This window comes from Salminus brasiliensis, chromosome 12, assembly GCF_030463535.1.
Source record: "Salminus brasiliensis chromosome 12, fSalBra1.hap2, whole genome shotgun sequence".
NCBI classification, from domain to species: domain Eukaryota; kingdom Metazoa; phylum Chordata; class Actinopteri; order Characiformes; family Bryconidae; genus Salminus; species Salminus brasiliensis.
In genome coordinates, this window is record NC_132889.1 from 25,542,604 (window position 1) to 25,830,961 (window position 288,358).

The 288,358-nt window shown below is 42.4% G+C and overlaps 2 protein-coding genes and 2 long non-coding RNA genes across 5 annotated transcripts; 2 read left to right on the forward strand and 2 right to left on the reverse strand.

Moving 5' to 3' along the window:
* Positions 1 to 2,686: 2,686 nt before the first annotated feature.
* Positions 2,687 to 20,068, reverse strand: cdc42ep4a (CDC42 effector protein (Rho GTPase binding) 4a). The gene is made up of 2 exons (XM_072693373.1): positions 19,753 to 20,068; positions 2,687 to 5,775 (listed from the first exon to the last, which is right to left on the reverse strand). Exon 2 carries the CDS (start codon positions 5,616 to 5,618, stop codon positions 4,572 to 4,574), a length of 1,047 nt encoding a protein of 348 aa, XP_072549474.1. The 5' UTR covers positions 5,619 to 5,775; positions 19,753 to 20,068; the 3' UTR covers positions 2,687 to 4,571.
* A 7,342-nt stretch (positions 20,069 to 27,410) lies between these two features.
* Positions 27,411 to 196,850, reverse strand: sdk2a (sidekick cell adhesion molecule 2a). Of its 2 annotated transcripts, none has more exons than XM_072693262.1 (45): positions 196,287 to 196,850; positions 104,454 to 104,613; positions 99,930 to 100,036; positions 97,736 to 97,883; positions 93,613 to 93,746; positions 92,272 to 92,383; positions 91,352 to 91,542; positions 91,001 to 91,084; positions 89,035 to 89,229; positions 87,354 to 87,470; positions 84,395 to 84,562; positions 81,592 to 81,694; positions 78,906 to 79,082; positions 76,255 to 76,391; positions 75,863 to 76,010; positions 67,244 to 67,384; positions 65,686 to 65,867; positions 65,327 to 65,442; positions 64,691 to 64,886; positions 63,231 to 63,329; positions 62,923 to 63,114; positions 57,910 to 58,031; positions 57,705 to 57,814; positions 56,695 to 56,845; positions 56,178 to 56,415; positions 55,093 to 55,208; positions 54,752 to 54,941; positions 54,539 to 54,637; positions 54,254 to 54,448; positions 53,715 to 53,916; positions 52,522 to 52,625; positions 52,199 to 52,269; positions 51,274 to 51,409; positions 49,571 to 49,627; positions 49,096 to 49,197; positions 48,868 to 48,983; positions 46,923 to 47,109; positions 44,257 to 44,394; positions 42,827 to 42,988; positions 42,420 to 42,545; positions 42,177 to 42,341; positions 41,936 to 42,076; positions 38,798 to 38,942; positions 32,670 to 32,799; positions 27,411 to 29,503 (listed from the first exon to the last, which is right to left on the reverse strand). In XM_072693262.1, exons 1-45 carry the CDS (start codon positions 196,366 to 196,368, stop codon positions 29,102 to 29,104), a joined length of 6,594 nt encoding a protein of 2,197 aa, XP_072549363.1. In that variant the 5' UTR covers positions 196,369 to 196,850; the 3' UTR covers positions 27,411 to 29,101. The 2 variants fall into 2 exon arrangements, with proteins under 2 accessions (XP_072549363.1, XP_072549362.1); XM_072693261.1 differs by having other exon boundaries at positions 42,827 to 43,009.
* LOC140573737 (uncharacterized) lies at positions 32,150 to 54,610 on the forward strand. The gene is made up of 3 exons (XR_011980677.1): positions 32,150 to 32,190; positions 48,904 to 49,122; positions 54,269 to 54,610. It is a non-coding gene; the product is annotated as an uncharacterized lncRNA (long non-coding RNA).
* A 50,259-nt stretch (positions 196,851 to 247,109) lies between the features above and the next one.
* Positions 247,110 to 254,405, forward strand: LOC140574474 (uncharacterized). The gene is made up of 3 exons (XR_011980739.1): positions 247,110 to 247,506; positions 250,841 to 251,093; positions 254,329 to 254,405. It is a non-coding gene; the product is annotated as an uncharacterized lncRNA (long non-coding RNA).
* The last annotated feature ends 33,953 nt before the right edge of the window (positions 254,406 to 288,358 follow it).

A 288,358-nucleotide genomic window follows, 5' to 3' on the forward strand; every position in this document is an offset into this window, starting at 1 on the left:
ATAAAATTAATAATGATCATAACATACCTCCCACACTGTCCCATAATAATATTCTGCATAGTGTACAGTCTTATCATCAATATTCACAGTTATGCAAACAGTAGTTGTGAGTAATCATACAGTGAAACTAAACAGGGATGCTTCTAAGGTCAGTCTCGCCCCTAACTACAACAACTTAAGTAAATGTTAAGATATACACAGACCAGACGTGCAGTCTGTGCCAGGATGAGTGTTGATTTTTTTTTTTTTTTTTTTTGAAAGTAAAACATGGGAAAGAATGTAAATGGAATTATCAAACGTTGTGTAAGAATACACCAATGGAATATGAGTTTCATTGCCATCATGAAAACATTTGCTATTCACAATTTTAGGTGGCGAATATGGGTAATGGCCACTAGGTGGCAGAAGACAACAGCCATTCGAGACTATGCTGACTGCACCAAAAAAATAAATTAATTAAAAAAAAAAAAAAAAAGAAGAAACAAACACACACACACTTTAAATGGAACACTCGGTGCCGCTACTCTACTTATGCCAAAGCCTCAGATCAATATACACTCACTTTTAGAACAGAATGGGGAATAAAGGCCTTTACCACACTCACCTATGAGAGCTTGGGATGAATTACATCTGTAGAGGGAAGCAGTGCAACAGAGCATCAAGAGAGAGACAATGAGAGCAATTAAAATACACAGGTAGGGGGGGTGCGGTTGCATTCTCATGAATATGCAATAAGGAGCCCCTGGCCGACTCTGGCATGTAGTAGATAGGTGGGGCAGGATGTGAGGGGTGGGGTGATCAGTCATAGGGAGAAGGTTAATGATTTTTGGCATTATGTGCGTGGTCCTGCATCTGAAGTAGAAACTTGCATCATGGGAATGTTAATTCAGGAAACTGTATTCCTAGTTTTTACATTAGATAAATACCAGTGCATGAAAAATACCAGAAAACTAGAACAGCCATTCCCATCAAGAGTCCCAAACCCATACACTGATAGCTTCTTTATGGAGGTGGCAATCATATCATTGTACTAAATGAATGCATCGGTCAGCAGCACTTTCTAACCTGGTCCTGCTTCAATTAATAGTTCGCTGATTGAGGCTTGTTAGTGCTGGGAAAACACCTCAATATGCTAAACTGGGGATTTTCCAGGACCAGCATCGGGAACCGCTGGCCTACAGGACTCACTGCTTCATCAACAGCAGGTGTACTGCTGCCCGCTGACAAATGTCCAGCTCCCTTGGGTCAATCGCTAGCCACTCTGTTCCAACCCTGGCCTAATGAAGGAGCGTCACAACGGATTTGCACTCTGTAGCTCAGCCAGGACAAAGAGCTCCCCATCAGGCCCTTCCACACCCCTCCCCCCAGTCATGTCCCTGCTCCTCAGAGGAACCAGGCGCAGCTGTGAAGAGAGGTGAGTCTGCGGTCAGGGCCACCGCCACACACAGGCTGATACACCAACCAGCAGAATACTCCCATTACTCTAGTCTCACAAACACCTTCAAGCTATGCAACCACACTCAAAACCCTAGCTCAGCTAAACGTCTAAATTGACACACACTGTAGGTAAAAAGCTGAGTCCCGTTCAGCATTCAGAGATCGCATCTTTATTTTTAGCACTGCAGTTATGAGGGAAGCGTAGCTGGCTAGAAATCGAGGCATTGTAAAAACTGCTTGTCTAAATCACTCACTTGCATATAACCACAAGTCAGTGATCTTACATAGACTTGCTTATGTGGTTTTCTACTGAGTGGTAGGTTGAGGCAAGAGTGTGACAAGTTATGCATGCAGTGTGCAGACAAATTTCTTCCATCCCTCGTTAGCTACATTAGCCTTGTGCAGCCTAGCATTGCACGGTCCTGCTCGCTTCACCAGGGTTACATAGTGCAGTTAGCAGCAGTAGCAACGATAGGGTTACTATTCTCACTATTACAGTCAGTGGAGAGTCAGCAATTTTGAAGGTGCAGGCAAAAGAGGCAGATTTCAGAAGCATATATGCCTCAGCTGATTGACTACATTTGTGTTAACCAAGCTGTCAAAACACATTTTCACTGAAGCAAAACTTTAGACAATTTTGCATAATTCAGTTGTTGTAAACATCAGGTCATCAGCGGTTTGCTGTGAAATGGTGCACTGTGTAGAAACGAGACTGTAGCACAGATTTCTCTACAGTGGGAATAGGAAAGAGGCGTTGTGACATTTTATTTGCCATGCATAATAAACTAGTGGACCTACACAAACATTATGTTGAAATAATAGGGTAAAATAATAGCAAATCTACAAAAAAGTAAAGTGGATCCAGATACTATCCGGATACGAAATGCATGTTGGAGCCTGTTTACACCTGGCATTAAGTTACTCTCAAATTTAGCATTTCACACCAAACCTCACTGAATGACTTCTTAACTTAATGTCAGAATTTGGAAAAAGCAAAGATGTTCCCCCTTAAACTGCAGGTAGCCTTTTCTGGTTATATCAATGTATGGATATGGAGCTAAACCATTAACGTCAGTTATAGGCATGTAGCCTCTTCACCCATCAAAGCATACTCCCTCCTTTTCTCTTTTGGCCTCCTCAAAAGTGAAACCCTTGTCCATAAGTGGACAGTGGAAGACCACACTATTTCAGAAAGACAGAGCTACAGTGTGAAAGTCTTGGTCAGAAGAGAACACATGGGTCTGCTTGGTGATGTCAAATTGCTTTAATTGAAAAATATAGCTGTTATATTGCTTTTTCAAAATTAGGGTCGCCACGCAAGAAAAATACACATGAAGGGAGATAAAAAAAAGAAGTAAGAAAGGCTAGCAAGCTGTGTTATTACACACATGTAAAATAGCAGGCGAGAATATAACAGACCTTGTCATTTCATTGCTGACATCAATAAATCTTCAATTCAAAACATCCAGACTTCTGCAAAAAAGGCTCTGCAAATATCTTTGAACTGCTGTATTTGTCCCCTCTACTGTGGTTTAGGCGAATATAATATAGCTAAGCATTTCAGTTAATTAAGTCTGAGGTTTAGCCCCTTATTTGAATAATCAACTCAGCCAGGGAGACCCCCCTGTAAAATCCCATGTTAAATGATATCCAAATTGCCAGTTTTACTTGGAAGCATGTGGTAAATTAAATTTGGCACTTATGTCATATCTACTTAAGGCTGAAGGGATCCCTGCTGCTAAATGCACGGTTAGGAACTCCACTTCTTCAGAACCATTAGTCTACTATAGCCTACAGAGTACAAAAGACCCAAACGACAAGGCTACAGCGTTAAGCAAGCATGGCAGCAGTGCTGTGGGTGGTAGGAAAGCCCTCACTCACAATTATGTTTCTCTGATTCGTGGCTGTCCACAAGAAGAACTCCAAATAACAGATGGTTTCTGTAATCAGTCAGTTCACACAGACGCCGACTACCCCAGGAGATGTTGGTGTCCCTGTTGCTTACAGGCGTCCCACACCCAATTGAACTTCTGTGAAGGCCATTCAGTGGTGCTGACTAACTACTTGGTATACCAACACCAAATATAGCTTAATTAGTGCAAGAACAGCGATTAGGCTAGGAAAAACAAACACTCGAGCTGAACCAGGCGGAGACCGACTAGAATCAGGAACACGCCACTCAAAACTGAGACGCAGCGTAACTTCAGCAATGTAACTAGCCAGCTGCAGAGTTTGGTTCCAGTCACATGATAAGGCAGGAAGGAAGTGGTTAGATAAAGATGCTGCATAGGCCAGTATACAAAACCCTGTACAAACTGAAAAAAGATCTCTGATAGGAAGCCTACCACCTGTCACCACTCCTAATACTTAATTATGGCTGTTCAGCAGAAGGAAAAAAAAATGGAACATGAAACATCTGCTACTGAACCCCTTCTTTATCTTTATCACAGGGAAGTTTCCCCATGCTACTGAGAGCTACAGCCTTAAATGACAGAACCAAAATCCTTCATCTGAACTACAATGTCAAAATTGCTGCCAGTGTCCCGTCCTACACAGAAAGGAGGAGTGAGTAAGACCAAAACGACTCAGCCTGGGGCCTGTAGGCATGCTAGCATTATCAGCTCCTTGCGTGGTTAAAAGTTTAAAGGAGCATGCTGCTAGTGTAGTGAAAAATGAACCAATTCCCATAACCAACCACAACTCACTGTCCACGACTCACTGTCCACATGACTTCACCAACATTACACACCAGTACTCATAACACAGAAGGTGAGAACGGAAGTGGTGCAAGCAAGGCATTAAGACATCTATGCTTGTGATCTTTGCGACTCCCTTCATTGCCACCCATGTGTCCATCGCCATTTCCTGATGCAAACAGTAGGGGCTGCTGCTGCGACCAGGCTGGGTGAGGGCCCAGTGTGGAAGATTGTGGCGCTATCCAACTAAGGCGGTCACCCTGATTACCTCTCTGCTGGACAGAAGAACGGAGCCATCAGTCTGGTTCTGGCCTGCTCATATCTCCCTCGCAGGGCCAAGCAGAAGTTCTGGCTTTCAATTTCATATATACAATGTCCATCAGATTGATTTAGCATGTCTCTCCATTCTCACAGAGCTGCTGTAAGCCTTGCAGAGTCTCATACACGGATCTCGTCATCCTCGTCCTCCAAGAAGGAAGAAAAGGCTCCTTCCTCCCCCGGGTGGTAGCTGTAGTTGGTGCTGTCTATGTCTTCCCCGTATGGCTGACTGGTTGGTTTGTCCTCTAGGGCATGAGAGCCAGAGCTGGAGACGGAGCAGCTGTCATGCTGCTGCAGGTGTTTGGGTTGAAGCTCAGGGGTGCTGGTGGCCTCGCTCTGGATCTCCAGGTCTACGGAGCTGGGTGCCCGGTGAGGAGCTTCACATTCCATTTCCAGATGCATTTCCTGCTCCTCATTCAGAACTTCCTCGTCCCCAGTTTCTTCCTTTGCATTCTGCTGCTCCTCGTCTTCCTCTCCTTGGTGTTCAAGAAGTGGAGATGCCCGTCCTTCGCTGTTTTTGCCCTCTTCGAATCCCAGGTCATCATCTTCCTTCTCCATGACTCCTAGGATGTCTCCTAGCATTGAGGGCCCCAGGTCCACATGGAAAGACATCACTGACTCAGCTTTTTTCATCCCGCCTCCTCCTCCATTGTATGTTGGTGAAGGGCGCAACTCTGTCAGTTCTCCGAAGCACCGCTCGTGAAGCTCCAGGTCCAGGCCATGGGCAGCTGCCCCATTGGATGGCTGCTGCCTTATGGGGCTGGAGGCCAGGCTCTTGAGCATCCTGCTGCTTCCAGTGTTTTCATCCTGATCATTCAGAAAAGGCAAAGACATGGCGTTCTTCACAAATGTAGGTGAGCCACTCGGAGGCAGCAGCATGTTCTCCCGCTGGTCCACACGGGTCACGGACTGCGAGCGCTTGCTGCTCCTAAAGGTTCTGGACAGCAGGCCCGGCTTGGGCGAGCGGGGATAGGTAGTATCCTGTGGTGGTTCTCCAGAGTGGCTGCTGAGGAAGGAGGTGTCCCCGAAAGCATCTCCACTGCGGCCCACGTGCATGGTGTGACGAAAGTCACCTAGAGGAGCGCTGATCATCTCCGTGGTGAGGTCCATGCGAGAGCGCCGCTTTGTCTGCGACGTGCTCGGCACTAGTTGCTTTAAGATCGGCATCCTTCCGAATTCTTTACACTCCACTGAAAGATAAACTGGCAGTCTACAAGGGCCTAGTCCAGAAGAGTCAGGAGTACTGTCTAATGACACTGTATCTGCATAAACTTTTCTTCGAGGATGGCTGCAAGCCTAGGAGTTCGGACCAGCTGCAACGAACCTGTGGAAGCAAAACACATCACAATAAGTCTTTCAGCAAAATTGGAAGTGGCATCTTGAATCTCGGCAGTGCTGCAGACAGAAAACTAAATCAATTATTGAATTCCAGCACTGCTGTGTCATTCGGCTCCCTCAGAGCGAGATCGATACGGTGTGAGTGGAATGGAGATTCAGTCAATGATGGAGCAGTTCCAAATGTCTTATCTGTAAGACAGCCCTGAATACCAACAGAAGTTTCAGAATGCCAACCCTTCCCACCCATCCACCCCAACCAGGTCAGACAGGGGAGTCTGGATGAAACCTTTGCCAGAGTTCACCCGCTGTCTCTTGGGGTTGAGCAGACTGAGGTTTTAGTCAATACTGAGATAAGATAAGGATAAGGGCACTGAACACAGAGTTCTGTTGGAGCATGGAGCTGGCCTGGTCATTGTCAGCCTGGCTCTTGCATACTACCAAATGCTGAAAAGCCATAGAATATACTGATGAGCATCTACATATCTCTGAAAAATGTATGAGGCACTGATAACTAGCATGTTACATTATTTAGTACATAATATTTAATATGGCAAGAGGCGCTCTTGCCCTGAATGCGTTTATAAGCAGCGAGTGATGTTCTCCAAGAACCTTCACAGTGTGAATAAACAGCCCATGAAATAGCTCAGTGTTGGTCCATCCATCCACATCCGCACTGGCAGTTACAGACAGCTATTACCATCATATTTTATGTTGATAGACTTAACCGCCTCCCCAGTAACCTCTCAAGGAGAGGCACACAAAATCCAAACTCGACAGAGAACATACTGAGATATGCCAGTCCAGTCCCAGGAAGGACAGAAGGTCATGTTAGTCTACGTAGTGAAATGAGAAAGCTTTTACACAGCATTAATGAGACTGCACAAATGTAAAACTTCAGCACACTCATGCCTCCCAATTGTGATGAAACTGCTCACCGCCACAGAGAACGCTTTTATTCTGTGGCATTCATTCTAGCTCATTAAGTTCAGCCTTTCAGAATGAGAGACAGGCCGGGCACTCAGCAGTCACAACAGGTTCCTCCTGTCCCAAGCCTGATGAAATATTCAGCAGTCCCCCGTTTGCTGGAGGAACAATAGCTGAGTGAAATCATCTGTTGGTGCTCCGGCAGGCATTGACCTCTTTCTGCTTGTGCTTTCTTCTGCCAGCATTGCACTGCATTCACTTCCTGAAGATGGGCTTACCTGCACACGTTGCTGTGGCAACACCCCGCAGCATAAAGACAAAAACGTTTCCTGTCAGCATAACGTTCCCCCCTTTTTTTTTTAGGCCAAAGAAGATATGCTTACTCGCTCAGCACTTCTGCCTAGGGCTCATCTTCATGTCTAGAGGATGCTCTTGCTATCTGCATGCAGCATATACCAAGTCATTTCAATTGCCAAGCAACTAAGACCTGCCTAATTCGAGCGGCACGCTTACTTAAGTGGTGTAAAAATGTACCCCGACATTACAGATGAATAGCTTTCATTTACCTTGCACACATTTCCAACCACACCTACTAAAATGGTTATATAATAGTCCATCATTAATACAAGGTCTTCTAATATTCATCTGGGCCTGACAAATCCATGCAGCCATTAGCATCCTCTCTCAAGGCTACAGAGAGCCATTACGGTTCAGCCAATGAGTGCTAGAGCCCTGGGGTCTTTTGAACACTTATAGGCCCACTTGTTTCCATGACAGCACTTTGTGAACGCAGAGATGAAACCGTAATAACAGATATACATTCACACACACAAAAACACCCACAAACAAGACCTACTCTATGATTCCGCCTGACCACTAAAATGTATTTTAAAAAAAAGTTGAACTGCACTTTGCATAAAATAAAGGGGGGAAAACCTCTGCAAAATGCTGATAAGTACACAACAAAAAGAGGAAAATAAATATGCCAAACTACTAACTAAAAAAAGTGTGAGTTTGAATGTGAAGAAATGTAATGAAAACTACAAGCGCCAATTTAAAATGTCACCACAGACAGAGAATAGAGCGTTTGTGTGGGGTGTTGCTTCTGGGTGGCAGAAGCTGGAAGAAAAACAAGCAGCCCATGAAAGATGCAAAGCCTAAATTCCACCCCTCCCTCCCAGTGCTCCCCTGACACCTCCACAGGAGCCAACACTTCAGACTCACTCTCACTCACAGTCTCTCACACATACACACAGACAGACAGACCAGTGACATATCAATATGCTCTCAAATACCAGTCCAGTGTTTATTAACATATGTAGGGCTGTACAATATGGACAAAATGCCATATTCGGATTAAACTGCTACATGCTGAGCTTGTGATATGCCTTGTATTATATTAAAACACTGTGACTTAATACATATTGTGAATATAATAACACTGTATTACCTATAGGACAGTATTCATAGCAGTTTTAAAAATCTGTCTCTACCGAGGCATTTTGCCTGCATGTCAAAATATCTCAATATATATTGTGCATCGTGTAGTTGTTTTTAAACATCATGATATTACATTTTTACCATATCGGCCAACGCTAATTTGAAGGCAAAATCAGTTGTGTTCCAGCAACTCAAACTTGGACAATTCTCATATAGCGTGATGCACTAAACCTTATACCCCAAGTTAATGAGTTCAGTTGTTCCTAAAGTGAAAACCGTTATACAGCAGTTTAGAGTACCAGATTTTGTGGCATGCCACAGGGTTCAATTTCAGGGCCTACGAAAATGATACATTCTAATAGTAATAAAATGTGGCCCTAAATACAGGGTTTAAAGAGCTAAACTGTAAACAGTCAGCAACTTACCAACATGCCAAGCTCCTTGAGTGGCAAGGAAAAACTCCCTCAGAGCTGGAGGAAGAAACCTTAGGAGGAACCAAGACTCACAAAGTTGATCCATCTTCCTCTGGTCAGAAATATTTATAAATTATTGATAAAAGTTACCAAACCATCTATACTGTTGAACTGCTCTGATCATAATCATAATATAATAATCATGATGTAGTAGAACTTAATATAGTCATGGCAGTGATGGTAAGAGTAATGAGAGTAACGATAGTTTATAGTGGTAATAATAATAATCCGATAAGGTTTTAACATGGTCATTAGGCAGGTAGCAGTGGTAGGAGAGTGTGCCGCTGGTCTGGCATGGGTGGTGGTAGGGGGGCCTGCTGGTCGGACTGGTAGGTGGCAGCTGGTCTGACGCAGGTAGAGGGGACCTATGTGTGTGCGCATGTCTCATATCTCACGATTTACATGTTATTGCTTATTATTGCCAGAGACTGGACCAACTATCTCAGGGGGTCTGTATAACACAAGGTCAAAAACTGTAGCTTTCACTACTCTGTTCAAAATAATTAAAGAAACCTAGAACCCTCCCCAATACCAAAACGTGATGTCCAAACTGTGGTGTGAACCGAACTGTGACTTCTGTGTACTGTTACGCCCCTAACACATATCACTACAGGGGATAACCAGAGTTAGCTCTGGACGGCATTCCAGAGAAATGTTTGAGGCTGCAGATGTATTTATAGCAGTGTGTGAATATGAAGGGAGTTGGGGAGCATGAGAAGGTGGCGTGGGAAACAGAAAGCCCTGGAGGGGGCCAGTGACTTTCCAAACAGCCTCTCGCAACATCCATGTCATCAGCAGCCCAGCGCAGGGGGAGCAGCTGGTCTTCCTCTGCTTCGGCCCCTTATAGACTAAACACACCTCCCTCACTAACTTCATCCACCCGTCCAATCCAGCAATCAATCTCGCCATCCCCACAGGCTGAATGGCCCTATACATACTGACCTCTGACCCCTGTGCGTGTGTGTTTTAAGGTCTTAGCGAGTCAAATTCACAAACAGGCTCATTACAAATACACACTGAATAGGCAAATACACAAACTGGGAATGGCTCCAACCTCGATAAGCATTTCTAGAATAATTGCTTGTCTTCCTCGGACCGTGGATATCTGGCTCTGAAACATAACATTTTTCTGTGATAAGCCTGGAGAGAGATCGCTGTCCCAGAGTGCAGGAGTCAATATGCTGCAGTTGTGGCGGTTTCTTGCTATAGGCTCCATTAACAGTCGGCTAGGGCACCTGAGCCACCAGGGGGTCCCTGCTTTGCAGACTGAAAAAGGAAGGAGGTCTTTAATTTAATTTATGTACCATTTTACTGGAGAGCTGTGCAAGACGCGTGAGATTTCACACTTCCATTCAATACACTTGTAGCCACTTGATCACACTTACAGTCACGAGTGGAAGCACTTAGGAACAATTACACTTACCGGAGGCCGCACACACCTACACGCATGCATGCTACTTATAAACATAAGATAAGATAAGATAAGATAATCCTTTATTAGTCCCGCAGTGGGGAAATTCACAACATGCCTAACTCTATTTCCCTCAGTGACCATTGCCCACTTACACCTTAAAATCAATGCCTCAGTCTTGACTAATCCAGCCAAGCTTTCCATTGAGGCCAATTAGAGTCACTGACCTGGACGGAAGGCTGTGAGACCTCAGGGCAGCTCAAGGAAAGCCACAAATGATGCTTGCTGAATTGTCCAGACCATGATTCTGGGACACTAAAAGCCTTAATGGGATCAAATCTACAAACATGATTCAAAATGCTTCAGAGAGATGTCATGTTATTTTCAGTTTAGAATTGTGACCATCACAGACAATGAACAAAGCAATACGTGAACACTTTCAACTGTGAACTGAGAGATACTGTGGCTTAGGCGTTGACCACACCACAACATACGACACACTTTATGTTTACCTCAAAGTGAATTTGGAATCCAATGCAATCCAATGTTTCTCTCAACATAATGCAATTACTTATGAGCCAGAAGCAGGGTCTGTGCAGAGCATACAATACACTCCATCCTACATCCAAACCAAACCTTTAACCAATTGCATGGAATTAAGAATATTGACTGCAGTTAATGCTAGACAAGTCATTGTTTACTAAGACCCTAAGCTGTTTATGGAGCTTTTAAGGGTCTTGAGAAGATAAAGATCAACTCCCAGGACTTTGAGGCCATTCATTAGAGATAAGGGAGTTGATATGACCCACCCGCCACCCCAACCCCCAAGCACCGTGGGCTTGTTAGCTTGGCCAGACACCCCCTCATTGTAAGGCCAGCATAATCACCTAAATGGCCCAGGAAGGACTACGCTGTTGATTTGTCTCACACCTTCGATATAAAAGGAAGAAATATTTATTCATGTACCCAGAATGGCTCTTCTTTCAAGCTAGTCAGTCGGTCACTCACTGGTGAATTAGGGTGTGGAAAGCAGTGGCAGACTGCAGAGCATATTCGGTGAAAAATTTGCATGTCAAATAGGGCAAACCTGCTTTTAGGAGGAACAGTCAATTGGATTCTTCAATAGGCTTTAAAAGCCAGCGAAACAGTTAGTCACACATAGCCATGCGTCTGGCCTTGGTTCAAAAATACCTTGAGAAAAGTGTGACTTTATCAATCCTATGCATGAAAGTCTGCAGCTTAGAAGATGCCCTTGATCTTTTTGGTAAAAACAAAAAGATCAATGGCAGAGGGAGTGGAGCTGGCTGAATCTGCACCTTTCCAGAACTAGTCTCAAGATCACAATATTTAGGATGCAAGTCAACCTTTAATTTGTATTTATGAAATAACAGTAAAGAGATTTGGTTTGAGACGCCAAACCAACAGCCCTGAGTATAATGATCATCAACCAATATCTGCACTAAAGAGATCACAGATTTTAAATAAATATATTTTAGGCTCATTCACATGACCGATTGACCTCTGTTGATGCACACAGTCCATTGTGACCAGAACAGTGCAATCATGCGAGCACACCAGACTGTATTCTGCTCCAAACCAAAATATTTTCCAGATATTTCCAGAGCTGTATGTTTACGAAGAGGTCCATTGAGAGCCTGTCAAAAACACTGGCGAGGCTGAAAAACAGAAGAGCATGCAGACTGGCCATACAACAGCCCTGAGGCAAACAAAGGCAAAGCTATTATGAGGGCAGGACAGCAAGAGAGGCAGAATGACATACAGCCAGCAATCAGCTAAAAAGGTAAGGGGGAGGGCAATTTTCTCATCTTAGCGTTTGCAGGCAAAATGATGAGCATTTTCACCAATGGTGCGCTGAGATGGTGGATTACGCCTCACACTGGGGTTTGGGGCTTTAAGCCATCCCAATGATGCCCAATGACCAGGTGAAGAACATCATTGTGTCATAATTCCTAAATTCTTACAATATCTGTCTAAAGTTGTACACTAAATGTGGCAAGAGGCAATGGGGCAAACCAGTTAGCTTTACAGGACAGCACAACAGAACAGGTAGGACAAGCGCAGCTAAGCAGAGAGGAAGCTGTCTAGGACCTCTGCGCTAAGCAGCTTAACGCAGCTTTAAACATGTCTCTAGATGGCATTTTCAGCCTGAAATATTCTACACTTCAAGCACATAGGCCAAGCCTGGACATTCAACATTCAACCATGAGATTAAGCAAAAAGGGCAGGCCCCCATGGGCTACTGACTTTAAGACAGCAGGTCAAGGTTGTAAAACCGAGGCTGCCGCCCAATTTGAAGCACTGCAGGGAACAGAAGGAGGAGCAAAATCACCAACACCACCCAGCCCTCCACCCAGGGCCACTGAAAAAATCTAGAGAGATAAAGACACAGGAAATATAATCCATTCTAGAGTATGCATCTTGCTCACTGAGCTCGGAGGGGATTGTGGGTCAAATGTTATTGATGCTGTGCAAAAGATGATGTGATAAGTGAGCACAGAAAGAAGCAAAGAGAACGAGAGCAATAGAGATAAACCAGGGGCTATATAGCATATGGGCAGCATGTTATGGTTTAGAAAGGGGGGTACAGACAGGAAGGGCAGGGAATAGCTCAACCTCCAACCCTCCCAGTCCTCCCATCCCAGCGGAAATCTATTATCCATTGCCCTTCCTGAACAAAACACTCCCATAAACACATCACTTACTGTATTCCTGGTCACAAGCTGGACAAACAAACAACTCCATGATTAAAACAAGCATGGTTTGTCAGGGAAAGTGACTCACTCACTCATTAATAACAACTTATCATCCACTGACACTTATTATGGCACGATGATACATGAAACCCTATTGTTATTATTATTAGCTCATGGTACATTATTCATATACATACATTTTAAATAAGCTTTCTGAGGTAATGATCTAGACAAAACTTCAACACCACGGATCTACTGCATGTTTCATTACAAAAAGAGCATAATTAGTGTATAATATATATATAGAAGAGCATAATATATATATAGAATTCTGCTTTGCTGGGGCTTTCAAACTTTAGAAAAGCTAAATATCACACTTTACTTTTTTAATTTTAACAAATAAAATGAAAAGGTCTGCAACTGTGGAGTACAACTGACTACCATAGATAGTAATCATAATAAATTGTGATGTATTGTCTATGCATCTGCCCAGTGGCTTCTGTACTAACAGAGTTTCAGGTGTACACCAGATTAGATTAAAAGGTCACTGGGGCTCTGGTGGTAGAGGTAGAAACTTTCCACAGCATTCCTGCTGATCAGAACCCGTACAGACCTCAGACCATTCTACAAGTTCACTCCAGGTGTGAACTCTGGAGCTGCAACTAACAACTATATCCCTAATTGATTAGTTGGTGCATTATCATTTTCAAATAAATTAATTACCTGGAAAATTAAGGCTTTAAATAAGCTCTTTTAAAAAAAATTACTTTCCTTAGAAGAACAAAGAAGGAAATTCAATACTAGGGTCAAACCAGTACCAGGCACAGAAACAGTTGGCCATTAGAAATGTCCTAAAACAGCTCCTCTGTGCAGGCCTGGTACCTCATATCTCTGTAGTGCAATAATACATATGCTGCTCTAGTACATACTTCATATGTCGACATTGGCCCTGCTTACTTTTATTTATTGTTTGTTGTTAATAGCTCTTTTGTTGTATTCATTCTAATGATGCATGTCTGTTCCCATGTGCAATACTGCGACACTGCAATCAATGCAATCTTATTTCACATGATACGTCCTCACGTGAACACGAGTGTTGATTTTAGAGTCATGCATGGTGAAATAAATTGGATCCTCAAACATCAACTAATCAATAATACCATTTGCTTCCAAAGTTTGTATTTTATTACTGACATTAATCAATAGTGTTGATAAGCTACTACAGTTCATCCTCACACTGACAGCAGACCTCTGCCAGGTTTGATGGTTTTTACAGCTGACCCACACAAAGCCACAAGGTCACAGCTCTTGCTGAAAAAAAAAAAAACCATAACACCTGGAATAGTCCAAATTATGGGATCCATGAAAGGTGGTGCTCAAGGGTGCTGCAGCACCATGTTCACACTTTCAGGGACAGCCTGATAGTTTTAGGCTCCTTTGTGCCACAGCTTCAAAGTGATGGAAAAGCCAAGGTGTTCTTGTAATAGGGCAGTCAGAGCAAAGCATGGACAGAAGGCTTGAAAACTGACCGTAGAGACACATTGTGGTCAGAGACTTACTACCCAATAACAATATCACAATTTACATCAACATGCTTTTCACAGAACTGATTCTCTACTTTCTCCCTTGGGCTATTCAGCTGCCCTAAGCTTAAAACAATAACTCCAAACAAAGAAAGGTCAGAAAACGTCACACAGACATTCACCAGCTGACATATTACCCACCTACGGAATTCAACAAGTCTGGCTGCTTACCCTCTCAGGGTAGCGGGGTTATATAAAGTTTGAAGTAGTTTAGCCAAAGGTCTGCATCAAAGAGACTAGCGGTGATTGGACAGGCTTGAACACACAGTTAGAATGCAGCTGTGCCCGTAATGTATCACGTCAAACTGACCTTGTGATGTAGTGATTAAGATGCAGTTAGTTTGAAGGCGCCATGCCTGACTCACACAGTTCCTGTTTACACTGGAATCCGAAATCAAATAGCTGTACGCTGCATAGAGTGCAGTGGCCTATTGCATGTGCTTGGAGAGCGTAATCGCAGCATATTTACCACACTCAAGTCTCTCCTGCAGTTGAAGGATGCATTCTCTGCTCGGCAGAAACTGCTCGAGTGGAATTTCCTGTGATGAAAAACAGTCACAGCCATGCAAGTATTTCCCCACATGCAGCCACACAAAACCGCTGAGGTCGAGGCCGTGGACATGTTCAAAAATAGGGGATTCATGACTACATACTACATTCAGTACAGTTCACACTACAATCCACACAGAACTGAAACATTACAAAGCCTAGGGCTGTGTACTCCCAAGAATCTGGTGATATGATGTGTGTCAAGATACAGGGGTTGTGATTCAATAATTTGCAGATTTGCTAAAAAAAATTGATTTTAGGGAAACTGTGCAGAACTGGGATCTGACTATGAAGTACACCGCTTCTATCTGGCGGTCAAGGTTTAAGCCCACCACAAAATGGAATATATTAATTGAAAATCAATACTGTTGAGAGTTGCTATAGTACTGCAAACATAATATGGCAATATTTTCATACATTCATACAGGCATATTTTTAATAGTCCTGGTTCTGACTATTTAGGCATGATTCAGTTCCGACGCTGTGCTATGTGCAATACCCCCCCCCCCACATGTGCAATTAAGAGTCATTTGCTGTAAATAATATTGTTATTGTTAGTTCTTATTTATATTGTGTATATAGTGTAAATTCATCTACATTTTTGTAACTGAGTGTCTTGCTATCCCTTTCTGCTGTGACACTGAGAATTTCCCCACTGCGGGACTAATAAAGGATTATCTTATCTTATCTTATCTTATCTCTCTTTTTACAGCTGTGCTGTCCTCTAGATTATTCGTAGCCTGCCGCAGTGAAGAGAGCGCTCAGATACTTAAAACAGTTCAGTTTAGATATATTCAGATGTAGAATTTTTTTACAGTGGATTTTTTAGATGATTTTACAGCAGCATATTAAAGCTTCTGTATGTGATCCTCTCTGCCACTAGATAGTCACACTAGAGCACCAGCATCTTTAACTAAAACAAAGATCTTTTTTAATATTCAGCCAAGCCTTTTCTTTAGCCACGCCTCCTTCCTCCCGTTCGTGTTCTCAGCACAGTGTCGCGGAGCCCAGAGAAAGCGGCTGCTAAATACAGACGGGCACAATGGAGCAGTTAGAATTTTGTAGGGCGAGTCCACTAGCCATGCGAAGGGATGCCGCCTTGGCTAATATTTCAGTTGTTGGAATAATTTTGTATTATTAGTAGTATTAAAGATTTTAGTAACATTACTAACTTGATAAGAATTTAGCAGTTACTTCCACCATGTTGCCTAAATCTATGAAACGTAATTAGCTCTCCTGCTAACCCCAGAAACCCAAAACATCAAGTAAAATATGCTTTAGGTAGCAAAAGTTTGATGCTTTGAACTGAATGTTTGGGACACCATTTGCAAATGACCATCCAAGCATCAAGGAGAAGAAGCACCAGTTCAGAGTCATGTTGAAGGCCATTGGCTGCTCTTAGCGTTCTCAATCTTAAAAAAAGACAGTCCAGTGATAATTATTGTGTCTCATTCTTTGTCATAGGTCTTTTTAGCCAAAGGACGAGTTGATTGACACGTACGATTATTCATCAAAATAATCAATAGATCACTTAATTAATACTATAATCAATAGTAATTTTCAATCAGTGTTTAAACCTATTCATAGGACTATTAGAAAGTGATCTTACTGTCACTATCGCAGGCATGTCTGTGTGTCTAGAACAAGTTATGGTACCCTTCTCGTCTAGTAAATTTGCTCTCACTCGCTAAAGAACAAGCAAAGGACTTTACTGCTAGCTCTTTTGGCAGAAGGCCAGAAGAGTGTGTGTGCTAAAGAAGCAGAGGACAGTAATGGGGCTGTTGGCAGAGCCTCCAGGAGAGCCCAGCAAGGAATAATAGCATGCATTAACCTCTAAGGCTGGAATGGAAGGTTTCCAGACTAATCTGGCCAAACGCAACCCACCGATCAGCTCACCGGGAGCTTGAAATACATTGGAAAAGGGTGGAGGTGAGACTGCTGATCACATTTATGACCTCGAGACAGCTTTGTAGAATATGGACCTTTTGGCAAGTTCTTATAGGGCCACTCTCCAGTGTGAAGTCTATGATAAAGGGCAAATCAATACGTGGATAATCGACTGAACTCTTGACAGGAAGCTTGCTCAAAGGCTTGATAAAGCACAGCACGTATGCAGTAAAATCACTAGTGCTGAAGTCATGTGGTCAGATATGGAGTCTACAAGAGTTAGAGATGGTACTAGTACAATATCCAGTATTGGTATGGGCCAGACATGAGAAGCAGATGCTGAACTGCATATCAAGGGAAACGAAGAAGAGGTCCAAATTGACTAACAAATGTAGTCTGAAGAAAATAAACACTTCCACAATTTCCTCATATTGTAAGCAGAGCAACATAACGTATGTGATAACAGCAGCTATAATGACCATTCTTTTGATGTACACAGCATAATTGCAGTCCGATTGTGTGTTTACATGTCATCAGCCTACAGCAGCTTAGCCCTGCCCTTTCACACTGAAGGAGTGTTTCAGCACAGACTCCTTTTTCCAATACAATATATCCACTAAAGCAAGTTTATATAAATCCAAAATCCAAATGCACTCGTAGCATCAGATTGTGAAACCTGCCATCCAATCCAATTCCCAGACCTACAACAATTTGCTGCACTCCATTCAATTAAACAGGACTAATCACACTTACACTCTTTCTGGTGAAAGGTCAATGTTTTCTTCTACAAATGTGTTAGTCAATTCCCCCCCCCTTCTCCCAATTTGGTGCTGCCTACTAACCCACCCTTTCATAGCTCTCCCTAGCACTAGCAATGCTCCCGACACTAGGACTTAACACATCTCTTCCAATACACACAAAGCCAGCCACCGCCAACTGTGCTATGGCCAATTGTGCCCTCTCTGACTCTGGCCGCCGATGGCAAAGCAGCATTGCTCAGAGTCTTGGCCAATGCTTAAGGAGCACTTTAGATGCCCACGATCCGGAACAGGCACAATGTTCAGCACAGTAACAAAAAGATATCGGTCATATTGCCCACCTCTACTTTAACATAGCCTACACTGACCCTAAGGGCACATGATCAAAACCTGCCTACTTAATTCCAAAGGCCTGTTTATATCAAAAATAAAATACACAGGCCTTTTAAGTGAGGTATTTCAGTGCAAATGTCAGGGTAACCTCTGTACCTGTTTGTTTTGGGATCAGTCCGTGCTAAGGGTTTCTGGGATTCTGCTATCTCTATTATGACTTCTGACAACACTGGAATTGTTGCTGTGTATTGAGTGTGCTGAAAGCATACTCGTGCCAGTGTGACATTTGGGGTTGCAGTGTTTGCAAAACCATCTGATGAAAGCTGGATTATTAACCAGAAAATTGCGCTGCATGCTCCGAAACAGCTTTTTATAGAACAAGAAATATGGAACAAACTGTAAAAAAACAACAAAAAATGTAAATAAAAAGGCAAAGCTTATACCTAAATTAATGTTTTTATGTATGTCCAGTTTAACAGCAAAATTATAAAGCCAAATTCTAGTAAATGTTTTAAACTAACAAGCTACATGGCCATAGTGGACTTTTGGACTCCCATCTTAAAACTTTTAAGACTTGATAACATTAGGAATGCAGTAATGTTATGATTATCTGATTTCATCATTAGATTTCTAATGAGTAATTAATAAGAAAAATCATTTAAAAGGGACACAATCCCTAAATACTGGAGAAAGATCAACTAGGAATACTCCAGCAAACATATAAAACCAAGGCATCAGTTAAAAGAAAGCATCCTGAAAATGCATCATCATCAAAATAGGCTTTAATAGGCACATTAATAGAATTGTCAACTTGCATATATTCTTCTTTAAATATTTAAATCAAGCTAATCTAAACTATTAACAGAAATAATGACTATCCTAAAACCGTGACCCCATCCATCATATGCATGGTAATTCATCACTGGTTATTAGATGCCTGTAATAAAGTCCCAGCTGCTTCAGGGCCGCTCTCCCCCACAGTGAAAGTTTACCCATGACATTGCAACACCCCATTAAAGATTAACTCCACTGTTGAGCAAGCTGTGTGCTGTATCAACCAGCATGGATTTAGCTAGCCAAATCATTTGGTAAAACTGTGTACCCTCGAGCACAGCCATGTTCATTTAACCAGTTCATTGCTATTAACACCATTAGGCTACTGCTGTGTCATTACGGGCTGTGCCTGCCTGCCTGCCCTGCCACCAGCGCCCATGCTTTTGAGAGCCTGCAGACAAAGAAACGTGCAGACTGTTAAACCTTTCCTCGCCTGACATGTTCAAGTTCTACATCAGCTGTGAGGGAGACAAAAGCAGTCAAGCTAAATGACAGGACCTGAACTACAAACCACCGATTACGAGATCACACGGAAATAGGATGTTGTAAAACAAGCATGCTAGCTACAATAACCAGGCTGCAGCTGCGAGATGGGTATCAGTGTGGAGGGGGATACCGAATAAAGCCCATTCAAAACCAGAACAAGAGGTTTGCAATCATAAAAAATAAATATAGCTACGTAATGTGGCTGAAAAACTATACTAATGACTCAGCAAGGGGGCAGAAAGCGAGGGATGGAGAACAATGATGAACACCAGAGGCCATGTAGCTAAGTAGTGATGGGCATAATAAATGAGTAGGCCAAGTGACTGAATAAAGAAAGTAGAGCAGGGTCATTGTGCTCCTCAGAGGAGCGGACTGATACAAAAGGTTGTAACTACTTTTTTTGGGAGCGAATTCAGGGCTGCTCACAAATTTGACGAAATTCAAGTTGAACACCAACATTTAATAATCCATTGAAACATGAATAGGTGATAGTTTTAAATAAATCTACTATATTAGTACAGAATATTTCTCGCTCCATCAAAATTTGAGCTAAGAGCGCTTAAGAACTTACTGCTGTAAACAGGCTCGAGTCCAGTCTGTTTACCGCTGTTTGTATCCCTCCTCCTCCTCAGGTGACGACTTTCACAGCGGCTCGGTTCTCCATTCAGTGACCACCACAAAGGTCCGTACACCTTTTTGAGTCTCTCCGTGAATTTAGTAGCAGTGCTAGCAAATACACCCGTACAGCAGTGAAGTATATCTCCCTCAGGCTCGACAATGTACATAGAAGACTCCTCCACAAGCCGAGAACCGCATCCTTCCTGTCGTTGAGCGTGTAACGCAGAGCTCGTGTTTGTGCTGCACCTCATTCAGCTCAGCTCGGCCCTTTCTTCCCCTGGACACGCCCCCAATACGGGTGGGTTTAAAGAGGCAGCGCACGAAAAGGGCGGAGTGGGCCAGCCAACCTCAAGCCGAATGCCAATGAAGGTCTGCTCACTTCACGGCATATTAATGGGATTTGAACTTCATTTGAAATGCATGCAGCCGTGCTTTATCCCAAACCTACAGCTTTATTCAGAGGGAACACAGGCCAGTGAATGGACCAGACCAGAAGCTCTGCTGCAGGGGTGCCCAAACGTTTTGTCTTGGGGGGCCAAAGTGTGGTGTTTTGCAGTGGGCCGGGAGCCAAAAATACAAACCAGCATACAAATAAGGTGAACACCACACTTACCAAGCACTTTATTAGGAACACCCGTGCCATGTAATGTTCACATCATGCCTGGTATGATTGTTGGTGTCAGAACTGCTGATCTCCTTAGAAAAGTACAATAAAGAAAGAACATCCAGTGAGCACAAATCCTGCTGATGAGAGAGGTCAGCGAGATGAGAGAATGGGCAGACTGGTTTCAGCTAAACTTAAGGCTATGGGAACCCAGATAACTATTCTGTACAATTGTGGAGAGCACAATCAGCATGCACAACGTGTCTAACCTCAAAGCCTGGTGATGAATCTGGGTTTCTGCTGAGGCTCGCAGATGGTAGGGTCAGAAATTGGCGCCAGCATCATTTACCAATGGGCCGAACCTGCCAGGCTGGTGGAGGTGGTGTAATGGCGTGGGTTTTTTTTTTTCTAGGACACTTTAGGCCCATTGATACCAATCAGTCAAGACTTGGATGCCACAGCCTAGGCTGTTTGAGTGTTGTTTGCCCGTCATCTAATTGGAAATATGGTTGATAAATATGAAAATATAGGATATATTTCTTGAGCAATTTCCTATGGTTGGAAATTAAATCCTCTGGATTTGACATGTTAAATCTTTTAACCAAGGTTTCACATTTTATTTTAGCCACATTTATACTGAAACTGCAACCTGGACAACATGTGAGACAAAGAAACGAGTAGCAATGCATTCTTCCTTGATGACCTGTTGGATTGGCCTTTGAAGGTTTTCTCCTAATTGAAATGCAATACGTTGACAAGGCTCTTGCAGTTGAACGATGGCTGGACGTCTTGATGTTTGAGGACTTAGTCAGCACCCTCGGGTTCCAGGTCATTTGTGTATTCACATGATAAATGGTCGTTTACAAAAGGCCGCCATGGGTGTAATTTGCACCTCTGCCGTGGGCCTCTTGGGGGATGTATCCTCTTGCAAGACAAAGCCTTAGGCTGCGGTACTTAAGAGCAATGGAATGTTTAAACAGTTAGATCATCACCCAACCCGCGGTTAGGAGTAATGTTATTATCAAGGTCAGGTATCAGTTGGAAAGGAGAAAGTGCTGTGTACAGAAGGCCTTACGGATGACTTAATGGTCTACTAAAAATAATGACACATAGTTACCGCACTTATCTACACTGGTGGCCAAAGAGTTGTGGATTTGTAGTTAAAAGAACAGGATGGCCGTGGTACATAAGATGGACATACACTCATTGAGCTTTTTATCAGGTAAACTTGAATACCTACTCATTCACACATTCATCCATTATCTACTCTATGCCAATCGTGTGGCAGCAGTGCATAGAATCATGCAAATTCAGGCTAGTAGTGTCAGGTGTAGTCATGTCATTAATCATCACATTATGGGGGTGGGGGTGGTGTTATTGTGATCTCAGCGATTTTGAGTGTGGTGTGGTTGTTGGTGAACTGGTGAACTGCAGATGAACTGGTGATCCTCTGAGCACCAGTATTTGTTCTGTGGACAAATACATCTAGGTTGATAATCGAGGTCAATGACATTAAGGCTACATTGACTCAGGTAACTACTCTGTAGAATTGTGTTGAGCAACAGAACATCTCAGGATGCACAACACATCAAATCTTGAGGCAAATGGGCTACAACAGTAGAAGACCAGGTGGGGTTCCATATCTGTCAGCCATGAACAGAAAGCTGAGGCTGCAGTGGGAACAGGCTGAAGAGATGAAGACTGGACCAGTGAGGCCTGGTCTAATTAATCTCAACTTCTGTCAGTCCCAGCGATGGTAGGCTTAGAATTTCAGGATTTTGTGGAAACAACATGCCTTATGTCAACAGTCCAAGCTGGTGGAGGTGGTGTACTTCGGGCCTGTTAATACCAATTAATCAGGAGATTTGCATCATGATAGTGCCTCTGAAAAAGCTGTAGGAATTGGGTGACGCAATCATGTCAACGATCACAAAGGAATGGTTTGTTGATCCAAGAAAAGAGGCTGTTTTAAGAGCAAAGACATTAATATATGTTCCTAATAAAGTGATCAGTGAGTGTATTTCACAATTTCATTAACAGCTTGGCAGATTATTCACTAAAGACACACAAGTCTTTCCTTTACATTTAAAAGTAATTTCCTCCATTTGGCAGTGTTCCCAGATCTCAAAACTCAATCCGAAGTGGTTTACGGACGGTAATGAGCATCTCTCCATCCACAGAGAGTTACTTTCCGACATTAAGTGCGCAGTGTTGCGAGGTCTGGAGAGGAGTGTGTTAAACCGAGGGGGAATAAACAATATCCCGGTGAAGCCCGTGTAACCTAATCACTGTCACAAAATGATGACATTTGATCTATGACCAATGTCATACTGTCAACTATTAGAATGCACACTATAGGGAAAAAAGTATTGGGACACCTACATGAGGTTTTATGACATCCCATTCTAAATCTATCATCTAAAAACGACTCTGAAATTCAGTGTGGATCGTAGTCTCATCGTGGTCTGCACTTTGTAACTTTACATGGTCTGCCAGTATTGTGGCCTAGTTGCTGTGGTTCCTAATCAGTTCCACTTTTCATTAACACCACTCACAGTTGATCATAGATATCTAGGAAGGAAGAAAATTCACAGACGGACTTGTTGCAATGGTGGCATCCTATTACAGTACCATGCTGGAATTCAAGGAACTCTTTAGAACCACACACCATCACTGATGTGTATAAATGAGATTGAATGAAGCACCTGAATTCAATGATTAAGAGGTACTTTTGTCCATATAGTGCATTTATGGTACACAAATGCACATTTTCAAAGCATTTAGCAACTCTTACAGTAAGGTGGTCATGAATACATTAAAAATAATTCTGAACAACAATGACTTTGCGAAACACATTGTAAAAATAACATAAACATTGACATCTTAAAGGATTAAAGAATGCACATTACAGAAAACTATTTTTTTCTTGTGTAAAAATGCACCGTTTCAGACATCCCACCTCTCCTGCAATTTGCGGGATTCTCTGTATATTGATAGCAGCTCCCCGGCACCCGCATGTTACATACAATATCCTGGAAATCTGAATTCTGAATATCGGGCTCGCTTGCACACTTTCTAGGAGTGATGGATTGAGACAGAGCGAGTGAGTGACAGATGTAGCGTGAGAGAGCGACACAGAGAGGATCCTGTTTGGTCTCTCTTTCTGCTCAGTAGACCTGTCACTGTTCTGGTGAAGGAGGGTGATTGTTTGAGGGTGATTCCTCCCTGAAATGAGATTTTGCAGGGTGGTATGCGTCTGCCGTTCACTCCCAAGTGGAAACAAAACTGTGAAACCTGCCCATGTTGAATTTGGTGTTTTTGTGATGGCACAGCAACACATTTGCATATGTCCTGCTATTTGGCCCACAGCTGTTCAGCCCCTTCTATTCATGTAAAAATCATACGGAATATTTTGACCTACATTTCTTTTTAAAGGAAGTACTAAGAATACAGGGGCAGCCAATCAGTAAAAAGCTAATATATATATACAGTGGGGAGAACAAGTATTTGATACACTGCTGATTTTTCAGGTTTTCCCACTTGCAAAGCATGTAGAAGACTGTAATTTTTATCATAGGTACTCTTCAACTGTGAGTGATGGAATCTAAAACAAAAATCCAGAAAAATACATTGTATGATTTTTAAATAATTAATTTCCATTTTATTGTGGGAAATAAGTATTTGATACACCAGAAAAAGAAACTTAATATTTGGTACAGAAACCTTTGTTTGCAATTACAGAGATGAGACGTTTCCTGTAGTTCTTGACAAGGTTTGCACACACTGCAGCAGGGATTTTGGCCCACTCCTCCATACAGATCTCCTCCAGAGCCTTCAGGTTTCGTGGCTGTCGCTGGGCCACACGGACTTTAAGCTCCCTCCAAAGATTTTCTATTGGATTCAGGTCTGGAGACTGGCTAGGCCACTCCAGGACCTTAAGATGTTTCCTACGGAGCCACTCTTTAGTTGCCCTGGCTGTGTGTTTTGGGTCGTTATCATGCTGGAAGACCCAGCCACGACCCATCTTCAGTGCTCTTACTGAGGGAAGGAGGTTGTTGGCCAAAATCTCACGATACATGGCCCCATCCATCCTTCCCACAATACGGTGCAGTCGTCCTGTCCCCTTTGCAGAAAAGCATCCCCAAAGAATGATGTTTCCACCGCCATGCTTCACGGTTGGGATGGTGTTCTTGGGGTTGTACTCATCATTCTTCTTCCTCCAAACATGACGAGTGGAGTTTAAACCAAAAAGTTCTATTTTTGTCTCATCAGACCACATGACCTTCTCCCATTCCTCCTCTGGATCATTCAGATGGTCATTTGCAAACTTCAGACGGGCTTTGACATGCGTTGGCTTGAGGAAGGGCACCTTGCGTGCACTGCAGGATTTTAATCCTTGACGGCGTAGAGTGTTACTGATTGTTTTCTTTGAGACTGTGGTCCCAGCTCTATTCAGGTCATTGACCAGGTCCTGCCGTGTAATTCTGGGCTCATTCCTCACCTTCCTCAAGATCATTGATGCTCCACGAGGTGAGATCTTGCATGGCGCCCCAGACCGAGGGAGATTATCCGTTATTTTGCATTTCTTCCATTTTCTAATAATTGCACCAACAGTTGTTGCCTTCTCACCAAGCTGCTTGCCTATTGTCCTGTAGCCCATCCCAGCCTTGTGCAGGTCTTCAATTTTATCCCTGATGTCCTTACAAAGCTCTCTGGTCTTGGGCATTGTGGAGATGCTGGAGTCTGACTGATTGAGTGTGTGGACAGGTGTCTTTTATACAGGTAACGAGTTCAAACAGGTGCAGTTAATACAGGTAATGAGTGGAGAACAGAAGGCCTTCTTAATGAAGAAGTAACATGTCTGTGAGAGCCAAAATTCTTACTGGTTGATAGATGATCAAATACTTATTTCCCACAATAAAATGGAAATTAATTATTTAAAAATCATACAATGTATTTTTCTGGATTTTTGTTTTAGATTCCATCACTCACAGTTGAAGAGTACCTATGATAAAAATTACAGTCTTCTACATGCTTTGCAAGTGGGAAAACCTGAAAAATCAGCAGTGTATCAAATACTTGTTCTCCCCACTGTGTATATATATATATATATATATATATATATATATATATATATATATATATATATATATATATATATATATATATATATATATACACAGTCCTAAAAATAGCCTGTTTCATCTTAAATGATAAAAGATGGGTTGGGAAATGGCCATTAAATAGTGGATTATGGTAAAAACCATAAATGAAGCTCATTACATAAATATCAACGTTTGAAAATGACAATGTTTCCTTTGAGTGTGCGCTCCATGAAACATTATTTAAATATTTAGAACTCATAAATTCTAATAAAAGGGAATAACCTTTTGTGCTGCTTTCCATTTTAGAGATAAGTAAGAGATAAGTGGCCGCATGCCGATAGTATTCTAAGTTACGGCGACAAATTATTCAACAGGGTTGACCACAAGGTAACAGAGTGGACAGGCTGGCTGCCTTCTCTCAGAATCCCTCCCAGCAAGTTGCATCTTAATGAGTATCGGTCCAGAAAGAGTTACTTTCAACCTGTCAGGCGAGAAGCCCCAGTGTCAAGAGATCTTGTGTCTTGCAGCTTTGGAGACAGATGAGCTTTACTTATAATCTCCTTTACCTCACTATTGAGTTTTCATCTCTCTCCCTCCTGACACCACCGCGCTAGCCCAAACGTCCAGATCAATGCTTTCCGGCCCGGAATAAAGAGATTATCTCCAGACGAGCTCTCCCACCCTCCCACTGCGACTCGGCACGGTTTCTCTAGATCTTCATGAATTTTACACTCACTTAACATTCTGATTCAGCCCCGATCTCCAGGCCAAGGCCGGGGGAAGAAAAGGAGGCCAGTACTGCTCAGATGGATCAAGTGTCATCTCCCTTTATGGATCTGACGTTGATGGTGATGAAGGGAGAGGCCTTTACTCATGATAAAAAATCTGAAAGATGAAGAGCTTGAGGAAGGAAGACAATGCATGCATTCCTTTGCCAGTAACAGGGTACCTCCCATATTAAGGGGATAATTCTGTCTGTTTGATTCAATCGTGAGGATTATTAAGAATGATTCGGGATTGTTTTCTAAATAAATTTACACTCAACACATAAATGTGACTAGAGGAGCTATTTAAATCAAAGCATTTACATAATAGCCACATCTTCATTGACTTGCTGCACAAATTACAAGCAATGAAATGAAAACAAAGAAAACAGTTAATATTTTTCTGCCCAGAATCCATCAATCTGACTCTTAGCACCAAAAACACTGTACATACTGATGTCATCTCCTGCTAATGACTTTTCACATACAGGACCTTTTTGACGTATCCATCTGAAATTTCATGTAAGATGTACCTTCTGTAAATGTGGCTTCCCTGCCAGTTCACCCACTGTGTCTGTTCTTGTGAGCTTGGAAGAAAATTGGAGTACTCAGAGAACACCAAACTGGATGGGTGGGTGGGATGGCTCTCCCTCTCCCCCATTACTTAGCATCACGCTAGCCAATGTAGGCAATGTTAGCTGATTTAAAAGAAGTAGTAGTCAAGGCTCTCCTTCAAGTGTGTTGAGTTGTCCAATGAGTTCTAAAAGACATAGCAGTGCTTCACATTTCAGAGGGAGCACATGCCAGTGTCACTCTCGTAGTGCCGGTGGCTTTGTGGGAAGTCCTAGCTAGTGGGTATGGGTAGTGGGAGTGCACAGAACATTAATAATACAAGTCCAACATTTTTTAAAGCATAAAAACACTTTTCATATAATTTAAACTAATGCATACAACAAGCAGTTGAGCATATTTCATGAAGTTGACTAGCATTCAATCAGTTCTAGCATTTCAAAAATCAATACAGGTGATTCACCACGTCTTTATTCATTACACAACTGTAGATTGTACTACCAAAAATTTTATATATATATATATATAATGTATATGTATATGTAAATAAAAGAGACATGCAGAGGCATTGAAAAATAAAATAATTTATTTTGGAAAAGAACCAAGAGCTGGCCCATTAGAATTCCTTAAAGGATTTGTACAGTGATGGTCACCTCACAGAGAACAAGACAGGAGATAGTGTGGATCGTGATTTATCGCTAATCCCAGTTCGTCAGTTCTTTCGAAGGAATTTCCGCGTGGAGTTGCCACTTCGCTTCACTTTTCAAGTTGGAATATAAAAGCGGATGATCAAATGATCAGAAATAAATTAAGCATATCTGCTGTCGTACATGTAGGCATATGTGTACACGGTGTCACACTGTGAACTGTAAAAACACATTCTACAATATATTCAGAGAAATACACACAACGCAAAAAAGAAGCAACAGACATTGTTTTGCAGTCTTTCAGTCATTTGCTTGGTGAGATGCTGGGGAAGATGAGGGGGTAGTGGTGTCATCTGTTTGCTGAATGTGATCCCAAGCACATGCGAACAGGTGAATTGTTCTTGTCGTTGGTAATGGTGTTTTCTGTACAAATCAGCTGAGATAAGGGCAGTGGATTCTCTCTATGCAGTCCTGATGTCCAGTTTTTCTTGATGAGGAGTAATTACTGCATGTTTGTGATCTCCCACGCGACAGCAAACGTCAGGTGCTCATTCACATCGTCCCCTGGTGTCATTTCCTCATTTCATTTCACAGAAATAATAATACACTACTGCTTCTCAGTTGTTTGTTCCAGAGAGTCGAATCGAACCAGGTTCACAGAGCGCTAGAGACAGTTCACATGATGAGGGACTGCCTGCCAATGGTCTTTAGGCTGACCCGAATAGCCTTCTCTGGGGAGAGCACCTTTTTGAATCCGTGACTATGAACACATCCGTACCTTTTGCATGACAAAACACAGCGACACCACAAAACCGACTAGCGACAACTTTTTTTGTGTAGTATCCACAACTTCTAGCTTAGCAAAAGCTCAAGGCTGATTTATTACTTAAAATAGCATCGTAGCTAAGAATAAAGGGCTTTAAACCATCACTTAAAACTGAAACATGTTCAATCTAAGGTCATATCCTCTTGCCCAACCAAAACATTTAGCTGCAGCGTTACGCTTCGAGCAAAGTGCTGTCACATTCCGACATGACCGGATGAATGAAATTCAAATGAACGTCACACAAAACTCCCAGTGATTTCTGTACACTGACGACGAGCATCACTTCGGGAAATATGCTGCATTACATGCAAAGCCTAGATTGAAGTTCTCCTCTCCTGTGTAAGTATCTGTCATGTCTGGTCTCTTTCAGTCAGTTTTAAAAATATCTTCTGACACATCTTAATGTTTTTTTTTTTTTTTTTTTTTTTTTTTTGCAGTTCAGAAATATCTCTGGTGAATCGTTGTTCAGAAGTGAATGGCTAAGTGACTATGCTGATCTCAAGTAGCAACACATTCGCGCAGACTGATTGTCTGTTTTCCCAATGCTTTAACACTCACGCACAGGCAATCGCTCATACACTCACGTAAGGGGGTGAAATAAAATCCAAAAAGCAGCCAAGTATGTTCAACACTGAGTAACACCTCTATAAATAATATTCTTTTAAAAAAATCCATCAAAAAAAAGGGAAAAAAAAGAGAACAAACCACAACAGCAGCAACGTGGTGGAGAGGGGAGTCCTAGCCAAGTGCGCTGTGATTGTGGGTCACTGAAACGAGAGTCTTGTATCAAACGAAAGAGGAGAAGCCCGTGGCAGGCGTCTGGGTGGAGGTGCCCAGGCTGCTTGGGGGCCGATACAGGGCGTGCTGGCTGTGGGTCTCGGAGGACAGCAGCGAAGGGGTGGGAGTCCGGCTGCCTTTGGGCCTGAAGAGCGTGCCCTGGCCCTGGGGCTGCGGGGATGGTGCGGTGTGGGGCAGTAGAGGGGGCAGCGGGGGCAGAGGTGGAGGGTGGGGGCGGGACTCCTGCTCCGCCACGCCGTCTGGCTGCCCATAACCGTACGCAGGGGGCCGGGAGACGCCTTTCTGCTGCCGCCGCCATGAGTTATAATAGGTGGGGTCACTGATGTAGTGGTTGACGAAGGAGTGGGTTTTCTGTCGGTTCGGATCCATCTCATATTCGCTGTCGCTGCCCTGTGATTGGACAGAGAGAAGACAAAGTGTCCACTTTTGTCCACGTTTGCTTGGTAAATTTTAGCAGTTAAACTGGTGTGTTAACTTTGGTTAGTTAATAAACCCAATGAAATCTTGGGATATTAAGATAAAGTCTTCATTGAATATTATTAATTAAGCATTAAGCAAAAATGTATTAATATTATCTTTAGTAATTCTCTTTTCCTGTGAGCACACAGATGTTTAAACATTGTGAGCAAAATCTGTAATGGGAGCTGCAGTTTTAAAGATACAATACTTCAGCCACATCACAGTCCCTTCCTGAGTACAGGAAAAAACACTCCAGGACCACTAAAACGCTTAAAAAAACTATGAGAAATATGCTCTACAATCTATAACAGACATGCATTTTCTAGACTACAAAAAACACTAGATCCAACGGCTAAAGCGAACACACCATACAAAAGTACACTAGAACTCTATACCCATTCACACACTGATGAACTTGATCAGTGGATATCAGTGAGATCTGATCAGCTATACATTTCACTATTGACTCTAAAAAATGCTAATAAGATGCACTAGCACCTCTTCATTACACCACATATATGGAACCGGCTGCTCTCACCCAAAGCTCTTCGGAGCCAAGACCTTATATGAAAACACAAGAGCCTCCTAAATGGGTAAAAAGTTATGTTATAATATTAGGTAATGGAAGACTAGACAGATAACATGCAGAAAGAGTGATTTTGACTTTTGATGACGATTCGGTCTTAAAGAAATGAAATCTATTTGATAAACCTTTGTATGTGTAGTCTTCTAATCTGGAGAATCAGAGAATCTGCTTGTTTGGTCACTCAACATAACCAATAGCTGCCTACTTTGGCAGATAAAGGCATTGTAAATGTCATGTAGAATGACCAGTTCCAAATAGTATACATATTACACTGACCAGCCAAAACATCAAAACCCCTTGTGCTGCCATAACAGATCTGACCATCCTTGGCATGGACTCCACAAGACGTCTGAAAGTGTCCTGTGGTACCTGACGCTAAGACATTAGCGGCATATCCTTTTAAGTCTTGTAAGCTGTGAGGTCAATCAAAGAATCAATGAGACTTGGGTGTCAATGACCCTGTCTGCCTTTTTACTGGTTGTCTTTTCTTGGACCATGTTTGGTAGGTACTGACCACTGCAAACCAGAATACCCCCACAAGACCTGCCTGATGTTTTGGAGGTGTTCAAACCCAGTTGTCTTGCCATCACAATTTGTCTCTTGTCAAAGTGCCATCAACTAATCACCTTTAAAACCTACTGTTTACTTGCTGCCTAAAATATCCTATATAGATAATCAATGTTCCCTTCCCCTGTCATTGGTGCTAATGTTATGGCTGATTGGTGTGGTCACTACTCTTCTGTAAAGGATTTATAGCAGATGCTGAAACTTTGCTGTGATGTTGGGTGATTAGCTTTGGATCACGCAAACCACACCAATTCATGCCAAAGGTATTCAATGAGGCTCCATCATTCCACAGCCCAATGCTGGGGTGCTTTATACCCCTCAAGCCAAAGCTTTGAATTGGGCATACTGACTGACTTAGGCTCATTCGCAACCTCTCCAGACAGCCCCATTAAACATATAGTGAATATCATGTGCTGCTCCTCTGTAGGCAGAGCTTTTGAGGCTGAGATTAGTGAGAGAGTGATTACAGCCTCGCAACTAAGTAAATTATGCACATCATCACTCCTGGAAGGGCATGCAGCGGCTTAGCAAGGGTCCTGCTGAGCCCCACTTATTTGCACAAGTGCAGGCAAATAATGTAAATGAATGCAGTGTGGAAGAAGAAAGAGGGTGACGTTGCCTCAAAGACTAAGTGTTTATATGACCGTAGAGGAACGTTGTTTTTACAGTGTTGGTGCCTGGCAAACAGGAGAAATCCCACTGTGGGAAAGTGTTGAGAGGGAAGAGATAAAGTGTCCCCCAGCTGCCAATCACAATCACGTCCCAATATTCTACAATCAGCTCAATCAAGTTTTTGTCGGCCTTATTTCAAATACGGCTGTGACAATTACTTGATTAAAGCAAATAATGGGAAATTTGCATGATGATAATGCCAGTTTTGAACCTCATCATTTGCATTTCTTCCACATACACTCCTACAAATAAGGGGACTTCAAGGGTTTTTGAGCAGTGCCATAAAAGAACCAGTTTTGGTGCCATAGTCGAGATGTGTGAGTATGAAGAATAATACAAAGGTCTCAAGTACAGGTTACTAATTTGATCTCTATTACAAGCATAGTTCTCTATAGACCCACAATGTGTTCTTTTATTATTCCTCACCTTTGCTGCCTTCATTTTTTTCATAGATTTTTATTATATTTAATTAGATAAAAAATTATTTGTCAACATCATTCCTGGATTACTCAATTATTAATGCACTCTATAGTGTCAGACCCCAGTTTTGGGACTGCTGAGTCACGCAGCTTGTATTTGAGCCCACAAGATCCCATCTTAGACCAACAGCACACTTCCTGTTGGATTAAATCTAACTCCCACTGAAATAAGTGAGCACAATCTTTGGACATGAGAATCAGCTTTGGCCATTCTTCCCATCTGTCTCCCACGAGGGAGGTCGCAATGCGCAGATGACTAAAGCGGCAAGCGACGTCTGCTCGGATCGATACGGAGCTTCATTTGTCAGGCAAAGGTCAGGCTCGCTCATCTTTATCGAATAGAATGCCAGCCCTTTCTTTTTCCAGGCCTGAGCCTGAAGCCGTTGTGCTTGTACAACGTTCTGCCACTGGGGGAGGGGTGTCCTTTCCCATGGGGAAAGCTGCAATGCATAATGGAGTAAAAGGAATGCCTCTTTATCTGTGATGTTAGAGGACAGAAAAACAAGCAGGCCTATACAGAGGAACGTCAATAGCTTTAGTGAAAAGCATTCTTCAACAAAGTGGGCCAAGAGCTGCTCTGAGGATGTGAGTTTCAGAAAAGGAAACACAAACTCGATACAGACAAACATAAAGCATGAATCGGATAGAGAACCCTGTCTCCGCCTGTGTGGGCAAATGGTCAAAGTGAAAAAATAAAGTCTGCAGGCTGGTTTTCCAGACCTGGTTTAAGCCTGGCCTAAAGTGTTGAATTTTTGCATAGCATTGCAGTTTACTGCGAGGAAACGGACTGTACCTGTGAGTCGGACACCTCTGAGGGTTTCTCAGTCAGGCTGCTGCTTTCGGCTGGGATCAGGTCATTGCATTTAGCACTGACGTCCTCATCAGAGTAGTGCAGACTGCCTGGACTGGGCCGTGGTGGAGACCTGCAGCAGGGAAAGAGGAAAGAGCAGGATTGAGAGGGATTAGTGTCTGCAGCCATTTAAAAGCATTAGAGTAAATAGCCTGCTTTGAATGAATTGTTTTTTGATGTCACACAAACCAATGAATTTACATACATGCTATGGGCAAAGGTTTTGGGACACCTGCTCATTCATTTCATCGTTTTTTCCAAAATCAAGGTTATAAAATAAGAATTTGTTTTGCTTTTGGAGTAACTGGCCCTACTGCCCAGGAAAGGCTTCCTACTAGATGTTGGAGCATTGCTGTGAGGATTTGATTGCATTCACAACAAGAGCATTGGTGAGGAAAGGATGCTGGATAATCACCACACTACCTTTTTGAATGAGGCACACTACAGAACAGCCAAACAGAGCAGGCACTTTCAAAGAGGATTTCAAAGGAATAAAAAAGGTTGGGAAGAGTACATGAAAAATGTAATGACAATTTTTGCTACATAAACCGTATTTAGAAGAACAGTCATAAGGATCTTGTCTTTATGGTCATTATACTTATACAGTACTACAAAATTCTTCTCTTTGCATATCAGAAGAAGAGGTCAAAGGTTATGGCGTCCCTGGAGCAAAAAGGGTTAAGGACCTTGCTCAAGGGATCCACTGTGGTTGCTTAGCAAATCCAGGTGGCTTAGCAAACCCCCAACCTTGTGATCAAGTTTAATGAATAATAATTAATGAATAATATGGGCCCTTTAATGATCGCTGCTGAGTCCTAATACAGGCAGAAGGAAACCACTTTGCCCATTTTATTGTTTATTTCCAGCATGAGCACCGATTCACTCCACAGTCTTGCTTGTGGGCTTTAGAGGTCGAGAAGAAGATTATATCACATCTGATCTGAGAGCAGACAAGAAACCCGACAGGTTGCTTGGGAGATAGCTTTTCACAACCACAACGAAATGTGACTCCCGTTACAAAATTAGCATATTTCCCCATTCCATTCCATGTGCCGTGGTCAGTAAGGAGTGTAATACCATTACACCCTGAGGGTCTGCAGATGAAAGCGTTTGCTAATCGCTTTCAGGGGATTCTCCAGAAGCGGACTGTAAGCCAGACGGACAGACAGAGTACAGAAAAAAACAGACTAGCTCAGAGGAACATGTGGAAAAGCATTGCTTTCATGGAAAAGCCATTCATAATTGGCCCCTAATCTCCTGAGCTGCTCTGATCTTTGAGCAGATAGCAAGCCGCCTGGTTGGTACGTGAAAAGGGCCATGGCTGGTGCTCTCGAAAGCATCACGCTACACAAATTAGACCTTCGGGCAAGCAAACACTGCTCATAGAAGAGTTTTCTCAGTTGATTATAACTGAATGAGGACCCTCATGCCGGCCGGGGCTCCCTCACACCAGAGAGCAACAGATGTTTCAGAGAGCTTTGCTCCGAGCCAAAGGACGGCAAAACATTTGCCTGCCCAGGAAAAACAGCGCTCAAACTGCAGCTCTTAGACTCAGCTGGCCCAAATCAAAGTAGAGGGCCTTCCGAGCTCCGGCTAACTCGCTTTGTCCTAATGAGCTCTGTTGTGCTCAGAGCCAAGGTGACTAGAGAGGCTAGCTTTTGAACTGAGCAGGGGGAGGAGGACTGCAAAGCTACCCTGCTTCGGTTAGCTTAGCATATAAATCAAAGCGAAGTAACTAGTGCAGAACAAAGACCTTGGACCATAGGCACAAACAGAGAGGGGTAATGAGATAAGGATGGAGGCCTCAACAACTGGAAGGAGTTTTTCTAAACATGGCAAACAGAAACCAGCCGTGAGTGAGCAAATTTAGCTAATGAGTAGCATCAGAGAGAAGAAAGTAGCTAAAAGTAGGGAACATGAGAGTAGGGTTACCCGGCTATAGACTGACCACCCAGTGGGTGTCTTGGCAATGTCTCCAGTCAGCAATTTCTAGTCATACAAAACCAGTATCCTGTCTACTTTTAATGAGGAAAGACAAATAAACCTGACAGCCAAGCTAATGCTTCAGACATCTTTAAACGTACTGGACAAATCAGAAAAACATGCTATTTGCAATTGATTCCTGCATTTAATAACACAAAACACTGTATTGTTCAGGTTGTTTAGGTTAGTATACATGCTCTTATCTCCATAACAATGGGGGCTTTATGAACAAGCCTCTCATTTAAGGGTTACAATCTACAGTATGCCAAGAACTACCAAACCACAGTTAGCCCTTAGGTTTATGACTGAAAATATTGGAGCATGGTTGCAATATTTTCACTGGTTTGAGCAGGCTTCTCTGTTTAACCAGCTCAAACTCACCTCATTCAAAAGCAGGGACGTGATTAAACTGTGATAGACTACGGCTCCAGGAATAAAGCTGGACACAAATGTGAGTTAGATGAGCAGGATGCTAAAAGAAAGCTCTGGCTGTGGAAGGGTTAGCACAGATAAAAAAGAGGGCCCCTCGTAGGGGCAGGGGGAAGGGGGTGTTATGAATAAGCATCTGCTTAAAATTCTGAAGAGGCTGAGCCTTATAGCACTGTTGAGGAGGAGCCATGTCAAGCAGCCCAACACCCATCACCATCCATCCAGCATCCAGTTCCCTTAGCACCAATAATCCTTCGTCTGCTTCATCCATCCAGCTATAATAGTGGTTCTAACCCATAATCCTACACTGCATGTTGTGGTGTCTTCCCTACTTTCACACACCTGATCCAACTGATCGGCTAATTTACAAGCCTTTATGAGATGAAGTGGGTGTGTTGGGCAAATGCTATAAATGTAATGTAAACACCACAACAATATGCACAATTTTTCATATGCATCATGGCAGCCTTAATAAGGCAGATTATATTTTTTCTCCAGGTGTACCGTTGCTAATCCTATTTAGACTATCAGTCCACAGGACTTGTTTCCAAAACTAGATTTTCTGTAGCTTACTTTAATCATTCAGTTTTGTGATGAAGCTGCAGGTAAGGTTTCCCTTTTTATAAGCCTTCCATGAAGATGGATGTTCATGCAAGCAATGCTGCACAGTAGAAGTGTGCACCAACCTCTTTACTTTCATGCTGATTCTTGACAGTCATATGGGGTTTGGATTTGCCTTTCTTGCCATCAAACAAACAACTGTCTTGAACAGTGTTTTCGTGTTTATCTTGACCTCCACTGTTACCCCGACCTGCCATTTCACTCTGCGCTGTTGGAAACACTGGGAGCTGAAAATGCTTGGTTCTTCTGGCTAGCCTTTCTCTGCTTTGTGTGCATTTATTATGTTTGTCTCAAATCTTTAGACAGTTACTTAAAAGAGTCCATGTTTGATCAGGGTTAGGTCTGAAGAGTCTAATAATTTATATAATTTGTAAATTCGGCTGACAGTTTGTAACTGAGTTCTGAGGCTGTGTTTACTACTTCTCAATAAAAAAAATGAGAAAATTAACCAATGGTGCCCAAACCTTTTTACAAGACGTGATAAAGGATGACTGGTGGCATGATTTGGTTTCAGAAAGTGCCGAAATTGATATTCCCTTTTGCGTCCACTCTAAAACTGAACCCCAAACCAACCCACTCTCCAAAGGTACACTAGAACTCTATCATTTCTAATAAGCAGTGATCTGTCCAATCTCTGCTTGAGTCTGAGACCTGGCGCCTTCAAAAACCTCTCTCGCTTTCTCCCTCTCCCTCCCTCCCTCTCTCCCTGGAGGGGGCAGCTCCGTAGCAGCCCTACACCCAAGTGCAGCTCTTCAAAGAAGCCGGGGAGCTGCTCTGGTTCCTTTGATCCCATGCAGGCCTTCTCAGCTGGGTAGCGGACCAGTGCGGCACATACACACCCCCACACCCCCACCAGCGCATTCCACTCTAATAGGCCTAAAGTGTCCTCTCCGGTTACTGCACACAGGAAGCTGACCACGAGCCCAGCCCTGCACCCATTCGCGCCATGCAGCCCTCTGACTCGCTCACAGGCGACGTGGCTGCAGACCGCTGACCTCAGCACAGATAGGGCCTGTACACAGAGCCTGCGCTATCTGTGTTTGCACAAACGCTGCGCAAACTCAAAAAGCAAAGTGCCCTTGTGCTGAGGGTGCACGCTGTCTCAGTCCATGTGCGGTAGAGCAGCAGAGGAAGCGACCTTGTCCAGAAGCACCACAGTGAATACGCTCCAGACTCACCAAGAGCCACTCTTTGTCTGGCGGAAACAAACGAGATCCTCATGCGTGGAAAAAAAGAGCGGCTTTGTTTTGGTGCCATTACATAAATAGCAACTTTCTACAGTGTGCACTCTGAATGTCAATAAGAATCAAAAGGGGGGGGGGGGCTCTGCACAGTCTGTTCGTGTTCTTTTCGGTTGACAGATTGCACTTGGAGAGCAGAAAGGGGCAACTGGCATTAGAATCTTGGCCAGTTCTCTACTCAATACATTTAATGGATGCCAGGGAGCTGAATTTAAATCAGCTGTGGGCCTGAGATCTGGGCAAAGAGGACACAGTGCTCAGGATGGCTTTTCTTATGCAGTCCACTTGGGTACAGTCAGGAAATCAATTCCAATTGCAATCTTCTAAATTTTGTGGTGGGAAGACACCACGTGTCCTGCTGATGAATCCAATACTGAAAGAAAGCACATTGCACTACACACAGATGTACTTTCCTAAGATGAAAAATACCCAGATTTGCTCAGTACTGCGTTCTTTTGGCCATGCTGTCATCTCTTTACACTTTGTTGCCAGTTTATTAGCCCACAACTACAGTTTAAAGAGTCAAACAGGGCAGATTTGTGGTGTTTTTGAGGTTTGAGCTGAATGGAAAAATAGAGCTTTTCTCCATCTGACCTACTTAGTTACTCTTGCATTGCTTCATTTAAGCTATTTACCTGAGCTGAATAAAGCCAGTGAAACTGCTTGTTACCACAGCTGACAGGACATTTTTTACAATGACAAGCCATTTTTGTACCTTGTGACTACATGTATTGGTCCTTTTATCAGGTACACTCAACCTGTCGGTATACAGTTACTCAAACAATCACTGTAGCCCATCTTTACTAAAGCCGCACAATTCCGTAGCCACTTCTTGCCATTTCCATTATTAAAAAGAGACCACCATTAATCTCTGGGCACATTACATTTAGGGCATTTAGCAGACGCTTTTATCCAGAGCGACTTAAGTGCTTTGCTATTTACCCAAGAATAACCACAACTAGTTTGAAAAGGCTAAAAATTCAAAGATACCTCTAAGCTTAGATACTACTGAACACAAGTCAATATGGAGAGCATAGTACTCTACTATTCGCCCAAGTACTCTCGGAAGAGGTGGGTCTTCAGCTCTGCTGTTCAGACACTCAGGGGAAGTTCGTTCCACGTGGTACATGGCGATCCAGTTATGGTAGTTTTTCACTGATACAAAAATCTTGTATTTCCATCTTCTTTTTATTTTATTTTTTTACATAATGTGAATCTGACAGCTTCTTTCTTTACATTGTGTCCAAATTTGATATGAATGGACCAATCGAAATATTCCACAATATTCTGCTCAGAGACGTTGCCACTATTACCTGAGGATCGCTGGTATGAATCCTGGGTCATGCTGCCTGCAGTCAGTAGCCGAACTCTGAGAGAGCTCAATGGCCTTGCACTCTCCGCAGCGGGATATATGCCTCTCCCTCTCCACACATCACTTTAGTGTGATGGTGGCCGGCGTGGGCATCTGCTAGCCCAGTGCTTTCCTCAGAGTGCGTTGGTCGACTGGTGATGTTGCGTGGCGGCAGTTCGAAAAGAGGGCCTCCCAGTGTCGGTAGCATTGCATGTGATTGGGGGAGAGTGCTTATGGGCGGGTTGGGTAATTGGGTAATTGGCTAGCTACAACTTCTATTGAAATGTTAGATTTTCTTTCCATCTGCTATAAAGTTTGCTATTTTGGCACTGACATTGATGATACCGTATATCTCATCCTGTATCTACACATACCGTATATTTGACCAGATACATTAGTATGGAAAACCTGCCCAAAATTGAAACATCCCAGGAAAGTATACACACCGAGTGTAGATGCCATTCTTCCGGCAGAAGGAGTTTTTGACAGAGAGGCGTCTGTTATTGAGTTCCAGTGCTGGGAAGCGGCCCTCGTCCAGCCGCATCATCTCTCCATGGGAGAGGGGCAGAGACGTGCAGTTCGAATGGCCACCTGCATGCAGGAAAAGAGAATATGCATGACCTACATCCACTGTGTATTTACTGCATGTTCTTCTTACTGAATATAACATGACAACACTTGATGACAAATGCAATTTCCCTTTAATTTTGTACGCTGAACCTTTTCTATCTGGTCAGAATGTTTAATCCATGTTACACAAACAGCATACACACTGAAAAGAGGCTGATAGGGGCTGCACTGGTGTTTGTAAAGACCTTTGGAAAGTTGCAGCTGCAGAAAGGAGCTCCAGTGCTGATCAGTTGCTCTTTCTTTATGTTTGAGACATGGACATGGCATGTTTCTGAGAGCACCTTCTGTTAAAAAGTGCATAATCACAGCTACTTGACTTTGGTGTTAGGGATGTGTTGTGGACATAACAATAGTACCAAACTGAGTTTGACACCAGGTCATTCAGCCTGAAGCTTAGACTACATTCACATTAGAAACCCCATTACTTGTGGTTTAGAGATCTGTGCCCTGAAGCTTGCCCAGCCGAACACAACCACAGAGAGATATTACCCCTGTGTGGCTGAGGCTAGTGACCCCTCTACACATTTCTGCCTGTCAGGGTGATCTCACTCCCATCAGGCTGCTGGGGCAGACTGGACCAGGCTAAGATAAACAGGGAGTTAGGGGTAGATGAACGGCCGGGGGTGGGAGGTCCAGAGTGGGGTGAAGGGGGGGGGGGGGGGTATTAGTCCAGGCCCTGAGAGTGGTCCTTTGTGTCTCACACAAGAACTTCTCTTGTGCTCCTACACCCATCCACGGCCCTGTTTACTGACCTCGGCCCTGGCACCGTACTCCGAAACGCTGACCAAGCTGCGAGGCAGGCATGTGAAACCCCCCCCACCCACCCTCAAACACATACACTCCTGACCTCTCCACCATCACTCTCCCTCTCAGAGCTGGAACGCATGTGTGGAGTCCCAAAGTGATTTCTCTCAGGAAGCCTGTGTGTGCTTAAATCACTCCACGCTCGGTTAAACGCTTGTGGTCCGTTTTGTTAAGCTTAGAGGTCGTCAGTATGTGTCCTGTTAATGATGAGGAATCTCCCTACTCTACACATGAGAACAGTAGGGAGTTCATTTAGCACGTTTAAAGCAACTCTATGTAGCATTTGTTCCTGTAAATAACAACGGCAGAATCTTTGTGATGCTCCACTGACATGTAATAGCGAGAATATGCGAGAACTGCATAACCCTGCATTTTACACAATATATATATGTGTAAATTCCTGTAATATTACTCTACTCAGTGCCAGTTCTGTATCTCTTAGCTTGTCCAGAAATGCTCTGTAGAATGTCTCCTTCTTGAAGGGTGGCTTACTAGCCTGACTGTAGGGGGAGCCCTAGAGCAAGAAATACCAATTCTCACAAAATGCGAATTTAATAACACAGAAATAACTTCTGTTAAGTCATCCCACTGAGGTCACATTTATCAATGGCAATAACAAAATCATTGTGTAATTCAACAGTGATTAATTCTTAAAAAAACATAGAAATTTAGCTGATATTACAGATTCAATCAATATCACTTTATTGAAGATTTCAATTATAGAATTTTTTACATGTGCTCCTTTGAAGAAAGGAAAAGCATCTTCACTGCATGATTACAATTAGTAACACACTTTACAGCCACTGCACAGCAGTACTATGGATTTCAGCCTCTGCATGTAACCCATCTGAACGTGTAAACACATGCACTCATACACCAGAGAAATGGGGCAGTGAGATCACACACCCAGACTGGTGGGCAACCACCTTAGTGCCTGGGGAGAAGCCAGGGGTAGGATCTTTAGCCTTGCTTAAGGGCACCTTAGCAATGAATGTTGAGGGAGGAGAAAATTCCTTCACTGTTCCTCCACCCCCACCTCCAATCCCTGCCAGTCCATGGGAATTTAATCAGTAACCTTCTAGCCCCCCCTGCCCCCATACTTAATAATAAAATATTTAATAAGAAAAGTGCATTTCCTGAAGAAAGGTTGTGCAGCTTAAGTGTTTTACACTTGCAGGCAGTTGCTTGGCTGTTGCTATGCGGTCACTGTGTTTTGGAACGGTGCTATAGTATTCCAAGTGGTTTCTATGGCGCTGCTAGCTGGTTGCTATGGTGTTGCTAAATGGTTGCTATGTTCTTGCTAGGTGGTTGCTATACTGTTGCTATGGTCTTTCTGTCTCCTTAAAACTGCCTGCCATCATTCAAAGACTAAATTGACATTACAGGCCTTGTTGTTCAATTTGATTATTTATTCAAATCCGATCTTTCTGACTTGATGGTTTATATTTTGTATATTTGTTCATAACTGATACATATCCATATCCAGTGTGAACATACCTGATCCCTGAAATGGCCCGCATGTGCACATCCAGTTCAATGTCATATACATGAATCACATCCATCACGAATATCAAAATAAGGCTCAATCCCAAACTGCTCTCTCCTCCCTATGTGAGTTACATAACTATGAATTCTACACTCAAATGACGCACTATATGTCCTGTAGGCATCTATACACACATTAGCCAAATCCCAAATAGCTCTTTGTTGTACATATAAAGCACTGTTTGGGTACAAAATCCCCTATTTTCACAACCTATGTAGTGCACTAAATAGGGAGTAAGAAGCCGTTTGAGATTCAGTCAATCCGAGTAGCAGCAAGAGCTGTTGTAAAGATTCCTGTTCTCTTTATAGTTACATGTTTAGGAATGAGACATGTATCTGATTTAGGGCCACATATGAATGTGGCCCAGATCTGATGTGAAAAAATCTGATTTATCATCAGATCTGTGTCAAATTCAGGCAAACAAAGAACAGACCTGTGCCATTTTTAGGCTGGTAATGGGAATGTGGCCAAAGCTCCATCTGTGTGACAGGCAATTTCTTTTTTTAATGGTGCAATTGCAATAATAGAAGCAGTTTAGGACCCAGAAGTAACTTATGAGAGCAGACGGGTAAGCATAGGCTGCATGTCTGGTTTGATGACATACCTGAATCAGTCTTCTTGGTGTATTTTTTACTCTGCCCACGAATGATGAGGATGAAGATCAGAAGAAGGATGAAGATCAGGCCTACGAGTGCTATCACCACCAAGAACCACCACTCCTCGTAAAAGGGAGAGACTTTCTGGGCTGGGAATGCAGAAGACATACAAATACATCAAAATGAGCTACTCCTTATATCTGAACCTCTTAACTTCAGAAACTGAAAAAGCTCCTCGGCCTTGCTTACCTGATATGGAAGGCGAAGGAGCACTGGGGGAGCCATAACCGTAGTCATTGACTGCAATGACCCGAAAATCGTAGGTGACCCCCTCTCGCAGCATGTCCAGGTTCAGAGTGTATGAGGTCACCTCTTTGGGGATGTCTTTGATAAGGATGTCCCACAATCCTTCATCTGAGGGTCATTGAAACATGCAGATTTATCATTCTCCGACAACATAGGATCTACATTAGATCTGGATTAGGGACTCACCTGATGGTCTGGCTTCTATGACGTAGCGCGTGATGGGGGATCGACCTGGGTCACCGCTGGTCCAGTGGAGGGTGAGGGCTGTACCATACCGAGAGATGAATGGCTCACCTGGAGGTCCAGGAGCACCTACAACAACAATGACCAACAATAACAAAACAAGGGGGCATTATATTTAACATTTGGAATGATGTCAGGCTAATACAAGACTAAGCTATAATTTTATTCAAAATCTCTACTGGCTGGTTTCTTGGACATGGATTAAACCTAGTCATGGACTACACTGCGATTCCAACTGTGTTTCACCTTTAAACACCCTACTTTACCTACGCTTAGGCTTAATCTGGGTCCAGGAAAACAGCCATAAAACAGAAAAAGGAAAAAAAAAAAAAAAACTCAGACAGCCAGACCTTCTCCTGGCCCAGTGGTGATGTTGGCCTCCACCTCTGGCCCGTAGGTCAGGGTTTTGGCACGGATGCGGAAGTTGTAAGTCACCCCATCCGCCAGATCTTTGATTTTCATCCACAGAGGAGCGCTGCCTTTCACATCCACTGTAACAACCTTACTGACACCTGGAGTGTGAGGAGAGGAGTCTGTAAAGGAGACACTACAACTCTAGATACATGCTGAAAGCGAGAGAGAGCTCACACACACACACTGGCTGACAAAAGGTTGGGGATACCTTGACTTCATTGGAGTAATATGAAATGCTCACGGTTATTTTCAATGAAGTAAGCAGCATGTAAGTATTTAGTATTTAGTAAAGTGCTGTGTGAACGCAGTGCGTTCAGATGGATCAGCAGTCTAATGAGCTGTCACTATGGCCTGGAGGTTGTGAGTTCGAATCCCGGTCCTTGCCGCTTTGCCATCAGTGACCAGAGTCCAAGAGAGCACAACTGGCCATGGTGAGTAGATGGTACACTTTCCCTTAACTACTCTTGAAGCGATGCAGGCCGACACAGGCGTCTGTTAGCTGGAGCAGAGCTGGGCAATGCCGCATCAGTGGCAGTTCGATAAGAAGGGGTTACTGGCTTTGCATGTATCGTTGGAGATGTGGCAGTACCAAAGATGCCAAAGAATGTATTTATTCAGTATTTTGACTTTGCTTGACTTTGGCAACATTGGTTGGGGTGCAAATGTATCAGATGTGGTGTCCACAACCCTGTTATTTTGCCTCAGAATGAAACAGCACTGTATTTCTATTTACAGAGCTTGTAAAAAAGGCAGCTTTAGATCACAGGCTTGATGGGTTGGGCAGTTAGGGAGGTGGGTAGGTAGGCTGCTTTGTATTTATTAACTGCTTTGCAAACTGAAAAAGAAAACTGGGTCATGTATTGAAACACTTTGAAAAACTAGGTGTCCCCAACCTTTCAACTTCTGCAGTGTACACTCAATATTCAGTATGACCAAATACCAGAATGGGGCTGTTGTGTTTATGCGTTGTGTTCATGGGTTCAGGGAGAGACAGAAGTAGAGAGAGGCCCTCCGTAAACATCAGATTTTCACATCTGGCTGCCTTCACCCCCCTCCTCTAGTTCTGACCACTCTGGAGCCATTAGTGAGCTGGGACCACAGACACCCTCTTTTTCCAATTACCCAAGAATCCAGCGAATAAGCCACACTTAGACGTGTTTAAACCATGCCTCACTCAATGACAGGGCGCAAAACTTAGCTGAGGTATGCCAACTATTACATGTTCTGCCTTCATAGGAGAGGCCCACAGCTTGAACCAATTTAGAAAGCAAATTCCAGTTTGAAGGGCGACGATGGCAGGCGAGTTGGGGTGTAAATCAAACAGCTTTATGAAGTCTATCTCATTAATTTGTTGGACGTTTCTCACCGTCAACAGGCGTGCAAGGCTCGTAGACTAGGCGGTAGCCCTCAATGATGCCATTGGGCTGCTTGGGCTCTCCCCAGGACATATTGACCGAGGTGGTGGTGAGCTCACTGAAGTGGATGAAGCTGGGAGCGCTGGGAGCTGTAGAGGAACACAAACACAAAAAAAAATGGATGGGAACTTCAATACAGTATTGACTCTTGCCGAAGAAAACTGAAGAAGTTCTGAGCTCTGCTCTTATAATGATGGATCACATTGTCCTCATAAACCGAACAAATCCTAAATCAGAAAACACTGCTGAAAGTCTGAGTCATTGTAAAAAGCAGTGTTTCAAAGCAGACAGAAAATGTAACATTTTACTTGTGCTCCAAATGTAGTTCGGTAGGGGGGATGGTGGGTTGTGGATAGGTAGGGTGGTAAATAGGTAGGGGGATGGGTCTGTGGGTGGCTGGGACTTGGTTGGTTGGGCAGGTAGGTAGGTGTGTAGGTAGGTGGGTGGTTAGGCGGGTAGTTATGTCGATTGATAGATAGATAGATAGATAGATAGATAGTCTCGATCGATCTATGTTCACACATATCCAAAAACAATAAACCAAAACACTAATTTAGGAGTGCAAAAATATGAAATATAGAAAATGTATAGCAGCTGGTTCAAATATCAATATAAACTATAAATCTGAAGTAAAGTACTGAGAAATGGCACATATTTCATGAATTATATAGTTTCTGTCCAACTTGATAGCTAACAGTGTTTCATATAGTATCAGAAATCACATAACCAAGCCTATTTTACATTATTTACCAGCTGTGTCCTCGTGCTGTGCACCTCTCCTCTAATAAACCACATAGTTAAATAATGCAAATCCTGTATAAGCAAAAGAGGGTGCTAAAACAGGCCAATTCCGAAACCCTAAAGTGTCCCGCCCCCAACATTTACATAAACCCTAGTCCACATTGGCACTATGGTTGCGTGGTTACAGCGTGGAGTCCTAGACTTTGCTTTTTTGTATAGCATACGTTAATCTAGTAGCTGCAGTGAAAATGTAAGGACACGAACTTCAGACACGAGCATGTCTTGACATATCGACTTTTTTGTACATTTTTCCCCATTCAACCTATTATTTTAATCTCTATTTGATCAATTTTTGTTCAAGCCCAGTTCTTTACTTTTAGTGTTTCTGCACAAGACTGCATGAGAGTTAACACGTTCTCTAATCCAGGCCCAAAGTTCTAAAACGACTTCTCAATTTGTTCTACAAATGCATCACGGTCATCTGGGATCAGGCTGATCTTGCGGTAATGCTAGCTTCTTCTACAGCAGGAGCAGAGGAGCTTGTGTTGGCTGATCTCCCAGGATCTCAGCACTGAGCCTCCTGTCTGCCTTTTCTCTTGCCGCCATCGCCTCCCTGCTACACTGTCAAGAGTTTTCAAGGGAAAGGAAACTCTAGAGAAAGCCCTTTTTCCACCCAGACCACAGTGGAGAGCATGGGACAGCAGGAACACAGAGTTCTTTGTTTGGTCCTGCCAAAACTCACACCACATGCCACCCATACCATCAACTTCCCCATAGCATGCTGTCATAGGCTTCCGGCCCTGGGGCCTTCCCATCCAAAAGTGCCAAATGACTCCCTGTAACAGTCAGACCCCATTAAAACCACCCAAAACTCAAGCATAAACACAACCCATCTCCTTCATGTCTAATTATCATAGCGGTTATGCTTCCAGCAAGACGTGTGACCTCTTGTGCTGAAATTTCATAAGCTCTTCGGCAGGGAGCTGTGGGAACGGAGTGGGCACAAAGATTTAGAACATTCTCCCAGGCTATTGTTTTGTTTTTTAAGCAGTTTTATGACAGTAATGTGTTTTATCATTTTGAGTCGAACACTGCACTGGGCCATTTGTGCATATACTAGATATTAGGTCTGATTTCTCTTGAAGTCTTAGCTTAAAAACATATGCTGCATTTTGTCCCTGTCACACAAAACCCTTGTATCTCCAAATTGCAACTTCACTAGAGAACGACAAAGCCTTCTTAACTTTCAAAGGAAGTCAATGTAAATAATATGTTCCAAGTCATTTTGGAGCATTTCTGTTGGTCTAGAAAAATGATAAAAATGATAAAAATGGAAATACACTACATGTCCAAATGTTTGTGGACACCCCTTCTAACATGTATTTAGCTACTTTAGGTTGCACCCATTGCTGATTGCACCCATTCTCACAGCAATGCATCAAAATCTAGTAGAAACTCTTCCCTGGACAGTAGAGACAGTTATTCCAACTACAGCTTTTTAGATTTCAGAAAAAACAATGAATGAGCAGATGTCCCAATACTTTTGTCCATATGGCATACAAGGATTTTGCATCACAGCTACATTTAGCTAGCATGCTAGTCTTTGCTTCGCCGCTGGTGAACTGTGCAATCCGTAACAGTTCACTCGCATGCACAAGGTTCTTTGAGCGATGCCATTGAAGAACCATTTTGGTTCCCTAAAGAACCCTTAGGAGCTTAAAGGAACCTCTCTTGATGTAAAAGTTGTTCGTCAATGTAAAGGTTCTTCACACTCACACATCTCTATTACAAAATGTGCTTCTGGTTCTAACGTGACTCAAAATAACGGGGCAGGCTGATTGACCTCCATTAGGAATCGACTTCTGCAGTGGTGTACCTGCTTGCTGAGTGCGCCCTCTGGTGGGCGGAGAGCGCGGGCCATCCCCGGCGGCATTGAAGGCAGCCACGCTGATCATGTATGTGGTGTAGCCCGTCAGATTCTTCAGCTTGACCCCAAGCTCAGGCAAGAACAGCGTCCTCAGTCTTTCAGTCTCATTCTGCAGCTGGAACTCCCAATAATAGATCTGCGAGGAGAAAGAGAGCAAAAGAGAGAGAGAGACAGAGAGAAAGAGACCGGAAGAGGTCATTAAAATTCACGGCGCAGATGAATGTATTAAGATGGAAGGTTTTATCTGAAGCCGTACGGTTAATAGGGTCGTGCTGACCTTTAGATGAAGCCCGATTCACACTTCATTTAACGATTAAAGTCATTTTGTAAGATCTTATTCCAGAATCGTTTGATAGTGTAGAGAGCACTTTGAAACAAGATGAACTTGTTTAAATATTAATTGTTATTCATTCCTATTATTTATTAATTTTGCCTAATTACCAATGCATAAAGCCACAGAGCAGCTTTACAATGGAGGAACACTAGGAATGCACAATGCTGTAAACAGTATACATTCATTCAGTTTAGTCTGGTTTAGAGAAATCACACGCTCACAGACTTCCCAGAGGCCCTAAATAAAAAGCAGCACACACACACACACATATATATATATACACACATTACATGTCCAAATATTTGTGGACTCCCTCTTTAACGAATACATTCGATTACTTAAAGTTGCACCCATTGCTGACAAAGATTTGCCAATGCATATACACATATACACACAACTTGTCTAGACCCTGTAGAGAATTACTGCCAATAGAACAGGACACTCTGCAGCAGATAAACATGAACCTGTTGGCACCATACCCACAAATGCCAGGTGTGGGCTAGAGAGGTATAAAGCCCCCCAGCATTGAGCTGTGGAGCAGTGGAACGGTGTTCTCTGGAATGATGGATGGTGCTCTATTCAACACTTTTGGGATGAGTTATGGAGTTGGGGATGAGGTGGGATAGTGTCATCCAACATCCTGACCTCACTTATGCTCTTGCCGCTGAATGCAAAAGCAAATCCACATGTCCCAATCAAACATATTTTTGGTTATCTCTTCATATTTTCTCAGCAATCTTCTGTGAATTCTGACTGAATTCTGTTTTTGGGGAATTCTTTCTCCATATTCACACTGATTTACTCATTTACATTTAAATCATTTGTTTGATGCTCTTATTCAGAGTGATTTGAATCATGTGGCATATGTAGGTGAATAAAGTGTTAGGAGTCTGGTGTAGTTACTGGGGTAGTATGGTGTGTTGCCTGGTGTGTGATCCAATCCCCTGAGTGGTATGTATAAATCACAGAATACACTTTTATACTATTGTAATCTCTGTTTTGGTGGCTACAATATAGCACCATTATGCAGCATATAAACAATTTACATTGTGATTTTGCCAGGCTAAATTACAGCGTGAGCCAGCCAGGCTAAATTACAGCCTCCACACAGTGGGGTTAGTTGTACAACTAAGCCTCCCAATTATATATAATATTACCAATGATATATGTATTAACATACTTAGGTTGAAAATCTAATTTGGCTCAAACAACAATGCATTTATGGCATTTTGCCAGATGTTTTTGCCCAGAGCTACTTATAATGTGATCATGTTAGAATTGTAGGTAAATGTACTGTTAAGGGTCTTGCCCAAGGACTCTTGTTGGAAGCATGGTGTACTCGCCAGTGCTGGGAACCAAACCCTGGTCTGCAGTGATGTTAGGCTACACTGAATTAACTGTAGATGCTTTAATGGCTGTTAGAACTAGCCCATCCATCTGTTCCAATTATTCACGCTTTGGGGTAAGTTTTAACATTTACATTTTAACATTGGCACACACTCTGCTTTCAGTTGAGCTGTTCATAAACAGGAAGGGTTATAAGCTTATTTTGGTTTATACCTTGTATCCCTGAATGTCTCCATTCTGAGCCTCCAGGGGTGGGGGATCCCAAGTGACGTCAAGCTGGGTTGCGGTGGAAGACTGGACAGCGACATTTTGAGGTGGAGCAGTGGGCACTAGTGAACACACACAAGATCAAACTTGCAACATGCTAGAGGACAAGGTCAAGAACAGGTCCATATGGACGATGAGGCTGTTTGCTGTGGCTGATAAGGAGTCAATTCTAACCTGCTTCTCCAACAAACACTTCCTGTGGTGAGCTGATAGGTCCCTCCCCCACTGCATTGTACACGCTGAGTCTGATCTCGTAGCGCTTGTGTTTACTCAGGTCTGCCCACGGCAACACAAACACACACACAAAAACATTTTGCAGGATTTAGCATTATACAATACATCGATATATATTGTACAGTATATATGGTTATATAGCATTGTATGATGCTAGACATCCTACTAACCAGCTTAAAGTCACTCAATATGAGTATGGTCAATACTTCTGTAGACGCACGTCTACATAAATGTCACAAAAGTCATTTGAGATCACATGTCTTAGCCAGTTAATTGCATCTGGGGTAGGATGGAATTGTGTGAATTGAAGTTTTCTATATTATAATGTATTACTTTACAGAGTCACTGTCCGTTCTGTAAATGGTTGTATGGAAGACTAATCAGGGAAACAGAGAGAGGGAGTCTACAGACTTACTGTCCAGCTCGTACTGGGTGAGTGAGGATTCACTCAGGTTCCTGACACTGTAGGGAGCTGAGAAGAGCAGCAGCAGAGAATGAAGAGCAGAGAGCCAAACCAACAGGAGCAGGACAACAGGACAGGACAGAATAGAGGAGAAGAGTAAAAAAAGAGGAGGAGAAGCAAAGAGAGAAGAGAAAAGAAGAGATGAGATGAGATGAGATGAGATGAGATGAGATGAGAGGAGAGGAGAGGAGAGGAGAGGAGAGGAGAGAAGAAGAAGAGAGAGGATAGGACAGGACAGGAGAGGAGAGGAGAGGAGAGGAAAGGAAAGGAGAGGAGATGAGAGGAGAGGAGAGGAGAAGAGGAGAGGAGAGGAAAGGAAAGGAAAGGAGAGGAGATGAGAGGAGGGGAAAAAGAGAAGGGAAGAGAGCATAATAGAAGAGAAGAGTGGGAAATGAAGGGAAGAGAATAGAAGAGAGGAGAGGTGAGGAGATGAGAGGAAAGGAGACGGAGAAGAGAAGAGAGGAAGAGAAGAAGAAGAGAGAGGAGAAGGAGATGAGGAGATTGGAGAGGAGAGGGGAGGAGATTGAGATAAGAAGAGAGGAAAGGAGGAGAAAAAGAGAAGAGTAGAGAGGAGAGGTGGAAAGAGAGGAAGGAGAGGAAAAAGAGAAGAGAAGAGAGGAAAATAGAAGAGAAGAGAGGAAAAAGAAGAGAAGAGAGGAGGAGTGGAGAAGAAAGAAGAGGAGGAGAGGAGAGGAAAAGACAAAAGAAGATTGAAGAGAAGAGAAGAGTGAAAAAAGAAAAATAAAGATTGTATAATGTATGTAAAGACGAGAAATTCAAGTAAAAAATAAGAGAAGAAAAGACAAGAAGAAAGTGGTACAGAATAAAATAATAAAGAACAGAAGAGTTAAAAAGAGGGGAAGGAGAGTGTTAAAAATGACACCAGAGGAGAAGAGATGAGAAGAGTGTAAAAGATGAGGAGAAGAAAAGAGAGAGGAGGAGAGAGTTACAGAATAGAATGGAAGACAGAATAGAGTAGAAATAGAGCGTCGAGAAAGAGAGAGGGGAAGATGAGAGAGAATTAAAAGGTAGTTACAGAATATAGAAGGAGGGGGAGATGAGAAGAGAACCAGAAAAAAATTAGTGAAACAGGTGAAAAGAGAAGACAAAAAAGAAACAAAGAAGCAAAAGGGAAGAGAAAGAGAAGAGCAGAATACGGGAGAATACAAGACAAGAAACGAGGAGAAAGAAAAGAAGAGAATAAAACAGGGGAGGACAGAATAGAAAAAAGACAGAATGAGAGAAGAGCACAAGAGGAGAAGAGAAAAAGGAGAGAAAGAGAAATTGGATTAGCGCATTAGTGAGGAGCAGCCTGTTTGCTGAAGCTCGCTGCAGTGGCCGCAGTCCAGCCTCGGAAACAAACACAAAAGCTTTCAGCCGTGCTGCAGCTTTGATTACATGCCTATTAATGAGACAAGCCAGAGCCCAGCCTGGGCCTCTGCACAAAAACCCTGCAGAGATGTGCAAGCATCTGGGCAAACAGGTGTGTGTAACAGAGAGTCCATTTATTTATTCATTACCCGCTCTGTGTTCGAACTGTTTACGAATTGGTGTCCTTGAGTGCGAGAGGCGTTCTGGCATTAAACAATCAGGCCTGAGCGGGCATGCCGCCCAGCAGCCCCTCGGGTGCGGCGGGAGGTTAAATTTAGACTCACCTGTGAGCTCTGCCCAGTTGGCTGAGGGGTTGTTGACAGTGCGGACAGTGAAGCTGCGCAGGCGGTCGTAGTGCAGCTCTCGATACCGAACACGAAAGCCCAGCAGGATGCCATTGATCTGCTCCTCGGAGGGGGGCTGCAAGCGACCAGATTAGTCATTTATTCAAGGTGCTTTGTGTTTAATCCTGATGTAAGTCATTAAACAGTCTTCCGCTGTAGTCCTGATCAGGTGTTTGTATTTACATAGACAAACCAGTCACACAGCACAAATTTCAATGTACATTAAAGCAACAATATGTAACATTTTTACCTTAAAATAACAGCTTCAAAATCATGATGATGCTCCACTGACCTGAAATAGGGGGACTGGCATCTATATCGTAGCTACTCTGGGTTTGGCACGCGAGCAACTGCACTATGTAACTTTGGTGAAGTGGGCAGGGCAATGCTTGAAAGTAATGCATAATGCTGTGTAACCTGTAATATTTACCAGAGACTGTTCTGTATCTCAGCTTGTCCAGAAATGTGTGTGTGTGTAAATCAAGTCCTTTAATGGGAGGATAAAGCACATATTATATTTCCTGACTGTAGGGGGAGCAAGCCCAGGAGTATAAAATGCCAATTTCAAATGTTTATTGACCCAAGTTGTGTTCTGCATATATGGGCATGCTTAGTAAGAAATGATCACAGTGCGTCCAAAAACAAAAGGCACAGTGGCTCCAATTCCACATGTTCATACAGTGTACCCTGACCCAAATGCAGTACAACTATTCAGGGAGAAGACATAATGAATTAAAGTGAAAGTGCCCCCCCTAAAATATGTATTAATTAGCCTCAGTACCAATATGTCAGAGCGGACTGTGACATCCTTCGAGAATTTTAGCATTGCGGTTTCTTTAACTACAGCAGAGCATGGGAGGCATACCTTCCAGCGGACCAGCACAGAGGTGGTGGTGTGTGGCGTGACGGACAAGATTGTCGGGGCTTTGTCCGGGGCTGAAAGGAAGACAAACAAACGGTCTGCTCAGTCAACAGCTCCTGAACTGTACAAAGCCTCACATGAAATGCTAGCCCAAGATAAAGCTCTCACACATCGGCGGCAGCAGACTCGACATTACTCCAACAATTACATCAAGCGCACTGTCATAATAAAGCCTTGCTGTAGATTAAAATAAGGATTTGCAGTGCAGAGTCCTCATTATCAACCTCATTAATCCTGACATGAAGCCAGGGGTCAGGCAGTCTTACCGTCCTGCAGGGTGGTGATAGCCTCGCTCTGCTCGCTGTACTCACTATCCCCTATGTCGTTAGTAGCCTTCACACGGAATTGATAGGAGGTGAAAGGTTTGAGCCTGTGTACAGACAACAGAGGTATTTGCAAGTTTCTGAATACTGACAAGTCCAGCACTGGCCTGGATTTTGATGTTTTGATGCGAAATTAAACACTAAATTAAACACTGGTCAAGATTCTATTTTTTGAATGTAATTTTTGGTTCTATAAAGAACCATATTTTATTATAATAGAAACGTGTGAGGATAGTACTTTTTAGGGTGTTAAGAACTTTCACCTAATATAAAGGTTCTTTGACAATTATAAGGTTCTTCACACTCACATCCTATTACAAACATGGTTCTTTAAAGAACTAGTAGTGGTTCTTCTAAGGCATTGCTCAAAAAACAACAACAATGAAAAAATTCAATATTTCTGGAAGTACTTTGGGAACATCAGAATATTAAAATGATAAATCATGTATTGTAAATACCTATTTGCTCTTATATTTAGCCATACTGCCTCTAGGTGAGTACATCACCTGATCAAATGATCTGATAATCAGTATAACATCATTACTGACACATTACTGATATATCTATGTCTGCAGATCTGAACATATCTGAAATATCATCCTTATTATCCTTATTTTTTAGCTTCCTTCAAATTATTTCCTGACCCCAGATTATTATTTTCCCAAACCCAGGTTAGGCTTCATTTTAAAGTAATTTTAATTTTAGTGATCCTACACTAAACTGAACAGATTAAAGTATTTTTCTATGTCAATTGAATATCCATGTACATGCAAAAATATTTTACCGCTATCACATAAAAACCTTGGAATCTCTAAACCCTGCTTTATATCGTGTCAATATTTTATGGTGAATGGACAAATAGAAATGCTTTAAAATTAATATTTTTACAATGACTTCGACTGAAGGTTAGGAATTGTCCTCCAGTTGCACTTTTTTGCATTACAGCAACAATTTAAAACATTTTTTCAACAAGCTTAATCCTTGTTCACAGAACTGGCCCGTGCAGTTACACAGGACTAACCTATCAGAACTGTTTGATAGAATATTTAAAACCCAACTGCTTTTTTTGAAAATATATTTCAAGCAATAATTTCAAACATTTAAACAGTAATGTAAATGCATCAATGCTGTCTTACTTGTCCACAATATAGGAGCTGGCCTCATGGTTGACTGATGCTGACTGGACGGTCCAATTGTTGTTGGGCAGTTCTTTGTATTGTACAGTGTAGTAGCGGACAGGAGATAGGCCATCGCTGCCTGGTTCCCACGACAGGAGCACGCTGCGGGCCTGCACATCCTCCTGGGGCACTACAGGCCGACTCGGGGGTTGTGGGCGAGCTGGGATTGGGAAGGGTTAAAAGGGTTAATCAAGCATTAAGCACAAAAAATCCTGTATCTCCAAAATGGCAACTTTACAGGAGAAGGACAAAAGGTCTTTCAATGAAAGTCAGATTCATTTTGTACTTTTATATTAGACACTTCTGACTTAAAATAACTGGGAAATTCTGTGAAATGTGCAAATTCTATTTTTCCAATATATTATTAATACACATGTGTGTTTGTAATTATAATGAGATATATTTTATTATTAGGATTTGAATAGAAAAATAATTATTATTAATCCAATATTGTTTTGAATAACAAAAAATTACTTTATATGAAATGTTTTCTGCACCTCTCTTTTCCGTAGTGACCACCAGTGCCTCAGCAGCCTCCCCCCATCCCTTCCTGGTCTGTGCAGTAAGGCGAAACACATAAACGCTCTCTGGTTTCAGTCCGGTGGCTGTATATTGACGAGCACTGGGGCTGAGCACGTCCACTGTGGCAGAGTTGCTGTTGGAGGAGTTTCGCCTATAGGTGATCTGATAAGCTGAAAGAGATAGTGCACATGCTCAGAAAGACAATAACACAATAAATCATATGATATCATACAATAAAGCCATCACAGATTCAAACTCACCAAGGATAATGCCGTTGGGCTGGGCTGGGGGCTGCCAAATGAGCCGAACTGAACTGGTTCTCACCTCAGGAAACAGGATTCCTACTGGGGGCCCAGGCACTGAAAGCGGTAAGGACAATAGCAACTCACCTTCTGAGCAAAGCCACAGCAAGAAAGACAACCCAGAGCAGCTGGCTTATCTATTTAAGTATTAAGCACAGTGTGATCTCCTACCGTCATCCAGAGTGCGCTCCAGGATGGGGATTGAGCTGGGTGCACCATCTCCTATGCGCGTGAAGGACAGAACTTGGATCTCATAGAGGACATACTTGTCCAGGCCAGTCAGCTGGACACTGTGTGTGGTGTTTCCTTCCACAGTCCAAAAACGCAGGGGAGAGTCTGAGTCTTTCTCTCTATACACCACCTGAGATAGAGAGAGAGTGAGATAAAAATACTCTCAAGAGACTCTCAAGAAAAGCTGAAGGCTTCTTCTAGTTTTTTTTTTTTTGTGAGTGTTTAGACTGCCCCAGCTTTCCAAAATGGGGGGTCAGATATAAATTAAAAACATGTATTGCCTTATAGCCCAGAATAAGCCCATTACGATCTGGTTCTGGAACCTCCCCCCACCGGACCAGGATGCTGCTGGAAGTTGTGGCAAAGGCGGAAACGTTGGCCGGACCACTGGAAGGCACTGCAACAAAAACCAATGTTATCAGTTCAGCAAAAAACAATATTAAAACCCATTTTTACCATTTCATAAAATTATATTAACAATTTGCAAAAATAAATCATGTTAAAATCCATATTTACAGTTACTGAAAATTCTGTACTAAAATAATTCATATTAACAATTTACCAAAATTTACCAAAAAATCCATAATAGCAGTTGAACAAAATTTCAAATCAAAATCTAAATTATCAGTTCCAGTATACAGATTAAAATATATAATAATGACTGAACAAAAAACATTGAAATCTATATAAACATTAGGACCCACAAGTCTGTATTCCTTTCTAATGGAATACAAACTTTGGTCTCACTTTACTTCCCCTTAGGTCATCTACAAATTAAATAGTTAAGAAACTATCTGTTAAAACTCAATTATTTTTCAGCAGTGTTAGGGTTAGGATTAAGCTAAGGATATGTATTATGTTTTGAGTAAAGTTGAGGTAGGGTTAGAAACAAGTTAGAGTAAATGAAATCAATACAAATTTAGTTGAACGTAATTTAAAGGCAAGTTAAGTATCTACAAAGCATCTACAGCATACTATCCAATTATTTTAATATTCTATTCAGGAACAAAGTGCTACCCAAACATATATAACTAGCAAACCAGTTTGAGAGAAAAGAGGAGTCTTTAATATTTCGACATGAATTTCAGACAGTCTTATTATTTACTATGCTTTCCTGCTTTAATGAATAATAAGTCTTTGCCTTCGAACTGTCATGGACGTTACAAGTTTCTGCCGAAGCCTGTGAGGAGTAAATGAGATCTAAGAGTAAATGAGAGTAAATGAAATCTAACGGTCGACTGAACCCAAGCTCTAATGAAAGCCATACAACCAGCAGTTAATTTGGACATACCAACTGTGCATTTGCATACAGTGTGCTAATTTACTCTGAACAAGTGAACTCCCCTCACCCCTCTCCCTCTCTCACCTGACTCTCTGGTTCTGGCATGGACCGGCTGGCTCCATGGTCCTGACCCGATGCCGTTGATGGCCTGCACGCGAACCTCATACTCTGTCCACTCCTCCAGGTCCTCTACGGTGAACTCTCTCTCCAGCCTGTCAGAGATGACATGGGACAGCACTCCGCCTTTCGAGCCAGCCCGAGAATACTGCACCCTGTAGCCCACCAGCTCCGGATTGCCATTGTACTCCCACTCTGGCAAGGGCTGGAACACAGACAGTGACATTCTTGGTATTTCTTGTCAGTTCTTCATGGCAAAACAAACAAGTTAATGCAGAAACTGGAAGTAAATGGAATCGATTATGTAACTCTTTTGTAATTAATTATGCACTGACTTAATCATTCTGAAATTAAGTCAGTGCATCAACAGCAAAATCGACAGAAGTCTAGACTCAGGACGTCTGACTTTTATAACACGTGCAACCTGAAAGAATACTCCAGGCTTTTTCAGACTGTGTGCTGAATAGTTTGGAGGTCTACTTACCACCCATCGCAGCCAGAGGCTGGTCTCGCTAGCTGTTCGAAGGGTGACGTTGGCAGGGGCGATGTCTGGTGGAGCCTGCAGGGTTTGGATCTTTCTGGAGGGCTGGCTGGGAGGACTGGTGCCCACTATGTTTACCTGCCTCATTCGGAACCTACAAGCAGGGATTTTAACTGGGATTTGAGCCATCTTCTTTCATGGATGCCAACATTATGGGGACAATTTTGGTAAATCTGTATACACTTATACACTGTATGTCCAAAAGTTTGTGGACACCACTTCTAATGAATGCATTCAGCTACTTTAAGTTGCATTTTTTATTGGCCAGTTCATGAAATGTATACTCTCATTATAACCATGTCCCCATACCAATCTCGTAATTTGCACACTTTCATCTTTCTATATGATGTGTATATTTTAATTCCATATCTCTACACATTCTATTTTGTAATATTTATTGTGTGAATATTGTGATATGTCTTGATTTTTTAATTTCTAAATTAATATTTGAATCAGTACTGCCTTTTTATTTTAATTTTCTATGCGACTAGACAGCGGTCAAAGTGTATGACAGTGCATGTAACAAATAAACTTCAATTTGATTTGATTTTATATTAGATTAATTACTAGAGTTAATGACTTTTACTGAATAGTAGGTCTTTATACTCGTGCAATTCTTGTTAAGCTACAGCTTAATAGGCTAAATAGGCTTTTTGTTAGACCAGTGCAAATGCAATAAGCTGCAACACTACAAAACAGTGAGGGAACATTGTTAATGTATTTGCATAATTAAAATCAGCAGAACAAGAAAATGTGCTACAAAATTGTTAGGCGTATGATTGTTCCTGTCTAGGGGATGTTCTGTCCTCTAGTCAAATAAAGATGTAGAGATTTGAAGAGATGTGGAGTATTAGCAGTGATTCTCAGATTGTATTAAAAATGGTTCACAGGTCACTGATTACATGTATAATCAGGTGAAGTGAGTGTGACCGGGAGCGTCATACACGATGTACCTGTAAAAGGTGTAGGGGTTGAGGCCCTCTACCACCAGAGAACGTGCATCAGGCTCGTTAGACAGCTGATGAACCATGATCCACTCCTCATTCTCCCCTATCACACCAATCTGGCCCAGATAGAGAGGGAAATTCTGATTATTTAGAGGACAAATAATACAGAGACACAGCACAGGGAGATGAGGACTGAGGCTGTTTGCATTACCTGAGCCTCCACGACCCAGCGGGAGATGGAGGTCTTGCCGTCATAGCCGGGTTTGAACTGCAGTGCCACTGAACGCGGGCCAATATTGGAGATGGCGATGTTGGTGGGAGGTCCTGGCATTTCTACAAGAACAGGAACAGAAGAGGAGAGAAAACATGAAGATGGGCTTTCAAGGCTGACTTAGCGGGAGACTGTGAATCTAAAAAAAAAAATGCTATAGGAAAAGAATTCTTCACAGAAGCCATGTTGGGAAGATATAACGATGTAGTTTTAAGTCACGCTTCATTCTGATGGTGCCCTATAGATATTGCAAACACGTTGCTATGCCAGTTTAGGAGGAGGGATGTATCTTAGATAGTGAGAGTGTAAACAGAGAGCCAGAAAGATTAAAATCTCTATATTTATTGCTTTCATCTCTCTCTTCTGTATTTAATAAATTAAACATCAGCAGAAGTCAGATTGTTGTTTAGTGAGTTAATATCAGTGAACAAACATGCATACATGCTGATAATAAAGCAAGATTATATCATATACATCCTATATCTTGTAGACGCATTAGCAGAATGTTGATAATAGAGGCTGTAGTCCATCTGCCCCATAGCAAAGGGTGGTGGAGCAGTGGAACTGTGCTCCATCCAATATTTTTCGGATAAGCTGGGGTGGTGATCATCCAACATCTTGGCCCTACTAACTAAAGCTCTTGTCACTGAATCAAATCCTCACAGCAGTGCCAAAAAACCTAGTAGAAAGCCTTTTAACATCCTTGATTTTACAAGAAACAATGAATGAGCAGGTGTCCCAATATATTTGTCCATATAGTGTATGAAGTTTTAACCAATGACTGATCAAATACACTGGCTATCAAAATGATGACATTTTAACCTACATTAAAAGATCAGGCCTTTTAGATTTTGCTAAGTAAAAATAGTGGAAGATGATGGTATAGAAGCTGAAGGAGATAAGGCAGAGGGCACACTCCCCAAGAACCTGTCTTAAACCCCCCTTATACATAAGTCTGTAGTGACACTGCTAGAGAGAAGATTTTATATATTCCATCTCTACCTTCTATGTCCAAGACCAGCCCCCCGTATGCCCCATTTAACTGTCCCCATCACATTTCACATTCATAGCTCCACTTATCAATGAGGAGTTGTGACCGTTTAGCTCAAAGCAGAAGCCACTCAAACTCCAGCCCAAAGTTCTCAGAGTTTCCGCCCAGGTACAGTCTCCTTCCACATTATCTGAGCTGAAGGCATAATCAGAACTAGCTGAAGTGTAACTGGGTATTTTCTAGCAAACACTAAGAATGCCATTAGTTCAGCATCACACATCATACATGCAATGATTGGTGGCAGACAGTGGTTCATTATATGTTGTGTTTAAATCCCGACCACTAGATTGCAGCGTTTTACCGGTGGCTTCAGATGCCACTGTTCTGATTGCAATATATCGCAACATATTCAACTGCAACTCCTGTTTTGTGACTATATAGACAAAAGTATTGGGACACTGCTCATTCATTGTTTCTTCAGAGATGTATTAAGTTATTAAAAAAGAGTTTATCCTGTGTTTGTTGGAGTACCTTTCTCTTCTGTCCAGGAAAGGCTTTTTACTATGTTTCTGTGCATTGCTATGAGAAACTGATTGCATTCAGTGACAAAAGCATTCATGCGTTCATGCTTATTTCCTCCAGAGAATCCTATTCTATTGGCAGTACTTCTCTACAGGGACTAGACAAGCTGTTTGTGTGTGTGTGTGTGTGCATTTGCATATCTGTGTCAGCAAAGGGTGCAACCTAAAGTAGCTGAATGCATTCATTAGAAGGGGTGTCCACAAACATTTGGACATATAGTGCACACATTATATATCACCAGGTTGGTGCCAATACATAGCTCTGATATGGTTAGTATATTGTGGGCATCATTGGTACGTCCATAACACTGCGTTTCATTAAAGATTCTCAGAAGAGGCTTTCAACTGAGGTAGCTGTCTAGGGGCCCAGACCCACCAAGCTGATGAGGAAGAACTAGCTGCCTTCTGTCAGCTCACCGGTGCCTCTTGTCTCCTTTGAAAATCTGCACTCAAACACACTCCGCAAAGGCTACCGTCAGCTGACGGCTGACACACACATACTTAAATGTTCATGTACGAAAGGAAAAAGCTCTCCACAGCAGGAGCTGCAGCTGCAAAAAACTAAATGAAAAACAAATGAAGAATTTGCTTGTTTCAATGACTACCAAGCTAGATTTTAGCTGAACTGAGTGAGTGTGGAAGAGTGTGGAGTATCTAACGCTTTATTTTGTGTTCATGTTGTCAGAGCATCTTCAGACCTCCAGACTGTTCATGTTTAGTCATAACAATATTGTCAGTGGTATCAATCAATTAAAAAAGTTTAATGTTGTTAATTACAACAATATTCTGTGTTTTTTATGATTAATCAGAAGTTAAGTTAAAATGCTAGCTAGCATGTCCTTAAACTTTTGGGCGGGAGAACAAATAAAGTGTGTGGTATGCCTAATAAAGTGGCCAGAAGAATCTTAATAATATCTCAGTGGAGTTTTGAGAACTTTAGCCTCGAACACGACACAAAGCTCGAAGCTTTAATATAGAAAATGCTTCAACAACTTTTTAAGAGATAAATGGATGATCAATCATTGGGATGGATTGAGCGAGCTTAGTGAGGAGCAGCTGTGTGTGTGCGTGAGAGTGTGAGAGAAAGAGGGAGGAGTAAGAGAATGAGAGTTGGCTATGAGATTTAATCCATATTTCAGCAAAAATAAAGTCTAATCTCCCCGACTGAGCTCAACAGTAGCGACGCTGTGTTTACTTCGCCACTAGGCTCTGTAAAGAGAGGTGATTAATTGAAAGATGATTAATTTGCATGAATAAAAGGTTACAGCGTTAAAGTTTGCAGATTAATCGTGTGTGTTAACACATTAACATTGACAGCTGTGAATATTCCTTATATTCCTTAAATTCATTGCTTTCATCTGTCTCTTCAGTGTTTAATAAAACACACATCAACAGAATTCAGATTGTTGTGCAGTGAGTTAATATTAGTGTAAAAACATGCATTGACAGCACTAAATATTACATATATCTTTTATAGTTCTAAAACGATACACAACATTGTAAAAAATCAGACTTTCCCATATAATGGATAGTGATATAACTTCGCTACCTGCACTGCTGTTAAAAATGGAGGCCATTCCCTGTGTGTCCTCTTGTGAGTGTTGCTCACTACTACTCTACTTTAGTTGCTCTCATTGGTTTCTATTCTGCACTGATTCACAGTTCTCTCACAGCTGACCACCTCAACAGGCTCAATCGACCTGTTGAGGTGCTGACAAGGACCGTCCAGGGCCAAAAGTGCAGGACAAAATTCCCAACCTACGGCAAATGGTCAGCCACCAGCTCTCACCAAGAGCCTGATGGCTTTCAATGGTCGGCGATCAGCTTAGAGTGTCAGGGGCTTAAGGCTGTGACAGGAGTGGTGAGATTCTGCTGGAAGCTGGAAAACATTGTTTACTACACTGTATGTCCAAATTTTTTTAGACTCCTACTAATGATTGCATTCAGCTACTTTAAGGTACTGTAAGTGAACCTATTGCCTATCTAACATCCCAACCTTACAAATGCTCTGGTTGTGGAATGCAATCAAATCCTCACATCAGTGCTCCGAAATCAATGACAGCAAAATTAACTCTTTGTTAATATCCTTGATTTTAGAAGAACCAATGAATGAGCAAACATCCCAATACCAGCTTGGCATGACCATTGGCCATTCTATAAGACACCTAGAAGACAAGCATCTAGAGTTTCCTGCGTCCTTGATTTTTGGTTTCCAAACAGCCCAGACTGACTGAAGACTTATAAATATACACTCACCTAGTACTAATAGGCTAACCGCCTCAATTCTACTTGGCATGGATTCCACAAGGAATTGGAAAAACTCTATTAAGATCCTGGTCCATGCTGACATGCCTGCATTACACAGTCCCTGCAGATTTTTATGCTGTGAATTTCCCATTCTACTACATCCCAAAGGTGTTTAACTAGATCCATATCTAGTGATGGTGAAGACCACTGAAGAACACTCATGAAACACTTCACGTAACAAGTCTGAGATTACGTTTGCTTTGGTACATGGTGCATTAGCATACTGGAAGCAACCATTTGAAGGTGAGTAAATTGCAGCTATGAAGGGCTGTGCATGGTCAGCAACAATACAGAAATAGGCTGTGGCGTTCCAGCAAAATGGAGAAGACTGTTTAATTGGAAAACATTCCCCACATCATTACACCACCTCCACCAGCCTGGATTGCTGACTCAAGGCAGGTTGTGTCCATGGTAGAAGCTGGTGCTGTCAAATTCTGAGTCCAGCATCAGATTCATCAAAGCAGCAGATTCTTCAACTGTCCAGCTTAAGGAAGCCTGTTTCCACTGCGGCCTCAGCTTTCTAGTCCTGGCTGACAGAAGTGGAACCTGACAAGGTATTCTGCTGTGGTAGTCAATCTTCCTGAAGGTTCGATGTGTTGTGCTTTCTGAGATGGTATCCTGCTCACCACAACTGGTGGTTCTAGCTTTCCTGTCAGCTTGAACCAGTCTGCCCTCGGTTCTCGGTTTACCTTTTCACAAGCAAGCCTGCTCTGTCTGCAGGGCTGCCGCTTACTGGATGTTTTTCTTTCTTGCACCATCTGAGTAAACTCTAGAGACTGCTGCACTGAAAATCCCAGGAGATCAGCAGTTCTAGAAATACTCAAATAAGCCCATCTGGCACTAACAACTGCATTTCTGCACGGACAAAAAGGCACCTAACAATAACCTGATCTGGGTCTGGATGTCTTCTGATGACTGCAATAAAGGTAACTGTCATTGTGAATGTATCGTGATTGACGTTGTCTGTCAAGAAAATGTCTCTCTTTGTCATGACATAATGTTGCCACACTGTCCACATCTAGTAGCAAACATGAGACCACAAATGTGTTAATTGCTTTTGAAACCGGGACTGACCTGGGGGCACTCCGGAGGATATGGTGGATGAAGAGAGCTGGCCCTGACCCCTGGAGGTCATGCCGGCCACTTGGATGGTGTAGGTGGTGAGAGCGGTCAGGCCGGTGACGCGGTACTCCTGCGTCAGGTTGGGCAGGTAGTGCGTGACTCGCGTGTTAGTGCGGTTAAACTCCTCCCAGGAGATGCGGTACCCTACAGCACGAGAGAGTGGCGGGTTGAGAAAGCTGTCCGCCACGTCGTAAACACGGAAGACAGAAAATGTGAGAGTATATACAGAATATGATGAGAGTTGTGTGCAGCGTAGTCACCTGTGAGAAGACCGTTCTTTTCGTGCGGCTCTTTCCAGCTCACTTTGAGTGATGTATCCAGGATCTCGGTGAAGCTCAGGTGGCCCACTGGACCTGGGGCTGTGGACACACACAGAACAGTCAGATCAAATGCATGTTCAGTGGATCTCAAATGTAGTCCTGGTGACTCTGCACTGCTAATTATAAGGGTCTAAAAAATCCAATAACTGATAATATTAGCTTTTTATTAATGTTGTAGATTTTAACCAGTAATTTAAACTGATACTTAAACTGTGGAAAATGTGGGAGTGGTTCATTTGGTCGTTTGGTCCATGATCTGAAGGTTGTGAGTTTGAATCTCAGTTATTTAATGACAAAAAAGTCTAATAAACTAATAGAAACTAAGGGATATTGCTGGTGTTCATATAACAATGTTTTTTACTCAAGGAGAAAAATATTTATTTTATTATACCTACAATTAATATATAACCATCACAATAAAATAATATCTCTAATAACATAATATCCCCCCAAAAATAGTATATTTCATATATAATGTGAGCTGTTAGTCTCATATGAAGACAGGCTAGGTCTAAAAACAAGAACTTCACGTTAACCTAAGAACAATGGACTAACTAGTAACTAGTAACAAAACTGCAGAGTCAAAATAAAAGTCCTTAATACAAACCATAAAACAATAAACGTCACGAATTGTGTCAAACTAAAAAGTCATGAATATAACCTAACAAACAGGCTGTGTCATAATAAAAGTCACTAACACAAACAAACATACAGACCATGTCAAAATAAAAGTCACTATTTTAAAATTGCCTCATATTTGCCTTTTTTCTTTTTCACTGTTCTGAAAAAATTATCCATTCCGTGACTCAAATATCATGATCCACTCTGAACCCCGAGTTTTGTGATCCATCACACCACCAGTAAACACTCGCTCCACTTAGACGACAGCCTCAGTATCTGCTCTTTCTGGAGAGTTGCTACAGCCTTTGCAGTAATAACGTTCCCTGACTAGACCAGCTTTAGTGTCATTTGTCTTGTTCTAGACTTGTCAAGAGAATGGGAACAAGTGACTGTGCCCCCTGGGTAATTCGGTTCATGTAGCATCATTATGAATCGCCCAGGAGCTGATATGCAGAGAGCAAAAAGTCAAATGAGTAAAATGTAGAAGTGCCAATACTACGTACTGAGTGCCTGTTGACTGTGGAGGCACTGGCTAATATTTTCAGCCAATGGATATATCAGTCAGGTTGTAATCCACCCCCAATCCAACACAGTTAGAGCTTGATAATTATCTTATAAGCTAGATTAGATGTGGTGGGGAAGGAAACACTGACGCCTGTGCAGGTACGAGTTGAGAACCAGCATTCACTTTCTGTCTATATTCTTTGCGCCCTTGCCCTTTGGCAAGATGCTAAGGAAATACAATTGATATAGATTTGGTCTAAAGTTCAGACACTCACTGTCCTCATGTGTACGGACGCGCTGTGCAGGGCTACGGGGTCCATCCCCCGGTGTGGTAAAACATAGTACCGAGGTGAAGTACTCAGTGAATTTCTTCAGTCCAGTGATGTATCCCACGTGCACACTGTCCTGAAAGTTTGGTCTTGCTGTCACCATGGCAATGTCCTCCTCATGGCCCAGTTCCCAAGCTAGCAGCTAGGAGATATAGGAAAGGTTGGGAACAGCAATTGAGGGAAAGATAAGACCATTTTATCTAACATACACTACATACATTTTTCCCTTACCCTAAATATCTACAGAGGATTTAGCACTGTGCTAACTGCATGCATAAATCACACACTTGCCTCTATTCAATGTGTGTTTGTCCGTTTTATTTTATTTTATGTGTCAGGGAGCTCTTAAGCACTACGTTTATGAGTGTGTGATGATTTAGACATGCTGTGTGCACAATGATAATTAATAGGGCATCCATTCCTTGTAGCCCTCGTACAAAACTAAAAGAATGTCTTGGATGATTAAATCCGTATGTTGTCAGGTGCAAATGAATGTAAATGAGATTTTACTACCACACAGCTACCTCACATACAGATGAGGTTTGTAGTATGAACACTAGAGAGCAGTAGGAAGGTGCTTACCTTGTAGCCCTGGTTGATTCCATTGATAAACTGTGGGCTCGGGGCGCTCCACGTGAAGCGAACTGTGGTGGAGTTGACAGCTTCGGCCTGCACATTGCCTGGGGGGACCGTGGGCACTGTGAAGCATGACCCATTTAAAAGGACAGGGATGAATGAGAAAAGAAGCAGAGGTAAGTGAGTTTTAAAGAAGGACAAAAACAGCACAAAAGATTTACAACCCCCCCCCCCAAAAAAACTTTTCTGACAAATGTCCCACTGAGTGGATCAATACTGTTTACAAGTTTACAGTGGAGATGCCAGAATGGCCTGGTATTAAATTTCAATCTGAGATTCTGGACAAGCAGCATGAAAGTCCTCACCTCCCTGTAGGGTCCACTCCGTAACCTTCTGGCTGAAGACACCCTGACCCGCACCATTGTAGGCAGCCACTTCAATCTCATAATTGGTCCAGATGATGAGGTCCTCCAGCAGGAGGTTAGTCTGGTCTGGGTTTGTGATGTTTTTAATCTGACAGTCCACTGGTAGACCGGACAGACAGTACCTGAGCCAGCATAGTTACACACAGTTAGAGATCACAGGCTAGATTCATAGCATGTAATGGTAGTTCCCATTCAGGTCCTGTTAGTAAAGTTACGGTAGTGGTTGTCATTGCACTGCTCTTTCTTCCTTTTTTGTCCTCAGTAACGACCAAACTGACAACATGTTAATTAGCTCTACCACTACAATACATACAATATATGTCCAAATGTTTGTGGACACCACGTGCAAAGAATGCATTCACCTACTTTAAGGTGCATCCTGCGTGTAAGGTTTCGAACCAAACAATGCAATAGATTATGGGTATTCCACGTCTGTTTAGTGTACGTCATGTGTACATTACATATTACGGAGCATTGTGGGATTTTTACAGCATGGAAAATTCAGCTCTAAGTTTTCAAACACCACTACAAAATGGCAGAACCCAAAGTAGTACACTATATAGTGAAAAGGGGAACAGTTTCAGACATAGCTAATGTGTTTTATTCTGAGGCAATATATCAAGGTTGTAAAATAGGCTTGGAAAACAGCAGTTGAGCCTTTTCACCCCAAACAGAGTCACATAATTACTATTGATGCATCAGAGAACATAGTCTTTATTCTTTGGTACCTAATTCACAGCCATTTCGTTATTTTCTCTGTACATTTTGAAAACATTGTCTGCTTCCTGCTTTGTGTGAAGACTGCATGATGAATGGACCCACAGAAAAGGTAGAAAATTACTTTACTACATTAACATGCATTTAAATCAATAAGCCTTTTCCTTCACCTATTAAGTTACCTTTTCAGAGACAAGATGTTCTGTTATGACGGCAACAATATGTATATACTGTATAGTCCTGGGTTTTGTTCGAAGCCGTGTGCAGTGTCTGCCTTTGTGCAGTTTCTTTTGTTGAAGGTTTGATTATGCCTGTGTTTTGTAATATGTCAAAGTACGCGCCTGTGATTTATCTGTTTTTCACTAGGCTGAGGATTTTCCCCCCTTTTTCTTTGAATCTTCATCAGCTCTGGAGCAACCCTGTAATAAAACAAACTCCCAGCATAGATCCATCTACCGCCCCTGTGTTCAGTCGGGGTGTGCCATGGCAATGAATACGTCCGTTATGTCCAATTTATATACATGGTTAAGTCACTGGAGGACATTAACTCTAACCATATTCAGGTCCAATTTACACCACGCACGAGTTCCACTGGACTCTGATGAACAGAGTAAGAGTTAATTCAGCACTGGTGAATTTACAGCACTGCACTCCGTGTCCTGTAGGGACGGCTGCTTGGCTGACTGTGCAGGTTTCAGTAATTAAAGCAGCATTGAAGCCGACCTGTCTTACCAGCTCGGCTACGAGGAGTGTGTGTGATGAAGTATGTGTGTGGGCTTACCTGATAATGTAGCCCTGCAGCGGACCATTCTGGTGGCTCTCAGGGGGAGGCTGCCACTGGATCATGATGGACTGGTTGGTACGACCGCTGGCGATGACTGTCTGGGGAGGGGCGCTGGGGGGCTCCTCAGGTAACGTCAATCTGAGAGGAACAGGGGTAGGAATAGGCATCGTTAGGACTTTGACGATACTACCAATCTTATTGATATAGCTTACTGATTGGTTTCTTTACCTCTACTCTTACTACTATCACCCCGGTATTATTGTATTATTTTGCAAGATCTATAAAATATCCATAAACAATTAGCTAAACATTTAGCTTTCATTAATTACATTTTTTATAGCTGGCTAATTTGTCACTAGACTAGCAAACTACCATAGCTTAGCAGGTTGAGGCATAAGTGCCGCTGTTTGGGAGGTTTGTGTGGGTTTAATTTATCACTGTCATGCAATAACTTAGTATCTCCACTGTTACAGTTTTTGACTACACTATATGTCCAAATATTTGTGGACACTCCTTTTGATGAATACATTCGGCTACTTTAAGTACAGCCCATTGCCGACATAGATGTTCAAATGGACACACTAAGCTTGTTTAGTCCCTGTAGAGAAGTACTGCCAATAGAATAGGACTCTCTGAATCAAATAAACATGAACCAATTGGCACCATACTTAATGCCAGGCATGGGCTAGAGTGATGTACAGCCCCACAGCATTGAGCTGTTTTTTCTGGAATGATGGATGATGCTCCATTTAATACTTTTGGGATGAGTTGGGGAGTTAGGGATAATGTGGGGTGGTGCCCATCCAACATCCTGACCTCACTAATACTATTGTCGCTGTTTGCAATTAAATTCCCATACTTATTCACCAAAAGAGACAGTTACTTCAACAAGATAAACTACCCTTGATGTCGGGAAAAACATTGCACGAGGAGGTGTCGTAATACTTTTGTCAATAAAGTGGAAATTGAATCTGGCCTTTATATTGACGACGTCTTTGAAAAGTCGTTTTTACATCGACTTTCACTTACAAAACCTTTATGTCTGATACGTCCAGTATAGATGACCTCTGGTGTCTGGCTGGCACCCTCCTGCCCATAGAAGTATCATTTTCACAATCTTTCACCACCTGTCTATCAGCCCTACAGGGCAGGGAAACAGTACACTAAGCATGGACATGATGGTCATACAAGTAATTCATGATTAGCAGAGAAAGTATTATGTCTAATGCTGACTCGAATCTTCAGACATCTGTCAGAGGACGTAGAAATTAAGGCGGACAAAGTAAGTGCAGTAATGCAGACTATGTAAATGCAGCTATTTCCATTTGTACATCTGAAGGCTGTCATTGTTACAGTGTGGTGGTGAATTCATCATTTAATTTATTAAAATTAAAATTAAAAGCAGCTTTGAGAATTTCCCCACTGTTTTGAGAAACTAATACAGGATTATCTCATCTTATTTTATACATTTTAATTTCAATGAAGCTACTCATAAGCTACTCATTCTCTCTATACATGAAATGTTATCACTTGTATTCAAAATGATAAATGTCCTAGGAAATACTGAATTTAAATGTTTACTTTGAAAATGCAAAGAAAGAACTCAAAAATGCATAAATTAATGAGAAATGTGAACTAAATTTAGAAATCCATTTTCATTTACATATCATCACTGTCACACACAAACCTTATTCATCTATTTTGATGTAATTTCAATCTGGCATTTTTTTTTATACATTGAATCAAAGTTTCATGATGAGTGATAGAAATAGAAATGCTTCAAAATGACTTGTCAGTGGCGATATTAAATTTTCACATTAATTTGGATACTGAGCTTTCATACAGACCCTGTATCAGCACTCCTACTCTAAAAAGCTGTATAAAAAAGTTGTAAACCGACCTAGACTGTAAATTGCAAACATGCCATAAATATTTGTTTCTGCATTTGAGACAGGTAGATCACCCCTTCACCATCACAGACTAGGGTTCAATTCCTTTTTAGTACATCACACTACACCAACACCAACAAAAGACACCTATAACACTCACCAATTTCATTCACCAACCATGTAACATGACTTCAATGTAAGTTGCTCTGGATAAGAGCATCAAACAAATGCCATGAATGTAAATGTCAGTCAGACCTGATCAGTAATCTGGCTTTTTTACTCATTTCCAATCTACAACCACCCTCCCCCCTTTAGAGAGGGGTGAGGGGCTAAAATTGGTAGAGCGAGAGGGGGCAGGCGAGGTGGGAGAAGAAGCAAGGGAGAGCATGGAGAACAAGAGAGAGTTTGTGGGCAAGTTATCAAAGGATCTTTTAGTGTTTCATGTGAAAGTCTCTTTGGAACCGAAACCAAAGTCTTCATCACAGAAAGATAAACACTAGGCCTTGCTTTGTGCTGTGTGAGTGTGTGAGTGTGTGAATGTGTGTGTGTGTCTGTGTGTGTGTGATTTAAACGGCCAGAAAAGGCAGAGAATAACGATTAGGGCCCTGTCTTCTTCTGCCGGTTCAGGCCGCCTGAGTCCACAGCAAAGGGCCAGTCTGTGCGCGGGAGACCCGGAGAGACGAGCTCTAGTCGAGCATGATGATGATCAAAGGCGCCAACGGAGGAAAAAAAAAAAAAACAGGCTAATGCTGTGGAGCAGGAAAGCAGCCGGGCTCTCCTTAAATCAATTTAAGTTGACATCTTGATTTCTCCTGGGTGAGAGTGCAGTTCTGGGGCCCAGATAAAAACGCGGCGCTTAGGATCAAAGGCGGATGCTTCGGAAGCTCCACACTCTGCGAGCTGTTATGTCACCCCCCCACGGACTCCATGCTCACAGAGAATAGCCTCTGATCTGAGAGAGCGAGTAAGTGTGCAGGTATTAGCAGGGAAATGGTGAAATGTGTTTAAGCTGATTGAGACATATGCACTGCATTAGATGGCAGAGACATATGTACACTATACTTTAAAAAGGCCCTTTAAAGGCACCTGTTACTCTGTTATGTTTGTGTCATTAGTCATTAGTCATTTTTATATGACCAATGTTTATCCCTAAAAATATGTTACTTTGTCTTTAAGAAATGTAAATGAACCCTGTTCTAATTGGAGGCCTCATTTAAAAAGCGGTCCAGGTCTGATGGAAATGCTCTGTATTTCATCATGAACAGGCAGACTGAACTGCTGTAGGTTGAATAGGGGAGTATATGGAAATGTATATGGAAATGTTGTGATAAAAAAAATTCCACATGGGCTGCCTTTGTGGCTTAGTGTCCATAACTTCCCTTAACTTCCTATGGGGATTAAGGTAAAAATATTAGATTTCACATTGTTTTGGGTCCTTTTTTTGGGGCATTTAATTTAATCAAACATTTTTAATCATTTAATCATCTAATCAAAATTTTGAAAGTCAAATTTAAAGTCAAATTTTGAGCCATATAAAGAACAACAGCCAGATTTGAACAACAAGGGCTCTGAGTGGCTCAGCAGACTAAGGTGCTAACACTATTATCTGAGGATCACTGGTTCAAAGCCCGGGTCATGCTGCTTTGGTATCAGCAGCCAGAGCTTGAGAGAGCACAATTAGCCATGCTCTCTCCAGGTGGGTAGATGGTACTCTCTGCCAATATCACTCTTAGCGTGATGTCTGTTAGCTGATGTATGAGTCCTAACAAGTGGGTAGTGTAATTGGCTCTTCTAAATTGGGACAGGATGTTGGGGTAAAGGGCAAAAGGCAAAAACACAGATTAAAGGGGATGGTGATGAACTTACTCCTCTATCTGTTCCTAATTATGGTGAATCGCAATAGGCCTTTCAGTCCTGTCCATTAAATCTCACCCAGTAGGAAAGCTTGTTTAGCTCCATCTACCTAAGTACCACCAAAATCCTGATTGGACAGTTTGAAATGAACATTTTCACTTTTCTAAACAAAACGAAATAGTATTGTAAAATAACTTCAATTACAAACAATTCTTTTTTTTAAATCCTCTGATATCCCTGGGCATTCTCTGGCGGCCTAAAATAGATTGAGATAGTTCTCTTTTTGAACTGCCGCTAATGCAATGTTGATTTCACCGGGCAATCAACGTGCTTGGAGGAAAGCACCGGGTACCCAGCTCTAGCAGGCGCCCAGCATCACACTGAAGTGATGTGGGGAGAGATTGAGCCATCTAGCCACCCGGAGACAGAAAGGCTGGAGCCCCACAAATTCACAAATTTTGGAAGGAACCATTCATTGAATAGTTTTTTGGAACTGAATCTGGTTCTTCCATAGCTTCATACACACATCATAACCCTGCATGTATGTACATCATCACCGCGTGTATAAGCGAACAATTATTAATATAACAAGTTGCCCACGAATGTTAAAGCGATAGAGTACTGTATGTAATTGTGTAAGCTGGAGTGCTTATGTATGTGTCAGCACTGCAGTGAATCCTGACTTGCTTGTCAAACTTTGTATAAGGGCCCAGCTTGTATTGCAGTGAAAATCTTGAAAGAATTCTTTCTAATGTGATAGAAGAGCAGCCTTTTGCCTTACTTTGCCTTTTCAGAGTTTCGCTCTTGACTGAGGGGTTGCATCAGCAGCCAGTCATCCAGCTTTGCTCTCTTTAAATATTTTTGCAGCTCCTGTTGGAGGAGCTTTCTCTTGTTCGAGATAGCTGGGTCACAGCTTTTGCTTTTTTTTTGGGTGGCAGGATATTGATTTGCTATAGCAGGATATTGCAGCCTGACGGAGACGTTTACTTTATCGCGTTTGGAAAAAAGAAAAGAAATTGCCCCCAATTTGATCTGATCCTGACTCGATTTTCAATAAACATCATCATCATCCCCGTCTCCTCAAATCGAGCTCTCGTCAAGCTTGCATCGAGCTGATCCGAAGACTGCTTCTAACCGCCTCGTTTAAGTGAAGCGCATGGTGAATTTTTTAAAGCAGCCCGGGTTGCGCTACTTTGATAGGCAAACCAGCTAGAGATCAGCACAGAAGACTATTAATATTAATACACAACACGTCAAATCCATGTTAAATTGTTGCTTGACATGCATTTTCTGGGGTGCCTCGGTAGACTCCCTTGAGGGACTCTCTAAGGTAAGCGCGTATATGTGTGTAGAGTGTGTAGAAGCCAGCCGTAAGACGTCAGAAACGTCCCTGTGGGATCAGAGTGTGTTTGAAGGAGGATCTGCCTCAGCTTTCTTTCTGAACCCCTGGCAGACTATGAACTTCGCAGCTTCCAGACAAAAGAGGCTAAATCTACACGCGCACTCCGACATCCTGTCTTGCATGCGCCGCTTCCTCTGCTACGGTTGGATAATGCACCTCTCCCTGCGCCGGGCCATGCGGCTGGTCTGCGACATGAAAGCTTTCTGCTTCTTTCATCAGGGCCTTTGAGCGTGTCCTTGTGTGCTTAAGTGCAAGGCTACATGGGGATTGCAGCCCCCGGTCTTTGTTTTCCTCCCCAGCGAAAAGCCACACTTGGTCCGTGCTGAATCTCACAGCTTGAAGCTACAGGGATTACAAGCACTCAGGCACAATAGGAAAAGAACGGCACTTAATTGCTCTGACTGGATCCCAATACGTCGATGATTAAGACGCTCAAAGTCTGGCTAGTGTCCTGCGGTTCGGTGTGCGCTTTGATCACCTCTAACTGACTGACATATACATTAGCCCTGTTCATATTTATAGAGTTACTATATATTCATGATTTAGGTATACTCATTGGTCATTTGATCAGAAACACTTAGTCTATTGGTATTACTACAATACATGACTGCATCCCCTCTGTTGCTATACAATTTGACAGCCAACTCCTACCCCATCAATCAGTGGAAAGTGACCACTATAGAGCTGCTTCTCAGCACAGCAGGGATATCAACATGTTTAGCATGTAGAGCTGCTCAGAATTTCAAACACCTAAATGTCTCTGCAAGGCTCAGAATTGTCCATCAACAAAAATATAAATAGTCAATAGAGGCCCTGTGGTCAGAAACTGAACATTGATGGACCATCTGGGGCTAAAGGATGACTAAAACATAGAACGTAAATGTAGAAAATAAGCTACAGCCTTTAACTACTCCACAACAGCTTTGTTAAAAAAAATAAATAAATAAAATCTGCCACAGCAAATACACATATACATACATATGTATCAGCACAACACACACTAACATGCTAACATTACATTGTTATGGCAGGTGTTTCTGATCAAATAGGAATGTTACTTCAAGATGCCAATCACTGGAAACACTTAGTTCTGGATGAGTTCTTTGGACAGATGAAACCAAAACCACATCATCTGTCAAACATGGTGGAGGGACTATTATGTCATGAGCATGCTGGTTGCCAATGAAACTTCAAGTAACTACAGTGGGGAAAAAAGTATTTATTCAGTCATCAATTGTGCAATTGTTCTCCCTCTTAAAAAAATGAGAGAGGCCTGTCACCATTGACATCATAGGTAGACCTCAACTATGAGAGACAAAATGAGAAAAACATTTCTGAAAATCACATTGTCTGATTTTTAAAGAATTTATTTGCAAATTATGGTGGAAAATAAGTATTTGGTCACCTACAAACAAGCAAGATTTCTGGCTGTCACAGACCTGTAACTTCTTCTTTAAGAGGCGTCTCTGTCCTCCACTCATTACCTGTATTAATGAAACCTGTTTGAACTTGTTAACAGTATAAAAGACACCTGCCCACAACCTCAAAAAGTCACACTCCAAACTCCACTATGGTGAAGACCAAAGAGCTGTCGAAGGACACCAGAAACAAAATTGTAGACCTGCACCAGGCTGGGAAGACTGAATCTGCAATAGGCAAGCAGCTCGGTCTGAAGAAATCTACAGTGGGAGCAATAATCAGAAAATGGGAGACCTACAAGACCACTGCTAATCTCCCTCGATCAGGGGCTCCACGCAAGATCTCAGCCTGTGAGCAAAAATCCCAGAACCACACGGGGGACCTAGTGAATGACCTGCAGAAAGCTGGGACCAGCGTTACAAAGGCTACCATCAGTGACACACTACGCCGCCAGGGACTCAGATCTTGCAGTGCCAGACGTGTTCCCCTGCTTAAGCCAGTACATATCCGGGCACATCTGAAGTTTGCTAGAGAGCATTTGGATGTTCCGGAAGAGTATTGGGAGAATGTCTTATGGTCAGATGAAACCAAAGTAGAACTGTTTGGTACAAACACAACTCGTTGTGTTTGGAGGAGAGTGAATGCTGAGTTGCATCCAAGAACACCATACCAACTGTGAGACATGGGGGTGGCAACATCATGCTTTGGGGCTGTTTCTCTGCAAAGGGACCAGGACGACTGGTCCGTGTACATGAAAGAATGAATGGGGCCATGTATTGTGAGATTTTGAGACCTTCCATCAGCAAGGGCATTGGGAGGATGAAACGTGGCTGGGTCTTTCAGCATGACAATGATCCCAAGCACACTGCCAGGGCAACAAAGGAGTGGCTTCGTAAGAAGCATTTCAAGGTCCTGGAGTGGCCTAGCCAGTCTCCAGATCTTAACCCCATAGAAAACCTTTGGAGGGAGTTAAAAGTCTGTGTTGCCCGCCGACAGCCCCAAAACATCACTGCTCTAGAGGAGATCTGCATGGAGGAATGGGCCAACATACCAGCAACGGTGTGTGCCAACCTTGTAAAGACTTACAGAAAACGTTTGAACTCTGTCATTGCCAACAAAGGATATATAACAAAGTATTGAGATGAACTTTTGTTATTGACCAAATACTTATTTTCTACCATTATTTGCAAATAAATTCTTTAAAAATCAGACAATGTGATTTTCTGATTTTCCTTTTCTCATTTTGTCTCTCATAGTTGAGGTCTACCTATGATGTCAGTTACAGGCCTCTCTCATCTTTTTAAGTGGGAGAACTTGCACAATTGGTGACTGACTAAATACTTTTTTTTCCCACTGTATAAGTCACTGGTGTTGATTGACTGGCTGATAGGAGTAGATGTATGTATGGAACCTATATTTCAATACTGAGAATAAGGCAAATGCTGTAAAACTGATAAGGTGATGCTTCACAGTACAAATAGATAATGACCCAAAACATACTGTGAATGCAACCCAAGAGCTTCTTATAGCAAAGAAATGGAATGGTCTTAAATAGCAGAGTCAGTCGTTTTGCTTGGCTGCAGTAAAGGCCTGGCAAAACATCATAAGGGAGAAATACTCAGCATTTGGTGATGTCCATGCATTCCAGACAGTCACTGACTGTGCTGGATTTGCAAGTATTAAAGATAATCCTTATATTTATAATTATGAGCCTGTGAAAATGGAGGGACTGTGTAAAAATGGCTGTAATTCCTAAACGGTTAGTGAAATATTTTTTATTAAACCCCTTGAATAAAGCTGAAAGTCTACACATCACATCACAAACGCTTCATTTCAAGTCTACTGAGGTGGTGTACAGAGGAAAACATTTTTGTACCCCTTTTTCTTCTCTGTTTGTCACTCGCTGCCTTTGTTCAATATTCCTATTGTACAGTTCAGTACAGTTTAGATTGATTAACTATGCATAATATTGTGCATCTGCTTATGTCAATTCTTAGAAAGTGTTCAAATTTAAAAGAAAATAAAAGCATGAAGGGAGTGTTATTCACTGACCGCTCTGTCTCCCTGCTGAACTGGCCCTTGCCCACGTCGTTGACGGCGCACAAGCGGAACTGGTAGGAGCGTGCCGGGATGAGGCCACCAACTACAATACTGGTGGCCTCTGGTTCTATGTTGGCAAGGAGCACCGTCCATGGAGCATCTGGCTCACAGAAAAAAAAGAGAGAGAGAGAGAGAGAGAGAGAGAGAGAGAGAGAGAGAGAGAGAGAGAGAGAGAGAGAGAGAGATTGTAGGTAGAGAAGTTACTGTAGTACAGGGGCCATCAATTCTGGTCCTGGAGGATACAATATGTTCACAATAAGTAATAAATGTAAATATATTGCCAATGTACAACATAATATTTCATTTTGAAAGGGGCTTGCTAAGATCTTCCCTGGCACACTCACTGTTCTCCGACACCTCCAGGATGTAGCGGATTAGGGGACTGTTGCCGTCAAAGGCCTGTGCCCAAGTCAAATTGATCGAGCGCTTTTCTGTAGAGCTGTACGTGGCCACAGGATTCTCCGGGGAGTGGGGCAGCTGCCTGCAAACGAGAGGACCGCATAAGCAAACAGAGTAAGTCAGTGGTCTGCGGGTATGTGCACATGCTTGCCATGCCTGATGAATCTAGTTAAAAATGAATGTATGAAAATTATTACATCACAATTTTAGAACCCTTGATAAATATCTGGTTAATATTTTAAATAAATGCAAACTATGAAAGGGTAACATGTTTTATGAATTATTCTTTAGAGTTTAAAAGCTGAAGATCTAGACTTTCCGATAGTACCTGGTCTTTAGGAGAGCTGTCAAACAGTTACATGACTTACTCGTAATTAAACGTATTATATTCTGAAGCTAATTGTGATTGATTTGTCTTATTTGCTCAAATTTCACTCCAAACAGTGAGAGCATTGCATTGCTATGCAGAATGAACGCAGTTTACAGTTCCATCCAGTGAGAGTAGTGAGGCTGTATGCTTCCATCAATGAGTGCAGTTATCAAGACAAGACAAGACAACCATATTTACCATTAGTGTCAGACACAGATAGCATTTGGCTTCTGCCTTTAATCCATTCGTGCAGTTAACACACACATACACACCAGTGAAAACACACACAGTGACTGTGAGTACACGCGCCCAGAGCGGTGGGCAGCCATTGCTGTGGCACATGGGGAGCGACTGTTCAAGGGCCCAAAAATGATAACTAGCCCTGTCATCAATAGCCACCACTGTCCCCTGATTATCTGATTATTCAAAAGCTCATGTAAACAGCATACTCTGATTTCTTAGATCGGAGTAGGGTCTAGAAATAAGAAATTCAATAGAAGAAATTCAATAAAGAGAGCTGGGTTTTTCTCAGTTCGTGCATGCAGGAAAACAGAAGTTTGGGGTTTACATGAAGTCACATCTTATTCTGTGAGTTTATTTGCTAAATGCAAAGCAGAAATCCAATAACTGACTGACTCATGTAGACGCTGAGTTTACCATTATCTGATTACTCAGGTGCATGTAAACGCATTGATTCGATGACTGACAAAGTCTGATTTTCTGCAGTGATCTGATTATAAAGTGCATGTAAATGCACTCACTGACTGCATATTTCATATATACTGTCTAGCTCATACACATAATAGTATAATTATAGGCCTATAATAATAGTGGATTCACAAGTGTATTTTTATTAATGAAGGCCCTTGAGTGAACCTGTTTCTTCCCACTTGCTTTAGTTCATCTGCTGCTTGTTGATTTCTCTATACTCTGTCCAGCATCGTCTGCTGAAGGTGCTGAAGGTATCATTTTTTAAAAGCCATATAAAAGCTGTATTTGCATGAGGCTTAGCTAAATTTGGAGATTCTGCCACAGAAACATAAAGTGTGAACATCTGGGCTTTGACCTGCCAAATTAGGCAAATGGGGGAATTAATTAATTAATTCATGCATAATAAACATGTCAACTTTGACAGCCCAACTAGTTCGACATAGTGGCCTTAACTAACAGTTAACTGTGTTAAATAAAATCAGCAGCTGAAAGGCTAAAAGCTATGCTGATGACAGAAGAGAGAAGGGCCAACCAGGTATAATCTCTTCAGCTAGCTAACTGCACACTGTGCTGAGAAGACCCAGAGAGGACACTAGCTGGTCAGCAGCTATGTGGCTGTTGGTCGTCTTTGTGACGCAAACCAGCCAAAAAAAGCTGAAAATGGCATGTTTCATTCTGAGGCACAATATCAGGGTTGTAGGCTTGTAATAGGTTTGTAAGTATAGCCAACAGAATAGGACTCTCTGCAGCAGATTAACATGAACCTATTAGCATCATGCCTAAAGCCATGCTTGAGGGGTATAAAGCCCCAGAGCATTGAGTCCATCCAATACATTTGGGTAGGGTGATGATCATCCAACATCCTGATCTTACAAACACTCTTGTGGCTGAATGCAATTAAATCCTCACAGCAATGCACTTTCTCTTCCCTAGACAGTAGAGGCAGTTTCTTCAACAAAAGCAGAATAAACTCTTTTTATAATGGTTTGAGAGAAAAATCAGTAAATAAATAAATTAGCAGATGTCTCAATAGTTCTGTCCATAAGAAAAATATGATAAAAATAAAATTCTCAAAATTAGCATCCTTTGGCATCTTTAAAATGCTCTGTTCCAATTAATTAGGCTTATTATAAAAAAATGCTGATGGCATGCTTTTGAAAAAACACTCCACACATTTGAAAAGCGATGTTAGACTGACGTTAAACTGTTCAGCCCTTTGACGAGGCTGAATTGTTACCCGTTGTAAAAATACTGTGTAGACCACCAGAATAACACAACGCTCACCTGTCACTTAGCGGCCCATTACCTACAGTTTTGACATACGCAGGATGGAGCAGGAGCTACACCTTTCTCTCCAATTATTTATGAGGAGTGTAAGAGAGATGGAAAAAGCTAAGAATTCATCATGCAGAGAGGCAGAAAGTGGAGCTAATGACTGTAGAGGAAGTGAGTGGCAGTCTGTGACCTGCCCTGGAAGGAGGGAGAGAGGGAGAGAGGAAGGAAGTGGGTTTCGACCTGACTCTCAGGTATGCGCTGCGTGAGTCGTTGCCCCCCACAGAGGTCACTCTGCAGGTGTAGGTGCCGATGTCCCCTGACCAGGTCTGGGAAATGTGGATGGTGCCGTTGGGGTCCACGCGCAGCCGTGGGCTCGACTTCACATCTATAGCCAGACCACCTTTCTCCCAGACGTGCCTGTAAGACAAAGCAGAAAACCAGCCATGACTTCACACACTGCAAAAAACATCCAACTATATATATATATATATATATATATATATATATATATATATATAGACAGACAACAAACAGGCCAGCAAATAACACCCATGCTGACATGTAAGCACATGTACACATTAAATATATAATACACTCTGACAGGCGCGCACACAACACAATCCATCAACCTTAACTCAAATTGGCACGGAACAACATACACACATAGAACAAGCATACATAATGTACACTCTGGCAAACACACAGATACACATACAGCACACACTCATGGCATCTATGTCATTTTTAATTCATCCATCTTCTTATGCGCTTCTTCCTGGTCGGAGTTGCTGTGGGTCCGGAGCCTACCCGGAAAGGCAGGAATACCCATACAGGGCATCAGTGCATGGTAGGGTACCGCACACAACCATTCACACAATCAACCACTAACACCTATGGCCAACCTAACATAAGCAATTCACCTAATATGTGATTCTGGAAGATGGGAAGAAACTGGAATAACAAGGGAGAACACACCAAACTTTTAACAGACAGAGACGAGAGCAAGGATCGAACCCACAACCCCAGGCCACTGGAGCTGGAGCTGTACAACAAACACACTACCAGCGGCTCAACAGTGCTGCCCATTTCTTAATATTTTTTTCTTTAAAAGACTAACTGTGCTTGTTTTATTTAAAACTCTGTAAGTACTGTAGTACTACTCTTATATCATTGGTAGCTTAGGGGCAAAAAAGTTTGATGGCAGAAAGACGATGGGCGGCTGGAATTTAGTTAAATAAAAATCTGTTTGACGTCAAAACTCAATATTGTTCAGATGTTTGAATTTCCATCAAATGACAACCACACATCAGTTGAAAAGACACTGAGAAGTCGTCTTTCCCTGAGTCCAAATGTAAAAGAATTTGTGCTACGTCCCCACAGTAGTTGTTCGCCAAGATAATTGTAGGTCAATTTGACGTCATGTTTAGGGCAACGGTGGGTTTTCACATAAAAGGCATGATAATCAGAGGTGCCCTATGGGGAAAGGGAGTGCTTCTAAGGGTCTGTGATTGACAGCGGGTCAGTCAAGTGCATTCATCTTCCATAAATATTTGTCCGTTGATCAATGGTTACTAAGAAACATTCTCTGCCTCTCTCCATTTATGAACTATTTTAGTCATACATGCCACTACTTTTGTAAACCTACGACTCTGGTAAACCTGTTTCAAGCACCACATCAATTCATCCACATGAGTAAAGGTGTGTTAATAACAATAAATAAAATTAACAATAAATAGAAAGAATTTTTAAAATCTGTCTGTCTGAATCAGATGTGAAACAGTATTGTGTTTCTTTCTTTTTTTTTTACATAGTTTTGAATTTTATGGCATTTTATAGGTTTTTTAATTTTATGGCATGAATTTTAAGGCCCAGCCGTAATAATCACATTTTGTAATCTGTATTAACTACACAAATTCAAAGACACATAGAAAATCTCAGTTTGTTGTTTGAGGTCTTATGCTGACATTTGCGCAGGTTTTATGTCTCCAAAACAGTCATTTAATTCATTATATTAATTTTTACACGATTTTAGACATTTCCAAGCATTAAAATAAGAAATAGATTTTTTTTTTGTTATTGTGCCTTTAAGGCTGATCCATGTAAAAGTCTGTTCTGATTGGCTCCCCAGCACTGCACCTCATTCTGCTATAGGCTAAATATGTGAATATGCAGTATGTGCAGTAAATCTGAACAGTATTTTCATACAATATCAATCACACTCCATTCAAACAAATTCTATGATATGGGCCCTTAAACACACACTGACATACAAGAACACCTCTAGTACATAAGAGTACATAACTACAGGGCCTCCTGTACAAACAGGTGGGGCTATTCCTTTGTAAAAGAAGGTTGCAATAGCACTTTCGGCCCGCAAGTGGGCCATAGTCTACTTATGGGGTTAATACATCCTGCTACGCAACCACACACATGCACAAATAAACACACAGCATGTATTGGCATGCAGGAACATACACACACACAAATCAAGCACATCCATAATACACTCTGACATTCAAATACATACTTGCACACAGCAAGAATATATAATACACTCTGGCACGCAAAAACACACACACGCACACATTTTAATTGCAGCTGCATCGACTCCCCGGTTTAATCTCCTGTGTCTTGTGTTTAATTAAAGTCTGCATCTAAGTTATTGCTCTGTTTACATATTCATCTGTTTCCCCCGATCAAATCAATAAGAGCAGCTCAGCAGGTGACAGCTAAATCAACTCTTATGAGACCGAACGCAATAAAGAGCCTGCCAAGACTGAGTGAGTGAGTTACTGTTGATCAGAGATGAAGAGATGAGAGCGAGAGACAGCGAGCAAGAGGAAGACATTAGCAGACAGATGGAGAGGCGGGCTCATAATGGGTGAAAAGCAGGAAGGAAAATGAGGTGGAAAACAAGAGGTGTTACCTGACAGTGACACTGGGGTCATGGGTCACGCCGCAGGACATCGTAGCTTTGGTGCCTTTGATGACGCTCTGGTCCTGAGGAGGGATGGTGATGCGGGTCCGAGCTGAGGGGAGACACAGATGCCAAATTTCATGTAACCTGAGACTGGTGATACTGGTTTCTGAAAGTGTGGACACTTTAAAGCAGCATTATGTGAGGACTGATATATTTCTTGTTCCTGGGCTCCCCCTACAGTCAGGAAGTGGACTTTGCACTTTGAGACACCTCTAAAGGACACACTTTACACGTGCATTTCTGGAATCACTGAAAGTAAAAGTTCAAGGATTGTACGCACTTTGCACTTTAACTAGAACTACAGTACATACACTGTGTACTGTATTCTCAACCTGAACACTAGCTGCTATACTGATTATTCACATTGTACATTTTGTTTACATGACATATGTGGTGCTGTATACAAATACCTGACCTGGTTGACCTCAATATACTACACCTGAACATATACTGCACCCTGCATTAACATACACACTTAATTGTCATTGCTGGACTATATAGCTCCGGGCAATAATTAGTATCTTTATGTGTATGGCAGCCATTTTATTCCAGGCATTTCATCAAACAAAGCTGAGTTACCTACATTTGCAGACGATGAATGGCATAAAGTCACCCAACAGCAATGTGAAAGACTAGTGGAGAGCCTGCCAAGACATGAAAGCTGTGGCAGTAAATTATATTTTACCATAGTGATTTCTGAATGCTCTCAAAGTTCAAATATTAGTACTGTGCTGTTCCAATTTGAATAATAACTTCTTTGCATTGTAATTATTATAATCCTAATTTTGTTGCATTATTTGAGCAGCTGTTTTTGAGCAGTTTTCATTTCTGCAAATAAATGTTCTAAATAGCAATATTTCTATTTGGAATTTAGGGGAAATGTTGTCCATGGTTTATGAAATACAACACAAATGTTAATTTCCCTAAACACATTGCCTTTAAATAGTAAAACCAGAGATAGTGAATGGTGATCTTTTATGTTTTTTATCCAGAGCTGTATATTAACACAGTTATTATTAGTATTAGTATTTTAACTGTTATCACTTCACTTGGATGGTCTGTTGTAAATGCCTTGTAGATGCCCACCTAACATTCAACTAAAACTCTCCTAAATGCAACTGAACTTTAAGATGAATGTAAATAATAACCCTAGTCTATTGAATGTAACCCTACATCTCAACCCTTATCCTAACTTTAACCTTACTGGATTGAATGGATGAACCTTTTAGGATTAGGTTTAGGGTTGGATTTAAAGTTTAGGGCAAGGTTAGGGTTAGGGTTAGAATTTAGAGTTGATTCAAGGGTAAGGTTAGGGTTTAGATGTAGGGTTACATTAAGCAGACAATAATTCAGTTGCATTTAATACATTTTCAGATGAATGTCAGTGAACTGTCAGGACGGCCTGGATAGCTTACTAAGTAGGACATCAGCGGTTAGACCATCGGGCTTGCACTACTGTCCCACATCCCTTTTCTATTACAGCACTCGAGATATAGCCAGTGTTAACAGTGTTTTATTGTACTGTACAACCCTGTATATTTTTATAATGATGTGCATTCTCACAAGCACTGTCCTACCCACTTCACCAAAGTTACGTAGTGCGCTCAGCGGCCTGTCAAGCCAGGAGTAACATCGTCAGAGACGCTGTTCTCCCTTTCACAGGTCAGTGGAAAAATCACAATGATTTGGAAGCTGTTATTTTAAGGTAAAATGCTACATAATGCTGCTTTAAGACCCTTTAAATCTAAAAGCTGCTATCTGAGTATATCTATTTTTCCCTGTAACGTTGTGATATATGACGCCATCATCAAGTGATCTATATTGTTTGATTCAGCTCAAACTCAGTTTCTGAATTAAGCCAGTTATTGGCACAAAAATTCAATATGAAAGATGAAAACAGCGTACAAATCACCCAGTGCCAGTCCAGGGGAAAAAAAACACCCGCTGACCGTCGATCTATACCCGCTGTGATCTAGTGGTCAGAGAATACAAACAACTTTGCAGACATGCTGTAGCTCTGGTCTGGGATTTCACGGGGAGCAACAAAAAAGCTCAGCTTCTGTAAACTGATATTTGAAGTGTGTTGACATCTCAAGCAGCTGTAAGGCTGTTCCAGTTTAAACAAGTGTTGTGAATGTGTTGCCGATGTCTCTCTATCTCTCTCTCTTTTTATACTACCCTGTCACTGTCTTTGTCATGCACTTTTTGTCACTTTTTCTCTCTCTCTCTCTCTCTCTCTTTCTCTCCGTTTCCATTTCTAAAATAAATGCCTGCCACTCCACTGTTTGGATGTCTATTTGTCTAGTCCTTTGGAATACATTTGCTTCCTCCCAGACAGAAATAGCACAACCTTTGAACCTTTTTTTTCCAACCACATAACTCCAATAACTCCACATAACTTCAGGCTGTCTGCAGCATCAACAACCTCATGGCTGTGAGCATTTGAAATGGGCTGGTTTTAGAGCTAATTTACCATATATGGACTGTATAGACTGAAAATCAGCTCACTAAGACACTAACCGACAGCTGTAATACAATGGCCGGAACAGAGTGCTTGACAACATTTGCTCACTGAAATGACAGGTTCAGAAAAATGGAAATTATGCAGCATCGTTTGATAGGTTTGCTCTGAATTCACTGATGCAGCACTGCTGCAATCTAGTGGAAAATTACCAGATGATAAATTATAATGTGGAATGAAACCTCATGTTTTAGCCACTACTTCGGATGGCTCTCAGCTCTCACTCACCCCACACTACTAGGTTGGCGGAGGCCTCGTCAATGCCGCGCGAGTTGCTGGCCATGCAAGTGTAGGTACCGGCGTCGGACAGGTGGGAGGGGCTGACTAGCAGACTGCCTGACTCCAGCAGGGTGAATCGGGGCAGCTGCACGGAGCCACTGGCCAACACGCGCTCACCTGTGGAGGAGGAGGAGGAAGAGACAACAAGAAAGTAAGCATGATAAGTATAGTATACAATAAAAGTTTGGGCTCCCCTGGTCAAACTTTCTAATACTGTGAACAGCTAAGCAAGTAAATGATGACCTGATTACCAAAATTCATGTAGTTAAGAATGAGGCATTTCTCAGGCCCGGAGTGATCCAGAGGAAAAAGGTGCTGTCACTATGACCAGAGAATCTCTGGTTCGAACCCCACTCATGCTTCTAGCCGGCAGCCGGGCCCCAAGAGAGCATAATTGGCCTTGCTTTCTCTCTAGGGTGGGTAGATGCTCCCCACAGCAGCCCAGTGCAATGCTGGCTGGCAGTTTGGCTGGCTGGCTGGCTGGCTGCAATTGTGTCGACAAAGGTATGTGTTGGTCTTCACCCTCCCATTGTTGGGAGCATTGCATGTGATGGAGCGAGAGTATAGCAAAAATCCTAAAATTGGCAAAAATCCAAAAAAAAAAGGTATTTACAAAAAGGACAAGGACCAAAACCAAAAGTATGGGCGCCCTCTATGGTCAGTGATATTCCCTTTGGCAAGTATCACAGCTCAAAAACACTTTTTGTCACAGCTAGTAGTCTTTGAATTCTTGTTTGAAGGATTTTTACCCATTTGTCCTTGCAAAAGGCTTCCAGTTATGGGAGATTCTCAGGCTGTCCTGCTGCACTCCTCTTCACTCATCCATCTTTTCAGCTTCATACACGTGATGTTTGCTTCTAGAATTTGAAGAATCCATTCTTCCCTCCACCAGTAAAGTGTTCCCAGTGTAACGGGCTGCAACCAAAGCAGTACTACAGTAGTAGTGTTCTTTTCATGAAACTCTGTACTCTGAAACGCTGCAGCCCAACAGTTCTATTGTAACTCCATCACTCCACAGGACTTGTTTTCAAAATGCATCAGGCTTGTTTGGAAAGGCTTTCTTTTGACAACTCTTCCATGAAAGTCACATTTGTGCAAGTGTCGCTGCATAGTAGAGTGGCATACCACCGCTGTGGGTGGGGGAATACATTATATTCTTAGATGCACCTCGTTGCGATTCTGAATCGATTCACAAATGCCAAAAATCAATTTGTCGGAACACAAAAGTCAGAATTCAGAAGTACAGAGTAAGACAGTCTTTGGTGTGCACATAACAGAGACACAAGATGGATGAGTGGCACACAAGAAGTCCGACCGGCACCCCCTGCAATAGAAGCTAGTGTATGGAAGCACTCTGGTTGGCAGGAATGGAAAACACCTGGTTGTAGTTGCTGCCAATCAGAGACAGAATGCTCCCATGCAATAATCAAAGGACCATCGATCAAGCGAGCCTCCACTAAACTGGGAAAAGGCTGAAGTAAATTACAAACTCTGCCACAACTTTTATTGCCAAGGATATTTGCCCGTATTCAGTTGCTGAGAAACAGGGCTTTCGTGCTGTTGTACACTTTAGAGCAGAGATACAGCAGCTTCCCGTCAGCTTCCCGACACAGCAACCCCTAAACTAAACTCTACAATGAGACCAAAACCGAAATCATGGAATCACTGAGGAAACTGGGAAGGAGAGCTGTAACACATGATGCATGGACATCCATTTCCACAGAATCTTATGTCACTGAAACTATGTTTTCTTATCAGTTTATAACATCACAGCCCTCTGAATTGTATTCCGATCGAATTGTGCGGTGCCTAGAGATTCCTACCCTTAACCACCACTCTCAGAGTCTGCTAAATCTTACTGAAAGTCTTTTGAAGTCAAATGGGGGGTTTGGAATATGCCTTTCTAGCAATCCTGAGAGCAGCTCTCTCTGACAGTTTTCTTGGTCTTCCAGATCTCAACCTGACCTCCACTGTTAAATTCCATTTCCGAATTATATTACAAACAGATGTAACAACTATGCAAATGTTTATTTATCTTCTTATTCCTAGACAGCTGCTAAGAGAAGCAAATGGCTGCTGATTATTGGGACGAGGTTCAAGGAGCCATAATACCTATAAAGTTAAAATCACCTGGACTTTCCTATCAATTACTGTAAACAAGTCATAGTAATTATTGGGACACCTGCTCATTCATTGTTTTTTTCTGAAATCAAGGGTATTAAAAAGAGTTTATCCTGCTACTTTCCAGGAAAGGCTTTCTTGGGAAGGCACTGCTGTGGCGATTTGATTGCATTCAGCAACAAAAACATTACTTAGATTAGGATGCTGGAGGATTACCACCCCACTCTACCATACCCCACTACATCTCAACAACTCATCCAAAAATGATTAGCTGGAGCAACATCATTCCAGTGAACCCAGTTCCACTGCTCCACAGCTCAATGCAAGGCAAACCTTATACTCCTCTAGCTTACGAATGAACCTCATAGGTTCATGTTTATCTGCTCCAGAGAGTCCTATTCTATTGGCAATGCTTCTGTACAGGGAAGTGTGTGCATTTGCACATCTGTGTCAGCGATGTGCAACTTAGAAATATATATATATATATATATATATATATAGAGAGAGAGAAGACAGAGAGAGAGAGAGAGAGAGAGAGAAGACAGAGAGAGAGAAGAGAGAGAGAGACAAAGTGAGGAAGAGATCAGAGAGAATGATTTTTATCAGAAGGTTGGTGCTTTAGCTGCATGATAAATCCCACAATGCTTCGGCCTCTGCACCTGCACTGATGGATCTGGCTCCAGGAGCCCTTCTGATAACACTCAGTTTTTTGTCAGGCCTTGTCAGGTGCGTGCGTGTGTGTGTGTGTGCGTGCGTGCTTGAGAGAGATGACTGATTAGCGGCTGACCTTTCTGCCATGTGATGGCGGGACGCGGCGCTCCAGACGTTTCACAGTGCAGAATGACAGACATGCCGTCGATCACGGCGCTGTCCAGCGGTCCCGCAGTGATGTTGGGGGCAATGCCTGGGGCAGACAGGACGAGATCACTCAGGTAACACACATACACGTACACAGAGACACACACTTTGACAGCACACACTCGGACAATGCAAGTCAATATGGAAGTTCAGGAGCAGGTGTATTGTGTTTGTGTGAGGAAAAAGTTATCTCCGAGGAATCTTTCTCATGAATTCTATTAAAGACGAAAAGGAAAGGAGACGGATAACAAGAAAAAAGGAAAATAATCTTATCAGGATCGGAGGATCGGAAGGTAAGAAAATGATTCGTGAGCTCTGTACCTGCTTACTAAATCTCCCTCTCTCTCTTTATACTATCCTGGTACTTTCTCTGTCTCCCATTCATCCTCTCTTTTTTTATACCACGCAGCACCTCTCTTTGTCTTCCTCCTTTTCTCACTCTCTCTCTCTCTCTTTCTGTTTCTCTTTCAATGTCTATCTCTCTCGCTCTTTCTCTCCCCTCCCTGTCTCTGACCCCTCTTCTCTTTCTGTCTCTATCTCTCTCTTTCTCTTTTACTCTCCCTCCCTTCCTCTCTCTCTCTCTCCCTCCCTGTCTCTGACCCCTCTTCTCTTTCTGTCTCTCTCTCTCTTTCTCTGTTACTCTCCCTCCCTTCCTCTCTCTCTCTCTCCCCTCCCTGTCTCTGACCCCTCTTCTCTTTCTGTCTCTATCTCTCTCTTTCTCTGTTACTCACCCTCCCTTCCTCTCTCTCTCTCTCTCTCTCTCTCTCTCTCTCCCCTCCCTGTCTCTGACCCCTCTTCTCTTTCTGTCTCTATCTCTCTCTTTCTCTGTTACTCTCCCTCCCTCCTTCCCCCACGTCTCTGACCCCTCTTCTCTTTCTGTCTTCATCTCTCTCTTTCTCTGTCATTCTCCTTTCCACTCTCTCTCACTCTGTCTCTGACCCTCTGTTTTCTGTCCACCTCTCCTTCTTTTTTCTCTGCCACACTTTGGGTCAGCCCCTCTCTTTATCCTACCCTCCCTTTCTCTCTCTCTCTCTCTCTCTCTCACCCTCTGTCCTCTTTTTATCTCTCTTTTTTTTCTCTCTCCACCACTCTCCTTCCCTTTCTTTCTGACAGCCCCATCTCTCTATACTAGTCCCTCTCTCACACTTTCTCACTCTATCTTTGACCCTTTGTTCTCCATCAATCCAACATTCTCCTTTCTTTCTTTTTTCTTTCTTTTTTTTCTTTCTTTCAATATGCCCTCCTCCTTTTACTAGCCTCCCTCTTTATCCCACCCCCCTCTCCTTTCCTTTCTTTCTGTCAGCCCCGTCTCTTTATACTTGTCACTCCTTCGCTCTCTATCTCTCTTTCTCTCTCTCTCACCCCTGTCTCTAAACCCCCGTTCTCTTTCTATCTCTTCTTTTTCTCCTCTAGCTGCCCCTTTCTCTGCACCAGCCAATCTCTCTCCTTTCCTCTCTCCCTTGCTCTCTCTCTGATAAGTCTCTGTGCTTGTAAGATGACAGATGTGGTGGGGGAGATAAGGCAGGAGATGAACGAGGCTGAAGAGAGGTGGCAGAGAAGACGGTAAGTGGGCAGGGCCAGTGACAATGCCCCAGAATGTGTGTACTTACTGGTGACCGCCAAGTAAGTGTTGGTCTGGATCTCCCCAGCCAGGTTGCGGGCGAAGCACTGGAACATGCCGGTGTCGTCCGGCAGCAGCCCGTTAATCTGCAGACTGCCACCCACCAGCACCCTGTAGCGTGGGGTCTTCACTGGGCTTATGGGAACGGCGTCCTTATACCACACAATGTCTGGTTGAGGAACACCTGGGTAGAGAGGAAGGAGGAAGGGGTTAGACTGACCTGTTACTCCAGCCGTGACTCTGTCAGATCCTGGAGTACCTCTGCGCAACTCAGAAAAAGCTGGTTTACTGATTTATCTAGGTCCACATTATATATATTTTTTAACTGGAATGTCATCGTTATCTAACAAATTCAAACTCCAACTTCAACCTATTAGATTTTGCCAGGCTTGTCCAACCTTGCAACAGCTGCTATAAAAGAACTGTGGGATTGAATAGGTCACTTTGTTTGTTCTAGGGTTCCGAGACATTTTCCATATCAAAATTCCATGCTTTCCTCAAAGCATTTTTTTCAGACCATATTTGACATTTAAATACAAATAGCCAGAAATTTCTAATATAAATGTTTTTTTTCTAAATCCAACTGATAACATGTCTGGCAAGACAACCTGACCACTGCTTTTGCCAGTGCATATGGCCTACAGCCACTGCTTTCCTAATGCCAGCCAGTTTTTATATTTGGGATTGTCAAGCCAGCGCTCTGAAAATCTGCATTTGCCCATTGTGGCCATTCAGTTTACCCCAAAGCAGACAACGTGATGTCGTTTTGGCCAACTATATCCCACAATGGTAAACTGTTTGGCTGCGCTAACTGCCTGCTCCAAACACCATAAAAACACTATTTGGGCCTGTTAACAACGGGCATTAACATGTGTTTTGTATCCGGATAGTATCTGGATCTACTTTGCCTGGATTCTGTTTACACTTGTCATTAGAATGTGTCCCCAGCATGACCAGATGAGATCCGGCATAAAAATCTCACCAACTCATACAAAATGTCAGTTTTACTTCCCGTAAACAACGGCTTCTCATCAAAACTGTCCTGCTCCGGAAGACTGTGAACCGTTTAGAGGAACAACGAGTTGGAACAATTGATGGTTCTGGTGTTCCCATCAGAAAGTTGCTACAGACTATTTAAATCTCAAGGTAACAAACTCTGTAATACTGATCTAGCAGGGGAGAGAGAAGCCAAGCCACGGTAATTATTACTTGCATCAATCTTTTTTTCCCGCTTCTCTGGCAAAATCCGATCACAGAAATCAAATTCCGTTCACACTTGTATTAAATGTGGACAAGATCCGTCTCAGACCACCTCTGAATGTGCTTTGAGTGATCCGATCATAATGCTTCTTGGGAGTGTTTACAGCTGGTTTAACATGCGGAAAATGGGTTTTCCAAAACTGATAATGCCAGGTGTAAACTTATATAAGCATTTTTTTAATTGCTCTGAATTTTAAGAAAATATAATATGGACAATATATACATATATCTTTTATTAAAAAAACCTTTTTGGTTTATTCCATACTTTTTTCCATCCATATTTTCCCATACTGTGTAGGAAATCTTCAGTTTATTCTTCCATTTGATCAATCAAAAATGGTCAAAAAATGGGTTTTTGATCTCAGGGTTGTGGGATCGATATCCACAAAGATGCCACGGTTGGGCCCTTGAGCAAGGCCCTTAACCATCTTTGCTCCAGGGGTACCATAGCATGACTGACCCTATGCTTTGACCCTGGCTTTCCAAGCTGGGATATGAGAAGATCACAATAAAGGCACTTTATTGTTATGCTGATTTAATCATTAATAAATGAATATGTTGCCACTGCCTTATAAGGGAACCTGTTCTAATATACAGGTCTTTCACTTGGCTAATTAGTTAACTGGGTCAGCTGTGCGACTGGGAAAATCACTTATATGTAGGACAGGTGTACTCATTTACACACTCACACTTACCACGGGCCTGACAGGGGATGTCTACCACCTTCTCCATCTCAGCAGTGATGTGCCGCTCTGGCTCCTTCACAAACTGAGGGTGTTCTGTGGAGAGCAGTCAAAGATAACAGCACAGCCAATAAAACTTTTATAAGACTACAAAATGCTGTAAAATGAAGTTCACTGTATTCCTTCAGCTCAGTTCAGTGAAGCTGCCTCTCGCTGCCTCTACATGTCTGGAAAAAGCACTTCAAGCAGAAGCTCTTCAGGGCTGCTACGGCGTGCCCTGCCTAAATTAGCTAATGAAACGCCTCAATGTGTGTGTGTGTGTATGTGAGAGAGTGAGAGAGAGTATGTGTGTGAGGGGGCTACCGAGCACGTGCAAATAAGCTCCGGCAGTGACGGACGGCACACTACTGCTGCGCAGCGACGCCTCACACTCGTAGTAGCCGCTGTCACTGACCAACGGCCCGCTGATGGTCAGCCGCCGGCCGAAGTCCCTCAGGCCACGGTTAACCACCACCCCGTTCTTACGCCACGTTATACTGAGCTTAATCAGCGGCCTGTCACAGAGAGCAAAACAGAAAGAGAGAGAGAGAGAGAGAGAGAGAGAGAGAGAATACAGACAGAGAGAGGGGTTGAGAGAGGAAGGAAAAAAGAGAGAAAAGGCAAATACAGAGGGGTTGAGAGACAAAAGAGAGGGAATACAGAAAGAGTGGTTGAGAGAAAGAGAGAGAGAGAGAATACAGACAGAGAGAGAGAGAGGTTGAGAGTGAAAGGAAAAGAGTGATACAGACAGAGAGAGGGGTTAAGAGAGGATGGAAAGAAGAGAGAGGGAGAGACAAAGCGAGAGAGTGAATACAGACAGAGAGGGTTGAAAGTGAAAGGAAAAGAGAGAGAGAGAAGGCAAATACAGACAGAGAGGGGTTGAGAGACAAAAGAGAGGGAATACAGAAATAGAGAGTGGTTTAGAGAAAAAAAAGAAAAGGAAAAGAGAGGGAGAGAGAGAGAAAAAACAGACAGAGAGAGAGATGTTGAGAGAGAAAGGAAGAGAGAGAGAGAGAGACAGAGAGAGAGAGAGAGAGAGAGAGAGAGAGAGAGAGAGAGAAAGAGATTGAGAATACAGAAAGAGAGATAATAAAGAGAGCAAGTGTATAAAGAAAGAGATGAGTTGAGAGAGAGAGAGAGAGAGAGAGAGAGAGAGATTAAATGGAGAGTAAAAAGGAGGTAAACACATTAAATGATTGCTTGTTGGTTGCCCAGCAGTTTTCATGCATGTTTAACACACACACCTGGCATTGGCCACACACTCCAGAGTGACCTCAAACGTCCCCACCATCACGCTGGTGTTCTTCGGTGGGATGATTATGGTGGGCGCAATCGGATCTGCAGGCCCGCCCACATCTGACAAGTGAGAGAGAAAGAAAGAGTAAGACAGAGAGAAAGAAAATAAGAGAGAGAGAGAAAGAGGATACAAGAATAAACGGAGTACTGTTCCTTACAGAAGCTGTTTGTTCTTGCCCCACCATAATCTCCACACCTCTCCATTATACCATCTCTTCCACCATCACTCTGGCAACCTTTTATTCCCCCACCCAACACGCTCTGCGCTTCCATCAACAACCATCACCATTACAGCATTGTGCTGGTAATTGGCACCGCTCTCTGTTCCTCTTTTGTGTTGCACCTGAGAGCAAACTCTTTCTGCCTCCTCAGCGCACAGTAATACCATCATTAAGGTGCCATGCTATTGAATGGATCCTGATTGAGAGGTGCAGACACACTGATTAAACGCGCTGCGATCGCTCGCCCGCTCCTGAAAGGCTCCGTCCAGCCATCGATTCCCTGCCCTCAATCACTGATCCCTCTCGCTCTGCCTCTCTTTTTCCCCCTTCCTTCTGTCTCTCCTCATTCGACTCTCCTTATCTGCCTCACCTTCCGTCCAGGCTCCCCTGAAGAACAGGTGGTTCTCTTGGAGTCTCTCTCTCTCTCTCTCTCTCTCTCTCTTTTTCATGCCCCCTGTCTTTTATAAATCCATCTTTGCAGAGGGGGGTTTATTAAAGACAGGGGCTGATTTTATGTGGCTGCTTAATCACGCTGTCACCGAAGCGTGGTGGGACACAACAGACCACCGCAGGCCGCCACAGGCCAAAAAACAAACAAACAAACAAAAAAACGGATTGGGCAGGAAATCAGACTATTGATCGGGGAAAAAAACACATGGTCAGGCGAATCTATTGATTGCCACCAGAGGGCACCAAAGCTGCATGTGTTTTATACAGTATGGTTGGGTCACCTGTTGGAAAACCATCCGCAGCCTTGGTAAAGCACCATCTCCAGTCTGGTTACTCCATCTCAGAGTAATGTTCACCACCCTAGTCTTATTGCTCCATCTCAGAAGCTAGGGTGATGAACACTCATTGCTCCAGCTCACTGTAATGTTCACCACCCCAGCCTTGCTACTCTACCTCAGTGCAATGTTCACCTCCTCAGTCTTGCTACTCCACCTTGAGGTAATGATCACCACCCCAGCCTTGTTTCTCCACATCAGTGTAATGTCGACCTCCCCAGTCTTGTTACTCTATGGTAATGGGTTTGAGAACACGTGTGTGAGGCCTGCTCTCTATACGCACTCTCCACGTTGAGAATGACCGGCTGGCTGGTCTTGTTCTCCCCGTTCTTGTCGTTGACAGCCTGAGCATAGTAGCGGCCCGCGTCTGGTGCCACCGTGGACAGGATGACCAAGGTGTTGTCCAGCGTGAGCGCTCTGGAAAAAGGAATGACATTTATGTGAGCTTGAGCCACAGATGCTTCATAATTGGGCCTGATTGATGAAACAATATGGATACATGTTTGAGTGGTTTTACAACAAAACAATTAAACTCTTTGGTTTCCCAGGGAAGAAGTCTAGCCACTGACTAGCAACAGCACAAACTAGCCTGAAACTAGTGATTTCTTCGTTCTTTATTAAGTAAAGCCTGGACGTTCTGTCAATAATGTTCCGTATTGAAGATTTCTGCCCATACCACCCAGCCCTACTTCAGTCACATACACACTCTCGTACACACAAGCATGCACACACAAGGCCCACAAATATCCATGAACAAACTGATCAAGTCCAATAGGCTGCATTAGTAATGCCGTTTGCACAGCGCACCCCGGGAGAAGAAGTGCTTCGTCCGATTGCGTCCACTCCGGCTGAGTGTGTGCGCTCAAATGAGAGGCGACACTCGTCGCGCAGCGAGATTAGACGCCGTCGAGCTGTCAGCGGGGCCGCCCGATCGCGGGCCAGGTTAAGCCGACTGCTGCACAATTAGAGTGAGGGCTCTCGTGGAGCGAGGCCGCGAGCGCCACGGCGGAATATCAATGCTCCGGAGAGACATGGCCAACGAGCAGTAAACAAATCGCACACTGTCAGGGCCTCTCAGCGTCAGCGACCGGCTACACTGACACACCGAGAGTGGAGGGGAGAGCTCTTCTCTGCTGGAGCTGGCACTGAGCAATCCGGCGGAGACTTGTGAGTTTTACGTAACCCCTGCCTCTGCACCCCGGAGGCTCAGCTGGGATTTCAGGCGCATGCCTGGTCGAGTAACATCTAGCTGCAGCCCCCGCAGATCAAGCCCCAGGCAGGACTGGGCAAAGCCTCAGCTTTGATGGAAGTTGCCCCATTTCAGGCCGATGTTAGTCACATAGCTAAATCGTTCAGTGTGGTTTGATGTAAGATTCTCATTTAGAGAAACAGAATCGCAGTGACAGGTGGTGCTAATTTCAGGCTCCAGACGTCTGAAACGTTGAATGCCTCTGAAACACTTGCGTATATCTATCACATGCTATGGGTGCAAATATGCTGCCTCATACCTGAGCTACTGAAACACAGTTTTTCTGGGAGAGGTTCTGGCCTAAATCCTGTACACTCACCAAGCAATTTATTAAGACGGCCATTGGAGCATGGCCAGACTGGTTGGAGCTGACAGGAAGGCTACAGTAACTCATATAACCGCCCTGTTCAATGGTGGTGAGCAGACAAGCATCTCAAAATGCACGTCAACCAACATGTCAAAAAAAGTTCTGCTTATTCTGCTTTTGTTGAAGAAACTGTCTTCACTGTCCAGGGAAGACTTGCATTCAAGAGCTTTAGTGGGCCAGGATGTTGGATGATCACCACTCCACCTCATTCACCTTCAAATATATTGGATGGAGCTCCATCATTCTTTATACCTCTCTAGCCCTAACACTTGGCATTAGGTATGGTGCCAATAGATTCATGTTTATCTGTTTTAGAGAATCCTATACTATTGACAATACTTCTCATCTGGGACTAGACAAGCTGTGTGTGTACATTTGCACATCTGTATCAGCAATGGGTGTCCACTAAAGTAGCTGAATGCATTCATTAGACGGGGTGTCTTAGTTAACAGTAAACTGTTTAGTACTTCCGTTAATTGAAAGTTTGTTCGAAGAAATGTTCTACCTTGGATTTACCTTTAATTTGACAATGACTCCCAATTCAGATGTTACTTAGCTTAGCTTTGCCTGATGTTAGAGAACTAGGACATACACATGAGTTTCCTGGGACCAGAAACTCTTTGGTCAGTTGTCTGAAGCACAATACCGTGATCTTAGTATCTTCTAAAATGTAAATCAATGACATGTAGACGTCTTTCTGGACAGGCATGATATCTGCCTACAGCACCCTCAATGGACTAGTCAGCAGAGCTTTCTAAATAAGTCTCATCTGTTTTTATTATTATAATAACTGTGGTGTTAATATAGGATATCTGTTCATCCAGTGTGTTAAAACAAAGGTTCAATCATCTTCATGCCATTGTTTGCATGAAATAAGTCAATACATGATTGACGGATTTTTAAAACAGCAGTAGATGTGTTTTTACTGTCGGTGGAGGCTGTCACTGAGCTAGATTGGTTAGCTGTCACTGGGCATAGGCCTTGTACAGGGATTCTGTTATTTACCTGTTAGCGAAGTATTTTTCATTCTATAGTCTGTCACTGAAATTCTGTCGCTATATGTAGCAAAATGCTAAATACCTCCCTATGATGAACAGGGTGTTAATTATAAGGAATAAGTGCTATTAACTATGTTTGTGCCTCATGTCAACAACTGATCATAGCACATTAAATACTTGTTAGAAATGATTCTATTTGTTGTAAGACTTTTCTTTCCATTAACGCTATGTGAAAACACACAACAATGCTGTGGCATTTCTGTTTATAATGACAGAATTTAAAGCTATGTCTCAAGTCCTTTTGATTAATGACAGTAATATGATCTTAAATGAATGATCTGACTGAGGTAGACGTCCTGACAGGACAGGGATTCAGATGTGGAGGATTTGTAGTGTAGATTGACAATCATTGTGTTAGGTTACTGCAAACCTAAGGTAGCCTAAATTATTGCACATTAATGCTTTAACAACACAGTGTTACTCTTGTGTCAGAGATTTTATGGGAAAGTTATAAAAAAAAAAACACCACTGCACCCCCCCCCCCTCACCTACAAAGCGTGAAGTGACAATAGGTGAAGGGAGCACCGGATATTATTAGGTGAGCACCAGATACTAATAGGTGAGCACAACATCCTAATAGGTAAGCTCCAGGTACTATTAGGTGAACACTTAACATTAGCTAAAAGCTTGTTGGACTAATCACCTAATCACCTTGTTTGATCACTTAATGGCATTATGTGAGCACTAGACATTTTTACGTAAGTACCAGATACTATTAGGTGAGCACCACATACTATTAGGTGAGCTCCAGATACTATTAGGTGAACACTTAACTTTAGCTGAAGATTTGTTTGATTGATAACCTAATCACCTTATTTGATCACCTAATGGTATAAGGTGAGCACTAGATAGTATTAGGTGAGCACTAGATAGTATTAGGTGAGCACTAGACATTATTACATAAGTACCAGATAGCATTAGGTGAGCACCTAACATTAGCTGAAAGTTTGTTTGATTGAAAGAAAGTAAAAGTTGTATAATAATTTTTTTAGCTAGCCAGCACACACCCTAGCTCTCACATTTAGCTATTTATGTCTGCCCAAACAGGGGCTTCTTCCACCCTGCCTGAGGCTTCACACCACCGGTCTGCAGAGCTGCAGGTATACTACTGTCTAGGTCCTCAAAAAAGAAAGCACCTTCTCCAGCCTACGGCACAGAGGAGCGTTCTCCTCCTGAGGTGTCAGAAAGCTTCACATCAGCTTCCACACAGTGGATGATCGGCATGAATTATAGATCCTCAAACAACCAAGCTGTTTCTCGTCCAACCGCCTGCTGGTAGCCCAGGTAAATTAATCTCAGCTGATTACAAAGACAAGCCTAAAACCGACTAGGCGTTTGTAGGCGCACATGCACACACACACACATGCCCGCACTCACAAGCACCACACAGGATGTGTGCAGTGAGGAGAAAGCTCTGTCAATCAGCCAAGGTCGTCAATAAAGGCCTTTTGTCCACTTTGTCTAATTGGTTCCCCCGCCGCCTGCTCTCTCTCTAGCCTTCAATCACACCAGCTTCGGAGTCAACGGGGGTTCTTATTTATTATAGCTGACTTTATCAATGCTGCAATGAGGTGCTGTAATATCAGCCCTGCCATGACCCTCCCAGGGGTCCGGGCTTGCTGTAGGAGAAGAGCTTGTAGGGTGGTTAAACAATAATATGGCAGAGCTCTCTTGGCAGAGTGTGTTAAATTTGATCTGCACTCGCTCAGGCTGAGCCTGCCGGCAGGCTTACATGCGGCTGCTGGGGGGGATCTTGCGTCCGTCGCGGAACCATGTGATTTGGGGTCGTGGGAAGCTGGGGATCCGCGGAGGATAGATGAGGGCAGCCTCACCCTGTGAGACCACCTGAGAGCGTTCGCCCTCCACAAAGCCCTCCATATCTAGAAGAGAGAAAGAGAAAGAGGGTGAGTTACTGTATTATAGGAGCAGTTATGCAAATAACCAAATTTACACAATCTGCAAATTCTTTTTTTTAAGTTTTTAATTGGAGTTACAGGAGAGTAGGGCTCAACCCAACACATGTATTTTTTTTGCTAAATAATTAATAAATAAAAGTGTATGAGCAAGTCTTTGAGGGCTAACTGCAAAAGACTAAGGGCATAGTTGGCTGGTAACTGATACAAGCATGATTGATTCAGTACATTTCTAAGCTGTTAGAGCCAAATGGAAAAGAAAAATTAAATTAAAAATTAAGAAATATGTGAATAATAAAAATAATTACAATAAAGGCTCAAACCCAGAACAAGTATTTGGCCAGAAAACTGTGCAGCAATTATTAGCACAACAAAATCTGGAATGAAATCTAAAAGAACTATTTTATTTTATAGGGAACTTTTGGACTACGTCTACTGGTTTTCTCAGGAGGTTTTGTTGTAACACTGGTCAGCTTAGTTGTACAACTAACCCCACCAAAGCTACTTGTGGAGGCTGTACTTTAACCTGGTTAACTTTCACTGTGAGCTGTTTATATGCTGCGAAACGGTGCTACTCTATATATCCAAATGTTTGAGGATACCCCTTCTAATAAATACATTCTGCTACTTCAAGTTGCACCCATTGCTGACACAGATGTGCAAACACACATGCACACAGCCTGTCTGGTCCTGCCACTAGAACCAGACTCTCTGGAGCAAATAAACATGAACCTAATGGCACCATGCCTTTTTAACAGCATTGATTTAGGAATAAACAATACTTGAGTTGGTGTCCCAATACTTTTGTTCACATTGAGAGGTTTTAGGACTATTAAATCACAGTCAAACAGAATTAAATGCATTTTTTATCCAAAAACCACAACTGCACCAAATGCTACTCGATATTTTGCAGTATAAAATAATGAATCGTTAAGTGTAATGTCATGCATGTGTGGTATGATGTGTTTAATTTTCGTTCAGAATCTTTCTCTCTGATTTTACACCATTTTAAACCTATATATTATGTTTATTTATTTTATTTTATTTATTCCATTTATATTATTTGTTTTTACCTATGCTTGGACACTGTTTATATATATTTGCCTTTATATGATTGAATTCAATTTTGTGGTCAATGCACAAAGACAAGGTTAAATCCTGAGAAAATATGACATTGCTAAGGGAATATGAGGAGAGACCAAAAGCATGTTCAACTCAGACCTGTTTAATAGGGATGTAACGGATCACGGTTCAGACTGCATCACAGTTTTTGAGTCACTGACCTGATCAAACGTTGTAAACATGGACTCTAAACATGGTTGTGTTACTCTCTGGAAAGGTGGTTAAAAGGGTTCTTTGAGCGATGCCATAGAAGAACCATTTTTAGTTCCAAAAAGAGCTGCGTTTGTTCTTAGGACCTTTTGCTTTCACCATGAGGCAGCATAGTTTTGCAGATTTTACAAGTAGCTTTGGTTGAGTCTCAGTCAGACATGGTAAAAAAAACAATATGACAATATGTTTTCTATCGACACACTCTCTGGCAATTAGAGATGGATCAGTACAGATCACGGATCAACTGCAATCAGTTACACCGCTACTGTTTAACTGCATTAAATATCTGTTACCCAGTATGAGTTTGTGCCCCACTCTCCCCTAATGGCAGTTTCTATTTCACCAGTTAGCATCAGAAAAACTGCCTGCTTAAATCATTACTCTTACCTCAACCCAGCTCGCACTTTAATCCAATGTTTTTGACAGTTTATCTTTAAAAATGCATGCTAAAGTATAAGCCATCTTGATTTTTTCTTTTTTTCTTTTTTTTTAAAGAACAGCAGGAGAGCGTCCTCCAGTGTCCAAAACCACACAACTAAGCCTATTTCAGGTTACTTAACAACTGGAGGCAGTACGAGTAAAGGGAAGATTGTGTAAATTAGATTTTCCAAGAAATTCCATTAAAGCACATCCTACCGCCACCCATGATTTCATTCTCGCTGCTTTCTCATTTGCACTTACAGGCAACCTGCACTTCAGTGCTCCTCTGCATTAGAGCCCCGACCCGGTTCCTCACTATGCACCTGTAGAAGCCAGCGTGTGAGCGGTCCAGCGATGGGATGAGGTACCTGGTGGACATGACGTTCATGACAGTCACTTATTTCCATTTCATTTTCCACACCAGGGAGCTTGACACACACACACACACACACACACAGACACATTCGCGCATGCACTCGCGCATGCACTCGCACTGGGCTCGCTACTGATATATCAAAAAAATGAAATTCCTCAGGCTTTCCAAAACCCTATTCAGCCCTAGGGCTGTAAGCAATCATCTAGTGCTAGTATTCTGCTTGAGTGCAGAATATTTGGCCGTTGCATTCAGACCCGATCCATGCCTAAGTAAAAGCCCCACCACCACCACCACCCCCACCCTCTCCCTGTCTACAATAAAAGGCTTTTCTCAGGGCCCGCTTGATGCCTTTAAGTCCCAATGCAGGGAAGAACAAAGATCAGAAATAGTGCTTGCGTGCATGTGAGTGTGTGTGTGTGTGTGTGTGTGTGTGTGTGTGTTTGAGCATGCGGACATGTGTGTGTCTGTGTATGTGTTGATCAATTCTTGTAAGTGTTAGATATTCTGGACTTGGGGTGCTGTAGTAGGCCACAAGGAATTCACATGAGGTATTTGTGTGTGTGTGTGTTATGTGTGTGCATGTGTGTGTGTGTGTGTGTGTGTGTGTGAGAGAGAGGGAGAATGTGTAAGACTTTACCCCCATGGGGAACCAGTCTAGATACTGTGAGGTACACAGTTCCAGCATTAGGTCTCTACACATGAGCACTGCCACTTTTGTTCAATAAATCCCTAATTCACTTAGCTGCTCACACTGAGCTCCTCATCGGCCCGTTCAGCGTCCCCTGCAGTGCCATTCACATATTCCTGATACTGTAGTCAAGTGGATTCAGGTTCTCCCTTTGATCAGGAGTGGGGAGGAATAACAAGCAGAAGTGTGATCCTTGCTCTCAAATGCATGGATACACACATATACACACACACACACACACTATGGTTGACTGACTGAGGAGAAGGATGCAGGTGGGGAGTTGTAGCCACTTGGGATCTCAAAGCGAGGCTTTCTTGAACAGTTCTCGCTGTCTTTGCTAGAACATGTTATAAAATCTGAAATAATAAAAGCTGAAAGAAAGAGAAGAGCTGATTCTGACTATAAAGAACCATGGACAATTCACCAATGATCTTCCAGAGAGTTTTTGAATTTTGTTCTTGAGAAAAGTCCTAACAAAAAGTCATTGATGATGCGGAATTGATCACAGCTCTGCTTTAATAATGATGGATCCCATCGCCGTCGTTAACTGAACAAATTCCAAATAAGAGCACATTGGTGAATGTCTGAATCTTTGGGAAAACTGCGTAAGTGGGTTTTAAGTGGGTCTTCTTAAGAACAGTTGGTAAATGAGGCCCCATGATTTCAATAGAGGTGTGCAAGTGTGATGAATCTTTACATAAAGTGAAAATTCTTAGGTGTTCTTCACTTGACTCCTCAGTTGACTAACTGCACTCTAAAGACGCTCTGGCCATAAATCAGTGGTCCATTTTTGTTCAGCTGTGTTACAAATCAGCTAATATGCTACCAAAACTCCTAAAAAGCCCAGACGAAAAGATCATTACCATCTAATCCCACCTCTCGACTGTGTACCACGCTGCTGCTCACTTATGCAGTATTTTATAATCCCCACTAAAACTGTTGTATAATATCTCTAATCAGCGCTTCCTCCATGTTGGCTCAGACAGAGCAGACACAGTATAGAGCGCATATAGCCAAAGCAGCAGCACTACTGGTCAAGACAATGAAAAATCTTGATACCCGTCCACATAACTCTTGCAGGCCAAAGCAATTTCTGCTACAGTCTTACAATTAAGGCCTACAAGATTACAGCTCCTCTACCTGGCATTAACCAGAATTTAGTTTGCTTAAGGTGTTTTGGAGGAGGGTTGTTTGATTTTAGTCTTAATGTTGATGTGAACATCTGGTCTATGATGCTTCAATCTGGACTAGCAAGGGTAATTCCGAGACGCTCATTTCACAGACGTTTTATTTCTTACAAATTGGCCAGTCAGATCCCGAACAAATTATATTACCGTAGGTCCTCTGGTAAACCTAATCCAGCTTCAATAGGGCTCAATTCCATTTTCATTTAGACCTTCAAAGTACTTGTTACAGATCTGAAAGGACAGGAGATCTCGTCTCTGTTTCTCTGGCCCATCGTTTGAGCTCTCATGCATTTTGAACCGATTGGTTTTAATGAAAGTATGCTCTACTACTCTTTTCAGGGCATACTGTGGATATTGATCCACAATATTGATGAAGCACAGGCCAACTGCATGTTTCTGTACATAGAGCATAATTAGTCTTGTGTACGAATCCTTGCACAAGGATGAATTAGTGTTAGGTGTGGCATTAAGAGTCTTAACAGCATTATAAACTCTTTGTGCCACACCTAGTGCTAATTCAGCTTTATGCAAGGGCTTGCACTGTCCATTTACGCAACCCCCATCACACCATCGCACATTACCAACATAGAAACTTTTAATTTATTTGTTAAGACTTTACTTTACTTTCACACACTTGAATCTCTGTACACTATATTCTTTTCTGCAGTACACTCAAAAAGAAAGTGCTGTGTGAGCTGAATATAATTGTCACATTTCCATTCAGTCACACCGAGTAGAGTAAGAAGCATATCGCTGCCATCTGCAGAAACGAAACGAAAACAAAACAAAAAATCTGTCTTCAAAATGGTAACTTTATATGAGATGGTAAAAAAAGTCCTTTTTAACACTTATGAGTTTTACACCCATCAACCATAACATTATCACCACTGCCAGGTGAAGTGAACAGCATTGATGATCTGGTACCAATAGCACCTGTCAAGATATTAGGCAGCAAGTGTTCAAATAGCTAGATGACTGGGTCAAAGCATCTGCAAGACATCAGTTAGGGTGACAGGGCCATCGGCGCCCAAGACTCAAAGATGCACATGGAGGCCCCACCTCACAACTTACAGGACTTAAAGGATCTGTTGCTGACTACTGTCACCTTCAGACACCTTCAGACACCTTGTGGAGGTCATGCCAGAACTGTTTTGGCAGTGCAAGGGGGGACTACACAATATTAGACCATTTTTTATATTAATGTTATGGTTGATTGGTGTATGAGAAATTTCATTGTGAACTGTAGGAGAAACAGCTGCTGTGGACAAATGAGGTCTTAAAAAACACTAATAGATTATGAATGAATCTTTACATAACATGCACCGGGGATTCATTTTAAGAAAATGAAGTGTCCTGAAGGACCCCTGCCCTTCCCTGCTCTCAGCACACCTGATCCAGCTAATCAGCTTATTAACAAGCTCTGCCGGAGTTGAAGGTAGTGACCAGGAAACCACTCAAATGTGCAGGACAGGGTTAAAACCACTGTGTTAAATGAAAGTAAACCCTAATGGTTCACTTTTTTGCACAAAATAAGGCCATCCTGCTTTAGATCATGCTTGAGAACTTGTTCAAGTAAAAGTGGAAGAACACAGTGGTCAGACAGGCACATGATCAAAGTATATGGATGGCATCTCGATTAATGCTTTCTAATAAAGAATCATTGTTTTTATAAAAAGCTCCTTTATGTCCATTTCTCCCTAAAATCAACAATTCTTGTGCTTCACCACACTCCTGTGTTCTGGCTGGTTCTGTTTCTCCTAAAAGCTTGGAAAGGACCTTAGAGAAGGGCCCGGAAACACCACCCAAGAGCCTGGAGGAGGGCTCCACTTAGAGCAAGGCATTCAGGTGGACCCACTTGGCTAAATCCATTAGTGCTATGCTAAATGCTGCAGTGAGTTAGAAAGCCTCCGTCTGAAGGGCCGTGGTCAGCACAAACTCTGAGTTATTGAGTGAAGTGAAGAAAGAGAAGAACGCGTCCATTGTGCGGGGGAGAAAAAAAACAATTCACTTTGCTTTTACAATTATAAATATTACATGGCTCTTGTGGCTATAGAGAATAATGCACCTTCTCTTCCACTGACTACAATGGTTTGATGGATATAATTCTATATTCCTGACACAGGCCGGATGCAGCATTTATAAAGAATGCATAGAGTCAAAAAAAACATCAACAAAAACAAACAAACAAAAAAACAAAAAAACAACAACAAAAGGCGAGGGGCTGCTCATGGGCCGAACCTCACTCTCGTTCCCCACGACCAAGCAGGAAATGACATCGACTAATGCGAGCCAGGAATCGATATCAGAGAGTCATTTCGCGCCTGCATGGGGAATGAGGTGCCATATCTCAAGAGGCTTATGATCCTCCACCATTTCTGAATAAATGCATAGGAATGAGCCAGGATTTGAATAAATATCCGCAAATGAGAAATTTGTTAAAAGGTAAACTGTGATTAATGTGTCTATTTGTTGCGGTAATTATGCGGCGGGAATGACAAATGGAGAGGAGGGACGCGAAGGTGCCGGCAGCTCACCTGTACTCCAGCGAGAAGCGCGTCAGCTCGGTGCCATTGTACAGCCATTTAAACTCCAGGGGCCAGCTGCCCTCTGCCATGCAGGTCAGAACCAAACGGTTCCCCTCCAGGTGCACCTGGGTCGCCACTGGCTCCATTTTGAAGTATGGGGGAACATCGTCTGCACAGAGAAAAAGGTACATCACAGATTTAGTACAGAGAGACATAGCCTTCGCGTGCGGGATGGCATTTCACAAAGCAGAATTTCTCAGTAAACTGGATTATTTAGGACCAGTCTGAAGACTGTGGGAACTAGACACTCTCAAAAATAGAGGTGCTACGAATGGCTTTTTGAGTGGTGCCATAGAAGAACCACCTTTGGCTCCAAAAAAAACAAAACAAAAAAAAAAACATGGTCCATATTCACCAATATTCACCATATTTTCTTCAATTTGCCCTTGATAAAAGTAAAAACAAGGGCAAACATCAGATTCATGATGCGGTTTTAAACCACAGAATGGTTTGCAGCTCTGTTCTTATAATTATGGATCCCTTTGTCCTCGTAAATTAAACAAATCCCAATTAAGAAAACAATGTCAGAATCTTCATAAAAAAAGAGTAAGTGGGTTTTAGCAAGAAATTTCTTCTGAAGAACGGTTAGTCTGAAGAAGGCCTCATGTTTGTGATAGAGATGCAAGGTCTAAAGAACCATTGCTTGTGAACATAAAGGTTCTTTAATAATTTAAAGGTTCATCTCTATTACAAACATGGTTCATAATGAAACTAAAACAAGTTCTTCTATGGCTTTGCTTAAAGAACCAGTCGTAGCACCAGTATATTGTAGGCTACAAGCTACATTTTCATTAACAATGCTGGTTAGAGCTTTGGTCCATTATTGCTACTTTTAACTAGGGCAGGGGTGGGCAATGGGGGGCAGCACAGTTTGCTTATTTCTTGCTTAGCAGCGTAGCTGTAGCAAAGCCTTCCAGGCAGTCGGACACAAAACTGGGCTGGAATCTGGCCCTCCAGGACCAGAATTGCCCACCCATAAACTAGGGTGACAGTACATTCTCTTTTTGACATGTAATCTTTTTGGCATCTGAAACATGCGTATAGCCAGGATTTCTAAACTGCATAACATAACGTCCAGCCTTCTCATCACCACAATTAGTCTACATGTCCTAGCATCTACATGCAAGCAATGGTCAAAGTGCTTCCCAGGGAGAGAGAGAGCAGCACATGATTAGCAAATTATTGATGATTTTCTACTATTAATTTGATAATGTTTTTAAAAATATACATTTTACTTGTAAAACCCATGAGTTAAAATACAACTGTTTACCAAGCTAATTTGGAATGAGCATGGCGAATGGTGTTGTTGCATTTATGGCAATGAATTCTGGGAAATAATGGATACTCTATTATCTTACCATTATCATTTGTAACCAGTTCTTGTTCATGTGCAAATATTGAGTCGTGCTGATCCCACCTCCTATTGGACAGACATGGGCTTAAGCTATCGGGCTAACTACAAAATCCCGTTTTGTGAACCACCCACAAGTTACACAGATTAAAGCTAGTCCTGGACTCTCAGTGGAGGATCACCACTGACAGTGCAGTTCAGTCAAGGCTTAAGGAGTGTTTGGGCATCCAGCCCGGAGTGTACGTTGAGCAGCGATGCTCAGGCAGTGTGTGAATTCCAGAGAGAAGATGGAGTGCGACTCCAATGGCATAACTGAGTGAAGACGCTCAAGAGTGCTCCAAGATGAAGCTGTTCGCCCAGCAAATGTGACAGAATGAGCTACGATCTCCTCCTGCCTCCATTCGTCTTCAGGCTTTCTAATACAGGCGGATTATCTGGACTCGGGGGCTCACTCTACAGGTCCATATGCGCAGGAGGCCTCGAGCCTGGGAGACGAAAAGCTTTCATTATGCACCTGAGGAGCCATGATCAGACGTATCGACCACGGTGACTCGCTCTTCACAGGGTGACACCGGAGTTGATTGTCACAATGTTTGGGGGGAAAGCTAATTAAAGCTTGTATTAATAGAGGCAATAAGCTGGCGTACCCTGCAGCAACACTGAATTCTGCAGTGACTCATTGCCTGAGCGGTTATTGGCGGAGCTCAGCTGAAGCAGCAAGTGCTGATATGTTGTGCCCTGTGGGAGAATGAGGGAAGGAGGGCGGGGAGGGCGGGGGGTGCATAAAGCATCCGCTCCAATGGGAAGACAATGAGCCGGTGAAGAGAGAGGTGGTAGAGAGAGGAGAGGTAGACTGTCTAATGAATGAGTGTGCTGGGGGACACACTTTGTACAGACACACACACACACACACACAAAGACAAAATGAGCTACAGTCGACTTAAGGGTACATTCCACAGACATCACAAACATAAAGGTAATACAGAAACCACTGAGATTTTTTTTCAGATACATGACCAACAAAATGCCAAGCCATGAAAAGTGTATGCTATTAGGGTAGTTCATCATGGCAGTAGATCCATTTCTGTTTGATTAAAAAAGTGTTAGAACAGAGCTATAAATCGGGCCATTCCCAAACCCCCAAAACTGTTACGCAACAGTCTTGACTACATTTTATTTATGCCTCCCAAAATGTATCTACATCCATCCCACTACTGAGGCTCAATGCAACAGCTACTTTGGGGGAAAAAAATGGAAGCAAAACTAAAAGCTGCATATTTCGGAAGCCTCTGGAACAGCTGAAAAGACTAAAGGCGAACGCTATTCCATCTAGAGCCAGCCCCGCTGTGGTAATTTGGCACGTAGAAGCCTCTGAATTGCATAAAAGTCTTAAAGTTAACGCTAGGTCAACTGGAGCCAGCACTGCTGTGATTATCCGGCACGCAGAAGCCTCTGGAGCATCTAAAAAAAAGCCAAAAGCTAATCCAGCTGACTGGCTACAATCTCTTCAGCTAGCTAACCGCACACCACGCCGACAGGCCATGCCAAGAGGGCCGAGAAAGTACAGCAACACTATCCAGAAAAAAAAAACAATTACAAAAATAGGTCTGTATCTGCAGTTCTAAGCTAGGCTAAGGTAGGCTAGGGTAGGCTGTGCGCCTCTAGGTGACGTAAAACCAGCCAATCAATCAAATTTTCAAGAGCTCTCCATAATGCATTCTTTAAGGATTGTGGTTACATTGGTTGTTGGAGTTCAAATCAGTGCTCTCACAACACTTAACACAACATGGCTCACCAGCTGCTGGTTCAGAATCAGGTTCATTAAACTACGCCGCTCAAAACGTGTAGCACGCTAATAAAAGCCTATTCAAGAAATCACAGAGGTGGTGATCAACCTGCTCTCTCCTTACCACTGCAATAATTTTCCATGTGTAAACGGCAATCAAAACTGACATGCTAATGCATATTAATGACCAAAGCTCAAGTGCCTATTTGGGTGCCAAATTGGACAGAGCTTAGGATTCTACTAAAAGAAACAGAAGAACTCTTTGGTGTAACGGCACAGCTGTCTAAGCTTTGGAACTTTGTAGGTTCGATCCCCACTGATCCCACAGCCATCCATGGTCCCAAAACTGTCCTTGCTTGCTCTCTCTGGGTGGGAAGGATGAACCTTAAAATGTACCACATATCACACAAACAGTAAAATGAATGCAAATGAGGAATAAACATGTTACTGTGAGGTCCTGTGCTCGTCAAAGGTGTCCAGTCTACAGCAGACATTCATGGTCAAAGGGTCTCAAAAAAATAAAATTCTCGGGAATATGGCCACTGCTACACATTCCACCATTAGGAAGTTCGGCATGGAGTGAAACATCTCAGACTGACTACCCTTCTGTTCCAGTTGTGGAAAAAAAGATCAGAAATCTCAGACGTGCCTCTGCACTTCCCCTGAGGGCAATCCCTCCAACCTTTTTGAAGAGAATGTTGGTTCTGAAAAGTGTTACGAGATGTTTCTACTGCCAGCCCCTCAAATCCTCTATTTGATTTGTTGGAGGGAGTCTCCAACACTTCAGGTAGTGCCATATCCTGAGAAGATACATTCTGATTCCACAGTACAACCCTGTGGCGAAGACCCTTCCAACAGAGACAGTTGGCTCCATTTCCATGTTCTCAAGAGCTTGAGTGAGCCTCTTCCAAGTAAAGCAAGTAAACAGTTGGGGGTACAGTCTATGGATGATGCAAATATAAAGTTTGAGAAGGCGAAGGGCAAGTCAGTAAGAACAGGAGATGGAATTGGGGCTACGTGCCGCTGATGGATGACCCAAGCCGGAGTAGTAATTATTTTCCCTGGATCGTGGTAGGGCTTATCGTCATTGAATCTTTTTCGTGTAATCTGGCATGAAGTGAGCGTATATATCATACATATAGATAATGTTCAACCAAGTCTTGTAGTCCTACAGTGTGACATGCATTAAAGCTGTAAGACCCCCTGTTACTGCACAGATTGCAAGGGGCTTAATATATAATAATCACACATGCCTACACATCCAGTCAATTATTTATTTCTGGTACAAATGAACAAATGCACACATGCAAGCACTCAATCAGGCAAGGCTGATCTTCCTCATCCTCCCTAGTTGATACCGGCAGACTATTATCAGTCCAATCAAAGCCTTTAATGTCCCCTGCCACCCCTTCAAATCATTGCCGTTGGGTAACAGCCCTCAGAAATGATCCCTGTGTGAACAGTAATAAAATGCCAGCCATTTCTCCCTCCTCCCTCTAGGCACAATGCTCTCCAGCCTCCACCACCACCGCCCTCATTTCCTCCTCTGGGTAAATGCGCTGCCGTTCGCTGCAGCCAGCACGCAGGTCCATCCACTTAGTCGTCCGACATTATAAACACGGCACCATTAGGGACCTGCAGATACAAAAGTAGACCCCAGCATCGATTGCTTGAAAGCAGTGGATGATGATAAGATGGACACCCGCGTGCCGGCACCCGTGGACGCGCATGGCTCCAGAGATAGAGGAGGCCGTACAGCCCGCTCTTCCCCAACCAACGTGCCTGCGTTTGAAAAGAGATGAGCAGGCCCTCCAAAAAGCGCTGATAATTACTCCCTCAGCACGGAGTTAGTCCGTGGGCGGGATGGTGGAGAGAGAGCGAGAGAGAGAGAGAGAGAAAGAGAGAGAGAGAGAGAGAGAGAGAGAGAGAGAGAGAGAGAGAGAACAGGTAGATACGTTGCACTTCCAGAGCCAGCTAATAACGCCTGTTTTCTCCATGATGTGGAGAAATTCTGTCTCTGCGAGCACTGATGTAGGAGACACCTGCAAGCGCCTCTGAGCTGAGTCAGGTTTCACAGGTCTTTCAAAAACAAACCCCTTCTCTCTGCTTTTTCTCAAAGCCTTTGTCATAGGCTTGAAGTCAGCACCCTGCAACAGTTTGGAACTTTTTCGACTGCTGGAAACTTTTCCCGGCAAAGTTCGGATAACTAGTTCACACTTCCCAGCAGCCAAAAAAGGTGCCAAACAAGGGTTCTAGGGAAATCACCAAACTGTGCTGGATTCCAGCCCTCAGTATTCCACCCCTGCTTTGTTTTAGATTAGTGAAGTACAGGGGGTAGTATGGTCCATGTTTTATTTTATGTTGGAGCAGCTTTACAGCTTTTAAAAAGGCCGCAGGACTTTACTGGGGTTCTACAATGTTAAAAAATAAGTGTTTCAGATGGAAATTTGAGTGATACCATAGAAAACCACATCAGGTTGGGTTGGGTGGATATTTTTAAGGTCTAAAGAGCTTTTAGTTAATTTAAAGGTTCTACAGATATTTTAATTTATATATTACATATATATTACAAAAATATAATATAAGTCAGGAAAACTTAAAATAATAAAGTAACTATTATAGAGTGTTTTTGAGTTAATCTCAATTTAGTGTAGTCAAAGGTTCTACTAACTCCTATTTTTAGTGCAGTCTGCGGGTCAGCAGACAGAGCTTGAGAGAGCACAAGTGGCCTTGCTTTCTCCAAGAGGGTAGATGGCTCCTTCTCTCCCCACATCACCTCAGTGTGATGGCGACCGGCACAGACATCTGCTAGTCTACGCATCCGGGCTGGGTCCCTGGCACGGTGGTTGTCCGGTGGCAGTTGATAAGAGGTGGTAGCTGGTGACTGGAGTACTAACGGGTTTTTTGGGTAATTAGGTATCTAAAATTGGGGAGAAAAAAATCAGACTAGAACTTGGATTTGAACTGATGATCTCCCATCTTTTGGGATACAAGCAGCTAGACAGTTGCGCCACTCCAGAGCTGTGAAGACCTGTGTATTTTTGTCCAAGAAAGAACAAAATTTCAAATCCCAGCAAGCACTCAATTGTCAAAAGCCTTCCAGTCTGAGGACACGATGTGAGATGTTCTAAGCTGTTGATAGGGATAAACAGTTAACAAATAGAGAGACACACACTTCAAATCTTATTAAATATTTATGCATTTTCAACAGCAGCACATTTACTGATGTTTTTGAGCCCAAACACAAACTGTACTGCTAACCAAACTGCGATTCAGAACTAAAAACTGTGATTTAGAAAAAAACTGTAACTAAACTGAGCTAACTCAAACTTAAAAACACTCATCATAACTGTAGTTATCAGTTACTTTATCATATTAAACTGGCCTGGCTTTACAATTTGACTGGACATGTTCCTGTACAACCACTGAAAGTGCTGGTATTGTTTTATGCAATATGGTGATAACATCATAAACCACAATAAAAGTTTAGGTCTTGTTTGATATCAGCACACACCTAGCCTGCACAATCTCCAGTGGTTTCCTCGAGGGTATACAAGTATCACACCGACTACAACTCTGGTGTGAACAAGAGCACCTTCAGAGGGCCCTAAAGCAGTGGTTCCCAACACTAGTCTGCTTGTTCCAAGGCCTAGGCTGCAAGGTCCTCTGTAGGACTGTCCTACAAAAACTCATTCTCAGTAGCCTGTTGGTGGACCAGTGGTTCTGAGGGCTTTGTTTTCCACCATTTTCAGTATACATTAGTTGTTCTGAGTGTAGGCTGCATGTTTGGGCTGTATACGAAGGGTCCATTCCTTTGGAACAGCCTTCTATGATGTAGCGGCCGAGAAATTCAGCATACCTGGGCTGCAGCCTAGGCTATGTGTTTTCTCCTTCCTCCAACACACATGATCCAACTAATCAGCTAATTTTACCAAACCCTTCCTATGTGTGTTAGAGCAGGAGGCCACTAAAATGTATAGGGCAGGATATCCTGCTGGACCAGGGACCAGGGTTTCATGGATGGTTCTTTAAAGTCAGAGTTTTGCTAATAAGATGTATTTAGGTCCACAGATCCTCCATGTAATGTAAAGGATCTTTATTAGGTTCCAGTTAGGTTTTTCAGTACATCCAAGCCAAACCTTTTTGCCCTCCCGGAACCTTTACTTTGAAAAGTGTTCAGAGCTGAGCAGTGCAATGAGAGAATGCCAGTGGTCTGCTCTGCTCTGTGGCTCAATGCAAGGCTTTGATCTGTAAAGGCCACGGCAGAGACCAGAGCACTTGCCTATGCTTAGGGTCGTCTGCTCTCTCTTTTTCAGTTTCTATCTCAAGGTCTCTCTCTCTCTCTCTCTCTCTCTCTCCCATTTACAAATGGAATCCCCAGGTCAGAGGAATCCTAAACTGAGCCTTTCAAAGCTGTAATGTAGTTGCCATTTCTCATTAGTGCCCATATGCTTTGGAGGTGGCAGGTTCTCTTTTGCCATGGAATCTTCAAACATGGGTCAGCAGGGACATACTTGCTCTTTTCGTGCCAGCCCACGCAGGGCAGCAGCCAAGTGCAGCATGTGGAGGTAATTTCCACGTGTGGCACTGTGTGTGTTTGTAAATGTGTGTGTGTGAGCAGAGGTGGCAGAGAATGTGGGTCCAGATGGAGAGCCTGAGGGAGGTTCCTCAACAGCAGAGGACCCTACGGTGGGGATGCAGAGCCTAGGCTGCTGCCGGCCTGCCAGCGTCCAGCGGGCTCAGCCGCACCGCCAGCGCCATTACAAAAAGCCCACCTTCTTTTAACCTGACAGCTGAAGGCGAATTGGGTGGCAGTGCTCCACTCTACCTCCCTTTCCCCTCGCACACGGAATTTTAATAGCTCCCAGACAAAGGCCACAGGCACCAGGCAGGATCCATAAAACATGCCCCATTGTGTTTTGCAGCGCACCACGCTGGCATGCAATCATACAGCGAGGGCGCGCATTCAACACTCGTAATGTATTTCTTCCCTTTTATTCCGACACAGCAGTGGCCACTTCCTCCTCTATTTAATCACCCTCTGGCACCTGTGCACGAGTGTTGCTAAGCCAATGGTGGCCTGTGCTCTGACCACTGGTGTAGTCTAAAGAAGTGGGCATACTTTGAACAGCAGGCCCCTCCCCCACGCAACAACATGTTCATATTGTCGCTGTCACAACAAAAAAACTTGTATCTCCAAAACTGCAACTTTACAAAAAAAAGGGAAAAAAACATCACAACAATATTTTCTTCTAAGTCATTCTGGAGCATTTCTATTGGTCCATTCTTCATGAATTTACAAATATAAACAAAATAAAGAACAACTACAAGATTCAAAGTATGAAAAACTATTTATCGGCTATGTAACAGTATCTGTCAATTTTCATATCAAATATGGGACCGGCGCACATCAGCTGATTAGATTAGTCGTCAGATTAGTCGACCCCTAGATGGCAATACAAACTTTGTGCACAGCTGCAAAACCCATTACAGCCAGTGTGGAAATCCACACCATGCACGTCAATCATGTGTTTTTCACTGTATCTGACTCACACTCATATCTGTAGAGTGTAAAACTAACATGCCTTGTGGGGGAAGCAGAGTAAGAGCATTTAACACCATTAATCAGATACTCTTCTCAAGAGTACATCACTCAACCCAGTATAGTGAGCATCAGTGAGTAACGACACTCTCAGTTCTGGACGGGAATTCACAGATTCACAGATTCCAAGCAGCAAGTGCTTGGAATTTCATGCATTAAAGGGACCCGTATCCTACATTTTTATTAAATTTAGGGGGCACTGTCCCCTCTTCCCACTCCCCCAATGGCCTGTGCGCACATAATGCTTAACGTTCCGGGCCCCAGCACGCTTGTGTCATCATGATGCATCACGAACTTCACGCAGAAAGATTTAGATATTAAACAAAAAAGAGACCCTGTGGATACCCAATCTACTCTGCCTGTAAATCTCTAATAATGTATTCTGAATGAATTCATTTCTTCTTCCAAGAATAAAAATGCTGTTAAAAATACCACAATTTTAGCTCAGAGTGGTCCAGTGGACTAAGGCAGTCCCGCTATGATCCAAGGATCACTGGTTCGAATCCTGGGTCAAGCTGCTTGCCGGAGTCTGAGAGAGCACAACCGGCCTTGCTTTCTCAAGAGTTGATGGTACTTCCTCCCCACATCACTCTTAGTGTGGTATTGTTGTTTTTTTTGTAAATATATATTTTTTGTTTTCCATAAGACACATAACAAACAACCACATTGACACACCACAATGAGGTTGAGATAATACAATAAATAAATAAATAAATAAATATAATGGTTACATTGGGACATTAGTGGGACATTAAAAATAAGCTAAATAGCTAGTCTAAAAATAGAATAATATAGTACAATAAATAAAGTAGTGTTTGATTAGACAGATCCTAACAAAGTTAGTAGCATCAGACCACTGTTAAACAGTGGCTGCCCTGGCATGATGTAATCTGGCAGTAAAGCGCTGTAGTATAAGAACATCGAAAAATAATGTATAAACACAGGTTTTATAAGCACACCCTGCTCAATCCTGCCGTACTAGCAGCCATTAATACTTTTTTCTCCCAGATATTCATATTAACAGTTAGAATAATCCTAGTGTGATGTTGGTCAGCACAGTGTGTCTGATAGACTGTTATGTCTAAGCTAGGGAGCGTCATCCTATAGTAAAAGTGTGTTGCTTTTGTGTCTTATAGTTACAAGGGTAGTTAAAATAACATCTGGAAGCTAGTGTAATACAGCTAATGTTCTTGAGAATCTGTCAGGACCTCTACAGGCACACATTCACAAGGGTGACACAAGGGTGACACAAGGGTGAAATGCTCTCATCCTCTGTGGCTGCAAAATTCTAATATCATAGAGAACAACAAAATTCTAAAGGGATGTTGATCAATTTTTATAGATAGTCCTGCTTTCACATTTCTTTCCCTTGCTACTTGAATGAGAAAAGCTGATGTAAACAATCAACTTGAGCACAGATACAACATAACAGAAGGTCTTCTCACCATCTAACAACTCACGTTCCACTCGGCTTGGAAGAGTAGAAAAAATAGGCTCTCAAGAATAGTCTCTCATCTTTGAGACTCATCAGACTCATCTTTGGAGCATGCTAACAATGTTAAGGCAAATTTAGGGTTCTGCCTCAAATCTACATCGTAGCCTACGTAGCCACATACTGTACGGTGTACCCTACGAAATCTTTTTACATTGACTCTCATTGAAAGTTGATTTTTTTCCTTCTCTTGAAAAGTTGCTATTTTGGAAATACAGATAAGGTTTTTGCGTGATAATGACAATATCTATAACCACTAACAGGACTGGCCTTTCAATATTTAGAACAGTCTGCTTTGCTTTAACCCCTTATTACACACTAAGGTGTATTATTCAGTAATTACAGTGACTTCTGTGCAAACTGGTGGGGCTATTCTCTGGTAATAGACGTTTGTAATACCACTAGGCTTTTTAAGGGGTTAAAGACTTATATCAACATCGAGATAATATCATAAACTACGACAAAAGGTCAGGTAATGATAGCAATGTTACACATTACATCAGCACATATCTAGCCTACACAAGCTGTAGTGGTTTCCTAGAAGGTATACAACGATCACCCCTAGTGTAAACAAGAACACAGGGCGTCTGAAGAAAGTCCTTCTAAAGCAGTCAATATTTCATCCTCTTGTGACAACATTCTATAGCTTAAGAGGCAGAAGAGCATTTTTCCTCAAAAGGCAGAGAGGTCAGCATAGCTCTATATAGCGCTGCCCTTGGCCCAGTAAAGCTAGAAGCTGTGAATTGTATGTGTGTGTGTGTGTGTGTGTGTGTATGTATGTGTGTTTGTGTGTAAGTGTGTTGCTTGCTCAGGTGGGTTGTGTGAGCCGTTGCTCTCAGCTTGCAGGCTGCAACGAAGGTCGGCCCGCTCCGTCACTCCGTCACCGTGACAACCGGCACCCTGCCGATTTGCACTTCATCAACTCCCCCAAGCAGGGAGGAGTGCCCTCCACCCTGGCAGCAAGGTGAAGGGACCCATCAGCGCTCAGGCCAAACACTCCCCAGCCAGAATTAAGACGGAGGGAGAAGAAACACCTACATTAACCCATTACCCACATGCCCCAATGTCACCACCCCCGGGCATTCATTTACAGTAATGGCCCTCTCAGCTTGTAACCAATGGATATATTTTTCATAGGTAAGGTCAAGGCATCAGCACAGTTTATCCTTTCACAATACTTCATCCTTTTGTTTCACACCTGCTACCGCTTGCTATCAAGACAACAGTGTGCTTAATCTGCTCTCAGAATGATATATATATATAGCTTATCACTGCATGCAGAGAGTGGATTAAATCAGTTCATAATTAAACTGATCATCTGATCAACTGATCTATGGCACTGTAATACATGGAGAGCCAGTAGGCCTCTTATCAGCTCACCATTCAGGCAACAGAAGGAGTAGGATATTAACTGTACAGAGTGCAACAGTAGGCAGAAGTCACAATTCGGTTCACACCACAGTTTGGACTTTGGACATGCAAGTTACAGCTTGTTCCACCTAGGCCCTGTTTACACCTGGCCACTTCATGTGATTAGTATCTGGATTGATTCCTGTTAGGATTTCAGCCACATGCATTTACACTAGGTAGTCAATCACATCTATTGTCATCTAATTTACTGGTGTTTTGGCTGTACTGGAATAGAATTTGCTTGTTGAATGTGTTTCGGAGAGATGGATGCATTTATACTGCTTTAATGTGGCTTAAACGCTTCTTAGATCACCTCCTAAAATGGTTTAAACGATCAGATTTGTCAATCCATTCATCTTCCTATCTTCCCCTCGACAGAGCACCAGTCTGTCACAGCTCTTTAGATTAGTATCTGGTTTAAATGAGTCTTGGGTGTGTTTACGCTTGCATTGTTATGTGGTTTGGTCTTACCCAGATATAATTCAGATTAATGAAGTGACCAGGTGTAAACAGGCTTCCCGTGTCCTAAGGTTCCCCCCTAAGGTGGTTGGTACAGCATGCACTAGGGTTGCACAATATTTCAGTTCAGCATCGTCATCACATCAGCAATGTCACATAAGGCAAATGGCAAATTTACCAAGGGCAGGTTATATCTGCCCAATATCATTTATTTTACTCCAATCTTGAATACAGTAATGTAAGATCACTGACTTCTGGAGAAAACTGGTGAAAATGTCTGCCATTTTAACATCGCACATAAGTATACATCACACATAAACAAAATATCGTAAAGTAATTTTTTTCTAATATCGGGAAGCCCTAGCCCTAGCCTAGGCAGCAAAATGCCATCAATGAGCAAACACTGTCTCATAGATCATATTTTTTATAAAGCCACAAAAGTCACAGCTACAACAATGAAAGGCATCTCATTTGTCATAAAAGAAACAAATAAATAGAATAATTTAAAAACTAAAAACTTATTGGTATGTCAATCTGTTTCACTTAGGCTAAATTTAAACATTCAAAGTGTAGGCCCAACCTCTCAACGAAAAGACAGAGAAAAAGAAGAAGGATTGAAAGAAGTAGGCAGGTCTTCTAGCTCCTGTGTGTCATTTGTACTTACCATACTCCAATTAGACACCAATTAGCATGAGCTATAAGCTTAGCATGGCTGACATGCACCGTTACACTCCAGGTATGCTGGAGAGATGGACAGTACTAGCAAAAGTTACTGGGTCCACATTAAATCCCTTAAGCTTTATGGCCTGATATTAACATGAATCTTGAATTATCACATTGAGCATAAAGCCACCAAAGGTAACATATAAATGGTCCATAAACATTTTCCTTCCAGCCATAGCAGTAAGCTTTGGCTAAGAACTCTGGACAGTTTAAGATTTAATTTCACAGTTTTTCCTGGTCTTTGTTCTTCTGTACATCTCAGCTGTCGGATTTTAATTTATGCGGCAAATGCTGAGCTTGTCATGAGTGGAAGTTATGCCTTGAAGACTGGCTTTATGTTGTCTTGCATTTTTATTCATGTGTACATCTTGCCTTTGTTTTGCTGTTGGGATATGTAAGAGGATGACTGCACTGCTGTCAGCAATAGGAGAAAATCTAACAATGACAGCAGGAGGAAATGCGTGTTTCCAACACAACATTAACAATGTCATAACAAATGTCTTCTTCAGATCAAATGCCGTTTCAAATAGAGGACAAATAAATGGTGAATAATTTAACTTATACTTTATAAAACTTAAACATTTCATTCAAAAAGCTTGAGTCAAGAACCTCATTTATAGGAGTGGACCAACTGAATTAGTAGGGAATTTTTATCTATAATCTATAGTAGCTGGAAAGGGTGGTTGATTATAAACAGGGGGTGATACCTTTATTGTATCCGATTTAAGCTTTGTAGGCCCAGCATAGCCCTCATTTAATATGCAGTGATATCACAGATGTCTACAACTATAACTTGATGATCTGGACCTGTTGTTTACATTGAGCCTTTTCAAGCATCTCAACTGACCTCATGTGTTTCCACATTTAATAATACGATTGTTTAATAAATGTAATAAATTTAAGCTTTATTTATTTATCATCTTTCTCAAACCCTTGGTCTAAGACTTACAATTGGGCGTGTCGCTTCAGACGCAACACATGCATCATGAGGCGCTTTCTGTTTGTCATGCATTGGAACACAAGCAACAACCAACTGTGTATCACTTTAATAAACAATGTGACAGACTACAGCAGCAATAAAACTGTATTCCACACTATTACGGTTAAGCTTTGGCAGTTAATCTGTGGTTCACATACGTGCCGAACTGTGTGTGTGTGTGGGGGGGGGTGTATGGAGGTGCCATTATTTATTAATTTATTCATTTGGTGCCCAATAGATGTCGCTGTCTGCTTTCCTACCGAAAAGATGTCGCTGCTTGCTCACAGACCTGTTCTTATCTCCGAAAGAACAGAGCAGCATGACTGACTAAAAGACACGCAAGTACATACAATGGGCAATATCGAGGTCATGTGCATGTATTGAACGATAAGTCGATACTGTAAATATTGTGACAGGCCTAACAACATCATTATCTCTGCCAGCTATTTTTCATGCATGAGCTTCAGAATGTTTCGATGGAATGCAGAAATCCAACTAACGCAACCTGCGAACCAAAGAGAGAGGAGACAGAGAAGGAAGTTAAGGAAAGCAGCTGCTTTCGCCTCAGCTGTTACTGCGAGAATGTGAGATCCTGACGAGTGCTATGGGTTCATGCTGGGAGGCAAGAATCATACTTGGCTCATTCACCAGTGAACAGCAGGGAACAGTACTGACTATCTTCAAACGTTGGTTATACTTGTACTTACTCTGACTGTTCAATGGAGAAGCATGTTAATACCAGGTGTACGGAATTGAAGGCATAAGGATCCAGATAGGCCTAGAAATCCTTCCCTCACTCTCATAACTACACAGGCTTACATTGATAGTAAGTCTTTAGATTACTGGTATCTCTTTAACGTTTCCAGCGTTAGGAGTTCGCAGGTTGTCGGTTTCATCCAGATTTGTGTTGGTCTGGTATGCGTTTGGGGAGGCATAATAAATGTCGCTCGCTCTCCCAGCATGCATGGCCTCTGGTTCAGGGCTGGGTGACCAATAAAAAAGCTGGGGATTACTTTGTTTAACTTTGGTTACAATTCAATCCGCGCAGCAATTTGCGCTGCTGAATTTCATTACCTTCCCCGGGTTTGGCCGAGCGAGCCTGCATGAGCGCGGCCCACGAACAGGTCACCGTGGGTTAATGGACGTGTAATTGACGAGATTAACCGAGGTGTAATGCAGCACGGCGTGGCCACTTTTTGATCCGCCGGAGCGGTGGGCAGCCTGGTGACGTAGCTGGAACGCAATTAGAGATGGCATTGAGCTATCAAAGCGAGATTTAATTAGGACTGAAGACAGAATGCACAAGGAAGGGGGTGGGGGATGGGGAGGTGGGGTGGCAGTCAATGGCCTGCAGATTGAATTATCAAAGGCTGCAAGCCACATCAACACAATGCCTGCACACATCCCTTTCTCTTACCCTCTCTCCCTGTTTATTTTCTCCTGTCGCAATCGAGCTTATCTGTTTCAACGTCTCAGTTTCCTCTCGCGCTCCCCACACAAGCCCTTTCGTTGAATACCTGCCTCCTGCCTGCCCTCTCTTCCTCTCTTGTTTTTTCTGTTCTCCTCCTGCCTCTATCCCTCTTTTATTTTTTTTTCTTACTCTCTATCTCTCCCCATGTGCAGGCCTTCTCTCTCTCTGACTCAGCACCAGGGGACTGCATGTGTATATGTGTGTATGTGTGTGTGAGTGTGCCTTGGGACGTGTCTGCGATATCCTGGAGCTTAATTAGGCACCAGAGTGCTTGGCACAACATACACCCAGGAGTAGGCGCGCGCGCCAACCGCCGATTAATGAGACGCCGTGCACCCGCATCTCACTTCTTTATCTATTTTTTTCCCCCACCCTCCAGCCAATGCCTCCAGAGACAGCCAAGCTCGGTCCAATATCGCATGCTTCTGCTTGAAACAGCATGCCAAAACAGTACTCCAGAAAGATTGGTGTCCAAAACCATAGCTTTCATTAAATCGTCCAGGAAAACTACCCAGATGCCGCAGAATATCCAGTTCAAATTCAGAACTGAGTGAATGCTAATTCCAGTGGTATGGGGTTTCTGCCTCGTTACTCTCAATCTCCCGCCCTGAGCTGTGTATGAAACCGAATACTTGTATTCTAAAGTATGCCATATTGCTGCAGAAGGACTGCAGTGTATCTGAAGCTGTAGTATGAAATAGTATGAGCTTGTATATGGTAAACACAATACGCTCAAACAGCAGATGCGATGTGAGCCCATCATTTAAGTGTCATGGGCAAGCCATCTCTGTGAAGATGACAGATTAGTACATTATGGCAGTTTAGAAGAGTGACTGTGTTTTCTCTGTGTAACTGACTCTGTGTAGTGACTGTGTATCTCCAAATCTGTGACTTTACAGGAGAAGGTGAAATTGTTCCTAAATCTGAATGGATGTGAATGTTTATTCCAAGTAATTTAGAGCATTTTTATTGGTCTATATAACCAAAACTATTTACACAGTGTACAAATCAACCACAGGGTTCAAACGATGGAGGAAACTAAAAACGGACAAAAGTGGAAAAATATTTTACCTTAAAGCAACAGTATGTAGTAATTTGACTTTACAATAACAGCTTCAGAATCATTTTGATAATACACAGACTTGAAATAATGAGAATAGGGCCTCCATCATTGCCACTCCAGGCCTTGAACTTTGGTGGTGCTGCGTGAGACCTCTGGCGAGAACTGTATAATTCTGCATAACCCAAGTCATATTCATGTAAAATCCTGCAATATTACTGTACCACGTCAGTCCACATGATTCTTCAACTTCAATTCAGATGCCGGTTCTGTATCTTATCAACAAATGCCATTTCTATCAAAGCGTAATTTTTATTTATGGCAGTGGGGAATTCTTACATAATGCTGCTTTACATAATGCTGCTTCATAATGCTAAACTTACCGTTTAGCAAGTTTTGGGGAGTCCCACAGGGCTCTGTGTGAATGCTAATTGTGGCAGGAATGTAGTTAAGAGAGCAAAGAACAGAAGTGTAGGCCTAAACAAAGGGTTTAGGGATTAATTTGGTCCGTTTCTATCGGTCCGTTCGTCATGAAATTTTGACAACACATGAAGGGCAGTAGGCAATTTTAAATAATGTCAATATGCAAAAAAAATATATTTTTGTTATAGATGCTAAGTTTTATTTTGACAGTCTCACTATGGTTTGAATACTGGTCCTCTGTCCACTAACACAAGCAACTATGTTTCACTGGGACCATTTGCAGAAAGAGCGGGGCTTTAGAACAAAGGACGTAACACTTAACTTGAACCCTATAACTGAAGGATTATGCCCATTAATTGAACTGAATCATGTTACTATTACTGTTATTGTCATACTACAGTGTTTTATGTCATGATAGTTGAAGCTGCAAGTCATTGCATCTGTGTTAAGGCCAGAGCACACCGAACAAACACAAATATTGGTGTTTGATTGTGTTTGTCAGAAACTGTTTGGTCAAATTCGACATGCTGAAGTCGTGTGAGTCTGTGTTTGATGATGTTCGGGCAGACGGACATGACTTAGAACAGACTTTTCCACACACAAGACTGACTTGTTGCCAAAAAACATAAGGTACACTTCAGACGCTCGATGGCTCATGGGGAGATGCAGGTCTATTATTGTTGTTTCATCATCTTACATGAGGTGTAGCTAACCTCAAAGCGGGTGCTCTGGTGCAAACAGTGAGAAGAAGATAAACCCAGGTTTGTCTTCATTTTCCAGTTTTCCTTTAGCAATTCGGAGCGTTTTTAATATCCACTGGAGGAGCTCACAGCTAAATGAGCTGTGATTTCAGATGAATCTAAAATGATCAGACAATCTCTGAGTTCAGTGAAAAACAGGTAATTCAGTCTGTAATTGTTTCTGAGGATGATGGGGAAAACCACAGACATGGTTGATCCGGACAGGAATAAAATCACAGAGAAGCCCCTAAAAAGAATTACCCTAGGACCCCATATAAAATGAATCCCATCTGAATAGACCTTAAGCATACAAGTTATCATTCCCCATTTGTGTAATAATAAAGATCTGCTGTTTTGTTCGGTGGTGTTTGACCGGTAAGCCACAGACAGTCCCTTTCAGAACAAGCTTAAACGGGTTTGTCACAGAATGTGTGGTCGGTGTGCTCTGGCCTTTAGACAGCAAGGTTCAAGCAAAGTGTTACTACGCTAAGTGTGTCAGTGAACATCGTAGAACAGAAGTCTGAAAATCCATAAGAACAGAGTCTGCATATTTGGACTGGGCAGTAGTGTTTGCCGTGGTGCTCACCACACCATCAAAGTCAAAGCACTCAGTTCATCTGGCTCCAGAAATGTCTTTTTTGCCGCAAAGCAATTTTTTTTCCTTCCCATTTGAAGCACATTTCCGCTATAAGTGAGCAGGAGACTGGCATGTTCTACTGTTGCGAATAAGTGTGCAGTATGTAATATTCCATTTCTGATGCACTGCTAGTCGAAACCCCTCCTCCCCGTTCACTGGACTCTGTCTGTGAAGTCTGATATTTCTGATGGAGCTGCGAAGCCAGATGAGGCTTCATTCCTGCACGAGGCCGCTAAAGCTTTTAATGACACCCATCCTGTAATTACACGCTACTCGGCATGGTAAGCCTACATCTCCAAAGGCCCTCTTGGTCTAATTCCGTCGAAAATACGTGGAAAAGAGAGAGGAGCAGGACTGAGAGGAAGCCTCCAATGCAGACGCTCATTGTGAGAGCTAATTGACGACAGGTGAGTTGAAGGTGTTCCAAACGTACCAGCAATCTGAGGGAGAAGAAAGAAGAAAGTGGAAGCGAGAGAGAGAGAGAGAGCGCGAGAGTGAGCATGCTGCAGGGAGAGGAGGCAGAAAGCGTCTTCTCCGGGCATGAGGAGGCAGGAGTGAACTGAATTTAGAAAGTAGGGCAAACAGTAATGGAGGGAAATAACAAACAAAGGCGCCGAAATGGGAATTCCACCGGGCCGCGGGTCATTAGAGTTAATTCCACGCGTTCTGCCATCTGCTGCGATTGTTTACACTTGCCTGGATAATTAGATCCTAATTAGTTGACGGGCTGCTGGGGAAGTGATCCATCCCTGCACCATGATGCGTGTGGCTCGGTTATGACCAGACACCTGCACGCATGATATGCCATTGGCCATAGAGCTTGTGCAATTAGAGGAGATTCTCAAGATCATGAATGCAAAGGGCGGACTTGCGTTCCTGGGAAGAAAACATCTTGCAAAGGATGCATGTTAATGTGTTAATGTTTCCATTTTAATTATATTAGAGCATTCAACATTATAAAGTGCAACACAGGCGTCAGAATGGCCTATTTGGGTCCATCTGTCCCGTGAAGTCCTATTAGTTTTGCATCATTTGACTGAATCTACGCAGAAAGTGTAACTCTATACACATTAGCATTCATCCTGCTACTTCTATTAGCAGTCATTTCATCAATAAGCCCCAGTAACCAGGTTTTATTGGTAGCCATACATGTCCATGCAATAACACTGCCTCCACCATGTTTGACAGGTGATATGTGCTTTGGATCAAGAACCCTTCTTCTCCTTTTTCATACTCTCTCTACTTTCATCTGTCCAAAGAATCTTGTTCCAGAGCTTTGCAGGATTTTTTAATGTTTTCTAACAGTCTATTCTGGTTTTTCTTTTCTTGAGTGTTACCATTGGTTTGTAACTCTGTATTTACATCCATAAAGGTATCTCTTGACTGTAGAGCTTATTGAGGCCTTATTGTGTCGCTGAGCTTGCCTGTGCATTCTTTTCTTTTGAGAATGCACCAAACTGTTGATCTGGACATTCTGATTTTGAAATCTTTCTGATAAGTTTGTTTGTTTTTGTCAGCCTAATGATGGCCTCCTTTAGCTGCATCAATATCTGTATGGACCTCATATTGAGAGTTTCCATGAACAGCTATAGAATGCAAATTCAGCACTTGGATTCAATTCCAGACCTTTTATCCACTTAATTTGTCATAAAATAAAGAGGGAACAGGACATGCTGGCCATTAAACTGCTTATCCGTCAACTGTCCAATTATTTTTGAGACTGTGAAAATGAAGTGTCTGTAATTTCTTCATGGTTCATGGTATTAAACTTTTTGAATTGAAGCTGAAAATCTATACTTCAATTCAAAGTCAAATCCATCCAAAACTAGCTACATACTTACAGACCTGGCTGTATGCTTAACATCAACATTTTACATGAATTATATAAAATCATTCAACAGTTAGTTTCGACCTCACATCTGATTGGTTGAGAAGCGCTCTGTGCAAGCTGATGTTTGTGATAACAGCACAGCTTTTTCACACTAAAACTGTGTCTCTCTGCTGACGCATTGACAGCAATTGACAAGGCTAAACCGAACATAAGTAATTTCTAGCTCCCATCTGTATGTGTGAGGAGAGACTAAAATTCTGTAAACTGAAGGTTAAATAACCCCTTCAAAAATATTTTTAATCATTGATCAAATCTGACAAACACCTCATGAATAGTTTGTAGCTTTTGACTCAATAATGTCCAAAAACATGATTTTTCGACTGGCTACTGCGCTTTTCCGAATCCCCCACCACTGAATGGGGCTTTACCTACTAGGTCACGTCCACCCTGTTCCACTTGTGGTGTAACTAGCAAGCTGATTGGCTCTTTTTGTTGAAGGGCGAAACAGATGCGATGTTTAGTGTTATAAGAACTCCCACTCATATTCTAACCGGTCCCCGGTCTCCTCATTAATAACGTCTCAGGCTGAATTTGAATCTTCCACAGTTCTAAGACCCCTTCCATAGCACAACAGGTGAGCCTTAGTATGAGCAGTTCTCTTGGACTGCGTACAGGGCTCAACAGGTGCCTCAATGAACCTTCACACAGTCTGTGCTAATATTTAGTATTTGTTGCTGTGGCATAACAATAACTCATAACTCCTTTTTGGCAGAGGGTACAGACAGTATTAAAGCGTATTTGGTTCAAAATTCAGGGCTTCTTTGACTTTAGGTTTCTTTATTTTGTAAAATCTGTTGTATAAAAGCAATAGAACATTTGAGGTTGCATGTTTTTGTGAAAGGCTGGGATAATTTACGATACGAGCTGAAGCTGTGATGTCATTAGCAATAACACTCTCCCTCTCGCATTCTATTGTCTGGGGCTCCGAGTGACTCAGTGACTCCCCTGCCACTATGGGTCATGAGTAGGAATTCCGAGCTATGCCTCTTTGCCATCAGCAGCCAGAGTCCTAGAGGGCACAATGGCAATGTTCTCTCCAAGATGGCGCAATCTCATATCACTCTTAAGTGATGTTGCCGTCTTGGGCTGGTGCAGTGGAGGCTGCCTTGCAAAGCCACATCAGCGGCAGATCGAACAGAGGGGGTGGCTTTGGAGCATTGCCAGTGCTAGGGGGAGTTACGAACGGGTAGGCTAATTGGCAGTACCAAATTGGGAGAAAAAGCCAAGAGCTCTAAAACAAACAGCATTTTTAAGAATGTAGTGCTACTATGTTCCAATATCCTAGTGACTACATTCAACTTGGCCGGTGAGGGGAAGCAAACCCTTACAGGCTTTTTATTAGGGCTTCAGCTGTGAAACCCGCTGGAAATGACTTGAAATGCGACCATGACCATCTGTTCTATCTGTCATTTAAATTGTATCTTGGAGATGCTGATATTCTAACAGTGGGAAACTAACTTCTGGGCCCCCTCCACATACTCAACCCCTCCGCCCCCACCCCCCACGCACCCAGCACCAGAGAGTGGGACTCATGTAAAGCGGGAGGGGCGACCAGCAGCCACAAGCAGCTGTGGAATACACTGCAGATGCCTTTGAATTGAAAGTGCTACCGAGGCCTGTCTGCACTATCTGTCATTTAAACTGTATCTTGTAGATGCTGATACTCAAACAGTGGGGAGCTAGCTGCTGGATCCCCCCACCTCTTTCCACATGAACCCCCTGCACCGGAGAGATAGCGCACGTGTTAATGGTCGGGTGCTGTGTACTGTTTCCGCAGGCTGCCATTGTATTATACGGACGCGGAAAGGCTGCCGATTGTGATTCTTATCAGTGCGTGGAGAGCGAGGGAGGGATAGAGAAAGAAAGAGAGAGAGAGAAAGAGAGAGAGAGAGCTGAGTGGCAGGGCTGGATGTAAATGCTAATGGACGTGTGGCTCTGACAGAGAAAAGAATTACTACCCACCTTCATTACATTTACAGCAGCCTGCCTGCCAAAGAAGGGAGGGGTTTCGCCTGGATGTAGCTTTATTTATCTGGTACGAGGCCGAGAAACATGCCTTACATAAAGACCATCATTCACATGCATTTCAGCACTTTCTTCGATGTCTCTGATGGGCCAAGGTTACAAGTGCCATATTTGACGTGAGGGTCCATCAGAGGTTTTTTTTTTTTTTGGCAAGTGTCAAAATCCATGAAGCACAGACGAACACTACCTGCAGCCCAGGGCTTTTGCATAGACTGGTTGTTTTAATTGCAATAGTAGCACCAGTTCTCAATGCTGATCTATCTAACATCCCACAAGAGATACAGTAGTCTAGGAGACTCTGGGAAAGGAGGAAACACACTTTACAGCCATTGCATGGCAGTACAGCAGAATTCCGCTACTGCATTTTCCCCATTAATGGCAGTTAACACACTCACACTCACACTAATGAGAACACACACCCGAGAGGTAAGAGTGGAAAGGGTAATAGGAGTGGTAAGCAGCAACCTCAGTGCCAAGGGAGCAACTGGGGCTTGCTCAGGGGCACCTCATCCATGAGTGTTGAGAATTCCCTACTCCTGAGGAGATCGAACCCATGTGAAAGACCCTTTCTATTTAACATAAAGGTTCTCTACCCATTTAAAGGTTCCTCACACTCAAACATCTCTATAACAGACATGGTTCTTTAGGGAAGCAAACATAGTTCTTCTGTGGCATCCCTTAAAGAACTATGTGAAGCACCTTTATTTTTAAGACTGTACGTTTCTGGTTTTGGCACAGATGAGTCCCGAAGTGACCCTACTTAGATGAACAGAAGCAGCAGTTTATGTGGAAAACAACAAACGAGCCTTCACAAGCTTAGTGATGTACGAGGGATGAAGTGGGCTGAAGAAGAAAAAAAAATTAAATCTCTTTGATTTCAGACACCAAACAATCAGTTGCGTAAATGGCAGCATCCTGTCCAGGCCTGAACCAGCCAGATTGCAGTGTGTCACAGTGCTTCATCGCACTTCCAGCAGACCTTTTGACCACCATTTTCTCCCGTCATTCTTCCTAACAGGGCTGCTGGTGCACAGAGAGACGGTGTAATTACCCCCCCCCCACCCCCCACCACCGCCCATCCCCCCAAGTCCACTATCTGGCTTGTGGTCCCTGTCCAGCCGCAGGCAGTGCAGCGCTTCCATAAACGCCTCATCAGTGCCCCCTGACCCCAGAGCGATGGGGCAGCCCGCTCTCGCCCTGCTCTCACCCCACTCTCGCCCTGCTCTCGTCTGTGTTTGGACAGCTTCGGCCGGCCCTGTTTAAGACCGCGGTGCTGGATCGAATTCCTAAACTCTGATGTTCCAGTACAGCGTTATCTCGCAATTTCTTAACATTACTTGGCGCCGAATGCCATTCTGGCTCCTAATTACCGGATACTGTTGCAGCAGTGGCCAAGGGACATGGCTCCAAAAACAAAAGAGAGGAGAATGGATTTCTTTGGAAAGTACCAATTACTGTGTGCACTGAATGCAAATAAGCCAGAAGTTCTCCAGTCTCAATCCCAATCCTAGTCCTAGCACTCGTCCTGAAGCGGCCCTGCCCTAAATATTTCGGTGTTAACTCTCCCAAAACACGCTTGATCTAACTAATCTGCTGATTAACAAGCCCTTCCTGAGTTGATGTGGGTGTGTTACAACAGGGAAAATGCTAAAATATCTCAGGCCAAGATTAGCAACCACTAGACTAAGCTCTTGAGTAAGCTGCAAGCAGTGCATGCTCAATGCGGCTAGTCCCACAGAGTGGTTAGCATGGCACAGAGACAGACACGCTTCCTGGAATTCTAGAGCCAAAGAAAGACAGGCCGCACCTTTAAAAATAGACTAAATATGCAGATGGTTTCTTGCAGATGTGGGAAAGGGCAGGGCACAAATGAGAAAGCCACAAGAGATCAGCACATTACAGTAAAAAACTGTAGACTGGTGCTGTCTTGTTTTCTCATATGCTCTGACCATGTCAAGAAAGCACAGGCTTTGCTTACATTCAGCAAGCTAAAAGGAGTCCAGGTGAGCACCAGTCAACAGCTCAAAGAATATTACCCACAGATAGGGTATCTGGGCTTTTATTCACTAGTGCTTGTGATGTAAGCCGCTAATGGAAGAACATTAGAAAACAAAGGACCAAGCTTCGGTGCTTGGGCGCCGTTAATTATCGCTAACAAGAATGCCACGTCTGGCTTGGTTCCCTTTAGATATGGGCCCATTTCGTGCCATCTCCAGTGGTCCTAGCAATGAATGCAGAAACCACAGAGCATCTGATCAACCACGGTGTGCCGGCAAGCCCAACCCCAGCAAATCAATAGCCATTCAAGCAACATTAGAAAGCCTCGGCCAGCGCTGAAAAACACAGCACTCATCTGCCGGGCAACAGTTGGCTCCTCCGATTCTGCTTTTTCCCATTTCAGCGGCTCCTGTGTCGAGCTTGGAAGAAGTGTATGTTTTTCCTTCCTCCCTTCCTTTTTCCTTACAGCTACAGGAGAGGTGAGAATTAGAACCTTGCCGAGATTGTAAGGAGGGGGGGGACTTCCTGTCCCGCCCAGGAGACAAATCTGCAACCTTCCACTAACAAATCCAATTTATATGCAAGAGTATTGGAAGCGGCGGCTGGAAAGGTGCAACGTGGGGTTGAAGTTGTGAAAGTAAAATCAAGGTTAGCTCTATTTTTTGACACCATCTTATAAATATTCAGGAGCTCTTAAAAGAGAGAGAGCGAGCGAGGGAGGGGAAAAAAAAGGAATTACAGGCACAGCACTTTTACTTCTCACACAATGTCAGGTTTATCCCCGAGGTTACGGTTGGAAATTACATAAATTAAGATGAAAAAAAATATAACAACCTCCAGCTTCATCTTGCACAATTCACTTTGCATGCCCCCTCCCCGCCCTGGTCCCCCCGTGCCTTAAATGCTATAACCACAGCGCTAAAAGTTGAGGTGAGTACAAAAAGGCTATTTTCAACAATCTGATCTGTTTTGCTCTACAAACCAGGGGAGGTGGACATCGGTTAAAGTGGCATGCACCTCAGCGGTTTGGGCACCTCTGTTACTGTCAATAGCTAACAGTGTAGAAGATGAACTGATCTCCAAGGATAAACTGTTCACAACCATCATGAGGAAAGGCCAGGAGATGCAAATTCCAAATATTTACCCCATACCCCGACTCCTCAAACCATGGGCTCCTCTAAGTAGCTGCCTAGCACTCTCAAATTAAAGTAACCGATGCCTACCAAGAAGGAGAAGGCCATAGGAAGATAGCAAAGCATTTTCAGGTACCTGTGACCTCAGTTGGTAATGTGATTAAGAAATGGCTGTTAAGAGAGGTGCGGGGGTCAAGTCAAGGTCAAGAAGAGCAAGAAAACATTCAGAGAGAGCAACGTCTGTGTGATTTAGCAGAGGAGTCTGGAGAGGTGTTGCACTGTTCTACTGTGCAGCGACACCTGCATGAAGATAATTTACATGAAAGAGGCATCAAAACAAAGACCTTTCCTGTAGCCCCACCACAAAAGTAGGTGTAAGAAGGAACATCTTAACAAGCCTGGTGCATTGTGGACTAATGTAGGATAAAACAGAACTTTTTGGTGGCAGTGAGCAAAGTTATGTTTGGAGAAAAAAGGACACAGGGGCAAGAGGGCAGAGGGAAGAATGGATTTAAAGAAATACCAGCAAATTCCGCAAGCATCATCACACTGTCTGTTAAAACTGAAGATGAAAAGAGGATGGCTTCTACAGGAGGACAATGTACCTTAACACATCTCTAAATCCACAATGGACTACCCCAAGCTGAAGGTTTTGACTCGGCCCTCACAGTCCTCTGGCCTAAACATCACCTCAGTAAAGAAGCAGGGCATGCAAGCCAGGTCAAAAATATCACAGAACTAGAAGCCCTTTGCAAGGAAGGAATGGGCAAAAATCACTCATACAAGAACAGAAATGCGTTCACAAGTTGCAATACTTTTGTTACTGACCATACAGGCTGCCCAAATGTTTGCCTTTGTTATTTTGAAACTGTGAGTGATGGAAACAGGAAATTTAAATGTTGGAGGAAGGTGTCGCCTTTATGCTTCATGCCTTTTTGTCATCAAGTTGGCGTTCCCTCGCTTAACTATTTACAGCAATGGATATTTTGACCAGTGGGTGCCCAAACTTTTGCATGATACTTCAGTTAAATCTACCCAGCTATACGTATTTAAATAAACCTTTTCTTTTTTCTTTTTTTTTGCTGCATTTGTATTTCCCATAAATCATGCTGCCTACTCAAATATATTTGTGAGCAAAGGAGCTTTTTATTCAGTTATTACATTCACATTTAGTTCCTCGTTCCTTTTTTTGCTCCATTTCATTCTGTTCTGTTTGTTCAGCACCTAGACTTCTACTGTTTCTCACACCTCTCATTTTAGAGCTTTAGCATTTCATTAGTAGACCAAAAGCATCACTCAAGAAAGGCGAGTACTAAGATGGTACGGTGCACTAAGAAGTTCCACTGCAGTCCTGTCCTACAGGCAAATGAGTACAGGTCAGTACAAAAGTCTGACCTGACACTATGGTATATGATACTTTGGCAGACTGGCATTATGGTTTGCATTCGGTAGTGAAATGGATTCTCCCAATCAACACGATATGGCCTAATGCTCTTGGCAACCAGCGAGCAGGCTGACTGATTTTGGGGGGGATTAATGTCGCTCGCCACGCCGTGCAGAGTTACGGCCTGCGATTTGCATCGTAAACGTCTGTTAGCTTTCCACTTTTGGAAATGAATATCAGTAAATGGCCAGCCAACTGAGAGCCAGATGGAGGGAGGCAGGGTCCGCATTTTCACGCTTTTATTTTCCATATGCGAGACCCACTTTCATCCATCCACAGCCTTAAGCTCTGGGTAAATACACATCGTGTGGCTTTTTTTATTTCCAACATCATAATCCCTCGGATAATCTCTATCTACAATATCCAGGAAGATGAATTGGCGGGCAAAATCGCAAATGAACATATTTACATGAAACCCATTAGGAGGCATTGAGGCTGGAGTGGTAAGCACCAGCGGCACTAGCTTGAAATGGCACTAAGCGCTTAAGAATTTTATTAAAAATCACTTAAACACAGCTATGAGAGGGTAAGTAATAGGTTTTACAAACAGATAATGTGCTGGAATACAGTACGGAATATATTTCACCCTCCTGTGAGGCCTGATCTCTCTGGGAGAATAAATGGCATCTTTAATCTGCAGGAGGAGGCTGAGGGAAATGCTGAGAGAGAGAGCATAGTGTACTTTGAGTCATGAGAAACCTGCAGGTTCTCCTCACACCAAAAGGAAGACTTAGACAGTGAATAAGAAGGATATCAGGGTGCGTGTATTCTCCGGGGGTGGGAAGGAGTCATCATCTCCAAACCATGTGCTTTGAAAAGCAAGCCTTAACCAACGCTGGGCCTGTTTCACTTCTTCGATGGTAGTCCACAAGGGTATGCTGACAGCCATTTGCACTTTTCAGCAGCCGTGGGTCTACATAATTTACTAGAACTTCTCTAACTGTTCTGGTTAAATGCGGTTCCTGATATTAAATAGATCGCTGTTTTAAATGTCACATTACATAATTGAAACAGAAAGGTCAGAGCCTGAGTGTGCCGTAAATACGTTGGGAAGTGCATTACTCTTTCACATGTGCATGGAGAAGATGGCACAGATGCGGGAACAGGTGTCAGACGCGACTCTCCAACCTCGTGTTTGTCAGGCGGTGATGTTTGAATAGTGAATGACACCTGTGCGACTGTCTGTCTCCATGTTCCTTTTTGCTAGAGACATATCATTTACAGCCTCTCTAGGGATGACTGAGTCTACCTCATCAGTTTCCTCTCTATCTCTCCCTAACTCTCTCTGTCTCTCTCTCTCTCTCTCTTTTTCTCAGTCTGCTTCTCTGATGTTGCGTTCACCTTCTCAAATCTTACCCCAGCTTGAATCCCTTCCAAGTTTCTGATCAGATTCCCTTTCTGTCTCTCTCTCTCTCTCTCTCTCTCTCTCTCTCTCGCTCTTGCATGAGAACATTCAAACTCTCTCTTTCCTCCAGTCAGAAAATCCCAAAAATGAAAAAAACTGTACATATACTGTCTCTGTACATATTGCCCATCAGACCTGGTGCACCCTTTCTTCAATCCGTCATATTCCTTTCCATTTGACCCTCAAAACTTCTTCGTCTTCTTCGCTCTTAGCCGTCACCATACCGACACCACGGACCCCTGTCCTAGACCTTAATACACACACCAATCTCACACACCACCCCTCTTTCTCACAGCCCTAACTACTCTAACACTTCTTCGTCACCTTTCCATTCGGACTTGCGTCCCGCGATGCGCCCCCCCCCCCCCCCCCCCCCCCCCACACTTCTTTCCTCAAAATCCGACACCTCCCTATCTCCCCATGCTTCAGTGCCTTCAGTGGAGGGGTGAGGCCAGCATGTGAGGATCGGATCCATCAAATTCCGAGCAACGGCACTCGGGGTCTGCTCTGCAACGGCTGGACGGCAGCCCCGCAGCCACAGATTAAAAACTCATGAGTGCTCTTAAGGCAAAAGTGCAGAAGCCTGCGCGCTGGCCCCGCTGTGGATTGGATGTCTAAAATAGCCTTTGTGTTTCTGAGACAACAGACTAGCGGAAAGGGGTGGGGCGGGTTGTATATGTGTGTGGGTGGGGGGGGGGGGTGGCTAGTGGTGCAGCGGTGCATAGACTCCCCTGTGCTCTTGCCCACACTCCCCTGCGCAAGCCTTAATTGAAATATCCACAGCTAGTGGACCTCGCTAGTCAGGCGCCATGCTCTTTAAACATTCAGCACCTCGCTTTCCCACTTTCTCTCTCGTTCTCGCACACAACACACTCACACAGACCAGGTGCCCATGAGAGAGACAGCAACATTGACATGAAAAAGAGGCCGGCCGGGGTCACGACGATGACGTCTCGACACGGCGTGCAAGAAAACACACGCAGATGCAAGATGCTAGCCTGCCGCACAAGATGAGAGGAAGGCTAAGGTAAACACAGCGCCTCTCCTCCGAGCGAAGGGACGAGACTTGGGTTTGAATAGGCTTGGAGCTTTGGGATAATTAGAGAAGAGACACTGTTGCGGTGTGCAAAGCACACTTAATCACTGGTGAGGTGTGGCGTGAATACAGAGAGTGCAGATCGCCTTCGCCCAACGTGTCTCAATATCAGAGCTGTAATCTCTGAATGTTTGGGCAACTAAACGCAAAGGTCATAACAAGTAGCCAAGTGCCGAACGGAATCAATAAGCCTCGCAAATATTTACAAGAAGCCGGAGCCCCCATCGTGACCGGTTCCGATCTATAGGAAAAAAGAGGGTTTCCTCATGCTAATGTGCCGGGTCACCGGAAATCAATACCGACTTGATAAAAGGACTGAGAAGCTCCCCTGTGGCTTAGTATCTCAATTCAGAACCTCAAAATACACCCTGACCCTTCACATGGTACAGGGGAAGCACTGAAAGCAAACATTCCAAGTGTCTAGTGGTGTCCTCTGTCTTTGCCTTTTCTTTTTATTGTCCTTGTACATTCACACCATGACAAGACTCAAGGCAAAGACGCCTCTTGAGAAGAGGAAGGAGCCTCTTGAGCAGAAGAGAGAGAGGAAGAGAGTCAGAGAGAGAGAGAGAAAGAGAGGGAGACAGAGAGTACCAGTGTCAGACATGTCAGCTGACAGCACTTCTTTGGGATATCTCTCAGGGTTGGCGACGAGGATGTTTTTTTTTTCTTGCTTTCTTTTACAAGGCCAGGCATCTCCTCCACATGATGAAGACTGGTTTATGCCAAGAAAAAGAAGAGAGCAGGACCCAAAGCTGTCTTGCCGTGCCGGATAAGGGCCAGCTGCAGCCGGGAATTTAAAAAATATATATTTATATTTCTTTCTGGCACTTGAGAGAACGTTTAAACTAGCACCAAGACAGCAATGCAAAATGTCGTCTCAAACATTTCAAAGTGCGCAGGATAAAAAAGAGCAAGTCTGGAAGTACACGTGCGAGGTGCTCTTTTTACATGAGAGGTGTTGCGCAGTCCCCGTGGATCACGCTCAGCTGACGGCCTTCAGAGCCCAGTGCTCGCCGTATCTCCAACCTGCCACTCCTGGAGAGCTCTCGCTCCCGGCTGCGATTTTGCCCCGAGCCGTCGAGGCTTTTGTTCGCCGCTCTGCTTTTCAGCCATCAACCACCTCACCACTCCCCCTTCCCTCGCTCCCCTGACTCCGGTTTTACACCGGCGCTTTACAAAAGCCTCTTTTATGAAAGCTATTCAAATCTGCGTCGTGCCCCCTAAATCAAGCCGTAGAGGGATATCAGAGAGCCCGCGCCCTCCTACAAGCTGTTGTAGTGCAGATCACATGCCACCAGTCATTTCTGCAAGCGCCACAAGGAACATAAACCTGCCGTTCTGTTTCATCACCGAGAGTGCCTATCTCGCTGCGTGTGTCGCTCGGCAAATAAATCAGATTGCGCCTAAATCCACAGCTCTATGGCTCTAATGCGCCATTCTTTTCCAGCCAGGGATCTGGACGTGACTAATACGGGATATTCCCTGAGTCCGAGTGGGTTGCAGGCAGGGATAAACTTTGAGGGCAAGAAACAAATGGCTGCATTTAAAGATGACCACATTGGTTTTGAACAACAAGGATTCAATGCCTTCCTCCACCTCAATTTCCCAAATGAGATGATTTCACTTGCGAACAACTGGAGAGAGCTTGTGGAAGAGCAGGGAGGTTTAATGGGAGTAGATCTTGGAAGTGCCTGTAGACAACCTCGAAGCCCGGCTGCCCGCGAGACAGCCAAGATCTGGCTGCCAAGTTGCAAAAATATCAATTACTTTTTTCTTTTTTTCAGTGTGAAAGTTTTATGAAGCTGCTGGGATGTTATCAAAGGCCCTCCCTCGTACCCGCTGCCTCAAAGATGTTTTCTTTCAACATTTGTGTTAATTATTGAGAGGGCACCCTCAACTTTATTATGCTGGTTTTTTACCGACTTCCTTCAAACTCCGGGCTCAGGAGGTGCCGTGCATATCAAGGCACTATCTTATTGATCTGCACCTTTTCTTCCCATCTCGCGGAAAAGAGGTACTGTCGTAAACATCATGCTGGGTTTTTTTTTTCACCCTGCTTTTCGCCTCGCTTTTGATGTTGTAAGGATCTGACTAATCCATGCAACAGTGAGAGCTGACAATAACAGCATTATTTCAGAGTGTCAGTCAGGAGCATGCAAACAAACATGAAGGCGAGATGCTTGGAAGCGTGCAGCGGGATATTAATCAGCGGGGCGCTCCGTTCAGGATGCTCTTCAGAGGACGCCCATGCTCAAAAAATATAGGACATGTCCAGCGGTGTATGCAAGCGGTGTGGCAAGAAGGAACGGAGAGCTGGCTGCCTGTTTAAACAGGTAATTAGTTCTGAAATGAGGCAAAAGTCTCACAGCTGCTTGCCCTCCAGGTTGGGGAGCAGTAACCGGGATGCACTCACTTATAAAATCATAACAGCATTACGGTGTAATGTGATCCAGGGCTGGTGGTGGACAGGGTTGAAGGCATGGAGACGTAGATGGAAGGCTGTGAGATAAACATCCAATCCAAGACTGGTCTTGGATCGGTTCCTGCCTTTTTGACTAAAGAATACTGCTCTTGAGTTCCAAGCAATTGTGCCCTGGGCTACACCATCTGGATGCCAGTAGAAAAGCAATGGTATAATTAGTAGGCTGCAAAGACTTCAGACCAATCAGAACTACCAGCATCTTGTTTCAGGCACTCGTTTGGTAGTTTTGGACAGCGGCATCACAGTTACTGCAAGATCTGTTCCCTGGCTTCTGATGGTGGGGGATAGCCAGTTGAAAGAGACCAAGCAAATACAGGTGGTAGCTGATTCTACTTCAGCACTCTTCCACTGACGTGCTTGATTTATATGGACCAAAAAGCCCCTATGAAGGAGCCAAGGTTGAGTAAGGCAGCACGCCACGCCCTGCAAGAAAGGCAGCCAGCCAGTCTCCCGCATTCCGCTCACGTCGGGTGGACGAGCTGTCTAGCGGCCCCAGCATCTCGCTGCCTCCGCACCCAGCCGGCCGCACTAATCCTCAGCGGATCAAAGGAGACAGCCTTCGCCAGGCTCCTCTCCATTAAGCCGTGGGGCGCGCACAGCACATCCCTCGCTCCTTTAGCCCCCTGTGCTGTCCATGTTCTGATCAATACCCACCCAATCAATCTGCTCCGCTCCACCACGCAGTTGGCCCGCTCCAACCGAGAGCTCGGCGCCCAGGCGGAACAGGTGCACTCGTCGCTAGAATTTTTCTTCAGGGCCGGGTGATGCACTCTGTCATACAGACTGTGGCACTGCAGTGTGTCCAAAGGAACCACTTAAGGTTAAGCTTGCGCCCAAAAATCTAACTAAAGAAATCTACCACAAATGTAGAAATGCTGGTGGTATAAAGAGCTTGTATCTTTAACTTTGCATTGGCATTGCGAGGCTAATGTAGCTTCTAAGTTATAGAAGCTTATTAGCGTTAGTTTAGCAGTGTGCGGTCAAGAAACCACATCAACCAGTCTCTTTGAAATTCTGAGGGAAGCGCAATGGTCCATTACGTATTAGCTACAGACGGAGTTTGGGAAAAAAGCCACACCTGAAATTCCCTTTCCTATGTATCTTCTTATAACTGTCCAACAGTGCCCAACATCTCTCCGTTCGCCAATCCTCAGATCCTTACTCTATTTGTTCATGTAGTCTAGCCTTCTATAATAAAGCAGAAGCTGCAACGAACTCCAGACCTCAAGTTCTTAAAGCTGAGTCCACTCCTGCAGTCTTTTCTCATACTACAACCACATGTTGAAGGAGTACTCACACATGCAAAATTGGATGATCACGTACATCACGTATTCATTTAATAATCACATTACTTATCACTCAGTTTCTGCTATGAATTATTCAGTAACTATTGAGGCATTCTGGACTGATTTATTTAGTTTAGTAGAGACTTTTCTTAAAATGACTGTTTTATAGTGTATTTAATATTTTATAACACAGTTTGACTCACTTCCCTGACCATTCAGCTCCCAGTTTCTTTCAAACACCACAGTCAGGTCATGTTGTGTGTGTCTGTGTGTAGTGGACTGATATCTGTTGTTGTTTGTCGACTACTGATGAGAAATAACTGTTTTTTGTGCTATGATTGGATTTTCTAATAGCATAATTGCAGTTACGCAGTGCGTAATAGCATTAGCGTAAATGCAATCCTCAGTGCATGTTTAAAAACAAAGGAAGAGCGTTTCAGCGCTGCCGGGTGGGAATAATGTCTGACAATGCCTGTGCCTTGAGGCCAGCAGATGGTGCTACAAACACTGTGGTTAAAACAAAGAATTGGAACTGGGTTGGGATTAAAATAGCCAATACCCGATCCATTAAAATAAGCCTGGATCAGCCCTGATCCCAATCCACTGGCCATCCCAAATAACTCAAATTTTCATTCATCTTCTTATCCACTTCTTCCAGAGCCTGAAGGAGGAATACCCCCTGGAAATGGCGCCAGTCTATTTTAGGGTACCACACACACTGATTCACTCACAAGGGCAAACAATAACTGAAGTATCCCCAGACCCCAGAGCTGTGCAACACACACTACCTGTGGCGCTTTCATCCCACACAATTACTATGTTACTTAATAAACTAATAAACTAATAATTAAGGTACGTAGTTGCCACAATAACAACCTGCCAGTGGGTCTAGGGGTTGGTGTGCAGATGACTGTTTGTGGCGGGTAGAGAATGGCTTAAAGACTCCTCCACTTCTAAATCTTCACACCACCTACCAGTAGGTGCATGGCAATTCGCTCATCTTTGACAGTGCATAAACATTCCTGCCAAAAAGCTCCACATATTCAGCTTAGACCCCTCAAGGACATCCCTCTTCCAGGTGTCAGTCACCAGCAGTCCTGTAAAGCACAGGGGCCTGGCATCTCTAAGTGTTTTAGAGCATGTGTGAAAGTGTGTGGGTTTGCGGGAGTGCGTCGAACTTTGAGCCCATGACAGCAGACGACTGTAACCGATGGATTAATGATGGGTGTCATCTCGTAGCGAGACCTAAAGTAATCAATGTCTCTTTTTCTCTCTCGCCCTCTCTCACTTCCTGTCTCCCCCATCTTCGTCTAACTCTGTTCCTTGCCTCTACTGCTCTGGCTCCATCATGGGGGTGAGCCATCTTTTTTATGTGGTATAAGGGTCCTCAGCTTTTAACTGTCGTCCCAGAAGAACCTGCAAGACGCTGTTACTCCAATGGATTTGTCAGGAGGAAATATGGAATGGCACCTGACAGATTTAATGCTCAGGCTTTATCATCACACTATCAGTGCTCACGTGGCCCAGTGTAGGACAAGTATGTAGCATCACATAAATAAATAACTTGACAAATCAAAGCACATCAAAGGAAGTCTCATTCAAAGGTCCATATGAAATTAATCTGACATAATCAGCAGACAGCAGGCTCAGGCAAGCGGGTGGTGAGAGGGAAAGCTCAAGTGAAGTGCCTCTGACCTACATCAGAGTGCCGACTGGAGAGGAGCAGCTCCCTGGCAGCTCCACTCTTCTCGGAGGAGCTGAAATTGAAGCGCAGGACTTAGACAACACAGAGAGAACGAAAGACAACTGGCTGCAGAGTCCTCCGCTGAGAACCAGAGCAAGTAAAAGCAACTAGCTTAGCTAAGCCACAATTCACAGTAGTCTTCTGATGTTGGCCTTATCTTAGTAGACAGCAGAAGGATGCCTTTCCGTCCCTGTAGGCTTCGAGGAGGTTTGAGCCACAGGGAGTGCGCTGACATTCAAATATGACGATGAGTCGAGGACCACAAACTGAATATACATCACGCTAGAGTACTACAGCACCATGTTTACCACCAGACACTATGTTTCCTGATAAATGCTTGCCTACTTATGTTCAAGCATGAGCGTACGAGGAGACAGAAGAACATGAGGAAATCGCACAATGCCACATATTCAACACAAATTAAATGACCTTGTTTCCACCATCAGGAATGTGTCCTTTCCATAACTACTGTGAGCGCTGTGAGTGTTGCCAGGCAGCGTCGCAATCCCCCCGCACTTCTGGACGACCTTAACCACACGTTGGGAGGCGGCGGCCCCATTCCTCCTCTCATATTTCTCCAAGCCAGGGTTGCCAATACTCCTCACGATCACCTTCTTAGCTGGAGCACTTTTCCCAGCCTTTAGTGCTGGCTGTATACATCATCAATGAGCTAAAGTAACAATCTTAAAATGGCCCCGATCGATTGGATCGACTGTGGGTGGTGGGACTTGGGCTTTTGTAAGAAGCTAATGAAGCCTGGAGAGAGTGGAAGGTGCAGCATGAATAGAGCTGGGTGATGGAAACACAGGCAAAGCTTCGCGCAGGAGGGGTAGAGCGCTATTAGAAGTCCCACGGAGTATGAACTCAATCAGCAGCCAAGCGTAGTGGCTATTGTGCCTGGGTATAATTGGAACTGTGAGATTTTATTAAGAGAGAGTAATTGCATGTGCTCCTCATCAGGGTCTCCATTGTGGTATCTCTGGTCAGGATGAAGTCTCAGAGGACAGAATGGGTATTTACTGTCTCCATTTCTAGAGAAGCAGAGACAGCCAGGAAAAGGAGAAATTGGGTTCCTCTAATTTCATAGTCTGACCTCTCCCTCTCTCGCCTTCTGCTTCTCTTTTCTTGTCTCTCTTGCTCATTCTCTTTCCTCACGCTATAGTTATCTGTCAGCGTTTCATTGTCTCAGCAGCCTTTTTCCGCTGAGAGATATTTCTCCCTCGAGTGAAACAGAGTGTGATGTTCCTGAGGGCTGGCCGTTTGTTTTAGTGGTCAACACACCACCGCCGGGCTCATAAAGAAGGAGCCCTGCACTAAAATTCAGGAGATTCTTCCTAAAGTAATCTTTCCTTGAGGACCTTCTGCTTTGACAAGGACAGAATAAACCCTTCCCTACCTGCTCTGCATGTAGAAATGCATCTGCAGGCTACAGGACGATGATTTATTAGTCCAGTAAAACTTAAGTAGCACTGTTTCAAATCCTCTCTGCGCTTGGCTTTTATCTCACCTAATACTCCTATAAAGACCTAAATAACAGCAATAATGCACAGATATTTCATCGTGGCTCTGGGCAGAAGGCCCCCTTCTATCTCCTTCTGTGTTACGGCGGCATAAGAACCGAGAGGTCACCGCGTTCCTTTGCCATGGCTACCACCAGTACCACTCAATCCCAGGCCTTCAATCTGATAAAAGGATGAGGGTGGAGATCATGAGCTCCTCACACAAATCCTGAGTGTAATCCACACATTGTTGTTCTCCCACTTCTTCTCATTTAAGCCTCTTGGAAGGCAGTTTCTACAATGGTCGCTCGACTCTTAAATCCTCATTCTTTTCATCTTTGGAAGGGCAATTAGGGTTTTATTTGAACAGACTGTGGACGGCGACGGCCGCGGTGAAAGCGAGCTGGCAACTGCAACACTGCCGTTGAGAATGGCCAGCACAATCTCTATTTAACACAGATAAATGTATCGGTGGGATTACATGGAACCACCCCCTCCCAGCTCGGCTTAGCACCCAAGTGGGCCCTCCTCTTGCCATGTGCGCCATGTCTGCTATAATCTTCTTTGATTAAATCGAGTAAAAAACGACGACGGGTAAGGTGGCTGGGACAGTGAGTCGATGTGCCAGACACTACGCCTCCCATGTAGCATAAATACTTCACCAAAAGTTCACTGAAGCATCTGTGCTTGCAGACTCGGGCAGGTCTCCGCAGTACTCCATCAGCAGTGTGGTTACAGCATGTCACGCTCCAGCTGCCCTGCCGGCCCAATGGAAAGTGATTGCTGTCGCCTATAATTTCACTTCTGATCACAGACCTCTACCCCTTTGGCTCCCCTGGAGCAGGAATTCCTCCAGACGCGTCCAGTCCAACCGGCGGAGGCAGGCACGTGCGCTCCTTCGCTCGCTGCTCACCTTCGCACACGATCAACGTCTTCGCTGGCAGGCCATGATGAATCAAGCTGTGCATGAAGCAAGTCATGTGGCCGTATTCCACACTCGCCCGCGATGTCCATAGACGGAGTGGGGACAAAAGCAACAAAGGGACACTAGTAGAAGAAGAAATGAGCATTGGCTTTTGTGAGTCATTCTGGTTCGTCAGGTAGACAGAAGGAAGAGAGAAAGCCACAGGAGTTTAAGGACTGCTCAGTTCTGCTGGTCCTCCTTCGGAGCACATATGGTCTCAAGACTGCCTTTGTGCTCAAGACAGGAAATCTAAAGTTGAACTCGCCACACACCACATTTCTGTGGGTTGGAGATACAGCCAACTGAACCTGACTAAGCCTTTTATTGGAGATTTATTAGAGTATGGTGCCCCCACATGAAGCTTTGCGCTGAAAGAAAGAAAGTACATAAGGAGACATTCTTCAGAGCGCAAAGCAAACAAGTGGTGAACAGGCAAGAGAGAGGAAGGGGACCTAACCCACATAGTGTTATTGTGTGGTTTTCAGTGGTTACTTTCCCATGTGCTGAGCTTGCAGTCAGCCGTTGTGAATTTGTTCCGCCAGTGCGGGAAAAAACAAAGCGTACCTTACGCGGCCTGTACGGCCGGCCCCTGAGCTGGTCAGCTCTCATGTGAAACTTTTTGGTTCTCTGCGATCTGACTCACAAGAACAACTACTCACAAATTGCAAACATCTTTGTCTACCACTTAACAATGCCTCGGTGCACAATTCCAAAGTCAAAGCCAGCTCAGACTGAAGGAGCATTAAAAAACACACCCAAGAGTCCGCCAGTCAGTTACTGTGGTGCAGCCGAGCATGAACACAGATATGAGTAACTGCAGGAGCCAATGTCACACAAGGGATCGCAGTCACACGTAGGCAGGAAGAAGTGAATTCCCTTGCTATCTAGGTTTTTCTAAAGCTCCTTCTTTCTGACTGCAATGTAGAAGAAGAGCTGCAATGGCCAAGAATGAGCAACAACAAACACATGTATGAATGCAGGACCTGAGTCATACAGACCTAAATAAATGGAACCAAATCCTGTGACTGTAGGAGAGCAAAATACGAAACTCACTAATGAAGCAACTAGATACTTCTGGCATTGCTGTTTTGGAAATAAACAATCTCAACAGACGAAATGGTCAATGCTGAACTACGTACAGTTTAGTCACCCCTGCTGTTGCTTATTTTTTTAACAAATCCTCAACATGAAACTTACATATGGAACTTTCAGCTAATTTTAGAGAACAGCTATTTACTTGCAGGATGTAACTTAGAAATTAGAAATAAAATATACATTGTAAAACCTGTAATAGCTGCTGTACTGTTTTCCACAATATGCTCTATATACTATGTTCTTAAAACTAAACACAGAAGTGGGTTAAATGCAGAAGTGGGTTTTATTAGCTTATTTTCAGTCTGAAAATAAACAGAAACATGGCTTTTGACCGTTGTGCCCATGTCTGATATGATTGTATAAACTATGTTTAAAGGTTTCTGTTAGCCAAAGCACACATTAATAAAATAGGTAGATTTCAGTCTACTAGCATAACTTCTGAAACAGAGCTGAAGAACAAACTGGAGAAGTGAAATTGCAGTTTTTATGATGGTTTGCATTTTGAGGAAATCTGAAATAATTAAAGAGGTTTCCATTACCAAAACCCAAAACCAAAAAGAACTACATCTCATCAGAGAACTTGTAGAGAGGTGAAGTACCACTTGAGAATGTCTCCCGGGTTTGTCAGACACTGGAGGGTCTCGTTCCTGAGCGAGTCCAAAATGAATAGGTTAATATGACGCATTTAAGCAAATGATTGTAGGAGTAGGAAAGTAGGAAATGCTTTTAGTTCCTTAAGTTGTGAGGTAGGGGTCTTTACGTGCCCATGACGACTGTCACCAGTTCACCAGTTATCCTTACTTGGAGCACTTTTGGTAGGCACTGACCACTGCATACCAGAAAGACCCCACAAGACCTGTTCTGGAGATGCGCTGACCCAGTTGTCTAGCATTCACAACTTGGCTCTTGTCAAAGTGGCCCAGATCCTTAAGCTTGCTCCCTTTTCTTCTTGACAGATGCCACTGTAGATGAATATAATCAATGTCTGTGGTCCTACTGTTACAGCTGATCAGTGTATATACACCGAAATAAACTTAGATCACTTACATATGTAATTATAAGATAAAATATATACCAAAACGACAATATTCAATATATCAACAATATTATAGCTATTCTTGCATGAATAAGTTTAAATTATTACAAACATTAAAAATAAAAGATATTTCACATCTTTTTGTTAGTTATTTAATATTTTGGCTCTAATCATTCAAATTTCCTAAGTACCTGATTCATCAAGTCAACCAGCAATTTAATGCTGCTTTAATTTTAGCAATCTGCCTAATATACATTTATTAGTTAAGCCAATTAAGATGAATTATATTGTTGTAAGTCGAAATGTCTTCTGTTACTGAGATAAGATGAGGATTGTTTTGCCCCACAGGCATCAGGCCTATACTGGATATGTAGGTACTTCAAATATGATATTGATTCCCTCTGTGAAATATCCTTTTTTCAATCTCACCTGTCCATCAGTAAAGGGCGCGCATGCCGTGCCAAAAGAGAACCAGCCTCGAACCTTCTCGAGAACATAATGTTCAGAATATATGTATGTAATAACGGCAGTAATGTGGTGAGAGATTTTTTTTTCTTCAAACCTGGGCCGAGTGAAAAAATTATGAACTTCAATAGACAAGCAGCGACTCAGTCAATTGACTCTGATGTCAACTGAATGTGATGTCCTGCGTCAGCTGAAATTCACTGAACTCCCTGACAAAATCGCCTTAAGGAAGAGCAGCAGGAAGGCATTCTCACTCAAGTGAGTCAATATTTTCCTACTACCATGTTCTGTTGACTAGGCCTACTTGTTGCCAGTGTTATTGTACAGTGAGGATTCATCTGTCACTGCCATGCTCTCATAAGCAACCCAATAGAATTCCGTTTTAATGTAGCCGCTCATGAAGACCAGCGTATTGGTTTTCCACAAAAATCTCTCTTTATTTGCTGTAGATAGAAGCCGTCTCTTATGTGGAGGTTCTTAAAATTTTCAAACACGCCTCATTTACGAAAAAAATCTTGAAAGAACAATCCATTAAAAGGTTTTTAAGGAACTAAAAGTGGTTCTTCAATGGTATTGCTCCAAAGAATTCTTCTTGACACCTTTGTTTTTGAGAGCATGAGTACATTAGTGTTCTGAGTACATTACTTTCTGTAGCTTTTGAAATGAACAAAACAAGCTGTAGCATTATGAAAACAAAAGGTTTTGCAAATGCAGAAGCTCAGGCATGATTGAGGACTGAAAGCTCTGACCTTCAAGCTGAAACAGGTATAACTGTAACAGAATACAAGATATATTTACAGTGCAAAAGGAAAATAAATAAACAGCACCGGAACTTATTAAAAATAACATATGCAATTACATATGCTTTGTTAAGCTGACACTGTTTATCACAGGAAGAGATAAATGCAGTTCAACCGCATGAGCACCATGTTATATTCTAAATGAGGGGGTTCAAGAAGTTCTAGCAGGAGACTCTAACGCAGCATCACCTTTCTTCAGCCAATCACTAGCCTCCAACTGTGTTAAAAAACCTCTAATTACACATGTGTTTTGTTGAGTCCCGATGTCGCAAGACCTGGGCCGACGATGGGGCCTACGCCAAAGATTATCTGTCAACATGCAGTTCTACACTGTTTCCATCTGATTATTGGTCAAGATTAAATTTACGTTTTACTGCTCTCATGTCTCCTGGTGGAAGTACACATTACTTTAAAACATACATAATTAATAGCAACTAAAAATTGAGATTAAATCTAAGCTGTTCTGAAGACAAGATGGAAAGCTTTCACCAGATGGAATAACAGCTAACATTGCGCTTTAAATTCCAGGACCTGAAATGCATCTAATTCCAAAGCTGAAACCACTCAGAATCTATCATCACGATCTGCAACCCCTCAGACTACAGTACTGATTGCAGCCTTAATCATGTAATCAGTACTCTGTATTAGAGTACATATTGAAACAGACCCTCTAAACTCTGCACTGAAGGTCATCATCTCATTCGTGAGCGCATGGCCACTATGGGATGCTGCCCGGCAACGTCGAAGCATGCCCATAAAAGCGATGTGACATCTGCAAATTGCTGAGCCTTGTGCAAATAAACATCATTAACGCAAGCTGACCCGTTGTCCTACCCGCACATTTCGACGGGAGCCAAAGAAGGAATTCAGTCCACGGACGCTACAGCCAAGTATGGCTGCATACGTCGCCGTGGCAATGACAATGTGTCTCAGGAGTCAATCGGGGGCTCACTCTAGGGTCTAACAGTGCAATTAATCTGCAGCTAATGGACCAGTCTGCCCCGCCATACTGTCAACACTGTGATCCCATTGCCTGATTAACGCCAGGCACGGAGAATGCAGCAACAAAAGGCCATTGGACGGCCAGACTTTAATCTACCATGACGTGGGCCCTCTGTGTATCAGCCCAAGTCGGCAGGGTTTATGTCCTTTAAGGTCAGTCAAGACCCCCGGCGGGAGCTTGGGACATTCATCCTCACACACCGGCTGTCTGGATGCTCTTTAAGGCCCGCACCTTTTTTTCTTTAAGAGGGTTAAAACAAAGAGGACAGAGATTAAAAGCAAGGGGGTGAGGACTTAGGTGGGATGAAATTAGAGGGGACAAAACAATAGTGCTCTAAGTGGAGTCATCGGAGGAAGTGCTTTGAGGTTGCCACCCTGCTTCGTTGGTTTGACAGCTGATATTTGAGTGGCTTTAATAAATGCTGACATTTCCGAGGCGAGTCTTTAAGATGCTACAGTGAAGGGACTGATGTTAAAAGGGTAATTCACACCTCTTACATAGAAGCAGTAGAGTATCGATTGGGCAGCCAGGTAAAAGAGTGATTGCCACTGACCTTTGAAATTGGGGTCTCTTGTGATGCTAATAGAGCATTTGTACCTTACAAGGAACAGGCTCCAAATTCTGGACCACTCTATTAATGAGGAGTTCAAAATACAATAAGGTGCTTTTGATGCGGCTTGTGTAAATATGCTGCGGTTCGAGTGACACAGACTCGTAATGGTTCTGAAAGTGAGAATAAATTACAGTTTGAAAATCTATTACGCCTGTTATTAGCACAAAAGGCGGAGATTGACTTTTTCCATCAAGCTACATTTCCATCAGGCCAACGCCAATACGCAAGATTGCACCCATGTGGTAGAATGAGTCTGTCATGAGTGAAATATGGTCTGGAAATCAGACGGAAATGCATAAACAAGCATGACAGTTTGGTTTGGAATCTGGAACTCTGACTGACAGTGCACTGTCGCTTGGATTAGAGACATTCATTTCGTCCTGAACTCAATTATATTTTACAAAGGCTGACATCCCCAGTTAATTGCTGGCTTTCCACATGAGGGAATTATTTGCACTTCTCAATTCCCCTGCCCATGTGTACCAGGTTTCCACACGCACACCAGCCCATCTCAAATTCGAGAAAAAAAAAAAACAACGTTATGAATCACTCACTTCCGAAAAAAGCTGGTTCAGAGGTGGTCGTTCGTTTTTAAACATTTGCGAGCAGAGGCACTTTGAGCGCTAAATCTATTATTCAGGGGACAGTTTGTGGTTGGATCAGATCGTACCACTTCTCTCCAGAGCTGTACTGACAGGATGGGGAAATGAAGACAAGAGGGAAAGCTGACAAGTGCCATTACATCAAATTCCAAGAGCGGAGACTGGAGCATGCAGTGACGTCACACGGGCCCAGGGGGCAGTGTGGGGACCGGCTGAAGCTTAGATTAGAGAAGAAGAGTGGGGAATGGGTGGAGGGGATGTGAGGCTCAAGGTTTCAAACGGTAGAGGTACCCCCCAGGCCATGCTTGTCACCAATCCCAGGCAGATTACAGTTTGTAATCTGGTGCTCTGGGGTCTGAGGTGGCAATAGGAAAGCCACGGGCGGATCAAATGATTTTGTCTCCGGCTGAGGAAGGCGTAATCCTGGTACAGTCCCTTGTCCCAGGACTGGCGTTAAAAAGGCCACGGGCTGTCGGATGATGTCCCCCTGACTGTTGTTGTCATATGTGTGAGGTGCCCAAAACCTCAGGATTAGGATTATCTCCCCGGATAACAATAATGTGCTGCGCTGCCGCGTCCAGGCTGGCGGAGCCGAATCTTACAGCTAAGTCGGAACAACAGCCCCTATCCTGAAAGCACGATAATCCCCATATCATTGTTTCCATCTTCTGCGTCCTGCAGTGGGTATCAGTGACATCATCATGTTGTGGCCTTCTCACTTCAGTACTGTAATACCATTGTTTGGATCTCGAATTAAACAACCGAATGCACGGGAGAAAAAAAAAAACATTCCCAGATGGCTTAGCTCTATGTAGAGGGCAAACATGGTCTGCGCCTGTTTTTCCGCCAACTCGGAAAAACACACAAAGCACATGTCCCAGAAGGGACGTTGTTTTTGGTGTGTGTGTGTCCCATATGTTGCTCCAAGCAAGTCACTTAACCTAAATAGCTTCAAAGAAGCAGCTCCTCAGATTAGATTCAGGCTAGAGTATTGTACTGTATTGATGGCCAATACACTGCAATCGTGTTCTACACGTGGCTGAATGAACTGGCTGAATTGGAAGCGCTCGCATCGCATCCGCCAAGCCCCAGTAAACTCATTGTGTTTTCAGTACGTTGCGCTAGCGGAGCTTGTAGATGAGTTTCACGTGCACTGGGCTGCTGTATTGTGTCCTATCAGTAGCAAAGGAGAGGCGACATGCTTACGGCAGCCCCTGTGTGTAAAGCTAATAGAAGCAGAGGGAATGACAGGTTGGTTGGATCATGTAAGGTTGAGGGGTGTATGCGGGACAGCAGGGGACTCCCTGCCGCTTTCCGTGTCACTCGCCTGATTAAAACACGGCAATCGCTCTTAGTGTCACTTCCCTTGAGCTCAATCCCACCCTACAGTGACAGGCCACAGGCTAGAGGTGGCACCTTGCCAGTACACAGATATAGACACATGCACTGCCGTCGCTAAGTAATTGGGCAGATACACAAATTTCGCTGTCTTGGCTGTGTACCCCAGCACACTGCAATTGAGATGACACACTGCCTGTGAAGTCAAAGTACAGAGTATCAGCTTGTACTGGATAGTATTTTTAAGCCATAAACATATTGTCATTGTAACTGTTAATAACCAATAAAAATGCTATAAACACGTCAAGGCATATTATGTCCATTAATATAACGTTGTCATATTACCATTACCTTCAACCATGGCAGATGTATGGTAAAATGGCACGAATTGGCGAATTATGTCATGGCAACTTCTGACAACGTGATATGACACCTGCTGTGATACATTATGGCATATCTATGTCACCTGGACACTGGGCACATGGCAGAAATACCCCCAGGTAGGTCCGGCGGGTCCAAAGCCTTACTGGAATCCCTAGGCACAAGGTAGGAATACCCCCAGGTAGGTTAGGTGGGTCCAAAGCCTTACTGGAATCCCTAGGCACAAGGTAGGAATACCCCCAGGTAGGTTAGGTGGGTCCAAAGCCTACCTGGAATCACTGGGCACAGGGCAGGAATACCCCCTGTACAAGGCACCTGTCCACTACAGGGTACATACCTAAATGCCCTAGGAGAGCCCTAGAAGAACACAACCAAACTCCTTACAGACAATGACAAGAGCAGATTGAACCCACAACTCCAGGCCTGGACTGTAGAATGATTAAAATATTTAGTAAAATAAGAAAATAATAGGATCAATAATACCAAATATTTGCAAGAGTTGCAAAAATACCTAACCTACACACCATGAATTGCTGTCAGTGGAACAGCCTTATTCATCTTTGCTGCTGATGTAACTGTTGGCGGCAACAGCAGTATGAAGTCTGAAGTGTACAGAAACATCTAAACTGCTCATATCCACCCAACTGCTGCATATTTTAGTGGATGGCACTTCTCCCTCCAGCACAATTATGAATACACTCTACTAAAGCAACTACACTCAGTTGTGAAGTACAGTTTCTCATTAGATTGAATGAGATTTTTGGTCTAAAGTTGCTACAACACTAGGGTGCACTGTGGATAAGTCTGTTAAATCGTAGGAGACTGTTAATAAAAACGGTGTCTAGTTGATTCTAGGTTTAGTATTTGCAAGATAATGTTTCTCTCCTTAGGAGGGAAATAGAAATGTTAATAACAGTAAATCTACACTGTAGGTCCACCCCTTCTAAAGAATGCATTCAGATACTTTAAGTTGCACCCACTGCTGATACAAATGTGAAAATGCACACACAAATACAGCTTGTCTAGTCCCTGTAGAGAAGTACTGTCAATAGAATATGACTCACTGGAGCAGATTAACACAAACTTATGGGCACCATGTCTAATGCCAGGCGTGGGCTAGAGGGGTATAAAGTCCCCCAGCATTGAGCTGTAGAGCCGTGGAACCGTGCTCTCTGGAATAACAATGCTCCATCCAACAGTTTTGGGATGAGCTGGGGAGTCGGGGATGAGGTGTGTGGTGATCCTCTAACTTCCTGACCTCACTAGCGCTCTTGTCACTTAATGCAATGGAATCGTCACAGCAATGCTTCAAGCCTAGCCTAGACTGTAGAGACAGTTACTCCAACAAAAGCAGGATAAACTCTTTTTTTTATACCATCGATTTCGGTAGACACAATGAATGAGCCGGTATCCCAATACTTTTGTCCATATAGTGTATGCGGATAAATCAATTAGCCACAACAGTAGGTCAGCCAAAAGCAAGACCATATACAAGTGGGCCTCATTCACCAATTGTTCTGAAGAAGAAATCTCTTTTCCTAGAACCCACTTATGCAGTTTTCACAAAGAGCCTGTCATTCAGCACCGTTTTCTTGTTTGGAATCTGTACAATTTACAAGGACAATGGGATCCATCACTATTAAAGCATGGCTGTGAACAATTCCGAGGTTTAAAACCACATGATTAATCTGATGTAGACTTTTTGTGGATGTGGACTTTTCTCAAGAACACATTTAAGAAAATATTATCGGGAGACATGGTGGCTGACCAAGGAAGGCTGCAGTGTTCAACAGATCAACATGTAGGCATATGGTGTTGAAATATCAGTTAGAGTACACCAGTATGACTTCCAGACCGCAAAGAAGTATGTAAAGGAACTGGCTCAGGATGCGGAAAATATCCATCTACGAATACCTGCCTGTGGAACTGCCTCGTTCATCTTCACTGATGATGTAACTGTTGACGGCAACAGCAGCTTGAATTCTGAAGTGTACAGAAACATCTAAATGGCTGATATCCAGCCAACTGCTGCATATTTTAGTGGACAGCACATTTCCCTCCAGCGTGATAACGGCTAGTAGTGTAGCAGTGCTAAAGCGTTCATCCTCCCTCATGATGATGATGATCCATCCATCATCTTCTTACCCGCTTCTTACAATGCTTCAAAGGCAATAACTGCTGTGTCTAACTAGTGTTAAGCATGAACTTAGTGAGGACTTCGGGCACAAACCTAAAAACCTGAGCATAACTGCTGCACCCCAGTCCCTGACCTGAACCCCACTGAGTGTGCATTTCTCTCACTGAAGATAAGACCGAAGGCAAAAAGCACAATCCCTGCCCATCAAACACATAAAGAAAAGTGCTTCAAACATCACCTTTCAGCTTCTTTCCCTCTAGCAGATGACAGAGGCTCTTGATCACCAAAATGAGCCGCTTCAGGATCGCTTTCTTCCCTCCAGCCTTCAGAGAAGTCGGCACTTCAGTGACTGCACGCTACTTTCCATTTGCACTACTGAAATGTCTGCACATACTACACTGAAGCACCCTGCAGGATTTGCGTTACTCAATTCAAACAGTAGCAGTTTACAATCATTATGTCACACTTGTAGGTCTCTTTGTTTATTTTATATATGTGTTTTTTATTGTATTGCTTGTATTGCTTTTATCACACTGTGACTATCAGACCTAGACCTGTCAAAACGTTATCGAAAAATGACACCTCTACAAAAACCCTAATTTCTGATAGCTCCATGGGTGCCAACTTGGGTTAAAAACTGTGTGGGCAAATAAATACATAAATAAGCAAGGTTTTGAACTTACACTATATGGACAAAAGTATTGGGTCACCTGCTCATTCATTTAGTTTCTTCTAAAATCAAGAGTATTAAAAAGAGTTTACCTAGCTTTTGTTGGAGTGACTGTTTCTACTGTCCAGGGAAGGTTTTCTACAAGATGGAAATCAGTGACAAGAGCATTAGAAAGAGCAAGATGTTGGATGACCACCTCCCCACCTCATCCCCAACTCCACAACTCAAGCCAAAAGCATAGGATGGAGTGCCATCGTTCCAAGGGAACACAGCTCCACTGCTCCACAGCTGGATGATGTTTCTGGGGTGTTAATAGGTTTATGAGTTCTGTTCTGTTGGTTAGACAATCTGTGTGTGTCAGATCTGTGTCAGAAGTGGGTGTAACTGAAAGTAGCTGAATGCATTCATTAGATGGGGTGGCCAGAAACATTTGCACATATACCGTATGCCCTAAATAAATGACAGTCAATTAATTTGGGTAAGGAACATTAACATAAGAGCAGGAATCATGTGGATATACATATATATGCTAAACAAACCGCCCAGTTTAGCTCAGTTCCACTCAGCGAAGCTCATAAACTACAATAGAAAAATCAATAGCTGAATACATGTTCGCTCCATGCTGCTGTCGCCTCTTGTTATTTTATGAGGAGACCGTACAAAAGGGGAAACAGGGAAGGTGTTTAAATTAGCCATGTTGCTTTCTGATCACATATACTGAAATAATTCAATTCAATAATTCATTATTAGGTCAAAATAACATGTTTTCTTAAAAGCAAGATAAAAATACTAAATGAATTCAGCAAAACCTCATGCTGTGCTGATGTTCTTGCCTGCCTTAGAAGGCCAACATGACTAAATGATGCTGAATGGTGCTAGAACTGAAAGAGCAAATTTTTCCTTCAAACCTGCCCACCAGAAGCAGAAACTAGCCCAAAATGTGTGTTTGTGAATGTTTAAAAGTGAGTGTCAAAACCCACTAAATATATATTTTAATAACTTCTTTAGATAATAAATTTAATTAGTCTTCATTCAGGTCACACTACTCTTTAGAACTGTAAGGACACGGCCTTAAGCTGGTCATCAATAAATGACAGCCATTATTTACAGGTTCTCCCCATTTTCACAGGTTTAAAAGTAGTTACACAAACTAAAGGAATATTTTAATACTTGGATGGAAGTCAATGACGGCCTAAAGTTTAGAACTCACGGACATGGCTAATTGCTGAGTTTCCTTCCTTACAATGCTTCGAAGGCCTTGGACTTTCAGATGTGGCTTGTTCGTGGGTGTTTCTGCTTCAGATTCTTCAGTCTTCAGTAAGTGAAAAGCATGTTCCATTGGGTTGAAGTCAAGTGACTGTCTCCACAATTTCAGAACATTCCATTCCTTAGTCTTTAGGAAGTCTTTAGGGTTCTTGTCCATCTGTACTGAAGCCCCAATCATCACTTCTGCAGCATTTGAACAAATCTGAACAGACAGTTCTTCAGAATTGATCCAGCTACTTCAATCAGCCATCATATAATCAATAACCACCTGTGACCCAGTTTTATAGGCAGCCATACATGCCCATGCCATAGAACTGCCTCCACCATGTTTGACAGATGACATGGTGTTGCTTTGGATCATGAACCGTACTTTAGTCGACTTCCGTAGTTTTTCAAGCATTTTTGGGTATGCACTGTGTTCACCAGGGCATTCCTTCTTTTTACAGTTGCACCAAATTGTTGATTTGGCCATTTCTCAAGTTTCTGCTATCTTTCTGATATCCTTTTTTGTAGCCTGAAGCCTGGTCCCATTTTGCTTAGTTCTCAAATTTTCATTTGTGAAATTCCATACATTTCTATTAGATTTGCCAGAACAGCAGAACTTCCCATACACAACTCCCAGGTTGCTGATTTCCGGTCCCGTTCACAGCCACATCCATTTTGCGAGGCGACGCAGAATTCAGTAACCCAATGTGACCCGGGCTTGATGATGGCCTTCTTCGCTTGCATCAAGCTTCTGAATTTGTTTATGTAATTCAACATGAATTAACATGGGAACAGGCCACAGCTGACCATAAAACTGCTTAGGCCAGTTACTTTTGAGCCAGTGAAAAAATCATCGTAATTTCTAAACACTATTTTTGGTTAAATCCATTGAATCAATTCTGTAAGTCCACACTTTAGTGACATCTTTATTGATCAGCCCAAATCCACTGAGGTGGTATACAGAGGCAAAATGATAAGAATTGTCTCACTACACCTATTTTGGACCTAACTGTAACTGTAGCTGTAAACTGGCTGGCAAAAAAAAAATTGTGGTAATTATATTAGTATGTATTTAACACCAGATTATAAAACCAACTTAAGAGCTTATATAATTATGGAGAAGTCTAGCTATGTGAGTATGTGTACCCATGAAATGAAACGTACGTACTGTACCAATCAAAACATGGAAATTACATCGGTTGAATAATGATGGAGCCAGGGAGGCTTAGCTCTCTTAAAAGTCACGTGAGCTTCTCAAAAAAATACAAACTGAATGGCTATTAATAGCGCAATTTATCAACCACTCCATTATTTACAACAATATTTCCTCTCTTGCAGTGGTTTGTGTGAAAACTCAAATTAAACTCCAAACGGTTCATCTCCCCTGCCTCTTTCTGTTTTGGCTCTTCTCCAACATGGCAAAGTGTCGCTATTCTGAGTAAAATAAAGGTGCGATGTTACCCTGTGAGAGCTTGTTTGTTTCTGTCCTGTGGTTTTTCAGTCTGTGAAAATGTAGGAAGATGTTAATTAACAATTTAACAATTACATTTAACAATTAATTTTACATATTATGAGTGCAGGGCCATCTCATATTTATATATTATATATAACTGACTTATGCAAGACAGTGCTGAAGAGCCTGCCAAGCCAACCCCCTGTGTACTTCAGACTCTGATAATAGGAGTTCCATTATTTTATGTAATGGCAACAAATTTGGTCCAAAACTCTGCTAGCCCAGGAATTAGAAACAAAATCTTCACAGGATATTTTTCTGTTTAGATTTTCGCAAATTTAACCCTTTCATCGCCAACCAAAACTTGTACTGTAATGATGCAGAGATTTAATAGAGGGTATGCATGTGACATCACCGGATGGCGGGAGTCACTGCAGTCACATCCACTGAGTGGCGAAAACACTGACTGAGTGGCAGTGCTGGCATGCAGTGTGAATGCCGCTAAAACACAAAACAGGAAAGAGCTGTTGTGCGACTGACTGTACAAACAGATTTACAGACTTTCACAGACTGCCGAAAGCTTAAGAAAAGAGAAGCCAAAGGATTGCAAGAATTGCTGCAATCCAGGCACTGAACTTGTGGAAGCTTACTGTTTAGTGTAGTCACACTCTGAAAACAGGTGGGGAAAAAAAAACAAGCCCACCATACTTGCGAATGGCAACATGTTAAGTTTGATTAAAATGATAAGTCAGCAAAACCCAAATAAAAACAATGATATATCAGATATGAGGTTTTTATCTCTAAACGGGTGTGATTTGAGCCTCAGTTAGCTGGATGTTCCTGGCTGCAAATGGATGTACATGGACCATTGGTTCTTTGGTAGTCTGGTTGGACTGCTGTCAAGTCCAACTGCCTTTAACTTAAGCAAACAGTGTGTCTTCATTCTCGATTTTGGCCGTTTTCCCCAGTAAACGCAGCCATGTTTTGCCACTTAGTCCGACTGAAGGGTGCATGTTCCAGCGGAAACGTGGCATCAATGCATGCTTTCTATACAAACTTCATTCTACTAAATAAAAATGAGCTAAAACTACATACATATATTTTTCGAATTCCCTGAAATCATTAGCCCTTCTCTGAAGGCCTAGAAAACCCTGAGGGTTTCCCACTGCTTAATTGTAATGACAGAATCATCTCATTGAAGTGTTCAAAAGTAGGGGAAATGTGTTTGCAGTGCACGGAGATACACACGCTGGGAATGCAAATCCCTTCAACGGTGCAGAATATCCTCCATATCCAGACAAACACTACATTTCTGATTAAGGTTCATTTGTCCACTTACTTACTAGTGTTGTCATGCTCCTAGAATTCCCAACCTTGACAGAGTACTTAAAAAAAAAAAAAAAAACAGTATTCAGTACCAGTTTCGATACCATGGGAAGGGGGATCTCCAGTGACTGCCAGTCTCTTGCAGATATTTAAAAAACAAATGACTGACTGCACCAAATGCAATTATCTGAAGCAACAGCCACAAAGACTTTATAGTGGTTAAAATTGGTTTCCATGTATGCATTTAGGAATTTGGGCTGTCGTGGTTCTGTATAAAATAACTCTCTTTACTAAAGCACCCTTTCAATAGTGTGGTCATAGAATTACAATTTAATTTTACTTAATATATATATTTTTATCATTTTACTTTAGAGTAGATCTGTCAAAACTCCTTCTAATGTAATGCATTCAGCTTCTTTTATTCTGCAGGTTTAACTGACAATAGAGTAGGACTTTCTGAAGCAGGTGTGGGCTAGAGGGGTATAAAGTCCCCAGCATTGAGCTGTGTAGCTGTAGAGCTGTGTTCTCTAGAATTATGGAGTTGGGAAATAGGAATGAAGTGGGATGGTGATCCGCCAACATCCTGACCTCACTAAAGCAATGCTCCAAGATTTTGTAGAAAGCCATCCCTGGACAGTAGAGAAGGTTACTCCAACAAAAGCAGGCTAAACCATTTTTAAATACCCTTGAATGAATGAGCAGGTGTCTCAATATGTTTGTATGTTTGTCCACACAGACAGGCCTTAAAGAAATAAGTGTGTCTACACTTCTAGCTCTTATTACAAAAGCAATGTTCTTGAGTACAGAGGAAAACATACTGCATCACTGTCCGTTTACTTATGAACCGTGACTCAACTTTGTGTTGCGTTTCTCAACTACTCATTTGCAAATGGTAAAGTCTGCTTAAAAAAATCTGCTACTTATAAAACACTTGATTCTTAATAAGAAGATGTTTTGTGTGTGTGTGTGTGTGTGTGTGTGTGGTATGTGTGTAAGAGTAGCAGAGAGAAACTGATAGAGAGAGAGCGAGAGAAAAAGAGGATATAGGCGAGCTTATGTAAACGTGTAAGTAATTACATTCAGAGGGTAATGAGGGCATTCGTCGCTAGGGTTAACATCACCATCAAACTCTAATTAGAGGAATTACAGGAAATGATAACCAAAATGAAGTCAAACACCAACATTGCTTCAAGATGTGCAGCGCAGCTCTAATGAAGGCACCCCATAAACCGCTCTGGCTGCAAAGCCCAAGGAAATGACTCCAAGCCACTCAGGGACTGGAATTGTGCCACCCTATCTAGCCTGCGTCCTCTCATTAAGCAAGGTGCTTATTAAAATACTCCGCCAATGTCAAGTGCTCTTGAATTAGCCCGTAGCCAACCCCTAACTCTGATTATGCATTTTCTTTGGCCTTGGCCTCAGACAGAGAAAAGACTCCATCAACCCTGTTTCTTCTGCCCTTTTTCACTGACCACAACAAGGGTCTCACACACACACACACACACACACACACAACTATTCACTAGCTTGCCCCACCAACCACGCAGAGCCATTAATGACGCACTAAAACTACAGCACGCAGAGAAAATTGCTTCCTTAAATGGGTGCCAGATGACGAAATGGCATAGATTTACTGCAGGAGCAGAAAAAAGCCAGCCGCTGTTTCATGTGGTCAGGAGTGGCGGTGGCATGTGGCCCACTCTGCGCTCCTCTCCTCCAGTCCGGCGGGCCTGGGAACAAAAAAAGCTCGGCCGTGACTCATAATGACTGAGGACACACTTAAAGGGGCCACACCAGTCTCCTGGTGGGACCAGCCAACCTGAAAATTGACCAAATCAAAATCAGAAATGTCAAAAGCCTTGTTATTATCACAGTAAGGCAACAGGACAGAAGATGGAGGCTCCCCGTGTCCCTCCGGAAACCATGGCAACCCCTCATCTGACTACTCTGCAGTATTTGGTTACTGTGGGTCAGGAAAAGCGGCAGGCACACACCATTGTTAGCATAAAAAGATAGGCAGGCCGTCTTTATCGAAAGCCCCACAGAGTGCACCAAGACCACTCATTTATAGATGCTATTCAGAGCACATCCATATTATTCGAAGCTTCTTTTCCTAAATACACATACAGATCAATAAAATGCACACAAAGACTCAGCAAAGACACAGACCCAGGAACAAAAATCCCCCCTGCCCACCTCCAAACTGTTGCCGTCAGCATTTTGTTTTTCTACAATGAATATCATTGCTCGCACATCAAAAACTTTGTCATTTATTCCTATGCTCAACATAGCACGTCCTCTGAAGAATATACAGACAATATGCTAAATGCTTACAACGTCCAAACATGAGAGAAATATACGAATAAAAAAGGCTGAATGTGTGTGTCTGTTTGTGCTGTTTGTATCCGTCCACAGAGAAACCTGTAGCCTGCTTGAGAGAAAAGGCCGCCGCACACAAGACCTGCTGTGCTGTGCAGCGTTGCGTTGCCTAGCATAGCGTCTCGAAGCAGATAGCACAGCCATATTACCCAGAGCAAATCACAGTGGGAACAACTGAAAGCATCAGGTTCTCATTTTACACACTGCTTTACACAAAATGTGCAGTTTCTGAGGTAAAACAGGACTTATCAAGGTAAACATACTAGTTAGTTAAGGTAAAATCGTTGTCATTTTTAAATATAAGTCGATGTAAAAAGATTTTTCATCTTGGGAGCATTTCTATTGGTCCACTTCTTACAAAAATTTGCACAACACAAAAAAAACAACTGCCAGATTCAGTGAAAAAAAACTGGTGGTTCAGTTTTTGAATGGTGCACAATGAAAGGTATGGTATTTGGTGGCCCCTTGGCTAACTTTAGTCAGCACATTCTATTGACTGCCTTCTCAAATTACTGACCTACACTGTTCTCACAATTAAGAGTAAACCAGTTCAAGAGAGTCAGCTCAGTAACAGCCACTACTGGCGTGAAACTGGCAATTTGTCTGGTTGGTTTTCATGGGCATGGCCATACAGTGGGGAAAAAAGTATTTAGTCAGTCACCAATTGTGCAAGTTCTCCCACTTAAAAAATGAGAGAGGCCTGTAATTGACATCATAGGTACACCTCAACTATGAAAGACAAAATGAGAAAAACATTTCTGAAAATCACATTGTTTGATTTTTTAATTTATTTGCAAGTAATGGTGGAAAATAAGTATTTGGTCACCTACAAACAAGCAAGATTTCTGGCTGTCACAGACCTGTAACTTCTTAACTTCTTAACTTATTACATGTATTAATGGCACCTGTTTGTACTCGTTAACAGTATAAAAGACACCTGCCCACAACCTCAAACAGTCACACTCCAAACTCCACTATGGTGAAGACCAAAGAGCTGTCGAAGGACACCAGAAACAAAATTGTAGACCTGCACCAGGCTGGGAAGACTGAATCTGCAATAGGCAAGCAGCTTGGTGTGAAGAAATCTACTGTGGGAGTCATAATCAGAAAATGGGAGACCTACAAGACCACTGCTAATCTCCCTTGATCAGAGGCTCCACGCAAGATCTCAGCCCGTGGGGTCAAAATGATCACAACAGCGGTGAGCAAAAATCCCAGAACCACACGGGGGGACCTAGTGAATGACCTGCAGAAAGCTGGGACCAACGTTACAAAGGCTACCGTCAGTAACACACTACGCCGCCAGGGACTCAGATCTTGCAGTGCCAGACGTGTTCCCCTGCTTAAGCCAGTACATATCCGGGCACATCTGAAGTTTGCTAGAGAGCATTTGGATGTTCTGGAAGAGTATTGGGAGAATGTCTTATGGTCAGATGAAGCCAAAGTAGAACTGTTTGGTACAAACACAACTCGTTGTGTTTGGAGGAGAGTGAATGCTGAGTTGCATCCAAAGAACACCATACCAACTGTGAAGCATGGGGGTGGCAACATCATGCTTTGGGGCTGTTTCTCTGCAAAGGGACCAGGACGACAGGTCCGTGTACATGAAAGAATGAATGGGGCCATGTATTGTGAGATTTTGAGTGCAAACCTCCTTCCATCAGCAAGGGCATTGGGAGGATGAAACGTGGCTGGGTCTTTCAGCATGACAATGATCCCAACCACACTGGCAGGGCAACAAAGGAGTGGCTTCGTAAGAAGCATTTCAAGGTCCTGGAGTGGCCTAGCCAGTCTCCAGATCTCAGCCCCATAGAAAACCTTTGGAGGGAGTTAAAAGTCTGTGTTGCCTGCCGACAGCCCCAAAACATCACTGCTCTAGAGGAGATCTGCATGGAGGAATGGGTCAACATACCAGCAATGGTGTGTGCCAACCTTGTGAAGACTTACAGAAAATGTTTGACCTCTGTCATTGCCAACAAAGGATATATAACAAAGTATTGAGATGAACTTTTGTTATTGACCAAATACTTATTTTCCACCATTATTTGCAAATAAATTCTTTAAAGATCAGACAATGTGATTTTCTGATTTTTTTTCTCATTTTGTCTCTCATAGTTGAGGTCTACCTATGATGTCAATTACAGGCCTCTCTCATTTTTTAAGTGGGAGAACTTGCACAATTGGTGACTGACTAAATACTTTTTTTCCCCACTGTATCAACATTAACAAGCAGTGATTACAATGGCACATTCATGTGTCCTCCAAAGCTCTGCTTCCAACTCAGAAAACGGTCTATATTCTTTGTATTTGGTAGCATCTTAGCTTAGAAGTATCTTTTTGGGTCCTAGCCGATACAAAGTAGCTTGATAACTATGTCTTCTAAATGCCTTAAATGTGTGTGTGTGTGTGCATGCATATATATATATATATATATATATATATATATATATATATATATATATATATATATATACATACACAGGCCAAGAATATACCTGACATTTGTGGCACTAACACGTTTTTGACTAAAAAACTGTAAATAAAAGAACTTTCTCAACTAACTAATTCTGGCCAGTAATCTCAGAATATGATAAACTGGACATGATTCAAAAGAAGGCATCGGAATATCCAATCCTGGTGTCAATCCTAGTAGCCTGAATTTAAGATATTTGAGCTATGACGCTGCCACACAATAGCTAATACACAGTTTACAAACAATACACAGTTCCTAGATCCTGAATGCAGATCCTGTTTAGAAGAATAAAACACAGTATGTGCTTAAGTTTTTTTGTAACGTCCCTTAAATGTAAAAATTTGTCTTTGCTTTTCCTGGAAATTCCCTTCTAAAAAATCCAGCTCCAGGCCAGCATTTGCTGGTAGCTGGTCTTAGATGGTCTTTGCTGATTTATGATGGACAAGGTGTTCGAAAAGCTGTTCATCCAGTCATTAAAACATATCCTATGCTGGTAAGCCAGCTGGTAAAAGTGGTTAAGTAGTTTAGCTATTTATCAGCTTAGCGTATGTTTCCATTAGAGTTTGATGGACAAGCTGGTCTATCAGCATGGCCAACTTGACCAATCTTGTCAAGCTGGTCATACTGGTTGACTAGTTTGGTTAAGCTGGTTGGCCAGTTTCACACAGCGTGGTCCTCCTTAATCAGCTGGTTGTGGTCATGAAGGTCATTCTGATCGACCAGCTAGTTGTGATGTTTATGTTGATCAAACAGTTTGGTCACAATGGTCGACTACCATGGTCATGGTGGTCATGCCACCAAACACCAACCTCCAACCAACTCGATCATGCTGATTAAACAAGTCAGTCTCACTGGTCAACAGGCCTTGCTCTTAACTAAAATGACAACTCGGACACTATGTTGGTTAACCAGTTTACCCAGCTTGGCTAGCTTTTTTTCAGCAGGATAGCTTCCCTTTTAGAGATAGGAGGTTTTGTTACGAGTGATGATACATTGTTAGCACTCAATACTGTTAACAGCATGTGCGGTATGAGAGTCATCCATAAAAAAACAGCACGACTGCACTTCTAATCAATAGTATATTCATCCAATCCCTGTCCCACATACACTGAATGCGTGTGAACAACGGCAGACAGAGTGCTTAACAATAGCTCTCTCAATACATCTGCTGCGAGATGGCTGGCAAGATGCCATCTTCTACAAAACCAAAAATGGCTGTGTTTGTCCTGACCAGGCATTTTCCAAAACCCTCAGTCAAAAACTCCCTGGTTGAGCCCTGGTGGTCTGCAGCCGTTTCCCTTTCAGGCCACACAAAACAGGGATCTGCGGGCGGCTCTCCGTGCCCGAGGCCTTTGAATGGGTTCAGTGAGCCGGCACTGACAGGGGGCTGCCCTGCTGTGGCTCTGCTGGGTGGTGGGTCCTGGGGTGGAGGGGGTGGGGATAGAGGTGTGGGGTGGTGTCAAATCAGCATACTGAACCATACCAACCACACTAACCTTACATTCTACTTTCATAAGCACTTTCAACAGGTGTCCTCCCATGCTGGAAAGCAATGGTAATTTCAGCAATAGTCACCCTTGCTGAAACTGTTATGCACAGAGTTGCCATTTTATTGCTTACACCTACCTACATTTACTGCCCATTTTATCAGGCGCACCAACCTGCACTTTGTACGCCTTGCAGTGATTGACTGTAGGCCATCTTTCTTTGCACAATTTGTCCGCCACTCGCTCTTCTCTCCTCAGTCCATCATTGGAAAGAGATCATCACAGGACCCCGACTGACCAGATATTATTTGGGTGGTGGATCATTCTCGGCACAGCAGTGACACCAACATGATAGTGGCATGTCAGAGTGTGTTATGCTGGTAGGAGTGTATGAGGTGCAGCAGTGCTGCTGGGGTTGTTGGGCACCTCAGTGCCACTGCTGGGCTGAGAATAGTCTGCCAAGCCAAAAATATCCAGCCAATAGTGCTCCTGCGGTCAGAAAGCTGACCACTGACAGAGGGCTCAAGGCTGACAAACTACACACCTACATAGCAGGTGTTTTAATACAGGGCTGTATGTTTACAGGTAATAAAAAACTCCAGAAATTCTGTACCAGCGCAGCACACACTAACATGCCATTACCATGATAGTTTCACTGATGTGTTTAGGGTCCACCATCCAAATAATGTCTGGTGAAGGGTGGGCCGTTAATGGTCCATTTCCACTGATGAAAATGGCGGGGTGTTTGGTCTACAGTCAGTAACTGTAAAAGTACAAAGTGCACCTACATGAAATGGCAACTCAGAGAGTGTATACAAAAAAAGCAAAGTGCAGTCCAGTAGATCTGTTTCTGATAGGCTTTGAAATACTTGGCTGCTCCAAATGCTTCTTTTCACCCCCACACTCTAAAAACTGCTTTGCTGAGCTTCTTGGGTCATTTTGCAGGGTTATTTCCACAGTGCTGGATAGTTTTTGGCCAGTATTTATAGAGCTCTGTCACTGGGTTTAGAAAGAACCCAGCCAATGGGGCAGTTAGCAGTGTTAAATAACAGCACCTGACAAAGCCAATTAGAACAAAGTCATTTACACAGCATCTCATTAGGCAGTGGTATGGGAGTCATATCAACAGAAACTGGAAAGTACACCAAAAGAAAGCATAGATAGTATAGTTCAACATCAGCATCTTAACCTATAGGCTCTCCCATGTGGAGGTTTTTGTCTGTGTTTTGATTTCGAAAATAGAGCTTTTTAAAATATTGCTCTTACTCCCTATATAGTGAACCACACAAGCCTTAAAACTGCAATGTCTGCCCACAGATAGCACTAGGTTTCAGATTGCGACATATGAGTAAATGTAAATACTGTTCTATTACAAATACACAATGCTCTATTTAGATTCCATAATTCTATGTAGAATCCATAATTCCATGACTTGCATACACTTAGGGAGTAGTGTGTAATTTGGGATTAAACCTTTGTGTCCTACTTCGTGGTGTTTTGATATCATCTCTCTTCATGAAGTACTGTCGCAACATACAGGGCTAGCATGCTCAAGCATTTCTATATTAGAGAAATGACCGTGTTTAAAAATATCCAGATCTGTGTAGACAGGGCCTAAAAGTGGACTAATCAAAATCTCCACAACAGGAAGAAATACACAGCTAACCACATGGCTATACAGTGTATAGCCTAAAAGTATAGGGCTAAAACCATCAACATTGGTGTCCATCAACACCAATACACCATCTCTACACAGAAGACCTACTCTTGGTTCTAAAGCTTCCGTCATACCATTTTTAAAAAAACACTTAATTTTTGGTTATGTGTAAACTGAAACTTTTTGTTAAAGTTGAACAAACCTCCAGAAGATGTAAAGGCTAGGTTACTAATTAAAAATCAACAGTACACCCAAAAAACCTTTACTTTTAACAGTGTAGTTGTGTCCAGGCAGTACAGCAGCACTGAATGGAATCTTCTACAAAATCAAAACTAACCCTTTATCGCTGGACATAGCGAAGGCCAAGGGCATCTGGAGGAAAAAAAAATCTGCTGAGAATGAATGAAACTGTCTTTCATTCCTCCCTTTAATAAAGTCCGGAGAGACGCTGGAGTTAGCGGAGAGAAGAGCAGCGCATAACCCGTGCTTGGTGAGCAAGCGGCTCTTTGTTGCCACAGCAGTTCTCCTCTCCTCTACGGGTGGATGGCCAGGCTCATGGAGCCCTGAGGTGTAATGGAATGTGTATGGAGAGAGAAGGCTATCAGCACCACCTGCTCTCAGCAGATTCTCACTTCACATACTCTCCCACTGCCAGCAAATATACTTCAAAAACTAACAGGCCTGAGATAGCATCATCTCTTACCCTAACAAGCTTCTCGCATGGGACTCATCTCAACCCCCACCACCCCCACTCCCTAAGATCTGCCTAATTAGAGCCAGGGTTGGCAGGTATCCTGCAGATATCTCCTCTCGCTCACCCTCTCCCTCTCTCGTGCACGCTCTCCACTTTTCTTTCTTGCTAATACACCACTGCTCTACAAAAGAAAGCGCTAGGGGCTCTGTAACTACTGACATCGCCACAAGTGAAGCCCATTGAGGACGCTTTGTTATCTAAGAGGCCGTAAAGACACGTTGGACTTAGAGGATCACTATAAGCGCTAAGGGGATCTTTCGTTCACAAAGAGCTGTGGACGAGACAGGCGTGCACTTTAAAAGTGATGGCTCCCTTTTACATTGCTTAGTACAGCAAGGATACTGTATGTACAGTATGTGTCGTGTTAAAGCAACACTATGTAGCATTTTTACCTTAAAATAACAGCTTCAACATCATTGTGATGGCCCCCTAGACCTGTAATAGGGACAACAGTGTCTTTATCATTGCTTCTCCAGGCTCAGAATGCTGCTAACTGTACTATGTAACTTTGGTGAAGTGGGCAGGGCAACGCCAAGTCATATTTGTGTAAAATCCTATAATATTACTCTACCCCCCCCCCCCAGTCCACATGCTTCTTTTACTTTTAGTGACAGCTATGTATCTCTCAGCTTGTCCAGAAATGCATGTGTAAAGCATGTCCTTATCACACTTCCCGACTGTAGGGGGAGCCCAGGAGCAAGACATACCAATCCTAAATATAAGGATTATAAAATTATAATGCATAAAAAATAAGTGATACTACATCGTGATTTGGTGTGTATTAGTGTTTCAGCCATTTTCAACCCCCTCAATAAGAAAGGCCTATCCGTTCTCCAAGGCTCTATATAGTACTAAAAAACCTATTAATTTACTCATAACAACAGTGGAACCCACTTTATGTGATAAACAGAACCATGTTTGTAAAAGGTTCTGTAAAAGAAACTGAGAAAACACTGAGACATTCAATTGGTTATTCGGTTTCCATATAGAACCAATGTGTACCAAAGAACCCTTGAGCTGCTGGTGGAACTGAACAGATCCACACACAGTGTCTGTAACTCTGGACTCTTCCTTGGCTGATAGTAAGAAGGCCATCCAATACTTACTCTCTAAGCAAAAAGACATCTACAAGCGGTTGCTCTTGTATCTGAAGAACCATGTAAACAAAATAATTCAAATGGTTCTTTGAGTTGTCATGAGTCCATTTAGAACCAATGTCTTTAATAAAGAACCATTGCAGAACTCCCTACTAAGGGTCTAGTTTAAGGAATACAGTAATAAAGTATATCACATGAGCTGCTGATGGAACTGAGCAAATCCATACAGAATGTGGAGTTCCTAATCTCCTCTGAGAAAGCACATCCAATACCTACCCTCTAAGAATTCTGTCACTCAGAATTGTCATTGGTGGAAGACTTAATGGAGTTATAGAGAACCATACTGTTCTGTCAAAATATCTACAGCAGGTTTTTTGTTTATACAGGCGAACCATTTAGTGTAGGCCCTTGGGGAAACCCATCCAATACGTACTCTCTAAGAAAAAAGGGTTCTATATAGTACTGAGAAAGGGTTCTTTTATTCATAGCAATATTGGAATGCGTTTTAGTGCTGTAACAGGTTCTGTTAACACAACACACAACTACAACAGGTCCTTTATTTAACCAGGCAAACCATATAGACATTCAAATGGTTCTTTGAGTTGTCATGGTTCCATATAGAACAAATGTCTTTACTAAAGAACCCTTGCAGAACTCCCTTTAAGGGTGTGGTTTATGTAATCGACCCACCAGTAAAGTAAATCAGGTGAGCTGCTGGTGGAACAGGGTAAGTTCAGTGAGACTTCAGCAACCAAACCTGTGTTCATCTATCTGTTTTACAGAATTTATGTTATAAATTATGTGTATATATATATATATATATATATATATATATATATATATATATATATATATCAATATATATATATATACACAAAACATGTTTACTGCTGGGATCAATAGTTCAACTTTGTAGAATTTTACAAAGACCATTTTGGGTTTTCTCTCTTCACCCTGTGCTGTACTTAGATTCTCCTACAAAGTCAGAACACACACATACACACACAGCATACACACACACACACACACACACACACACACACACACAGTCACAGACCTTTTAGTCTATCTACTAAACTGTGCACCTTAATGTCACACTCAGCATCAACTCAAGCCACCTCTGCTGGGCAGAGGATCTTTAATCATGTCCCTGCAAGTCCAGGCAAATTACTGCCTTGTGATCACAATCAATAAGCCGATAGCTGCAGCAGCGCACTGCATTTCACACACAGTGGGAGTTAAATGGAAAGACTGCAGCCAACTGCTACAGCTTTCGCCCTACCGATATCCTTGAAATACAGTAGAAACCGCAAAAACACACACTCCAGGAGCACAGCGCGAGTGATGAGAAACATGAAGCGGCTTCATTACCCGCACATTATTATGAAATGTATCGATTTCCAATAAGTAGTCATTTTCAGACTCTCATCATTGAGCATCCTGATGAGACACTGGACTTGCAGGGCCATAAATAATCCACCAAGGCCTAGAGTGAAGAAATTTCATAGAGCAAGCTGGCAGTCACAGCTCAGCTTCATCAAGTGGCAGTGCATTATGCATTATTAGCCTGGCTCCTCACCTCTGAATCATCAAGCAATCTGGAACAGGAGTGGATGCTGAATTTCATATGACACCAAATAAATCATGACGCTAGTTCATTAGCAAAGTATCTGTTGATAAACCAAGGAAATCCTGTGCCTTTAGGAAAAGAAAAGTCAAGACTGCCCTTAGGTCAGCATAACAACTTGCAGCCAGCTGTCAACTGGTGAGATGGGCGTAACGGCCACAGTACTTCACCTACCTAGCTACTATATTTCCAAGTACTTAAAAGTACAGTTCAAAAGATTATAGCCTTTTTTTACTTGTTGCCACAGTCGTAACTGGAGAAAAAATTTCCCCTTCCTAATCTTACCCTGGCTTGAAATACACTTTATGTCCAAATGTTTGTGGACACTCCTTCAAATGAATGCATTCAGTTACTTTAAGTTGAACCCACTGCTGACTACTCACATAGCTTGTCTAGTCCCTGTAGAGAAGCACTGCCAATGGAACAGGACTCCTTGGAGCAGATAAATGTTAACCTATTGCCCCCATACCTAATGCCAGGTCTGGGCTAGTGGGGGATGAAGCCCCTCAGCACTAAGCTGTGGAGCAGGAAAGTCTGGTGCTCCACACAAGACATTTGGGATGAGTTGGGGATGAGGTGGGGTGGTGATCATTCAACATCCTGACCTCAGTAACTAATAAATCCTTACAGGAATGCTCCAAATCTAGTAGAAAACCTTTCCTGCTTATTTATATTATACATATAATAGCAGCATATACTTACCATATACACTTTGTGAATGTTATATTGACTCGTGACTTGACTTGGACTTGTAATTTGTATCTTGTGAATGTCTCTGGAGCTACAAGATTTCGCTATGACAGACCTTTTATTCAAGAACACTTGCAAGGAATGTACTTCTACCATTTAAAAAAAAGCTCGCATTTAGTTTCTAATTCATTTTGTGGGTGTATTTTACTCTCTTAGTGACAGTATGTGGGTTGTTTTGCTTCTCACAGCTCTTGCTTTTGACCTTTAGCATCGCGAAAAGTGAAGAATAACGCTTAACAAACTTTACTTTCTGTGTAAATAGGTATTGGATGTATTAAGGCGTTCCACTGCAGTTTTTTTTTTTTTTACCTTTCATTTACTCAGGCCTTTCTAGCTAACTCTGATACTGAAGTTCAGTGACAATATGCAGGCTATGGTTTCTATGTGGTAGGGTTATACTGTTGTTAAGATATCAGCTGTCCCATGCTTGTCAATTCGGATTTCTTCCACCCTGGTTTCATCTGCTGCCTACGTACTCCATGAGCAACTTGAAGTCTTTATGGCTTTCTGGAAATTCCATGGTTTGATCCAGAAGCTCTTTTGCTTACTCCCACACTTCTAAAATGAAAGGTTTCTTGGCTTGGATGTACAGTTCTGGGTGTCATGGTGTCTCCCAGATCTTTGGAGACTCCTCCTATTTCTCAATACATAATAAATAAATACACCAAGTTACTAGTTGGTAGTACAGACTTAGCAAGGTCGACCCACGAGTACAAACTCCCAAGGATGGGAGGACGCTGTTCTGTCATTCTGCAATAGGAATAGCATTGTGGTTCTGAATGCATTCTAGGATCCTTGACTGACACAAGGCCACACAAGACACCTCCTGATGCATCCTCGATAACACAGTTATCGCACTTGGCTAGATTCAGACTTTTGAAAGGAACAGAACTTGAGCTGCGACTGATGATGTTTCTCATGTCCACAAGAAAACAAGAACAAACAAAAACGCAGATTGAGGATCGACTTCCATTGGGACTCTCCTGGGAAGGGATGGCTCTTTCCAGCTTCAGCCTCTAAACTCATAACACATTAGCTCCCATTTCTGTTTTTCTGAATATCGATTATCCAGCACTTGCCAAGGAGTAATAGACAATTCTGCTATTGAATCCCACCGCTAAAGGTTCATTTTTTAACTAGAAGACACCTTCCCATGGTACAGAGTGTTATGTGGAGGTTCCATTTACTGAAAGGCAGTGGTGGTTGGTGGGCAGTGCTGGCTCAGCAGCACCGGGCTATTGATAACAGGGTTGTGGGTTTGATTCCCAGGCTCAACAAACTGCCACTGTTGGGCCCTTAAGCAAGGCCCTTTACTCTCTCTGCTCCCCGGGCGCTGGAGTTGGCTGCCCACCACTCTGTGTGTGTGTGTGGCACTACCACAGATGGGTTAAATGCAGAGGACACATTACATGCACCTTTACCTTTAAAGGTTCATTAGAGCATGGGTTTCCAAGTGCAGTTTCTGGGGTCCTACAATATGCACTTTTGTGTGCTTTCCCTCATCTAGCACGCCTGATTGAAGTCATTAACTATTAACAATGTCCTTGTGTGCTTGGTCAGGTGTGTTAGAGTAGAGAAAACACAGAAATGTGCAGAGCAAGGCATGACTTTGGGAACCACAGCTCTAAATAAACCAAAAATGCCCAAAAAACCCTATTCGTTTTCTTCTGATTTCCTCCTCAGTTTAAGCATTGCCAATTACCACCCACTAGCAAGGTCCCTCCCCACCACTCAATGCTGCCAACGCTGTGTGAACTAACGCAACATAATTGCACAGCTTGGAGGATAACGCTAACCATTATATCAACTAACAGACATCCTGAGCTCACTAAGCTTGCAATGTGCTGGGCAGAGGAAAGAGAGGGAGAGCCATCCCACCCACGCAGAACGAGCCAGGCCAGTTACGCTCTCTTGAACTCATGTAATCATGATTTTTCGGATTTACAAGATGGTAGGACCCACGCTTAGGCAGTTGCGCCACTTGGAAGCTTGGTATTTGTAAACGTTTCGGGGGATCATGGTGTCAGTTTTTGCAAACATGAACTTCTAAATTATGCATAGCCTGGTAGGCCTGGGATGAAGTGCAGCCTAATAGCTTGTATTTACATTAATTTAAGCCTAATTTATCATAATTTATGTGCTCGGAGCTTGACTCTTTTCCTGGGCACAAGTAAATAAGTATGCGGAATTGTAGTCATTCCAAAGGACGTGGAAGAAGAGAGAGTACCGCTTCAGAACGCACGAAAAAAGCAGAGGGCTGAAAGTGAGAAATACGATATGATATCTGTCCCTGGGCTGGACCCACCTTGGACTGAAGTCTGGAGAAAACAGCTTTCACAAATCCCTCTTCCCGACACGCAGCTGGGGCTCGCTTTTCCCCCGCAAATTCAAATGGGTTTCCTCATGCAGACATGATAACCATTTTCCAATTTCGACTTCATCTTCAACCACCAATTTCAGCCCGTGTGGCTGTGACTGCAATATGAATCCCTGCATATATACAGGACATTACAGGCTCACGCAGGGGCTCGCCCCACCAATCAGACGGAGAGAAAGAGAATCGGACAGGCGGTGCTTCCCTCCTAGCTGCTTGTTATTTCGTTCCATCCATTATTCAATAAGCTTTAATTGACCCTTGATCCCGGGGATGGGGTACGGACTGTCCCGGCTACGGAGCCCCGTGGCCGAAACCTTGCAGCAAAGTCAAGTGGGGCTAAATCAGGGGGAAAAAACACAGCTACGGTAGGTCGCACGGCTTTGGAGAATATACTACAAGGAGAGTTAAGCCTGATTGTGATTGAATGGTGCTTGATGACTCTTGACATTTCAATGGAGTCGTTCAATCACACGGTGCTGTTTTTTCACGCCTCTGCCTACTGTGCCTATGCACGCACACACACACATACACACACATGGTTGTGCACTTGCAGCAGCACACGTTGATAAAGGGCACACACACACACATATACACACACACACACAAAGTAAGACTGCCAAACAAGCCGAGAAAACGGATGATAAGCCCACTTTTTCAAATCTCCTCTCCGCCTGAATCAGTTATGATCATATTCCTCTCGTTCAGAGAAAGAAAATACACCACCAGACTTGGTGAACAACACGTCTAGTCAACAACGATTCTTTCATCTCTTCGCTCGTTGCGTCTATTAGCGTACTTTCATTCATGCGCCGCTAAATGTGTCACCATTTCCAAGCCGGTGCGCCTTGACAATTCACGACACTTGCAGCTCTTAGGCACTGCTGCCTCACCTGATGTACCAAAAGGAACAGGAGAAAAATGAGCTCGTTTGAGCCATGCAGAGAAGACAGCAAGGGCACGTACGAGAAGTTGGAACGATGCACCCTGAATTCCCAGCCTTCTAAAAGCTGGATGTCACCCCTGACAACGAAAGACAATGTCCTCAGAGTTCAGCTCTGTTAACACATGCTACTGCATGGCTATTTGCCACTTGAGTGTTCCAGAAGGACCTTCAGATTCTCTCCCTGCAAGCTTTCCTATGCTGTGTAGGGTTGGAATACTTATGCCGTGCATCCGGCACCGCATGAAACCGAGCAGCTGAGAAGAATCAGCTGAAAAAGAAGCGTATGCTTGTGCGTATTATGTATATGCATCTCCACTCACAACAATTACACACCCATGCGGAACAGCTTGACAAATAACGCTGTGGTTTAGTAAACCGCGACCAATCAAATAAACATCTACAATTAATCAATTAAAACTGCTGCCTAGAGAGAGCCAGATGAGCTCATTTGCATATTTGTGTTTTGCGATCTCTTCTTATCTGAGCTCCCAGCAGAACTTCGTCGGTGACTCTGTGCTCTCTGAGGAGAAGAAAAAGTCATTTAATGTTGATTACCAGACGACTACTAAAACTGCCGCCTGCAAAGGCTATCTCTAAAATAAAGGGCTTGTGTGTGCGGGTGTGTGTGTCTATACACACACAGATGAGTTCCGTGAAGAGTGCAAATTGTTGATAATGCTTCTAAAGGAGGCTCGCGATAAGCGAGGCACGTGCCAGTCGTTTGTTCTTACTGTTGGTTGGGATATCTCGCAAAGACCAAGATGGAACAATAGCATTTATTCCATACATTGGAGAGGCATTATGGTTTATGCTTGTGAGTTAAAACAATTTACGTCCATTTGTGGACTAATATCAATAAATGCCCTGTCATTCCGCGACCATTTGAATTAATATGCTGTCACAGTGAGAGCAATATTAGATAATGGTTATGAACATAAATGTCAGATGAGCCATGGAAGAGGAAACCGCTGATGTATCGCTCAAGCTCCAAGACGCTCCACATGGCTGATTGATACAGCTGTAGTTGGGGGAGATGTAAATGAGCCACCGCAGTTTGTGTCTTATTTTTGCCGGCATCACTCATTAAAAAAGGCCAAGATGTTTCAGGTGTAATTCAAATGCGGCATGAAAAATGGAACACCGCATCTTCTTAAATTACTGCACGAACAAAGAGTAAACACAGCGATCAATAACAGCTCAATAGGGAAGCATTAATAGTGAAGTGACAGATGTTATTCCAGGGTGAAAAGGGACAAGGGGGTGCACTCTTAAAAACAACGGTGCTACAATGGGTTCTTTGAGTGATGCCATAAAAGGTCCATTTTTGTTCCATAAAGAACCACTGTTCACATTTATTTCTTTAAACCTTTTAAAGGGTTCTTTGAGGGATGATATGGAAGAACTATGTTTACCTCCATAACGAACCTCTTTTGTAAAATAACTATGTGGGTTCTTTATGTGGGTCCATAAAGAACCTCTTTTGTAGAAGAGCTGTGAGTATAAAGAACTTTCCAGATACTGGAGAACCACCTTTACATTGATTTCTTTAAACATTTAAAGCGATGCCATAGAAGAGCCATTTTTATATTCATAAAGAACCATATTTGTAAAACAACTATGAGTATGAAAAAACAATAAATTGGTAAAGAACCTTTACATTCACTTCTTTAAACCCTTAATGGGTTCTTGGAGTGATGCTATTGAGGGACCATTTTTGCTTCAATAAAGAACATATTTGTAAAAGATCTGTGGTTGTGGAGAACCTATGAATTGGTGAGGAATCTTTACATTAACCTCTTGAACCCTTTAAAAGGGTTCTTTGAGCGATGCCATAGAAGAACCAATTTTGATTCTATAAAGAACCAAATGTATAAAAGAACTATGGGTATGAAGAACATATACATTGACTTCCTTAAAGGGTTCTTTGAGCGATGCCCTAGAAGAATATTTTTTTCTTCTGTAGCGAATCGTATCTGTAGTTATGAAGAACCTTTAACCTTAAATTGACTTCTATAACTTCTTTAAACCTTTAAAACCTGTTCCTCACACATATATCTCTGTAATGATGACTGTCCTTCTACGCCATTGCTCAAAGAACCGTTTGTAGGGTCAGAGCTGCTACAACTGCCAGGCTAAGGTGTGTGTGTGTGTCTGTGTACGCAAGAAAAAGAGTGGGTGTGAGCCCTGTATCTTTATCTTCTGTGGCGTGACCTGCTCTCCCATCAGCCCGGTCTAGTCAGTGCGACTGTCGCTCCCAATTTCCTAGTCAGAAGAGCTCCATGCCTATTTTTATAAATGTATTCATAGTCATTAGCCTAGAGTGTCATTCATAACGGTGCGTCTTTAATGTGGCCTCACCGTTCTGGGCTCGTCACAGCAACACTCATGCTGCAAATTAATAACACAGGCAATCACTGGAAAGGTAGCGCCTGTCAAGCAACAATGGCTTTTGATTTCCGAGCCATACGCTTCTGCTCCTCACAAAAGCATGGGGATCGGCGCGTACGGCGTAACTCCGTGCCGAGAAAGGCCCGTTTTAGTGGCTCTGAAACGAGAAATCGTTAATTTAAGTGAGTGTTAATTAGCCCCTTTTTATCTCTTTGACCTGCTGCGTTATTCTGCCTCATAACATTTCTTAATTGCAGGCAATGGCAAGGGTGTGAATGCTAGCTTCTAACGAGTGCAATTAGCCGGTAGGCTTAAGCTTGCTCCGGCAAACAGGGGCCGCGATTGGCCCTCGGGTCACGTGATTGGGGGTCACGTGGGCACAGGGAGCTAATAGCAGGCGCTTGTTTGTCTTCTTCTATGCCACAACTAACACTTAAAAAGCAAGGGTGGTGACCAGGAGCTCCACCAGGCTTGAGGCAACACAAAATCAAAGGGAGTGAATTCAGGCCATCCCCGCAGTTCATCCAACGACAAAACTTGAGTTCAGCCACTCTTTGCGAAATCGCGATAAACTTTTTAACTGCTCACATCAGAGCATTTGCATCTTAACAAGGAAACCCGCCGCAGCCGCTGCCGTCCTCTAAATTCATTACTAATGAATACAATTGCATTTGGGACACACACATCAAATAAAAGGAGTTTAGAACAGAGAGCTAGAACTGTCTGCGCTCCTCCATTAAGATGGAAGTCTTTTAATGAAGTGTTTTACGATGCCCTCCCTGGGACTAGATGGGCGTCCTTTGTTCCTCCTCAGTCCCTCGTTCTCTCCGGGCCGTGCGCTCAGGACTCCATTAATAAAACAGGCTTTCAGGGGAAAGGGAGGCGCTCGAACCTCGCAACCCTTCCATGATTAAAGCTTTTAAAAACCACCGCCCTCATGTTTGCATACAGAAAGTAGTCGGCTGTGTGTGTGTGTGTGTTTTTCACTGTCAACCCGTGGCTCAGACTGCAGCGGGCGAGCTGATGGGTACGTTGCCGTGAAAGCCACTGGATGAGGGGCCTTAATGAGGCTGCTGGATCAATAGGCAGGTCAGGGGGAGCCGTCAGCTCACCTCACAGCCTGCCCACATGCTGATAGCTCACTCTTCGCTAATGAAATGCTAACAGGCCCTGCCATCCATTAGCGCTGGCATCGCATGTCAACGCGCCAGTGTTTATGTGTTTATATGCGAGTGTGTCTGCTAAGGGGTGTGGCGATACTTTAGTTCTGACCGTTGTGTCTATTCAAAAGCCTGTAGGTCAGATGTGGGTGGTTAGTTTTAGAGCTGGCACACAAAATCCCAGGTACAGCCTTTTGGGCCTTTTACACAAATGATAATCTTTTGTTAAAAAATGACTTTTATTAAATCATTAATAATACTAATTATGCTAAAGTTTTATTATTAGTTGCTTTAAGTATATTTTAGGCACAGTTTAATTACACTTAACTTGAATTAACATAAAGTGACTCTAATAGTCTATCATAGTTTTTTTTCTACTGTAACAGTTATAAAACAATATCTATTTCCTGCAAAACATGTCATGTTTGTACCTCTTTCTTACCTCTGCATAAAAAGCTGCAGTTCTAATCAAAAGAATGTGACCTGCACCCAGTCACCTCACTTCCAGTGGTAGGAAACACATAGACAGCAGTGAGGTATATCATAAAACAGTGTTCTAAAACCTGTTAAAACCTTAAATATCTATTGGTTTAAAATATTAAAAAATATATTATAATATTAAAGATATGCCACAAAGTAAGTCTTTACCAATGTTACATTAAACATATATGTATATCTTAATACAGTTAGTAGTTAAATCATGTAAAATCAGAATCTGATAAAAAAAATGTAATTTTAAATAAGTAAACAAGAAATGTTTGCTGTGCGTTTATCTCTCAGCATGAAGCTGAAATATCACCTTAAAACAGTGCTGCAGTTACAGTGTGCTCCCTGTAAGGACTGTACCATTTAAATTGGAACAGAAAATGACAGTAACAAGCCGGAGAATAACTCTGGCCTCTACTAAGGTGAGAAGGTTGTAAAGAGATGGTTAAATATCCAGAAATGTGTCCAGCAGATGCTGATTAGGACAGGTGGTGCTATGTTTTAGGGATGTGCTGTGTGCTGGTGAACGCAGGTAACTCTGATTGGTTCTTTGGCCGATCTGACGGCAGATGGGTGGCATGTAGTCCCGCCCAGCATAAATCCAACAAACTTCAGGAAAGGAAAACTTCATCACAACAACTACGGGAAATAAAAGAGAATAATGCCAATTAGCAGATAGAGGCTTTAATTGTTTGTCAAAACTGACAATGACAATGTGTTGACAATCCACATGGAGTTAAGGCACAAAATGGTGGAAAATGGACACCAACTCTGCTAATTTGTTTCAACGCTTTAAACAGTTTAATGATAACAGATTTGACGAAATGTCAAATTCTTCCAAATCCTTAAAATGTACCCACAAATGTGCCTGGCATCACAGCATGTTTTGCACTGCATCTTCTCTTACATGTATTTCTCCTACTGATCTTGAAAGTTAAAACAGTGTTATTCTCCTGATGCGTCTGCTTGCAGCATGTGCTCAAGGCTCCTTTCTCTGACTAGCAGCTGTGTCTGCTGCCTTAGTTAAAGGAAGCCTCTCAGTAACCTTTTAGGGTCTAATGTTGTAGATCTTACCTCAAACTTACACCTGGTTTTAAAAAGCTGTGCAAAACCAGCAACTGCGAATTCTTAAAAAGCTAGTAAATCACACAGGCATGAAAACCGACATATGACTTAAGAATGATAAATACAGTACTTACAATGACAAAGTGACTGATTACATTGTTTGTTTTTAGTTGAGTCAAGTTAATTTAGTCAAAAGATCTCCTCACTCACATTTTTAGTTCTGCATCTCAGTTTACTTAACAATACTTATTAAGTTGAGCCTCAAAAACGCTGAAATTGCTTAAATACTGCGTAAGATGTTTAGTCTGTGCTGCTCCCCATCCATCTATACCATTTATTCCCATCTGCAGGTTAGAACTATCACATGATCTCCCAAGATTCATGATCTTTCTACACTTGACAAGCAGCTAGTTAGACTGTTGTGCCACTCGAGAGCTGTGAATCTACACTACATAAACACACTGTTTATGACATGTACATTCTGTTCTTACTTTGACACAGACTTGTACACAGTTTGGAGCTCTAAAGTGGCACAGCTGTCTAACTGCTTGCTTGTCAAGATACAGGTTCAAATCTCATCAACACAGGAAGGCTTTTCCAATGTGATGGGGGTGTTTTATCCTGCAGATGGGAATAAAATGTAAACAAATAGAGATGAAGGAACAGAGACTAAGGGTGTTTCCCACACTAGCGTTTTTTACTCTGAGAGTACGGTACGCTTGGTCAAGTGTGAAAGCTGTTTTCGAGCCTGGGGCCGTTAAACTGATAAACCTAGCCGCACCACTCTGCAACAGAAAGGTGCCGTTTGAAATTGTGCAGTCGATCCACGGTTAGAACTGAATTCTGCTATGTGTAGGCAAACCAGTCATAATAAGGCCCTCCCTCAAACGAGCCCAGAATCAGCCCTGGGTGCGAATTTATGTGTTCGGGCCAAGTGTAGAAACACCCTAAAAATCTTGTGCTTTCAATTTCAGCTGCAACAAAGATGCTACTGTTTTTGGCTCAACTTTAGTGCTTACCAAACTGAGATGCAGAATTGAAAAATGTGAGTTGCGTGAACTTGCGACTGAAGTTATTTGAGTTAACTAAAAAAAGAAATGCTCTTAAATCAGGTACTTTATCATTTTAAAATAGTCTGACGTCTTCTACTGAGTGGATATTGCCAGCAAACAAAACCATCCAGTCATAAAACACTCTTCTTTACTGGAATGTATGCAAATTTTTTTTGTACTGGTCCACATTGGTTCTGGAATGTTCATAAAATGTATGGGTCTGCTTGTATTTCCAAAAATGAAAAATTTTTAAATTTGAGTTTTTGAGATTACAGTGAGGTTTGAGATTACAGCTACGCAGCCGAAAGAGTCAGATTTTCCATGTACTCACAGCTCAATAAATGTTTTACTTGTTTAAAAAGCAAGCACTCCACACCAGACTTTGAAACATACAATTTTTCCATCACAGCAGCCAACCCTCATCATTTGATCTGTGTTGATGCAAAAGAGAGCGGATGCCACAAAATCCACTTTTAGCCATGTATATTCGTCATGTATTCTGGACACTTTTAATTTTTTTCTCAATGGTTTTACTGCCTGATCCAGAACATTCAGTGGGATCTTGTTACTAGTGTTGCTGTAGACATATGTATGGTTGTGGCTGAGCCTATGTTGTGTAGCGGCCTAAAGCACATTCAGGCTAACATTAGAAGTGGCGTGTATGTGTGTGCTGTGTCCTGCAGGTCCACCAGGCTTGCTCCTGCTGCAGCAGCCCAGAGAGACAGGCGGCCAAGGCTACAAGAGCGTCCCAGCCCGTAGCCCTGCGGACCTGCGGCTCCGCTCTGTTCTGGGCCTGGACGACACCCAGTCTCTCTCTCGTCACGAGGAGCTGCGTTGATTCGGTCTGACGCGTGTGTCCTCTCCCTTCAGCCACCACGTCTTTGTTATGTCTGCAGAACTCATCTATTTTTTTTCTTTTGGTCTTCTGCTACTTCTCCCCCTCCCTTCATACATCAGCGACCTTTCGTATGGCCCGGCTGTCTTTGTCAAAGTGCATCAGACTGAGAGTTTGTCCTACTAGATCATCCACAAGCAAACAATAAAACTATATTGAGGAGGTCTGACCTTACCAGAGGGCCAAGAGCGAATAAGACGGCCCTTTGGGCCAAAGGGGGGTAGAGAGGGAGGCGGTGATTCTGATGAGAAGAATGGAAGAGGAAAGCAGCCTGGATTCAGTGGTGGGCAGAGGCTGTTCATCATGTATTTAGGCCTGTTTAATGTAAAAATATATGTTATGGTTTTACAAATAATATAACTGTCTAATAGTTAAAGTAATGGACGGTCCACTATGGATGGTTGGGGTCTACTAAGCTTTCCTGTCCATGACGTTTCCAGTTTTAAATGCACACAATTACCCCACTGGAAACCGTTGAACCCAAGGCTTATCATTCAGTTGTTAAAGCAAACATAATTCATGTTGCACACCATTTTCCAACCTCTCTTTATCCTTTAGAACTGACCAGGCTGATTTTGTCATTGTGCCTTTAAGACTGATATATGCAAATTACCTTTTTTCCAATTGGCCAAACTCATTAAAAGAGTGATCCAACCTAAAATGTGCCGTACTTAAACATGAATGGTTAGGCTAAAGTGCTGTAGGCTGAATAGGCGGATATATGCAAATGAATTGCGTTTCTGAGACGTCACAAAAACAATGTCTTCAAGCTAGGCTGTTTTGCCGTTTGCCTTCCATAAATGGACTAAAGCATATGGACTGGGAGTGGCAACTGCATTCTACATCCAACTGGACCCTTATTAAGTAACTCCTGTACAGTCAGTATCTGCTGTGAAGGTCATGTGTAAGTTCTGCAGTTATCAGGAGGAGCTCAAATTAAACCACATATGGACCCTTGCTGTACACGTCCAATGCACGTGAATCCTTAATGTGAAACTTTGCCTCCATTCAGTTTTAATGGGTAGTAGCGGAAAAAAAATATATATATATATATAAGAGATTGTGGGATAGCGGCGTTCCAAAAAACGTTGAGCTGGCTTTAACTTTATGCGAATTACACATCAGGTCGTTGTCCGTGCACAACCATTATGGGAAAACCGTTCCGTCTGTACGTCTTACACCTGCCGTGAACCCAGAAAGAACAGGAACGCTTACGGCAGCAGCTACAGCTCTCTTCTTTAGAAAGCTTAGAGTGTTTAATCTCCATATTTATAGCCGAGTACATATATTAAAAACAAATAAATGAATAAAACATGCAATTTAAGCAGAAACGTGTATCACTGTATAAATGAGAAATATTCCTAGAAATATTTCATTCAAAAAAGTTGATGCTTTTTTAGAACCAACTTTACATAATTCATATGAAATCTTTTTGAAATTCACGACTTTGACACGTTCCTACACGCAGGCCCCTGAAAAGCGTGCAGTGGACACGTACCATAAGAGTTTAACAGGTTAAAGGTCAGCTGTTTCCAAGCTAGCAAAAGGAAACGGCTATAAGACGGTGTGTTGCAGTGTACTATAGAAATATCGGTTTCAAGGCAACCTGTCCTCTCTCTCTCTCTCTCTCTCTCTCACTCACTCTCTCTTTTTCTCTCTCTGCTCTAATGAGGATTGCCAGCCTTCACACATCTGATGTGACACTGACTCTTAACTCCGGTCTCACACTCCCTCTCTGACCAAGCAAATCCCTCTGCAAACAGTAATTCATCTAAGCAAAAAATCCAGGGCAGCACAGTTCGGCCGCCTGCGCCACGCCGGCAGGTTACCAGACGTGCAGGGGGAGCCGTAGGTGGAGACCGATTACTCTTTACTCAATCCAGGCAGATATTAATCTACGTTTAACTACTAATAGCCGGTTCAAAGGGAGCTGAATAAATTCTGCTTGACATGAGCTGTGCTTCCAGGATAATTACATGTGAGTCATTTCCAGGTTTGGCAGATGTCAAAATTTAGCTCGCTCTGTTTGTCCACAGTACTTATGTGGGAAATTGTGGGGGGCTCAGCATCGTTATAAGGCCATTCTTCTCACTGTATTGTGTAGTCAATGCAAAGTCAATGTGCAATCCATAAAGAACATGGCTTATACTACAGTCCATTAAACAGCCCTCTGATTGTAAAATTCTCTCCGCTGGCTGAACAGTACAGAGGATTTTTGATTATTACGACAAGGATATCGGGGCATAAATTTATATGACCCAGACACTGGACATTTATTTTTGACTTTCACAACATGCCCTGGAACAATAATGCACTGACAACATTCCAGACGAGGACGCTAAACAGCTCAGCGCTGTGCACTACAATGCACAAACGATACATCTTAAATCTAGTCATAATACTTAATATTTCTCAGTCTGGGATTAGTATAAGACTATTATAGGATTATTGAACTTATTTCTAGACATGTTTCATTAAGTCATTAAATCTCATTCATTCCAGTGGCAAATAAAGTTGCTAGTTTCGAGCATTATTTATAACCTATCAACAGTAGATCACAGATTCGATTACCCGGCAACGTGACTGCTATTCATGGCCGGGATTCTCAGAGAGCGCAATTCACTGGCTTCCCCATGAAGGGTAGGATGGCTCTCACTCTCCCTGCATCAATCAGTGCAATGCTAGCCAGTGTGGCCGGTTAATGTTCTCCTTCAAGCGAGTTGAGCAGTTCAATGACATCGCATCAGCGTCTGATTGGAAAAAATGTAGTTAGCTGGCTTCATGTGACTCGAAGGAAGCGCATGCTAACATTCACCTTCCTTGTGCCCCCCCCCACGTCCCCTTCTAATAAATCCATTCAGCTACTTCAAGGCACACCCATTGCTGAGGCACATGTGCAAATGCACATACCCAGTTTGTCAGCAGAGTATATGTGTACGTGTATGTAATTTTATTTTGGGGAGTAAAGTGGAGTCATTCATGTCAGTCCAAAATATACATCCTTCTTATTAGACATCCTTGAGAGTGATTCAGACTTGTGGGTAATGTCCTGTATCTATTCAGTTTCATGCAACATTTCATGTGACCCTGCCTATTAATGAACACAAAGCTTTTCCTCTGAGCCTGAAAATGTAGACCATGACTTTAAATTACAGCACCATACAAATAGGGTGCATTTTCTTACATCATATTTTCATTCTCATGCTTTCTATTTCTAATATGTGAAATTTGGAGCATATTGAACACAGTGAGACGGAGCAAAGAAAATGAGAAATAAAAGCCTGTGTGTGTCACTTAGTCTGCTGCTCAGCTCTCATCATGCAGTCGATAAACACAGATTAATCTTACATCCGCAAACACAAACAAGGGGTTTTAAAAGTCACCGTGTTTCGGCCCGACACTGTGTGTCGTGAGAGGACAAATAAGCAACACGCTATGATGAGCAGCGTCATGCCAGCATTACAGAACCAAAACCTTCAGACCGCAGGGAACACTGACACACCAAACTGTTTATTAGTTCTGAAAGTAAATCACTGTGAAAACTGACTGTGGTCAGTGAAAATAATCATGGCCACTGCCACGATTATCACGATCAAGCCTAATTATTAAGCTATTTTAAGCAAGGACACACATGAAACAACACAATTCTGTGTTGTAACATCTAGTCTCAGCAATTTTTCGATCTCTGACGGTCTGTTTGCACGTGGCATTAATATGTGTTTTTGATGAACAGATCACGTTCGGATTTTACTTGGATGCACACACCTCCAAGACGCATTGTGATTGGATTGCGATCGGATCACTCAAATCACATTCAGAGGTGGTCAGAGGCGGCTTCCGTCTACATTTAATACAAGTGTAAACGGAATGTGTTTTCTGTGATCGGATTCCGTCGAAATCTGTCGCAAAGCGTTAAAACAAGAATTAATTACTCCATCTCCCTCGCTCTTCCCCTCTCTCTCATGTCTGCATGTGTGCACACTCGCACTTCTGCATACCGTTAGATAAGAGCAGTGTTACAAAGTGCATTCACTTGTGGTTGAAATAGTCGGTTGCATTTTCTGATAGAGCCATTACTGGAACGCGAGTCATCTATTACTCCGCTGCATGGTAGAACACCTGTACCTAGTCTTTTTACTCAGGACAGTCATGACAAGTAATGACAAGTGGAAACAGAATCTGGTCAAAGTATTCAGATTCACGCGCGTGACTCATATGCAGAGTTACGAGGCCATGAAGAAGGGCTGAGAAACTTGCCTTCTGCCTCTTACTGTGTCTAACTGGTGGATTGCGTCATCTGCTTCTTCTCTGTAATTGGTGGATCCTTGCTTTCATCTATGTTTTTTGTAAAAGTGAACAATGGACGCTCAGGAAATCACTAATGAGGGAACACTCTTAGACCCCAGAGTGTTTGAATGTGACCAAGATGCATCTCTACCCACTTAACGTGGTTTAAGGGATCCAATCTCAATCTAATAGTAACACGTCATGGGTGTACAGCTGGCTTTTCATGTGATCAAGTGAAATCTAAAAAGTCATACAGTGACTGAAAAGAGGTTAATACAAGGTGTAAACAGCATGTATGTAAACAGTAGGTAGACACCCAGATCCTCTTGTCTCAGAGTAACTCACTCAGTCAGTCAGCAAAACGATCTGACAGTAGTGCTGAGCGGTATAACGGTGTCAAGAAAGTCCAGTGATGTACTTTAAAACCATCAGAATTTTTAAAAATATATAATTTTTATCTGACAGTAGAAAATACTGAATACAATGACTAAAAAACAAGTGAAAAATGAACTAAATGCACTTATAAGCTTCTTATAACAGGCTGGTGCTGAGCAATATTAGATATATGGACCAGATCTGAGATGCTGAAGAAGTTTTACTTGCTATCATTGTTCGATTTTTTAATGGATCATGAGGATTCGTGGCCTGCCTGCATTTGCTATCTATTCACATTCAATCTGAAACTGTTTATGAAGAGACTTCTTGAGTTCAATAATTGACAGACTTGACCTCCCCATCAAAGTCAGCAGTAAAAAGATCAATATTTAAAAATCTCAGAGCAGTGATTTGGTGGAAGTTGGCTGCTCGGGCTAATAAGCTAAGACAGTTTCGGCAGCGTGCATTTCCCTCTCCTCTGAACTCCCTCCTCCGCTGAATTGATTCGGATGGTGGACACGGTGAATTCAGCCAACTTAATTGTGGAAATGCCGACCGGTTCTGGAAGCGTTTCATGTCCCACCATCAGAAGCAGCACCTCCAACTCTGGAACCTGTCAGGCAAATGGCTGTACCTGTGTGTGTGTGTGCGGTCAGACGGGAGCGCTCATGCTAGTTGAGAATTCCGGGCGCATGTTTCCACATCTGTTTAGACGCATCAAAGCCGTAAAGACTGTTTTATTGGATTCTGCTTTTGCACTTTGAAATGAAAATAAATAGCCAAACATATCTGCAGAGGATCTCTTTTATCCCTGTCAGTATTCATTGCCTTGAGAGGTGCAAATTGCCAAGCACTACAGTTTGCACATTTAACCTCTCAGTCTTTCACAGCTCCACACGCGCTTATTAAATCATTCAGGGCACAAGCCCACGCTGGATAGGAATTAGCTTGTTCTCATTTTTTTTAAGGAGATTCATACCTCACTGTCATAACAATAGACCTAATTAACTGGTACTAATCTATGAGTCCAATGAAACTGTCAATTTTACAAGTCACTTATAGTAGCGGCCTTGAAGGGGATTGGAAAAAAAAAATCCATGCATGACTAAAGTCTCTCCACCCAACTCCCTCACTGTTGGAGCTCATCAATGGCAGCCGGAGAAGACGAGGACCTAATTCGCTCCCGACTCGCAGACATTTTCGGGGATGTTAGATTTTGCATGAACAAAATACCAGCATCAACCTTCAAGAGCCATTTCCTTAAATGCCAAATGTGAAAGCGCAGGAACGCACGAGTGTTCGATTAAAAGTTTAACGCGAGGCACTGTGTTGTGGTGAGTCATTTACATATTCCCTGCATGACTGAGGCAGGCAGAGAGATGCTCACAGGTGGAAACGTACAGATACGCACAAGGGAAAGCAGTCCGCCCCCGGTGCCACACTCGTTTTCGTTTCTTGAGGAAGGCACAATGAGGAATTGTAACCAAGCAGCGAGAGGCCGCTTCTCATCAAGAGGGGACACTAGCTACATCTGTACTAGCTACGTCGCTGGCATGCAAAGTAGTGCGAGGCAGGGGAGGAAAGAAAGGAGAAAAGAAAAGACGGGCAGAAAATAGAAGAAAAGCAACAGCGACATCAAACCACCCCGCATCCCCCCCTCACCCCCCGCGGGTCAGGGCGGGCTGGTAGGGAGGCTCCTGCGCTTGTCCTAATCAATAGCAAACGCCAAGCATTTAGATGCAGCCATAGGCTCCCGGCCAGGCCAGAGTCCCGGCCGCCTGCCAAGGCTGTATGGGGGGACGAGGAGTTTGTGATGACGCGAGTGCGCAGAGATGCATCCATCTGCATACCCGGAGTGCTAGAAGCAGTTCTAGACCAGCATTTTCAGGGCATGATGCTAATTTAAGGAAATGGCTCTTGAAGGTTGATGCTGATAATGGAATCCAATGTCGGATCCAATGTCGGATCTGTGTGTTGTGAAATATGTTGACATTGTGTCAATATACGGACATCATGACACTCCTTAATAACATCTAACAATCTTCATAGCACCTTTAATCTGTTCCAGTCACATGACAGTCTTAAGGTTAAAGCGACGGAGAATTAGAAGATCGCAAATAATAATATATGGATTTCGAGAGAGAAAAGCTGCATGTGAAGTAAAGATGTGATGTTAACATGGCAGTAACTAGCTATGAGAACATCGAGCTAAAGCGAAGAATGAATTATTGACATTGAAAGATAAAAATGTATACATTTTTCATTCCACCTTAAATGTAGCAGCAGTTCTGTAACTCACGTCTTTTAAGATAGAAGGGGAACAATAGCCTGGTGGCTAATGCTAGGCTACCGGAGGCTGGTAACAGTTTTATTTTGCTTAGCTCAGCTTATTAGAAGTTATCTGGCTCATTATGTCAATGATGCCGACCACTTCACACTACACGGACGTGCTATAATTCATATTTTTAAATCACTGGCGAGTCAGTGTGACACAGAGGATGCTTGTAGGCTCGATCAAGGCCTCAGCAGGAGCTACACAGATAGATGAGGTAGGGACTTTGGTAGTTTCACCTTCAGTCACAAGATTCAATGTGCCACAAATAAGTGAGAGAAATGGGCAAAACCGCTGCCACTGCAACAGTGGAGGATACTGAGGAAACGGTGGCTTTTACTCAAGATATTGTTACCTTAGTGAAAATTACTGTGTGCTAACAGCGCCTAATTTGTATGATATCAAAACAAATGTATGTTTTTGATGTTATTGGAAGGTTATTGGTATAATAAACTTATTAAAGTTACCTCCTGGGCTTAGCTGGCTGGATAATGATTTCAGTGTAATCCAAGCAGTCTGCAAGTAGCCAATGTGCATTTTTGAGTTGAAATTATTTCATGTAAACCTTAAGGAGCAAAAGAGTAATTTCCTCTATGATATCCCAAATCCGATCTACATTACATCTGCGGAGTCATCTGTACTGTCTGGTTATTAAGATATCAGTTCTTATAGACATCCAGCAGTCATTTTTCTACACATTAAATATATTAAAAAGTTTTGATGCTGTTATCACTTGGTAGACAATCAGAAAACTGAATACACCATCCAACAGACCTGATCATTGCAGGGATTTAGCTTTAGAGACACTCCCACACTAAAATACAATCCTGGTGATTCAATTCAAATCAAGCCAAGGTTACAGTGACATGGAACATCTTCCTTAGAGCAAACGGGCGGACACTGGCTGGAACCGATTCACAAAAGACAAACCCGTCCTCCTCTGGTCAATAAGAAGTACTAGAAAGCAAGTCCTCATAAGTTATTAGACAGAGGTGAAGGCAATGGAAAGCAACTCAAAGAAAGTACAAGGATTATGCCATGGGTTTATATAGAGAGAAGGAAAATGAGTGCATGTGGGGAGAGGAAAAAGGTAGACGGTTAAGTCACTAATGGTGATTTTGTGTAAGTCATGGACACTTCAGCCACTTGAGAGTTCCAACCTTCTGAAAACAAGATTATCTTGGACAAAAAACATCAAATTCTTTTTGAGAACAGTGTTCACAAGGCTGAAAATACTTGTACCAGGAGTGTGATGTCTCCCTGTATCGCTGGATAACACCATACATCATTAGTAAGAGCATAAACTAAAAACATTGATTGACGGAGCTCAGAAGAATGGTCAGACATCTGTCCAGTTTATAACAGACTTCCAGCAACGTGAACAACCTATTAAACCGGTTGCTTGTTATTGAAAATTTGCTTTTGCAGAATTAGAGCATATAAATCACCAATCACCGCGAGGACCACTGCCCTACCCCTAACTGCTACATGGGGCACAAACTGCAACTGAAGGTTCAGCTGCTGTGGGTTTTCCAGCTCTGCAGAAGGATGATGTTGGGGATATGGCAAGAGCTGAGCTGAGCAATCACAGACCTCCCTCCGCTCCTTCAACCACAGCCAGGTTGCACATGCAAGGGACTCAGGGAAATCAGCTTCTCCAGAGAGTCCTGGAACCATGGGCTTGAAGCCATTCTACCGCACAGAGGGCCCCTTCAGCTTCGATGATGGTAAGAGTGCTTGGAGGAAGACGGTTCATTTATTTCCCTTGAAAGAAGAAGCTAATAATAAAAGCAATTCTTCAGCATGTAGCGCTTGCTGATGACCAGGTCCACCCCGTGGCTAGTGAAGAAAGGCGCCCCGCTCTCCAGTGCAGAACCACTCGCCGTTGTGTTGCTGTGAAGAGAGGTGACGTGTTTAACAATGAGGCGTGGGCCACGCGGCGGGTAAAATTATCCATACCTTCTGATTGGCTGTACCTGAATTGAGTCTGCGTCTGGCTGCATTTGGGGGAATAGAATTGCGGCAGCTGAACTCATTCTTTTGTACATAAAAATGGGTTCAGTGCCCTAGTGTTTTTTCCTTGCAAAAATGAGACACAAGCTCTCTAGCTCTCTCTCTCCCTCTCTCTCTCTCTCTCTCTCCCTTCTGCTTACCCTCCCTCCATCTTTTTTGCAATCTCTCTATCAATGCCTCTATCAGTAAGTCTTGTTTTTTTTTTTTTGCTGTTGTCTTTTTCTTGCCGTTTTATTCGCAGCACAAGAATATGCTCCCAATTTCCCAGGAGGGGGAGGCTGAATGAGAGAGAGATGCCGTAGCGGCCTTTGTTTCTTGCTACAGTTTTCCTTGAGCTGGCGCACTCTGTTCTTTAAATGTTTACACTGAAGAGCCCAGGGGCTGGAAAAAAGAGACTGCATGCACTGAGCATATGACACACTGTCATTTCACCCTCCCCACCATTCGCTCTTCCCCAGTAACCTAGAGCCGTACCAAGATAGTTTGAAAAGAATCTGCTAATTTCAAATCTGTTCTGCATGAGTCAGCGGCCAAGGTCTGTTAAAAAAAAGAAACCTATAGTGCAGTGGGGTTTTTTTGTTCACATGCAAGGACACACCAGACCATCTCTTAGCAATTGTCTCTTCACCGTTTTCTATCATGACCACCGCCTCTCCACCGAGCAGCCCGTTTGAATACATTTCCATTTTGGCTCTGACGCACAAAGCACACCCTCTTTTGGTTCCTTGGTAAATTGGCACGTCTTTCCCGCAAGCAAGTTCACATGTAGAACATTTATTAAGCGTATTACACCCCAAGGGTTCTCTCCTTTTTCTGTCAGTAAACAACCCGAAAGGAGAAGGAAAAACTCACTCAAGCCGATTCCCTTTGATTTAAATGAGCCCTGAAATAATGGGTTTTCTCTAAAGGCAAGAATTTCATTATTGACACCTCCCTCATCAAGCATTTAATCTAAGGGGCATGCTCTCGCTCCATCCGTCTTCCTTCCTTCTCCTTTTTCTTCTCGTCTGCTTTTCCCTTCTCCCTTCTCCACCGCCTTATCGCGCTAAATCAAATGAACAGTTTTTAAACTCCCGTATCTCACATGGTCTTAATCACATCAAGCAGTAAAGGAATTTCATATGATATCCGCTTCCGACGGGGGAATTTTATGAACTGAATTTCAAGTGCGCTGAACCAACGCGAACCGAGTTTGAGAAAGAACCTGACGTAACCTGGCAGGCGAGCGGAGGAAATCGGAAGCCGCCGGCCATTGTAAGAAGTGCAATAATGGAACGGGTTCTTCGACGGTGTGGCTGCGCGGAGGCAGAGTGGGCAGGGAGTCAGATCTCCTCGGGGGGGTGACGTTTACATGGCAGCATGTCACGGCCTCTGCGTTACACATGGCGCTCTCTGGCCTCGAACAAACACCGACAAGTCATACCCCTGCAGTTCATGGCAATTACCGGGCCAGGGCCCTCGTGTGCCACGGCCTGAAGTCCGAACTAATCTGATTACGCTTCCATTCTGAACTACAAACACAGTTTTGCCACACGAGTGAGTCGGTTAAAAAGGCCTCCCGAAGAGCGATAGGGGTGACATTCTCTCTCCCTATCAGCCCACCATCGCCTCTTCTAGCAAATTAATCAGAGCCAAAACACAAAGGAGGGAGTTTGACATTCCGTCCGAGCGGCAGACTGGCCAGAGCGATCCGGGAGTCGCTGGGGTGCTCGATTTCCTGGCAATGTCTCCAGTCAACCAGCCAAACCCCTGCCCTTGCTTGCTGAATAAACAGAGCGAGGTTGAGGCAGCTGCCATGGCTGAAAGGAGAGCCTGGCGATGATTCGAGGCCGATTTGTACCTTTGCAAAAATTAATTTACTTGTGGTTGTGTGGAGAAGCACAGGAGGGTGTGTGGGCAATCATTTGTGCCTACTTTCAAAATCTCCAGCACACGCTGGTTGGTCGAGCAGGGAAGTATTGCTCGTTGAATTCAAGGTTGAGACCTTCTCCTTCTATTACAGTCCAACGTAAGACTGTTCCAGGGCTTGAAAATTTTAATAAGACACTGCCCCTGGTTAACCTTGTTCAGGAAGGGTGGTACACTATGGATTCTTGTTGGATACACTATGTTTCCCCCCAGTTTGCAGTAAGCAGTAATGAGTAATGAAAATGAAATATGTGCCTTTTTATTAGACCATCTTCATTGTTATCATGTTATTAATAGAAAAAAGTACATTAAATTGCAGAAATGGCACCTTCATAGGCTTAAATGTTACATGAACACATGTGGCAGCCGACATTTATGTACACTAAATTTGTAAAGCATAAGGTTCTGAAACACTGAGCAGTGAAAGATCCCACAGGTCAATTGGAGGCATGAAGGAGGGGGGGGGGTGTTTTAAAAGTGTGCATTAAAAATGTGCATTAGATATGTGGTAGGTTTCCCAGTAATCCTGTATTGATGAGTGTGCTAAAGAGCTTGGTAAGTAGCAGACATCTTCTTGTATGTGGGTTACACAGACACTTTTGTGAAATGGACTCAGCGTTCCTCTTTTCAAAAGCGTGTACAGTTCATAAATCGATGTCATGAGCCGGAGTTCTGCTCAGCATTACTAAGCTCTTTTGAGGGGTGACTAAACTGAATAATGGTATCAGCAGAGGATGTATTCTTAAAGGACACACACAGCATCAGCTATTACTGTCACTTATGGAAAAATAGAAAGGTCGGGCAAGTTTCAAGACAAAATACACCATAAATGCACCTATTTTTCAAAACTGTAAAGATATAAGTCATTCAGAATGGATTGGGTTGAAGCACAGAGTGGCTCAGTGATCTAATGTGCTACAAATGTGGCCTGGGCTTCGCAAGTTCGAATACCAAGCCAAACCGCTTTGCCATCAGCAGCCAGAGTCCAAGAGAGCACAACTGGACATGCTCTCTCCAAAGATGGGTAGTTGGCGCTCTCTCCAAAGCAATGTTGACTCACACAGGCGTCTGTTTACTGGCCCAGTGAAGCTAAGGACCCGGCACTTTCCTCCCAGCGATGCAGCAGCAATTTGAAGGGAGGCGGTGGCTGGCTTTACATGTATCGGAGAAGTGTCTGGAGCATAGCTAGTGCTAGGAAAGTTATGAACGGGTGGTTTTTTTTCTAGATAAACTAAATAAATTAGCGGTTGGTGTGGCGCAACAGATAACACCACTACCTGCCACTGAGCTACCACACCATGTGGGAGACTGGGGTTTGATTCCCAGTCTGGGTCACTATGCTGCACTACACCAATAAGAGTCCTTGGGCAAGACTCCTAACACTACATTGGCCCACCTCTGTAACACGAGCAACCTTGTAAGTTGCTCTGGATAAGAGCGTCAGCTAAATGCCATAAATGTAATGTAAATTAGACATGTTTACTCCATTTGTGTTACAAGTTTAATGACAGGTACTACACAGAATGTTATGGCCTATATTAAATGGTAATGAAGCCTGAGGTATCTGATTTGATAGTTTTGAAGACTTGGACTCTTTGACTTGGTATTTTTTTAAATCCTTTTATGGCAGATAGATACATGCCACAGAAGGCCAAATACTCCCCAAATGAAACTTTGTTGGATCTACCAATACTGCAACTGACAACATGATAACTGGTTAATTTACATTGTAAATACAATGTCTACATTTATGTGTCAGCATTGTAAGGAAATTGGAATTGGTCTATTTCTCCTCAGCAACTTCAACTTCAATCTCAACAAATTATGAATTATGCAGAAATTTCAAATTCCCCTTTAAGCACTGATGCACATGCATGTCCACAGATTCAGAGATCCAGAAGTGTAATTCAGAGCTCACAGCCACAACACAGATGCTGGTCTACTGTGGCAGGAGCCAGGCTGTCACCCGGCTTCACCCTGGCCCTTTACTTTTGGATTGGGGGGAGCTGTTTAAACAGCCATCCGCCCTTGCAGCAAAATGCACGGGTTTTGTCAAAAATTCACGAGACATCTGTTCTCGTTCGGAGACCTAGCCTCCAAGACGTGTAATTAAATAAGTGTCACGCAGCCTGGCGATAAATATGCCGCGAAGAGAGAGCCTGTGTGTGTGCTCGCGCATAATTATGGCGTGGCAACGAGAGTGCCGCGGCCCACCCCGCTCATTACAACCCATCTGGGACATCAAGAACAGAGCTTTTGCTCATCTGGGTGGGGGCATTCATGGCTGCTCCGGGACGAGGTAACAGCCGGACAGGGGGAGAATCTAAACTCTTAACTGTGCTTTTGATCGCTTGCGAATTTTTAGGGCACCGGTGCGTGCTCCCGCTGCACCGCGTGGCAGTGCTGTGTCCACACGCATGGCTGAATGTATGGTGATCTCCTGACATATGTGCATCTGTGTATGTGTTTTGTTGTGCATGTGTGCAGCATCTTGACTGCGCGGCTGAGCAGACCGCTTTAATCACATAAGGATTTTGGTATTGCGAATGAATTTGCTTTTTTTAAGCACGATGGATTATCAAATATAATCACAAGATTTAAAGATTGGGAAATGGCAGACAGCTGTCAAGCGACACAATAGCTGCACTGCTAGAAAAATTCAGCCTCAGACTGGCAGAACATCAATGCCTCCATCGAGATGAGACAAACGCCTGCTTGCTCACGCGCACACGTGCGCACGCGCCAGGGCATATTAGACCAAGTAGCTCTGAAGATTTTCTTAGAGATCTTTGCAAACACATGAATCATCTTGCTGATTCCTCTCTCAGGAGGGGAACAGCATCACATTGGAGGTTGTTTTTTTTCCCTTCCTCGGCTTCTACAGAACAGTCTAAGTGAATATAAAATAGGCTGGCACGCATGCAACGCTGTTGGAGCGGCTTCCTGTGTGGACTCCTGTCAGGTATCCCTGCGTGAATTAAGGCACGGCAAACTGTTAAACGCAGCAGGAGAGGCGCAATCGTCCCCAGGTAGGTGGTGGTGGTGGGGGGGAGAAGAAAGTAGGAAATAAAAACATGACACCTCCGCTTCTCCAGGGACCTCTGTGGCTTTTGCGCGCCCCTAATTTGCGGAACACTCTGGGCTCCAAAGCGCTTTGCCTGGATGACTGAGCCCGCTCTACCTACCATGGTGCGGCAGTGGTACAGAAGCTTATTAGTGAGCAGGCCCAGTAAAAAAAAAACACGGCAGCCTCACAAGGGGGGAGAGAATGAGAGTTTTTAAGGCTCTTGAGCCCAAGTTGGCTCTGATACCACCCACGGTGAAGGATCCAGCCAGGCTCCTGAGTCTGCTCCAGCTGTGCACCCACCCCTCCCTGTCTTAGAGGGTGCCCCTGCAGTGCTAAACCAACCAGTGTCCTCAGGTGGAGGCCACTAATGACTTATCAGTGCAAAAATAGCAGCTTGTTGACCAGAGGGTGGCAGTCTTCTTTAAAGCAACCGTTTGGCAAAATCTTATTTACACTTTTTTTTCCTTTAAAGATCTCATATCTATAATAAATAAACGCCATTCTAAAAACCTTGCACATCAATTGTACTCTACTGACCCCATAATCACACGCAGAGCTTGTACCACGATGCAATACAGCTTACACACAGTTGCTAAGCTCTCATAGCAGTTAAGACTTATAAGAGATCATTTCCACCATTTTCCGTGCAACATTTGAAAGCTAATCAAATGTCAGAAATCCATGTTTTAACAATTTTATGTCCATCATGTTCATCCAAAATGCCAATGCTTATGAAATCAGCCAGCCATCTCTTTTTGAGATCCCATATGTGAAATAAATAAACTACATTCTGAAAACTCTATTCACCCCATAATGGAATGTAGTGCTTGGCCCCCTATGATTGCCGCATGCAATATAACTTGTTCACGGTCGCTAAGCTCTCATAGCAGTTAAGACAGTTCACATCAAAAGAAAACATCAAATAAGTTGACTCTGATGTTTGTGGATTGGTCCAGTAATGACTGTGATCTGCTGCTGTGCTGAGTATGAGAAAAGGAGGGACTATCGCTTAGAATTCTTCGCTGCCAGCAAACCCTTATTCCAAACATCTTATCAAATACCCCCAAAACAATTCACGTCTTCAAGTACGTCTTGCATATCGTCACTGTCGGACAAAAACCTTGTATCTTCAAAATGAGAACTTCACAGGAGGTACACGCCTTATTAACTTTCCATGGAAGTCGATGTAAGAAGATTGGATTCTGAGTAATTTTGGAGCATTTCTATTGGTCCATTCATCATGACATGAAAAAGAAGTCGGAAAAAAGTCACAAACATTAGAAATTGAGATACAAGGTTTTTGTCCGACATGGATTATATGTCTGTGAGCTATATGGCTAATTAGATAAATCATAGAAACTTATACCCTGCTATTTAGAATGATGCAAACCTCATACCTTAATCACCGCAGACTTACTGTGAGTAAGTGAGTACTTTCAAGAGGACTTGCTTATGTGGTTTCTGATGAAACTGTATGACTTGTACGAAATGTATGAAACAATGGACAGCTTCAAGATGACTGCTACTGCTTTTAGCTACGCCACATACTCTAGCTTATTCTACAGGTACAGTTTATCAGAAAACACAAACGTCTACTTCAAAAAACGTGTGTGCTGGTATTTGTATGCAGTTTGCATGAGGCCAGAAATGCACTCAATGCAAGTACACAAATGCCAACATGCGTTCCTAGCGTCTGCAAACAGGATAGAGTTAAACATGTCAACAGTAGAGAGCGCATCCTGCTTAGACAGAAAAAAAAAGACTCAATAAAAGGTGGTGTGGTATGTGGCCTCTAAATCGCTCTCGGTGGAAAGATGGGGAGTGTGATTCTCTGGTTCGGCCTCTGACAGCTGACTGGAATGAAGCGTGGCAGGGGTACAAGACAACTTGGCTGTCACTGGAACGCCGCTTGCGACAACGCTCAGTGACGCATGCGCTGTTTCTCATTTTTTAACCCAATCTGCGTAGCTCGAAATGTCTGCGTTCGCATCCTGGCGTGAAGTATGTTTTCGGGCCTAATGCTAATCATGGGTTGCGGATCAGGCAGCGACAGGTAGTGCAGCAGTGGTGCCGCTGCAGCCCTCACCTGCGCTAAGTAGGCTAAGGCTAGAGCAAGGGTGTAGCCTTGGGTAGCCTTAACTTTGGAGAGCCAGAGCTTATCCCATATATGTAGTAGGGCTGGGCGATATGGTAAATATGTGATCTCAGGATATTTAAAGACATTTTCACGATACATGATATTAATCACAAAATTACTAAAAAAGTATTGTTCAGATACTTTCCCACACTGAGTACAGTGATTTATGTTCAAAGTGCTGCACTGCATTTAATTAAAAGTGACTAATTACACTGTTCGTAACAAAAAGTGCAGTTAATTAGTGTCCTTTAAGCAATGCATATCAGCACGATTACTAAATTCATCACTATCCGATAAAATATCGTCATACTGCCCAGCTCTAATATATAGCTATAACAGTTAACAGTGCAGCAGGTGTCTACCCCAATCCACCCTCCTGCCTAACAGGGCCCGACTGTCACATTCACATGCCTAACTAACATTAGCTCTATCGATACGATATCTATCGTTTTGTGATCACCTGTGGGCAATGCAGATTGCTACTGGTTTGCATTGCGCATGTGAACTGGGTAGCCACAGCTTCTATCACTTGTTTGCTACGTATGCCTCACAGGTTCAGCACAAAACTAACGCAGCAAACTTTGCACTTCGCTGATATAATCGCTCTGCTGGAGCCACTCAAGGCCTCAGAAAGCTAATTTAAGTTTGAAAACTGAACCACGTGAGCAGCTACACAAGCCCTCTCCAGGCCTCGCTCGCCTTCACTCTGTAGCGAGATGCTAATAAGCGGCTGTGCCACAGCGTTGTGCTAATAAGAGACGCCTGAGTGGTTCTTGGATAAGGTTGGGGGCACTTTCGATCTTAGAGCGGCCTGTTCAAAGCCAAACATGCTGGAGGATTATGCAGCTTTTAGCACCTCACTGCTTAGGGCATCGTTATTATCAAATGCTCGGCGCCACAGCCAAGTAACTTCACGCTAAATGAATCACCGCGGTCAGTACACTGACGCCCAACGGTCCAGCAGGATGGATCACTGGACTGTATATCAACCATCTGCCTCAGGACAGCTGGGTGATTTTTTACAGCAACTAATGGACGGGAAAAAAAGCTCCTGGTGGACAATGCGCGACATGTTGGCAAAAGGTCAAATGTCCTCCGGACCGAACAGTAAAGAAAGAGCCACGGCTGCAATTTTGGATGCCGTGCGAGAATGGCAGCAGCTTAACCCTTTAACGACTACCAATTGCTCTCTCTCTCTCTCTCTCTCTCACTTCTTCATCTTCTCTTGCAAAGCAATGAAATAAGTAGTGCAGTACACTTGAGCATGCATTATCATTCCTCACTGCTCCTGGAGTGTATCACACATGATTCATCAAGCTTGAGGAGGCTTGAAACCCTTCCTTCCTTTATTTATTTATTTATTTATTTATGCATCTATTGAACCCCATTGCTTTCCTTCTGCCAAGAAATGTGCAGAGCTCTATTTCGTCAGGCAGCTACGTCTCTTTGAACTTGACCCACTGCGCAGGAGTGAGTGGAGTAGCAACTACGGACAGAAGATGGAGTGGTGGTCATGATGATGATGATGATGATGATGATGATGAAGATGAAGAAGAAGATGAAGATGCTGATACTGTTTCATCTCTTCCTACCTGGGATGTTACTCTACAACTGATAACACCCTGACAAGTCCCTCGTATAACAGTCAAACTGCAATCCATGATTTTTCACATTTCATATAACATAAGCCCGGCGCGCGCGTGTGTGTGTGTGTGCAAGAGACAGAGAGGAGTGAGACTCGGAGCGAGAGCGAGCCGCCGTCCACGGACTCGCACACTCGCCTCAAGCTCCCGTGCCGCTTACCTTGAGCGCGCGCGCCGCTTATCACGGCGAACAACAGTGTCCATGTGGCTCCCCACGTCCGCACGACCGTACGCCCGTGCATGGTCCGCGGCGGCTGGGTGGCTGGATGGCTGGCTGGCGTTTGGACGCGCGCGTGTGTGTGTGTGAAAGAAAGAGAGAGAGAGAGAGAGAGAGAGAGAGAGAGAGAGAGAGTATGTGCGCGCGCGCTCCCGCGCTACGGAGAGCAATGACCGTTTCCCGGGAAGCCAGAGACAGATGCGCGAGGCGCTCTCACAGGTCCGGTAGACCCCAGTAAAGGAGCAAGCAGGGAGTGTGTCCGTTCGGTGCGAGGATGAACTAATGCCCAAGTTGAGCAACTAACCAAAAGTGCGCGTGAGCGGGGCGCCCATGGCGCGAGCTTAAAGTTGAGCCGCTCGGCGAGGACCGCTGCGCGCGCTTCACTTTCCCGAAGTCAATTAAAGCGGGCTGATGCCGGAGCTACGCCTCTCGCGCATGCGAGATCCCGAGTGCACGAGCGACGCGACGAAGCCCATCGCCCGTAAAGGGGAAGCGAACGAGCCGAAATGACACTAAATCTGAGGGAAAGTAAGGGGCGGGTAAACGTTGCCTCCGGCTCCTGCGACGTATTCCCCCCAGTGTTGTACCGCACACCGAGCGGCGCGTGCTGGAAACCGGCGCTGTAGGAGGTCGCCCCCTTGCGGCGCGCGGAGGTAGCGCGCGGTGCTCACTTTAACTAGTCGATACATTTTTGTTGTTGTTTTTTTTTCGGGTCTTTTTTCTCTTTTTTTGACGTTTTTTGTATTTTAAGTAAAAAAAAATGTTAATATTTTTGCGCAGCTGCCTCGTGTTTAAGCGCTATCTGGGGATATAATAAGCGTCATCAGAACAGTGGAACAGTGAAGTCAGCAGACTTAAAGTGAGGCGAATTGGGCTGCACTGGAGTGCTCGACTGGGTTCTAAGCCGCCTCATGCTATCCCCTCCAAAAAAAGAAAGAAGGGGAAGAAAGAAAGGCACATTAAAACGCGGCTAGGCAGATTTGCCAGTGGAGGGGCGGAGAGATTTGAATTCTTCCCGTGGCAGTATAAGCCGGCTGCCTGTCTGAGACCGCAGGCTTTGATCCTGAGGGCGCAAATGTGGTTTTGAATTCCGAGCAGATCCAGCGACTGGCGCTCATTACCGGGGCACAAGCATGACTCACATACCTGCAACCACGGAGCAGGTCACATTCACAAAGCAGAACTGAGGAGAGAGAGAGAGAGAGAGAGATGAAACTAAACAACGGATCATTATCCTCAGGCGTAATTGTAGAAGTTACACTCTTAGAGCTAAAGGTTCAGACCTTAATTACAGCCAAACCGTTTCCATTGGCTTGGGTTTGAGGTTCCTAGAGCTTTACATCCAAGCTGAGAACCATAAATGGTTCTAGGACAAACCTCCTTTACATTATGCATAGGCTCTTCAAACTTGAATGAGCTGGTTTTGTAATGGTGTCGGAAATGGTATGCTGTGTGTCCATGATGGGTGATGGGTTGATGTCAGAGTGTGAGGGATCCTAATGACGGATCCTACAGTATAATAAAAATATACAACGTAGTTCTGCATAGTCATCGGGCTCTCTAACTGTAACAGTAGTGGGACCCTTTTTGCTGTGATATACAGTAGAACTATTTAGCCAGGCAACCAGGCTAAATACCAAGAGAACCAAGAATTGCTTATGGTTCTTTGAGTTATCATGGGTCTATATAGAACCCTCATCTTTGGTAAAGAGCTCCTTTGGAACCCCCTAGTTCATTTTTAAGTGGTTTTGTTGGTTCTTATTGAATCTTAAGGTATCCTACAAGAAACTGGTGGACGTAAGCATTAAGCCAATTTCCATTAGGAAGCAAAACCATCAGGTTGTATTCTTAATGAGGTGTATAACTTTTTTTTAAGGGATCCCATTAAAGAATCATCCATTGCACCATTGACTGGTTTGCTTATTATGGAATTTAGTGGCTATGGGACAAGTTTCCACTCGGAGGCAAAACTCAGGTTTTCTAAGCTTCTATGTTCTTTTCAGGGATCCCAGCAGGGAGCATAACACATTCTTCTGTGGCATCACTCCAAAGGGTATTTTTAAGAGTGTAGTGAGACAGTGATGATGATGGAGAGAGCTTGATCAGCATTAACCTCTTTGTCATCATCATCATCTTCATCATCCTAATCATCAGCAAAATGTCAATCATGTGTGCAGCATCTTCAGCCTCTCTCTTTAGCAGCAGTAATTCTACGAGAACTTGAAAGGAACTCAATGTAGGCAAGTGACATTGAGGACATCCACCAACGTCTTTGTCACATTAAGTAAGCAGGATCACCGTAAAAGCAAACTATTTGTTCCACCCCCCACTGGCACTCTAACATCTGCTCGTGTGTGGGAAGAAGACAGAGCCCATGAAAGCGCCACTGTAGAAAAAAGAGCTGACGGTAGCTGTGACAGGGCCCTTGATCTTGCAGGTAAAACGGTAAGGGCGTGCTTTGGAGGTAGATGAGACCTGTTGGAGGCAGACCGACTGGTTCCAACCCACAGCGTTGTGTCATTGCCCTGCTTTTTCCCCTCAAGGAAGGAGACTGCCTCTCCGTTAACAAGCCAACCTCAAACTGGCGATGTGTGAGCGCTTGAGCGGCCTGTCTTCTCAGGTTGGGCCTAATCACATGCGGGGGCAAACCGCGTGGGCAAACGGCATCTGGCTTTACGTCACCTCCTCCTGCTGTGCACAGCAGTCAAGTACACTAAAAATACGATGGAAAGGGTTGGGATGGTTGACAGTGGAGAATATTTCAGAGCGAAACACTGAGGTTACATTACTTTCGTGTCAATTTAATCAAATGATAAAGATCAGCTAGGACATGTTTGGTGACTTGGTCTGCTTCTTTTGTCTTACTTCAAGGCAAATGTAGCTAACAAATGGCCTTATGGTTCTTTTCCATTTCTACTTAAGGGGAATTCCACCAAATTTTTAAAAGTTCTGCATACGCAAATTGCTGAGATGTAAACAAACTCATTGACAGTGGTCTGATGTGAAAATGCACCATGCCAGAATTGTAAATGCCAGTGTAGGTTGGAACTAGACAATATGAAGTGTTCAATACTTCACTTAAAATGTATTTTTGGAGTATAAGCAATGTGGAGAGGTACATACAGAAAATTAGCGCCCAAAACAAACCAGCTTTTTGAAGTTACCACCTCTTTTCCATTAACATTACATGTAAAAACTAAAAATAGCTAGTTAGCGAACAGACATTGTGAGATCCAAAGTCAGTAAGTGTCTCTGCCACGACACATTAACACCCCTGCAGACTAAGGGCATTTCCTCATTTTTGCATATTCACCTTTAAAGGCACTTACAGATAACATAATATCCACATGTTTTATATCAAAATGTTCAGAACAATCTCAAATCTCTCTAGAATTTGTTTAGAATTACCCAACCAGCTTGTTATTACTCTCCCAGATCATGTGTGATGGTCCCGACACTGGGAGAGTGAGCCACAGAGAGAGAGCCATCTACCCACCCACAAAGAGAAAGGCCAATTGTGTTCTCTCAGGCTCTGACTGCTGATGGCAGGCAGCATGGCCAGGCAGGATTCCAACCAGTGATTCTTGGGTCATAGTTGGTGTAGGAATAAGGGATAATCTGGCCCTAAACCTGAAAATTTTGTCTAAGAGTTTCTATTTACACGGACAAACAAATCCACCAATTACAGATGAGGGGCAGATGATGGACACACAGATCCACCAGTTAGACCTGGCAAGAGGCCGAAGATAAGTTTCTCAACCCCTCTTCATAGTCTCTTAACTCTGGATGTGAATCATGTATGAACTCGTATAAGGTGCAAGCAAAACGGTAGACTCTGCAAAAATGTCCAAAACTGTGTGGAATTTTCCTTTGCATACAATTCAACTACAAGGGAAATTGCTTTTCCCTTCTTTCATTCTTTCAAGTACAATTATTTAGCTGTTTTATAATCATACTTAATAGTCGCACCCTGGGACGTTATAAAAGCAACTCTTTCATTAGTATTCTTTAATATGTACATATGGCTATACTATTTTTATGTAGGCCTCAAACCTGCAGGAGGCAATTTCCCAGACATGACAACAAAATGAAATGTCTGAAATACTGTTAATGAACAGAGGAAATTGTGTCGAATTTACAGCACTTTGACCGCCCAGGCATGTTGGGCAGCAGGGAGCAGTAGCTAACGGCCATGGACGAAGGCGCCTACTGTGCTGAGCCGTGGGGAACACTGAGGAGAAGCCTAATGACTGGCTTAAACTCAGTGCTCTCTCAATGGGACCGTTGTTTACAGCTGTGGGGATCTTGCTACATCTCATTATAAGGTAGGCTTATACAATGTATAATGTGGAGCCAGGTTGTATGCTGGCAGGACTCATTATTTATCAGAGCGAAGGCCCTGTTACTGACAGGTTGTTGGTTTTTTTTTGTTTGTTTGTTTGTTTGTTTTTTCCCCCTCAGTACTGCAACAGATGGGTTGGCTCCAGCACTCTTCTTGCAGTTTTTCACTGGAACTGCTATTATCCGACATTTTGTGCTGATTCAATTGGGTTCACTTATTACCAGAGCAGACACGAGTGTCACATTTTATCGGTAGCCTATTTAAGGCACGGCTCCTTGTTTCACATTTCATATGAAGCTCGGCCCATTGCAGCGATATCACACCCAAAGGGCTTCGCCAAGGCGACAGCTCTTCATTCCCTAACGTGCGCCGCTTCACGAATGACAATCGTCCCACAGATCCTCTCCACCTTATGTTTTATTAGCTACGGAAGCCAAATGAATACAAATCAAGCCTTATAATATGAATCGCTAGTCTGTACACTAGTTTGTCTCTTTGTCAACTCCATCTGAAGCCTCTGCCTGTCAAGCTTATCATTCTGTCCCGTGGAAACCAATTCACAATTTCTGCTTTTCATTAGATTAAAGTGACCAAAATGGAATGGCTCTGCGGCGTAATCAAACGGCTTGGCTGTTTTGTTTAGGCATTAAAAGAAGAATTGTTCAGTCAATGAAGATTACAAAACCGCTCCTGAGAAGGATTAAATTATAGGCACAAAGAGAGGGTCTAGTGTGATGCTCCTCTCTTTCGTGTTTGCTTTAGGACCAGCCTGATGCCTTCATTAGTTCACCTCAAGAAAACATGTGTACGGTGTCTGAAGTAGTGAAAACCCTGCAATAGCACCTGCACACACTGAAGGGAATGGGGTTTCAAGTATAGCTATTCAGCAAATAGAATATGAAGAGGGATTCGGTTTAAATGCTGTGTGTTGTAGCTATTATTGGGTAAGATTATGTGACTGTATCTAATATTGATCTTAGGCTTGCCTCACTTATCTTACCTGGCAAAAGAAGTCATTTTTACTTATTTGCTAAGTTGTCGGTATTTTTTTAGTCTTTGTGTCATCTGCCATTGCTTCACTGATACAGTTTTATCTGCCATGCCAGATCTATCTGCTAGCCATTGTTTTCTATGATGTTTCTGTTATGGAATTAAATAAAAAAAAAAAAACAGCCCGGGGGTCACAAGTTCAAATTGCGAGCCATGTCGTTTGCGGAGTCCAAGAGCACAATTGGCCCTGCTGTGGCTTTCATCACTGGACTTTTTCCCCCTTTTCTCCCTGATACTGTCAATTAAGACATGTGCAGCCAGCCACTGTGAACAGTTATAAAACCCGGAAGGTTCATTGTTATGGGCGACTGTCCTGCATTCGGAAAAGAGAAAGAAAGTCGTCGCTGCCCTTTTCTAACTTTGGGAAAAAGTTTAGTAAGTGATGTTCATGACGAAGAGCAGTCTACCCTCCCCTGACTGGACAGAAACAAGAGGGCAGCAGGGATCAGGACGAGTTCTTCATTGGAATGAACAGGACAAACTGCTGTGAAGTTGCGAGTGGACATGTACCATAAATTTTAACTTATGGGTCAGTCTCAGACTTTAGAAGCTACATAATTGAAAACGTGCTGCAAAATCATAATACATACAGTGTTATAAGAGAGTTCTTTAAGGGTTCTGTATAAAACCATGACAACCCAATGAACCATTTGCAGGGTTAAACTGTTTTTTGCATGGTTAATGTGCATAATACAGGGTTCTTGTAGATGGTGGCAAGTAAAACGCTTCACATGTTTTCTATATAACATCAAATAGGGTTCCACAATTGATGCGAATCACAGAACCCTGTTTTCCGTGTCTAGAGGGTATTGATCACAGATTCTACATTTAACAAATGCTCTGCACATTTGTAGGCATATTGCAAATTCAGAAAACAGTCTAATCCATCTTTGTATTCAACTTGGTCACTTCTACCGAAGGGTTTTTAATGTGCTGTTTTGATGAAAGTGCAGAGTGTCTGTAAATTTGCACCATGTTTGTAAAATGTAGAACGTGTCTGCCATTTTGATTTGAAGTGTGTTTATAACTCTTCAGGTCACAGGGTTTTCGTCGGCCACTTTAATCTTGGCTTTAAGAGCTTATAGAGATCACCTGACATTACTTTAGACTTCTGCCTTGTTGAAGGCCAACTAGGTCGAAACATTAGCATGGCTGATTTTTCAACTTCACCTACTGGGATGTTGTAAAACGGACACCGAAATAGATGTTTGTCATAGAATTTCAGATCTTCTGGACCAAACTCATGGCTGGAAACATTCAGAATTCCCTAAGGTTTGAGTAAGAAGGACAGAGACTATCTGATGAATTTGCTCATCCACATTATGAAGGGTAAGCTGACGGCGTCCTCTGGCCCTAATAGATCAAAAAAGAAGGCCGACGAGGCAGTGAGAAATGCATTGGACAAGCACTTTGTAGGCACCCTTATAATGTTATTTATGAACGGGCAAAGTTTAACAAATGCTGCCAAGAAGTAGGCTAAAGGGTAGAGACTTTCATTACTGATGTGCACAGGCTAGCAGAACATTTCAATTTGCTGCACTGCATGACGAAATGATTTGAGATAGAGTGGTAGTCAGCATCAGAGAGAAACCCAAGTTCCAGCGTTACTGCAATTACACAAGTAAGACAACATGGAGACATCAAGAAACAGCATTGCGTTATGAATTCAGCAGCATCATCTAGGCAGGCTAATATGGATATCGTCATACGACAAGGCTTCAAAAAGAGCGCAGCGGCGAAAGCACAGCAATGGAAAACACTCAGACAAGTCTCACAAAGCTGTGGAAAATGTCTCAAATGTGTGGAACGAGACAACCAGGAAAGTTAATGCGCAACAGATGCAGTAAAATGTTGCGTTTGAATACAGAAATGTGAAAAACTGTGAAACAATAGCACTGTGAAACTGACAGTAATGCTGCATTTTTGGAAATCTAAAAAACATGGACTAAAACAGCAATGTCTCAATGTGCATCCGGTGTATTTTAAACCTGATACTGGTGGTACTACAGTGACCACAATAGGCTACAAGAGACAATGTTCCAGAAGAAGAGACATGGCAAGCTCTAGCCTGCCTTGAGATGGATGTGCAGCCCAAAAAAGCAGCCGCTACAGGTGAGAGGCCACTTTTTAATGTAACACAGAGAATGAAAGAACAAAAAAAATGAAGAAGAGATGTTTGTTATGACAGGCCTACCTGCACTCAGTCACTGAGTCATATTAGGCCCAACGATGATGCAGGGATCAATTTCAAGATACTCTGTCCAGAGGCCTTCACAGGTCTGGGCAAGTACCTGGAAAAGAACATACTTAAACTCCAAAGAAAACAACACCCCTATTAGTAAGGTGGATGTCCTTTGCCTACAAAAAAATACAGACAATATTGATGGTAGCTATATCAAAAAACATATGTAAAGATTACAGATGTACAGTCACAACAAGAACATTCCATAAAAAACTGCAGCATTAGCATGTTCAAACACATGGACATTTGATCTGGGAACAGTGTAAATCCCTTCCAGGCTCGCATGCATTTACAACCTTCTTTCTAAAGGCCTCAAAGAGCTCTTTGCATCTCACCATGGTGATACCACTCACTTCAACAATCAACAGCAAACCAGACTGCATTCTAACCACCCCAGTAGTTCCCTGTGAAGTGGACTACACAATTCCAAGAGAGTAAAAGGGATCTTCAAACTGCACTGGGAGTAGAAGTAGCGCCGATTAATCACTACACAGGAAGCTGACAGTAAAGTTTATCCATCAGTCATCACGTGTCTTTGGGGGTTAAAACAGCTGGCACGTTATCTGAAAGATTGAAGGGATTCAATTCCCAGTTCCCTTAGCCGATATCATGTGAATGGTGTGGAGGGAATACAAGGGCGCTGCTTAGGGACCCTGTGGAATGGAATGCGGCTTAAACTGTCGGTACAAAGTATGCCAAGTTCGGACTAGTATACTTGGTAGTACAGACCTGGCAAGTACAAACTCATGAGAACATAAGGATGCTGTGAGGGTAATTCTGCAATTGGAACAGCAGCAGATTGATCATTCTAAAAACCAAAATATTTATAACATAATGTTCTGAATATTTATATAACGTTCTGCTAACCACAGAATTTCTAGCTTTGTTAGCTTCTAACATTTTCAAATAGTTAAACAAACAATAATCTGTTTTTTTCGTTCAGTTACACTGATTAGGCGTGTCCCAGTTCACGGGCTGCATCCTTAGAAGGATTTCCCTCTTTGCGCCACAGCACTGCTGTTCCCGCCTTTACTAATTGTGTTGTTATCTGTAGTTTGGATGTCACTGATTGCAATGTTATATGCATTACATTTACATTACATTACATTTAAGGCATTTAGCAGACGCTCTTATCCAGAGCGACTTACAAAAGTGCTTTGCTATTTACCCAAGAAAGATCTTAGCTAGTTAGAATAGACTAATAGTTCAAAGATACCTCTAAGCTTAGACATTACTAAGCACAAGTCAAGTTCGTTCCACCACTTCGGTGCCAGGACAGAAAAAAGTCTGGAAGCTTGTCTTCCGCGGATTTTGAGGGATGGCGGGTTGAGCCGAGCCGTACTCTTGGTGCCGATCGGCTTTTGACCATTGCTATCAAGTATGGAGGTGCTGGTCCTTTCTGGGTTTTGTAGGCCAGCGTCAGGGTTTTGAATTTGATGCGGGAAACAGCTACAGGAAGCCAGTGAAGGGAACGCAGCAGTGCAGTGATATGGCTGAATTTATGAATGATAATTAACGATGATTAGCACACTAATTCTTAGAGGTCAGGATGTAAATCATCCTATTTAGATGTATTGTGGGTTTTGATTGCCAGTATAATCCATATTATCTGTATTCTTTCCAGAACACAGCTCTGTTTGTTTGTTAAAAGAAAAGGCCTCTTGCTCCTTCTCCGAAACACCAGAATTTGACTTTCCAGAGGTGTTCAGAGACTCTTTTCAATCATGAGCTGCAAAGGCCACATTCAATGAGGTAGAGGCATTGCCCTGTATGCCATTAGGGCCATGTGAAAGTGCTAAAAGCTTTCAGAAAAGCTTTCAGTTTCCTTGCTGCACTTCCACCTTCCCCATTACCCTATAGGTGGCTTGGACTGTGGTTGAAGTGGGCAGAGTCACAGGGTCGGATATATGTATGTGAGAAAGTGCAGTACCAAGTGTGCCTCGATGTAGCTGCATCAAAATAGGCTTGAAATGTATCTGAAAGTAATGTTAGTAAGGCTGTTGCTTACCACACAAACTGCACATTAGACCATCGACTAACTGCGATATGTTCGTGAGGCGCAGGATTTAAAAGGCACAGGACAAAAGAAAATGGTAGCCCAGGGACGATGAGATCACTAACCATTCTACGAGGGAGTGATTCTACGGCAAAAAGAGTAGAATTTGGGAAACAATAACACATAAAGTCAGAACTATTAGAGTTACTAAGCAGTCTTTGGAGAGTTGGCCAACTCTGAGAGTCAAAACAGTGTTGAGAAATAATATTTTTTGGAATCTTTGAGGCATGTGCTTCTAAGGCTGGGCAATTTGACGATGTTTTATTGGTATTGTCATAACTGTCCTCACAGTATGCTTTTCTGAGCATATCGTGGATAGCATCAGAACCTAAACACTGCCCAGCTTTTTTTTGTTACAAAGAGGGCATAATTAGACAGGCTGTGGTACAGCATACTACTGTTAAATATCCCTGACGTCATTCTACTCTGTGGTCCATACTCACCAGTATTTTCCTATATATATATATATATATATATATATATATATATATGTATATATATATATATATATTTCCTACTTCATGATTTAATGGTTTATTTTTAATTTGACCCCATTGTCTACCCAATCCCCATTCATTGAGGAGGGTGAAGACTAGCATATGACACATGTGAAATCAGCAACCACCTCTTTTGAAACTGCTACAGAAGCAGCATTGCTAGGTAGCCAGCACACTCTGAGGAAAGTGTGGCTCTCAACTGCTAGCAGACGCCTGTGCTGATCAATGTCACACTGGGAGTGGGGAGAAAGTGTCATTAAAAAAAGGCCAATTGTGCTCTCTTGGACTCCGGCTGCTGATGGCAAGCGACCCAGGATTTGAACCGACGATCCTCAGACAATAGTGGCAGCGCCTTAGTCCACTGGATCTCTCAGAGCCCAGATTTGTAAACACACTGTTCACAGCTATGCTCTTATAATCCCACTGTCCTTGTAAACTGCACAAATTGCAAATAAGAAAAAACTGGTAAATGTTACAATCTTTGAAAAAAATGCATTTCTTCTTAAGAATGGTTGGTGTGTCGCTATATTTCAGCCATATGGCTAACTGTATCTGCTTCCACCACTATAACTGATGACCTGGCCCAAAAATGTAGTACATCTAGCCTACCATCTTTTGTATTCTCGGCAATTTCTAGTCCATTAACTGATATCACAATTTTAGCCATGCAAACATTGCTTTTAGCCTCTGAATTATTTGTGTGCTTGAGGTAGCGGCTGGCAGGTTTGCAAGATAAAGCCAAAAGTAGTCCATAGCTAGCAATTACTGTCTGTTTTTCCACCGCTGCCACTTTCTGCCATGGCCTAGTAGGTAGGTTGCTGGAAATGAGGGGTTCTTAATTGGGCCTCTTTGACAAAGCTCTCAACCTTGACCCATCTAGTAATGCAAGGCCACCACACAAGCTGTTTGTGTCTCCACTGCCCTGATGGATTTTATTCTGGATGTCCACACTCGTGTACCCTGGAAAGGTAAGTCTCTCACCTTTCATGAGCAATCTGTCTGCAGCATGTAGATCAGCTCTCTGAGGCCAGTACAGGACGAGTGACTCGGTAACATCTGTTCCAGTTTAGACTGTGTGGCAGGAATTTGTTGTAGCACATTTTCAACGTATGCTCTACGCTCTGCTTCCAACTTCTGCTCAGCCTCTGTGCTAACGACAAGGCGTGCTGCCTGAGACGGCGCATCTGCCATGAGACATTCCTTCCCGTCTTAATCTGGACACCGTGGACACGTGTTTCCACCACTGGAAGAAAATGTAAGCCATTAAGTGAGTCTTAATAACGAGAAGGTGTTTTATTATTATGACTCAGCACCTCATAATGATGAGGCTGTATCTCATCGTTATGAATCCTTAAATATATTACAATTAAATATTATTATGTGATATTAGGTCATAATTATGAGACATTAACTCATTCTTTTTATGAAATACTTAATGGCTTTCTTTCAGAATGAGTCGATTTACTTGATCCAATCATATTTTACTACAATTGGCAAAACGTAATGTGCTATAACAGAGATGGCTGAACTATTTTTCCAAACCTAAAATAATAGTGAACCTACTCTTGATAAAGTTGAGTTGGCACTGTAACACAGTAAGAGGGTAGGGAGCTACACTCAGTAACAAGCAAATGGTATAACCTTCTTATTCTATCATAATATACTATTCATTTAATATTATGTTCTTTTTTGTGTATTATGAAACATTAACTTTGTTATTAGGAGATTTAAATTAGTATTATTAGATACTAAGCCCTAAGTGTAATAATAATATATGATTATGAGAAAGAATCAATGTTACCTAACATCTTAAAAACTGTTGTTATTCAGGTATTAAGTCCAATCCTGAGAGTTAGCATAGCTCACTATCTCATAATAATGAGCTAATTTCTGATTATTATGAGAAGCTATGCTAATCATAGCAAAGTAAGTCATTAGGCAGTATCTCAGTTATAACTTTGTATTTCATGGTAATGAATTACTGCCTCATAACTAACTTCTTTATAATGTGTTATGATTTTGAGATACTGAGGTGTAATTATAAGATGAGAAGTCTTAAATATGAGCCAGCAAGTCATAATAAGGAGTATCTCATGATAAATGAAGCAAGTCAAAGTATCTCATTATTACTAAAAAAGAAACAAATTCTCATTCTCCAATTCTCCAATTTGCTACAGACAATTGACCCACTTGTTCATAACTCCACCTAGCACTAGCAATGCCCCCGACACTAGGAGGGTAGGGACTTAACACATGTCTCTTTTGAAACATGCAAAGACAGCCACCTATTTTCACACTGCTGCCAATGCAGCATTGCCAGGCAGCCGATGCACTAAGAGAAAGCGCCGGGTCCCCAGCACCGCTCCACCAGCAGACACCTGTGCCAGCCAACATTGCTTAAGAGTGTTGAGGGGACAGCGCGCCATTTACCCACCCAAAGAAAGAACGGCCTATTGTGCTCCCTCAGACTCCAGCAGTTGATGGCAAAGTGGCATGGCTGAACTTCATTACTTCGATTTACTAAATGGCTTTATAAGTATAAACTGTTGAAAGCAGCCTTCCACATGGGAGTGGGAGCCAGGGTCGCGACCCAGGATTTAAACCAGCCATTATCATGCAACAGTGGCACCGCCTTAGTCCACTGTACCATTTGGAGCCAAAATTTTTAAACACACTGTTCACAGCTATGTTCTTATTATCTCACTGTCCTTGTAAACTGTGCAAATGCCTATAAACATAAACTGTTGAAAACAGCCTTTCACATGATTTGGTTACCTCAGGTGTGTCAGGACTCACCCATGAAGATCCCATGATGTGCAACGCATGCCACTTTTCAAAAGGTCTCAAAGAGGCTTAGTCAGCCCTTGTGCCTGCCGTGAAAATCTCACTACAAGCTCTACCATGCTCATGAACCTTCTGCTACATTCTTAGGTTCTGGCAGTCGTTCGTTTCCTTGAAATCAGTAAGGATGTCATGGGCACCAACAACAGGCCCTAAGAAGCTGTCTGTGGCAACCGCAAATTAGCACTTGTTAAGAATCTCTCTATTTTTGTAGAACTTTATGGAGCGTGTAGTCATGCTCTGTCTTTTCAGACCCTTAACCCGAGAGCAGCCTGAGTCAGAATGCTCTACATGCCATCAGGAAGATGAAAAATCAATTTCTGGAAATGTTCACGCGGATTGCATTACAAGTGGTAGCTTGAAAAAGTATCTGGCTTCCATATTTGTGAAGATTTTTGCCCCCTGTAGTGAGTCAAAGACTTATCAACAGCAGACAGAATCTCTACATGAAGAAAATTTGGTTATTCCTAGCACTCAAACATAGTGAGGGGGAGTTACAACACCTCCACAATTAAAACCCATTCTCTTCCTGAATTGATCTGAACTGTAGAGAGAACTTCCACACAATTAAACAAATGGGTTTCCTTCAGAATGAGTATTTTCAATCTGCAGTCACATTTCTGAATGAACTTAGTACAGTGTGTTGAATTTGATAAAGGTGCACTGTGGTAGTAAACACACACATACACACTAGTGAACTAGGAGCAGTGAGCACACACACACCGAGCAGTGGGTAGCCAACTCCAGCGCCCGGGGAGTAAGGGCCCAACAGTGGCATCTTGCAGAGCCCACGTATCGAACCCACAATCCTGTCATCAATAGCCCAGAGCTGAGCACTGAGCCTCCACTGCCTGAATTAAAGTTATTTCCCTTATGCTTGCTGGAAGTTTTCTTGAGTTGGTCTAAATCGAATGTAAAAAAGTTGTTCTACTCCGCCAAATGCTGATGCTGAAGTGACCAGTGCAATGCCCAGTCTGTATAGAACTACACTTACTAATAGGGAGAATGATAATACACACTTACAGCCAATAACAACGAAGCCAAACCATCAACTTGTAGAAGAAGGGGTGCCTAAGAAAATATATTACACTGTGTCCCATGAATCTAACAATACTGCCAATATACTTCGTTATTGCTTTTTTTTTTTTAGGGCCCCTGTCAGTCACAGGCCTTCAGAGTTTGTCCAGTTCCCAGTAGCAACAGGCTAAACTAAAGTTCTATACCAGGGGTATTTCATTAAAATTCAGTCCAGTAAAAAGGTCCAGTTAGATAAAATGTCTTTAAGTCAAGGTCTAGAACATTATAATGTGTAACTTGCTTTAGATTCATTGCCATATCCATTATATTTAAGTAGCCTAGCAGATATATCAACTTTTTATGTAGTCAAGAATTGAGTGTATATTTCAGCAATATGTATCGCTAGTTTTCACACTGAACTGGACGAATTACACATAATAAATACTCCAAATCATTTGCTTCTCCTTTCAAGTAAAATTGAAAAATACAACAATGCTTTTGAAAAAATGTGCATCTTAAAATAAAGAACTTCATAACTCTCTTCCCGTAGTGCCGCTCGACATTACCGCTTTTAATAATCAGCACGGCCTCGGAGCACATGAGACATACTGGTTTAGAACAGAACTGCCTGTGGGAAGAATAAACATGTATGAGTCTGTCCCTTCTTGATTAAAGACTCAGTTTTTGCTCTCCACTTTTTTCTTTTTAAAGCCGCCATGTAAATTAACTTTCCTCTGACTCTGGCTTTTTCCTCCTATTGCATTTTTTCCTCTCTACCCTGTATGTGTCATAATTTCGAGTTGCAGCGCTCATTGTAATGCACAGATCTGAACGCATGCGAATGGTCTGTAGGCTAGAAACGTTATGTCCGTAACAATAAACACTATATCCAAAGTAAGTAGCTCTCAGTAGTTTATCGGTTAAAGGTTCAGGTGCAGATAGGACAGAGCCTGGGTATGGAAATTGGACCGTGGTGAACCTATTAGTGACCTCATTAGTGTTATACATGCTGAATAACCTCAAAGATCCCATTTGATTTAAAGAGTCCCTAGTCAAAATGGCTGAGCAGTGTGTGATATATCCCGTTTGAAGCAAAACAGGCTTCATTTGTCTGTGCATACATCTCGTGATTTCGGACAGAAATGTCTAGGAGGCTTGGAAAAACACAATTCATTTTCCTTTATTTGACTTGATTGACTTGGCTGATTAAAAGCCTCTGATAATTATGCCATGTCAAAGCTAATACTTTAAGTACTTTAAAAATAAAAAATGGTCAGTTCTTTTCCATTTAATGGAGCTTGATTTGTTTTCTCAACTTGTCCGGGAGCCAATTCTACTGTTCCCTGGGAAAAATTGGTGCTTTGATTTTACATGATTAAAATGTGACAAGTGGTTGCACATAAAAAAAAGATCTTACATCAACACAATTGCCTTCTTTTGTTTGACTAGTTTGGGCAAGAATAGTGCTCTCATAACAAATTGTATTCATTTGAAGCCACTTGCCACATTTAAATCGTAGACATTGGTTAAAATTCAATGAATACGACCTTTGGCGGTTAAGAGATGGTGTGAACACAACAACACTGGAACAACTTTTTTTTTTTTTTTTTTTTTTTTAATTCCCTGGGTCAGTAGAGACCACACCATCACCCCCCGCACTGAGGATCAACACTTTTTTCTGTTATTTTTGTTGAACTATACTAAATGACCTCCAGTTGCACTCCAATATCATTAACACTTCAAAGGAGAAAAACTGTGTAAAAGGATGAGGAATGTAGAGAAGTTGGACAGAGAAAGAGAGAGAGAGAGACAGAGAGAGAGAGAGAGAGAATAATGGCTACAGACAAGCACATAGCTATACAAAAACCAACAGACTCATACATATACAATTATGTATATACACAGATCAAGCACTGCATTGAAGCTACTGGTAAAATAATAATGATCGAAACCTCCCAGCAGCAATGGTCATCACCATCATGGGCTATAAAGGCACCGCCAAGCCTCACAAAAACCACACATAAGCACCAATGCATGTAAGGGGGGTGGGGTGGGTGGGCATGGGGCATGTGTCAGCCGGGTATCCTGACTTTTTCTTTTTATGCCTTTCATTCCTAGCCATGAACGCAGACCTCCGCTTCAGAGAGACTTATCGTCTAATCATGCCACCCATATATTCTTCAAATTCATCTTGGTATAGCAGTGCCGTTTGACTAGAGCATGCATCAAACTCTTGTGTCTGTGGCCGTGATGGTGTTAGCATTTCACTCTGATATGTGGTACCGCCCACTACGACATTTAGCTTCCTGATAGTAAAAAATGATAAAGCTATGAAATCTAGAGAATTCAGCTCACAGCGATTTGCTGCTGGGAGAACAGTCGAGTGTATTCTCTATCCAATAGTTCTTTGTAATGAGCTCCCACAAGTCACTACTACTATCTACTACTAGTACTACTACTACTACAGGCTTGTGCTACTACTACTATCAGCCACTACTTGTGTTAGCTATTTAGCATTATTAGCTGCAGCTGACCAGGATTGCATGTATTTCTCTAAAGAAGGTTTACTTACATTGTATCTACTTTATACCCTTTGTCCACTCCATTGGACATATATATATAAACAGCATTTACATACCTGTAATGTTGCGAACTCTGGACGGTAACTGCATCCAACTTTATTCCCTTTGCATGTAATATTTCTCTTAATTCAGAAAAAAATAATTGTATCTTAATTTCTTTTGCTTAGCCTGTTTGTTGGTGTGAAGTTTTGCAGAACAGTGTGTTTATTTAGTCATTTTCTTGCCCACCTCCATGTTGATTTAGCCAGATGTCACATGGAGACATGCGCTGGAGACATGCACTGGATGTAGTATATATATATATATATATATATATATATATATATATATATATATATATATATATATATATATACCACATCCAGTATTTAGCCATTTAGAATTAGCAAGGAACATCAAGTTGATGAATTACATATAAAATAAAAAAAGGCATTGATCATATAAGCATTTAAGTAAATAATATACATGATACTGATCTTCTGTTGTTCCTACATGTAAAACTACGATTGGAAAAATAAATTGAAAAGCAAAAAAGCAGGGGGTGTCGGGCCAATCCTCAAAACAGTTCCACTGGGACTCATATAAGACCTGAGCAGAAATGCAGATATAGCTACAATAAAGAAAGTTAAGATTAGCCCGATGCCTTTATTGGCCCGCCTTGAGCATAAAATACTGGGCTGCATTTCATCCAGTTGGAGCGCTCCACGTGCCGCAGTCTGATATAAAAGGCCCAGAAAGATGCCCCGTGCTTGGAGTGTGATTAGCAGTTTGGGGGTTTTGATAGGAGCGTGTTTTGCCGAGCTCTGCGCAGGCAGCTCATTAGTGCGGGAGCTCTTTGGTTTATCTCCCACTGCGGCTGCTGTTCTAATGTGACGCAGATGTTTCTTCTGATAATCTCGCCTCTCTTGAGCCTAGAGTGTTCCCTACTTCACATACAGTATGTTTGTGTACAAACACAGTCATGGACATGGCCATGAGCACACACAAACACACACACACACACACACACACACACATATGCCCTGCAACACGCACACAGGCACACACGCACATTGCACCCACACAATTACATGATATCACAGCATCAGTCTTCCTGAACCGCAGCTAAACAGTGCGCCTTGCTGGAAAGATCTGATTTCCCCTTGGAGAGAAATCATCCTTCACAGACACAGCGCTGTCCCTGAGATGCTTGTAAAGCCAAGCTGCAGATTGAAACGTGAAAAATACCACCTCACCGGGATAAAACACCCATGGTGCCATCCGAGTCCATGAATCACCAGCCAAGATACATATTTCTCCTCCTCACTGGAGCACACGACAGTGCCCAGATCCCCTTTCCGAAAGCTCTGTGAAAACCAAACAGTTTGAAACATCATCACATCCCCCTGCTTACTGACAGAGAACCCTGTGACGGAACACAAAATGTACCTGCAGAGAGTGGATTCGCTATTTTAAGGGAAAACAAAATGTTTTCCTAAACCCCTACTGTTGAGGCCCAGTTCACACTCAGATGACAAGATGAGACAATGGAGGTAGAATGTCACAGTCAGGAGTTTTAACACTGCTGGCACTGAAACCACGGTAAAATCCACCCAAAAAAACAATAACCCACACCTGGCTGTGTGTTATAGAGATGTATCATGTTAAAAGCAACATCATGTAGCATTTTTACCTTAAAATAACAGCCTCAAAATCATTGGTATGCTCCTCTTACCTGTAATTTGGAGAATGGCATTTCACCGCTACTTTGGGCTCGGCACTCTGGTTTCTGTCAGATGGAAGTGGACGGGCCTGTGCTCGCGAAACGCCACCTAACCCGAGCCATATTCCTGTTATAAGTCCTGCTATAGTTACTCTTCTGCATCCGTCCACATGCTTCTTTTACTTCCAATAAAATGTATCACAGTCACTGCGTTGCCACATCTCACTCTCTGAGTAGTAGCGTTATCGAACGTCCACCTGCACCACTTTACAGAGTGTTTGCCACTCGTTTTTTTTTTAGCCTCAGACATTTTATTGGGCTTCAGCACAGCCAACAGGAGGGCAGTTAACATGTCTGGTAGTCTCTCCAGCACGGACGAAAGCCTGGTTTGTCTTGTCCGAGCAAAGAGACACAGCCTTATATTCCTACATTAAACTACTCACCAAGATACAGCGCTGGGGGGGGGGTCTGTTTCTCAAGATGTTTAACCTAAGCCTGCTGATCTGCTGATAGCGATTTGAGTGGATGCTAAATGAATGAAGGATTTTTAATAAACAAAATGAGTAAATCTGGACCACCTTTCAGCTCTGCTCCTCCAGTTAAGACTAACTCTCGATTCATTGGTTGCCTCGTTGAATAAGGCACACGATGAGCAGGGTTTTTCAGCTGGATGGAGTGGAATCTGCAGTAATTATGTTTAGTTGAATTCTGGGTGGATTTAGGAAATAGCAGTAACTTCAGCCATTGATTACAACGTTACCATGAAGCCGTTTAGCGCTACTATTAAAGACAACGCGAAAGTGGGATAATAGTATATCAAGGTCCTGTATCTCTCCCTGCGTTCAAAAATGCATGTCTTTTAGAGGTGGCTGAAAGCACGAATTCCACTTCACCACTGTAGGGGGAGTCCAGGAGCAAGAAATGCCAAGTCTTCATAATGCTGCTTTAAGGGATGTTATTAGGTGGAATGTAAAGCAAACAAACTTATTAAAAGTAATTACAAAAATCATGGTTTGCAAAAATCTCAAATTTCCAAGTCTTACCTACTTGATTACTGTTGTTAAAAACATCAAACTGTCACAGAATCCGCAGCACCTTTGCTAACATACTAAAGACATTTTATTATTACAAAAATAAACGCATGTCAAAATGGGAGGAAGGCTTTGGAGGAAGAGGGAGGTAACAAAATGACAACAGTGACCACATTGACCTCATTTACCTGTCGATACCCTTAATTCATCAGGAATGCCACTGGAACACAGTCACCCCTTAACAAAATGCATGTATCATGCACTCAAGCCCCAAGAACTAACGAGCAGAGGAGGGTCTGTAGGAGAGACCACTGAGTCAGGGCAGGAAGCTGGAGATGTGGCCCCTAGCTTTGATTTCTCCATCCCAGTTGTCACTTGCACCAGCTCTATCTCGCTAAAGTTTTGGGGCTCAGGCTTGTGCTACAGTGTCTTATCTTTCAGAGTGTCTTTGTGCCGCCAGCCAATGCCTCTTTTTTAAACTGCTTTCGATGCAACGTCACCAGGCAACCAATGCGTCTGGAGGAAAGCACGTTATATGTAAGCAGCCATGGGTCCGATGCATTGGCCGATGCATCACCAGTGGCAGCCAGCACCGCTCTGGAGTGATGTGGGGAGACAAAGCCATCTACCCACCCTGGAGAGAGCAAGACCAATTGTGCTCTCTCTGGGCCTTGGCTGCCGGTGGCTAGCAGCATGACCGGGAGTCGAACCAGCGATCTTCTGGCCATAGTGACAGCGCCTTATTCCGCTGGGCCCCTCAGTTTTTACATTTTAAATAGAAGTGATAGAATACAAACAATATATTTGAGTTTTTAGTTAAAACAAAGTGTTACTCTGTAGTTTTACAATGTTTTACTCTTTAATAGAGGTTCAGTTCAACTCAAATGTATTCATATAACACTTTTCACTGTGGATTTTGTCACAGGAGTACAGATTTGCAATGACATGCATATAAGTGCATTAACCCCTTAACGCAGCAAGGCTTATGACACACTAAGGTGTATTACTTAGTAACTACAGGGATGTTTTACAGGGGCTATTCTTTGGTAATAGACATTTGTTCTAACACTTTGTCTGTTTAAGGGTTTAATATTTACACAGGATGTTTTCCACTGCCAATGAAAGCGCTGTGCAGTCAAAGTGCTGTGCTGTGGCACATCTGCCTAGAAAACTATCAGCAGCTAAGCTAAGCTAAGATTATTTGTTGTTAGACATCATATTAAAATGTGTATTACTGAACCCAGTAACCCAGCAAAATAAGGTTTAACTTACCGTAGGATCCTTTTTTCATTAATAAATCTGTATAAACCAGCAAACTAGCTATCAGTTTCAACATAGAGCTGCATAGAATGTGGCCCTATCAAATCTGTTCTGCTTCAGCTTACTTCAGCCCTCAGATGGTCAAGATAGTGTGTGTCTGAACTCCTGAGTAACAGCTTTTCACCTCTCTTAGCCTATTAATTCTGGTCTAATTTCCCACCTGTGCATTTATTTTTACTGCAGGTCTGTTGCGAAGCAGGGGTATTGCATATAGTGAGTTGGTTCCTACAATAAGGTGAAATGAGGTTTTTGCCAATTTTTTTTTTTTAAAGCTTGCCCAATCTTGCCACACTAGCTCAGAAGATCTAATTTGTGAGTGCAGCATAAATACCACACTAGTTTTTAATGGTGCATTAATAGAGAGTTGATTTTTGCGTGCAGTCATATTTGCTTAAATCAACACATGCCAGTATGCTCAGTTGTTTTCATTCCTATTCCAAAAAGGAGAGAGAGCTTGTTAAGTTAGCTAGCTGTCCGGAGCAGCAGGAAACCTATTCAAACTGCACTGGTGTTAAAAATCATTAGCACCTGCTGCGATGGCTTTGGTAGAAACACAGCTGTGTCACACATTAGCAAACTCATCACTTCAAAGCTTCAGGCACATACAATGTAAAGCATATAAAGGCCTTGCAATACACAGTGGTAGCCAGTGTGAGTACTGCAGAATGGATTAGGCCAATCACTGAAGGTCCAGGCACATTTTACCAATACATTAGTTGTGCAACCAGTGTAAATGGAATAGTCTAACTCTAGTTGGGCTATCCTGTGCGGCTGATAAAATGGCATTAGCCTTAATACAAACCGGAATGAAAGAGAGAGAAACCAATGTTATAGTAATAGTATCATTTCAGAAACTGCTACACTGTACAGAGTGCAGTCTGACATTATGCTATTGACCATGCCAAAATGGCAACACCATTGACCTCCCTGTGGCTGGACCAAATGAGGCATGTATGTATGCAGCTCTCTCAGGCAACCTCTCTACATTAAGTCATGCTGCCCGGAGACTTTGCACCCCTTGCCTACAGCATTTTTAAACTTGTCTCATGGGAAGAGTGGTAAGGAACCACTGTAATTGTGACAGGCGATGAATAAACATTTGCTGCATTGATGACCTGCAGTGGTCACACACGACCGATGACATTAAGGGCTCTTGTGCATCTGGACCAAAAGGACATGGAGAGAAACATGGCACACCAACAGGGCACACACTGAGCCCTTGAATAAATTACTACTTGAGGCCTGGAGTGATACAAATGACGCACAGCAGCCATTTCCAGTCATCCTGTTCCTCTCTGCTGACATACATTGTCACAGCACAGTAGAGGAAAGCAGCTTATTCAAATGATGGACGGGGATAGGATGCAGAGAGGACAGATTTAAATGTGTAGTGGCTAAGCCTTTCTTATATTTCCACCACTCTGTACATTTCATTTTCACAGAACTTTGGAAAAGCTCTTATTTATAAATGCAAAACCGCCATAACTGCCAGTTCAAGACTGTGTGGCCTTTTAAAAATCTGTAATATTTGCTCCCTTAAGGCGTGCAAGTTTCAGGTTTGCTTAGTAAGACCCGTTTTGTTCAATAATGCCATGGAGCTGTTAGTAAATGTGCTGGAAAAACTGTGTACAGGAGTGGAGAGGTGAGGTTTGGAAATACAATGATTCCATTTTCAGACTTTTATTTTAATTTTAATCAGTTTTGTAAGCACTTTATTTGGATTATCCTCAGATGTAACAAAATTTTGGGGAAACCCAGGATTAGGGGTTAGGTTTAGGGTTTGAGCTGAGATTAATGTTAGAAATAGGGTTCAAAGACAAATCAATTGAGGTGAATCAATTTTTGGGATCAGTATTCTGACTATTTTTGATATTCTATATTCAAAGTTATGTTTTTATGGTGGTCATTCTCCCAAAAACCACTAAACAGGTAAAGGGTTAACCCCATTCTCATCATTCTTATTATTATAACCATTGTGCAAGTATGACCATTATACCCATTATACAAGTGTCACTAAGTAAATTTATTAATTTACTAATACTACTACTACTAATAATAATAATAATACTACAGCTGGGAGAAGCATTTAATTTAAATCATTTAGTTAAATAATTTGTTTCACATTAATGAAATGATTTAAATCCTGATATAAAAAGAAAGACTCTATACATTTATGCTCAGAATTGAACTAATGACCTTAACAGTTGGAGACTGCAGTACTGTCCACTACACTATGATGCATACATTATACTAGGAACATACTACTACATAATAGTGATGTTCAGGAACATTTTTAGGAGTAACTACTAATAGCTTCAAATTAAGAAGTTCTTAATGAGTTACGAATGGGCCAGATACTCTTAAACTTACGAATGAGTTGATGTACTATGTTAGTTCCGAAGGGTTTTGGAGAATAGTCTTAATTTTAAGACTGTATAGGTTTACAAAGTACGAGAAGTACAAGGTTACAAAGTACTTTCTCCTCAGTGGATGATCACCAACATGTGAGTTTGTCATCCATCCAACATTAGCTAGAATGGTTAACATGTAGCTAACATTAGACTACATCGGACTAGAGCTCAGAGAAAAGTCAAAGAAATGTCCCCTCAACTGGAAATTCGTTTTTAGAAAGTCAGGATAGTGTCTGAACACCAACCTCAGCATATGACGTCATATCAACATGGCTGCTTACATCATCAACAGTGCTAACCTGTTACATCTCTACTTTTATATTATATTGAATATAAGCTCAATTAAATGCAATGTAAATATCGACAAAGTATCTACAGTGACATATCCAAAGAAAGTGTAACCTCACTTTCTCCCTAGATGTGAATCTCCAGCACATGTGGTAACAGATAAGTCAAATGCAGATGTACAAGTAAACTTCTGGTAATTAGAGAATGCTGTGGTTCTTTACTGCGAGGATGTGTATGTGGGCACACACTTCAGTTCTTCACCTTCGTAACTACATAACATAGTGGACATATTCACATCACCTGTGTTGTTGGTGCACAGGAACAGCTCATCATTTCCCATAAACAATTTGTACTATTCACTCTTTAGCCTTTAATTCGTGTGTTTCTGACCCCAGGAACCACTGTTGGCTAGATACTGTGGTTGGTAGATTATTCTCTATCATGAAATGAGTGGGTGTTTCTAAATTCAAGAAACACTGTTATATACAGCTTTACAGAGATCCTGGTCCAAGCCTCTTTTTAACAAGCCAAAGGCAAAAGTTACAAGGAAGAGCTCTCTCACACTGGGAGGAAGAAGGAGCTTCCTCTGGTCAACACTAGATAGCACAACAAATAACAGAACAACAAGAATAACTGGGCACGAAGTGAGATAATGAAGAGCTATAGCTAATGTGAGCAGGTCATTAATTATGAGAATGTGAGTGAGAGAATTATGAGAATGTGAGGACATTCTCAGTGATAATGTGAAAGTTCATGTAGGTTAAACACTCAAATGCAAAGCTATTTAGTATATAGAGTGGTGTGAGTGCATCATTGCGAGCATCCAAACAACAATGCAGAAGGCAGGAGGGTGGTGGAGAGCTGTGTTGAGCAGTACCGGGACAGAACAGTAGGAACAGGGCATCTCAAAACACAAGAAAGAGGTTAGGAGGATTGTAGCAAATATTGGCAAGTTAACACAGTGGGAGAGCCTGGTCCAGGCGGTAGGCAAGCAGCAACACCCAACCATGAGCAAACTCACTCCATCATTGAGCAGACAGCAGGGGGCAGTCTTACCTAAAATTAGGTAAAATTATAAATAGCAGTTTGGTGGAGAGGTTGAACAGTCATAAAAATATCCCTGTTTTATCATTTCCAAGTTATATGAAGGTTCATATGAAGGTTCACTGGTGGTTTTGGATTGTAAATAAAATGGCTAAAGTTTGTGCTGTAAACATTCCGACTTCACCACTGTAAAGAAACATGGATGGAAAATATGAGTTTCTCTAAAACAGCATTTCACATCAAACCACTCTGAAGGACTTGGCTTATGTCTCAACAACTGCATTATGCAAGCATTTTTCAACAAGCAGCAGAATTCCTCCTCAGTACACTGCCAGCTCAGAGTATTAGTTTCATGGTTAGTTACTGAACAATATGCCTTAATGTTGAGCTTGCAGTTTAAGAGCTTAATGGAATGACATTTATTCCTTGTGTCCTTTCAAACGCAGCGTCACTGTCTGCCACATTACATTCCAAATGTTTACAGGTGCATGCATGGTCAAGTAAAGTCTGCCTGGTCTGCTAAAGAGACTGTAATTGTCCTCAATTCCCAGGAACTCAGGTTCTCAGGAGGGTCATTGTAATACCTTCAGCTAGTTCCAGATCTTACACTGCTTTGTGCTATTTGTTTCTGTGAGTGTTGTGCACTATTGCAAAGAAAAGAGCATCCCCCTGCTATGCCCCCTCCCATCTTCCTCCCACCAGTTGGAGAGAGTTTCCCTGTTTGAAGCTGCTCTCAGCCTTGTTGTTGCTGATGAGGAGGGTGGGGGGCAGCATCCAGGGAAGAGTCCTGGGGCGAGAGCCACGCACTGCGCCCTTTTGTGCTGCTTGTTTTCTCTTACATATCTCTTGCAAAGGCAAACAGTGGGGAAATTAGAGGCAGGCAGCCGCTTTGTGTATTGCCTCAGCCTGGCGCGTTCAGGGGAAAACTTGTGAAAGAACATTTCTCTCCATTCATCACATCCTCAGAATCACCTGCTCTGCCGCTTTTCTGTGACGAGACAAAAGCTGTCAGTTTTCTTCTCAAACATATAAAAGTTTCATTACTCCAGATGATAAACAGTTTATCACTATGCTATGAAGTATTGATTTTGGGTCCTTTAGCAAAAATGGTTCACAGCTATCTCTACTGTGTTTTCTCCCGTTCTTTTATGTGTGAATATTGCAACTCATCAGCAGCCCCTCCACACGAGACATAACTCTAGCTTTAATTGGAACATTGCTGACAAGAAAGAGAAGGGGAGATGAGGGCTTGCAAAGAAGCTCAAGCCATAGCTTTAGCTTTAGCTGTCTTAATCAGATAACCAGGGTTCAACAGACCTGAACGCTTAGAGGCAAAGGTAAGCTTATTGGCTGTCTCGACACCTCAAATCCAAACAACTGGCCTTGCCTTTCTGACTATGAAATATGGGCATGAATAGATTTTTATGAATAAGGCAAAACCTTACTAAATAAGTTTGTTTTTTTCCATTGATAAACAAAAAATGTCCCAAAATGTCAGAAATAGGCATAACATTAATCAAAAATGTGGCTGGCAGACAGAAGGTCCACTGCTACCACTGCTCTCATGCACTGATCATGAGGCTCATGCAATTGGCTCTGATCTCAACTGATTTTAGGCCACACTTGCCATTGCTCCACCACACACTCATTCGCTCAGCATAGCCAACTGCATGGTAGGTAAATGCTACATTCATCAGTTCTTTCTTACATCAACTGTGAGAAAACCTGATGTAAAGGGAATAAAAGATAACATTCCTAAAATTGGACTTCTGAGAGGCACAACAGCGACCCTATCACCTGGAGATGGTGCATTCGATCTCCAGTGCTGCCACAGCCATCTGTGGCCGGGAGTTTAAGAGAGCATAATCGGCCTTACTCTAACTGGGTAGGTAGAATGGCCCTCCCGCACCTCCCATTACTCAGATCAAAAGGTTACAGGCAGGGTTTATCCTAGGGAATGTGAAATGCTTGACATCATAAAGGGTACAAATTTCAAAAGCAATGGGGTTACATTGGAATGATCCACTCTATGCATCACTCACACCTGTGATTGTTCTTTGAAGGCCTTAATAGAAGAAGTTAAAAAAAAAAAGAATAAAAGAAGTTTTATACAAGGGCAGGATACTTTAAGGAAGGGAAGGGTTCAACAGCCCTTTATCTAAAGTCTATTTTCATTGGTCTTGTAAAAGGGAATATATTAAAAATGTGTCGTAAAAGGAAGAAGGAAGGGAAAAAGGAAAAACAGAAAACTATTATTTTAGACTGAGATAAAAAACTGCAGCTGTTACAGTATTTTTCATACCTTCTTGCAGCATGTTTGTAATTTGTTCCATAATATAAATTTCCCTATATATATACTGTATATATATCCACTGAGAAATTGCTCTTTGCTCAACCATTTGCTGGCTATTGCTTTTTACGACCTGCTAATAATATTTGTAACAAATATCTGTCCTGTTTTTTTTTTTTAATCCAGATGGTACATTTCCCAAATAAATGACACTGAAATTAAAATAGCTGATTCTTGATTACCAGCAGACATTACCACCTATTCTCCAACACTGACCATAAACGGGAATGTTACTTTGTGCCTTTTTAATATTTGAGGTTTTAAAAAACCTTAAAATTTTTTCCAGGTGAATCCCCTCCATAGACTAGAGGTGGTGCACACTAGGCAGTGATCTTCATATGTTATACTGATGAATAGATCCTGGAAATCAGACCAGTCAAAATGTACCTTTATATGGAGCCAATTAATATCTTAAATAGAGTAATTCCTTTCCAACAGTGTTCATTTTCTGGTCGAAATGCTACCTCAACTGGAGACAGCTGTAGAAATCCTGTTACTGTAAGTTGCTGGAAGGTATCTACACCTTTATATTACCTTTATTAGAAAATACTGTACACTATAAAGTGATACGCAGCAGTTAGCAGTTGAAAAGATGTGGTTGGAAGGCCTTTCACGCCTTGGAAGCAGCATGTGCTAGCCCATTTCTTAATACAAGGCATGCCAAGTTAGCATACTTGGTAATGCAGACTTGGCAAGTTCAACTCGCAAGTACAAACTCCCAAGGACATAAGGATGCTGTACGGTCATTCTGCAATTGGAACAGAAGCATGGTGCAAAACACATTCTGGGCTTTTTGGCTGTCCAAAGTCCACACAAGTGACCTCCTGATGCATCCTTGATAACACGGGTGGCGCAAGAACGCATCTGTGCATGTGGACTGTTCTTGGCTAGATGTGGACTTTTGAATGAAAAAGATTTGCTGTGACTGATGAGGTTTCACAAATCCACAAGAACACAAGTACAAACAAGAACACTTGTTGGTTGAGAATTAGCTCTAGTCTTCACCCTCCTCGTGCTGATGGCATTGCATGATGGGGAGTCATTGTTAGTTGGTGAGAATTGGCAATAATAACTTTTTCCTGGCTGAGATTTCTAAATGTAGTAAAATGCCTGTGATTTCTCAGTGGTTTCACATCAGGGTTTGCATTGTTTGCACAGATTTGTATAGCCTTAACCCACCACAACTGGTCTACATGTACCTGCATCTACATGCAACCATTAGGCATTGAAGCCCTTGACCACAGCATCCCATCCATGGTAGACACCTGGGGTAGACATGGGCGTCTCCAGCAGGGGTGCTGTATGGAGGCCCTGACTTGACCTGACTGACAAGTTAGGATAATTCTAAGGGCCTGTGACTAACAGGCACCCTATATTTTAATGGGGCTTAAAATCCCTAACAGCACCCTTGGTCTCCAGTGTTGTCTTTTTTGAAAACCAAAATATGGTCAACCTAAAATTGGAAAAAAAATCATCTACAGACAACAACAACTGTGGCCATTTGCTGAAACCTGAACTCGCCTAATTCCATTAACTTTAATTTAATTCCATTAAAGTGTTTTTACAGACCCACCTAAACTAGCTGCATTTCCATCAGCTCAATTTGCATATCCTTTTGAGACAATTTCTGGCTTGAATTCAATGTTTTGATGGGAATGCATGACTGGTGGGTCAAGCCGAACCCCAAGGGTGCTATGTAAGAGTGGTGCTTTGCGTCTGTGATGGTGTGTCCTTGCTCCTTTCCTGAAGAAAAACAGATAAAAGGAAAGCTCCGTCTAGTTCCTTGTCTGTCTCTGCTTCACAGCACCTTCACAAACATCAAACCAAACTTGAGCTGCAAGAAAGTAGAGGCAATCAATAGCAGATTTAATATAAAGTTAGCCCCTGTGGTGAAGCTGATGCTGGTCATCTCTGCGTTCATTAAAAGCTCCATGCTGGAGCTCCTGTGTCACACCACCCGTGGCCTGAGGGGAACAAACAGCTGAGACAACAGCAGGAGAGGGCAGATAAGAGAGAAGATTAATAACTTCCCCAATCACCGTGGCCACTGGCTTACACACACCAAACATCTAACCCAAAGCTGTGCTTGACTCATTGCCTCACTGGCTCTCCTGGGGGTACGCTTGGCCAGTTCAGGGAAACCAAAAACTATCAAAAGATCCTTCACACACTTCAGAGAGCTCCTAACAAGATATGTATTTCACACATTTTTAACTCTCATTTTTCAATTCACAAGGGCAGTTGCGTACTAGCTTCAGGTGGTTTGGTGGTTGTGGAGGACATCAAAAAATAGTCTTTGTTGGACCTTCTGAAATCACCATATTTCAATATGACTTCAGGCAGCATAAATAAAACACTAAGCAAACAAAGCCATTTTTTAAACCTTTCATGTAGCTACTTCAATTGCTTATTTGTGGCACCTCCTTTATGTGGAGAGGTGCGGAACGAGATAACGTATGGCTTTTGAATAGAGCGGGCATGTGCACACGCTCAGATTGGACCTACGGTACTGTGAAAAAGTCAGAGACCGTCTGTTTATTTCTTTTATTTCCAGTCAAAGTAGCCATTAAGTGCACGTATTTGCATTCTCAGTGTTGGGGAATAAGCACAAAATAGCTATTAAACTGAAAATTACACAAAAGCCTCATCAACTATCAGCTTCACAATTCTTTCCACACCTTTCCACACCTTCAAACAACAGCTTACAAGTTTGAGCATTTTCTGCATCTCACCATTCAAATAGTCTACTGTTCTGAGAATGCCAGCAGCTTCTTTGTTAAATCATCGACAAAGATGGGTTGTTTTCTTACAGTGGGAAAATGTGATTATGTGATTATGTGATTGTGATTATGTTAACCACTCAGCATCATTCTGCACATCATGATAGAACATCTAAACAAGCAAAGATTCAGAATAGGAAAAAAAAACAAAAAAACATTATTCTGGGAATTACTTATTTTTTAGATTTTAGACTGCTTCTGTCACCTGATAAAATAGCATATTGATGCACGCCATATGAACAGGGAGACAACATGTGCCTATGAAAACATGTTCAAAGCTCTCATTTCAGAAACACATTGATGAACCATTGAGGAACCATCATCTGTCACAATACTGAATCTCACTACCAACATATCACCAAGTCACTATTCTATATAACCACCCTTATTCTTCGTCCACCTCTCCTCGGTTTGAGCTAAATTAGGCTGATTGCCACACACACACACACACACACACACACATTAATGTTTGTCAGGGTTGCCACCAGTTTCATATTATAGCCTACAGAATCATTGCTCATGTAATAATAAAATCCATGGTTCCTTTTCTGAACTAGGATGTGACGGTGACAGTTTTTGAGCACACAGCTGCTGGATGTTGTCTCTAACTCAGCCTACGTGCACATCTAGTTGACAGAGCTTTGCCTCTCCTCACAACCACAGCCTCTCACACGTTAGCAAAAACGGTAAAGCCAATCCAGTTAGTGGGTGTGGGTTGCCGAGCCCGGAGCCCAGGTATCAAACCCACAACCCTGTCATCAATAGGCCGGAGCTCTAACAGCTCTCTTACACCACAACCATATGTTCAAACGGTTTCCATGTATTACAGAACAAGATCTGTTAACTGCTTGTGAACCAAATACTGACACTGACACTGACAAACCCTTGTATTTAAATTTGTGATTCAGTTCAGTTCAGTTCAATTGCTGGATACCGATAGGGACATGATCCCTACCCAGTTCTGCACCCTGGACAAAGACATTTGAGGATATTTTCCGATCTGAAGGGAGTGTGAACCTTCATTTTCTCCAATCTCCCAAAGATGAAAGTGCTAATGTTCTAATGCTAATGAGTGGTAATGAACGTGTGGATGTTCGGATATCTAATCCTCTCAGAAATATCTTCTTTAGCCATTTATACAAGAAAGAACTTTGCAAGGCTAAGATGTGTTTGAAGAGCATATGAATGTTAGTGTTTATTTGAGGTGCTGTACCACCTTTGGGAGGACCTATCTCTTCTGTAACTCATTGTTTTTTTATGATTACAGGGATCTAAAACTTAAAGTGGCAGTAAGATGCATAATAGTAAACAGTGCACAAATTAAATAGAAAAACACTGATATAATAAAATGTTTTTCATAAATTATCATTTTCTACCTCCAGTGTCTGTTTTCCTGCCTCCCCATCTCCTCCTCAGCCTTATTTATTGGTCTGACCGTCTAGCCTAAAGCAGAAAGCTCCCAGAACTCCAGCCCATGTTCTCAGAATTCTCTCACCTCATACAGTCTCACTCACACCACACCCGTATGTTGAAGGCATGTTCCACACGGTTTCCATTAATCAGTGCTTCAATAGTTAAAGAGCTGTAATAAAGTGCAGGTTCACACGGTTGCTGGCAGAAGGTGCAGTATGCAAATAGCAAGCTTCTAGATATCTGGCTAGTCAGACTGTTTATTGCAAATACTAATTACAGGAATACACTGGTGGATAATTAGCAGACGGAACCATTAATCAAGCTTATTGTATATGGCGCCTGGGAAAATCTCTACCCTTGAATTTTGGGACATTGGCCAGTGCATTTTGCCCTCATGTACAGGCAGCAAAAATAAGCTCATTACCCATATCAAGTAACATAGAAGTAGAACGTTGTTTGGTTTTGTTTATTAAATGTCATGTTTGATCACATTTGATATTGTTCATGTAATTTATGCAATATGATGTAACAGCTTGTTAATCCACTGCTAATCTGACTCTGCTGACTGCACTATGCAACTCTGGAGAAATGGGCAGGGTAAAACTTGTGAGAACTGCATAACTTATTAATAAGTTATGCAGGTATTAATAAGTTATTAGGATTAAATATTACTCTACTGCCTCAGTCTACATGCTTCTTTAACTTTCAGTGATGGTTCTCTATCTCTCAGCTTGTCCAAAACGGTGTGTCCTTTAGTGGCGTCTTAAAGCGTGAATTACACTGCCCGACTGTAGGGGGAGCCCAAGAGCAAGTGTTGCTTTAAAGCTATTTTGGTGTTGAAGTTATGAAATGCAAGACATCTTGACCTAAAATGTCTAAAATGCCTGGTCTCAAACAGAAAATGAGTAGCTCACTTAGCCCAGGTGCTAAAATTATGTCTAATGTAACTAATGGCACTACCCAAATCAAGTCAAGTCAATATGCTCTACACTTCTTAAGCAAAATCTTAAATATGCAGCAATGCCATTAGAGAATGACTTACAGTTCCCCTTAGAATCTTTCAATGAGTGGTTCGTTGAAGCAACATTGTTGTGAATGAAACGTTTAAGTTGTTTATGTCTAAAGAACCTATTCATATATATATATATATATATAAGTCTTAAAATTTAAGATGTCTCACAGATGGCTTAACTTGTTTTGGACTAACATGATCTCACATTGGTAATTTTTCCCCGCACCCACTGGTAGCGCTGTTGAGCTAAATGCACACAAACACACACACAGCCTGCCTTCATGTACTCAAATGAGAATTGACAAGATATAAGATAATGGCTGTGTCCAAAATGAAAGCCAGCAATGTCAATGCCTTGATGCCTATGCCGCCTATGCCTATGTCTTATAAGTCAGTTCCATAAATGGCAGCACTATGATGAATGCACCTAAAACCAAATCGCATTTGAGACTGGCACTTTGAAGGCAGCAAGACATTGCCAGGATATCAAAAACAACTGTCAGCTAGTGGCATAACAAAACATACATAGCATAACATAACATTTGTACAGATTACAGCTTGCTTCAGCCATGTTGCTTTTTCTCTTGAGACAAGCTGGCACTTCCCAGAGGTTTATGGGATACATAAGGCAGTGAAGGAAACGTCTACACTGCCTTAGCAGGCAGCATCTATTTCAAAAGTCAGATTTAGGCATGACTCAAGACACAAAGAAAAACCTGCTGTTTTTGAACTTTAAGAAGTTTATAAAAAATAAATCAATGGCCCGACATGAATGGAGAAAAGCTAAGGATTCCTCATTTCACCAGGGTTAAGGTATTTCTAGGTTGGGTTTGACGAGTCGACTCTCAGTTGTGATCAGACTCTAAGAGGAGTCGCCTGTAGTCTAGAGGTCGCGTTTTCTCTGAACATAGCGATGAGTCATTTTACAAGGCAATAACCAATGTCCAATGTGGACGTTTTCACAAGGAGACCTCACCTCAGTCTCACCTGAATAATATTCAGAGAAGTGTAAGAACTCATTATTTCTTCCCAGCTTTCTTCCATATTTCAAAAATGTTTCTGCAGTCTCTCAGAGTAGAAAGAGACCTCATGCTTTTCTCAGTTATCTCCAGAACTTCCGACAGTTAGGCACTCATGCTAGTCATCTGTTATAAAGTCCAAAAATCAATGATCGTCTTTCATTAATGCTACGCTAAGATCTGCTTATTTTTTTCTACAAAAAAAGAAAGTATCACTTTTGAAATGATGTATTTTTGAAGCTATTAGGCTAAGCTAGCCAAGAACCACTTAGTTTTAATGTAGACTTTGTAGTTTCTCCTAAGCCACTGATTTCACTCAGCCCACCAGTTCCTACCTTGAAGGAATGTATTTTACTTGTTCATGTGAAGAACTTTGGCCAATGAAGAGAGGGGATGGGGGGGGGGTTCAGTGTGAGGGGCTGTGAGTTAATGAACCTCACACACAAGGAACAGAGGGGAAGTAATCGGAGCAGAGGCACAATGTGTTCTTTAATGAAGTAGAGAGCCTCTGCTCTTTTAGGTCACTGATGAGCGGAACACACAATTAGCAGTTGGGCTAATGAAATTGCACGGCTTTAAAAGAAGTCGTAGAAACGTGACCTTTCTGGTCCTCTGCCACCATCAGAATGAGCCCAATGCTGACGTGTGGGCCAACTGCCATGGCATCGTTCGCGGGAAACAGCAGGTTAACATAGAGGTGATGGAGCTAGGTGCGCTAGACGCATTAGCCATTACGCCTAGCCCCTTTTATAAAGACCATTTATCTTCTAAACTGTACAGTGCTGGGCTTTGCACCATGAGCACGATGACTTTGAAGAGGGAAGTTGCATTCGGGCCTATTTATGGATTTGCCTTGAATTTCTATGGCACTCCAAGGGCTTCTTATTGAGCTTGTCTTCTGCCTAGAACACGTCCCGATGTTTTTCCCTCTGTCGGATTAAAGAGCAGAACGGAACATGGCAAAAGAGAGATGTGAGTCACAAAGATTTGTTTGAACATGAGCCGCTTGTTTGTGTTTTGAAGCTTCCTTTGTGTGGGCACAGGGAGTGGGCAAAAAGACACAGTTCTGATAAGGCGGTGTCTAATTGACTTTGCCGCTCTGAAGCCAGGCGTCAGGTGTTCTCGAAACATGTTAGTGCAAACTTCTAATCTGCACACTGAGGAGAGGGTTTTGAGATGGCACACTGTGACAGAAATACAAAGGCCAACACCGGAGGAACACTGTGTTGTACGTTAAGTGCGCAATCAGGGTTCTTGCTAATGATGCTAAAAATGTTTGTTTCCCTCATTTGCAATTAATCGCCCATGAATTATTGGAGGGCTATTTCCATGCAACTGCCTGACACGCTGTTTTTTGATAGATGGCTCGAGAAATAGCTCACGGATGGAGCGAGATTTAACACAAAGGCCAGGCTAATGCTTCTGAATACAGCATGAAAATGCATAGAAACTGTCTGCCAGCAGCCCGTTGTGTCAGTGGAAGACTTACACAAAAGTGCTCACACCAGATGTCTATACTTTTCATGACCCTAGTTGTTCTCATAACTGGAGCTTTGAGACTCAGAAATGAACAATGCTTTTATTCTTTTCCTCTGACAAATCTCCTCTTACACAATGGAACTCTTTCATTTATAGATACCCTGCAACCTCTTCATTTCATTGAGAAGCTACCCAGCAGCAACCGCTTTCTTCTTAGGTGCCCCTGGAGAATGTTCAAGAAGCATATTTATGACTACTGGAGTTGATTATATTGTGTGCAAAATTAGCTTGCGTGTGACGGGGAGAAAAAAAAAGTATATGCAGAGCTTTGATGGACCTGAAACAAGTAATAAGACGGCAGATTTGCACACTGCATAACTGACGTGGCCATACGTATTCCATGCGCCTTCATTAAATCATTAAATTTGCATGCTTTGCGTTCGTAGCGCCACGTGTTCGGCTCAGTAAGCTTGAGGTATTACTGTAGCGCTTTGAATGAGTGAGTCAGCCATCCAAGACATCAATAATTCAGCTCTTTCTCCTGTGCCAGTTTGTCTGTGAAAGGCCCCGCTGCGTTCCAGTGTAAAGATGGATTACATACCCAAATACCAAACTACTGCTCTCCTCGGGCATTTAAAGAGGCCAGCTTGAGGTCCCGCCGCTCCGTCCTGCTGCTTTATTAGTCTGCAAGTCTCTCTCCATCCGTGTGCACAGGCACAGTCCGCCGTGAGCGACGCCCCTGGGCATCAACATTGCCAATAAATCTCCCATCAGGCCTTTGCCTGCTCCCTGACTCTCCTCATCATCACCGCTTGGCCTGGGGTTTGCAAGCCCCTGAAAAAGCTGCCGTGTGCCACCTGAAATAGACAGTTTTTTTTTACTGCAAACACCAACACTGTAGCTACACTCACTGGCCATTTTATCAGAAGCACCTGCCATCTGGTTCAAATCCTGGGTCATGCTGCCTGCCATCGGCAGCCGGAGCCAGAGAAAGCACAGTTGGCCTTGTTCTCTCCGGATGGGTAGACGGTGCTCTCTCTTCCCACGTCACTTCAGTGTGATGCTGGCCGGCAAGGGGGATAATTTTACTAAAGAAATGACACATAAAGTATGTAAATGACCTCTGAAGTGAATGACTGCCTTTAACTGTGCCTCATTCAAAACGAAAGCACTAATTATAATTTAGGTGTGAATGGGCGGAGCTTTGCTGCAATGTACCTTATTCAGTCCTGTCCCTTTTTTTTAAAAAAGTGCCTTTTTCGCTTTTGTCTTTTAACTTCCTGTTTACACCAATCAGCCAAAACATTAACACCACATACCTAATATTGCACAATCTCTGCACAATTGAGACATGGGCTCCACAAGCCCATGACCCTGTCGCCAGTTCACATGTGGTTCCTTTCTTGAAATACTTCTGGAAGGTGCCATACACTGCTTACCAGGAACACTCCACAAGCCCTGCCTGATGTTTTAGTATATGTGTGTAGATGTGTAGTATATTCATCTTTGACAGACGCCACTGTATTTGAAGATGCTCAATGTTTTTCACTTCACCTGTCAGTGGTATTAATGTTATGGCAGATCAGTGCATGCTGACTGCTATTAGCAATCAGTGAGTGTTTCAGGATTGGACTTGCATGGTTACCTTACAAGAACAAACTCACAATAAAGGAGCCAACATCAGTAATATTCTATGCTCAGCTTTCTCCAGCACTAAAATTCAGCGGCCTCAAATTATTAGAATATTATACATGGAGCCCACAAATGCTTTTGTACAAAAATGACTTTCAGTTAAGTCTGATATGAGTGCTGAAACTCCACTGGGTTGTTTTCTGTTGCTGTAACAAAGTTCGTTCTAAGTTCACTGAAGCAGCCTCTGGTCATTAGCCTTAGCAGTAATTTACTTTGAATGTTGACAAGCTGATAGCAGAGAAAACTGTCCTCAAAGCTTTCCAAGTAAATCTCTGCAAGGACAAAGCTCAGTAAAAGTAGGAGAAACCGAGTGCCGTCATATTGCAGACTCAGATTAGCTGCCTCTCAGTGCAGCAGTGATGCCAGCATGTTTGTTAGCATCTTAGCATGCTGCCAATAGCAGGCTATAAGGCCGCAGACACCACACCCACAGACCCCAACTCCATCTTGGGAGCTTGAAAGGTTTCCACATGAGATATTTTTTTAAGTCAACTTTTTTTTAAAGCAACTTTTGTGGTCTATGCCTAGCTAACTAAAGTTATGCTAGCATTACCTACTCCTAGCAACTTCAGCTAATGGTATATAGTCCCAATGGAATACTGAAGGAGAGTGCTGTAACAGCAGAGCTACAGCACAATAAACGGAATTGAAGACACTTACAGGCGTAAACAATGTTTTTACCGATGTGTTTTTGGAAGGCAGCAAACAAATGATTAAATTTGAGAGCTTATGGGTTCAAAGTAGGTGTTTCTGAAGTGGCATTTTAGTGTATTATTCTGACTGACACGCATCTTCTCACTTTGAGCAGGTACTTCTTCCTTGTTTCCTCACACCTGGGAGTTCATCAGAAGGTAGGAGACCAAAACTAGAGTCTGCAAGCTTGTGTTAATCAGCGGTAAAGCTGTGTTTTAGATTTATTATGTGTGTGCGCTTTACTGGCCCAGGGTTTCGAGATGTTTTAAAGGCAGTGCTTTCCATCATCCATCATCTCTCTCTCTCATTCTCTCTCTCACACGCCCACACACACACTCTCTCTCTCTCTTTCTCTCTCCATCTCACTTCTTCTCTTCCTCCCTCTATCTCTCTCTCTCCATTTCTCTTCCGAGCTCAGGTGTTGGAGAGAGCGCTTGCCGGTTGCCTTGGCTTGCCACTCTCGGTCTCGGCCCATAAATCAGCAGTCATTCAGCGCTTCCCCCGGCGTGCTGTGTAAATTCCCTCACTAACAGCACATTCTCCCCTTTGATAGATGAGACGAGGGGCCTGTTGACTGCTGACATCTCTGCAGCTCTGGCTCTACAGTCAAGCTGTGAAGCTAAGAGAATGGATTTATTTTCGCCTTCCTCCAAGGTCTTATTTTCAGCCATATTTAATGGGGGCACCTTATTTTCCCCCACTTGCAACATGTTGGTCGCTCATCCAAACTATTCTTCCCTCGGAATTCAAGCAGATGCTTTTTCGTTGCCGTACCTTTAAGCCTGAAATATTTAAATAATGTCTGTCTTGATTGTCTGCCTTTTAGGGTCCTTGTAGGGCTCACATGGGTGGAACGTATGCTAGGTGGGTTCCAGGTGGGCATGGGCTCTGAGTGGGTTTGCACTTATGTTGTTACTGTGATCCAGTTGGGCTTCCCAAATGGGCTCCATCTTTACAGCTCACTCTAATCTCACATGAGTCCCATCTAGGACCAATGTACAGTGTACAACCCAGATGGGGCCCATGTCTAACCCCTCCTGGTGACCCTGGTGGGCATTGTTATGTGGGGAGAAAACCCTCTAGTTCCCTAACACCCCACATGGGCTTGTTTTCTGGGTTGGAACAAAAAGCAAATACTCCTTATACACACGTGGACAAAATTGTTGGTACCCCTCGGTTAATAAAAGAAAAACCCACAGTCACAGAAACTACTTGAATCTGACAAAAGTAATAATAAATAAAAATTGTATGAAAATAAACAAATGAAAATCTGACATTGATTTTGAACCATGCTTCAACAGAATTATTTTAAAAAGTAAACTCATTAAACAGGCCTGGACAAAAAGTATGGTACCCCTGAAAATAATGTGACCTAAGGGACATGTTATATCAAGGTGTGTCCACTAATTAGCATCACAGGTGTCTACAATCTTGTAATCAGTCAGTGGGCCTATATATAGGGCTACAGGTAGTCACTGTGCTGTTTGGTGACATGGTATGTACCACACTCAACATGGACCAGAGGAAGCGAAGGACAGAGTTATCTCAAGAGATTAGAAAGAAAATTATAGACAAGCATGTTAAAGGTAAAGGTTATAAGACCATCTCCAAGCAGCTTGATGTTCCTGTGACTACAGTTATTACATATTACTACATATTATTCAGATATTTAAGATCCATGGGACATCCCTGGATGTGGCGGCAGGAGGAAAATTGATGACAAATCAAAGAAACAGATAATACGAATGGTAACAAAAGAGCCCAGAAAAACTTAAAGGTGAACTTCAAGCTCAAGGAACATCAATGTCAGATCGCACCATCTGTCGTTGTTTGAGCCAAAGTAGACTTCATGGGAGATGACCAAGGAGGACACCATTGTTAAAAACAAATCATAAAAAAGCCAGACTGGAATTTGCCAAACTACATGTTGACAAGCCCCGAAACTTCTGGGAGAATGTCCTATGGACAAACTTTTTGCCAAGGCACATCAGCTCTATGTGCACAGATGGAAAAATAAAGCATATCAAGAAAAAAACAATATCCCTACTGTGAAACATGGAGGAGGCTCTGTTATGTTCTGGGGCTGCTTTGCTGCATCTGGCACAGGGTGTCTTGAATCTGTGAAGGGTACAATGAAATCTCAAGACTATCAAGGGATTCTAGAGAGAAATGTGCTGCCCGGTGTCAGAAAGCTTGGTTTCAGTCGCAGGTCATGGGTCTTGCAACAGAATAATGACCCAAAACACACAGCTAAAAACACCCAAGAATGGGAAGAGGAAAACATTGCACTATTCTCAAGTGGCCTTCTATAAGCCCTGACCTAAATCCTATTGAGCATCTTTGGAAGGAGCTAAAACATGCCATCTGGAAAAGGCACCCTTCAAACCTGAGACAACTGGAGCAGTTTGCTCATGAGGAGTGGGCCAAAATACCTGCTGAGAGGTAAGTCTCATTGACAGTTACAGGAATCATTTGATTGCAGTAATTGCCTCAAAAGGTTGTGCAACAAAATATTAAGGGTACCATAATTTTTTTCCAGGCCTGTTTCATGTTTCATTATTTTTTAGAATTTTGTTGAAGCATGTTTGAAAAGCAGTGTCTGACTGTCATTGTTTAATTTTCATAGCATTTTTATTGATTATTACTTTTGTAAGATTTAAGTTATTTCAGTGACCATTGTGGGTTTTTCTTTCATTAACCGAGGGGTATCAACAATTGTGTCCATGTGTGAACCTGTACTGTGAATGGGCAGAGCTATCCTGCATTTGCTTTTTGAGATATCACAAGAACTATGGCATCACAAGAGTTATGGTGGATCCAGAGCCTTACTGGAATCGCTGATCAGGGCACCTGGACCATTCCTTAAAAGGTACCACATGCACACAATCACATGTGGGGTGAATTTAGCATGGCCAGTTCTGCTATAATGTGGTTTTGGAGGGTGTAAGGAAACAGGAGAACTCCACTTTCATTATAGAATTTATTTTTTGTGAATTGTATATTCCACTCCTATATTGTAATCCATAACATTTTCAAGCAAGGAAAATTCAGTATAATTTTATTCCTATTCTCTTTTTAAGCAAAGCTACATTTGCGAGGGCAAGTGGATTTTTAGATACAGAGCTTCATCCTTTGTGCTGGCTGTCGTTACGCAGGATCGTGTGTGATTGACAGGGGTTAATGATTGAAACGAACTGTAGTGACAAGGTGAAAACAATGCTGTGATGATCTTATCTAGCCCATCAATCAAGCTCTACAGCGCTTCATACGCGTACATAGGCATCTGCAGTATGACTAACGCAGTCAGAATGAATTTTTAATGTCATTGGCTGGAGAATATTAAAGTGTTGACTGGAGCTAAACATAAATTATTACCTTCACTTGGAACTTTTTGTGCCTAACTGACATTAATCCCCACGTCCAACACAAAGTACAGTACAGTCTTTATGAACTGCATATTTTATCAATTGCTTTCCTGACCTCACTCAGTAAGGCGCGAGAAGCATTATTTTTTATGCCCTATCCTTCTTTATCCTGGAGATTTACAACAGGATATAAAGACTGGAGGCCAGTCATCAGGCCCACTTTCCCCATTACCTTGAAAATTCAACAATCCACTGTGTCAAAGACCTTGGACTTTTCTGCCACTCAAGTCAGCAAATGTGTCAGTGTTTTAAAACGTTTTTTTTTTTTGTTCTTCTATTCTTACTTTCTACTGCATGTATATTGTGCATACAAACCCACCCACTCACAAACACACCAGCTCATTGCCATTGCATTTTGTTTATGTCCTATTCCTACAAACATAACAAGAAACAGGGAGAGCCAGGCCAATAGAGGGCATGCATGTGACATCACAGGTGTCAGGAGTCACTGCAGCCACGCCTACTTTGCAGATACAACCAGGATCCAGGCACCAAAACAAAAAATGTGCAAGCTCATTGTTTGGTAATGCCACGCTCTGCAAACAGGTGACTTGGATGGGTTGCCCTGTGAGAGCCCAATAGGCCTTGCTTTCTCCAGGGTGGGTAAATGGCAATGGTAGGGAGCTTGGAAGCTGAGGCAGACAGACCAAGCTAATACAGCATGAACTTCCATTAAACATTCACATGTACAAGACCAGAGAAGAAACACTGAAACAAAGGGACTACTTATACACAGACACAGACCAACACGGAACACCTAGGACAGAAAAATAACACTTAAAAAAATAGAACACTTAGAAACACTTACTCTAATGAACCACATTAATCTAACCAAAGCTGACCAAAGTATAAGCACAGCCTTACACTCCTGAAGACTCTTCAGATTTTGCATGTTTTAGAGGTTGGGCTGTATTATTGCTTCATCTTCCTGAGGTCATGTTTAAAGGCTTCAGGACAGACTATTTCTGTCCTGAAAATGTGCAAATCCACACGTATCTGCATGTCCAAACAAATTCATGTGTGCACAGCCTTTTTCTAAACTGCTTCATTTGACAGGAGTGATTGAGAGCCACTTGGTTCATTGGGTCCAGCCCTTTGAAAGCGGGGGCATACAGTGAAATAGGAGCGTCTTGGAGGTTTGCTGCCAATCCATGTGAAATGCTACAGCAGGGATGGTTATGCAGGGTGCTGTCCCCTTCACCATAACTCACCCTGGCTGACCCACCCTCAGTCCATGCTCCTGCTGACAGCTCCACTAAATCTCACCCTTTTTACGGGATAAACTCTTCTTCATAGCTTTAGCGGCACGCTGCTTGCATTGGGAGCCAGAAGTGATATCTTCGGCCTCATCAGTCGAAATCTATTCCCATTGCCATAATACTGCTTAATTTGATGAGGCTGGGTCCACTCGGCTGTGATATTATTGTTTACACAAACCCTGAATGCCACTGTGTGTGATTCGGAGGCGACTTCATGGTATTACTGTTGCTATTGCTTGGAACCACTGTAATTGAAGTTGCATAAAAACAAAAAACAAAAAAAAACTAATCTTAATCGCATCTCAATCTCGATGGAGGGCTGAAATAAATTGTTAGGCACCGCCACCAATTCTGCCTTTCTCTCTCTCGCTGCTCGTGAGTGTGCCCGCGATCGAGATTGTCTCGTCATATTTGCAAGTCTGAGTAGCGGCGGAAAGGCCATTATCGGCTCGTAAACATGTAGACTCATCATCGCTAGAAGCATTTTAGAGCAAAAGCAGCGCATCTTATCAGCCTAGTCACACCTATCAGTCCCTATCAATTGATCCCAGATACCTTTTTTCTGCTTTGAGTAACACATTAGCATGTCTGAGAACTAACTCAAGTGGATTGCCGACATTACCATTCAAATACTCGTTCAAAACGTTCAAAGCAGCACAACCCACTCTTTTTCTTTCTTTTTTTTTACACACGGTGGCCATCGACTGCCTAAATACAGTGATCGTGTAGCGGCATGATGCACTTATATGGATGAAAGAGAATGGGAATATATGAGCAGCTTGCGTATAGAGCCTATTCGGTAAGTGTGTAATGGTGTAATGGTATGAGACGGTGCCTGCATGAGCAAAAGTTGGAAGAAAAGTTTCAGATTGATCAGACCATAAGGCTAAAAAGTGAGCTTTTATCCCATTTAATTCATTTATCCTATTGAATAGGATAGATCTGGGAAAAGTGGTTCATGCCTTTGTTACATCTAGATTGGGTTGCTGTAATGCACCGTATCTTGGAATTAACAAAGCATCTCTTGCTCATTTACAATTAGTTACAAGTGCTGCAGCCAGATTATTAACTGGTATAAAGAAAAGAGAGGCCATTACTCTAGTTTTCACATTATTGTGCTGGCTCCCAGTGCATCAAGAAATAGAAATAGGAATAGAAAAGGCCATTAATTGTTTTTATACCTCTGTGGACATGCTTTGTAGGTATGCTCCCTTAAGATCACAGCTGACTTTTCAAAAACAAAAATGGGATGGTCTCCCATCTGACATGCTTCAACTATGCTATGCTTTGACCTTTTTTTTGTTAATTCTTACACAATTTACCTCCCAATTTGAACCACCTACCCACTTGTTAATACTCTCTCCATATCACTTCTAATGCTCCCCACATTGGAAGGGTGAGGACTGACCCATCCAGCCACCGCCTCTTTTCAAACTGCCACTGATGCAACATCACCGGGCAACCAGTGCACTCTGAGGAAAGTGCCAGGTACTCAGCTCAGATGCATCGGCTAGCAAGAGTCAATGCTAACCAGCATCACACTAAAGTGACATGGGGAGAGAAATTTGTATCTTTCAGCTTGTAAAAGAGTGTCTTTTAGGTCTTGGTTAAATAACAAATTCCATGATTTTTTTTTTGATAAACAGGAACCAGACCAGGTCAAGTTGTCAAGGTGAAGCACCAGAAATGAGAGCCAGAAGGAGCCCCGAAAGGTGAGGAAAATTAGGAAGCCACCATAAAATAGGTGGTCAGGAAAGCCACTACAGATGAATCATCTTCATGAGCCACCACTGGAAAGGCAGCTCAGGGTAGCTTGGTACCAGTTCTCTACAGAGCACTTGGTGGAGCCTTGAGGGCAGGCAACAACACATCTGTACTCTCCAGAGCAGTGGGTGGAGCCTTAAATGCTATGAAAATGGGCACCAACACACTAGCACTTGATGTAGCACTGGGTGAAGCCGTGAGGGCAGGTGTCAACACACCTGTGCTCTGCGGTGCACAGGGTGGAGACATAATTGCCGTGAGGGCAGGCGCCAATGCACGAGTTCTTGGCAGAGCCTTTAGGACAGGTGTCAACACATCAGCACTCAGGCGTCAACTCACCTTTCTAGAGCACTTGGAAGACCCTTGCCAATGGCAGGGCTGGAGACTCAGAGCCAGAAGCCACTAGTACAGTAGCAATGATGTTCTCCAGTGTTCTAACCCAATGCTGTCATGGTGGACTTCCTCTGGAGCACTTAGTGGCACAGTAAAACTCACAGCTGGCTCACTGGCTTCTTCACTGTACAGCAGCAGATCAAAACAGGGTTGAAGGAAGTTCCACAGCTTAGCGAGGGAGTACATAGCCTCACTGTTTGCCTCCAACCTGTGAGCCATCCAGTCCAAGGAAAGCACTCAGAGAAACATTATCACAAAGGCTACCTTAATCTCTTCAAACAAATATGACTATATAGCGACGGCACTCCAGCGTGAACTTACTGCACTAGTGTGGATACAAGCTTAAGATTATAACTAGGGTTTTATAAAAATGTCACAGATAGTCTAGTCCTCTATACTAAAGTACAGTGAAGTATATATACCATTACTGCTGGAGCAAAACCTCTAAGACAGGCTGTACTTGTAGAGTATCTTTATCTGGGGCAATCCAATACTCAAAGTCTTGGTAAGCAAGGTCAAATCACAGACATGCAAGTGAACAACCCAACAGATCCATACTTACAATCCAGATACAAACCAGGGTCAAAACACAGAAACACAAAGCAAACAGGAACATGCTTGGAACTCATACATTTCTAATTGCTTTGCTGTTGCTACCAGTCCACAAGCACCTATCCTACCTAAAGCACACAAGGACAAATGGCCAACTAGGCTAGTTAGCGCTCTCTTTCCTTCGCTCCATCAGAAGGCTGCCATTGCTGGCAGAGTGTGTTTAATCACTTAAGGCTAAGCTGGTGCGACATCTGTAAGAAACTTTAGCAGTGTTCAAACTCATTTATTATTTCAAGGGGAACAAGGGTACTTTTAAATGGTCAGAGCTTATTGTGTCTTATTGTGCCTTAATGGTGTCTTAACGGCCAATATGTGAGCGTTGGCAGCCCCCGGTGTGCAAGTTTCCACTACATAACATACAGTACATATTAGTTTCGAAGGTCCAGCCTTTAGTTGATGTTAAAATTAAATCATATATTTCATTGTGAAGACACACTTCAGAGAGAGGACTTTACACAGCAGACTGCTGTAATCTCACTGTTTAAGTGTCTAAGCAAGACACAGTTCATTCTCATTCTAGAGCATCTTCTAAACTCTAGCTTATATTCAGCTATACGCTGATCAACCATAACATTAGCACCACTGACAGGTGAAGTAAAAAACATTGATTATCTACATCTACAGTTGTATCTCTCAAGGGGTGGGATATATTAGGCAGCAGGTGAACAGTCAGTTCTCGAAGATGATGAAAATGGGCAAGCATAGGGATTTGATAAAACTCACAATAGGCCAAATTGTGATGACTAGACGACTGAGTCAGAGCATCTCCAAAACGTCAGGTAGGTCTTGTGGATTGTTTTCTGGCATGTAGTGGTCCGTACCTATCAAAAATACTTCAAGGAAGGATAATCAGTGAATCGTCAACAGGGTTATGGGCTCATTGATGGGATCCCTGGAGGCCCCACCTCACAACTTACAGAAAGACTACTGCTAACATCTTGGTTCCAGATACAACAGGACGCCTTCAGAGGTCTTGAGTCTTGGAGTCCATGGTGAGATCTATTGTGACGGCACAAGGGGGACCTAATTCATTTGGTGTTGATATTGCGGTGTATTTAATATACTAACAAATACTTTTATAATATCATTTAGAACAAGAAAAGGAATGAACGTGTAAAATAAAAAAAAGGCAAGACTTCTAAACAGAGGTTTTGATTTTAAAAGCTGATTTTGAGAACAAATTTCGTCTTTTGCTTACAGAATGTAGCCTTAGCTAGTGGGTTCCCAGAAAACAACCCCATTTGTCAGGGTTCTGTTCTTAGTACACAGGAAATAGACACATGTGATTGATTCCTTTTGAAAAATGCAGTGAGTAACCATGTTAAAAAAAGAAAGGCATGCTAGACAAATCGGGAAAAAAAACATGATTGGCAGAACAAAAATAACAATTTGAGCCTGTAGTGTCTCCCCTTTACTACAAGCAAAAAAGGTTCTATACAAAATAGATTCCCCAATGTTTGTGGAAACCCTTTCTAATGAATGCATTCAGCTACTGGGACAGATGGGCACCAGCACACATTTAGCTTGTCTAGTCCCTGTAGAAAAGGACGGCCAGACTGAATAGTATTCTCTGGAGTAGATAAATATGAACCTCTTGGCACCATGCCTAATGCCAGGCGTGGGCTAGAGGGGTATAAACCACCCCTGGCACTGAGCTGTGGAGCAGTAAGACTGTGTTCTCTGGAATGATGGCACTCCATCCAATACTTGGATGAGTTGGGGATGAGGTGGGGTGGTGATCATCCAACATCCTGAGCTCACTAATGCGCTTGTCGCTGACTTCAATCAAATCCTCACGGAGAAGCTCCAGAACCTAGTAGAAAGTCGTCCCTGGACAGTAGAGACAGTTACTCCAAGCACCAGTTTTTGAGAACCATGTACAAGAGTTTTCCATTGTATTTGAAGAACATTTTAGGCAAGGATTCACGCTATAGAAACCCAAATCATAGCACATTTACCTCACCATAAAGATCGGTATTGCTAAGACTGTGTTTGGACTACCAGCCCAAATTCAAATGTTGCATTATCTGGATTATGTCCGGATGGATTTTTGGTGTGGACAGTAAAAAGCCACATCATCTCATCTCACCAGATCTGATTTGAGAAAACAAATTTGATTTGCCTGAAGTCTAAACATAGCTTAAGAGACTTGGATTGGATCACTTCTCTAATTCAAACAGTTGTGTGGGTTGTCATGGCTTAAATAGAACATTGCTTGAACTAAAGAACCCTTGAAGAACCCCTTTTTAAAGGGCACAGACCTTAAACTGACCCTTAGATATGAATGGGTTCAATATTCCATGCCAATATTCCACGCCAGTAAACTTTGACCATCAGTCCCTACTTTGGCTTATCCATTACATGTAAATTAGGTAGTTCTGAGAATGAGGAATAGATGTGTGAGCCACTTATTTGTGGCCATTACAAATTGTGTCTCAATGAAGTCTGGAAGTGTAGTAAGCATTCCGCTGAAGTGAACAGTCACCATGAGTTGCAGCCATCCTGATAAGACACTTTCCCATCTAAATTGCCCAAGTCAAGCTTTGGAAGTCTGCCAGTTCTAAAGGCTCCATTCATGGCTATCAGGCTGCAACACATGGAACCACTGTCCTGTCTGCAAATCACGGGATGGTCTGTCTAATCATTGACTTTGCATGGTGGGAGGGGCATTAAAGGAAACCTTTGAGCATATAACAAACAAACAGTGTCTGTCTTTTCTTTCAGAGTTTCTTGGTACAGCCACTCGAAGTGGAACAATTGGCCCAAAAAGTGTGACATTCCCAGAAAGCCATCACTTACGTCTAAATGACGTTGGAATCTTCTTTTTTTTTCATTATTATTCTTTGAGGCCTGTTCACAGCAACAACAGTAGCATTGGAGAGAGAGAGAAAGAGAGAGTGAGAGTGGAAGGATGGGACTGAGCTGGTGCAAGATGCCCAGCCCGTGCGCTAGACCTGGGCTGCTTGCTGACCGCTGCTGTGACGTCTGCTGCCAGCTGTGTCTGGACGGCTGCTGCAGCATTTGTGCCCGTGACTGCCGCTACACCTTCTGGTTCATGTGCACACGACTGGCCAGCTACTGCCTGGACCTCAGCAGCTCGGATCAGCCCCAGAGACCCAGCCACACAGAATGTAAGTAACAGTCTTTAAGTCAGACTGCTGACTAGCACCAGAGTTAAAGTTTACTCACTGCTGTCCTGAATTCAACCTTTAAGTACACGGAGCTGTGGGCTATCACTTTGCAACGGCTGCTTTAGGGCTAGTGCAGCTTAAGTTCGCTTAGATTTTCTGCTCACACTCACAGGCATGGACCTAAATATTACACAAACACACACACACACACACACATTTCATATATATATATATATATATGTCTGTGTATGTGTGAAGCTCTCAAGAAGTTATTGTTGTATGTGTGTCCATATAGGCAGTAATGCATTACTTAAGTTTAAATTTGCATTTACTGGCAAGGTTTACTGGTTTACTGGCTGGGTTGGGAGGGTTACAGATTACTGATGACCTGTTTAAAAAAGTAACTGTACCATAATCCAAAGGATCACTATATTTACCCCTTAAAAAGCCTATTGCCTGCCAACAGGTCGAAAGTATCATTACGAACATATTACTAAAGAATAGACCCACCAGTTTGCAAAGAGGCCCTGTAGTTATACACGCCTATAACACGCCTTAGTGTGTAATAAGCCTTGCTGTGTTAAGGACTTCAATTAATGTAATCTGATTACTTTCAGTCCCTTTTGGATTACTTGTCTTTTTATAGCCACATATTCTAATAAAGACAGAAGAAAAACGTAGAGTAACGTATCAATTCACATGAAACCATCCTATGTGTCTTCACCAAATACCAACCCATCTCATGTCCACATCAGACAATCTTGTTCACAGGAAACAAATCCCCTCTATACTAAATTATATACACCATTACTGCTGGAGCAAAGCCTTATCTCCAAAATAGGAACTTCAGAGCGAAAAGAAAAAAACATCATAAATTTTAAAGTAAAAGGATTGTACAAAGTGAACTGATTTTATTCCAAGTATTATGGATGATTTATATTGGTCCATTTGACACAAAATGTTCAAACATCCGGCTGAAACAGACAGCGTAGACCAGCATAAATTCCATGTCCATCTAAAAAGGTCTAAATTGGCCTATGCTGGTCTGGTGCTGGTCTGGTTTGCTGACTTATGGTGTTTTTGTGTCTAGCAGGGCAGTGTAAAGGGCAGCTGCCTTTTTCAGATTATGTAAGAACCTAAAAAATGTTGAGAATGTTTTGTTATGTCAGCAAGGATATATAAGATTTAGCTCACAAGTTACTGTGATTAACACTATTAGTATTACATTATTACACAGAAACATGGCTGCACACTCATTTAACAACAGAAAGAAAGGGTTAGACAACACTGTGTCCAGCAGTCAGCTTATCATACAGCAGTGCTAGCTCCTCTGAATGGATTCAATGGCGATTTTCTTACCTTCATGTATTTATTTGAAATTAAGCTGAGAGAATATTTACTGCTGGAAGTTATAAACTACCTTGGACAGTGATATTCTTTTGAAATTTGAAATTGGATGGGGGGGGGGGGGGGGTCATTAAAAAATAATGAAAAAGTCATGAGGAACATAAACAACAGCAGCGTCTTTTATTTTTTTATCCTGATTATGTAACACCATTACATGTATTCTGTTACTATCCAGCCCTGCTTATTGGATACCTTTATTGCTTTATCACGGTTCATTAAAAAAATCACAAAAAAAACAACAATGTTGGAGTTTGGATCTTATTCATATTTTTCATTCCATTTTAAATGTCAATTGTGTGACAGATCTGTACTGGTATACAGTTTCACCTTCCCTGTCCTAATTTTGGTAAGTTTTGCGCTATTACCTAAAGGTAGCCTGAATTAGACCTGTTAGCCAGAGCAGTTGGTCTATAGAGAATCCAAGAAAACAACCAAACAGTGAAACATGGGGGTGGCAGCATCATGTTTTTAAGTGACTGTGAACAAGATCTGCTGACAAATAGTGAATCTGGAGCATAGAGCAAGAGCAAGAGCATAATTATTTGCAATAAAAAGAAAATGTCTGGAAGAGTGTCTGGAATTTGATAGTAATCTAGATAAATCTGATGAAGGTGCTGTATCTAAAGGTTGTTCAGTTAATGATAATGTTACAAGAATGCAAAATCTGTTTAATTAATTTAAAGCTAAGGGTGGATAAAATAAGCTTCATCACAATGTACTTATTAACAATTCATTTCATTGGGTCTGAAGGGTCAAACTAGAAACATGCCAAATTTTAACAGAGTTCAAAGTAATTATTGCCGTTATTAATTTGTGTTAATGCATTATTAACATGTTCACTTTCAAAAGTTTTAATTCATAGACACTGATCACCCATAACATTAACACCACTGCCAGGTGATGTAAATACTATTGGTGTCAGCAGCAGTCAGCTCTTGAAGGTGATGTATTGGAAGCAGGAAAAAAACAAACTATGATGGGTCAGAACATCTCCAAAACATCAGGCAGGTCTTGTGCAGTGGTATGCGTGGTTGTTGTGGCACAGCAGATAACACCACTACCTGCCAGTGAGCTACCACACCATGTGGGAGACTGGGGCTTGATTCCCGGTCTGGGTGACTATGCTGTGCTACACCAACCAGAGTCCTTGGGCAAGACTCCGAACACTACATTGGCCCACCTCTGTAATACGAGTAACCTTGTAAGTCGCTCAGGATAAAAGCGTCAGCTAAATACCATAAATGTAAATGTATGCAGTGGTCAGTACATGCCAAAAGTGCTCCAAGAAGGACAACCGGCGAACTAGAGACATGGGCACCTAAGGCTCAATGATGCAATTCTTAACGGCCCCCTCTCACAACTTACAGAACTTAAATGACCTGCTGCTGTCATCTAGAATGTTTCATATATGACAGGATGCCTCCAGACTCAAATGGTCAGATCGGTTTTAGCAGCATAAGCGGGTCCCACTCAGTGTTAAACAGGTGGTAATAATATTATGGCTGATCGGTGTATCTGTATATGTGTGTGTCAATAACATTAAGAAGGAATTCTATGTGTCTATATACAGAAGCTTAAGCCATAAACTCTTGTTCTTTGACCTGCAGATGCTTTGAAGAATGAAGAACATGTCGTTTGGATTGCTGAAGACGTGAGGAGCTGAAGGCTTCTGTATTTCCGGGAGCTGCTGGTCCAGATGGACACTCATCCTCACCTCTCTTCGTTGCCACTGGTTGCAGCACAGTTTATTCATGAACATCTTTTCACATTCCAAAGCTGAGAGACTCTTATTTCCTCTTTAAATACAGTACGTGCAATGATCTGCGAGCATGTGCCACTGAAATACATTATATTGTACACCCTCAGAGGACCTACTCTGGCAATGACTTTTGCTTACACCTTGGAAACGATTCCTCCTGCTAGCGTTTGTGAAACTCCTTCGGATGACCTACAAATGATGGAAGTGTTTGTGCACTCAGGCAAGGGAAGGAACTAGTACACAAGCTTCTTTGACATGCAAGGACCTCAGAAATGTGCCTGCTCGACGGGGACGGGCTGGAAAAACCTGAATGCACACCCACGGGAGCGCACCGACGCACAGCTCAAGATGAAATTAGACAGGTGTTTGGTTCCATTCTCTGAGTGAAAGAGGGCCACTGCCCCGTAGACTGGCTCTGTCAACAGAGAAGACAACACAAAGACAGATACATCTCAATTCAAGAGAGCGAAAAAAAGGAACCTATATCTTTTTCTGGCTTATTTGGAGCACATTTTGAAGGGTGGAAAAGAAGACAGCACAGAACCTTGTGAGGTAAATAAAGACTATTTGATGAGGCTCAGCTATTATTGTGTTCTCTCTGTTCTCGGTTCCGGTGACAGCAGTGTGATTGAAGGTTTTAATTCCAGCTAATTCGGTTTCTTAAAAAAGAATAACAACCACCCGGGCCTAAGAAAGATTGGATAGAAAAAAATAAAGGACATAAAACTGTGAGTTGGAGAGGGTACATTAGATTGAAAGTGCACCAGCACTGTTTGGTAATTTGATTCATTCCTTCGGCTTTCGCCTTCCGTCCCTTCCCGCGCTTGGAAAGGGCAGGGAGAAACCTGACGTGGGTCCAATTCTTTTGCTTCTATCCCCGAAAATGTTCACAGTCTGATGGAAGTGTCTCCATTCTCCCCCTGCAGTGCTATGATAATAAAGTTGTTAGCCTGGGAGCTAAAGTTAATGATTCAGATCCAAAGAGGTAAGACAGGTGACTGGGCGATGGGGTTCTATTCGTAGTGTATCACTCTGTTTTTAATGGTTATGTGTGCTGTGACTTGTGAGTCATGAAATGGAAAGGAGAAGAAAGTACTCAAGGAAGTGACGGCGCCCAAAAAAAAAGCTATGACTCGGTCCGAAATTATGCCCCATTCGCTATATGGCACGCTATTTTCAGACTTGTTTTGTGGTGTCTAAAACATCCAGGGCAGTCTTTCAATCCCACAGTGCTCTGGCAAAAGCAAAGGTGGTGCACAAATAATGTACCCCAGTGGGCAGGGAATACCCATATAGCACTGGGTCATATGCAATGGCATGCCACTACGCTTAGATGGAAAAGCTGGAAAAGTTCATTTTTGATAAAGGTGAATTGTAAACACATACAGTTCTGTAAGGAGGATTTTTTTGGAACCTAAACACACTGCATTTATTTTGCCACAGAATAGATGAGTGGTTTTAAATAATACATTTTAAATAATATCTCCAGAACACATTAGATGCAAGTAAACATAAATACAGCAAAAAATGACATGAAATTCTTATGAATTTCTCAAGTACACTCTTAAAAATCACGTGCTACAAATGATTCTTTGAGTGTTGCCATAGAAGAACCATTGTTGGTTTCATAAAAAGACATGTTTGTGAGCGTAAAGAACCTATAAAAGACCAAAAAAAAACGTTTTACGGAACCAAAAGTGGTTCTTCTATTGCATCGCCCAAAGAAGCTTTTTGTAGCACCTTCATTTTTAAAGGGTGTAGTTCATACCCTAAACAAACCTTCTAGGTTCCAGATTTCTCCTGGATGCTTCTGGCCAGAGCATGGATTTGTTGAATTCCATGACCAGCTCTGATTTAACATCATTAAACACTGATTTACCAAAACAGGTGTTGGATGATAACTATAAATAATGCTAGACATTGACAACAATGCAAAGCTAGAGCTTTGGAGATGTTTAATGATTTTTTTCACAGGTGCCTAAACCTTTGGCACAGTACTCTGTATTGTATGAATAACTAACATAGTTGGTGTATCAGGAACAAAAGTCACATGTTTTGCACCATGCTCTCCCAGAACTGTTTGCTGTGGTGGTGGCTGAAAGGGTTGGGTGCGTGACGGAGAAATTGGACAGCAATTTCAGCCATCTTTAATTGGGCCTCCAGCTGCTCCACTAAGCGTCTTTGAGCTAATAGGGCTATAGCTATGTACAGCTGACAGGGGACTGCCAAACCTGTTCTACTGAGTTCTTAAAGATTCCTTTGTCAGGACAAAGCACGTCAAGTCATCTTTAGAAGTTCGTGGCGCTTTGGAAATTTGCCCAACATTTGTGAAATGTTTCAATCACCACTTCTGTAATGATTACATATACGAAAATGTGACTTTTACTGGTGGTGGATCTTTATATTCTTAATTCTTATATTCTATGTTTTCTCTGATCATGAATTTTGTTTTTTATAGCATGGGGTTCAGTTTTCCACGCTAAGACTACAGCTTAAAATAACTTAATATGTGACAAGTGAATCAAGCGAATGAATGGTAGTGTATGTGTGCTTTAGCTACTCTAGCTATTCTAAAGCTGTACTCTATAATGAAAGTATTTAAAGCTCTAAAGAATCTTGTATAAAAGCATAATGATATAAGTATGATATACACAAGCCATTGCAACTAAGTAATCGTTATTTAATTGTACAGACAATACTGTACATATATAGACTAAATGGATTTGCTGGGCTGGAATGTGCCAATTTTTGTCATCTTCAGATCAGGTCTTTAGATCAGACTAGTTTCAAGCTCCGACATGCTCCTTTAAAAAGTTTCAATAATTCTTTCAGAATGACAATGGTTCTGTAAATAACCTTGACATCTCACAGAGCCATTTGAAAGCTTGGAAGTGGTTCTGTGGCTGTAATGCTTGAGTGAAAAACCTCTTGTATATGGTTTCAAAAAAGAACCTTTTAAAAATTGTCCAAGAGCCCATTTGCTAAGAGTGCAGATAAGCTAGTTGCTTACTAGTCTTATCATTGATGGTAGAGCATAACTAAAAAAAAAAAAAAAGAAGAAGAATGACATCAGGAAAACGTCAGATAAAGATCTTCACTGGTTGCACAACATGTGGTTGAATGATAGTGAGGTCTTTCCTTCAGCAGTCAAAACCAAATCAAGCTCAAAATCACAGACACTCTTGTATTTCTTGATATTTCTAGCATTTATTGTAAAAATTGTCCTTCTTTCAGAGGACGGTATGTACCTGCATTTACACACCACTACATTTGCGGTAACACTTTTGTGGCATCACTCAATACTTAAAAACGAAGGTGCCAAAAATGTATTTGTTGGATTGATGTATTGATGTAGAACCTATTTTAATTTTCCTCAAGCAGTGGATCTCAAATGCCTTTTCAGAGACCTCCTGACTGTCCAGATTTTTCCTCCAACCCACCTCAGAATGCACAGGGATAGAGTCAAAATGAGAAGGTTCTACAGGAGCAGTTTAAGAACCAGTGCCCTTCAGCACCTTTTAACAGATGGTCCTGTATCTGTACGTCTAAACCAACACATAGTTAGGAGTCTTTATTTTTCAGAGTTTATGGTGCCCATTCCAGGTGGAAATGGCAAGGGCCAAAGCCCTTCAGGCAGCACATGGCAAATTGTCCTTGAAGGTCTGAAACAACATCTATAGTTTCTTTTGGGTGTTTGCCAAAGGCCGATGTATGTCAGCGGTGTGCGGATAGCGGCTCGATGATCCATACAGTATCGACCAATTTCCATATCAGTTAATGACAATGAAAGGATGGTCTGAGATACCGGAACAGAATTAGCATCGATTGGCTCTCTTTGCCCATGAGTCCGTCTGTCACTCCCTGTCTCCTTCTCACTCTCCCGCAGGCTGGAGCTGGGAAGCTGGCCATGGAGGAGGATTATATGAAGCAGGGCCACCCCGATGTCGTTAGGCAGCAGCACACGAGCAACGTGGCCGCGGGCCAGTCTGCTGATAAGAAGCGCTCGGATTCCGGGCGGAACGGCTGTGTGCGGTGCTGCCTGCAGACCAAAAACTGCCTGATGAGCCCAGAGTGTGGCCGAGCTCTCAGCATCGCCAATGTCATCGCCATGTGTGGCATGTGTATCCGCATGTGGACGTGTAAGTTCAGAGACAGTGGGCCATTCATGAGAATGATTGATAGTCCTGCTCCCGGAGTCCCCATGACCTGCATGTTACTGTTGTCATATAACCTTCCATATTCTGTTTGTTGCTTGTTTATTATTGTTAACGTCACTTGAAACATTTGTGGCCCTTTTCACTAAATAAAAAATGTCATGATAAATGAACCAATAGAAATAGAAAATAAGAAAATAGAAATATGCAATAGAAAATGGAATAGTACACAGTGAATTTGCCAGTGTTTCAACAGGGTTATAGGTTTAGATAATAGAAAATATGCTGTGTGCACTGTTTTGCTTTCACTGCCATTGCAAACCAGACTTAACTGAGTCATTCTCAGGAATAAGTGGAGACAAAAAGTGACAGTCATTTAACTCTGTAACAACCACACAACCCCATTATTTTAGAAATGTTACAGAGTTGAATGTGACAGGGTTGAAGGCTTTGTTTTAAAACAACTGCTGGCTTTCTATGTTAGCAAACACTATTGTGCAAAAGGGTGTTTCTGTACTTTGCACTACACCAAATATTTTGGTGTGAACATTTGGATTTTAAAACCTTTATTTTAATCATGCAGTTCAAGAGAAACGATATCAGAAAAATCAAACCTCTTACTTTTACAAGGGGGGGAGAAATGACAGAGTTACAGGGTTGAATGAGAGACTGAAGGACAATAGAAATGCTACAATATTTACAAATAATTATAGTTTAGTTTGTAAAATAATATATAATATAGTATCCTAAAAATGAAAATCTTTAAATGCTTATTTTATTTATTAAATGTTTTTTTTTTTGTTTTTTTTTTTATCATTGCATGCTAAAGGTATGTTAATCCATAATGCAAAGGGAGCCAATTTGAGTCATTTTTTAATTGATAATGTTAATCATATGTTTATGGCACTTAAGAGCACCAAATCCTGAGAATCACTCAAAGTTTAACAAAGTGATATAAGATAAATACTACTGAACTGGCTATTTGGTAAGCAGTCAAGTTCTAAAACTGTTTCCATCGAGTTGATCTGTAGAATTATGTTGTTTTATTCCATTTGTATCCTGCAACAAGTTGAGTGAAAGCTAGTTAGAAAGCTACTATCACAGATTCAAGTCTAGCAATAAGGCTATAACCAAAACAACCCTGTGCACAATAAAATGATAAATATGCTGGCAAAACACATACAGTCATGCCCGAAAGTATTCATACCCCTGGCAAAGTTTGACTTAAATTTACTTTTATTTAACCAGAAATTATATTTTTGCCTGGAAATGACACAGGCATCTCCCAGGAGATAACACGATGATGTACAAGAGGCATCATTGTGGGAAAAAATATTTCTCAGCTTTTATACACATTTGAACAAAAAGTGGCATGCCCAAATTATTCATACCCTTCTCAATAATAATAGAAAAGCCTTTATTGGCTATTACAGCAATCAAACGCTTCCTGTAATTGCTGACCAGCTTTTTGCATGTCTCCACTGGTATTTTTGCCCATTCATCTTTAGTGATGAGCTCCAACTCTTTGAGGTTCGAGGGTCTCCTTGCCATCACCCTGATCTTTAGCTCCCTCCACAGATTCTCAATTGGATTCAAGTCAGGACTCTGGCTGGGCCACTGCAAAACATTAATGTTTTTGTCTGCTAACCATTTCTTCACCACTTTGGCTGTGTGTTTTGGGTCGTTGTCGTGCTGAAATGTCCACCGGTTCCCAAGGCCAAGTTTCTCTGCAGACTGCCTGATGTTGTTGTTGAGAATCTTGATGTATTGCTCTTTTTTCATGGTGCCATTTACTGCGATCAAGTTCCCTGGTCCATTGGCTGAAAAACACCCCCAAAACATTAGGTTCCCACCACCATGTTTGACAGTGGGGATGGTGTTCTTAGGGTTGAAGGCTTCTCCTTTTTTACGCCAAATGGTGCACACATCATTGTGGCCAAACAATTCAATTTTTGTTTCATCTGACCATAAAACAGAACACCAGAAGTCTTCTTCTTTGTCCAGATGAGCATTTGCAAAGGTCAAGCGGGCTTTTGTGTGCCTTTTCTGGAGAAGTGGTGTCCTCCTTGGCCTGCGTCCGTGGAACCCAGCAGTGTGCAGTGTCCGTTGAACTGTCTGCCTTGAGATGTCGCCACCAGCAGAGTCCAGATTCACCAGGATGGCCTTGGTGGTGATCCTTGGATTTTTCTTCACCTCTCTCACTATTCTCCTGGCCAGCACAGGTGTCACTTTTGGCTTCCGACCACATCTTCTGAGATTTTCCACAGTGCGGAACTTCTTGTATTTTTTAATAATACTTTGCACTGTAGCCACTGGAACTTGAAAACATTTTGATATGGCTTTATAGCCCTTTCCTGACTTGTGAGCGGCCACAATGCACAGCCGCAGGTCCTTAGTGAGCTCCTTTGTCTTAGCCATGACTGTCCACAAACCAACTGCAGAGAGCTGCTGTTTTTCTCCTGTTGAGTTGATTAAAACAGCTGTTCCCAATGAATCAGGGTAATTAGGATGCTTTAAAACAGCTTGGACTATTTGGAATGGTATAGAACTTTGGATTTTCCCATATACTGTGACAGTTTTCAAAGGGTATGAATAATTTTGGACATGCCACTTTTTGTTCAAATGTGTATAAAAGCTGAGAAATACTTTTTCCCACAATGATGCCTCTTGTACATCATCGTGTTATCTCCTGGGAGATGCCTGTGTCGTTTCAAGGCAAAAATATAACTTCTGGTTAAATAAAAGTAAATTTAAGTCAAACTTTGCCAGGGGTATGAATACTTTCGGGCATGACTGTAAGGATGAAGCTACTAAAAGCTTCAAACCTGTCGCTCACAAGTGCATACTCACAGATGTGCACATACAACAAAAGGTACAGACAAAATCCTGTGGTCAGTAGTTGTTGCCATTGTGAAGCCAGCATGTCAATCTGAAGCAGCCAGGCTTTCATCCCGAAGGGTCTCTATTAAGTCCTTGTACCATTTAAGCCTACTATTCTGTTTTTGATTCATGCTCATAATGCCAAAATGCCCTGTTACCTGGAGCTAGAAGAATGTGTGACTGATGAACTCGGCTCACGTTCTCCATTCTGAAGTACAGTATGTCATTCTGTCTGTCACTTCTGAACTGTCATTTTCTTTCATTTGGGCTTTCGGTAATCTAAGGTCTGGTGTTCTGTCCATCAGTTCTAAAGGCTGTCATTTTCTCTCGTTTTTCACAGAGATTTCTGCTCATTGATGAATCCAGACAAGTCTTCTGGCAAAGGCCACCCTGAGAAAAGAACAAAATCAGGAGATGTCACAGCTATGGAATTTGTGACGGCTATACCAGCTCAGTACCACCCTTACATTAGGCCCCACCCTGCATTTATTTGCTTGCATTTCGAAACTACTCTGATTGCAGCGTTGTTGTGGCCTGAACCTGGGATACATCTGGACATTTTTAACTAGATAGATCACTGCTTTTTATTCACTGTTATTGTAATGCATAATACTGTTACAATATAGCGTTTTATGTAGTTTGTGGGCCACTGGTAAATGAAAGTACATGTGGCCCAGGTTCAGACCTCATCAGTGCATATTTTAAAAATAACAAAATGTAAAGAAAAACAACCAAAATTTCACTGATTTTTTAATAACAATGAGCTACTAGACAAAATACATAAGATATAATATATAATATAAGCACATTTTCATACAGAAATCTCATATAAAGCCATATTTTATTATATATATATATATGTGTGTGTGTGTGTGTGTGTGTGTGTGTGTGTGTTTTGTTTTTCACTTTCACCTGTCAGCTGTACTAATGTTATGGCAGATTGGTGCTGTATATATGGGAATGAACCTCATATCGTAGAATATGTGACATATTTAAAATCTATATATCGCCATGTGTCAGATTTGCGTATGGGATTTGACATGGGTGGGTGGTCTCCTCCTCATTTCAGCTCAGTTTGCCTTCAGCTGCTCAGTCCAGGCATGCAGAGCTGAGAGATGTGACTGAAAGAGCCCGCACAAAATCCTAGACCCTGATTTTAACACTCCACCACTTCACACTGCGACACATGGCTTGGGTGCCTTTTTGGAACAAGTCTGGGAGGGTTACTTTCCAGCTGCAACATAATCAGAACTGTAATCAGTAGCTAAGGTAATGGAATGGAAAATAGGCAGTATTTTTGCCATGCGCTTTCAATAGGTATATCACATACAGACCGTTGAGGGGCTGGGGACCTGGAGGCTGGAGGTTTAACACCAAACCTGATACTGGCTATGTGCTTATTTATTTTTGCTTTGTGTATTGTTCACATTGTCTCATGTTTTCATGATTCATATATTTCAAAAGCATGAAGTTTTCATTTCTGTGCTATACAGTAGTATATATGCACTATATGTCCAAAAGTATCCAGACATCCCTAAGAATTATTTAGGCACTTAAAGCAGCATTATGCGACAAATGGCAATTTTTGGTTAAGGGCTCCCCCAACAGGTGTGGAGTGCAATTCACTTTTTTTTTTACCACTTTTACTACGCGATTTGAGCTTCCCCTCATGGAAAGCTGTACATGTGCATTTGTTGACAGGCATGTGAAATGCTTTAAAGGTGCTCCTCTTGCTGACACAGGCGTTCGGTTGCACATATAGCTTGCATTGCTAATAGAATGGGGAGCAGATGTGCATGAGCCCAAAGCAGTTGTGTAACTAGGATCTTATGGGCTCAATGTGTCTTCGCAGACAAGAATTATGCTCACAAACAAACAAGAATTAAATTAGCTTGTTTATTTCCTATTGTTATATAACAAACAAGTTGCTACTTTCAAAGTATACTACTCCACCCACTAGCATCTAATGCCAGTCAGGACTGCTAAAATCATAAGCCACATTTAACTGCCTGACACTGGCCAAATACGAAGATCACAGACCACTGAGAACCCTTGCAGTATGACTTTTATATTTAGCTACAAATAATATTGTATTAGTATCTTGAGCTTTTACAGTTATATCATGTGGCAGGTTTGAGGTTTGTTACTGTACATGAGATGGGTTACAAATTATGGGCTGATAAACAGGGGTCAGGGCTGTGTATGCAGTGTTGATGGAAGCTAACAGGTTAGGAAATTGGATTTTTTTGCCAGTCATTGGTGTACAGTTGTGTCCGTATCTATATGAGGAGCCCATTAATGGTTAGAGAGGTACCAGGTGTTGAGGCAATAGGCTCTGTGTGCTCTGGAGGGTTGCAGCACTAACTAATCAATACCTTTGGGATAAGCTGGAGTGGCGTTTTCTGATGCAGAGTTAATCATCCAATATCTGTACCTGATCTCATTAATGCTATTGTGGCATGAATTCTGTCAACTGCTCACAGTAAAGTTCCAACATCTGGTGTTATTCTTTCTGAGTAGAGGGAAGTAGAGGCTGGAACAGCAGCAAGTGGGACAAATTGGCAACTTTTGGACATACAGTGATTGTAATGTGTATATATAATGTACAGTGATGTTTATTGGTGCATCCTATTGTTTTTGCCATTATGCTATTATAGGTTACTAATACTTCAAATATTATATTATACAATTTACTAAATATCATTTACCAGCTCTATCAAGTGTCATGTGTATCATTTCTATTTTCCTTTTCCTTACAACAACCATCACTCATTTACCTGCCTCTAATAATGTTTTACTTCTTCCTTTAAAAGATCCCTAAAGCACAAGCCCTAAGCCCCTAAGGACAAAGCAACCTTTCCCATTGTTGACATTTTCTGAACATTATCCATATCAATAGCACATATTATCTGTAATTAAACCCAAATAAATTTTGCTTTTAGACATTTTTGTACTTTAACCACATAGAATCCCTATTATGACCACCTGCCGAATAAGCTGTTGGTACTCCATGTGCCCTATTGTAACTAAGCACTATCTAAGTGGTGAGATAGAGCCTCAACAGATCAGACTTGTTGCCACACATCCCACAGGTAAACAGCGCACACGTTCCCAGTTCCATCTAAGTGTTGTAAAAGAAAATAGGATTTGTCAGACTACGCAATCTTCTTCCATTGCTGCAAGATTCAGGGTCCAACATCTGTCCATTGTAGGTGACCATCATTAAGAACTTCAATTTCAGACTTGTGCCACAGTATCTGTTGGTTTGTCCCAGATTGAATAGGCTATAGGGAATCGGTTAACCCCTTTGTTATATTGGAAGGCAAATTGACCAATTTCAAAGTTTTCAAAGGAAAAATATTTGTCAAGCATTTTTGGAGCATATACCCTTTTCTACTGAGTTTAATTAGTGTAATAAGCATGTAAATGGGAAATGGTCGCAAGGCCAAATAAAATCTGAATTAAAAAGTATGAAAAAATAAGCACAAATAGAGGGATTGATGTGTTAATTGCTGAGTTTATGCCAGTTTATAGAAATGTGAATTTTTTATTTATTGATTGTGAGTACACAATGATCTGTCAGGAGTAAAAATGCTAATTACACTAAATATTGATTAAATAAATCAGTTGAATAAATTAATATTCTACTGTCTGACCCTTGACCATTTTTGCTGTTGCTTACATTCAACAGGAAGGGTTCAGCCCTAGGCAACCAACACCCTGTTGAATGGACTGTTCTGTTACCGCCTAACATGTGTGCCATGCCTTGACATTAAATTGTCATTTACTTTTACCTTTACCATGAGTTATAATGTTTTGGCTCATTGGTGAACATTCAGTATATACTGTGATACTGAACTGCGGTCATTTCTCAGAAACTAAAAGAGTACAGTCTAATGCAGAAAATCTTCAGAGCTAATTTGCAAAGTTCAGTTTTTTTTGATTTGCCTGATCATATTCTTGATTTTTCTTTTCCCACTTTCATCCAGTGCGCTCTGCTCTTCTGAAAACTGAGAAAACACGACAGCATGAGAGTCTACTGTTCAAACCGCTGTATTACTAGGAGTCTCTCTTTTATGTACTCATGGTACATGCAGATGAAAAAGCTGTTTACAGATGCTTACACATGAAGTTCTTGCACCTAGAAGGTTGGCTGAGTGAACTGAGTTGTTTCAGTGGAATAGGGAGTACTTGCATTTAGGCAGTGCAACCTTAATGATTAAAACTCACACCTTTCCCATTGGCTCCTGACACCATCTATTTGCATACTAACCAACCTTATTCACTATTGCTGTGTAGTCGTTCCCTCCAAGCTACTGTTCCCTATGTGTTCACTTGTAAATTGTATTGTATGGTACTTACTTGGCCTCAGTGTTGAAGGCTGTAACAGAAGGTTGCTGCTTTTGCCTGCTGCTGAGTGTGGTTTTACGCTGTTTGAATTCTATATTAACCACTAATGCAGAATTGCGCATTGGTAATTATTTATGTCAGTTATTAAAAATCAATGCTATTAACTGGCAGTAACTCACTTCTTAGATGGAACTATTCTTAAATCCTACTTTTTCCCTCAATGCAAACTAAGGGAACATAATACACAAGTAGTTAGGGACCTTGGAGAGGAACCCATTATCACTGGTTTGCTTTCATACAGAAAAAAAAAGGAACATCACTTTTCTGTGTGCATTTTTAATTCAAGATAGTAGGTCCTAAGTTCATCCATTTGTTGCCTTTCCTTATTTTCCTTGGATACAAACACTCCGGCAGAGAAGAACAGCGCTTTCTGAACTCACAGCATTTCACCGTGCAGGAACACCTGGAAACATGGAGCTGTTCCCTCAGAAGAAGATGTTTAGCCATGCAGACGACGAGTTAAGGCAGTTATGTGACTATATGAACCAATCACGCCACCCCACAGGAGGGCAGGAGAGTGGATAGCTTCCATGTGAGCCACAGACCACACCAGAGTTCTCTTGCAGCGAACACCAGACCACCGATTTCAGGAGGACCAGTGACCGGTTCTCTGGGCTGCTCCCAGGCTTGAAAACTGCTTTCACACTTGACCAAGCATACCAAACTCTCAGAGCAAGTGCTCCTGGCCAACTGCTTGGCCATGTGGTATCACACCTACCAAGGCTTGCAAAGTCCAGAACTGTAGGAAAGACCTCTGTTGGATTGTGAACGTGAGTAAAGTCAGCTTAAAAAGAGTTACTGCAATTCACAGAATTGTACAAAAAAAAGTACAAGTGCCTTTGTACTCAGTTCAGGGTGTTATTTAAACTCTAATGATTTGAGTAATTAAACTGAAATAGTTTAAGGCAATCAGCTTTCCTGAACCATTTAAATTCACTTTACTCATCAGGTTTTGCAGTGTGTAGTGGGAACAACTGATATTAGTAAGTGTATCTCCAGTATAACGCTAACGCCGGTGCTCATTATAGATGCTACCCGTACATGTGATACATACAGTAACATTAGTGTGCTCAGTGTGTCATCTCCCAAAGAAAAAGATGGCTTTATGCTTTCATAGGAAACCATTTAGAGAGTTTAATTTATTGTGAGCATATGGGCCTAAGGAGATTACATAGTTGCTGCAGCGAAAGTTTATCTCCTAATTAGACTATGAATAATTGGTGTGTCATAAATCAAAGGTCATCCATTGCTCTGGGGCATACATAATCATTCGCGAGTTATTATTTTTTTTCTTCTCTTCACTGCCTTGCTGTGTAAGAGCGTGTTATGTAAGATGGAGCATATTTGAGAAGCAAGAAAAAGCACCGTACTCTGAAACCTACAATTCAGGGAAGTCACTGTAAGGAACTCCCTGACCTCTTGGCCCAGGAGCCTTCAGCGAAATTGCTGATGGGTGAAAGGCTCTCTTTTTTTCTGTTCTTTGAATTTCCCATCATCTGACTCATGATATCTGCTCATGACAGTGCCTCACCCTCTTCACCCACACGGAGAGGGATGCTCTTGGCTTGGGAAGCGATTTGCTATTCTTCTTAGATTGCCAGGGCAAGCGGAGGATGATTCTTCTGGGTTTCTTGTGTGTGTGTTTTTTTTCATTTTTTTTCCAAAGGATTGTCAATCATCTCAGTAGGAGTGTGAAGAGCTGTCCAAAGAAAATAAAATTGCAAGCAAAGATCGCCGCCAGGCACACTAACAGATAGACTCCAGAAAGGAACTTGAGGCCTGCCTTCTTGCCCTTAGATTGTACAAGAGCCCTCGTAGTCTCTATGTATTATAATTACATTTTTATGTGGCCTCCGCCATTGCCCAAGAGACGCCACATAGCCAGAAGTATGTGGGCACCTCTTTTAATTAGTGCACCCAGCTATTTCCGTCACACGTATCGCTAAAAGGCGCATAAAATCAAGCATGCAGTCATGCAGAGCCATCCATAGACAAATATTGGCAGAAGAGTGTGTCCTACTGATGAGCTCAGTGACTTTCAGTGTGGCTCTGTCACAGAATGGCATCTTTCCAACAAGGCAGTTTCAGTCGGATTTCTATGCCCAGTGAAGGGAAAACTGGATGCTACCAACGTATGATGACGTTCAATAGCATTGTGTGATTCCAACTTTGAAATAGCAGTTTAGTTAGGCAAGACCTTTTCCTGCTTCAGCATGACAATGCCTGCTTGCAGCAAGCGAGATCCATAAAGAAGTGGTGTAAAAGTAGTTGATTAGTCTGCACAGGGCTCTGATGTCTTTCTATCGAACACCTTTGGCACTCAGAATGCCAACTGCAGGCCAGGCCTTACCATCTTACTAATGCTCTGGTTGCTGATGGAAATAATTTCCAGCAGCCATTGGAAGCAAATCCAAAATCGTGTGGAAAGCCTTCGCAGATTAGAAGCCAACTCTGCACTAATGTTCATGGTTATGGAACAAGACGTCGAACAAGCATTTATGAATGTGATATTTGGAATATGCAGTGTAGCTGGTGCATTCGTTGGTATTTTGGATGCCCCTTTGGTCATATCCAACCTATCACAAACATATACACATTACCACATCATTCTGATAGACAGTGATAATAGCTGCAACCAAGCATAAAGTCAATGGTGATGTGGCAAGTCTTTTATTATTGTAAAAGCGTCTGTAAACTTCTGTAAGCAAAAACCTGCGTCCCCCTTGGTCAAATGATGCATTTTGTCACCTTTTTTTGTTTCATTAAATATAAAACACAACATTCTAAAAAAAATTTGAATCATCAATGTGGCCTGTCCAAATATTTGGACACCATTAGATTAGCAGATTAGGCCTGAGGCATGCAACTAATTGTAATCAGAGACTGACAAGGCAGAAGAAGGCTATGAGATTTTCAATTTATGGTTTCTGTAGTGTGTAATCTATTAGGAACGGCCAGTTCATGGGAACTGTGGAGGTCAAGATGATCAAAACCCCCATATGACTGTCAAGAACCTGCAGGAAGTGAGGTGGTGCACCATTCTACTGCACAAGGTTGCTTTTGCAATCATAGTCTTTAAGGAAGAGTCATAAGATGGAAATCGTACTTCCGAGCTTGTCACTAAACTAAATAGCCAGATGAGCTTTGAAAACAAGTGCTGTGGACTGATAGAGTCAAAATAGATCTACAATCTACAAAACACCAGCAAATCCTGGATGCAACTGTCTAAGCATCTGTTAAAAGGCTGAACTGCAGCGTTTGAAATGGCCCACACAGACTCTTGACCTAAACATCATAGATCATTTGTGATTAGACTATAAACAAGCTGTGCCTGCAAGACAACCCAACAATATCTCACAACTAGAGGCCTTAAAGTGAACTATGGATAAATGCAGTAACTCTACTGGACAGCACAGTGGATAACACTGCTGTCTGCACCTTTATTCAGAGCTTGTTAGTCCTGTTACCTAATGGAAGCAAGATTTAGTTTTGCAGCTTACGTTAACCATCCTTCCACTCCTACTGAAAGTCATTAGACCAGCGGCCACAAAGTCATGAACATGTCTTTTATTATTATGTGTGGAACTGTTATGAATGAATACATGAAAGCATTAATAATTCAGTACATGAATAATTCATCTACGTTAATGTATCAGGGTTGATGTGCTTAGCTTGACAATCTTATCCATCATGAGGAAAACAATGTAAAAAATGGAGGAAAATCTGACAGATCATTTATTTTGCATTCCACCATCTTTTTAAAACGATCAAGTGATGTCATTTCCTGTGAGTTACTCTACTATATTTGTGTAGATGTAAAATGACATAAAATAAACAGGGCTTACTTAGGGCTTGGGGATGTCAAGGAATTTGGTTGTATTACAAAAGCAAAATTGGACAATTTATTGTATTAAAAATAAGCAGTAATAGGTTTTAGAATTATATTCTAGATAATTCTGTAAATCAGTCTTTAGAACTGAACATAAATAGAGCTGAAGGATGAATCATTGTAGTGTTGTACATGATCTCTAAATGCATTTCCAAACTGCTTCAAAGATTTTACCTTCTGTATTCCAAAAAAGTTATTGTTTTTACAAACAGGCAAATTTAAATCTGCTAAATAGTCCTAATGCAAAGGGCACTGACAATGACCCACATGCTGGCAATCATTTACATTTTGCTGTTAAGCGAAGTGCTGTCTATTCCTCTAGAGGCCTTTGTGCAGGCCTGATCCCTGCATTTGGCTGGCTAATACCGCTCAGATTCATGGCCTTTGCTGGTATTGATTTAAAAGAAAGGGGCTTGTTGGATGAGCCTGCACTTGGCTTGGTGGATGAGTGTGACTGGACTAGGTTGGTGTTCATCTCCGAAGTTTGCAGTATTCCTCTCCTGTCGCTGAGGTTACAAAAAAACCCCCACAACAACAACCTCTGAGCTTCTCAAATATGCATTCCTACAAAAATGTATCTTTTCAGGAAGTGTCTTTTCCTCTGGCTGTCAGCAGCAGCAGCAGGAGAATGTAGAGTGTTTGTGTGTGACCAGTTTGACCCGGTCTGTGGGTTCGCGTGACCCCAGAATGCGATTGCACCAGCATCAGAGCGTAGTGCGTGATGAGAGGCTCATGGCTGACAGCTGCCTGCTGTTGTTTTGTCACAGTAATTTGCCGCCATCAGAGGCGCTGTGCCAGAGAGCAGCTGATTCATTGACAGATAATTCGGGCAGGAGCAGGCGGCTTACTCTTAATCTGGTCCTCAGGTGCATATCAACATGTTTCCACCAAAAAAAGCAACACACACACACACACATAGAAACACACTATACAAGGTGCGCTACATCCGCTGGCTCTGCTGCTAGTTTGGACACTAATGTCATTGGTCATTGAGGTGCGTAGAAGGATATCGCCGCTGTCACACAAACACATTAACCCGGTTTACACCTGGTAAGTGCATGTGTGTTAGAGTATCAGGATTAGATCTGGATAAGGCCAAGACACATAAAAATGCAGGTGTAAAAACACCCATGACGCATTTAAACCAGATACAAATCTGATCTCTCAAACCACTTCAGGAGGTGGTCTGAGACGCATTTCAGACACGTTTTGGCAGTGTAAACACATCAGTTTCTTCAAGACACATTCAACAACTAAAACCCTCCCAGTACAACAAATTAAACAGTATTAATTGCTGTGCAATCAGCAAATTTGCATATCCATCCCACACAGCAATTGGATTTCAGTATGACTAACCAGAGGTACGTTTTAGTACCCAGTGTAAATGCATGTGGCTAAACTCTAGGATACAATCCAGATACTAGTCACCTGAAGTGGTCAGGTGTAAACAGGGTCACTGTATCTGGAAAATAGCAACTTTACAGAAGAAGGGAAAAACCCTTTCAATGGAAATCAATGTGTGAAGATTTATCATTTTGGAGCATTTTAATTAGTCCATTCCTCATGAAATGCTGACAAAATGCAATGTAAGTTTTGACTGTGTATATTTAATTCATTTATACTTTTATTCCATGATATGAGATACTTCTTCTTCATTCTCCATTTAAACATGTCAAGGTTTTATTGCCATAATTAAAATTTTAATTCAATCATTATAGTAATACAGGCTTGTACAGTACAATGAAACACTGTTAGGCTACGTCTCCTGTGCAGAAAGGGTAGGACATGATACAGTAGTGCAAAGACAATAGACAAAACACAAGACTGGTCCCACAGACAATATGTACAAAGACAATAAATACAAAAATATCCAAACTAAGTTACTATACTAACAGTAAAGTGGATAAATATGTAGACCAGCGGTGTGTTGTGGATGTAAATGAAAAGTAAAACAGGGCGCTCAGGAGTGTATGCTAAGGTAGTTAACTTGTTTACATTGGTGGGAAATGCAGTCCATCTTCAACAAGATCCATAGTGCAATATACCCAATAGCACAGTACACAGGACTATAAACACACAGAACGATAAATGCAAGAAATACAGATGGTGCTAACTAGCAGGACAACTGGACATTAAATAAATATGTATGTGGGTGGGTGTCAAAACAGCATAATGAGGAAGGAAGTGGAAGCAAATGTATAGCAAGCAATTGCATAAACACCTTAATATTGTAGTGTAATATTCCCCCATGTACTGTAAAGCACACTGCATTACACTATAACATTCAGCACAGTGCAGAATGCAATAATGCATCATATTAGGCTGCAGTGTTTATATAATATGGGTGATTTTGTGAAAATGTTTATTTTGAATGAGTTGCCAGTTTAAAAGATATACCACACAGTCATATCAGAATGTTATGCCCCCTCCGATTTGGAATGAACTCAGCCAGGACGTCACAGATGCCACAAGACAGGGTTTACTGCACATATAAATAAGCGAGCACACCAGTCAGTTGTAGAGTACAAAATGATCATCAGAGGCAAAGGACACGATTTGACTGATGTCAATAAAGGCATGATAATAGGGTAGCAACTGAAGGGTGGTCGCAGTTGGAAACAGCTTGCACATTAAGTGCCCCACATAGCAATGGTGCCCCATGGGCCACTGATGCCAGAGGGGAACGATGAATCTGTCGAGTGGTACAGAGCAATTGATACGTCACAGTGGACCGGTTACCCTCTATAATTGACACCTTCCATTACCTAGTACGGTCCATGCCATGACGTCTCGGTAGTGTCATCCGATCCAAGGATGGTTATTCCCACTATTATAGGTAGGTGGCCATAATATTCTGATGTGACCATGTAGATACCTTATACCAACACACGTTGGCCATTTTATCAGAAACACCTGCCACATTGTTGCACTTTGTAGGTTTACAATGACTGCCCTTAGCCTGTCTGTTGCATCCATCAATGACAAGGGACCACTAAAGGACCACCACTGACCAGATATGAAAGGTGTTATACTCTTCTGGGAAGACTCCGCTGTGAGGATTTGATTGCATATAGCCATGAGAGCATCATTAAAGTCAGGTACTGACATTGGACGAATAGTCCTGGAGTATAAATGCTATGTCAGCTTATCCCACACTGGATGGAGCTCCACCATTCCAGAAAACCCACTTCCACTGCCCCACAGACCAGTTGAGGGGTCTTTTTACCCTGACAGTTGATGCTGACCTGAGACTCACATGCAGCTGATCCAGAGTGACCCAATCTATTGGCAATGCTTTTCTATGGAGATCATTACAGCTGTGTTTGCACATCTGGATATCAGCAACAGGTGCACCTTAAAGTGCCAGGACAGTTTTTAACTTATACCAATTGTACTGGAGGACCATTCTAAGCACAGCAGTGACATCAACATTGTAGTGCTATGTTGTTGTGTACTGTTGTGGTAAGAGTATATTGGGCAGAGCAGCGTTACTGGAAATATACATGTCTCTGAGTCCACCCATCAAAAATACTAACCAACAGTGCTCCTATAATCATACGCTGAACACTGAGGAAAGGCTAGTGAAGGGTAAACACAAGTTTAGCGAGTGTAACAAATAAGCTAGAATTGCTCACTGTTCACCAACAGGGTACAATATTGGGACAAAAGTATTGGGACACCTACACATTACACCTACAGGAGCTTTTTTGACATTCCATTCTAAATCCATAGGCATTAACGTAGAGGTGGTCCCTCCTTTGCAGCTCTAACAGTAGCTTTGGAGCTCTGCAGTTATTCAGAGTCAGCAGAGTGTTGGAGACTTTTATGCACTATGCGCCTCAGCACTCGCCAACCCCGCTCCACTTTCTGGCTGCGTTGCTGTGGTTCCTAAACGTTTCCACTTTTCAATAATACCACTTACAGTTGATCATGGAATATGTAGGAGGGAAGAAATTTCACCGACTGACTTGTTGCAATTGCGGCATCCTATTACCTGGAATTCAGTGAGCTCTTTAGAACAACCCATTATTTCACTAATGTGTGTAAAGGCGGACTGCATGGCTAAGTGCTGTGGGACTAAATGACACCTGGATTCAATGATTAGGAGGTGCGTCACAGTCATTTTGACCATATAGTCTAGGTATGGGTACACAGTGTGTGAAAAACTGATACACTCATATCAGTGCAACACCAGGACCAACATGCCAGTACTGTGTTGGTGTCACTGCTGTGTTAAGAAGTTGGTGGTCCTCTTCTGTAGATAAATGGGGCTGGTAAACCGTAAGGACTATGGTCAGTAACTGTAAACCTGCAAAGTGCATCTATATGTAGCTTAATCTGCCAATAAGTGTTGGCCGGAGTACACATTCAATTGAGTTAATCCATAATGGAGTTTCCACATTTTAGCTGCGAATGGAAAGCCTGGGCACTGTTGTGCAGTTTTACAGGCAGTGGAGCATCTCCTGCTTCATTCCTACAGAGTCGCGGAGTGCTTGTTGAGATGCTGATGGTGGAGCAGTCTGCTCTTGGAGCAGGGCCTAGCAGGTTTGGTGGAAATTGACTTTCATTCTCATCTCTTCTCAGATACTTCTGTCTTATCCAGCAGCCCAGCCCCTCTACTCAATTTCCATCTGACTGTGTGAAAATTGCAATGAAATAAAGATGTGAGCTGTGGATGGAGACAGAGAGGCCAGAGGATGAGAGAGAGAGAGAGAGAGAGAGAGAGAGAAAGGGAGAGAGAGAAAGGGAGAGAGGGAGAAAAGGGGAGGAAGCTGAAAGATGAAAGAGCAGACATGAAAGCAATATGAAGATTTAAAATATCGGTCTTTACTCGAGTGTTTCATTCTGTACTTTAAAGCAATAAGATCCTGCAGAAGCCATTATAGGCTACTTTAGACTGTACTTTGTAGAGATATATTCCTATTCATGAGCAACAGGCCCATGAATAGCCCTGATGAAAAACACTGGCATTAATATTGAATAGCCTTGAATGACTTAATGAACGTGATTCTTGTTATGACGGTAAATAGTATCTTGCTGTTATGTGTGGCACTTCACTTCTATATGGTCTCACTGCAGTAGGTCACGGGAGGACACACTGTCACCAGTATTGTTTCCTTGTCTGCAAAAAAGCTGATTTGACAAATGTTGCATCTTGCAAATGTAGGAAATGTGACCTGAGCAGAATATACATAACCCAAATAAGTACTACAGATGGTTTAGCCTATGATCACGCATTTCCCTTGTACCCTAATGTAATCCATCAGTCAAGATGTGTTTATTACAGGAACAGGAGCAGGAAAAAGCCTTCTTACCTTTCAATAGAAGTCAGCGTAAAAAAGTTTAAATTCAAAAATTTTGGAGCATTTTTATTCATTTTTCATTCATCATGAAATTGTGACACAATGTAAAGAACAACTGTCAGATTTAGGATATATGTCAGAAATTGTGATTTGTTATATAATTAAAATTTTGCAATCTGACTGACTGGTGTACTCGCTTATCTATATGTGCAGCAAACCCTGTCACATGGTATCTGTGATGTTCTGGGCCGAGTTCATTTCAAACCGGGGGTGGTTATAATATTCTAATATGATTGTGATAGTGGGCGAAGGGTGGTAGCATCTCAAAAACCGATAACTTGTGCAATGTTCAATTAGGCCACTGTAGGAAAGGTGTAGCGAGAATGAACTTCTCGCACATTGAGTGCCTTCCAATACCATAACAGTGATGCCCCATGGGCCATTGATGCCAGAGGGGAGCGATGGAGTGATATTTCCAATGTAACATAGATGGGCATAATTTATATGTATTTATATAAATATTTATATATATATGTGTGTGTATATATATATAGACAGTAAGTCAGGGATTTTTGGTAGGAAGCCAGTTCTCCCTTTGATAGGTGGAGCCAGGAATGACAAATATGTCTGAAAAGGAGAAGATGGGTGGGGCGTATGATTGTCTTTGTTATTCCAATAACACCACTTTGTTATGACTTTAAGACACAATGCAACACACACACACACTAAGGAATCACATTATTTGTTGATGTGTTTTTTAACAATCTATACAGTATGTGCAGAATTATTAGGCAAGTTGTATTTGAGAGGATTCTTTTTATTAGTGAACAACAACTATGTTCTCAATCAACCCAAAAGACTCATAAATATCAAAGCTTAATATTTTTGGAATATTAAGTTATATTTAGTGGGGTTTTTTTTTTAGATTTGGAGGATCTTAGGAGGATATCCGTTTGTGCAAGTAACTATTACTGTGCAGAATTATTAGGCAACTTAATAAAAAACAAATGTATACCCATCTTACTTGTTTATTTTCACCAGGTAAACCAATATAACAACAAAAAATTTTGAAATAAACATTTCTGACATTCAAAAACAAAACCACAAACAAATCAGTGACCAATATAGCCACCTTTCTTTACGATGACACTTAAATGCCTTCCATCCATAGATTCTGTCAGTAGCTTGATCTGTTTACGATCAACATTGTGTGCAGCAGACACCACAGCCTCCCAGACACTGTTCAGAGAGGTGTACTGTTTTCCCTCCCTGTAGATCTCACATTTTATGAGGGACCACAGGTTCTCTATGGGGTTCAGGTCAGGTGAACAAGAGGGCCATGTCATTATTTTTTCTTCTTTTAGACCCTTACTGGCCAGCCACGCTGTGGAGTATTTGGATGCATGTGATGGAGCATTGTCCTGCATGAAAATCATGTTTTTCTTGAACAATACCGACTTCTTTCTGTACCACTGCTTGAAGAAGGTGTCTTCCAGAAACTGGCAGGAGCTCCACCCTTTACTGATCCAGCCTCAGGCCCATTCATCTGGCCCATCAAGAGTCACTTGCATTTCATCAGTCCATAAAACCTTAGAAAAATCAGTCTTAAGATATTTCTTGGCCCAGTCTTGACGTTTTATCTTGTTTCTTGTTCAAAGGTGGTTGTTTTTCAGCCTTCCTTACCTTGGCCATGTCCCTGAGTATCGCACACCTTGTGCTTTTTGATGGACAAACTGCAGACACAATTCAGGCTTCAAGCCTGTTGCTGTTAGCTATGCAACCCTTTTTTAAATAGATATCAGTATTTCATTCACTGGCAGAATTCACATCAGTAAGTTTATTTGAGATAACTTAATAACTTGTCTCAGTCTGAGACCAGCATGTGATGATTTAGGCATGCAGTTCACTGCAGAAAATTATCTCTCCTCAAGTGAAATTATCTTAAATCTACTGAATATATCTAATATTTCTCTTCCAAAGATTGATGTCAGGATGTTAAAAGATTTAAATTCATTTCTAGGTATTATACTAGGTATCTGACATTATTCTAGGTATCTGACACTTTGTCAGAAAACAAGCAAAAAAATACCATACAAGAGAGGGACAGTTTTCTGATTTTTGGGTTCTCAACCTTTTACATGTTGGTGGACATAATCAACAACACAAGGTTTAGGTGACATGATCGTTGATCGTCTGCTTGTGTCAGTTGTATCCATGGTGGATTTAAATTTGAATGGCTGAATTTAAAAATGAATTAATTAAAAAATAAACACAACATTTTATATTGATATTGATATTTGACATAACTAGCTAGCAAGGGTTTGTTAGATCAACCAACAGGCTCAACCTATGTTTGATTTTTAGAAACAATTATTGTAGCAACTATATTTGCCATATCTAAAATTATGCTTGGTCCACTAGCAGTAACCTCATGATCCAGTAGGGGGCTGTGGCTCAGAAGTTGAAATTTTACTGAACCAAGATGATAAATATTAGATATTTCTCAGCCCTTTCTATTAGATCACTTGTCAAGACATAATATTTTAAAACATTTTCCACAGGGCTAATGGTTAGCTCTAAACTTGTATTGCTGGCCTGGCCATTTTAAGTTGAAGACTTTAGGACACTGCGCATGTTTTAGTGAATGATTGTGGTTGAGGCATGGGAAAAACTGTGTACATGAATTTCTTTACATTGGTGGAGATGGGAAGTAGGAGTCACAATGTCTACAATGCAAAAATACAGCCATGCAAAACAATCAGTGAACCTAAATACACCTTCTGAGTTGTAGATGTAGATAATGGTAAAATAGTGGTAAGTTTCATCTTTCTATACACCGTTCTGCATGATTTCCATTGCCAATGGACTCCAGAAAAAAGGCCAGCAACAACAGTGTGACCTCAACATGACCTTCTTGATCAGACAAAAGCATTTGACACAGTCAGCACTAATGGTTTGTGGAAGTAGAGAAGTTTAAGTGCCCAAGAAAGTTTACCACTGTTGTTCACCAGCTTCATGATGAGATGATAGTCAAAACCCTTGATGACGGAGATGATTCTGAGGCCTTCCCCATGACCATGGCATCAGGCAGTGCTCTCCTTGCCCTCACACTCCTCAGTATGACCTTCTCGCATTCTGACAGATGCCTTAAATTACTGCAGGGATGGATTAGAGGTCAGATACAGGATAAACTGTGGGCTGTTCAGTCTCAGGCAGCAGCAGACTGTGACCAAGGTGAAAGACACTGCAGTCAGGGACCTCCTCTTCATTGATGACTGTGCCATAAATGGCAGCACTAAGCAGTAGATGCGAGACGGAATACTGTAGATTGCTTCTCATTAACATGGAGTAATTTCCAGCCTCCACCTGGCAAACTCTACCGAGAGCAGTGCATCACAAGGCTTCTCATACAAGGGCAGTCTTCTTCCACTTCTTCCACTTTTTATGCAGAAATTGACAATAGGTTGCCCTCCTCCACTTTTCTTTTCACCACCCAAACCTGGCCTATCTAAGCAAGACATGACAAGGACCAGCAGCTCAACCACTTCCACATGAACTGTCTTTGCTGTATCGTCTTCATCTGCTGGCAGGACATGATCTCAGACACAGAAGTCCCGAAGTAAGCTGGCATTCTCGACGTCTCTACACACAAAACAGCTGGTCTTTCTGAAACACTGCACTGCACTGAGGGCAGAAGATTGACCACTCACCCCAGATGCAGTCGACCAGCCAAGATAAGTTTGTTGTGTAAAACCTTCTTATTTAGTTCAGAACAGAAAATGCTAGGCTAATGTTGCTTGCAAACATTAGACATGCCCCAAAACAACAAACACATAGCTAAATGGTAAATAGCTAGCTGGGTATTTTCAGTTTCAGAACCACTGTTTGCACAGTATGTGGTATCATTTTGTGCAGATAGTATATTTACCAAGATGGGATTGGTGACAGTCTAGGCACAGTGTTTGTTAGCAACGTTAGCCCAACATGTCATGTTGTAAAGTTAAGAAGCACACTTCAGATACCAAACACGTTTTGGCTGATCAACTGCAATCTCCGGTCAAGGATAAATTACGTTCATTTGATTCCTCAGTGAATTAACCCTTTAAGGAATCTCTCAAATCCAGCCTTTGGCATTGACACAGCCAACTAGGAGGCCTTCACCCCTTAATGGCCCAGGCTGAGGCAGTAAACTCACCAGGGGAGGTCAAAAAGCAGAACCCCAACGCATTAAAATAGCAGAACAGAAACAGGCCTCGTGAAAGGCTAGAGCATAATGCTCAATATGTGTCCTGTGGGACACCTGTGGGATATTTTTTAGGTCATGGGCCAGCCTTCGCAGACACCTTGAGACCCACTGTTCATCCCTAACCCAGAGGCCATGGTCATCTTTGACCTTAAATTATCATCTTTTCTCCACCCTGAATGTATTTTTAAAAATCTGTCTTAGGCCAAGACTTTATTTCAAAACTTTCTGAAAACAGTGTTTCAGGGTTCAGTTATTCACAACCATTCCATGTCCATGTACCTTCTGTGACACAGCTTTTAGAAGCATGAAACTTTTCAGACAATTCTTTTCACCACCACTGTGACCAATTCTTACTCTGTAAGTATCTCTAGAATAGTACCTTTCTCGCTGAAGCACTCTGAAGGACTTTGTTTACATCTTAAACATTTAATAATGCAGAAATACAAAAACAGTGCTTTGAAATGCACTGTTAAAAATACTAATTTTAAGGAAAACAACTTTAAATGTGTAAAGTAGTTGTTTTATTATTGTATACACAACTATGTACATTCACATATGTTATTTCAAGTATTATGCCAATAAGTACAAATTATATTTGTTTCTTCTTATTATTTTTTTATTGTATGTTTTTATTATTATTATTTATACAATATGTTTCTGCTTTCTTAAATTATGAAATTCTGTAAAATGACATTAATATACCTGTAATTAAACATGGGGCTAATTATATTATATAAGATTTTGTCTTTGAAATTGCACTGTAAAATATTTCTAGGAAAGAACTGCACTGATGTTGGAATTAATCATATTTTTTTAAATATATATTTTTTGAATATGTTCCATGTGACTGGCCCAGTTGTGCTGCTTCACTAACATACAATGACCTGCAGGGTTTGTTTGTGCAATACAACCTCTGAGTAAAACTTATCCAAGCCTTACATCACCAAGCGCAATGCAAAGTGTCAGATGCAGTGGTTTAAAGCACTCCGCCACTGGACTCTAGAGCAGTGCAGACGTGTTCTCTGAAGTGACAAATCACACTTCTCCGTCTGACAATCTGAGGGACGAGTCATGGTTTTGGCGGTTGCCAGGAGAACGGTACTCGTCTGATTGCATTGCGCCAAGTGTACATTTTGGTGGAGGGGGGATTATGGTGTGGGGTTGTTTTTTAGGAGTTGGGTTCATTCCAGTGAAAGGTATGCTTCAGCATAACAAATGATTTTGGTCAATTTTAAGTTCCCAATTTTGCAGGAACAGTTTAGGGATGGCCCCTCCTGTTCCATCATGACTGCGCACCAGTGCACAAAGCAAGGTCCATGAAGACATGGATGAGTGAGTTTGGTGTAGAAGAGCCTGACTGGCCTGATTTCTGATTTCAACCCAATAGAACACCTTTGATTTAGAGTGGAGCCAGGCCTTCATTTGATTTATTATTTTTTTTATTTACAGTGGCTACAATCTGTTTGTTATATTTTGATCATGGAACATCATTCAAGCAGGCTCAAGAGGCAGAGACTCCAGGTGTTCAAGTGATGCAGAAGTTTGAAGTCAATTGGCTTATTGTAAAAAAACTTGCTAGTAGCATGGGTTCATCCATAATCCTTGGCAGACTCACAATCAACAACACAGAGGCTAATAAGGCCAAGCAGTTAACTTTGACCTGCAAGTGAATCCCCAAGAGAAAATAGCCTAAAGGAAACAACAACACACTGATGCTGATTAAGAGGGAGGACATGCCAAACATGCAAATGATTGGTGCTAGTAGCCAATGGGACAGGTTTAAGTTGGATTAGGCTCACGAGACTGAGACTCATGCAGATGTAGCATGCAGATGCTTGAGATCATTTGGCCCATTGAGTAAACCTTTTGAGATTAGACCCCGTTAGCGGTAGGTCTCCCTGCTGCGTACTACGATGACCCTTGCTCAAATGTGTTGCTGGCAGCATGGGTTCCTCCATCATTCCTGCCTTTTAAAAAAAACCCTCCTTCTAACACATTGACAAGGCTGCACTGATAACATGCGCCCTCCTAATGACAGCACACAGGAATCAAAGGCGCACATCTATTTTCAGCGGGACAAAATCGGCAGGTAAGGATAAAGAACAAAAATCAGCGAGTGGGAAAGCACCCTAATAGCCAGCTGACGAGATTGGTACTCAATGGGGTACATTAATAATGCAAAGGCAGACAGCCCATTAGACTGTGTTCAAAAGAAATCAGATCCTGGCCCTGCTCCAGGCCCATTAACTCATCTGGTCTGGCTCAAGCTACACTGATAATTGACTAATAGTTACAGGTAAATGGGTGGCGATGGAAAATTATGAGTTATATTACACCTGGAGAAAAGAAAACTTAATTAAACAATATTTTTGGGACGGGTGGGGGATGGTGATGTGGGCTTCACTTTTAGAAAGCAGGTAGTGATTAATTTCCCTTCTCCTCGTCTCAGCCATTAAACGCATGCTGCTTGATGCCTATTGTGGTCGATTTATTTATATATTTATTGCCGGTGCGGAAATTAGGACTGTGTTCGTGTCATGACATCTGCTGGGACGATGAAAATAAATCTATTTGCAACAAACCCGCATGTCTGGCGATGATAGAGGTAAGCGAGCCGCCCGACCCCGCTGAGCTAATGAGGTCGCAATGGAGAACACGCTGTCTGCATATCCTGCTTGTGCAATGTCTCCTCTCTCTAATCCTGCTGTGCTCCAGCGGCTTGTTGGCTCTCAGGCAATGGCCATATAGACAGAGCAGGGTGAATTACTTTAAGCTATATACAAGGGCACCATTTATACAGAGGCCGGCCCAATGTGTTGCTCAGTGGGGGAAATAATGCTCCTGCAAATTACGTATTGATCATGCGTCATTGGGATTTTGATTGCCGGCTGGCTGTCTAATAAAGCTTTTAATGTCAGCGTAGGCTGTGGATTGAAGCAAAAAATATATGTCATCTGCCAGATGTCCTTGACGGATTTAGATAGAAACATAATGAGATTTTGCTCTGTTTACCAGTCTCTCGGGTCTTCTGCATTATAAAGATCTGCTCCTGAATGGTTACATACAGTATTGACACGTGAAGAATACTTTGGCCTATGATGAAAACACAGGACGTGGAAAACAATGACTTGTATTAGGCCTAGAAAAGGAATCTGAAGGACAGGATCATTACCTCTTATGACAAATGTCAGTCAAGGCAACTGGACTGTGGCGTGCTGTACTCGCAGTGTTATTGGCTGCAGTGACAAGAAATACATGCCACAAGAAGCAGAATCCCAGCACTTAGGCATTCTGCACTGGAGTAGGGTGTTGGGCATAACGCATTTCGGTTCAGATGCAATCAGGAGTTCAGATGATGGGTTCACGCCACGGCCGGGGAAGTGGAGCCAAGAAGCAGCTGAGTTTTTGCTCTGGGGAAATCTTATCTACTCCACTCTCCACTCCACCAAATTGCCCTTGTCTTCCTCGGCCCTGCATCCCCCGTTTCTCGCGGTGTGGGGTGGGGCGGGAACGGGGGCGGTGGTGCAGGCCATGGCACAGGCTGAGCTGCCCCGCTTCCAGTGATGAACGAGCATGTCGACCCTTTGATAATTGTTCACTCAGGGGCAGAAAGAGGTCCATTAATCAAAATAAGAGCTATGCTCCAGGGCTTCCCCGCTGCCATGGCACAGCGTTCACCCACCACAACAACCTCGGGCATGGCCCACGGCAGCCCAGGGCCCAGGGAAGTGGGGAGAAGGCTGCTGTCATTCCTGCCATGTATCAGCCCTGCTCTTGACATCCCACTGGACTAACACTACACTACCATCACAAGGTTTAGGTACCATTATTGCATGCAGTGTCCAAGCACCATGAAGACGTTTATTTGGTAAGCTCGGAGAAGGCGTAAAGAATTCTGGGACTTAAAAAATACATGTCTGTATTTTTGGCACAATTTTGGTCAATAGAATGATGCTTGTATTCCAACTGTGCAACATTTTGGTCTTAGTAATTCCATAATATCAGTAATCAAACATAGTTATGTTATGGGTGGCAACAAAAAAGTTACATTTATGAACTACCAAATAGGAAATGATCTAGCCATACAGCTGTACAGCTAAACAAGCTGCCCCATTGGTTGGCAATCCACTGGTAGAGCTAAAGACATAACACATAAAGTTAATGCTTATTAAGTCGGAAGATCCCACTTCTCACTTGTAAAGTCAGAATGTCAGAATGTCAAGGCTTATTACACATCTTAGGTGTATTATTCAGTAACTACAGTGATTTCTGTACAAACTGGTTGGGCTATTCTCTGGTAATAGAATTTCGTAATAACACTTTCGGCCAGTTGACAAGCCATAGGCTATTTAAGGGGTTAAGATCCTTTAGTATGCATCATAAAATTTTAAATATCACCACAATGTGATGTTATTTTTTGGTACAATCCAGTACCAAATGTAACTGGAGGTTCTGGGTATATATTGGAATACATGCAATACAAACAGTGCAGCAGACACCACCCATTTCTTTTGTTGTTTGTTTTTTAACACTGGAAAACCCTGAGAAATTTATTTGGATGCACACACTGTACAGCACTTCGCAGAGCATTCTAACATTGAATCACAAGCTTCAGATATATGCTCAGTAATGCACTGATGCATTTTTACCACAAATCCAGAGAGTGAAAGGGGGATGAAAGAATCTGACAGTGTTGAGGGTCAGCGGGTGAGTGAGCGAGGTACAGGTACTGATCAGTTGCTGTACTAACACCATGCATCATGAAGTCCACCCAGTGGATCCTGCAAAACACTCCTGTTCACAGTAAACAAGACATGTGCAGAGATTGCTTCGTCTCTGGAGTCTCAATCCACAACCTTGGGGGAGCGAACTCATTAAAGCGCTGTTCCTTTTGTCTCAGAGCATCGCCTTCGTTTAGTAATGAGCGCTGCCTGAGCTCGGCCTTGATCCTATCTCAGCCTTGGATTTGTTTGTTTGCCCTCCCACTGTTATGTCTGGAGGCCAAAACCTACCGCCGACTGACACCGCGGCTTGCGGAATCTGAGGTCCTTTTCTCTTCCGCCTCGGCCCGTTCTCCCTGTTCCTTCAGACTTCCCACATCGACTTCTGTTTACACTTTTGCCACTGCAACCAGGCTGGCGCCAGGCAAAGTGCAGAAGCTGCTCTCTCACAAAGTCGCTCCTGCTTGCCGGGATGAAAAGCAGAGCTCGATGGCACCCCGCAGGGGCTCCGAAGAGCAGCTCCCCTCCTGCACTCTCACTCCATCTCTCGGCCTGCTGCTCCGCAGAGATCTTTCCTCTCCTCCACCTCAAAGGCTTGATGTGCCGGGGCCCACAGAGTCTCTCACCTTTCATGTCCGCAAGAGCCAGATCTTATTAGGCTGCGGGGCCAAAAGGCCAGATCACTCGACGGTGGCAGCCGGGCGTGTTGGTGGATGTGTTTGCCTGCAAAACAAAACATAGAGATAAAGCCACAAGAAGAACAGAGGCCAGTGCGGAGACACACTGCCGTGATGGGAATTTCAATTGGGAAAAAGTCCAGTAACCTTGGTGTGACCTCTTTTGAGCATATGCTAACTGCAACGCGTGCTTGTGATGTGCGCCTGGTCGCAGAATGAGACATACATAATTAATGTGGAATAAAAGGGTTATTGCATATTTTCCCCTACAGTTGTAAAAAAACCCAGCGCCTCCAACAGACCAGGGTCCAGAGTCCCATTTTATCGCCTTTCATCTGGCAATCTGCAGTCGGCAGTTGTTTTTCCAAGACCTTCTGTCTTATCATTGTACTTCAGTCATCCAGGCTCAAGGTGCCCTGCCAAAGAGTACATCAACCGCAAACTGGGACGACAGAGCAAGCCGATCCATTTTGGAACCATTCCCTCTATTGGATTACATGTTGGTCGACAGATCCAGACACTTGTCGTGCCATCACTTCATTGAGATCAGGTCACAGCAGTGCTACTGGAATGGTGGTAGTGTGGCAGACCTGAGGCAAGGAGCTGGTGTTTTTTTGTTTTTTTTTTGATGAAGGTCAAGGTGGTGGTGGTGGCGGGGGTTGGGGAATTCATTGATTTTTCTCTGTGGAAATAAGAACTGTATGCTAAAACAAAAGCCCAGCCTCTGCCGGGAACTTTACCGAAGTCTCCAGTTCAGTAGTTTCAGTGAGTCTGTCGATCTCAGAGCTTGGCGCCGGAGTTCTTTGAGGTTATCAGCACTGTGCTCACAGCTCATCTCCTGGATGATTGGGGAAGGGTGAGGGGGGCGGGGGGGCTTGCTGGGGTGGGGGGTAGACAAGAACTCACAGGCTCATCTCTCCGCTGTCACACAAGACTGCTCTGGCGAAGGCAATGACACACAGAGAACATGGTGTACCTGCGATTGCTATGGCGAGGGACATACTCCGGATGTCTTCCGTCGCGCTGTCAGTCCGTCAAAAAACCCGGCCCGTGTCTGCGTACAGGATTTCCCTTTAAGTGTATTTCTTCCCCTCCTCCCCCCCTACTCTGAACCTGACAGAACAAGAAAAGGGAGAAAAATAGAAGGAGGTGAAGAGAGAGAGAGAGAAAGAGAGAGAGAGAGAGAGAAGCCCTCAGAGAGGGAGAGTGGAAAACGATTTCTCTTCTCCCTCCCTCTGGAATCACAGTGATGGTTTGCAGGCAGTTCTCTCTGCTAGCTGAGAGTCTGCCGCTACTATTTACATTCACGTCCTACCTTTATCTGGCCCTGTCACTGCACCCCGGAGCAGGCAGATTACAGAAGCTAATCATGAAGTTTAATCATGTAGCGAGACAATGCACACATTCGAGGCTCCTTCTTTCTGGAAAAAAAGGAAACAGGAGAGATTCCTGGTAGATTCATTAGCATCTGCACAGTTGCCTTGTAACAGATTCCTCTCATGAGATGATGTGAGAAGATTAGCCTTAAACCATCCTCGAGCAAATGTGTTGATACTTCGAAAAATGCTTGAGTAGGAGTGCAAAGGAGTTTAAAAGGTCAGACTACTCAAGTAGAATGGATCCAGGTATTACGGTATATCAGGTTTAAGGAAGCATTTTGAGAAACTCTTGTGTGTAGAGTAGTGCTGCTCCTCTAGCGCTTCTTCTGAAATAAAGGGTATTAATAAGAAGTGTCTAGCCTATTTTTCTACAGTAACAGCCTGTGCTTTTCTGGGAAGGCTTTACTCTAGAAGTCTCTAGAAAAATTGCTGTAAGGATTTGATTGGTTTTCAGCCATGAAAACATTAGTGAGGTCAGGCACTGATGTTAGAGGATTAGGTTTGGATCTCCAACACCGAGGGCAGTGCAGTACTCCAACTCCAACTACAGGTTTCAGATGGAGCGCCATACCTCCAACGAACACAACCCTATAACCCTATATACCTTAGTGCTGGGAAATACTGAATCGTCCTGGAAACCAAAAGCCACGTAAAAGTTCCATACTGAACTGATACAGAACACCCTTTATTTCGTATTTTTGAGGTTAGACCATTACGACAGGCCAGTTTGTATGAGATTAACCCTGCTGCTCTCCCTCAGCCACTCTGGCATGTTATTTTCCACTACCCAAGCACTGTCAGCGACGCTACGCTACGCCTGACAGAGGCGCGAGATTAAAAAAGGCAGTCTCTGGTTGTTTAGCCTTCCTGCTTACTGGCTAGTGATGACTTGCAATTTTTACAGCCCCCAAATAATAAATAATAAAGCTGTTCTTATGGTCACTGCAGAGATGCCTTATGGAGTCCTGCAGGCAGATGCAAAGCAGGCCTGATGTCAGTGTGTGTAGGTGTGTGTACAGGTTATATGTTTCTAGGCTAGTGGTGACGATGGGTCTTTCCAGGAGGCTGAGCAGTTTGAAGAACAGGTTTCTGCTGCTCAGCCTGAGCTTTTATTGGCAAATCAGTGTAGAAGTGAGTGAATTTGTCAGTTTCAATAACCACCTAATATAAGGTGGTTCACCCTCCACGTCCCCATGTTCCTTGTTTCCATTTGAGCAAGTTGGCAACCCTACATTATATGGCTTGGCACTGGGCATACTAACCCTAGGAACATCCCATTCTACTGGGACATCATACCAGCTATGTGTGTGTGTGTGTGTGTGTGTGTGTGTGTGTGTGTGTATTGAACTGAATGTCTCTCAGCAATGGGTGCACCTTAAATAACTAAACTCACTCATTAAAATGACTTTCCGAATACCTCCAAAAACTACTTTACCAGAACAAATCATCTACCATGAGCATTTTGTTATCTTGCAGTGGTGACACTGCTGTCTCTGAACCACTAACACACTCCTGATCAGACAGAGAACTGTAGCTTTTTCCAAACGTGAGCACAGAGTGTTCGATCACAGTGTAATAAAAGAGTAAATTATTATATTATATTATATATTATATAATATAATATAATAATAATAATAATAATAATATAATATAATATATAATATATTATATATATATAATAATTGTTATTCTGCAACCAACATGTTAACAAGTTAACATCAGCATTTTCAAGCAAGTTTTCAAGCACCTAAGCACTATGTTGTGTTGGTGGGGACAGGAGGCAAACATCCACATCAAAAAGGCTGCATAAAAAACTTTGTATATTTAATAGGCTGAATAAAAGAATTGCAAGAATTATGCAAGAATTGGTATCTCTTGCTCGTGGGCTCCCCCAACAGTCGGGAAGTGGAATTCGGACAGGTAGTGCAGTCTGCAATGCCTGCCATAAGAACTCATAAGAATTGAGTCTACCATACTGAATCCCCAGCAGAACTGCAGTGGACTGCTGAGTGAATCCAGCCTCTATCAGCATAGCGATTGAAGTTTTAGGCATTATTCTTCTCTTTTGGGATGTCTTTGATCTAAAATAAAAACGAGAGGTGTGAGCAACAGCACAGCTGCGCAGCCGCTGTCACTGTCAGCGCAGAATAAAATCAAACACTAGAAGAAGAGAATTAGGAATTAAAAATGAATGACTAAAATGGAACTGAGTAAAATGCAGATTCATCTCCTTTTAAATATAATAATAGATATAAAATCAATAAAATAATCCACCCTATCCAAATGTAACTGGAATACATAAGAAAGTGTATCTAGTCACGACCCAGTGTTGGTAGTTGGTGCACTTTAGGCCTGTAAAGCCCTTCGTGGGGTGCTGGGTGTGTGTGTGTGTGTGTGTGTGTGTGTGGTAAACTCCGACTAAAGTGGTGTCTGGCTCAGGCTCAGCAGCAGAGAGAAGGATTAGTCAGGAAGAGTGATGCCACTTTCAAGGTGAAAACCAACTCCTCCACGCTCTCTCATTCATCTCCCCCCCATGCTCCCACTGGCTCCAGCTCAGACATGCTGCTGCCATCCGATTCACCCTGCCCACTGTAACCATGACTGTAACACACCACTGCCATGTGCCCGTTCTCTGCATTGTTTACTCATCAGCCGAAACAGCTGCTCATTAACACACACACACATACGCTGTTGTTCAAAAGTTTGGAATCACTCCCAAAAGAAAGTCATATTAATGACTGCTGTTTTATTATTCATTACTGTAGTTTAAAATATGAAATGTTAGACTCCAGAAGGTATTTTTACTGAATCTTTAGGTGTTTGGGGAACAGCAACACAGTATTAGATATATATTCCATAAATATATTCAGAAAAGAATATGAATATTTATAAAGCGCATTCAGCACATGATTTGTTTCATTAAAACTTATACCACAGAAAGGTTCAACCTTGCTCTGTGATTGGCTGAGAGGCATTCTATGAGTGCCAATGTCTCACAAAATTGACACTCAGACCAAATCTCAGTCTGACCAATTATCAGTCCACCTGTAACCTAGCAACGGCCACCAGCTGTTAAAAGAATTAACAGCCAAGTCTAAAATGTGCTGCCCAAAAGGCCTAAAAGCGACACCCTGGCCTACACTCATAAAAATAAAGGGTACAAGAATTCTCTTTGAGAAATTGCCATAGAAGAACCACTTTTGGTTCCATAAAGTCTGTAAAACAGATTTGTGAGTGTAAAGAAGCTTTCAGTTGATGTAAAGGTTCTTCATGGAACCAAAACAACTCTTTGTAGCACCTTTATTCTTAAAAGAGTGTAACAGCGAGCAGCCAAACAAGCGAGAATGCCAAAATCTCTCTTATAATCAACAAAGCTTACTACTCCAGCCTTGAGTAACACAGTCATTTTTGAAAGACACCTTGTTTCAGTTTCCTAATAAAAATGTAGCAGAAAAGCCTTTTGGGGGATTTTTCATCACGGATGTAAATATGTAAACTTTCTTTTTAAATTTTTGCCAGTTTGAATTATGTCACAAGTATATGATCATTTGGGAGGAGACTGTAAGGGGGACTTTAAGGAACAAAAAATAAGAGTCCAAGGGTCCAAGAGTCCAAGTGGCTTCTGGTAAGTAGAATTAGGACTGAGGCCCCAGCCACATACATATTAAGATATTTTTAAACACGTGGGTTTCTCTCAGTATCTGCAGCAGCAATGTTCGCACGAGAATATAAAAAGGCCCTAAACACTCATGTGAGCATGTCAGCCCAGCACATTCCTGTATTCCCTAAACAATCAAGTATAACGACCAACCCAGACCTAAATCTAGTGTGAAGCTGAAGCACATTTTCTGACAATACAGATGTTTGCACTGTGTGTTATTCAAACAGTAGGCCTAGTCTTAGAACTTAGTCTCACACACAAAGACCACATTTTTAAGAGGGAAAGAAAATCTACCATGGTGACACTGCTGTCTCTGAGCCACTAACACACTCCTGATCAGACAGAGAGCTGCTGTTTTTGTAGTTTTTTTTTCAAGCATGAGTACAGAGTGTTCGGCCACAGTGTAATAAGTAAATTGTGTTATACTGCAACCAACATCCAAGCATTTTCATAAATCTGTGTTTTGCCCATCCATGTGAAAACACTGGCACACTGAGAGAGTACACTGACATCCTAAGGTAATCCTACCTAAATCAAACCTAAAATGTTGGTGGGGACTTGAGGCCAAAATGCACAGAAAAAGCTTCATTAAAAAAATAACTGCATGTGAATGCAAGAATTGCAAGAATTATGCAAGAATTGGTATCTCTTGCTCCTGGGCTCCCCCAATAGTGAGGAAGTGGAATTTGAGCTTTGAGCCACATTTCAAGGTGGACACACCTGACACTTCTGGACATGCTGAGAGATATAAAACTGTCATCGGAAGTGGAAGAAGCATGTGGACTGAGTACAGAGTAATATTACAGAGTAATATTACACTGTTAATATATACTGACATTGTGAGCAGATTTACACAATCTAGCCCTCTATAATTATGTTAAGTATATTGTATATATTATAAGTATATATTAAGTATATTGTATATTTACTTTACAGTGTTTTACAGTGTTATTAATTGCTATGGAATCATCTACAGCTCAGTTAAACATTCTGGACACATGGAAAAAGGTACAGTTTCTACAGCTTCTTTTAAATGCTGTAAAATCCAATGGTGTAGAGTAGCAGCATCATAGCACAATCATTTAAAATGTATATCTGCACTGCGGCAATTGCAGAATTGCTTTACATTATTTTAAAAATTGCCTCCAAACTTTTGCATTAAAGCATACTCATGCATGTATATCTACAACACCAAACATGTTACTGAATGCTCTTCAATATACATGTAGGCTGTAATATTAGTCTCAATATAGCACTCAGAGCTGGAGATCAATATCCAGAATCCGCAGCGCCGAATACAAAAACCTCTGGAGCTGCGGGTGGAGAACACATTATCGCCCCTAACCCAGCCATTATCTCTCCATGAGGCTTGAAGCGCTGTGCCTGCAACTGATTTTTTCAGCTGGAAAATGAATGTGATACAACGAGTGCTTTGAAAATGCAACTACACAATGTACAGGTTCTAAACAGATTGACGGGCAATTTTTTCGTGTTGTCTATGTTAGAATAAATGTGAGTTCCAGACCTAAAAGTTGAGTATAAAAGTCAGAACATCTGCTAACTGTTTTTTTTTTTTTGTTTCACTTTTACAGCATTCTTATCCAGAGTGTCTAACAATGTTACTCGTATATAACATAGGTGGGCCAGTGTAGTGTTAGAAGACTCTTATTGGTGTAGCGCAGTCACCCAGATCAAGGATCAAACCCTGGTCTCCTACATGGCATGGTATCCCACTGGCAGGTAGCGGTATCAACTGTTGCGCCACTACAACCAAAAATTGTGCAGGTTTGACTGTTAGAAAGACAATGTAAAGAGTACAACTGTATTCAAAGAAATGGAAGTCTATTTGTATGTACGACAGTGGTGTAAAAGTGAATCACACTATGCAACTGTAGACGGCGCCCAGTAGCAAAAAAATACCAATTTATGCATATCTTGCCAATGCTGCTTTAAGTAGGGAAACAAAAAAAACTGGATGTGTTGGCCTAGAATCTTCACAATATAACTGAAACTCCCATTGTAAAGTGTCCTTGGGTTTGTGAAAGGTCCTTCAAAAACTCTTTAGACTCCTAGGTTGTCTTTGGAGATGGTTCTTTCTATTAAGGGACATTCTATTAAAGACAGATTAGTAAAAATTGTACCTTACCTTAAAAATTACAACTTTAAAATGCTGATGCTCCACTAACTTGTAACCGGGAAATGGCTGGCTATGTAACTACTGCAATATGTAACATTGGTGGAGCTGCACGACACCTCTCATGAGATCTGTTCGACATGAGTCAAATTTGTGCAAAATCCTGTAATATTATTCAGTCAGCATACGTAGTACAAATAATTTTTTAGCTGTCTATGAGGGGGAGCTTAAATCATGATTTTGTATTTACAGCAGTGGTGTTAAAGTGTGAAAGTTTATAAGATTAAGTTTAAAGTATAGACATTATATATAGACAATTACAGGCAAGTATACTTATTATAGTTTTGTGAATGCAACTTACAGTAGGCCTAAAACCATCTACATGACTACAGATTAGACCGCATTGGGGAAAGCAGATATTACATATCTATAAGTATATAACTATAACAACATTGCAGTGTATCAGATAAGACATGCACTACATTTCTCAGCTGGCCAACAACCTCAAAAAAACATTTTGGTGACCAAAATTCTATGTCAGGGCAACGTTTAATGCCAACGTCAATTTGACGAAAAACAGGGACAACAGCTGATATTTTGTTGGTTTTACATTTTGATATAAGGTTAAGTAACCAAATTCCAATGGCTTCCAAATGTCACATGTCAACGTCACGTTGATGTAAACTACCAACACTGGAGCTTGAGATCAACGGATATTAGGCGGATATACTCCATCACTAGCGGAACAAAGCTTGAGATTTGACGGATATACTCCTTTGATTTCCAACCAAAATTCTATGTCAAGGCAACGTTTAATGCCAACGTCAATTTGACGTAGAACAGTGATGACAGCTGGCGTTGACATTTTGTTGGTTTTATATTGTGATGTTAGGTACCAAAATCCAACATCTTTCAAATGTCACATGTCAACGTCATATTGATGTAAACTACCAGCACTGTCTAACACTGGAGATAGAGATCAACACAATGTTTTTCCAAATATGCTTCTTTGATTTCCAACCAAAATTCTATGTCAGGGCTACGTTTAATGCCAACATCAATTTGACGTAGAACAGTGATGACAGCTTGCGTTGATATTTTGTTGGTTTTACATTGTGATGTTAAGCAACATCTTCCAAATGTCACATGTAAACTGGCTAACAATGCAGCTTGAGGTCAACCCAATGTTTTTGACGTATGCTTAAAACTCAGCGTCTGTACAACAATAGGTTTTGACGTCAACCCAATGTCTATTTCAACTAAAATTCTAAGTCTGTTCAACGTTAGAGTCAAACATCACACAACCACGTTCATTATTACGCAGCTAAAGACCAGCGCGCTAACACTACACTGCTTTACTATACTCAGCTGGAATCATGTACAGATCTGTTCATCATTCTGAACACATTTGAACTTAACAAGACTTCATTATTTACAGCTTCCTACAAACTATTTGAAACCTATGAGGTGGTAAAGCACTTGCATTAAAAAACAATTAACGAACGCTGCATTATGCAGCCCCAGAGTCCACACGGAGGAGAGCAGAGGAACAGGAAGCGTTGTGTTGAGCGGTGGCCGGGCTTTTCGAGGCCTTTTCTCCCCCATGGCTTCGGTCCAGTCCTGAGAAATTGATTACCACCCTCTCCCTGATTGCAGGGCCTCCATCTGCTACATCTAAATTGCAACTTGAAAGAGGCACGCTCCCCTCCCCTGTTCCGCTCTCGCGCTAAATCAAGCTCGCGGACTCCCCACCAAGTCGCCAGCCAAAAAGAGACAATTACAGGACGTAAAATTGATTGCAAATTATCATGCTGCATGACATTTGTTATGCTGGTGGAATGGGCGGAGAGCAGGGAGAGGGGATTAAGTGGTCCAAAGTCTGAACTCCAATTAAGTGCTTAAGTGCGAAGTGCGAAGGACACGAGTGATTAGTTCGACGACAGGTCAGTTCTGAAAGTTTAACTGCAATCATGTTCGATCGGGTCCTCTCTTTAGCAATAGACTGGCGGCGTGCATGCACAAGACGTGTCATTTCAAAGATCATAGCAACAATAAACTTGAATTGTAATAATAGGATCCCACCTCACTGATTATGCATGATTATTATGTGTTATTCACAAGAGTTTTTTTTAATTCCAATAAAAAAAAATTGAGTGAATTTCCAAGCGGGGCAGGATCACTGTAATGGATTGGTTGGGGGGTAGGGGGGGGTTTGGGGTGGAGACAGAATTGGAAATGTGTTTGTATTGTTCTGCTTGCTGAGTGCTCACTAATGCACTTGAACACAGAGTAAGCCTTGTTTTTTTGCCACGCTGCAGAATTTCTCTACTTTTTTGGGGGGAGACAATTGGAGTTTATTCCACCAGGGAAACTGTCTGTTTAATTACCCACCATCTTTCCAGCCCAATGATTTACATTGTTAGCCATTTTAATTATACAATTCATTGCATTTAAAATGTGGGTAAACTACTTAAAATTCACGGATTAAAGGCGGTTGAATAGTACAAGCAGCTTCTGCAAATCAGGTCTAGAAAATGAAGCCTGATTCCAAAGATTCCTTCCTGTTCTTTATGCTGCTCTCAGCACGACTCCACTGTTACGCGCCTCCCCGGTGTCATTTGACGTGTCTGTTTTAATGAATCCTGGCGTCACGTTAGTGAATGGCAGCGCTATTGTTGCCAGCGGCTGCCGTGTGTGCTCGGAACATGGAGCAGGCTGAAGAAAGGTGGTGAAACAGCCTCGTTCCAGCACAGTCAAGTGTGCCGTGGTCAAAAAGTTACAATGCAACGGCTGGTAAACACTGGCTTGCCCGCGAGGACGCCGAAATGCATCCGCTCCACTGCTGACACTTTACAGATAGAGGGCCTTGGCATTGGGTGAATGTATTATTCCATGGAGCGGCCAAGTAGTGGAGATGGAATAATAAACAAGGAGGCAGAGTTAGGATTAGGAAAACACAACAGAGCCCAAGCCACAGCTTCTGGACCCCTTGGGGCGGCGACTGCAATCGCATTCTACATACAATGTTTTTTAGAACAGGATTTTTATCAAGGTCTTGCGGCTTCTACTTTATATGCCTCTCGATTTCGCATTCTTTCTCTAGGCTCTAAAAAAAGGGAGGCTCTATATATAGAACCAGTGACAACTTTTGCCATTTGAATACTTAAGTGGTCAACTGCAGTTCACACAGTGGTTATTTTATGTGCTATTATGATATTCTAATTATGCTACTGACACCTCCACAAAGGTATGATGAACACTGTCTAATGCTATGTGTGTGTGTTGGTGCATACTTCTGCAGTCTTACAGTATAGAAAGAACACATTTTGTCATTTTTAATAAGTAGTTAACACAGCCTCTGTAGCTAATTAAACTCTAATCAGACCCTATTTTCAGCCAGTCGTAATGCATAGTTACTCTGTCTTTCATAACAAAAAAAGAAAGGAAATTAATCAGTGTGGGTTGTGCAAAAGTTCCTGCTATTTCTTTCACTCCCCTGCCAAGCCTGAAATGCATTTCCATCTGATGTATGTTCTGTTCTTCTGTTTCCCGCATTTTTTCCATTTTCAATACTGCACAGTTGTTGTGCTATTGGTCCTTGACCTTCCCCCAGTAGCACCCACCTAGTACTACACTAGGTGGGTAAGTACCTAATGTCTCCCCTGACACATCACAGCCAACACAATTGTAGGAACAGATGCCTGTGCCAGGAACAGATGCCTGTTTCCCCCTGGAGAGAGCATGGCCAATTGTGCTCTCTCAGACTCCAGCCGCTGATGGCAAAGCCGTATGGTGCTCAGCCACTCTGAGCCCCAAAGGGTATCTTCTATTTTAGATGTATTTTGGATGTCTAATGGTTTGTTTGCACGCATTAGGAGTCTCTTCATGAAAAGAATGTACTCTATTTTTTTTTTTTTTTACCAATTTTTCTCTCTGATTTCAGATAGCCA

What these genes read in the sequence shown, in the direction of transcription:
- cdc42ep4a (XM_072693373.1), bottom strand. Translation starts at nt 5,618, where the DNA reads ATGCCGATCTTAAAGCAACTAGTGCCGAGCACGTCGCAGACAAAGCGG.
- sdk2a (XM_072693261.1), bottom strand. Translation starts at nt 196,368, where the DNA reads ATGCACGGGCGTACGGTCGTGCGGACGTGGGGAGCCACATGGACACTG. An exon ending in GGTCATTCTCAACGTGGAGA is followed by an intron (nt 92,384 to 93,612) that starts GTGCGTATAGAG and finishes CTCACTTGTCAG; the next exon opens with ATGTGGGCGGGCCTGCAGAT. An exon ending in TTCAGCAGGGAGACAGAGCG is followed by an intron (nt 67,385 to 75,862) that starts GTCAGTGAATAA and finishes TGTTCCTCTCAG; the next exon opens with ATTGACGTTACCTGAGGAGC.